The sequence below is a fragment of the Microcaecilia unicolor genome, chromosome 1, assembly GCF_901765095.1.
Source record: "Microcaecilia unicolor chromosome 1, aMicUni1.1, whole genome shotgun sequence".
Classification (NCBI taxonomy): domain Eukaryota; kingdom Metazoa; phylum Chordata; class Amphibia; order Gymnophiona; family Siphonopidae; genus Microcaecilia; species Microcaecilia unicolor.
In genome coordinates, this window is record NC_044031.1 from 306001830 (window position 1) to 306236150 (window position 234321).

At 44.7% G+C, this 234321-nt stretch overlaps 2 protein-coding genes and 1 non-coding gene across 7 annotated transcripts; 2 read left to right on the top strand and 1 right to left on the bottom strand.

The window, feature by feature from the left end:
• Nucleotides 1–805: 805 nt before the first annotated feature.
• SH3BP1 (SH3 domain binding protein 1) lies at nt 806–131813 on the top strand. 4 transcript variants are annotated; one of them, XM_030207897.1, is made up of 18 exons: nt 806–1045; nt 41798–41840; nt 43068–43172; nt 43993–44069; nt 45623–45734; nt 46827–46903; nt 50562–50685; nt 58696–58764; nt 67057–67150; nt 70325–70464; nt 73291–73402; nt 75329–75410; nt 84107–84187; nt 87259–87372; nt 94980–95077; nt 100021–100165; nt 121901–122052; nt 131367–131813. In XM_030207897.1, the coding sequence occupies exons 1-18, from the start codon at nt 990–992 to the stop codon at nt 131747–131749; spliced, it is 2064 nt and encodes a 687-aa protein (XP_030063757.1). In that variant the 5' UTR covers nt 806–989; the 3' UTR covers nt 131750–131813. The 4 variants fall into 4 exon arrangements, with proteins under 4 accessions (XP_030063757.1, XP_030063767.1, XP_030063776.1 ...); XM_030207907.1 differs by lacking the exon at nt 806–1045 and adding an exon at nt 1198–1265; XM_030207916.1 differs by lacking the exon at nt 806–1045 and adding an exon at nt 1212–1262.
• Nucleotides 73714–73820, top strand: LOC115460839. Its single transcript, XR_003940613.1, has one exon. It is a non-coding gene; the product is annotated as a U6 spliceosomal RNA (small nuclear RNA).
• Nucleotides 131814–164409: 32596 nt separating the features above from the next.
• LOC115460228 (oocyte zinc finger protein XlCOF6-like) lies at nt 164410–191308 on the bottom strand. 2 transcript variants are annotated; one of them, XM_030190044.1, is made up of 4 exons: nt 191165–191308; nt 190897–191010; nt 165977–167312; nt 164410–165724 (listed from the first exon to the last, which is right to left on the bottom strand). In XM_030190044.1, exons 2-4 carry the CDS (start codon nt 190946–190948, stop codon nt 165334–165336), a joined length of 1779 nt encoding a protein of 592 aa, XP_030045904.1. In that variant the 5' UTR covers nt 190949–191010; nt 191165–191308; the 3' UTR covers nt 164410–165333. The 2 variants fall into 2 exon arrangements, with proteins under 2 accessions (XP_030045904.1, XP_030045903.1); XM_030190043.1 differs by having other exon boundaries at nt 164410–167312.
• Nucleotides 191309–234321: the final 43013 nt, after the last annotated feature.

Here is a 234321-nt window from a genome sequence, read left to right on the forward strand (position 1 = left end):
TCCCAAGTCCATTTAGTAGTGGTTTATGGACTTGTCCTTTAGGAAACCGTCTAACCACAGCAACTGTCTCTCCGCAGCAGCAAATCAAGTGGGTTCAAACCCTTGCCTCTGTCTCCTCCAGAAGCTTCTCCCTTCCCATTTCAAAGCTGCAGGACACCAGAGGCCAGCCAGAAGGAGGTGGGGCAGGGCTTAGAATCTCCCGCTTGAAAACTGATCCCCTTTGGCAACTCTGTGGTAGGTTATTCAGGTAAGCAGTGGCACCATCTTCCAGCGGCCAGATTTAAGTAATTGCACTAAAATCAGCTGGTTTTGCTTTCTGCATTGTAAGACGAAATGTATTTATTTTTTGTTTAAACAATGTATAGTCTGCCTTCTAAGCAGAAAACATAATCGCACAAGATATTAAAGCAGAGCCATAAAGGTTATACGCACAAAAACTGGTTTGCTTCAAAGCCTCTCTCCTTCTACCTCTTGTTGAACTTTTTTTTTCTATGAAAAATAAGTTCTCTCTTACTTTATAGCAGCCTGACAGGTAGCTGGACGTTTCTGTATTACCTTCTCTTTTCTCGTGTGGTAGGCCCTTCCCCTATTTTGGAATCCCCCCATCTGCTGAACTCGCCGTGTATTTATATTTCTTCCATGCCCCGCTGTAAGTGCATGTGCGGTTTTGCTTGCTGCATGTACGTGTGTGTGAGTTTGAATGTCACGTGCGTGTGATGATGTGTTTGTAGTGATAATAATTCCCCTTTACTGCTCTGCAGCACCAGTGGCCAGTTTATTTTTAACTCTCTACTGCTAACAGGAACAGAGAGCCACCAGCACATGAACACTCCTACCTGATGTGCGTACAGAGGAGGAGGCTGGGCGGAGAGGAGCTTGATACACGCTGAAACAGTCACAGAACGAAACGAAAGAGTGCATTTCTCCTGCCTCGCTTTCAGGAGTTTTCATTCTCTCTCTGCCCCCCCGAATTAAACGAAGAAAAAAAAATGATGAAACGACAGCTGAATCGCATGTTGCAACTGGCCAACCACAACGCGGGCAGGTAAGGAAGAGGAGAGCCGGGGGGGGGGGGAGAGGGTTAACATTTCAGGGAAGAGCAGCTCTCGGGGGTAGGGGGCGGGCAGACTGCAAAGCCGAACTGGGAGAAAGGCAGAAGTTCAAGCGCACATGTCCTTCGTATGAAGGCTGAGCCCTTGACAGAGAGGCTGAGATGGCGATTGTTGCAATTCAGTATCTGCAAAGAGGAAGAACTTGATGGGGTGGTTTGTATATTTGTTCTTAAACGTGGTCATGTCGAGCGTTTTCCTCCTCTTCCTTTTATCTTGTCTGTCAGTAAACTTGGGCACATTTCACTCTTAACAGCAGTTAGAGGTGATTGTGCCACGAACCGTTTGGCCTTTGTTCCCAACTTTCTGTCATCTCATTACACAACTTTTTGTAGCAGTAAGGCCCCAGGTTGCTCTGTCCTCGATGAAGCCACAAAGGGGCATATACAGTTCAGAGGCTCTGGCTAGGATGGAGTGATTTAATCTAGTAACATAGCAAAGGAGAGCAGAAATTGCCCATTTGGCCTGCCCAGAAACTGGGCTTCATGCAAGTTAACCCCCTCCCCCCCCCCCACACAATGTACCCCAAGTGGAGTAGCTCTGTGACCTGCAGTCTGTAGCTAACTCATTAGCTGCATGCCTGGTACCTTGTGAAAGGGCTGATGAGGATGATGGGTGTTTAGGTTTTGAGTTGTCACCTGATCTATGCTTTCCCTCCTTAAAGTCCTAGGCGTGATTGCTATATTGTCTGTCCACACTGAGCAGCTAAATTCTGCCTTTAGGTTCTAGGTGAAATTGTCTCTTAAGTTTGTAGTGACCCAGAGGGCCTGATTAAGCTCCAGTAGGTCCTCTGTGCCCCCCCCCCCCTTTTGCCTGCACAAGAGCATAGCAGATGATAGCACATAAAGGCTGAAACTGCCCATCCAGTCTGCCAGGCAAGGCATTTAGGGTTGTAAATGCTGCTCCATGCAGATCAACAACCCCCTCACCCAGTCCGTTTTGGGAGCAGTTAGGTGTGGAGTGTGATTATGGGCACTGCCATTTGGATACTGGAGTTTTGGGCACTCGGAGTCCTCTAAAAGTCCTTTCCCTACTTATTTCCTCCCCGCCCTGCACTGACCTCCAAAGTATGGGGGAGAGCAGGGCCTGCACCTCATCGCTGCTGCGAGATCCTCGGTGTAGAATGAGGAGCTGCCCCGAGAGGTGGCTGTCAAGAAGGACGGATGAAGGCCTGAGGCAGTCGCCTTCCTGCGCCAAGGACTCTACAGCAGGGGCAGGCCCTGCTCTCACCCGGATTTTGCGGGTCAGTGCGGGGCATGAAGGAAAGAATTTTTAGACACCACTGTTTGGGTGCCCAAAAGTACTTAAACCACTGGGCCCAAATAGCAGTTCCTGAAACTCTCGTTTTGGTTAAGTATATTGAGGACATGTGGTGGGAGCCAATTCTATAATGGCACCTGGGTACCCAGATTTGGTTATAAAATACCATCAGCGTGCCTTAAATTTACCTGTCCACAGTTACAGACCTGGCTTAATGCAGCAGGGACATGTTACATGCAGTATTCTGTAAACTATGTACATAAGTGGGAGCTCTGCCCATTGCCCCTCCCCCCATGCTGCACATCATGCCATGCACAGGATTACAGAATAGTGCGTAGCAAGATGCACACAAATGCAAATTTGTGCCAGTTAACATTTATTATATTTATTTAGATTTTGCTCACACCTTTTTCAGTAGTAGCTCAAGGTGAGTTACATTCAGGTACTCTGGATATTTCTCTGTCCCAGGAAGGCTCACAATCTAAGTTTGTACCTGAGGCAATGGACGGTTAAGTGACTTGGCCAAGATCACAAGGTGCAGCAGCAGGATTTGAACTGGCCACCTCTGGATTGCAAGACCGGTGCTCTAACCACTAGGCCACTCCTCCACTCCTCCATTCCAGCATGAATAATTATTGATGTTAATTGGTGTGTTACCCAGTTTAGTTGCACACACATCATCTCAGAATCGCACCCAAATTTGGGTGCACAAATGTGAGTGCCCTTTATAGAATCCCCTCAATAATGCTTTTTTTTTTAAGCATGTATACATTTGGGCCTTGATTCTCAGAAGCAAATGCGGGCACTGGAGGGCCTAAGCGCCAGACTAGCGCCCACATTTGCTAGTGCCGAATGCTTGGGGGGCTCTAACGCGGGGAACAACGAGTTCACCAAAGGATATCGTAAATAGCATGCTAATTGCATTTAAATTAGGTCATCTCCGATGCTCAAAGAAGAGCGCCCTGAACAAGGGCTCCCTTACCGCTGGGAACCTTACGCCAGCATGGATCTGGCGTTAGGTGTCTGAAGAAGCTAAGAAGTGGAGGGAAGAACCATAAAAAGTGTGGGGCTTCCAGGGAAGTAGACAGTGAAGGAGATGAAAAGAAAAGTGGCATAGGAAAAGGAAAGGGGGAGGAAGGAGGACAACAGAGAAATGAGGAAATGAATCTGTTTGGGAGAACTGACATTACTGTCCATGAAGCGACTTGAAAACGCCCATTATACACAGCTGCATGCTCACTTTAAGATGTGCTGTGTGCATCGCCCAGGAACTGATCTTTTCCACGCTCCAGTTTGCTGCCTTAAAAAGTCTGGAGCTGGGCAACCAGAGTAGCCGAGTGGTTAGTGCAGTGGACTTTGACCCTGGGGAACTGAGTTCAATTCCCACTGCAGCTCCTTGTGACTCTGGGCAAGTCACTTAACCCTCCATTGCCCCTGGTACAAAATAAGTACCTGAATATATGTAAACCGCTTTGAATGTAGTTGCAAAAACCTCAGAAAGGCAGTATATCAAGTCCCATTTCCCCTTCCCCTTTGCTCCTCCCCCCCTCTGGTGTTCTTGGCATGTTTAAGGCACAATTCCTGAGCGTATGCACCAGGCACCATCCCCACCTTAACTTCTAAACAACTTCTAATGTTCAATGCTATGAGCGTGCCTATATTTGCATCTCATTAGCTTTCAGCATTAGGGAGCTCTGCGCTATTTCTCCAGCGCTGTTCAGTACAGTGCTGGAGTTTTGAGCATCAGGACCCAGTTGGTGCGGCACCAAATTTATAACTGCTCTTTGAATATCAGTTCCTTTGGGTTTGTCTTACTCCGTTTTGAAGTCCATTACCATTTTTGTTTCCACCACCTCCTGTGGAAAAACTCTTTCCTGGAGCTTCATATTGCAACCCCTCTTTTCCTTTGGAAGAGGGTATTTGAATGTCTGTGTGATTTCTTCCCTTTGAGTATACATGTGTCGGTCCTGGCAGCTCCTCGTCGCATTGTTTTGCCAACTTGAGTTTATCAGATGCTATCATCCCAAGGTCACTTTCTTGGTCTTTATACGTCGGTCTCCGCCCCGATCACATACAGCTCCTTTGGATTTATGTACCCCCAAATGCCATTACTCTATGCTTTCTGAATATTAACTACAAACTAATTGACCACAGAAGCTTAGGTCACTTCGAGTCTTTTGCAGATCTTTCTATCATCAACAAAAAGGCAGATTTTCCATTCTAACCCTTCCACATCGCTACTTACCAAAATAGAGAACAGGACTGGCTCTAAGGCCAGTCTTTAAGGCACTCCACTAATCGTCCGTCTCTCCTTCGAGTGAGCACCATTTACCACTACCCTCCATTATCTATCAGTTCCCCAATTTCTATTTCATTTTGGCACCTAAGGACCCACCCCCTTGCTGCTCAGTTTATTTATGAACAGTATTGAAGACTTTGCTGAAATCCAAGTAAACTACATCCAGTGTATGTCCTTGATCTAATTCTCTAGTCACACAATCAAGGAAATCCAATCAAACTCATTTGAGAGAAGTACATAAGTATTGCCACACTGGGACAGACCAAAGGTCCATCAAGCCCAGTGTCCTGTTTCCAACAGTGTCCAGTTCAGGTCACAAATACCTGGCAAGATCCCAGAAAAGCTCAATACATCTTATGATGCTTATCCCAGAAATAAGCAGTGGATTTTCCCAAGTCAATGTAATAATGGCCTATGGACTTTTCCTGTTGGAAACTGTCCAGACCCTTTTTAAACCCCGCTGAGCTAACCGCCTTTACCACATTCTCTGGCAATGAATTCCAGAGTTTAATTACATGTTGAATGAAGAAACATTTTCTCCGATTCATATTAAATTTACTGCTTTGTAGCTTCATCGCATGACCCCTTGTCCTAGTATTTTTGGAAAGAGTAAACAAACAATTCACGTCTACCCGTTCCACTCCACTCATTATTTTATAAACCTCTATCATATCGCCCCTCAGCTGTCTTTTCTCCAAGCTGAAGAGCCCTAGACACTTGAGCCTTTCCTGATAGGGAAGTCGTCCCACCCTCTTTATCATTTTTGTCGCCCTTCTCTGTACCTTTTCTAATTCCACTATATCTTTTTTGAGATGCGGAATTAGAAAAGGTACAGAGAAGGGCGACGATGATCTAGTAAAACCATGCTACTACTATACCTCTGATCTTGCAATCCACTGGACTCTTAAGTAGTTCATGATCCTTACTTCAGCGGCATTTCCATTAATTTCCACCACCAAGACTACCTCTGTTATGAAGAAGGACCACAATTGCCTTCTCTATTTCCACAGAACCAGTCTCACATCTACAGATTTCACAGACGGTGCAATGGGATGGGTTACCAGAGCCATAGCCTGACCAACTTTTGCCCCACATGCCATCAGCAGCTACAGAACTCTGGAGGCTGTGGTTGAAGTTGGTTTGTGTGGCTCTTTCCAACCTTAAGTGTTTTTTGCTATCCTTGAAAGATCTATAGTACTTATTCTTAGCTAAACCTCCTTGAGCTCCCTTAGCATCCTGGGATGTATCACATTGGGCATCTGGTTTTGTTCACCTTCAGTTTCACAAATTCTACACAAATAGATGTCGTGGTACTATCTACTCCACTCCCATATGAATCTTTGTGTCTGTTCCAAGGTTGCCTTCAATGAACTTTGAAAAAACTATTTATTAAGCATTTCTGCTTCCTTATTGCCACCATCCACGTATTGTTCCTCGTCTTGTTTCAATCTACAATTCCACTTCTGGCTGTTCTGTTTCTTTAGACTTGCCTAGTAGCATCACTGTAATTGATCTAAATCAATGCTTTAATAAAATTAGAGAAAAAAATACCTCAGCGTCTACACCTTTGCTTATGTCAGCTACACAAACCTAGAGCAAATCGAAAACCATGTATTATGTTCAGTTTTGGAGGCCGTATCTTTTAAAGATATAAAAGACTGGAAGTGGTGCAAAGAAAAGTTACAGAAATGGTATGGGATTTGCGATGCAAACCGTACGAGGAAAGACTTGCTGACCTGAACATGTATACCTTGGAGGAAAGGAGAAACGGGTGACATGATACAGATGTTCAAATATTTAAAAGGTATTAATCCGCAAACAAATCTTTTCCGGAGCTGGGAAGGCGGTAGAACTAGAGGACGTGAAGGGAGGCAGACTCAGGAGTAATGTCAGGAAGTATTTTTTCACAGAGAGGGTGGTGGATATATGGAATGCTCTCCCGGGGGAGGTGGTGGAGATGAATACGGTAATGAAATTCAAACATGCATGGGATAAACAGAAAGGAATCCTGTTTAGAAGGAATGGATCCACGGAATCTTTGCGGAGATTAGGTGGCGACACCGGTAATTGGGAAGCAAAACCGGTGCTGGGCAGACTTCTACGGTCTACGCCCTGATCGTGACTGAATAGATATGGATGGGCTGGATTGTGAATGTTAAGGGCTTTCGACGTTAACTTCAGAACTTAGTACAAGAACAGTGCTGGGCAGAATTCTACGGCCTGTGCCCTGAGAATGCAAGGACAAATCTAACTCGGGTATAAAGTATCACACCATGTAAAATGAGTTTATCTTGTTGAGCAGACTGGATGGACCGTCATTTACTATCATGGGTCAGAAAAAAACTTCAGTTATGGATAACAAAATCAAAAAGAGTGAAAGCTGCACCAGTGGCAAATAGGAACAAACAAACAAAATAAAAAAATTACGCACTATTCAAATGTTACCAATTTTGTACTTATCTTTAGGCGTAACACAGATGCTCTAGTCTGCTTTGGCATAACTTATCCACCAGTACCTGACGGGGATCCCTGTTTTGCCTTAGCTGCTTCAGGTGGAAAAATCCTGTCCCACGACCACAGCACAATTCTTAAAATGGTGAACTCAGAGTGCTGCTGCTCCAAGCAAGTCTATAAAAACGTATTGATGAGTTTCAATTGTTTTGAGTTTCTTGCTCGTGTGATACTTTTTTTTCCTCTTTCTCGGACATAGTTGAAAAAACTGGTGAATAAATTAATGCGGTTTCTGGAATCCAGTGATGTGCAGGATCCAAAGCAGAAGCTTATTTATTTCTTTATTAATTACCAGAGCAGGTCTCCTCAGATGAATCTGATCAGTTTCTTTGATTGGGTGTCCAGAGATCTGGATTTGGCGAAAGCGCTAGATGTGCTATTTTTACTTTGAAGCGAGACCCCTGACCTGGTTCCTCATAGGCAATTTATGAATAAGTTGAACACTGTTGGTATGGGCCCTAGAGTGATTGACTGGATCAGTGGGAGACAACGAAAGGTACATGGATTTCACTCTGAGAGGGGGGCATTAGCAGAGGTGTGGCATAGGATTCATTCTTAGGTTCTTGTCAATATTTTTGTAAGCAAAACTGCAGAAATGTTGTGAGGAAAAATTTGCCTCTTTACAGATGATACCAAATAACATAGTAGATGACAGCAGATAAATACCTGTATAGTCCATCCAGTCTGCCTAACAAGATAAACTTTTGTACTTGATCTTGATTTGTCCTTGCCGTTTTTAGGGCACAAACCGTAGAAGTGTGCCCGGCGCTGGCCTTGTTCTTCAGCTACTCAAGCTGCCATAGAAGCCCCACTCAAACCCATCCAGATCTGTCCAGCCGAGATCAGGGCACAGACTGTAGCAGTCTTCCTGGAACTGGCTTTGCTTCCCAATTACGGGAGTTGCCATCTAGTCTCCACTATGTTTGGTTCTGTTCTGTTTCCATACAGGATTCCTTTGTATTTATCTCACGTATTTTTGAATTCTGTTACCGTTTTCATCTCCACCACCTCCCACAGGAGGCATCCATCACCCTTCCGTTTTTCTTTGCCATCCCCACCTGCCAACACCTCTAGATTTCTCATGTAGTATCCTATTCCCTGCTCCTAAGCTGGTGCAGCTTTCTGTGGGAGCTTTCAGGTAGGCTATTTTCTAAAGGCACATAGTTGCTTTTATAAAAAAAAAAGGTGTGGCATATGCATCCATGTACCCTCCCTGCCTGAGAGGTCCTTTTACTGAGCAGCAGTAAGCAATACTTTGTGTTTACCATGCAGGAAAATGCACTACCGTGAGGCACGCTGAACCATCCTGTGGTAGTTTTGGCATCTGTTCACGCATCCCATGCTTGTTTGGGGGCGGAGAGTAGGCGTGTCCAGTGCTAAGTGGTTAGCGCCAACTGAATAGATCTTAGCAAGTGAGCCCTTTCTGCCTACATGATAGGTGGTGGTAAGGGATCACTGGTTAATGGGGAAATTAACTTGTTTACAAGTACCCTACCGCTCCTGATTTTGTTAAGAGAGTCTTTTCTTTCTTTTTGGTTGATTTCTTTGAGTCTCTTCCTCAGTTATACTATAGCTGAAATTAGCACATGGTCATTAATTCAGAAAATGAAATACTGGCCATTTTACAGGCACGTTAAAAGTGTCCTTGGCGCATGGGGAGACCCATATGGTAATCATAGCGCAAGCCACCTTTTAGAGCAGCTTAGTAAAAGGGCCCCTAAGTAATCCTGTTATACAATTACCTCCTATAGCCAGGAGTGGCCCAAGACAGTCTGCCGCCTGAGGCGAGGGGATGGTCTGCTGCCCTGGCTCCGCTCCATTCCCCCACCCCAGTCTGACATCTCCCCCCTTCCTTCCTTCCCCGAATTTACCTTCTTTTCTGGCTTTCCCAAAGTCAGGGTGGCGGCGGTTCCCATACGCTGTCCTGCCGCCAGCCCTGGCCATTTCTCTCTACTGCGTCTCGCCCCACCTCCAAGGAAACAGGAAGTACGTCAGAGAGGCAGGCTGTACGAGAGCAAGGGGTCAGTGGCAGGGCAGTGTATGGGAGCCGCTGCTGCCCTGACTTTTGGAAAGCAAGAAAAGAAGGTAAATTCAGGGAAGGAAGGGTGAGGGCGATGCCAGAGCACGGTGGGGGTGGATGCCGCTCTAAAAGAGTGCTGCCTGAGGCCCCCGCCTCAGGTGGCCTAACTTAGGTGATGAACAGATTTTGTCATGCCAATTAAGTTTCCTGAGTGTGAATCTGAGAAAAGCACCACAGGTAGGAGATGGAGTGAGGCACCAGTGGGGAGGAGAAGGGGAAGGTCAGTTTGAAAGGAGTGATCTCAAAGACTCTGTTGGTTTGGAAAGAATAATAAAACGAAACCAACTGTGATTATATATCTAACTATTGGATTTATTTCAAAAATTTATATACTGCATGATCTATTGTTCTCATACATAGTAACAATCTTATATTACAGCATCCCCTCCCCCCCCCCTTTTTTTATATAAATATCCCTTGGTTAGTACTTCTCTGGTTGTTCCCCTTTTTGTTCTGTTGTTTCTCCTTGGTTGGTTTTACAAAGAGGGTAGTTCAGGTTTTTTGTTTTGGTTTTGGTTTTAGCATCCTCATTAAAATCGTATCTCAGCAATCGTGGCAAAAATAACAGACTCACAAGATGTCACTGTCAGCATATTTCAAAGGTGGATGTTACAGTTTAACCACAGAGTGCTTCTGTCCCAAGGCATCAGGTATTGCTGGGCTTCTCCAGCACTAGGAGGCAGTACACTTAACAAGAAGTACTAAAGTGTGTGGTTCAGTCACTGGGTGCCACAATTCGTAGCAATCATTAAGAAAGCTATATGGTTCAGTCACTAGGTAAAAAGCATTTCAGATGCATAAGAAACAGCCTTGCAAGGATAGCGGGTGTGTAAGCAGGCAGAAGGGGTTGCATGGTGGGGAAAGTATGTGGAGCATATCTCATGGCATTATTCCAGCCCCTCTGCTGTGTGTGTGTCAGTGTATTTGTGGGTAGCTGTAACGACTTTGCATATTCCTGTAACCAAAAGAGGGGCAGTTAGAAAGAAGCAAATTCCAGTATCAGTGTTTCTACGCTACAACTTCTAGAACTGCTTCTACCTTCGAAATGCATTGAGCCTTTATTGGGGGGACTATTTCTTCAGAATCACCAGCCCAATCTGGCACAATTTCAAATCTGATGTTTTTTTTTCTTTTCTAAATGCCAAATTTGATCCCTCGCTCTATTAAGTTTCCAGAGAATTATTTTGTCTACAGGGAGAAAAATAGTCTTGACAACTACTGTATAATTTCTTTCCAGTATTTCTTTAGGTTGGAAAGAACGGGAAGGAAGTGATAATAACTTTGTACAAATAATTTGTGAGACCTTATCTGAATCATTGTTCTAAGTTCTGAATACATCTCCAACAGGATTTAAATCGGTGCTTCTCAATCTTTCTGTGATCGCACGCCCTTTCATATGCCCAGTGAAACTGCGTAACCCCCCCCCCCCCCCCGCCTGGGATGTGTGCACGAGTGATGTCTTTTATAGAGGGCCTCCTAAGCTTATTACCCCAACCATGGTTTTTGCAATCCATTTGGGTTTACGACATACAGTTTGGGAAGCCCTGATTTAAACAGAGTAGATGCAGTCCAAAGACAGGCTACAATGAAGTGAGCCTTAAGGACTCGGTACACTTTGAGGAACAATGCAATTATGGGAATGTAGAATTTTGTGTATAATTCTATACAGAATCATATTATACCCCAAATTATGCAGGAAGGAGCCAATGAAAAAGAAGGCCTTAGAAGAAAATGCAGGCAGGCAAGGCAGGAGCAGGAACAATATAAATGGCTGTATAGATGCCCAGAGGCATTGTTAGGCCTTGAATCTATTTTGTTGACAGTGCCCAAGGTCTTATTCCTTCTTCCACCCCTCTCTGGCCCATGGCTTCTATCACAGCTGGTGTTCTTGCTAAGGAGCTGGCTCCTCTTTGTGCTAGTGCCGCACAGTTTGCTGCTCAGCAGCTGTTTGAACTGCACACGGCAGTACCTACAGAGTGCTACATGGTTCAAACAGCTACTGATCAATGAAGTGTGTGTTGCTAGCAGGAAGAGGAGAGGTGCTGGATCCATGGCAGAATGGCCAGCTTTGATAGAAGCTTTGGAGCAGGTATTGAGGTGGGTGACAGAGAAGGGGTGAAAGAGGTTATAGAAGCTCTTGGGAAGGAAGGCAATAGAAAGCAGAGAGTGGGGATTCCAGATTGGGGTAGGGGAAAAGAGAGAACGGGCTGTTGTTGGATGGTAGAACTTGGATATTAGATGGAGGAGGAAAGGTGAGTAGGAGTCAGTGGGAGAGAGGAAGAGACTTTGTTCAAAAACAATTTTTATTAAGTTTAAAGAATATAACAAAGGAAACGTATACAAAACAGGTTTCAGATTGTATCAAATCAGTATCCCCCCCCCCCCCAAACTTGCATCCCCCCTCTCTCCCAAACCCAAAATTACAGCACAATAATTCATAGCAAACAGGGGGGCTTTGGCTTATAGCCCCCTGATACTAGGAGAAGAGGGGACTTTAAGGGGAAAGGAGGATGCTCAAAGTGGGGACATGAAGTAGGAAGCAGGGGTGGTCAATGGGGGTGAAGAACTTGCTGGGGCAGGGAGGCCACCACATGGTTTCTGAACTTTTGCACCTGCATAATGCACTGTTTTCTTGTTTTTAATCTGTAAAATCTACAGTAATTATGAATTAGCAGTAGCAGTAAGATGTTTAGGTCAATATTCAGGTGCTCTGATCAGTGTTGTGATTTTTTTTTTTTTTTTTTTTTGAAACATTGGCTGCAGTGGTCAAAAACTATCCAGATATAATGTCACTAACATAGAGGGGCATAATCGAACGGCGCTGGCCATCTTCGAGGCCAGCTCCGCGATGGGGCGGAGCCAAGCGTATTTTTGAAATACGCTTGGCGCCGGCCAAATCGCTCGCCGGGTTTAGAGCAGGATCACTGGGTTTATATGAGATGGCCAGCTTCGTTTTTCAGCCATAATGGAAACCGGGCCCGGGCATCTTAAACCTGGCGAAATGCAAGGCGTTTGGGCGTGGGAGGAGCCAGCATTTGTAGTGCACTGGCCCCCCTCACATGCCAGGACACCAACCGGGCACCCTAGGGGGCACTTAAAATTAAAAAAAAACAAACCCAAAATAGCTTCCAGGTGCATAGCACCCTTACCTTGGTGGCTGAGCCCCCCAAAACCCACTCGCCAGAACTCTACACCATTACCATAGCCCTAAGGGGTGAAGGGGGCACCTACATGTGGGTACAGTGGGTTTTGGGGGGTTTTGGAGGGCTCAACATTAACCATCACAAGTGGAACAGGTTGGGGGAGGGATGGGCCTGGGTCCACCTGCCTGAAGTGCACTGCACCCACTAAAAACTGCTCCAGGGACCTGCATACTGCTGTCAAGGAGCTGGGTATGACATTTCAGGCTGGCATGCAGGCTGGCCAAAAATGTTTTTTTTTTTTTTTTTTTTTTGGGTGGAAGGGGGTTGGTGACCATTGGGGAAGTAAGGGGAGGTGATCCCCGCTTTCCTCTGGTGGTCATGTGGTCAGTTGGGGCACTTTTTTCAGACTTGGTCCTAAAAATAAATGGACCAAGTCCGGCCGGCGAAATGCTCCTATCATGTCTCCTCTCTCCCTCCTCTCTTCCAGCGTATACATGTTGAGGTTCATAAGCCTGTCCCTATAATTTTTGCATTCAAGACCATTTACTAATTTGTTGAGTCACCATGGCTAAGAAGATGGTGATTTTTGTGTAGTGCATATGCTCCTAACCAATACAGCGAGCAGTTCTGTAAGTAACTGTTAGGAAAGCTTCTGCCCCTGGAAAACTTTCCTGTTATACTAGGAGGGGATTTTAACTTAGTGTGGGATCCACAGATAGATAAATCATATAAACCCTGTTCAGAAGTAGTTAACCCCCTAAGAGGGCTTCCACGTCTCTGTAACATCTTAAATCTTTTGGATACTTGGAGTGTCCTGCATCCCTCGGACCATGATTACACCCACCTGTTGAGGACACACTCTACTCAATTTCACATCGATTATCTTTTGATATCAGAGGAGCTAATGTCCTCCATGCATTTGGATGGAAAGACAACTGAGTTCAAAGCAGGGGGGAAATTTCCAGTGGAGATTTCCTTTATGGTTGTATGGGGATGGAACTTTTAAGGATAAATTGCTATCTAGCTGGAAAGATTATACAGTGCAGAATGCAGATCATGAGCAACAACCCATACTATATTGGGAGGCGGCAAAGGCAGTTTTAAGGGGAAAGATCATAAGCCCTATTATGATAAAAGGGCACGGGATTGTGAAATTTTACATTGGGAAAGACAATTGCGAGCTGCTTGTCTATGAATGAGGCAGATAAACAACATCTTTTAGGCTTTGCAGACAGATCTTAATGAACTGCTACTTCAGAGGGCTACCAAATCAAATGCTTACTATAGGTACCAATTGTACAAGCATGGCAATAATGGGAGTAAGTTATTAACCTGTGTAGTATCAGCTAGGGAGGGTCCAAGGAGGGTAATGAACTTGCAAGACAAAAGGTGTAAGAGAGTCGGTGATTTGGAGATTAACACAAAAAAAATATTACGAGCAATTATGTGTTGCACTTCGGGAAGAAGGGCTACAAGGCGAACAATATTTGGAGGTACTTTCTTTGCCTAAGCTGTCTCTAGTTGACTGAGCTTTGCTTGAAGCCCTAATAGACAGGGGGGAAGTGGACTGGGCAATTAAGCAAAGTTCGCTCCTAAAGGCACCATGATCTGATGGTCTTATTGTAGAATTTTACAAATTAATGGGGAATTAGGTAGAGGCTCCCTTAACTAATATGTTTAATGCGTTGGTGGACTTGGGGTTCCTGCTAGGATATCTAAATTTGCCCCATATAACTGTCTTGCCCAAACCTGAGTCCTTGATTTCTAAGTTATTTTCAAAGTTATTGGCAAAGGTCATGGCAAGTAGAATGCAAGAGTGTTGCCATTGTTTATCCATGGCACATAGGTCTATAATGAAAATATTTGTAAAATTAGAACGTGGAGAATGGACCTTCCAACCATCCCTATTAATTAGTTTTGACGCAGAGAAAGTGTTTGATAAGGTCTGTTGAGATTTATATATATATATATATAAAGAAAAAATGGGGGGGGGGGGGGGAACAAGGAAATCACCACGGGAAGCTGGATTACATAGACAAATAAGGAATATGAGCAGAAACCTGGCCTGAAGGTACTAAGATAAGCTTGTGGAAGTCATGGAAACTCCTTTACCTTCCTAGAAAAATATGTAATTGAGCTGTTTCATAGGAAATGTACCTATTTCCTTGATAAGATACAAAACATTTACATGGAAAGCGTAATTGAAACACAGCTCCCTTAGCAAGACACTGTGATGAAATACAAGAAACGTCTTTCTCCGTAGTTATCTATTGAAACATCTGGAAAAATAAGAATTCTTTCTTCCATAAACCACACATTCTTGGGCCTGTAAAAAAGCCTCAAGATCCTCTCTTTATCGTGCAAGAAAACAAAGAAAACCAGAAGCGTTGATCTACCAGATATTTCAACTTCTGAAGATTCAGAGTCCAGAAACATCCAAGTTCTTCTCTTCCAAAGCAGCTTCTGTTTCCAACTTAGAAAGATGTTACAGCTTCTGAACAGGGGGAATACTTGAATCCTGTATTTTCAGGATTGTTATTAAAAAAATGTTTTTAAAGAATTCCATAGGTGAAAGAAATCTGGAAACTGGAAAGTTTAAGAACCTAAAATTTTTATGTTGGTTCTCCAGATTTTTCTGTTTTTCTCAGTATTAAAGTTTAATCTCCCACCTGTTGGACAATAGTATTCATAGCTTCCACATTTTTCCACTTTTTCAATTCTAGACACATGTTGTTGACGTGTTCAAGATTTTGCAACTTGGTGGAAGTATTCATAGAAATAGTTATAAAATTAGAACAAACCTTATGGAGACCTTCCATAGTTGTCCAAAGAGCTTCCATGTTCACTATCTGTGGCCTCACCAGTGGCTTGAGGGGGAGCAGGAAGGATAGATCTTCAACTCCCTGGAATAATCTGGGGTAATCCTACCAGCACCTCACACTCTCCTCTGCTGGGATCGAGCAGCGATATTCCTCCTCTCAAGGTCAACGCCACTGTTGTAAATACATAGTAACACAGATAAAGACCCGCAGAGCCTATCCAGTCTGCCCAACGAGGTAGCCAGAGCCATGCCCACCACTCTGTATGGGCCCCAGCCACCCATTCTTAAACACTGGTTGTCCAGTCTCCACCATGTCAACCATATATGCAGGCAAATGTGATGGTTGTAGCCATATATCATCCCCAAGTATTGCTGACAGCATTCAACTTGCCATTCAAAATGCCTCCTCCCTCCTCCCTCATGCTTCACAGTATCCTCACTCACCTCATATGACAATAACGTGATCTACATCACTGGAGTTGCTGAATCTTCACCTGTCTTTTGCCATTTGCGGGACACAGATCATAGAAGTCTATCCAGCATTGTCCTCAGTTCCCACTACTCTTGCCCAAGATAACACCTCAACACCTATGTTGTGTTTCCATCTTCCAGAGAATCCACTCTGCTGAAAATCTTGGTGTCAGCCACCAAAAGGCAAACTTTTCCTTCTAAACCTAAAGCAATGTTGCTCACAAGTACAGTATGTTGAATAGAATTGGCACCAATACCGATCTCTGAGGCACTCCACTACTTACCTTTCTATCCTCTGAGTAAATTCCATTTACCACCACCATCTGCCAGTCAACCAGTTCCCAATCCAGTTCACCACTTTATGTTTTAACTTTAGCCCACTGAGTTCATTTATGAGCCTCTTATGAGGGACTGTGTCAAAGGCCTTACTGAAATCCAAGTACACTACATCTTGCACATGTCCACTGTCCAATTCTCTTGTCACCTAGTCAAAGAAATTGATCAGATTCATTTGACATGATTTTCCTTTGGTGAAACCATGTTTTCTTGGATCTTGTAACTCGATGCATTCCAGGAAAGTCGCTATCCTTTTCTTGAGTAGCACCTCTGTTACCTTTCCAAACACTGAAATAAGACTTACTTTGAGTGAAAAAATATTTCCTCCTATTTGTTTTAGAAGTATTTCCATGTTATTTCATTGAGAGTCCCCTGGTCTTTGTACCTTTTGAAAGAGTGAAAAATGGATTCACTTCTACCCATTCAATACCACTCAGGATTTTATAGACCCCAAATCATATCCCCCCTCCCCTTCTACTGAAGAGCCCTAACTTCTTTAGCCTTTCCTCATATGGGAGGATTTCCATCCCCATTTATAATTTTGGTTGCTGTTCTTTGAACCTTTTCTAATTCTGCTATAACGTTTTTGAGATACAGTGACCAGAATTGAAAGCAGTACTCAAGGTGAGGTCGCATCAGGGAGCGAAACAGAGGCATCATAATATTCTTGGTCATATTTTGCATTCCTTTCCTAGCATCCTGCTTGCATTTTTGGCTGCCGCCGTACACTGGGCAGAAGATCAGTGTATTGAGTGCACGGTTAACGCCTAAGGTGGGACCCTAGCATCAGGTAACTATGATTCAGATTATTCTTTCCAATGTGCATCACTTGCATTTAACATAAGAACATAAGAGTAGCCATACTGGGTCAGACCAGTGGTCCATCTAGCCCAGTATCCTGTTTTCCAAACAGTAGCCAAGCCAGGTCACAAGTACCTGGCAGAAACCCAGATTGTGGCAACATTCCATGTAGAACCCCAAAGAACAGCAAGATTCTGGAATCCTAAAGAGTGACAAGATTCCATGCAGAATCTCAGAGTAGCACCATTCCATGTAGAACCCCAAAGAAGGAAAAATTAGTTATTACCTGATAATTTTCTTTCCATTAGTCCCACATTAAATTTCTTCTGCCATTTGGATACCCAGTCTTTCAATTTCCTAAGGTCTTCCTGCAATTTTTCACAATCCACATGTGTTTTGACAACTTTGAATAGTTTTGTGCCATCTGCATACTTAAGCACCTCGCTCGTCGTTCTGTTTTCCAGATCATTTATAAATGGGTTAAATAGCGCTGGTCCCAGTACAGATCCTGTGTCACTCCACTATTCCAAGATCCTTCTGTAATACTAAATGTTTATTTTCTTATATATTTCCACCATTCATGATGTATTGTAAGCCACATTGATACTGCAAAGAGGTGGGGAAATGTGGGATACAAATGCAATAAATAAAGAAATAGTTTCCTACTTTTTTTCTGCCTCCACTTTTCTCCTTAGCTGGGGCATTGGATGCAGCCCATGATTCATTCCTGGGTTCCTCCATCGCACATGCTGATGTCTCCTGTGACATTCTGGAGAAGGACGGAGTTTCTGATCCTCCTGTGCTCAACAAAACTTTGTTGTCTAGGTTGGGCTCCTTCCCCAGCCCAACAGCAGATTCACCCACAGAGACTATCAGGCTCATTTTCGAAAGAGATGGACGTCCAAAAAGTGGCATAAATCAGCATTTGGACATCTATCTCACAGAAACGGCCAAATCGGTATAATCGAAACCTCATTTTGGATGTCTTTCTCCGAAGTCCGTCAGAAGGACATCCAAATCCCAAGGGGGCGTATCAGGGGCATGTTCAGGGCAGGACTTGGGCATTCCTAGGACGTCTTTGAGCCATAGTGGAACAAAGCAAAGACGTCCAGCACTAAAACTTCGATGTTTTGAACTAGACCGGTTTTTAATACGAATAAGGCACAAAAAGGTGCCCAAAATGACCTCCCCTTACTCCCCCAGTGGTCACTAACCCCCTCCCAACCCCCAAAATTGTGATGAAGAACATTACTTGCCAGCCTCTATGCCAGCATCAGATGTCATACTCGGGTCCATGATAGCAGCATGCAGGTCTCTGGAGTAGTTTAGTAGTAGGTGCAGTGCACTTCAGACAGGTGGACCCAGGCCCATACCCCAACTACCTGTTACACTTGTGGAGGAAACTGCGAGCCCTCCAAAACCCACCAGAAACCCACAGTACCAACATATAGGTGTCCCCTTCACCCGTAAGGGCTATGGTAGTGGTGTACAGTAGGGGGTAGTGGGTTTTGGGGGCTCAGCACACAAGGTAAAGGAGCAGTGGTCAGATGTGTACTTGGGAGCTTTTTATGAAATCCACTGCAGTGCCCCCCTAGGGTGCCCGATTGCTGTCCTGGGATGTCAGGGGGACCAGTGTACTAAAAACTCTGGCTCCTCCTACGTCCTAATGGCTTGACTTTGGATGTTTTAGACTTGGACATTTTTTTTTTTTTAAATGGCTGAAAATCAAAGACGTCCAGATCACAGGATGTCCATGGTATTTTCGAACACAAAAGATGGACGTCCATCTTTTTCAAAAATATCCTTCTTTCCGGTTCGGAATTTGAATGTCTTTGTAAAATGTCCAAATTCAGACTTAGACGTTTCTTTTGAAAAGGCCCCTCCATAAAGGTGGTAATATCAGTCTGATGCGGAGAAGTAGTGACAGTAGCAGCTGGAGGGTAGACCCTCTGTCACTCTCTTCACTGTAATTTGAAATCGTCGTGTAAGAGGTAGTAAAAAAAAAAAAAAATATATATATATATATATATATATATATAAAAGCCAAAAGAAGTGGGAGCCTATGCGATCTTAAATACTTATGGATTTGAGGAATGTTTTGTAGCAACTGTTCATACTCTATATGCTTCTCTGATGGCAAATGTTTGTGTTAATGGAGTCAGTTCTGGAGGGGGGTACGATGCAGGGATACCCACTTTCCCCATTGTTGTTTATACTGACGTTTTGGGACATTCATGCTATCCCAGAAATTAAGGATATTACAACAGGGACTCAAGTCTTCAAAATTATGACTTTTGCAGATGATCTGCTCATACATCTGATAGACCAGATCCATGGAGATGCTCTTAGAGATTTCAGAATTTTATGCTAAATTTGCAGAAGCCAGAAGCGGTGCCATTGAAGGAATCCGTGAAAAGACTTTGATGTTCTGCCTTTCCTCTACGCTGGGTAGATTGAGCATTTTGATATTTAGGGATCCCTGTACGCGATGAATATCGACAAGCTTTTAAACTCTTCAAGACAGCAATTGAAAGGTTGGATGCATTTGCCCACTTCCTTGGTTGGTAGAATCAGTTGGTTTCGTGTGATAGTATTCCCCATATGGCTGTATGTTTTTCAAATCCTCCCCCTCCGTTTGTTAAAAAAAGATTTGGATTGCTTATATAAAATGGTTTCCAAATTTTGTTGGGCTGGGAAGCAACCAAAAATGTTCCAATTGTGGTTAATAGGTAATTGGTAGAATGGAGGGTTGAGTTTACTGAATCTAAAATTTTATAATTATGCATATTTAACAAGGCATTTAAGCAACTGGCTGCAGAAGAGTCGGGATTATATATCAGCTTCGTATGAGTCTGCTTACATGATTCCATGTCATCTTAATTATCTTTACAGGCTCTTTATAAGCAAATTCCTACACCCTGTGGTAGGAGTATACGTCTTAGATCATTGTGGGAAGTGTGGAGAACTCTTTGTATTGTGGTTAGGGGGGGACCCGAGTACTAATCAGCTGCCAGGGGAATTTGGCATTTTCCCCAGGAATGGACATTTCTGTATTTGTTCAGTAGGAGGCAAAGGGGGTTTTCCTAGTGGAGCATATGTTTACACAAAATAGTTCCTTGCGCTTTCAATAATGTCTGTCTCTTGTTTATTCAATACACATGTTAAAAAGCCTATTATTCTAAACAGATTGCTAATTCTGATAACTGTTCTAAAAAATTATTCTATATCTTTAACAATCACCAAGTCTAACACCTCTGTCCAACCATCTCCTGATGCTCTTGCAGCTTTTTTTCTCAACAACCTTTTTCCTTCTACTGAACTCTTAGTGCTGTGTTTTCCTCTAGCTGATCTACCACAACTCAGTTAACTTGGTTAGTGAAGACTTGATCTTGACTACTTCTTCACTTGATCCTCTTCCTTCTAGGTTGCTGCTTTCATCTAGGCATGGTCTATTACCGCTAGCCCAGCATATGGTTTCTCAAAGCTTAGTCTCAGGTTCAGTCCCTATAACCTGGAAACATCGCCTAGTCTTGAAATAGCCATTACTGGATCTGGCCCTAGCTGAGAGTTATTGTCCTATCTCTAATCTCTGTTTCATATCCAAGATTCTGGAAAAAGTTGTTTTTGAACAGTTATCGTCTCACATTGATCAATTATCCGTTCTCCATCCTCGTCCAAAAGGTTTTCGGGTAGTTCATAACACAGAAACTTCATTCTCATCTTGACTCAGGGGTAGTAGTCTTATTGGTGTCTTTGGATCTATCCTTAGCATTCGACTTTGATTGATCGCGCCCTTCTTTTTTCTCATTTTTGCTCTTTCGGATTATCAGCTACAGTTTTGTCTTGGTTTTCCTCTTATCTTTCTGACCATTCTTTTTCAGTACAAGTTGGCTTGTCATCCTCTCGCTCTTTTTTTTTTTTTTGTGGGGTCCCCCAGTGTTCCTTGCTATCTCCTCTTTAATATCTTTCTCAGCCCATTAGCAACTCTTCTTCAGGACTTTAATATTTGTTTATTTATGCCAATGACACCTTTTTCCGTACTCTCCCAGGTTCTATTGATATTTCACCATTGCAACGCTGTCTGTTCTTAGTAGATGTCTAACAACAAACTTGGCCTAAACCCCACTAAGACCACAGCGTGTGGGATCTCTGGTATGTTACCCCTCCATCACTTATTCCGGTACTCTTTGGTGTTCCTGTACCCACAGTTAGTTCTTTTCGCTACTTAGGGGTTATTTTGGATTCTCGTCTCACTTTTGTTGTTCAAATCTCTCATATGCTTAAACATGGTTTTCTTTCTCTTTCTCTGTCATTTGCGAGCCATTTAGAATTGCCTTGTTTTTCAGTCCTTTCACACCCTTATTCAAACATTGCAAAATACCTGTGCACGGTTTCTCTGTAAAGCAAAAAAGTCTGACCATATATCACTTCTTATGCGCCTTCGTTGGCTGTTCATGGATTATCGATTCCTTATAAATTTCTCACTTTGGCTTATGAAGCTCTGCATTTAGAAGACCTCAAATACTTATCCTCGGTAATTATTTCAGATACACCTGCTCAAGTCCTTCGGTCGCTTGATTATAATTGTCTCCCCCCCCCCCCCCAAAAAAAAAACCAAACATGCCCACTATGAGACTACCTTTTTGCAACCCATAAGCTCTGGAATGATCTCCCATTTGAGATTTGTTCTGAGCTGTCTTTTGTCAAGTTCAGAATTCTGCTTGACTCATTTTTTTTTTCCAATGAGCTTTTGGTGCATCCTTAGAGATTTGATGGCTTGAGCTGTACTCTTGTTAACTGATGTTCCTAGTTGAACTGTTACTTTTTATGATTTGTGTTGTTTATTGTTGTCTTCTACTTTACTTATCTATGCTTTTAATAATGGTGTTCCTTTTCATGTCTTTATTTGTTAATATTTTTAATGATGTGTGAATCACTGTGATCCTTATTTGGAAATCACAGTATAATCAAAATGTTTAATAAACATAAGCATCTTCAGAGGCAAATAGGAATTGAGTGGGGGGGGGGGGATAGAATCCCATACTGTCAAATTAAGCATTATATTCAGACTTTAAATAAGGAAGCCCTTGAGGCTTGTGTTGATTTTTGAGGATTTTTTTTTTGTTCTATCTCAGAGGAAAAGCTTTCTAGCTCGGGCATTCATGAGGCTCTTACTCTTTAGGGGGTGGGGGAGAAAGAAAGACATAATGGGTGTGAAAATTAGAAGGGAACTAGATCTGGGTCACAGTTTGCAGGATTGGGATATGCTGTCAGTGATAAAGGGGATTCCCCAAGTTGTTTGAAGCACTTTTTTGACAGCCACTTTCGGTCATAGGATCCAAGATGGCAGATTGAACCTGTTGTGGATCGGACTCTGCCCTTTCCTTTTCTGATTACTGCGAGATGCCAAAGCGCAGGGGAAGGTCGGCAGCCGTGGTGACCCCTAGCCAGCCTCCTGTTTCAATGGTGGGTCCTATGGATTCTTTTGTGTGGATTTTCGAAATGTCAAATAGGTCGGTAGGTGGCGCGCCTGCGACCCTCAGGGTGGTTGGAGACCCCGGAGCGATGCTTGTGTTTGGACGTAACTTTGAGCCCCAACCATAGAGCGCCACCCCAGCCACAGAGCGCCAGTTCTCCTGTATCAGCGTCTTCCTCTCTGCAGCCAGGAAGTGCAGCCGGGTTGGAACGATTGGGGGTTCAGGAATATCCAACGGAGGACATAGGAATTTCAAGTTTATTGAATTCCCGACGATCTTTGGAGAAGTCGGCTACTTCTGCGAGAGATTTGTTGGCTAAAGGTGGTGAGATATTTGCTCCAAATCTTCCAACTTATAAGGTACAGACTCCACTTTTTCCTACTTTCTTGGAGGAGAAACCGTCTGAAGTTACCCTTGACAATTTATGGGCCTTAATTGTAAACCTGATTAAGGTTCTATGTCCCCAGATTCAGGCTTTGGAGATACAAACGAAAAATTTAAAAGAGTAATCGGAAATAGTTGATATTGGTATGAAAAAATTATCGGAGAAAGTAGAGACACAGGAGAAGGATCTTGTTAAGATTCAAGAAACCCAAACTACTATGATAAAAGATACAACGAATATGTGGAGAAAAATTGATTCTCTTGAAAATTCTTTGAGAACTAATAACTTACGATTCCTGAACTTTCCTAAAGTGCTGTCTGTTACACTTAGGGAAATGTTGAGAAGAGATATAAACAGGGCTTTTTTTGAGGCGGTACTTGGGGGTACTGAGTACTGTACCGGCACCTTTTCCACTGTCTGCTAAACTTGACCCATGGTTCTCGTATTTTAATGAAAGAGCTCAGGTTCTACATACAAATTCTGCCTTGTCATAGATTCTATGACTGGTTGCAGGGGTCCTGGCTATTGTGGGGTGAGTCCCTCAATGATCACCTCACCCTTGAAGGGTGGCCTGGCATTTGAGTACCGGCACCTTTTTTGCTAGACAAAATGCACTGTATATAAAATAAACTTTTGGTGTTTCGGATGATTCTATTCCCCTTTTCTCTCGAGTATACTACCTACCGAGTAAGCTGACAAAGGCCAATTGTTTGCTGAACAGGCTGACCCTCCTTTGGATGTGTCAGCAATTTTAGAGTTTTCGGACACAGAACTGTTACTTCGTCTACTTTATTGGCTTTAACTCCAGATAAAATATGGTTGATGAAGATGTTCTTCAAGAATAAAGATAAGGAATTTATGGGACTTAAAATATGTGTATTCCCAGATGTATCAAGAGAGACTCAGAAAAGACGTTGTCAGTTCTTATTACTTAAAGCAGGGGTCCTTCAGATCGGTGCTACTTTTTATTTGCGTTATCCATGCAAATGTGTAGTCCTGTACCAGTTGGTAAAATATGTTTTGTTTTGTTTTTGAACCTTCACATCTTACAGAATTTCTAGTAGCCAAGAGATCTTTGGGGTCATTAATGTTATATTGACATTTATATCTATATTAATGTAGCTCTGATAATGGAAAGACATTTTGTAATCACTCAGGTTTTATTTCCTCATTTGTTCGCACGTGTTGCAATATTACCTATATAATAATTCCATCTATGTAATCTTGGATTCAGTATTAAGGACTTGAGTGTAACTATTCAATAATTTCCTTTAGTTTATAATCATATTATGTAATTAACAGTGAATAGTTTACCTTTCTGTACAAGTTTTACTTGATTGTAAGAATTAGAAATGTAAAAAAAAAAAGAAACAAAAGAAAGCCACTTCCAAATATTGCATAGGGCATATTTTTCTCAACTCTAGTTATTTAAAGCAGGGGCAATAGTCTCTCCATTATGTATTGCCACAAGGCAGAGAACTCCTTTTTTTCATTCTGTCTGGAGTTGTCCTAAGTTACAGCAATTTTGTAGTGCAGTAGTGAACTATTTGGCTCAAATACTAGATGTTAGCATCCCCCTGTTATTGGGTAAGGTAAAGACTTTGGAGGTGGGAGGAAAAGGAATTTACTCTTTGTTTAGTAAGTAAAGTTTGGTAGGTTGGAAATGTATATTGAAATCTCTCAGAAACTCCCGAATTGGAGCTGGCAGCAGCTTGGGAGGCCTGGGATGCAAAAAACATCTCCTAAACACAAACGGTGATTCCCACAAATGAGGACAGGCTGGAGTGGACTTCGACAGCAATTCCAGTTGTTGAAACTTAAGGACAGGGCTGGGTGGACTTCTTTGGTCTGTGTCCCAGAAACACCAAAGAAAGACCATGATCAAGTATTTTACATCGCATTCATTGTTGATTTAATCATCCTATAAAATAATCCTATGTAATAATTTGCACCTCCGTCTGGATGCTTGGGTTCGTAACACACTTCCCATTGGTCCGCCCTGGCGATGATGTCAGAGGGTGGATCAGTGAGAGGCAAGGGAACCCAGCACCAGCCAGTGGAGGTGAGTAGAGAATCGCCCCCCTCTCCTCCTCCCCCTGCCCTCTGAGTTCCAGCCTCCTCTCCTCCCCTTCGAGTTGCAGGATGTCCCTCCCCCCTCCCCTAAGAGTTGCAGGACGTCCCTCCCCCTCCCCTTCGAGTTCCACAGCCCCGCACCTCCCTCTCTCTCCTCTCCGAGTGCAAGCACAACCTGTCCTCCGGCAGCCCCTCGCCTTCCTCCGTGCCGGCTGTAATCTAAAAATTCTTACCTCGGAGTCCGGCGTCAGCAGTGAAGGCGAGCTGTGCTTCAGACTGCCTTCCCATGTGTCTCAGCTCTGCCTCTGGTCCCTGTTGGATTATTTGTAGTAAATAATTAGCAGATTTTAGTACACACAGCTTCAGCTTTAGAAATGTTAATTTCTTTCTTCATCTCTCTCTCATTCACCCCTGAATAATTCACTGCTGAGTCACTTTAAAGTTGAAGTAACAAAACATCTGTTTACTCACAGTTTGCAGTTAGATTATAATCAGACAGGCTTATATATACATATTACTATACATTTGTCTTATCAGCTCCTTCCATGTGCTTAGATGGTAATGGATGCTCACACCACCATAGATCCTCTCAGGTTAGGAGAGATCATGAGCTCCATGTGCTCCATGTGCTGCATGTGCTGCATGTGCTGTGTCTAACCCCCACAGGAAGTTGCATAGCTATGTGACCTCTCTAAGTAATTCACATCAGAGGTCACAGAGTAATCACAGAGAAATAATAGGTGACAGGCAATGCATGTAAAATACAATTACATTCCAACAAACCCCTTCTCATGCATAACTGTCATGCAATTATTTATTCATACAAAGTCCAAGCTTTATACGCAGATTCACAAAATGTTCTCTGGGTAACGGTTTGGTCATGATGTCAGCTGTCATCTCACTGGTGTGACAATAGTGTAGACTGATGACCCCTTCTTTCGCCAACTCTCGCACGTTGTGGTATTTCGTTGCGATGTGCTTGGTGCGTGACTGAACCTTGTCATTCTGTGACAGTCGGATGCAGCTCTGATTATCTTCCATTATCTGGATTGGTCTCTTTTCAGCTATTCCAAAATCCAGCATAAGTTTTTCAATCCACATCAGTTCTCTGCACGCTTCCGATACAGCCACATATTCAGCTTCTGTAGAAGACAAACTCACAATACTTTGTTTATGACTGGCCCATGAAATTTGTACATTTCCATACATAAACACATATCCACTTGTGGATTTATAATCAGAATGATCCCCTGCCCAATCTGAATCACAGTAACATATTAGTTTTGGATTACTATTGGCTGAAATCTTTAATTTACAATCAATGGTACCCTTTAAATACCTTACCATCCTTTTAACTGCAGTCCAATCTGATTTGGTAGGTGAGCTGACCCTTCTGCTCAAAATTCCTACTGCATTTGCTATATCAGCCCTGTATGTGGTAGCTAGATATAAAAGCTTACCTATGGCTGATCTATATTGGATGTTATCTGGTAAAGGTTCTCTTACTGTTTCATCCTTCAGAAAATCAGTGATCATGGGAGTGCTTACAACTTGGGCATCTTGCATACCTAAACTTTCAATAAGCTCATTTATTTTCTGCTTCTGGCTTAGAAGATAAGAACCATCATTTTGTTTCTCAATTTCTATACCAAGATAGTATGACACATTACCAAGTTCTTTTATCTCAACATTCTGGTTTAAACACTTTACAATGTCCTTGTACTCTTGCTCACTTTCGCTTGCAATGAGCAGATCATCAACAAAAGCTAAAATGTATGCATATTGTCCATTTGTGCACCTAGTGTACAAGCATTTATCTGCTTCACCTTGCTTAAATCCTAAACTTGTCAATATTTCATGCAATTTGTCATTCCAACATTTTGCACTTTGCTTTAATCCATAAAGACCTTTGTTTAATTTACACACTAGCTGTCTTTGTTTTGTATTTATGAAACCTGTTGGCTGTTCCATGTACAAGTCTTCAGTTATTTCTCCATGAAGAAACGCTGTTTTCACATCAATGTGGTTGACTTGCATGCCTTTTGAGACTGCAATGCTCAGAAGTGTTCTAATTGTCGTGTGTTTCACTACAGGTGCAAACACTTCATCAAAATCTTCTCCATATTTTTGAAGATATCCCTTTGCCACTAATCTGGCTTTATACCTTTCCACTTTTCCTTGTGCATTCCTTTTTAACTTGAATACCCATTTGCATCCTATAGCTTTCTTGCCAGGAGGTAATTTTGTAAGAATCCAAGTATTATTTTTATCCAATGCATCAATTTCTTCTTGTGCAGCTTTATGCCATTCAGCAGCTTCTTCTGCTGGCATTTTCTCAATCTCATCCCATGTTAAGGGCTCTTGAGCTTCTGCTGACTTTGTTAAGTAAGACAGTCTTGGGGGTGGAACACCTTTGTTTTCCCTGGATGAGCGTCTGACAACAAGTTGGTCTGACCTTTCTGCATCCTCTAAATCTGAGAGTCCTTCTCCAATTGATTCCCCTTCTCCAACTGTACTGTCTTCTTCAATGATCCTTTCTGTGTCTGCTTCCTCTGCCTGTTCCTCGTTAGATACAGATGAGTTGCTTTCAGACATCTGCCTTGGTATGGCATTTATATACACTGGCATGTCTATTATGGTTCTAGTTTCATATTCTGGATGATAAGGCTCATCTGGGATAATCCAGCCTTTATCAACCCTTTTGTTTTCATCAAAATATGTAACATGTCTTATGCCAACAATGCCAGTTTTCAGATTCAAAATTCTATATCCTTTGTGTCCTGGAGCATAGCCAACTAAAATGCCCCTTTCTGTTGTGGAATCCAGCTTATGCCTTCTTTGCTTTGGTATATGAGCATATGCTGTACTTCCAAATGTTCTTATGTGTGACAGGTTTGGCTTCCTACCATGCCATGTCTCATGTGGTGTGCGCTCAGCGCCTTTAGTTGGCATTCTGTTTTGTAGGTACACTGCTGTGAGAATGGCTTCCCCCCATAGTCTTTTAGGGAGATTGCTATCTGACAGCATACATCTGGTCATTTCCACAAGTGACCTAAATTTTCTCTCTGCAACAGAATTTTGCTCTGGTGTATAAGCTACTGTTGTGATATGCTGAATGCCTTCTTGTTCTAGAAATGTGCGCATGCTTTGTGAAGTGAACTCACCACCATTGTCGGTCTGAAGAACCTTTGGTTTTCTTTCAAATTTATTGCTCACCATGGCTACGTATTTCTTCAGCATGTCTGTGACTTGACTTTTTTCTTTCAGCAAATAGGCCACACAATATCTAGAGAAATCATCCAAGAATATCAGCACAAATTCGTTATTTCCCAATGATGGGATATTAAACGGTCCACATAAGTCACTGTGTATTAAGTCCAGCACTTTATTACTCCTATTTCCTGTGTATGCAGGAAATGAGGGTCTCACACCTTTTTGAGTAACACAGTCTATGCATTTCTCCATTTTACCAGCATCTGCACTTATCTGAATGCCGGTGGCCAGTTGCTTACTGTAAAGATCCTGGATCACCTTAGAATCACGATGTCCCAGGCGGCGGTGCCAGATTTCCAGACTACATTTACCATCATTCTTCCCCACTTGCGCCAGATGTGAGGCTTCACCTGAAATGTTCAGCTTATAAACATCATTATGCATAAAAGCTTCAGCATACACTTCATCATTTTTAGAGATTGTGCACTTACTGTTTTCAAAATGAATCACAAATCCCTTCTTATCTAATGTAGATACACTAAGCATATTGCAAACTGCTTGGGGAATATACAAGACATCACTTACAGGAATTTCTTTAACTTCATTAGACACTTTGCATTTTAAGAATCCAATACCTTTTGCTTGGATCTTAGCAGTCCCTGCGTTTGCAGTTTTAAGAATACCTTCCTCTGGACACATTTCCTGAAAGAAATTCTTACAATTGGTTAAATGGCATGTGCTCCCTGAATCCAAAATCCAAGTACTTTCATTTGAATTATTATTTACCATAGTCAAAGATTTTTCTGCCATTAGAAAGCCCTTGTGTTTATCTTTGTCCTTCATACATTTCCTGGTTTGAAAATTCTTTAGTTCCATTGGCTTAGGTGAGCTAGAGGGAGTGTTTTGTGTTTCCTTACACCATTTAGATACATGTCCCTCCTTTCCACATGAGTAGCAAATCAGCTTGCCCTTGGGTGGAGTTTTCCCATAGCTCCGCCTTCCTCTGTTCTTTGCCAAGAAATTTGTTTCATTTCTCTCTGACTGACTTTGAGAACACATCTCCTCATAATCATTTATTATGCATTCCTGCCTTAGTTTTGATGTTGCCTGTTCAAAAGATTGCCCTTCAATGGCCTCATTTACAGACCTAAAAACATCAAACTTCTTTGATAGTGAGGTAAAAAGAAATGCTCTTTTCAATGCATCACACATGGGAATTCCAGAAAGTTCTAACTTTTGAAATGAAGACATAAGATGCATAATGTGATCATTACATTTACTTTTATCCCTTAATTTGGTTTCATTCAATTCTGCCAACCAAATTGGTTGCTGCTTTGCATATGTAGTTGCATACATAGTTCTCAGTTTATATAAAATGTCCTTTGGTGTATCTTTTCCCTCCACTAATATGGCTTGTTTCTCTGAGAGAGCTTCCAAAAGCATGCACTTCACATAATAGTTTGCATTGTCCCATTCAGCCATATTTTCAGCTGTTCTGTCTTGGTCTAAGCATATATTTAATCTTTTTGCTCGAAGGAGACATATGAATCTTAGTTCCCACTTCTGATAATTAAACTCAGTTAATCTAGGAACCTTGAGAGAATAGAACAATGGTGAATTTCCTCCCTCAGCCATTTTCTTAGCCTTCTGTCTGCTGTGTGGGGGGAGAGAGAGACAGACTGAATCTTTCCTTTAAAACTTAAGAGAAAAATGTGGCCTTTTTTTTTCTGCCTGGTAATATTTCTCTTCTTTTTCAATTCCTGAGCCCTGGGCCCATAACCCTTTTGTTGGATTATTTGTAGTAAATAATTAGCAGATTTTAGTACACACAGCTTCAGCTTTAGAAATGTTAATTTCTTTCTTCATCTCTCTCTCATTCACCCCTGAATAATTCACTGCTGAGTCACTTTAAAGTTGAAGTAACAAAACATCTGTTTACTCACAGTTTGCAGTTAGATTATAATCAGACAGGCTTATATATACATATTACTATACATTTGTCTTATCAGCTCCTTCCATGTGCTTAGATGGTAATGGATGCTCACACCACCATAGATCCTCTCAGGTTAGGAGAGATCATGAGCTCCATGTGCTCCATGTGCTGCATGTGCTGCATGTGCTGTGTCTAACCCCCACAGGAAGTTGCATAGCTATGTGACCTCTCTAAGTAATTCACATCAGAGGTCACAGAGTAATCACAGAGAAATAATAGGTGACAGGCAATGCATGTAAAATACAATTACATTCCAACAGTCCCACCCTTCTAGAAACAGGAAATGAGGGAGGGACCAGAGGCAGAGCTGAGACACATGGGAAGGCAGTCTGAAGCGCCGCTCGCCTTCACTGCTGACGCCGGACCCCGAGGTAAGAATTTTTAAATTACAGCCGGCATGCAAGAAGGCAAGGGGCTGCCGCAGGACAGGTTGTGCTTGCACTCGGAGGGGAGAGAGAGGGAGGGAGGCGCGGGGGCGTGGACCACTATATCAGCTTGTAATTGTTCATACCGGAACTGGCGATCGCCATTACGGTACTATGTAAGCCACATTGAGCCTGCAAATAGGTGGGAAAATGTGGGATACAAATGTAACAAATAAATAAATAAAAACTCTAAGGGGAGGGGAAGGAGGGGTGTCATAGAACTCTAAGGGGAGGGGGGAGGGGATCCTGGAACTTGAAGGGGAGGGGGCATGGGGTCCTGGAACTCGGAGGAGAGGGAGGTAGGGAGGGGGCGAGGAACCTTGCTAGCGTCCGTTTCATTTCTTTCAGAAACGGGCCTCTTTTTTATTAGTGAATCCATAATGAGTGAGGAATTTATTTCCACAGGACATTAGACTGCTGCTGCATTTGAACCTTTTGTAAACAGATAAATGCATGGTATTTTAACAATTAGTGGGAAGAGTGTATTTCCTGTGGTGCTCTATGGATGTTATGGGTAATAATGGACATGAATTATGTACTGTTCTGCTGTTTTTTGTTGTAAGTTTAAAGTATATGTATGTTTTTACTGAGCTGTGCCTCAGAGAGAGGCAGAATATAAAATCTTTACTGTTAAGAAAAAAAATTTCAGCTGAGAAGTTAGGCTCATAAATTTAGCTGAAAACTGGCACAGCTTTAGGGGCATAAGTTTAGGAGGTCAACTTTTTTTTTTTTTTTTTATTAATATTGGGCCCTTGGTTTTTGTAGGAATTGCTCTCTACCTGCCCATTCCACCTTTTGTCTTTCCCTGCCCTTCTTCTAGTGTAAATTTGCCTCAGTACTAGGGGTTCTCCTGTGCTACCCCTCACCCACCCACCCAAATGGCAGCTTTATTTACATAGCTTCTCAGGGCAGGGTATTGATTGAAGGCTTGATTCTTGTTGCTTTAACCAATCAAATAAAAATATTTCAGGAAGAACTTAAATGTTGTACTTAAGGAACCTCCTCCCCTTGCAGATTTACTCCTACATGTACCCTGTTCACATTAGCTGTTCCCAGTCATGGCCTCTTATCTGTTTTTTGGGGGGCTTTTTTGTAAAACTGTGTCTTGTGTACCAGTAAGGGGATGTCCCTTGGGCATATGCCCAGGTAGTGTTGGGACTCCTACATGAACAGTATTTTAGTTGAGGCCAGGACCGGAGCTCTCTGGGAGGCCATAAGCAGCATTTCATAGTCTTCACCTTTATTCACTCTCTCACATTAACTCAGGCAACACAAAGGCAGTTCTGCACCAACTGTCTACTGAACTCAAGTCTTTGGGCAAAGTAATTACAAAGTGGCAGAGGCAGGGCACAAGGGCTAAGACAATAATTAGCAACTAAATTATATACAATCTGCCTGATATTCAGTGCTGTTTAACCGACCAGGAATGGCTTCTGGCTGGTTAAATAGCCTTACGCTGGCTAAGCACTGATATTCAGTGTGAGATAGCCAGCTATCTCAGCTGAATGTTAGCGCCAATACATTGACCGACTGGCTAAGTTTAGTGGCCAGATAGACCTTATGCGGGTCTATCTTTGGCCACTATTCCTTAGCCGGTCAGCCGATGAATATCGGCTTTACCGGCTCTGTTTTTAGCGGCCATAAACCCCCCAGAAATTCAGTCTTTTTTCATCTCACAGATAGGCTGCAGAGAATACCTTCTCCTGCTTTAGACTTAGCCTGGCCTCAGAATGACATCCTATAGTATATCTCCTATCAAACTGAGCTCTCTTTTTCATCAAGCACTGCCATTTCCTCCCCTCACCCTCCCCACTGACAGTTTGAACTTCGTGGGTGTGGCTTGGATCTCTTTCAGGGGGAGAAAACTAACAACTTATAGCAGCAGCTTCAGAGAGCATTTTCCATCTCACAGATAGGCTGCAGAGAATACCTTCTCCTGCTTTAGACTTAGCCTGGCCTCAGAATGACATCCTATAGTATATCTCCTATCAAACTGAGCTCTCTTTTTCATCAAGCACTGCCATTTCCTCCCCTCACCCTCCCCACTGACAGTTTGAACTTCGTGGGTGTGGCTTGGATCTCTTTCAGGGAGAGAAAACTAACAACTTATAGCAGCAGCTTCAGAGAGCATTTTCCATCTCACAGATAGGCTGCAGAGAATACCTTCTCCTGCTTTAGACTTAGCCTGGCCTCAGAATGACATCCTATAGTATATCTCCTATCACCTTCTCCCACTACTCCAACCAGAGTTACACCTAATCACACTGACCACCCTTCAACATCTTCTGTCCTTCTGTGACTGTTCTCTTGTGCTTGACTGCTTAAATATTTTAAATTTAAATGCTTTACTTTTTGTCTATTAGATTGTAAGCTCTTTGAGCAGGGACTGTCTTTCTTCTGTGTTTGTACAGCGCTGCGTACACTTTGTAGCGCTCTAGAAATGTTAAATAGTAGTAGTAGTAGTAGTAGTCTTGGTCACCGGATAAGGCCTGGCATTGAATTTCCAGGTTCACCGCCAACTATATTAGTTTCCATGTAGTGTCTCTTGTTTGGCCAGCAGGTCGTGTTCGTTCTGTGTTTTAAAACTGTTTGAAAGTGTTGGATTATTTGTAGTAAATAATTAGCAGATTTTAGTACACACAGCTTCAGCTTTAGAAATGTTAATTTCTTTCTTCATCTCTCTCTCATTCACCCCTGAATAATTCACTGCTGAGTCACTTTAAAGTTGAAGTAACAAAACATCTGTTTACTCACAGTTTGCAGTTAGATTATAATCAGACAGGCTTATATATACATATTACTATACATTTGTCTTATCAGCTCCTTCCATGTGCTTAGATGGTAATGGATGCTCACACCACCATAGATCCTCTCAGGTTAGGAGATATCATGAGCTCCATGTGCTCCATGTGCTGCATCTGCTGCATCTAACCCCCACAGGAAGTTACATAGCTGTGTGACCTCTCTAAGTAATTCACATCAGAGGTCACAGAGTAATCACAGAGAAATAATAGGTGACAGGCAATGCATGTAAAATACAATTACATTCCAACAAACCCCTTCTCATGCATAACTGTCATGCAATTATTTATTCATACAAAGTCCAAGCTTTATACGCAGATTCACAAAATGTTCTCTGGGTAACGGTTTGGTCATGATGTCAGCTGTCATCTCACTGGTGTGACAATAGTGTAGACTGATGACCCCTTCTTTCGCCAACTCTCGCACGTTGTGGTATTTCGTTGCGATGTGCTTGGTGCGTGACTGAACCTTGTCATTCTGTGACAGTCGGATGCAGCTCTGATTATCTTCCATTATCTGGATTGGTCTCTTTTCAGCTATTCCGAAATCCAGCAAAAGTTTTTCAATCCACATCAGTTCTCTGCACGCTTCCGATACGGCCACATATTCAGCTTCTGTAGAAGACAAACTCACAATACTTTGTTTATGACTGGCCCATGAAATTTGTACATTTCCATACATAAACACATATCCACTTGTGGATTTATAATCAGAATGATCCCCTGCCCAATCTGAATCACAGTAACATATTAGTTTTGGATTACTATTGGCTGAAATCTTTAATTTACAATCAATGGTACCCTTTAAATACCTTACCATCCTTTTAACTGCAGTCCAATCTGATTTGGTAGGTGAGCTGACCCTTCTGCTCAAAATTCCTACTGCATTTGCTATATCAGCCCTGTATGTGGTAGCTAGATATAAAAGCTTACCTATGGCTGATCTATATTGGATGTTATCTGGTAAAGGTTCTCTTACTGTTTCATCCTTCAGAAAATCAGTGATCATGGGAGTGCTTACAACTTGGGCATCTTGCATACCTAAACTTTCAATAAGCTCATTTATTTTCTGCTTCTGGCTTAGAAGATAAGAACCATCATTTTGTTTCTCAATTTCTATACCAAGATAGTATGACACATTACCAAGTTCTTTTATCTCAACATTCTGGTTTAAACACTTTACAATGTCCTTGTACTCTTGCTCACTTTTGCTTGCAATGAGCAGATCATCAACAAAAGCTAAAATGTATGCATATTGTCCATTTGTGCACCTAGTGTACAAGCATTTATCTGCTTCACCTTGCTTAAATCCTAAATTTGTCAATATTTCATGCAATTTTTCATTCCAACATTTTGCACTTTGCTTTAATCCATAAAGACCTTTGTTTAATTTACACACTAGCTGTCTTTGTTTTGTATTTATGAAACCTGTTGGTTGTTCCATGTACAAGTCTTCAGTTATTTCTCCGTGAAGAAACGCTGTTTTCACATCAATGTGGTTGACTTGCATGCCTTTTGAGACTGCAATGCTCAGAAGTGTTCTGATTGTCGTGTGTTTCACTACAGGTGCAAACACTTCATCAAAATCTTCTCCATATTTTTGAAGATATCCCTTTGCCACTAATCTGGCTTTATACCTTTCCACTTTTCCTTGTGCATTCCTTTTTAACTTGAATACCCATTTGCATCCTATAGCTTTCTTGCCAGGAGGTAATTTTGTAAGAATCCAAGTATTATTTTTATCCAATGCATCAATTTCTTCTTGTGCAGCTTTATGCCATTCAGCAGCTTCTTCTGCTGGCATTTTCTCAATCTCATCCCATGTTAAGGGCTCTTGAGCTTCTGCTGACTTTGTTAGGTAAGACAGTCTTGGGGGTGGAACACCTTTGTTTTCCCTGGATGAGCGTCTGACAACAGGTTGGTCCGACCTTTCTGCATCCTCTAAATCTGAGAGTTCTTCTCCAATTGATTCCCCTTCTCCAACTGTACTGTCTTCTTCAATGATCCTTTCTGTGTCTGCTTCCTCTGCCTGTTCCTCGTTAGATACAGATGAGTTGCTTTCAGACATCTGCCTTGGTATGGCATTTATATACACTGGCATGTCTATTATGGTTCTAGTTTCATATTCTGGATGATAAGGCTCATCTGGGATAATCCAGCCTTTATCAACCCTTTTGTTTTCATCAAAATATGTAACATGTCTTATGCCAACAATGCCAGTTTTCAGATTCAAAATTCTATATCCTTTGTGTCCTGGAGCATAGCCAACTAAAATGCCCCTTTCTGTTGTGGAATCCAGCTTATGCCTTCTTTGCTTTGGTATATGAGCATATGCTGTACTTCCAAATGTTCTTATGTGTGACAGGTTTGGCTTCCTACCATGCCATGTCTCATGTGGTGTGCGCTCAGCGCCTTTAGTTGGCATTCTGTTTTGTAGGTACACTGCTGTGAGAATGGCTTCCCCCCATAGTCTTTTAGGGAGATTGCTATCTGACAGCATACATCTGGTCATTTCCACAAGTGACCTAAATTTTCTCTCTGCAACAGAATTTTGCTCTGGTGTATAAGCTACTGTTGTGATATGCTGAATGCCTTCTTGTTCTAGAAATGTGTGCATGCTTTGTGAAGTGAACTCACCACCATTGTCGGTCTGAAGAACCTTTGGTTTTCTTTCAAATTTATTGCTCACCATGGCTACGTATTTCTTCAGCATGTCTGTGACTTGACTTTTTTCTTTCAGCAAATAGGCCACACAATATCTAGAGAAATCATCCAAGAATATTAGCACAAATCTGTTATTTCCCAATGATGGGATATTAAACGGTCCACATAAGTCACTGTGTATTAAGTCCAGCACTTTATTACTCCTATTTCCTGTGTATGCAGGAAATGAGGGTCTCACACCTTTTTGAGTAACACAGTCTATGCATTTCTCCATATTACCAGCATCTGCACTTATCTGAATGCCGGTGGCCAGTTGCTTACTGTAAAGATCCTGGATCACCTTAGAATCACGATGTCCCAGGCGGCGGTGCCAGATTTCCAGACTACATTTACCATCATTCTTCCTTACTTGCGCCATATGTGAGGCTTCACCTGAAATGCTCAGTTTATAAACATCATTATGCATAAAAGCTTCAGCATACACTTCATCATTTTTAGAGATTGTGCACTTACTGTTTTCAAAATGAATCACAAATCCCTTCTTATCTAATGTAGATACACTAAGCATATTGCAAACTGCTTGGGGAATATACAAGACATCACTTACAGGAATTTCTTTAACTTCATTAGACACTTTGCATTTTAAGAATCCAATACCTTTTGCTTGGATCTTAGCAGTCCCTGCGTTTGCAGTTTTAAGAATACCTTCCTCTGGACACATTTCCTGAAAGAAATCCTTACAATTGGTTAAATGGCATGTGCTCCCCGAATCCAAAATCCAAGTACTTTCATTTGAATTATTATTTACCATAGTCAAAGATTTTTCTGCCATTAGAAAGCCCTTGTGTTTATCTTTGTCCTTCATACATTTCCTGGTTTGAAAATTCTTTAGTTCCATTGGCTTAGGTGAGCTAGAGGGAGTGTTTTGTGTTTCCTTACACCATTTAGATACATGTCCCTCCTTTCCACATGAGTAGCAAATCAGCTTGCCCTTGGGTGGAGTTTTCCCATAGCTCCGCCTTCCTCTGTTCTTTGCCAAGAAATTTGTTTCATTTCTCTCTGACTTGCTTTGAGAACACATCTCCTCAGAATCATTTATTATGCATTCCTGCCTTAGTTTTGATGTTGTCTGTTCAAAAGATTGCCCTTCAATGGCCTCATTTACAGACCTAAAAACATCAAACTTCTTTGATAGTGAGGTAAAAAGAAATGCTCTTTTCAATGCATCACACATGGGAATTCCAGAAAGTTCTAACTTTTGAAATGAAGACATAAGATGCATAATGTGATCATTACATTTACTTTTATCCCTTAATTTGGTTTCATTCAACTCTGCTAACCAAATTGGTTGCTGCTTTGCATATGTAGTTGCATACATAGTTCTCAGTTTATATAAAATGTCCTTTGGTGTATCTTTTCCCTCCACTAATATGGCTTGTTTCTCTGAGAGAGCTTCCAAAAGCATGCACTTCACATAATAGTTTGCATTGTCCCATTCAGCCATATTTTCAGCTGTTCTGTCTTGGTCTAAGCATATATTTAATCTTTTTGCTCGAAGGAGACATATGAATCTTAGTTCCCACTGCTGATAATTAAACTCAGTTAATCTAGGCACCTTGAGAGAATAGAAAAATGGTGAATTTCCTCCCTCAGCCATTTTCTTAGCCTTCTGTCTGCTGTGTGGGGGGAGAGAGAGACAGACTGAATCTTTCCTTTAAAACTTAAGAGAAAAATGTGGCCTTTTTTTCTGCCTGGTAATATTTCTCTTCTTTTTCAATTCCTGAGCCCTGGGCCCATAACCCTTTTGTTGGATTATTTGTAGTAAATAATTAGCAGATTTTAGTACACACAGCTTCAGCTTTAGAAATGTTAATTTCTTTCTTCATCTCTCTCTCATTCACCCCTGAATAATTCACTGCTGAGTCACTTTAAAGTTGAAGTAACAAAACATCTGTTTACTCACAGTTTGCAGTTAGATTATAATCAGACAGGCTTATATATACATATTACTATACATTTGTCTTATCAGCTCCTTCCATGTGCTTAGATGGTAATGGATGCTCACACCACCATAGATCCTCTCAGGTTAGGAGAGATCATGAGCTCCATGTGCTCCATGTGCTGCATCTGCTGCATCTAACCCCCACAGGAAGTTACATAGCTGTGTGACCTCTCTAAGTAATTCACATCAGAGGTCACAGAGTAATCACAGAGAAATAATAGGTGACAGGCAATGCATGTAAAATACAATTACATTCCAACAGAAAGAAAGCTGTTTTCTTTTCAGTTTAGCCCTGTGGGAAGGTAACCTGCAGTGCCATTGGGCAGATACTTTCAAAGTTGATACTCTGGGCTCTGATTTAGCCAGGAGGTACTAGACTTTCTCCAGTCTCAGATAGGGAATGCAGAGGATAAACATCTCTGCCCTGAGACCCTGTTCAAGAACTGTGAGCAGTTATTTTCCTGAAACTCCCCAGGTGTTACCCAGGTCGTGACACAGTGTTTAGATAGTTTTAATATTGATCCTTATTCAGTTATCAGTTATTGCTTGTTGTTTTCTCACCTGTTTTATATCGCCCACTGTTCTAGTTCTGTGATAATATACTAATTAGTTTATTAGCTCTAATGTCTTGGACTAAGAATCCTGGTGTTTTGGGTCTGTGAGTGTTTTCTAGGAATGGTGGGACCCCTGGGAATGTGGCCCCAGTATTTTAGAAATCACCGGGAAATAACTTGAGTGGGAAACTCGCCCAGAGGCAAGCGGGACCCAGTCAGTGGGAGGAGGATGCAGTGTAGAGCGCAGGTGCATCTGGGCCTGATCAGTGCTGGGGACAGACCCTCCAGATGGCCGCAGGGTTAACCCTAAGTGGGTGCTAGGCGTTTTGTGACACTAGCATAACCAGGCATCGATGTACCTAATATTTATACACTTACAGTTATATCAGCCACAGACCTCCTGTAACTACGAGTGCCTAAATATAGCAAAGATGCATGTAACTTACTGTAAGTTGAAGCCATAAATGGCAGCCCCGCCCCTGTGAACTCTCCTCGCATTTATGCACTGTGCCACTTAGTCCACTGTTACAGAATAGAGCTCAGTTGCTTTGCTGCCATGGACATGTGGAAGTGTTACACTTATCGATGAAAGTCCTCGGATTCTGTACAATTGCGAGCAGATAGTCACGAAATTGACCTTTGAGTGTTACTGTATCATGTTAGTCCTATTACTAGGATTCAATTTTCCTGTCTCCAAATTTACTTCATTGGCTTGTATTTCTGTTAAAAAAAATAAATTAAATTTACATGTGTAATTTGAATCTTTTTTTAATTAATTAAATTGCAAAAACAACAACAGAGAAAATATAAAATGATATGGTGTATAAATATAAAAAAAGCGCATATACCCCAACCGCCTAACCATTGAAGGAACAACAAATAAATTAGAGAGAGCCTGTACTCTTGTAGTCCTGCCTTGGTTGTATTTCTGTTTCTGTTTGGTCATTTTACTATTGTTATGCTGTTAACAAAATTAAAAGCTTTTATTAAACTGTACCTGCTGTATATTGCCTTGGGTGAAGGCAGTTCATAAATCCCAATAAATTAAAATATATAAGGCCGAACACAAGCAAGGCGCAGTGCCCCGCAGGGTGCACAGAGCCAAAAATAACATGGCGCCGTGCCCTGATGGGCATGCGCTACGAGGCCAGCCGGGAGCGAGTGAGGCGGGGGAAGGGGCAGGATCCCGACGCTCATGGCTCCCCGCTGGCAATAGGAGGGGCTACCCAAGAGTGTTAAAAGCCCCGGAAGAGGGCAGGAACGACCTCTTCGGTGGCCAGGGCAGCGGACGGCAGTCCTTGCTCCTTCTTACTGTCCTCCGTTACTGTTGCAGTCCATGCTGCCTTCTCTGAAGGAAAACACAGGCTCTTTGGAGAGCTGAGGGGCTATTGGTATTTTTGTGATTTCACATGTGCTCAGGGAGCAGCATGCTTTAGAGCAGAGTGGGGACAAAGCGGGATGTGTTGTGCCAGTGAAGCATGGTTTATATGTGGGCAGTTGTAATGTCTAATTCCAATAGTGACCTGGAGTGATCGTGGTTTTTTATTGCAACAAAAAAGGTCATGGAAAGACGAAGGGGACATGGTTTTTCCACTCTGACAAAAAAGTGATTCCAATCAGATTAAACATCACAAAACCAGGAATCCTTGGATTGAGATTTGGGAATCTTGCATCCCATCCTTCTCAGTTGTCTTTAATAGAAGATTCCTTTCTAGTATTTTCTCAGGTCTCCTTTGTGATGTTGGTGTTTACGCTTGGCTAGAACCCCTGCAGATCTGACCTGGAGTTCTGGATTCTGTGTTATGGTTTTGCATCTCTGGGAGCGTGCCCAGCGTTTCTGCCTCCGGTGCTGCACCACTGCAGCTCTAGGACACGGAGAGAAGTGCTGTCTGGAGCCATTGCTCCCTTCACTTCCTGCAGCTCATTGTCTAGCCTGAGCTTGTGCCGCTTTTGAACCAAAAGCACATAAGATTGTGGAAGAATAAGGATGCAGTATCTTAAGGCAGTACTAGTTCTGCTTTCTGTGACCCCTGTGACTGAGTGCATTAGCCTGGGGTTTAGCATTAATTATTTTATTTTTTTACTTTTTTACTGTTGCAGGTTAGAGGTTGAGTGAGAGAAAGGAAGGAGAAAAAAGTATAAGATTAGAGACAAAGAATAAGAAAAAAAAAGAGGCAAAGGGTGACAAGGGCAAAGAGAAGTGGTAGGAAAAAAGTGAAAAGGAGAGACATTAACATACTAACACAATAGAGACCAGCATGGTTCATCTAGCCTGTGTGGCAAGGCCACCAAGAGACAGAGCCGGGGCAGGGCCGCCGCTGCCAGGCCTTCCCCCACACTTGGGACACAGCTGCCAGGCCCAACTAGAACGCAGCCGCTGCTGCTGTCCCTCATTCATTCTCAGGCCGCCACCAGATCCCATTGCCAGGCCCCCATTGGACGCTGGGGAGCAGCATGCGCACTGACATGAGGGGCCCCCTATTTCAATGCATCTGCTCCTTCCCGGCCTTCAAGGGGGGCCCGGCGCCGCAGTCTTCTCTCACCTGCTCTGGTGTGCCGGGACCAGTTCTCGATAGGAGCAAGAGAGAGACAGACCCTGGGGCCCCATGCCCCCCCTTGGCGGCCCTGCTGCGTGGTAAGGTGGCTAGAGTTGAACTTGTCGTGCCCTTTTTGGGGTAGTTCCTGCCAATCTGTGGCACCCCTCTGAAATGCGCAAGTCATCCGTTTTCATTTGAACCCATCCTCTTGCTGTATAGAGATACTCTGTGTTTATCCCACTCCTTTTTGACTTCTGCCACTATCTGTGTTCCCATCACCTCCACTGTGAGGGCATGACAAGCACCCACCACCATTTCTGTGAATAGAGAACAATGAGAAAAGTTCTAGAGAGGACCTACAAGTGAGGGAAGTATGATTTGAGGAGAAACAGAAAGGAGGAAGAGAGAGAAGGAAAGGAGATTAAGAAAGAGGAAAAAGGAAGGAAGACGGCAAACAGACTAGAAAATCATTCACAGAGAACACAGAGGCTGAAAGACAGTTTATAAATCCAAACAGTTGCCATCAAATAGCGTTGTCAACTGGCTCCAGCTTTTCAGAATAGATTGATCCTGTCCTGATTTTCCACCACACTGTCTGCATGGACTCGGTATTTCTGGTATCTGTGTTAAAAGACTGGATGTCCCTGTCTTGAAAATCTAGATACAGTTGGCAACCCTACCTTCAAAATCTAGTGTCCAGTCGCACCACTCTCCCTACTTGCTGCATGACCTTGAGCAAATGATGTACTTTTCTGTTTAACCTCTCTCCCCAAAGCTCCCCTTTTCTCACTGTTTCTTTTTTTCTTGCTGGCTACCTGTGAATCTTATTTTCATTTCTGCAGGAGCCAGGAGGTGACAGACCTGCTGACTGATGATTTGCTTCAGGTAGTACATGTTCCTCTGCTGGATTAACTGGGATCTTTCTGGGTTGTGGCAGCATCTGACTGGAGCAAAGACAGAGAGAGGTGGTATAATCACTGTAGTATATGAGCTTTCCAGATGACACAGGCCACATGTGGCTGGAGGAGACGACAGTTCAGTAACTAGGGAATGTCTGGGGTTAGTCAAGGTTTTTGGGTGGTGTCAAGCAGATTAGGAAGGTTTCTCAAGACCAATAACACCACTATGATTAATTTTGGGGGAGTTAGGATGATGGTGGTGAGTGGAAGTGGGGAGGGAGCAGAAGAAGTGAAATGGGAATGCACTCCCCAAGACAACAGAAAAGGAAAAGACCGAGTCGAATTTTGCAAAGAGATGTACAGGAACAAAGGAATGTTAACTGAATGTAAAAACAAAGGAGGGATAGGAAGTGTGGAATCAATGAAAGGGACAGAGAGAGAATATGATAGCGACCCTAATAATAAAAAGAATAAACCAAAGACACATTCACAGGAGAAGGGAGATCACCAGACAAGAGAAGCTTGGGGTAAGCAAAAAAAAAACAAAAAACAAATTGCCAGAATAATTTCACAAACAACATGGTGGTGTACTGTAGAAAGGTCTCTGCCATCTGATGCTCTGCTTTCATCCCCCTTCCACTGGCACAGGCTCTCGGGCATGCAGGAGTTCCTATCTGAGTACTTGTATAAACTCACATACTTCTCTCCTTCCTAGATACAACCCAAGCCTGAGTGGAATGAGCTGGCAGCATGCAAGGCATAGGTAGCCAGGCTTCAGCACACAACACCACCTCCTCTCCCTCAAAACTGCTAGTGTGAGAGAGCTGCTAGAGCCTCTTGCTGTGACATAGACACATCAATTAATTTTAAAGGCCACTGCAACTCTGCTCCACAATGACAGGCTGATGTGTGCCTCCATCCCCTTTCCCTTGGTTTTAAAATTTGGAAGAGAAACTGGAGGGATTTTCACAGTCTTTGACTCAGTGAGTCCTCTCTACGATTGCACTGTGGAGGTTGGTGTGCTGTGCAGCGTTTTTGTTAATATAGGTGAGCGTTGGGCTTGAACAGGTTGGGAATTGCCACTTTGGAGACTGTTCAGGGAGCCCCACTGAGATTGCCAGTGAGTCTGACATTAAGATTGGAGGTGGTGCAGTTTTAGCGATGGCCCCACCATCACAGTTTAACACTTTAACACTTTTCTTTCTCATTGTAGCATGATCAGAGGGTCGAACCAACAAAGAAGGCAGCACACAATGTGTCCAAGCGCTTGCAGGCCTGCCTCCAGGGACCATGTGGCACCGAAATAGACAAACGACTGGTAAGCAGCAGGTGTCTCCTGTTCTGCTACCCCCCCCCCCCCCCCCCCCCACTGGCTTTACACATAATTCTCCAGTCAGGTAGGGTGGTGTGTTCAGTGTGGCCTTAGTGTCAAGTGAAAGCCCTGAATTAGAGAGACTGCTCTCCTGTCAGGCAGACGGAAGCTAGGGCAGCTGTTTGCCAGATTATCACAAAAGTCCTTTTTCACCTGTAGATATGTTACTGGTGCTAAGCTACAGACATTAGTAAGGTCCCAGGCTGACTCTTAGAGCCTCAGAATGATTCCTCTGTTTTTTGTATTTATGTTTAAAATTTCCATCTCAGAACATTTGGGCTGTTTAGTCTTTTTAGCTCATTAAAATTCAGGTGATGTGTTTCAGTTGCTCTGAGGATAGGACACCCCCCCCCCCCCCCCCACTAGTCTGGAAAGAAAATGTCTCATCTGGTCTCTCTTACCCAAAGGCAGGCAATGTCATTGTTCTTCTCTGATTGGTCCGTATTGGCAGCGGTGTCACAAATGACCGATAAGATGCCAGTGTTGTGTCATGTGACTTGTGACATTCTTGCCAGGGAATTACAGAGAAACTGCTTAAAAGATTTCCCATCATATTCATAAAGTGATTGGGAACAAATATTCCCCAGATAATAAAGCAACGGCCAGCACGCACAATATGTAGTTTTCTTTCAAAAAGCAAGGTGTATTTTAGTCGGCCAGGCCACATCCCTAATAGTAGAGACCTCAGCAGACCACCTGAGGAGCAGAGAGGAAGGGGATCCCTTACAAGAGACATAATTGTGACATGTTTGTTTCTCATCTGCAGAAGAAGCTTCCGCTGATGGCTCTCTCCCTTGCTATGGCTGACAGCTTCAAGGAGATGGACTCCGACTGCAGTCTACGGTGAGTATCGCATTGGTTCACAAATACTACAAAAGATTGGCCTTTGAGGACCGTGTGCAAAAATGTTGGTGTCAGGATTCACCCTTTTCAGCTGTAATTGGTGGCAGTGAGAGGTAACAGCCTCAGCCATTGGGCAGTTGTGGAGTCTGGGCAGTAGGAGAGCCTCCTTTCAGTTGCTTGATTTTTTTGCCTTTAGGTCAGAAGTTTACTGTTTTCTAGTCTCAGCTAAGGTGTGATAGGATTGATACAGGGCATAGCTAGCTATGTGCGGTTGCAGAGAGTGCAAAGGAATCTAGGCTTACCAATCTTGCATCCCGTCCATTCGCTTCCCTTGCTAGCATGATTCAAGTGGGTGGGATGGGGGCATGTCAGGATTGCTGCAAAGGGCACGTTTCTGGCTTGCAGTGCTCCTGGATTGATATAATAATGCACCAGGGTTTCTGTTGCCAGCTTTAAGTCCTACATGGTGCACACAGGAATGCAGGCCTGATATGTTGACTGTGGATAGTAGTATGCTTGTCACTTTTTTTGAGATGGGTATTTATGTCTATATGTACTGTTTTTATTTAGTTTATATGTTTAGTTGTGAACCACCTATAATTTTAGCTGAAGTGAGAGAGAGAATCTTTTTAAAAATAAATCTGTCCCTGATCAAAGCTGGACAGATTTAGCTTCAGTAGTTGGAGAACAATTCCAGTGCCGGGCAGATTTGTATGGCCTGTGCCCTGAAAATGGCAAGGATAAATCAAGATCAAGTATGCATATGTAGTATCACATCATACCTTTCTTATGAGTTTATATTGTTATCTGTTGTCATCTACTACTATGCTACTGTGTAAATAAATGTTCACACTCAAAGCCTCTAAGCAGGCAGCAGTGACAGAAACACATTCCCAGGCTCAGGGGCGTAGCCAGACACCCAATTTTGAGTGGGCCTGGGCCCAAGATGGGTGGGCAGAAGAACTCTGCCTTGTCCCACAAGTGATTTGGTGTCTCCCTCTCTTGCCTGCTTGCCATGTGGTCTCTCAAACATCCCCCCTCCCCTGCATACCTTTTAAATATTAGATTTTCACCGGCAGCAAGCAGCCACTAATGCATACTGCTCATGTTGGCCTCACAACCTTCCCTTTGATGCAACTTCCTGTTTCCGGGAATACATCAGAGGGAAGGCTGTGGGCCGGTGTGAGCAGTATGTATCAGTCGCTGCTCACTGCAGGCGAAGATCTGCTATTTATAAGGTATGCAGGAGAGGCAGCTGTTTAGAGTTTTTGGCTGATGGGGCTTGGGAATCCCTGCCAGGCACATCATAAGTATGCTGCTACTGGGTGGGCCTGAGCCCAAAGTGGGTGGTCCTGGGCCCACCTGGGCCCACCCTTGGCTGCGCCACTGCCCAGGCTGAACTGAAGCAGAGTTGTGTGTTACCAGTTCAGTGTGAACAGTTGGTGTGTTTTGGGCAGGAAGGATATTGACAAGTTTATATGTTGGATATCGTTCTCTCCTGGTGCTTATTCCATCTCTTTTTTTTTTTTTTTTTTTTTCTTTTACTCCCACAGAAGAGCTTTGGAAATGAGCTGCTGTATTCAGAGTAGCCTGGCCAGGATTCTGGCCGAGTTTGAGATGGCTCTGGAAAGCGATGTTCTCCAGCCACTGAACAAGCTGAGTGAGGTAGCTCTGAGCTGATTCTCATCTTCTTCTCTCTGCCCTTCCATCTCTCTCCTCTGGACATCTCTCTACTAGAGAGTTGCACGGGGTCAGAAATTTCACCCATCCCTGCCCATCCCCAGTGGTATTTAACCAGGCCTTTTTTTGAGGGGGGGTACCGAGTACCGGCACCTTTTCCATTGCTAAAATTGACCCATGGTCCCCATGTTTTAATGAAAGAGCTCAGGCTCTACACACCAATTCTGCCTTGTCATAGATTCTGTGACTGGTTGCAGGGGGCCTGGCTATTGTGGGGTGGGTCCCTCAGTGATCACCCCACCCCTGAAGGGTGGCCTAGCATTTGAGTACCGGCACCTTTTTGTTAGAAAAAAAGCACTTTATATAACCCATACCCACCTGTACCCACTAAGATCCATTCCATCCCCACCCAATCTTACAATTATTCTCCTCCATTCCCACATGTACCCACAAGAGTCAACGCTATTATTTACTTGTTCACAGCCCAACCCCATCAGCCTCCTGTGGTTTTTTTGAATGGTATTCAGTGTTCCAAATCTCAGTCTGGTGTTCTGACTGCCTGAGCATTCCAAGTTTCATTCTGGTACTCCAGTTGCCTCTCTGAGTGTGTTCCAAGCCTCATTCTGAAGTCACCAGGGATTTTGACAACACTCCCACTGGAATCCCATGGCAACTTCTTCCATCCCTGGGGGAATCCTGCAGATTCTGTTGGATCCCCTCAATCCCCATTCCTGTGCAGCTCTCTACTGGCTACCTCACTGTCTCTCCCACACGAGTTGACCCTTCACTCTCTTTCTTCACCTCTCCAGCCCTGAACAGATCCTGTCTCTCCTCTTCAGATCTTTCTCCCCCAGTATTTTTCCTTCTCTCCTCCCTATCCTCTCATCTTCAGCTGAGTTGAGGTGGAGGACTATGGAGGCATAATATTTCTAAATGTCTTAAAATGTTCTCTGAGATCGTGCAGAACTCCTGATATATGCCCAGAATCTCAAGTCCCATCCTCCTTTTGAGATGATGAGATTCCAGCTGCAGGGAGATATTTTTTTTTTTAACTCTTGCATTGTCTCCAATGGTCAGGAGGAACTGCCAGCAATCCTGAAACGGAAAAAGCAGCTACAGAAACTGATTTCAGACTGGAACAACGCCAAAAGCAGGTATCATACTATCCTGATATCAGATGACCAGGTCGAAAGACATGGGTGACGTTCACATGAAGACCAATTCTTTTTAAAATCATTAGCAAAATAGATTATGATAAGGAAAATACAAGAAAAACTTTGGCTTAACTTGAATGAATGAATAAAGTGCCTGGGAGTATTTGGAGCCACCTGTTTTATTCCTTCATTCGAGTTAAGCCGAAGGGTTCTTTTTATTCTTACTATAATCTGATTTGCTGATAGTTTGAAAAGCATTATATACAAAAACATTTTGGTTATGAGCAGAGGATAAAGTATTTCTTGAATGTGTGTTCCGATTATACAGGATCCTTCGTCTGAATGATCTGTGCTGAATGGTGGAAGAACATACATGTTTTTCACTTTTTGATTAGGTTTATTAACTTAATTACACTACTTTGCACAATAGCATTAAAATGGTTTACAAAATAAAATTAATACCATACAGTAGTTTACAAAAAAAAAAAATTCCCAAAACAATATTATTGCAGTCTACCTAGTCTAATAAACAATTCAGTCAAGCACTTAGTAGGTCATCCCCCCAAATTCTTCTTTTAAGAAAATCAAAGGAGTGAAATATCTGCCTTATAACTTTGCTGAAATAGCCAGGTTTTCAAAGGTTTCCTGAAAGACAGATATTTAGGATTGCTCCGTAATTCATATGGCAAAGAATTCCACTGAGAAGGCCTAGCAAAACTAAAAGTTCTGTTTCTAGAGGTTGTCATTGTACCGTACTCAGGGCCTCTTTTACCAAACTGTGCTAGCGATTCCCAGAGCGGCAATGCTGACAAAGCCCGTTCACTTTGAATGGGCTTCGTCGGCATTGCCGTGCAGGAATCACTACCGTGGTTTGGTAAAAGAGGCCCTCAATGAGGGTAACTGACTCAAGGTTTTTGAGACGAGTGCAAACATTGCTGAGGAGATAAACAGGAGCTCTCAAATAAAAAGCCTTATAACCAAACACAATGTCTTAAAAGAAATTCCGGCCTCAATTGGAAGCCAATGTAATTTCCTGAGAATGGGAGTAATATGTTCCAATTTTTTCTTACGTGTGATCAACTGAGCTGCAGTGTTTTATTTTTTTTTTTAGTGTGTATGATTTGACATTTTGTTTTATGTTCATATATAAATTTTCATGATTTAAAAAAAAAATTAAATTAATTGCTTAATCTGTTTTTTCACTCCCTACTCCCTGTAGTTTTGAGGAGGGGGCTTGGAAGGGGGAGGCCATCTCATCCTTCACCTCATGCAGCAGATTGCCTTGAGCTGCCCATGGGCCCTTTTCAGTATAACAGTTCAGTTCTCATTCCGTTATTCACAGTGAAGAAGTAATATATATTTTCAAAAAATATTTTTGAGTTTTATGATTTTTTTTTAATTTTTTTAAATAATAAATTGACTTTTAACCACCTTGCTGCTGTTCCTGTCTTGGATGATACCCAACTATTCTCTCGCCCGGGTTCAAAGCCAGAGTATGCAAATACTCTCCCTTAGAAAAAAGGTGCAAAGGTTGCAAGTAGAGAATGACACGGGGACGGGGACCCGCAGTAACTGCAGGGATGGGGACGAGGACAAAGCCTGCTGGGACAGATCCCACAGGGGACGAGGTGGGGACAGGGACAGATCCCAAGGGGATGGAGCAGGGATGGGGACAGAGCCCCTGAGGATGGAGACAAACTTTGTCCCTGTGTCACTTTCTACTTTGAAGCCAGTTAATGAACAGGAGTGTTATATGCAGATGACAATATTTTTATTTTTGGAAAAACAAGCAAACATGCTGGCTACAGCTAGCAACATTTGCATGGGGGATCCTGTACATCCTGCTACCAGCACATCTTCTAAGAAGATATCTTCTATTGCAGGAGGGACTGTGGAAGACAGGAGAGCTAGACTGAATCCTGAGATTGTTGATGACTTCTTATTCATCCACACATTAAAAAATCATAACAGTGCTTCTTGGGGCATATTTCTCCCCTCTAGGGCATACAGAGCGGGTTGTATTTTGTACCCCTGGACATTTTAACAGGGTGGATTAGGATTGCTTGGGGTACTAGAAATCAGCTATTGTTGGGGTTGGGTGGTGGTGGTGGGAGGGTTTATTATAGTTGCTCTCTGTTGTTATTTTCTATTTGTAATTTATACACAACAGATGCACAGCATATTGTTCCTTTTTATATTTTAATAAAAAGATTTAAATATAAAATCATAAGTGTTAGAGGCTTCTGCAGATGAGAACAGTACTCACGGGGAAGGGACAGGGACGGGGTCAGAACCTGTGAGGATGGGGCGGGGACGGAGACAGGGCCTGCGTGGATGGGAGGAGGATGGAGACGGGGTCTGTGGGGATGAGACGGGGACAAATTTTATCCCCGTGTCATTCTCCAGTTGCAAGTTAAGAATTACCAATGACGTTTATCCCAGTGCAGATGATCTGAAAATTCCCCCAGAAAAGTAACTATGGGGCAATTCTATAAACTAGCATTGTATTTTTAGGTGCTGCAAAGGGGTTCGTTTAGCACCAATTCTATAACAGATTAAGGGTGCGCCTAAGCTGTTACAGAATATTAGAGCAAAACCTCATTGGCATGCCAAAGGTTAGGTACACCTATTATGACAGGTCAGTGGCTGGTGCAAGTGGGTGTGTCTAAGTGCACCATGCAATGCATTCAACTAATAGTATTTGTAAGTAGCGTGCATCGCTTGGTGACACTCCTATGACACGCCTATACTCCACCCACTTGAACACCTCCCTGATAGTTACATATAAAAGCGATTTAGGGATACTGTTTATAGAACAGTGCCTGGCACTTATGCATGTAACTACCTATTATTGGTGCCAATCACACATGTAAGCTCTACTAGTTTATAAACTAGCTGGTTGATATTGAGAACAATTTAGCAGGCCAGAAATGGCTGCTGACCAGTTAAATTGCTTGTTCAGGGATATCCGCTAATTTTCAGCAGCATTTAACTGGTTATCTCCGCTGGAAATTAGTGGTTAGTGCCTTAGTGAAAACCAGCTAGTTTGGGGGGCGTTCCGGGGGTGAAGTCAGCACTTGGGGTTGGTTAAGGGCTGATATTCAGCATTTTAGGGGGTTCTTTTACTAAGCATCAGTAGCGTTTTTTTAGCTCGTGGTAGAAATCAGCTGGCAGTAAACGCTGAGATGCCCATAGGAATGTAATGGGCGTCTTGGCTTTTACCGCCAGCTGATTCCTACCACGAGCTAAAAATTCTGCTGTGGCTTAGTAAAAGATCCCCTTAAGCTGCCAAGGTAACCACATAAAACAGCCCTATCTTTATGCGGTAACCCGTGGCCAGTGAAGTTCTGAATATCGACTTAACCGGCTACATGTTAGCTGGCTCCACATAAACCGGATATACAGTGCGGAAGCCTGGATGTGCCCCGGCATTGAATACCTGGGAATAATGCCAGTGGCAGTTAGCAAACACTGATCGCTGCACTACTGGCCATCTTATAGAGCTGTCTTTCACGATTTCTCCTTTCAAGGTAAGTAGTACTTGACTAGGAGCGTGGTTGCCTTCCTGTGAGGGTTTTCTTGGATATGAATGACACTTGATAAGGAGACTCCAAGGTCTATGTTAGCTCACGGTGTTGACTCTTTCCCTTCTTGCAAGGCTTAATCAGGCTCTTAAGAGCTCTGCAACTGCAGCTGGTGCTGCAGCGACAGCCATGGTGTCCAAACTGGAGAGCTTGAAGGAGGAGGAAGAGGAGCTGAAGAAGAAACTGGAGCAGTGCAAGGTCTGTGCAAATAAACAACCAGGAGAGACATTTTGAGGGTTGGAAGTAGCCACACAAATTGCACTGTTAAGCATGCGCAAATTTCCTGGCTTATCTTACAAGTACACGCACGTATCTTACAACATATGCATGGAAACACAAACCCCTCTCCAACACTACTGCCGGGAATGCTGCCAGTCGGTTTGGGTAAATTTATGCACATACAGACTGGATGCTCATAGTTTTAAAACCAACAAAAAAGGCAACAGTCTCCTTACTGTGATAGAATAATAGTAAAAAAGGTAGACTAATAGAAAACATAAACATATGAAATAATTTATTGGTGTGAATCAAAAAAACAAACCCGACGTGGCCACGGTTTGCCCTCAGGCTGCGTCAGGGGTCAAAACTAAGAAATAAAAACATAGATATCAAATCATCAACTTTCATTATAAAACATTCATATGTCATATTTTCAAAATAATTTCAAATAACAATGTCAATATAGATATACAGTCAACCATGAATATCAAACAATTATATAAAAAACTCGTGTCAATCATGATAAACATTCATGTATGTCATAAAATATTGCAAAAATAGCTTAAAAATACATGACATTAATAAATAATTAAATGAAACAATATAAACAAACTGATATCAAAATATATGAGGGCGAAATGTGGCCACGTCGGGTTTGTTTTTTGATTCACACCAATAAATTATTTCATATGTTTATGTTTTCTATTAGTCTACCTTTTTTACTATTACTCATAGTTTTCTAATTTAAATCTATTTTATTGATGGAATAACATCAAATACAGCAATTAAATCACAGTGAAACATTTCTTAAACATGTAGTTCCATACATTTTCTCCCCCCCCTTTCTCTTCCCTCCCCCCAACCCTTCCCTTCCCTATACCCCAACCCCATTCCAATCCCAACGTTACGCAAAAACTCCAACAAGTGCTTACCAATATTAAATCTCTAACCCGCTTAATCCTTTATGTAACATAGGTCGCCCACATAACAAACACCGCTATGTCATCAAAAAGCTTCCAACAGTGCCCCACTCCTTTGATGTCTTGCTAACAAAGATGCGCAAGGGGCTTTGGCTCTTATAGCCCCCCGTCGCAGTAGGTCACCACTGTGGAGTACATGTTCATTGAACCCTTGTTAATATTTGCCATTAGGATTTACACATATTATGACATTATATACTCGCAACAAATCAAACTCAAAACTTGAACATACCTTTCGACAGCACTCCCAATGCCAATTAAACATTATCCCGTACCAGTCAACCTTTTCTTCCCCCCTACCCCTCCCCCCAACTCCCTCCCTCTTACCTATCCCCTTTCCTCTTCACTATAGCACCACTTAGTAGCAAGTGAGCATGTGATAGACACAGAACATACCCACCCTACAACAACTTGATATCCCAATCTTCTCATGTGGGTACTGTAGCGAACATGACAGTAAGAATTGAGGCTTCCAACCTCCTCTTCCACTCATCGCACCTTTAACTTCCAGCAATGACAGCTTACCACAAATTCTCAACACATTCGTTCCTATCACATCTCTTCCATGCACCCGATCTAACCTAAAACATTCAATACTTGACTCCGTGCTCTTGGGGATATTTTTTGCAAATAGGCCCCCCAGACTTTCATGAACCGCTGCCGCCTCTTTGGTGAGCTACGAGCGTCCTGCATTTCCCATAACATCAGCTCATGAAGCTTGTTCCTCCAGTACCAATAAGAGGGGCCTTTATCCATGATCCAATGGTTGAGAATACATTTTTCCCCAAAATGCAAACTTTGCTAAGAAAAATCTTTTCCTCTAGTGAACCTCTATTCCAAACCCTCACTGAACTAAATAAAACCCGCTCAAAGGACAGGTCCACCTGATATCCAAGGACCCAACTTAGGAACCGGGAGAGAGCCGACCAGAACCCTTGTATCACCCTGCACTGCCACACACCGTGGAGAAACGATGCATTGTCCACTGCACACTTGGGGCATTCACTGGTTTCCACCACACCCGCATACCACGCCTGTTTAGCTGAAAAATATGCCCTATGGATAGTTCTAAAGTGGCATTCCTGTAACTCAGAACTATGCACCACCCTTACGCCTCCCTGAAGCGCGGCTAATATAATCCCCTCTATTATTCTACTTCCCGCCTCCTGGCTCCATTTCTCAGCTAATGGTTTAACATCTCTTTTAGGTTGTTTCCCTATCAGCACCTTGTGAAACCAGGACACTGATATTTGTCCTGCTGCATCCTGATACTCATCCCAAACTCTGGTAGTAGGTCTGCGGCGGGGAGGCTATATATATAATGTGATAATTGGTAGTAAGCTAGTTTCGCTAATATTCCTCCAGCACAGAGCCTCTCAAATTCTAAATAAGTCATGACTTTCCCATCTCTCTGTAGGAAATACTCTAAAAGTATCACTCCCTTCTTCTCCAGGTCTCGAAAGACCTTATTTTCCCTCCCAGGCAAAAAATCCCCATTACCCATAATGGGCAGCAGTACACTCTGCTCCGGATTATGCCGTAAAAGTCCCGCTACCTCTCTCCACAAATATCGCAAAGGTTGCAAAAGGCAGCTACGTTTTACCCCTTGCGGGAGATTACTAGATTTTGTGTGCAAGAGGTAATTAAGGTGCCAGGGGCTAAAGTACAGGCGCTCCAATTGTGTATCAGTGTATGTAGCCGTGCCCAAAACCCAATCTCCCAGATGGCGCAGCAGACATGCTTGGTTATATGTGCGCATATCAGGAATCCCCAGTCCCCCACTCACCTGGGTCCCGCCAAGACTATTCCACCTGAGTTTTGGTTTCCGCCCCGAGTTTTATCCACATATAGGCTAGGTCAGGGGTCCTCAAATCCAATCCTTGAGATCCACAACCTAGCCTGGGTTTCAGGATTTCCACAGTGAAATATGTAGGAGATCTATTTGCATGCAGTGAATGCAAATAGATCTCGTACGTATTCACTGTGGAAATCCTAGAAACCAGGCTGGATCATGATCCTCGACTGGATTTGAGGACACCTGGCCTAAGGAGTTTTTAAAAGAACCCCCTGTTTAAAGTGTAGAAATGACTTAATATGACCTACATGGGGATAATTTTGTAGTGGAACAACCTATGAAGTCCACAATGGCAGCTATTTTTAAGCCTTTTTAACATTAGTGTTTACGTGCCTCATCAAATAAACTCCCAGATAGCGTGCAAATTCCCTGATCCAAAGCAAATGTAAATCTGTGGGTGTACTTCCATTCTTGTACACAGGGCCGGTCTTAGCAAGTGTGGGGCCCTATGCAGACCAATTTGGTGGGGCCCCGCCCCTACCTCCACCCCATTGATAAGATTATTCCATTTTTAGAACTTTATTTATGAAATTTCAAATAAAGACAAATGAAGCTAAACTTGTACAAAAAAACTGATTGAAATAATAAGCACAATGCTATCATGAAACCTCCCCTCCCCAGAAATTATTCAGTTCAAGTCCACTACAATTAGTAGTTCCAATTCTCATAACAAAGGAGAATAAAGGAAAAATATTAAGAAAAGATTCAGTACTTTCAAATTCCCCTATTACTCTGTAACCCATATATGCAATAAAATAAAAATGAAATGAAAAGATATACAATAAAATAAAGTGATGTGTGAAATATAATGTACAATATAAAAACATATAGACCACCAAGGTATTAAAATTGTTTAAAAATATATACCACAGCTCTCCGACTCAAGAAGACTCCGACTCTGTCTGTCATCCATAACTGTCTGACAACACACAGAAAAAAAATAAGTAAAAACAAATTGTCACAATTAATACCTTATACACCAATACACCAGCCTTATGGAAAATGCAGACCGTCAACAATATGAAGCTAGCAAGGGATCATAATACCACAATTCTCATGCAGAGCCACAAAACACCCTTTTAGAGGTAGTGTGTCATGATTTAGGCTCTATACCCTTTCTGATGTTTGGTGCTACCTTAGTAAGGCCAACACACAATCTCTCCACTGCAAAACACTATACACAAACTTGTGCAAAAACACACTCATAACCTTAACAAACCATAAACAGCACTAATTCCAAGGACAGAACGAGCTACAACCTTATGTATGGCGTGGAAAGGCAACTGTAATTACACCTGGCTCTAAAACACCAGTGCACAACCTAGTGAAAAAAAAACAAACAAAAAGGGATTCAAACTATACGCTAGCAGAATACTGCACCTTCCTTGATCACACCTGAAAAACACATGAAGGCAAAATACTGAAATGGAAAGTTACCTCAAGAAGTCAGACTCAGCATGCAGCAATACTACAAAAATTGAAACGTACATGAAAAATATCACAGATGCACATTTCCAAAAACTGACATATTCCAATTAATAAATCCTGAATAAAATAGTTTTTTCTACCTTTGTTGTCTGGTGACTTTGTTTTTCTGATCATGCTGGCTCAGTATCCGATAGTGCTGCTATCTGTCCTCTTAACTCCGTTTCCAGGGCTTCCTTTCCATTTATTTCTTTACTTTCCGCCTTTCTTCTTCATTTCTTGCCCTACATCCGTAAGTAAAAGCTGGGTCCTCCGCAGACTTGACTGTCCAGTGGATCCAGCTTCTGCCTATTTTCTATATCCATGTGCACTTTTTCTCCTCTCTTCCTTTTCCCTCACCTCATCTCCTTCCTCACTCTTTCCTCGCCTCCATCCATGTCCAGCATTTCTTCTCTCTCCTCCATTCACCCATGTCCAGCGACCCTCCTGTCCCCCCTGCCATCCATCTATGTCCAGCAACCCCCCCTGTCCCCTCTGCCATCCACCTATGTCCAGAAACCCCCTCCCATGCCATCTACCCATGTCCAGAAACCCCCCTCCCCTGCCATCCACCCATGTCCAGCGACCCTCCTGTGCCCCTGCCCTCAACCTATGTCCAGAAACCCCCTCCCCTGCCATCCACCCATGTCCAGTGACCCTCCTGTGCCCCCTGCCCTCCCCTGCCATCCATCTATGTCCAGAAACCCCCTCCTCTGCCATCCACCCATGTCCAGAAGCCCCCCTCCCCTGCCATCCACCCATGTCCAGTGACCCTCCTGTGCCCCCTGCCCTCAACCTATGTCCAGAAACCCCCTCCCCTGCCATCCACCCATGTCCAGCGACCCTCCTGTGCCCCCTGCCCTCAACCTATGTCCAGAAACCCCCTCCTCTGCCATCCACCCATGTCCAGCGACCCTCCTGTGCCCCCTGCCCTCAACCTATGTCCAGAAACCCCCTCCCCTGCCATCCACCCATGTCCAGCAACCCTCCTGTGCCCCCTGCCCTCAACCTATGTCCAGAAACCCCCTCCTCTGCCATCCACCCATGTCCAGCGACCCTCCTGTGCCCCCTGCCCTCAACCTATGTCCAGAAACCCCCTCCCCTGCCATCCACCCATGTCCAGCAACCCTCCTGTGCCCCTGCCCTCAACCTATGTCCAGAAACCCCGTCCTGTGCCCCCTGCCCTCCCCTGCCATCCACCTATTTCCAGAAACCCCCTCCCCTGCTATCCCCCCATGTCCAGCGACCCTTCTGTGCCCCCTGCCCTCCACCTATTTCCAGACCCCCCTCCCCTGCTATCCCCCCATGTCCAGCGACCCTCCTGTGCTTCCTGCCCTCCACCTATTTCCAGACCCCCCCTCCCCTGCTATCCCCCCATGTCCAGCGACTCTCCTCGTTCCCCTGATCCCCCTCCCTCCAGCCACCTCCCTCCCCGACCCGCCAAACGACCCTCGTCTACCACCTGACCCAGCATTTTTTAAAAAGCTACAAGCGGCAGACAGTGCCTCCTCGCGTCTGTGAAAGAAGAAAAGTCGCTTCGTCCATTGACCGGCCTTCCCTCATGTCCCGCCCTTGCAGAAGTTACATCAGAGGGCGGGACATGAGGGAAGGCCGGCCAATGGACGAAGCGACTTTTCTTCTTTCAAAGACGCGAGGAGGCACTGTCTGCCGCTTGTAGCTTTTTTAAAAATGCTGGGTCAGGTGAGGTGCCGGCGGGTCGGGTGGTAGATGAGGGTCGTTTGGCGGGTCGGGGAGGGGGGGCTCAGATGGCTGGAGGGAGGTGGAGCAGGGGAACGAGGACTGGAGAGTCGCGTCGGTGGACATGGAGGGCAGGCGAGCATTGGCGGTGGTAGGAGAGGCGAGGCAGACTTGAGGCGGGCCGCGCGGGGCCCCCTTAGGCGCGGGGCCCTATGCGGCCGCCTCAGTCGCCTCTGCCTAAGACCGGCCCTGCTTGTACACACATTTTATGAAATATGCCAATCCATTGCAGTGCCACTTCTGTTCTGCTCAACTAGGCCCACAGGAATGCCCATACATTTCTCATCAAAGTAGGTGCACAGGGGGTAATTCTCTACAGGTTGCCGAAATTTAGGTGCTGGGATAATGCGCGCAAAGGGCTAGATCCTGTATATGGCGCCTGAAAAATCCACGTGGAAAAAAATTATACCTAAGCATATTCTCTAAAGTACGCCTACATTTTATAGAATAGACTTAAATTTCTGCGCAGTATATAGAATACACTGAGCGGCTCGCCAAGCAAATAAATTTGGTCACATCCATCTAGGCCGCGTTTTACATGGTGTAAATCCCGATGCCTAAATTAGGTGCAGATCGGGTGTATTCTATAACTGCATATAGATTTTAGAAACGCACACTCCTCGACCATGGCCACGCCCCCTTTTCAATTATGTAACTTTGAGTTTAGACGCAGCACCTTACAGAATACACTTAGTGAGTTGTGCATGTAAATCTCAATGCCAATTAGTGCTTATAATTGCATGTTATCATCCAGTTAACAGCTCTGATTAGCTAGTTAACCAATTAAGGGCTCCTTTACTAAGCAGCGGGAAGCCCAGTGCGGGCTTACAACTCGCTATACAGGAAGTACTGCCAGGCTACTGCAGCAGCCCGGCAGTACTTCCCACCCCTAGCATGCCATCATTTCCAGCGCTTCAAAAATTTATTTAATTTTGTGGCACCGGAAGTGTACCCAGCGGTAATTGGACAGTGCCGTGCGCTACCGAGTTACCACCGGGTTAACGTGGGAGCCCTTACCGCCACCTCAATGAGTTGCGGTAAGGGCTCCCCCTGCCCCCCGAAATGGCTGCGCAGCAAGTGCTTTACTTGCCGCACGGCCATTTCCTGTAGGAAAGCGAGACTTCCCTTTTACCAGCCACGGTATAAGGGGGCCTCTGCGCGCGTGTAAAACACACGCTGATGCCAGCACCGGCCCCCTTTTTCTGCAGCTTGGTAAAAGGGGCCCTAAGTTATGTGCATTGTTATTTATTGTTTCGGTTTTCGCACGGATTTTTAGGTGCCATATTTAGAACCTGGGGGTCAGCGTAAATTCTATATCAACAACTGCATGTGTAATTACCATTGTAGAGTATTTGTGTACTCCTAACATATGTGCCTAACTTTAGGTGCAAGCAGAATTTACATTGATCTTTAGTTAAGAGAAGCCTTGACAGTCAGAGTCACACTGCAAATGTCCTTTAAGAAACTTCCCTGTAATCTTCAGTATAGATGGGGTTCATTTTTGTTGTTCTTTTTTTGGAGGGGGGGGGGATTCAGGGCAGAGGAGTTGGTTGGAGAAGACATTGCTTGGGTAGGGTGGAACAGTGGTTCTACTCAAAGAGATGGTCTCACTCTGCGAAGGTCAGATGTACTAAGCATTTTTCCTACAAACTCAAAAGTGAGAGAAAATCATTAATACGCTACAGGGTTAGAGGGTGATGGATTTGATATACACCCTTTCTGTGGCACAACCAAAGTGGTTTACATATATTTGCAGATGCTTTCTCTGTCCCTAGTAGGCTGAAAAATCTAATTTGTTTTTGTACTGGTGAAGAATTGTTGTAAGCCTGGAAATCTGTATTTTTTTTTTTTTAATAAAATGCGGCCTTTACTAATGGTGGTAACATAGGCTGATCTCCTTGTCTCTTGCCTCTCTGATGTGTCTCTCACTAGGATGAATATCTGGCTGATCTTTATCACTTCTCCACCAAGGAGAATGAACATGCCCATTACTTTATTAAGGTAAGTCTGGCCTGGTGGGTGGGGGAAGGGAACCTCTTTGTATGCTCCAGCAACCACCTGCAATGTCTAGCTAAGAAAGTAATTTATTTAATTTTAAATTTTCAAATTCTGAAACCCAAAATAGTGTCCCCAAGTTTGTAAGAAAATATGAATAAAGATGTTACCTAGGGTCCAGTTTTCAAGAAACCCACTGAGCAACAAAGATAATTGCTTACAGTGGAGGAATGGCCTAGTGGTTAGAGCACCGGTCTTGCAATCCAGAGGTGGCCAGTTCAAATCCCACTGCTGCTCCTTGTGATCTTGGGCAAGTCACTTAACCCTCCATTGCCTCAGGTAAGATTGTGAGCCCTCCTGGGACAGAAAAATATCCAGAGTACCTGAATGTAACTCACCTTGAGCTACTACTGAAAAAGGTGTGAGCAAAATCCAAATAAATAAATAAAATAGGGAAAGAAAGAACTAATACAAATTAAACAGGCAAACAAAAAAAAAAGGGCTACTTTTACCTATAATCAGAGTGACAACCAGCTACGATGCCAAAGGCAAGCTGGAAAAAAATGAGTTTTTAACAAACTTTGAATTTGAGAGAGGAAATTTCAGAACGCATAGGAGGGGGAAGGTTATTCCAAATTTTGGGGGCAACAAAATAAAAAGCAGAACTCCGGGTGGTTTCATAGTGGGCATTTCTAGGGGACAGTAACACCAAGAGGTGCCAGATGGCCTCCTGGCATCAGTTAGTCCCGACCTCGACCTTCAAACACCAGTCCAAAAACCTTTCTATAGTGACCTGCCTGATGCTCACCCAGCAACCTAGGGTTATATTAATACGCATCTTTATAAAATATTTAGGGTCCCAGTTGAAAACATATGGCTGGAATATGTCACTCACGCTGAATTTACATGACAACATTAGGATTTTGTTGGCTGTTTAAAATTTTTTCTGATAAATGATTAATTTGCTTGTATCTAGGACGTATCTAGGCCCATTGTAGCGAGTGTGAAATACTCAGTGGTAACAAAATTTAAAGGAAGTGCCTTTAAGTATATTTTCTTTGGGGATGTTTCACAGGATAATCATTCATCCCCTCCCTCAAATGAACTGCTCACTCATTACTAGCAGCACAGAGATCAAGTGTACCAAATGCACCCCTTAGAAATCAGGTAGCCTTACTCTAATACCATCTCACATATAAAAAGTGTCTTCACTCGTTTATAAGTTATTGGTTGGTCAAAATGAGAAGGTTCGGCTTCCGGTGACGTCACGAACCGCAATGGCGGTCTGAACGCGCAGCTCCCGAACACCAGCCCAAATACCAGCTAAAAAGAAGAACAATTAAAGCCCGAAACGGAAGGCGTGTAGTAGAGCAAACAGCGGAAGACACGCGCTCCTGAAGATGGCGAACTCGAAACCCAAAACGGCGGATTTAACTGCCTTCGCATATCGGGACCGCGAACACGTGGCGGACAGGCAGGCAGGTGATCAGCCGAGTCAAGTGGCCTCCCTAAGCCAGCGGCCTACAAGCGCACAGGGCGCACACGAAGAAACACAGGAAAACGAGCTGGCACCAGATAAATGGGAGCAGCTGAGTACATGGCTGTTGGATATTAAAAAGGACATTAAAGAGATGCGGCGTGATTTTGCGCAATTGAGCGCAGACCTAAGAGAGGAGATCAAAGAGCTGGGGAATCGAGTTAGTGAAACTGAAGTGGGCCTTGAGGAACAAGCGGATACGATAACGGGGATAGAGCAGCAAATGGTTGAGCAACAAGCAAACATGAGATTTCTCACGGACAAGGTGGAAGACCTTGAAAATAGAAGCCGGCGAGCTAATATCCGAGTACGGGGCCTACCGGAGCTACCAGAATTTATCAACTGTGAAAAAGCAGTGCAGGATATAGCGGCTCATCTGCTCTCTACCCCGGAGCATATAGTGGCACCCGAAACAATTAAACTAGAGCGTGCACACAGGGCATTGGGTCCGAGAAAGGCTAATGTGCCTAAAGACATTGTGGCTTGTTTCACAGAGTTCAAAATGAAAGAGGATGTCATGCGCCAAGCAAGGGTAGCTAGTCCCATAATATGGGAGACGTATCCCATTGAATTATTTCAAGATCTAGCGGCTACCACATTGAAAAGGAGAGGAGCGCTGCGTCCATTAACGGAAAAGCTCCGAGATGAAGGAATCAAATATAAATGGCAGCATCCTTTTGCCCTAGTGTTTTATAAAGAGGGAAAGCAACGACGAGTGGTCACGCCTGAGGAGGCCCAAGAGTTTTTGGGGCAGAACAAGGAGACAACAGCGATCACAGCACATCAAACTAATGGACCTCCGAAAAAGAGCAAGCAGAGATGGCAGAGAGTCTCACAGGGGCGAGGACGGCTGAGAAGACAAGCATCAGATCAACGGCTGGCGTCAGGGAAAGGCACATGACAACACATTGCACATTGGAATTAAATCTCTGCCCAGAGAGACAGGCCAAATTTTGAACCTGAAACAGCGGGAGCGGTGCCTGCAAACTACTAAGGGCCAAAGCGCCTAAATGGGCTGGTGTAGAAGATGAGAACGGAAGTCCACAATTTTTCTTAGCATGCCTTCAAAGAAGAAGGGGGCATGCTATTTCAGGTTATTGGGGAAAGAGGGAGGGGGGAGGGGGGATAGGGATAAGGGGAAATGGTGGTGGATATATAATGGTCTGATTGAATGGTATCGGGCGATAAAGTGTTTAAATGTGTAACATTCAATGTGAGGGGCCTTAACTCGCCTATGAAGCGCCAGCTAGCATTTAAAGAAATGATACGCTTGCGAGCAGATATAGTGCTTCTACAGGAGACGCACCTGAAAAAGTGTCACGAGCGGCTGGTGGGTCATAGGCGATACCCTACAATCTTATTTTCATCATGTATAGACAATTCTAAACAGAGAGGGGTATTAATAGCACTGTCGGATTCATTTTCCTGGCAGGTTCAACATACAGTAACTGATAAAGAAGGCAGATTCTTGCTGGTAAAAGTTTCATTATATAATACTCAGTACACCATTGTTAATATATATGCCTCGAATTCCGGGCAGAAACAGTTTATAGAAAAAGTGGAATTACAATTGCAAAAGCACCAACAAGGTCGACTCCTCCTGGGGGGAGACTTTAATGTCACGATTCATCCCCCGTTAGACAACTCTACAGGCCAAGCTGTATATGCTAAAATAGATAGGAAAGGATTGAAGAGTTTCTTGGCCAGATGGGGACTGACAGATTTATGGAGGGCAAAACATGGACAGGAAAGAGACTATACATACTATTCTGCTAAATATAGATCCTATTCTAGAATAGATGGCTGGATGGGAGATGTGGCAGTGGCTAATAACGTAAGTAAGATCAATATAGAGCCACGCACCTGGTCAGACCATACTCCGGTGGTACTAGAATTACATATAGGAATTAGACAGGTGGGCGAGCGATACTGGAGGTTAAATGAGGCAATCCTAATGGATACTAAAAATATCCCAGTGATAGAAAAATATATTGAGGAATATCTCAAATTTAACGATGTGGGGGAGATCCGCTCAGAATATTTATGGGAAGGTCTGAAAGCGGTCCTTAGAGGACAATTAATAGCATTAGGAGCACACATAACCAAAACAAGAATGGAACAAGAAGAGAGTATTAGGACAGAATTAGCAAAGCTAGAACAAGCACACAAAAAGAACCCCACAGACACTAGGGGACAGACAAAATTAAACGAGCTGAGAAATAAACTTCAGGAGTTACAGCTGGCAGAAGTGGCCGCTAAACTACAAAAGACACAACAAGAACACTTTGAGCTTGGGAATAAGGCGGGTAGACTGCTAGCTTGTAAATTGAAAAAGCTAGCACAACGTAATCATATAGGGGGCATACAAACAGCGGATGGGAATTTTGTCACACAGATGGAACAGATTCAAGAGGAGTTTTTGAATTACTATACAAATTTATATGAACCAGAACAAGTCCCAGAGGTAGATGAAATAGAGCAGTATTTACAAGAGGCGGATCTCCCGCGGGTGGAAAGAGGAGGAACCGAGCGGATGTCAGCACCCATCTCACTAGAGGAGATAATGTGGGCAATAACAGATATGGCAAATGGTAAAGCACCGGGGCCAGATGGATTCCCCACTAGGTTCTACAAGGTGTATAGTAAACATCTGGCCCCGGTCCTATTGAAAGTGTTTAATGATTTATCAGAGTCGCAGGAATTACCCTATACATGGAGATTAGCAGCAATAACTTTACTATTGAAGCCGGGGAAAAATCCCCGGCTTTGTAGCTCCTACAGGCCAATCTCGCTTTTGAATGTGGATTACAAGATATTTGCAAAGATACTGGCCTGCAGACTACAAAAACAGATTCCAGGTATAGTTCATGAGGATCAGGCGGGATTTATAGCGGGGCGACAGACGTTTGACAATACCAGATGTCTGATGCACATTATCCAGCAGGTGAGAGACGACCAGACCCCAGCAGTACTGCTATCAATCGATGCAGAAAAAGCATTTGATAGAGTGGACTGGTCGTTTCTGTTCCAAGTATTGCAGTGGGTAGGGATAGAGGGGAAGTTTCTGAGCTGGTTACAGTTACTATATCAAGGTCCACTGGCAACTTTAAAAATTAATGGGTCTTATACAAGAACATTTAAGCTACAACGTGGGACCAGACAGGGATGTGCGATATCTCCACTTCTTTTCGCTTTGTCCCTGGAGCCGCTAGCCTGCATGCTTCGGAAGGATGGGGAGGTGAAGGGAGTGGTGAGAGGATGGAGAGAACACAAACTTATGCTGTTTGCCGATGATATATTGCTCACAATTGTGAAACCAGAAACTTCTATAAAAAGGGTAATAGAACATCTCACGCACTATGGGAAATTATCAGGGTTTAAGCCGAACTTGGAAAAATCCACCTTTTTGAATCTCACAGTGCCTCCCAAAGAATTAGAGGTTCTTAGGACTGAGTTTCCCTTTGTATGGGCGAAAAAGGCTATTAAATATTTGGGCATACAGATAACCCCACAAATAGAGGGGCTATATGCAGCTAACTTCCCCAAGAAAGCAGAAGAACTTTTTCAGGAGTTAGACAGATGGGAAGGACTTAATATATCTTGGCAGGGGCGCATACATGCTATCAAAATGATGTTGCTTCCGAAAATGCTGTACTTATTTATGGCAATTCCGATCCCAATTCCCGTAAGCTTTTTTACAAAGCTAAATCGCAAAATGTTTGCATATATCTGGAGGAAACGCCCACCACGAGTAAGGAGATCTATGATGTTTCAAACATGGGAGAGAGGAGGTATGGGAGTCCCTAACTTCTACCTATATTACCAAGCAGCCCAGATTCGGGTCTTGGCAGAGTGGTCGCCGGGGGCATCCAAGAAATGGCTTCATTGGGAAAGAGCATGGTTGGGCAGGCGAGAAATAGAAGATATTTTATGGATACCAAAAGAGGAATTAGTGCCCACAATAAGAGCAATGCCTATGGGATTGAGACATCCTTTATGGACATGGTATCAATTGAGGAGACGTTTATTTCCGGAAAGAGTGTATTATCGGCAAACAGCAATACGTTGGGCAAAAGGGTTTTCATTGGGGAGATCGGAGAAGATTTTTGACAAATGGGCCCAAGCAGGGTTGCGCACACTAGGGCAAACATGGAAAGATGGAGAAATGATTGGTTTTGCAGACCTTCAGGAGGAATATGGTCTGATAGAGAGAGATCTTACCTATTATTGCAATCTGCGTAACTTCCTTAAGAAGAAAGCGCAGGATGAATTAGACCTAGCTGAAACAGATCTAGAACTTGCGATCATTAGAGGAGGAGGCAAAGGAGGGATAACACGTATATACCTGGCTTTGCTGGGACAGACTGATCCTCAGGTACTATATCAAAAGAGATGGGAAGAGATATTACAGACTACCTATTCCACAATGGTTTGGAAAGGTAATTATAAATATTTGCTTAAGTCATCCATAGCACAAACGGTGAATGAAAATGGTTTTAAGATGTTTTATGGGTGGTACTACACACCAGACCGACTACAAAAAATGTTTCCAGAAACATCAGGTCAATGTTGGCGGGAATGTGGCCATAGAGGCACATTCTTTCACATATGGTGGTCTTGTGAGAAAATAAAAGAATACTGGAAAGAGATATTGCAGCTGGTTGATACAGTTATACAAAGGCAATGCCCATGGAGGGCAGAACACTGCCTTCTGCATTTTAAACCAGCTGGGATATCTGGCTGGCAACACAGACTGGCGACTCAATATTTTGTGGCAGCAAGGCTTGGAATAGCCCGGGCATGGAAGCAACTGCAACCACCAACATTACAAATAGCAACTGGGAGAGTTGAATACTTATACCAAATGTCAAAGCTGACAGCCATGCGAAGAGGCTCCATGCGGATTTTCAACAAAATATGGACACTTTATGAACAGTATAAAGAACAATCAAACACACCACTGGGTTAGGGAGGGAGGGGAGGGAAGGTTAAAGTTAGAGTTAAATAAGCTTGATGTAAAAGAAATATGTTGCTGAACAGCCGATTGTTGGCTATTTTGTATTTGAGCAATCTTTAATAAAAAATATATACATTAAAAAAAAAAAAAAAATGAGAAGGTTGTAAATGACTCGATCAAAATAAACCCTAGGGGAATGCTGGTAAGGGGGCAGCATCGTAATCATTTGCACAGGGCAACAAAATGGGTAGCACCAGCCCTGTCCTTAACCCATGGCTACTGATTTGGAGGGACAGCTTGACTGAGGCAGTATCTTGATGCCATACCGCTTCCACTTTATGCTGATGGACCTGATGGTATGCCAAGAGATATTCAAATACATTGAAATATTCTTATAGCCTTCCTCCAATCTGTACTTTTGAATAACTCTATTCCAGAGCTCTTTCAGCAGCTGTGTTTGGCATGTTTAGACCTTTGCTTCAGTTTTATTTAATTGAACAGTAAAGGCTTGGCTCTTCATTAAAAAGTGCTGCTGTTAAGGCACCTGTTGGAAGTGGAGCTAATTTGGATTTGGTATGACAAAATATATGGAGACTTATGCAATTAAGCCTTTTGGTTTATTATTGAATATTTCTGTAATTATTCTTTCACATTGAATATGTTGTGTAGATTAGTGAAATAAACTCCTGCTTTAATGCTCTTTGAAACGTATTCTTCAGTGTACAAGGGTGTTTTGATGTTGCACTGTTTCTTTATATTTTGCACAGAAGAGGAGGAAATGAATTTCTTTCTATTTCTTCAGTGTTATACTGCACGCAGAGGCTGACTTCTTGTGGTTTCTAGATCAATTTTTGCCTGTCTGTTTATAGATAGATAGATATAGATAGATATTTTTAGATTGTGGTCTCTGATTCTGTATTTGGTGAGGATCTGTCTCACAGCTCATTGCAGAAACAGTCCTTGGCTAGAGGCCATGTTCAGAGCTGCTTCTGGATTCCTAAATCTGGCCACTAGTTTTACTCTTTAAGCAATGACCATGACTCCCCTCCCCAAAAAAGATTGTGAAGGGAGTCAAAGCCCATAATAAGTTAAATATAGCCCAACTGTTTTACTTAGTTCCAGGAGGGAGATTTTAGGCAAGTCCTGGATTTCAGGCAATCATATCTTGATGGATTATAGGACTTGCAGAGCTGATCACAGTGTGTAGAATCCGGGATTATAAATACATACTGTTTGGGATGTAAATTCAAAAGCAGAACTGGCCAAACTGTCTCCCTTTTGGGACTGGGTAACCTGGTAGATCAGCTCTCTCTGTTCTGTATGTGTGACTGAGGTGAGGTATTCTGCTAGTACAGTGTTTCTCAACCCAGTCCCTGGGCACACCCAGCCAAGTTGGGCTTTCAGGATATACACAATGAATATGCATGAGATAGAGTTGCATTCACTTCTTCCTTGGTGTGCAGATCTCTCATGCATATAAATTGTGGATATCCTGAAAACTTGGCTGGCTGTGTGTGCCCTGTGGACTACATTAAGAAGTACAGTACCAGTAGGTAGGTTTCAAAATCATCTTTGAAAAATTAGCTTCTCTGTGAAGAGGTAGGTGCCTTGTTTCGTGTGGAGCAAATCTTTTTGACATATGAATACACCAATGTGATACAGCTTTGTTCAGAGGCGTAATATATTCAGCTGTTCCCTCTCTGTAACCAAAGAAATATTCCCTTTCCTGCTTGTCATTATCATCACCACTACCCAAACTGTCTCTCTAACTAAGCTTCTCTTTTTCTCACTCACCCCCTTCCAGCTTCTAGAGATCCAGGCAGACTTCCACAGGAAGTCTTTGACCTCCCTGGATCATGTGCTGCTGGAGTTACGAGACAGTCGTCATGGCCCGACAGGTAACCTTATAACGGCTTAAAGGTCTGGTGAGAAAGTGCATCATTAATTAAAAAAAAAAACAGTGCAGCAGCTCCACTCAGAACATTGCGGAGGTAATTAAAACATAAGCGTTGCTATACTGGGACAGACTGAAGGTCCATCAAGTCTAGTATCCTGTTTCTCAATGGTGGCCAATCCAGGTTGCAAGTACCTGGCAAGGTCCCAGAACAGTAAAACAGACTTTATACTGCTTATCCTAGAAATAAGAAGTGGATTTTCCCAAGTTCATCTTAATAATGATTTATGGACTTTTCTTTTAGGAAGTTTTCTAAACGTTTTTAAACCCTGCTAACCTAACTCTCTTTTACCACATTCTCTGGCAATGAATTCTAGAGTTTAATTACACGTTGCGTGAAGAAATATTTTCTCTGGTTTGTTTTAAATTTTACTACTTAGTAGCTTCATTGCATGCTCCCTAGTCATAATAATATTGGAAATCGTAAACAAGTGATTCATGACTACCCATTCCACTCCACTCAGTATTTTATAGACCTCTATCATATCTCCCCTCAACCGTCTCCTCTCCAAGCTGAAGAGCCATAGTTACTTTAGCCTTTCCTCATAGGGAGGCTAAAGGGTGGGGGGGGGGGGAGTAAAGTAGTGCTCACTTTGGAGTATTTTAATCATTTTTGCATTGATGTGGCAACATTCAGTTATAAATGACCCTTTTCAGAATACCTTTGAAAAGTAGGTCAGAACGGTAGCTGCTACTACTACTTATCATTTCTATAGCACTACTAAAGGTATTCAGTGCTATACACTTGGAACATGTAAGAGACAGTCCCTGCTCGACAGAGCTTACAATGTAATCAAGACAGACAAACAGGACAAATAAAGGATAAGGGAATTACTTATGGTGGGAATGATAAAACAGACATGGGTACTATACAAGTGAATAGGGGTTAGGAGTTAAAAGCAGCTTCAAAAAGGTGAGCTTTTAGCCTAGATTTGAAGACGGCCAGATATAGAGTTTGGCGTACTGGCTTAGGAAGTCTATTCCAGGCATATGGTGCAACCCAGCAAGATAAAAAGAACAAAGTCTGGAGTTAGCAGTAGAGGAGAAGGGTACAGATGAGAGATTTACCTGATGGAAGGAATTCCTGGGGAGGAGTGTAGGGAGAGATGAGTGGAGAGGTACTGAGGAGCTGCAGAGTGAATGCACTTGTAAGTCAGTAAGAGGAGTTTGAACTGCATGTGGAAACGGATAGAGCCAATGACGTGACTTAATACGAGCATAGTGGTACTGATGGAACATAAGTCATGGAGCAGAATTTTGAACAGATTGAAGGGGAAAGAGATGGCTTAGTGGGAGACCTGTGAGAAGCAAGTTGCAGTAGTCTAAGGGAGAGGTAATAAGTGTGGATAAGGGTTTTGGTAGTGTGCGCAGAAAGAAAGAAGGATGAATTTTGGTGGTGATACAGAGAAATAAATGACAGTTTTAGCAGTCTGTTGGATATGTGCAGAGAAAAAGAGAGAGGAGTCAAAGATGACCCCAAGGTTACAAGCTGATGAGACAGGGAGGATGAGAGTGTTATCCACAGAGATAGAGAATGGGGGAAGAGGAGAGGTGTGTTTAGAGGGAATGATAAGCTCAGTCTTGTTCACAAATGTTTAGTGTGTTATGGAAACTAAGAAACATTAGAGGTTACTTCCCTATTGATGTTTTTGTATGTTGGTTCAAACTGTGGGTGTCTTTTACTAAAGCTTAGCTCAAGTTATCTGCAGCAGGGCCCATAGGAATAAAATGGGCCCTGCTGTAGATAACTCGAGCTAAACTTTAGTAAAAGAACCCCTTTGGTATTAGCTGATGCAGATTATTGTAATGGAGTATATGTAGGCTGTAGGGAGCAAGTTCTGAAGAAAGTACAAATAACGCAAAATTCAGCCACTACTTATTGATCGGATCCAGATCAATAAAACTCTTGAGTTGATGCCCCCTCTCTTGAAGACTGCTTGTGCTTCTTTTGGTTTGTAGATCAATTGTTTGTTTAAAAAAAAAATTACTATAAGCCACACTGAACCAACACATGCTGGAAAGTGCGGGATATAAATGTTGAAATAAATACTGACTAGTTGAGAAGTACATGCCATGATATGATGGTGCGTACTTTGCTGGCACTAGGTGGAGTATACAGAGTGTGGGCAGTGCATGTAGATGGCAAAATGCTATAATTTATATGTGCTCATGACAAATATTAGCACAGACATTTACATCTGCTCTAGGGCTGGTGTAAACATCTGCCCCTGCCACTTATGCAAGTATTTTATAAAGCAAGAGAATGTGGTAAAAGCAGTTAGCTTAGCAGGGTTTAAAAAAGGTTTGGCTATCTTCCTAAAAGAAAAGTCCATAAGCCATTATTAAAATGGACTTGGGAAAATCCACTGCTTTTTTCTAGGATAAGCAGCATAAAATATATTGTACTATTTTGGGATCTTGCCAGGTACCTATGACCTGGATTGACCAGGATACTGGGCTTGATGGTCCTTTGGTATGGCAACACTTATGTACTTATATGTAGGCACTTTCTCTCACTTATTTTCTGCATTCCTTTCTTATTTTATCTTGTCTTTCTCAGTCTCCTCTCTCACACCCATTCTCTGCCTCCTTGTTTCTTTGAACCTCCCCTCCCTTTCTCTTTCCTCTCTTCTCTTTCCCTATTCTGCTGGGCCTATGCTAGGGTTTTACAAACTTGTCCTAGTGATTGTACAGCTGGTCAGGTTTTCAGGATATCTGTCACAACTGTGCTTGAGAAACGTTTGCATACACAGGATCTCTCAAAACTTGCATACCTTTCACATGTCCCCTCTGCAGTCTTGGGCTGGCACTGTGAGTATTATAACTATGTCATATGAACGTTCTACTGTGCTGCCATTTATTTTTTGCTGACATTGTGTTCTTTGAATATTCTACTGTTTTAATGTGTACCTTACTGACACTTACCATATTATTTCTACTAGTAGGATTTAATTTGCCTAAGTGTGAATTATGCTGACATTTGGTAATTTTATTGTTATGTGGTTACAAAAAGTAAGTTGTCTGCGTCAAGCTATACCTGCCTTGGGCGAATGTCTTCATAAAGGCAGTTGATAAATCCTATATAAATTAAAAATAAGCATCATATCTTATTTCCCAGATCCTTCCCCCACAGATGCCTTGCCTGGGGGAGTCTATGGAGAGGACCTGGAGACGCATTTGGAGAACTTCAAACGAGAGATTGCTCTTCCCATTGAAGCATGTGTCATGATGCTCCTGGCGAAGGGTATGAAGGAGGAGGCAAGTGCTCCAGAATCCATCGAATAGTCACCCTCTGCAAAAATATCACTTAACTTCTGAAGGGCAAATCTATCATTTGGCTTCCGCATTTGCACGCCCCTTGTGTGCATAATGGTATAGAATATTAGCACGTGTGTAAATGCACAATTGCCCGTGAAAGGGCCACTGTAACAGTATTACATAAGTGGGTTAGCACATAAGTACAAGAGGCGTATACTAAATGGGCGGGGCATGGACAGGGCTCCTAATTATGTGTGTAACTTACAGAATACTGGCAGTTACATGCCACCTGCCACATTTTCGCAGTTACGCCCGGTCTATGGCTAGTGCACCTGTGGGTGTGTAAATGTGAGATGTTCTGATACTGGGTTACGTTGGTATTCTAAAACAGATTCTGGGCATGTGGATGTGGTGTTAGAACTGGCTCTCACTTTGCAGCATTGGGATGCCTAAACAGGGGTGCCCACTTAAGCGGCCCCTTAGTGCATATACTACATGTTTTCTGCCTCTTGTAAAAAAGACAGTCCCCCCGATATTCAAAACTATTTAATCAGCCAGGAACAGCACCCGGCCAGTTAAATAGCATTTAAGCGCCTAACCATGGATATTCAGTGGGAGATAACTGGTTATCTCCCACCGAATATCCCAGTAAGCAGCAACATAGCCGGTTAGGTACAGATATTCTGCGCCAAACCAGCTATGCTGAGTGGTTGAAATAGGTCGCTTAAATAGCAGGCCTATCTTTGACTGCTAAAAGGTTAACCGGTTAACACTGAATATCGTCATAGCTGGTTAACGTTTTAGCAGCGAAAATAAACTCAGATATTCAATGCAGGTCACCGGCTATGGTCGGACATAGAAGGTTTAATGCCGTTAGCAGACAGCAAATGTGCTGCCAGCTGAATATTGGGCCCAGTGTTCTGAATAACATAACATAATTTCAGATTTATAATCTGTTATACCTCTCAGTTCTTAGCGGAGTACAATGCCAAGAAGCTGAAAATTACCAGGAATTACAAACAACACAAAATAATAATATAGTCATAAAACTAATACAGCCATCTCTGTTCTACCCCGCTCAAATAATATCAATTTATGCTGCCCAATATATATTGTTGAAAGAGGAATGTTTCCGTACAAACATTTTATAATTCTATAAAGAAGCTAAAAAGGGAAATATCTCCTTACCAAATTTTGCTTCCTGAAAGGCCAATAGTTTCTCAAACAATTTTAATCTCTCTATATCTCTAGAAGTTGCAGAGAGGAAAACAATTGGCTTCCTGCACGATTTAGAATTAATGAACAAAAACTGATCGTATCAATAGTGAGGATATATTCCATTTAAGATTTAAATAGACAGCATGCCAATTTGAATTGGATCCTTGCCTCTTCTGGAAACCAATGTAATTTAATATAAAACTGAGAGACTGTCATGCCTTTTTAATGAAAAAATAAGTCTTAATGCCATGTTTCGAATAGACTGATGCTTTTTCAACATTTATTTACGGCATCCTAAATAGACTATATTACAATATTCTAGTTGACTTAACAATAAAGCTTGCATCATTATTTCATCTTTCTATGCTTCTGGGTTCAGGGAATGGAACTTGATACTGCCTTTCTGTGGTTTTTGCAACTACATTCAAAGTCAGTTTACATATTATATACAGGTACATCTTTGTACCTGGGGCAAAGGAGGGTTAGGTGTCTTGCCCAAAGTCACAAGGAGCTGCAGTGGGAATCAAACCCAGTTTGCCAGTATCAAAGTCTACTACACTAACCACTAGGCTACTCCTCTACTCGTAAGCTTGTTCTACTTACCTTCTACATCTCCATAACACCTTTAGAATTTCCAGCAGGTGCAGTCTTTAACATTCTGCATCTTTCCAGCGTCCCCAATGCTATTTGAATAGAGCACATCACCTCATATCTCCTGAGTCTCCAGCAAAAGCAACAGTTCACTGCTGTCCCCAGCAAAAGTCCCACAAAATCTTCTGCACTCTTCTGAAGTGCCTGAGAGGACATGTCACCAGACTTTGTGATAGTTTACGATTCATGCTGTAAATATGGGACATACAAGGAAAAGTACCTGACTGTGTGCCTACAGTTCTGGCTTGTTATCTTGGGCAGTTGCAGCTGGTGTAAACTTTTCCTGTCGAAGGGAGCAGGAGGTGGCAGCACTTGAGTGCAGGCCTGTGTTTGAAATCCCTGTGCCCCACAGCTTTAAAGTGCTCTTCTCCTGCCATGTGAGCATTGTACCACTGCCACACCCCAGATTCTGTTGCCCTTGGTAGATGCCTAGTCCACCTAGTGGCAGAGCCGGCCCTGCCACCAAAATTCAAGGTGTGAGCTGCTCACCGCTGTTAAAAAGACAACACTTACCTACAGCCAGGATCCTCACAATGCCACCACTCTTGAGGTACTCGACCATATTCCGAGTTTGCAGACTTTATGCTGGTTTGCATTACTTAATTTAAAGTGTTAACCTCTTCAGAGCCATTCTCAGTGTGAAACATAGCTTCCTCTGAGGTGGAGCAAGCAGGTTTAACAAAATCAGCCTTTCCTTAAAATCTGCTCCTGTCACACTGTTTCTTGGGCATTTTCTTGGTTTTGAGGCGACCAGAGCTCAATGCAGTGTTATGTGTGGACTTGAACAGGTCCTTTGCATGTAGGAAGTACTTTCCATTGACAAACTGGGGTGATCCAACTTGCTAATGTTAAGTTATAACCTCTATCCCCTGGAAGGATGAGGCTAATGGTGACTCAGCTGGGAATTGGCATAAGTATTGTGGTATGGCTATTTCATTTTTGTTTTCTGTCTAATAGGGGCTCTTCCGATTGGCCGCAGGAGCCTCCATCCTAAGGAAGTTGAAATACAGTCTTGCCAGTGGGTCCAGCAACATAGATGAGTTCTACTTGGAACCCCATGCCGTGGCAGGTACACTCTACTCTGTTACAAACACAAGCCTGTTGGGCCGCACAGCATCTGTGCTGACAGTAGGAGGTGCTGTCCTTCACTGCCAATGAGAACCAGACTTGCTCTTTGAGCTACATTACACTTGATCCATGTGGTTGCATGTCTGGCTCCCAATAGTAGAGGGGAAAAGGATGTGGTCTGAGGCATCACTGTGGGGTGGGGTGAAAGGTAGGTATTTAGAGGTTTGGTAAGATGGGAAGAAGGAATCGCTGCTGGGTGTTAGGAAAGACAGGTGATACTGAATGCAGATTGGTGGTTAGAAAAGGGATGGAGTGCTTGCTTCGGCAGCACATATACTAAAATTGGAACGATACAGAGAAGATTAGCATGGCCCCTGTGCAAGGATGACACGCAAATTCGTGAAGCGTTCCATATTAAAAAAAAAAAAGAAAAGGGATGGATTCTGGTGCATCGTATCTCTTTGAAGCTGTTATAAACACTTTGCACAGTGTTTATAGCAGCTTTTATCTTATACTAAGCTGACTCATATGAGCGGGTAAGTTTTTGTTTCCTTTTTCTTTATAGGTTTTCTTGCTTTGAGTTTGCTTTATGTTTTTTTTTTTTAATTTGAAACAAATTCTATTGTTGATTAGAATAGACCAATCGCAATGACACACAGTAGGGATATTAATACAAAAAGAACAATGTCGCGTAACTGTGCTACCATCCACTCTGACAACAAAAGCACTATTTTTAAGTAAACTAAGAAACCCATCATTTGTCCCCCCCCCCCCCAACCCCCTCCCTACTCACGATTGCCAATACCACCAAAAACCTAAACGAGCCAAATGGAAAACTGCAGAGGGCCTGGACTCTTTTGACCCTGCTGCATCCAAAAACTCAGGAGATCTGGAACTGCCTCCCCCACCCCACCCCCTTAGAAGAAAAAGGAAAATAAAAACCATCAACTGCCTCAGAGTTTGATTTATGTCCAAAGGTTTTTATTGACAACAGTAAAATACAACCAAGAAACCACAAATAGGCCAGGTACATTACAATCGTTATCCATTTTCATTATAAATTCTATATTCCTTCCTCCCCTTAACGATCAACCAGCCTTAGGCTCCAGTTATAATGAAGATTCTTAACTCCTCCGATGATATGTAACTGAAGCAGTATAAGAATGTGAATCCCAAATACCTTCCTCCCCCCTTATCCTAACTCAGTATAGCACCGACTAAGAAGTCTGAGTGTCTGGGTTCTTATGACTTCCAGATTCCCTTAAGGAGTGTGATTTATTTGGAAGAATTTTTATTGATTTTGCAGAGTGTTGTGATATTTTGTATTAATATTGACCCCTGATACAGGTGTGAAGCAGAAATATGGCCATTGTTGAGTTTTTATTATTGGTACTCAAAAATTCTCCATTTGGAATTTGGTATCACTTGTTTTTTGGCAACTCTATACATGGTGTGTGAACTTTTGCATTATGGAGGTTGTCTCCTCTTTTATCTTTTTCCCCTCACCCCAAATTCTTCAAAAAAACAACAAAATTAATTTTCTAGGTTCAGAATCAACTTGTGCTAAGCTATTATGCCACAGAATTCCTGAAAGTTTGTTGCAGAATTTTCCAACGCTTGGTCATGGGAGTCTACTCTTGCACTGCCACAGGATAGCAAAGCTCTGGCTTAGCAAGAGATGCTTTATCCTCTTTCCCCAATTGCAGTTGTGATCTCCCACCACTAGAGGGAGGTCATCACAATCCCATCAATATTATCCAAGATTTATAGCACAGGACAATTATACTATTTGTGCACATTAGGCATGCCATGAAGATATTCTCTTGGGATTCATCTGGTGATAACACAGCTGTCTGTAACAGCAAATGGTTATACAGTTTCGTGGTTTTGTCTCTTATGGGAATGTGTCTTTCTGCTTCTCTTCCAGGGGCACTGAAGTCTTACCTTAGAGAATTACCGCAACCTCTGATGACCTATGAACTTTATGATGATTGGTTTAAAGCAGCCAAGTAAGACCAAAGAATGGCTAATAAACTGTGTGTGACTCCTCATTCAATGTTTAAATATATTTACCCCTGGATTCTATATAGCACGCCTAGAGATCTGTGCCGAAATCCAAACGTGTTCTGTAACAACGCGCATAACTTAATTGAGTTAACATGCTAATCAGAATTGATAACAGCTCTTAAGCAATAATGAACACTAATTGGCAATAATCAGAATTTACGCTTATAACTCGCTAGGCATATTCTGTAACGCAGTGCGCCTAACTTCTAACATGTGCAGCCAAAAAGGGGCATGGTTATGGGTGGAAAAATGGGCGTTTTCGTGGGTGTTCCAAAATTTATGCATGTAGTTATAGAATATGGCCCAGTGCGTCTAAATCTATGCACCGGATTTTCGTTGGTGTAAATGGAGGTGCATAATTTTAGGCGCCAAGATATCAACTAAACATATTCTATATACTGCACCAAAATCTTGGTGCCACTTATAGAATATGCTTAGGCGGAAATGTTTTGTGTGTGGTTTTTTTTAGGCGCCTTATATAGAATCTGGCCCTTAAGGGTTAACTTTATAAAGGAGGGTTTCCTTGTGTAAGGCCAGTTTTCAGCATGTGGATTAGGCCCATAAGTGTGCTGCTAGACAGCATGTACGTACATGTGTGCCACATGTAGGCATTCCAGGGGGTAGAGTTTGGGTCGAGCTGGGGCAGAAATGGTGATAGATGAGCATATGTGATTTCATCACAGGTTTACGCCATCTTCAGCTGTGAGTCTGTGTGTTCTTGGAGCCAAATCTGGGAGTCTGTTTTATGTTTCAACAATTTTTATTGATGACATTCAAATAAAGTATACTCAACAGTTTAGGTGCCCAGTGTAGAACTAACAAAATAGACAAAATGTAAATCAGACAATCAAAACCATCATTAACCTTTTTTGTTTAACATTAGCCCCCCCCAACCCATCTCTCCCCTTTAACCTAGTGCTTTTACTTATATAAATTTGTGAGTTCAAGAAGATGTGACCAACAATCCATCATGAACATGAAAGTTGTATGAGCTATTGAGAGTCTATTTTAATAAAGGTGCTTAGGTGGCTATGTTGGCTTTGTCAGGGGCAGCGGAATGCCTTTTTGATTAGTGGGCAAAGCTCAGCTCACAACCCCACCCATGCTCCGTCCCTGCTCCAGCATCTCCCCTTACTTACCATCCCATAGTTGCCCCCTCCCACAGCATCCAGCATCCTTCTCTACCTTTGAAACCTCCAGCATGGTGCTCAGCATTTCTCTCCTTCCCTCTCCCATGGGCTCCAGCATTTCTCTACACCTCTCCGCCCCCTGCAACTTGTTTAGTGCCTTGTTTCCCTTCCCCATGGTGGCGATACTCTGCTCAGCCTAGTGGTTAGTGCAGTGGACTTGGATCCTGGGGAACTGAGCTCAATTCCCACTGCAGCTCCTTTTGACTCTGGGCAAGTCACTTAACCCTCCATTACTCCTGGTACAAAATAAGTACCTGAATATACTATGTAAACCGCTTTAAATGTAGTTGCAAAAACCTCAGAAAGGCAGTATATCAAGTCCCATTTCCCTTCCCTTTCCCTACTAATAGCATAGAGGCCAGTGGGTGTGGGGCCTCAAGCATCTGTCCATGCTGATGTCCTGCCTGCTTCCTCCCCCTACAACTTCCTATTTCAGAGGGGGTAGAAGCTGGCAGGTCTTGGGCATGCATAGATGCTGAAGGCCCAGTGCCTGCCAGTCTCAGTGCCAGTTGGAATATCACTGCCCTGGAGGAGGGAGGTAAGGTAATAAACTAGTTGCTGGGGAGGGGGAGAGGGGAGGGCAGAAAAGGAGGAGATGAGTCCCTCCTCAGAACTGAGGTTGACATGACCAAAATTTTCCATTACATTACATTGTGAGAACTTCTTACATTCTTGCCATAGGCGCCCCGTATAAGAGGCTTGGGGAGGCTAAGCCTCCCCAGCCCAATCGTGGACTTCCCTTGACTGCTCTTTAAAAGAGATGGCGCCTAAGCGCCAAAATGCTGCATTGACCGGCGGTCTCTGCCTCTTCCCTCCTCCCGTGCGAGTCTTGCACCTCCCCCCCCCCCCCCCCCGCTCTCACCCATCCATCTGTGTCGTCACTCCGTCTCTGGCCTAAGGCGTTCTCCCGCCGGCGAATCGGCGACGGTGATGCACATAGCCAGCCTTAATCTGCCTGCGTCAGAGCGTCTCCCTCAAACGCGTCCCGCCTCTGCGTAAGACAGGAAGTTGAATTAGAGGAGGCGGGACGCATCTGAGGGAGACGCTCTGACGCAGGCAGATTAAGGCTGGCTATGTGCATCGCCGTCACTGATTCGCCGGCGTCGGAGGGAGAACGCCTCAGGCTTTAATAACGAGCGAAACATACTGGGCAAGGACTGGAGGAAAGTGGAAATGGGAGATCAGAGTGAGACATTCTGGATACAGAGGAAGGTGGGAGGAAAGATTGGGAAAAAGGAAGAAGGAAATGGAGATTGGAGGAGCATGCTGGATATTGTGGAAGGGGAGTTTGAGGGCATGCTGTGCACAGAGGAATGGGGGGGGGAGAGATTGGGGAACATTCTGGGCATGGACAGTGGAAGGGGAGATTGTGGGACATGCTGGGCATGGAGAAATGTGAGAAAGGAAATGTGGGGTTCATGCTGGGCATGGAGGAGGGTAGAAAAAGGGCGATTAGGGTGACATGCTGGGCACAGAGGAGTGAAGGTGGGAGGAAAGATCAGGCGGTGGTGCTGGAGAGGAGGGAAGGTGGAAAGAGAAATCAGGGAGATGCTGGTTAGGAAGAAAGGTGGAAGAGAAAACCAGGAAGAGATGCTGGGCAAGAAGGAAGGGAAGAAAGGAGAGATGCTTGGCATCAATGGAAAGGAAAGAGGAGAGAGGGGAGATGTTAGAAATGGGTGGAGAAAGAGATGCAGAGCTAGATAGAAGCAGTAAAAAGAGGGAGCTGGAAGACTGGAGGATGAGAAAGAGGGATAAAGTTTGAGAGGCAAAAAATGTATTGGGGGAAGATGAGCATGAAAAAAATCAATGTCTGAGTGGAAGAAATTGAGAAAATATAACATGGCAAATGAACAGGAGGCCCTGGACAGTGATCTAAGGGATACAGAGAGAGAATGAGACTACTATGCTTAGAAAAATAGCATTACCAGGCATAAAGGTAGAAAAATAATTTTATTTTCCTTTTATTGATTGAAATTTGTCAGCTTTGGGAATTAAAATCTGCTATCTGTATATTTTGCACTGTACATAAGGAAGGTTGCTAGACATGGGTGGATGGAGGGGAGAGGAGGGTTGCTGGACATGGATGGAGGGGAGGGAAGAGTGAGGAAGGAGATGAGATGAGGGAAAAGGAAGAGAGAAAAACTGCACATGGAGGAAGAAAATAGGCAGAAGCTGGATCCACTGGACAGTCAAGTCTGTGGAGGACCCAGCTTTTACTTACGGATGTAGGGCAAGAAATGAAGAAGAAAGGCGGAAAGTAAAGAAATAAATGGAAAGGAAGCCCTAGAAACGGAGTTAAGAGGACAGATAGCAGCAGAATTGGATACTGGGCCAGCATGATCAGAAAAACAAAGTCACCAGACAACAAAGGTAAAAAAGATCATTTTATTTTCATTATAGTGTTTGGAATATGTCCACTTTGAGAATTAGGTGCTCAACATTAAAGTTTATATTTATTTATTTACTTATTTATGGCATTTTATCCCACATTAAACATGAATTAGGGTGTTTTGTGGCTCTACATGAGAATTGTGATATGATCCCTTGTTTCATATTGTTGACGGTCTGCATTTTCCGTATGGGTGGTGTATTGGTGTATTAGGTTCTGCCCAGTGTAATATTTATGGTACAGTGTGTTTTTGCACAAAGTTGTGCACAGTGTTTTGCAGTTGAGCGATTGTGGTTAGTATATGCTTTGAGCAACCACTTTATTCTTTGACATTTGATACACAGCTAATATCTAAATTTAATAAAAGGTATTAATTGTGACTTTTATTTTTATTTATTTTTTTTCTGTGTGTTAGACAATTATGGATTTAAGCTCCACCCCTGGGCCCACCCCTAACCCTGCCCCCTTTAGCCTCCCCAAACAGTTGGGCCACCGACCGCCTATGATTCTTGCCCTGGGATTGGTAACTATTTGGGTTTCTGCCAGGTACTTGTGACCTGGATTGGAAGCAGGGTACTAGGCTAGATTGACCATTGGTCTGACCCAGTTTTTCTGTTATGGTCTTAACATCAATTATCACAGCATGAAGTCTCCAAAGGACTTTCATTTTGCCCATCCAGCAAGCTGGACGAAATTCAATTATACTCAGACCTGGAAGAATTCTTTAGAAAACTGTGCCTGAAGGCACATTTTCACAAGAAAGGAAATCCCAACAGACCAGAATACAGTTTTAAACAAAGGAACACTTATTTCACCCCACAGAATGGACAAAACAACAAGCTGGACAACTACATAGAAAGCTTCAGACATAGGGTAAAAGCACAACTTTCCAGCAAACAAAAGAGAATTCTGTACAATCTTACTCCACCAGAAAGAGTGGTCATAAGAACTCTACAAACTAATCCACACATTATCATCAAACCCGCAGACAAAGGAGGCTCAGTGGTGATTATGGACACAGAAAAATACATTGAAGAAAGGCACAGACAGATCTCAGACAATACATACTATAGGAAACTAACCAAGGATCCCACACAGGATTATACAAAGCAGCTGAAAGACCTGATCAGAACATTTCCTAAACAAGTACAGCCACATCTGAAGAAACTCATACCAAACCAGCCTTATGTGGGCACATTCTACATGCTACCCAAAATCCACAAACCTGGAAACCCTGGCAGACCAATCATATCGGGTATTGGCACACTCACGGAGGAAACATCTGGACTCACAGCTTCATACAAGACACCACAGACTTTCTGAATAAATTGAAAAATATCAAACAGTTACCACCAAGTACCCTTCTAGTCATGATGGATGTAGAATCACTATACAGCAACATTCCCCATGCGAATGGCATAGCTGCATTTGAGAAACTCCTAAAAACATCCACACTGGACCATCAATACTCACCAGAAACCGTTACAAAACGAATCAAATTTATTTTAACTCGCAACTATTTCCGCTTTAACAATGATATCTATCTACAAATAATGGGCACTGCGATGGGCACCAGGACAGCACCCCAATATGCCAACCTCTTTATGGCTGAGCTGGAACAGACATTTCTGAATACATACCAGACCAAACCCCTAAACAAATACCGGTACATCGATGACATTTTTATGATTTGGACTGAGGGGGAAGAAACTCTGAAACAATTTACAATTCCTTCAATACATACCATCCTACAATCAGATTCAAAATTGACCACTCCCCAGAAAAAGTCAATTTTTTGGACACCACAGTCTCAATCAGCGATGGATATATACAAACATCTATATACAGGAAACCCACAGACAAATGCAGCTACCTCCACAACTCCAGCTTCCATGCTTCACATACAAAAAGATCCATTATTTACAGCCAAGCCACAAGATACCACCGTATCTGCTCTGACCCAGGGGACAGAGACAGACACCTTGAAACCCTTACTGCATCCTTTGAACAGAAAGGCTACAACCCCAAAATAATCTCCAAGAATATTGCCTCCTCCCTCAAAACACCCAGAGAAAATCTGCTACAGTACAAAGAAAAAAAAGCCACAGAAAGAATCCCCCTTATAGTGACATACAACCCAGAGCTGGAAAAATTAAGAAAAATCATAAAAGATCTGCAGCCTCTACTCCAGGAGGATGAATTACTGAAAGAAATATTCCCATCCCCACCAGTGCTGGCCTTCCGACAGCCACCCAACTTAAAACACAGGCTAATTAGAAGTAAGCTCCCAACACAGACTCAAAAAGAAAAGAATGGCACACATTCTTGCAATATATCCAGCTGCAAACTATGCCAAAACATTTCACAGGACCCCACAGTCATTCACAAAGGAAAAATATTCAACATTAAGGAATCTTTCAAGTGCTCATCTTCCAATGTGATATATACCATTCCGTGTAAAAAATGCAACAAAGGCTGCTACATTGGAGAAACCAGTCAGATGCTAAAGAAGAGATTTAATTTATATAGACACTATATGAAAAATGCCAGTACTAATAAAGATGTCACGCCTGTGGGGCAGCACTTTACAAAACCAGAACACTGTACCAGTGACTTCATGGTAAGAATCTTAAAAGGGAACTTTAAAACAATACAGGAACGTAAGACCTTTGAAGTCAGAATGATTAAATATTTTGACACCCACCAGACAGGACTTAACAAAGATCTGGGTTTTCTAGCCCATTATAAACCATAAAATTGTACTGCTTTGAAAATCGTACTGCTTTGACACCCTCCTGTCTTCATGCATATCTCACCTGTCCCTCTTCCTGTCTCTCACCTATCCACCCCCATCCTGTTAGACTGTCACTAGAATGCTTTGATGTTTCACTTATATATATTGTCATCTGCCAACATTTGCTTATTTCCGATCTGACGAAGAAGGGCAACCTTCGAAAGCTAATCAAGAAATGTATTATGTCCAATAAAAAAGGTATCATCGTATTTTCTTTTCCATGTTTTATTTTGTTTTATTTCTATTGATTCACTATTGTTGAAATTCAAATTAAACTCGAGCTTGTTTTTGGGATAATGTGGGATATAAATGTCATAAATAATGAAAAAACCCCAAACATTTGTTTTTCCTGATACTGTCACAAAGCCTGCACTGCTCAATAAGAGCATTTTCTGGAAACTACACATCCTTTATAACAAAATCTACACATTGATCAGTTAGGATGTAGATGTTCATTCCCTTTCAGAAATGGGGAATAAATGTTCATTTTTTAGGCCCGGCCAAAACACACACAGAGCACACCCCCTTTCCATTGCTCCTGATTCCTTTTTTCATGCTGACTGCTCTCCCCTTTCAGATTTTTCCACTATAAAACTGTTACTACAGATTAGCTTGTTAAATACCAGAGTAGACCATGACACTAAACATCGTCATTTTCATACTGCATTTCCCAGAGCAATATTTAACAGTTTAATATCTGGTCCAGCATTCATGGAGCAGATTCAGGTGTCCTTTTACTAAGGTGTGCTGAAAAATAGCCTGTGCTAGTGTAGGCATGTGTTTTGGGTGTGCGCAGATCCATTTTTCAGCGCACCTGTAAAAAATGCCTTTTTTGTTTTTGAGCTGAAAATGGACGTTCGGCAAAATAAAAATTGGCACGTGTCCATTTTGGGACTGAGACCTTACCATCACCCATTCACTTAGCAGTAAGGTCTCACGTGATAACCGCACGGTAATTGTCTACATGCGTACAATGCTGATTACTGCCAAGTTAGTGCGGCGTGCCGGAAAATAAAATATATTTTCTGGCAAGTGTAGCGAATGCATGTAAAAAATGAAATTACCGTCTGGGCCATGTGGTAGCCAGATGGTAGTTCCAGATTAACACACATGTGTGCGTAGGTGCCAACGCAGCTTAGTAAAAGGGCCCCTCAGTCTTGTAGTTCTCAGTTATTCAGGTAAATAATGAACAAACAATTTACTGCATGCAGAAAGTTGAAATGAGAGTAGTAGGTGCAATCTGCCCAAATTTGTTTCCTCTGATAACTGCACAATCTCTGTGGTACTGAATGCAGTTACAGGTAGAAAGTAGATCTGGTGAAAAGACAATAGGCTTGCAGGGACAGTGAGGGGAATAGGAGACTTGTGTGACCTTGCTTAAAGAACAGAGCCAAGATGGAGATTTTTCCTAAAGGAGAAGGGATGCAGAGGACTACTTACATGGCATAAGGGCTCTGGAACTGATTAGTAGGGTTAAAGATTACATCTGGCTGAGGTATGAGAAAGGCAGGTCTCAAGAACACTGGGGAGAAGGGGTCACATGGAACATTTAACCTATGAGTGTCAAGGTTACAGAACCAAACCAAGCAGGAAGTATCTTACATAGTAACATAGTAGATGATGGCAGAAAAAGACCTGCACGGTCCATCCAGTCTGCCCAACAAGATAAACTCGTATGTGCTACTTTTTGTGTATACCCTACTTTGATTTGTACCTGTCCTGTTCAGGGCACAGACCGTATGTCTGCCCAGCACTATCCCCGCCTCCCAACCACCAGCCCCGCCTCCCACCTCTGGCTCTGGCACAGACTGTATAAGTCTGCCCAGCTGTCAATACAATACAAGGTAAACATGCACAAAAACAGATGTGAGGAAGAACATGAGACTGGTGTAGCTTACACCTCCTGTCAACCCCTTGTTATCTGCAATGGACCCGTTTGTAAATGTCTCAATATGGCATTAAGGAACAGTCTGTTGTAATTCCCCTTCTCCTATGAAATAGAGCAGCCCACAATTGCCCTACTCTCGTGCAGTGGGCCAGTTGCTTGTAGTCCAGTTTTGGTGTATTGAAATGGTTTGTTGGCATTATCCTCCAATCACTAATACTATTCACAAATCATGGGTTTCATATTCAACTAAACAAGTGCTCCTCAATTGACTGAAGCCTCTATTGTCTCTGTTGCATCTACACTTCCGGGAAAATAAAATTAGTTCATCTTCAGACAACACTAATCTATTATTCCTTCTTCCTTTCCATGTTTTCCAGCGTGAAGGAGCCAGAGAGACGTCTGGAGTGCTTCCGTGAGGTGTGCAGCAAGCTGCCCAAAGAGAATTACAATAATCTGAGGTACAGCTGAACACATGCAGGAGGGAGTGTGTGTGCTGTGGAGAAGAAATGGGCTGCAGATATGGTTGCCACTTTTGAGGCTTCCTTATTGCACAAGCACAGGCTACAGTACTTATACAAACAGCAAGTGTCCAGGTGCAGGAACAGAACCATAGGGGAAAACCGAATTCATTTTTTTAAATGTTAAAAAAACTTGAGTGTCAGTACAAAAGGTGCAATAAACATGAGGTGTTGAGAAAAGCCTTATTAACAGCAGGGCTTAATTTATGTCATTCAACAATATTAGATAGTAACTCATCCTGCCCCTCAGGGTAATTCATTAGGCAGTCAGCTACTAACAGCATTTACTAATGCTGCTATCATATATTATCTACCACGGGGGCCATTGCATAGTATGGGCCCTGCAGTAAATAATGTGTGATAATGGCATTAGCCCATGCTGTTAGTAAATGACTCCTCCTAGTATGTTATCAAGCTTGGTTTCACTGTGTGTGCTAGCTTCTTAAGGCATTTAGGGCCCCTTTTACTAAATCGTGCTATCAGTTCCCAGTGCCGCAATGCCAACAAAGCCGATTCACTTTGGGCATTGACACGCAGGAATCGCTACCTCAGTTTGGTAAATGAGACCCTTACTGCATTATGGAGGAATGCCCACCAACCTACTATAGATTGGTATATGAAAAGCCACAATATAATAAAAGTGGACTGATAATTAAACACTCTTGTTTATTTTTTGGAACTACTTTCTTGCAATTTTGATGCTTCTGGTTTTTACCCTGTCTCGTTAGGCCTGCTAGTATAGCTAGAAAGAGTAACATAATTTAAGATATTTTGGGGAAAACACAGAAGATCCTGAATGCTGAAGATGTAGAGATGACACAGGGTATGTGGTCTTTTGGCAGTAGGAACGCAGAATGAACAGATTAGCTGGACCTTTCTGTCTATCCACTGAGTCTGTCTGCTTCTTTAGAAAGGCAGGTGAACATAAAGATGGGCTGGACAATTTATATTTTAAATTTCTATATCTTTATTAAAGTTTCATTTTCATTTAAGATATAAATTTGCAATAATACAAACATTTTCCCATTAATAAATACTAGAGCTCCAATAATACAAATGAAATTCTTCTCCCTAAACCCATTCACCTTTTCTGTCCCCTTCTCCCTCTCCCCTAAACAAAAAACCCCTCTCCATTGGTGTTCATTCTTCAGTGTGTACAAATCTGTGATACCTAACAAATAGGACTGTGTTTTTGCAATCAATGAGTGATATATCAAGTCCCTAGGAAATAAAATGTAATAGAAATTTTAAAATAAATAAATAAACACATGGACTTCTGCCCGCAGAAAAAAATAGGAAAGACTTGAAAGTGGGATGAGGGGGATAGAGTTGCCTGCTAGGGATACATTTTCACAACTACAAGCATTAGTTTGAAGGGTTAAAGTTCCCACAGAAAAAGCAGGTGCAAATCTTTGGGCTGGCGGGGATAGTGCTGGGCAGACTTATACGGTCTGTGCCAGAGCCGGTGGTGGGAAGCGGGATGGTGGTTGGGAGGCGGGGATAGTGCTGGGCAGACTTATATGGTCTGTGCCAGAGCCGGTGGTTGGGAGGCAGGGCTGGTGGTTGGGAGGCGGGGATAGTGCTGGGCAGACTTATACAGTCTGTGCCAGAGCCGGTGGTGGGAAGCGGGACTGGTGGTTGGGAGGCGGGGATAGTGCTGGGCAGACTTATATGGTCTGTGCCAGAGCCGGTGGTTGGGAGGCAGGGCTGGTGGTTGGGAGGCGGGGATAGTGCTGGGCAGACTTATACGGTCTGTGCCAGAGCCGGTGGTTGGGAGGCGGGGATAGTGCTGGGCAGACTTTTATGGTCTGTGCCAGAGCCAGTGGTTGGGAGGCAGGGCTGGTGGTTGGGAGGTGGGGATAGTGCTGGGCAGACTTATACGGTCTGTGCCCTGAAGAGCACAGGTACAAATCAAAGTAGGGTATACACAAAAAGTAGCAAATATGAGTTATCTTGTTGGGCAGACTGGATGGACCTTGCAGGTCTTTTTCTGCCGTCATCTACTATGTTACTATGTATGTTTTCAGGAGGAAAGTATGCTCAGTTTGCCTTTCAGAACTAGAGCAGAGTCTGTGCGCAAAGTTCCCTGTGGAACTGAAAATTGCAAGTGATTGGAACAATGTGTTTGTTACAGAATAGGCCTGCTGTGATAGTGCATGTTTCAGGCTGTATTTGGTTGTATGTTGGGCGTTACAGGGTGGGAAACAGATCAGAGGTGCCTGTCTTCCTGCTCCTGAAGGAGGAGTGTGCAGTGGGTCAGTGAGCGCTCTCATTTTAATTCATCACAAAACTCATCACTGTGAAGAGTCTCCTGTGAAAATAATAAGTTTCTCCCTCTGTCGTCTTACTGGTGAATAGTTCATTTTTTAAAGAGAAGGTTGGGAATAAATCAGTGGGCTTACCTGTAGATCTAGAGGGAATTTCAGAAACCTCAATGTCATAAGCACCTTGCCTCTGCTTCCTCCAGTTTTCTTTATAATAAGCTGCTCCGCATATTTAGGGGTGTCCTATTGAAATGGCCTTTTTGAAAATTGCCTGGCATGTATGTGCTTAAACATATCTAAGTTTCCAAGTTTATTTAATATTTACTACCCCACTCTACAGGAGTCTTCAGGATGGTTTACAATCTAATCTAATAGGAGAAAGAAAACAAAGGTAGAACTAGACTAATAGACATGATACAAAAAGGATAGTAAAGGCAGAACTACAATCAAGATAGAAAAATTGGGGTGGGGGTGATAGAACAATAGGAATAGCTCTGCAAAAATCCAGCTGCCCTGGACTGACTGCTCACATATTATTGGAAAGCATCAGTGAATAGATATGCTTTAAGGTCAGCTTTTTGAATTTTTCTAAGGAGGTTTGTAATCTCAGTGAATTAGGGAGGGCATTCCATAGGCTTTGATTTATGTTGAATTAACACATTCCCCTTCTGGCTTTGTTAAATCCTGCAATGTCTTTGATTTTGAAGGTCTCTCATCTCTGTGCCTTTATTCTTTTTTTTTAAACAGATACCTGATCAAGTTTTTAGCCAAACTGGCAGAGCACCAAGAAGTGAACAAGATGACCCCAAGCAACATTGCCATTGTCCTGGGACCTAACCTTCTCTGGGTGCGGCATGATGGGTAAGGGCACCCTACTGACATAAGGAGCGGAATTATTGTCTTGCCCTCATTTTGAATAATTGACTGTTTTTCAACTTTGGCCCTTAAAAAGTTCTTTCTTGAGGTACTCCACTCCAGTCCTCACAGCTCATATGATCATTTAACTGACAGATTTGTATAAGATTTCAGGTAATTTTCATATTTTGTTTGTCCTGAATACCTGACAAACAAAGGGCTCATTTAACAAGCTTGAGGATGGGTCCAAACTGGTGCTCAAGTGGATTAGGAATTGTTTGAGTGGTAGAAAACAGTGTGTAAAGGAAGTTCATGCCAAAGGAAGGAGGGTTACTAGTAGAGGCCAACTGAAACTGCTTTTTTCAGTTTTGCTGAAACCAAAACTGCAGCCAAAACGTATCGCCTGGTTTCTGCCAAAACCGAAACTGACAACTAAAGTTTGGTTGTGTGAATGTGAACCAGTGAGGCCCACTGATTGTCAGAACTTGCAGTCAGCCCTCTGCTAAACCCACATTAAATTATTACCCTCCAGTCGCAGGAATTGCAAGCACAGACTGACAACTGAGAGAGCCATTGGCGTAGCCAAAGGTGGGCCTAGGCCTACCCAGCAGCAGTGCACCCTTACCGGTGTCAGAGGAGCAGGCTGGACTCCTGCACCTTCGTCTCTCTCAGTTCAACGGGTCCCGGCAGCAGTTCTCACACACTGCTTCTGCTAACCCAGAAGCCTCCTCTCTGCCGTGTCCCACCCACACAGAAACTGGATGTTTTGGCAGAGGGGGGCAGGATACAGTAGAGGGGAGGCTTCCAGGTTAGTGGCAGGCGGAATCGCTACCGCTGCTGGGACTCGTTGAAGCGAGAGCAGCAATAAGGAGAGTTGTAGGTAGGATGAGGGTGGAAAGGAGAGATGCTGCATGGAGGGTGGGAAAGGTGAGAGAGGGAGAATTGTTGGACATGGGGTGGAGGGGGAGGAAGGGAGAGATGCAGCAAAGGGATGGAGAGGGGTCAGAAAGAGAGAAATCTTGCATATGGGGGTGGAGGGAAGGGAGAGATGCTGCAGGGAAAGGGGCGAGAGAGGGAGAAATGTAGGATGTAGAGGTGGAGGAGAGGGAGAGATGCTGCATGGGGAAGAGAGGGAGAAAGGTTGGATATGATGGTGGAGGGGGGAAGGGAGGGGTGGTAGAAAGAGATGTTGGACCCAGGGCACAAGGGAAGGAGAGAGAGAAATGGACAGAGAGAGAGAGGCAGAAATGTTGGACATGGCAGTGGAAGTGAGAGAGTGCTTCATGGAGGGAGGGGGAAGAGAGATGTTGGACCTGGGGCACAAGGGAGAGAAAGAGAGAGATGGTGGACAATGGGAGAGAAGGAGAGATGTTGGACATGGGGGTAGATGAGAGAGAGGGAGAGAGACACAGGAGGTAGGAAGGGGAGAAAGAGGGAGATGTTGGAACTAGGAGCAACAGAAGGGAATGATCGAATGGGGAGATTGCTGCCAATGGGAGTGAGGGAAGAGAGAGAGAGAGAAATGCTGGACCTTGGGGAGAGGGAAGGGATAGAGAGATGTCAGGCTCCTAGAGTGTAGAGGGAAGAAAGAGGGAGCAGATACTGGTCTAGAAGCGTGGAGAGAATGGCTGGGAATGGTGGAACCATGTCGGAGAGGCCAGGGTGGAGAGGAGGGGGTATCAAGGAAATGAATGAAAGGATAGTGATCACAGATGGTAGAAATATGGTACTGGGGAGTAGATTAAAGAAGAAAGGGAACGGAGGACTGGGGAAGGAGTGAGATGGGGAATGGGAGCGCTAGTGGGTGAGAGAAGAAGATGGAAATTTGATAGCTGAAAAGTAAAAAGTAGGTGAAGGGTGAGAGAGGTTGAAATTTGAGTTGACAGGCAGAAAAGAAAAGAGAGGAAAGAGCTAAAAAGGAACAATTAATATGTCAGAGGCAGGTATAGTGAGGGTAGAAAAAACCAAATGAGAGCAGCCGCTTACAGGAAAGCAGAAAAGAGAAATTGGAACCAACGTGATGGAAAAATAAAATGTCCAGACCAAAAAGGTAGAAAAAAAAGCATTTTATTTTGAATGTTTTAAATGGAATATGTTAGCTTTGGGAAATGCATTTTTGTTTTTTTTTCTCCTGTGTTGTTGTACATGCTAAGTTTAACTTCTTGGGGTTCCCAGTTCAATTTTTGTCTAAATATTTTTATTTCTAATTTGTGATCCCTTGTTCCATATTTGGTGAGGGCCTGTCAGTGTGATAGTAATGGTAGGCGGGGAAATCGGAGGGAAGGCAGGGAGGGGGATCCTCTTTTATTTTCTGACCTGGGCTCTAGCATATCTAACACCTGTCCAAACCCTTGCTGTATAGCTGGTGGGGATCCCCAAGCATCCCCAGCTAAGGACCTCCTCCAAAGACAGCCAGAACTCCCTTCCACCAAGCCCTGCAGTCATCAACAGCATGGGGCAGTTCGGCAAACTGAAGAGTAGCAAATCTCCTGGACCGGATGGTATTCATCCTAGAGTACTGATAGAACTGAAAAACGAGCTTGCGGAGCTACTGCTAGTGATATGCAACTTATCCTTAAAATCGAGCGTGGTACCGGAAGATTGGAGGGTGGCCAATGAAACGCCCATTTTTAAAAAAGGCTCCAGGGGAGATCCGGGAAATTATAGACCGGTGAGTCTGACGTCGGTGCCGGGGAAAATGGTAGAGGCTATTATTAAAAACAAAATTACAGAGCACATCCGAGGACATGGATTACTGAGACCGAGTCAGCACGGCTTTTGTGTGGGGAAATCTTGCCTGACCAATTTACTTCAATTCTTTGAAGGAGTAAACAAACATGTGGCCAAAGGGGAGCCGGTTGATATTGTGTATCTGTATTTTCAAAAGGCGTTTGACAAGGTACCTCATGAAAGGCTACAGAGGAAATTGGAGGGTCATGGGATAGGAGGAAATGTCCTATTGTGGATTAAAAACTGGTTGAAGGATAGGAAACAGAGAGTGGGGTTAAATGGGCAGTATTCACAATGGAGAAGGGTAGTTAGTGGGGTTCCTCAGGGGTCTGTGCTAGGACCGCTGCTTTTTAATATATTTATAAATGATTTAGAGATGGGCGTAACTAGCGAGGTAATTAAATTTGCTGATGACACAAAGTTATTCAAAGTCGTTAACTCGCGACAGGATTGTGAAAAATTACAAGAGGACCTTTCAAGACTGGGAGACTGGGCAGCTAAATGGCAGATGACGTTTAATGTGAGCAAGTGCAAGATGATGCATGTGGGAAAAAAGAACCTGAATTATAGCTACGTCATGCAAGGTTCCACGTTAGGAGTTACGGACCAAGAAAGGGATCTGGGTGTCGTCAATAACACACTGAAACCTTCTGCTCAGTGTGCTGCTGCGGCTAGGAAAGCAAATAGAATGTTGGGTATTATTAGGAAAGGTATGGAAAACAGGTATGAGGATGTTATAATGCCATTGTATCGCTCCATGGTGCGACCGCACCTTGAGTATTGTGTTCAATTCTGGTCGCCGCATCTCAAGAAAGATATAGTAGAATTGGAAAAGGTGCAGCGAAGGGCGACTAAAATGATAGCGGGGATGGGACGACTTCCCTATGAAGAAAGACTAAGGAGGCTAGGGCTATTCAGCTTGGAGAAGAGACGGCTGAGGGGAGACATGATAGAGGTATATAAAATAATGAGTGGAGTGGAACAGGTGGATGTGAAGCGTCTGTTCACGCTTTCCAAAAATACTAGGACTAGGGGGCATGCGATTAAACTACAGTGTAGTAAATTTAAAACAAATCGGAGAAAATCTTTTTTCACCCAACGTGTAATTAAACTCTGGAATTCATTGCCGGAGAATGTGGTGAAGGCGGTTAGCTTAGCAGAGTTTAAAAAGGGGTTGGACGGTTTCCTAAAGGACAAGTCCATAAACCGCTACTAAACGGACTTGGAAAAATCCAAAATTCCAGGAATAACATGTATAGAATGTTTGTACATTTGGGAAGCTTGCCAGGTGCCCTTGGCCTGGATTGGCCGCTGTCGTGGACAAGATGCTGGGCTCGATGGACCCTTGGTCTTTTCCCAGTATGGCATTACTTATGTACTTATGTACTTATCCTTGAGCCACTGACAACTAAACATATGTGGGGTGCCGGCATCAGTGGCATAGGGACGTTGCTTCTGCCTGCCAAGCTTACTAAAAGGGAGTTCTGGCCACCTTCAGAGAAAATCTTCAGCTGACAGAGCTTGGGGATCCTCATTAGCTAACGTATTTATATTTTGAGATGAGGGTAGGGTGGGGCAGAGAAATTGTTGTGCTCACCCATTTTGGGCTCAGGCCCACCTAAAACTGGCTGTCTGGCTACATCTCAATGTGTGAAAAAAAAAATCATGATTAACAGCTTTTTGTGCTTATCCAAACAGTGCACAAATAAGAGAAAGTAGAATTGAGATATTTCCCGTTTTATGTTTAGTTATAAAACCGATTAAGGACAAGCATGATGTAGATTCTTACTAAAATAGGGTAGAGGAGTCCAGATGCTGGCCTACACTAGGACATTATACCAACCTGATGCACAATCTAGAATAAAAAAAAAACAAAAACACGTTGATATCATTGCATGCGAGAACTATGTACTCTGAATAATTACAATCGAGCTATACATTTCTCAAATTATTTTCTAATATATAAACTTAATTTCATTGTAATATAATTTCCCTATTGACACTATAAACTGGCCAGTATTTAAACTTGAAAACAATCCACTGCAGGTCATAGGCGCGTACTCCGTGGGTGCTGTGGGTGCTTGAACACCCCCAATATTTGACCCGCTGGAAGTCCTGGAACGGAAGTTCCCAGCCAGCCCGACCTGCGCTGCCCGCCCTCTTCTCCCTCAACAGTCCTCCACCTGCCCCTCGCCTTCCTGCGTGCTGCCCAGAATTTAAAAGTCATCTTACCCCCCTCCGAAGGGACACCACCTTGTAAGTGGTGGAGGGGCTTCCGTGTTTCAATGACTCAGAGGGCTATGCTGAAGGGTTACCCATATCAGACAGGCCTCTGAGGAGAAACCAGACAAAGAGTGTCCCAAATTAGGGAGAGGGGAAAGATGGTGACCTGAAGCTTGTACACTCAACGGCCCAGCTGTCCTCTGAAGTTCAGTTTTTGTTCACTTGAAATTTCCTCTCTGCATCGCAGTTGTCTTAACAGAGAAAGGGAACAATGGGGGGTCAGCCGCCAATGACCAGCGTTTTGTCCCCTGTGCAGCAAGTGTGGGACCGCTGTGTGACGAGCTGCCCATAGATGAGTGGGTTGATGAGTCCTTTGATTAGCACCGACGAAGGAGTGTCGATGCTCTTGGACCTGGAAACAACTTCATCGCTCAAAAATCATTTAGCCACCATGCCCAAAGGAGTGGAGGAGTGAGTCAGGAGTGTATGATGAAACGGAAGTCGTTTACAGCTGAACTCTTAAGAGTTATCAGCTTGGAGTTTTTGGCTCCCGAGAAGGTTACATTGAATGTCATCTGGAGGGTGCTCCAGGACCTGACGGTGGTAGAGAATGACTTTCCTTCAGATAGTCTTGTTAATGAGCCACATGGATAATCTAATCGAATCCTTTGAGAATATACAGCAAATGAAGTTCTACTGAAGTAGGAAACGGTTAAGATTTGAAAATGATAAAAGACCAGAAAAATTTGAACAAAATTAATATTGTTACAGATGATTAATATTGAGATTGTTGTTTTCCCAGAGTTCCGGGTATGACTCCTAATGTTTTTTTTCCTCTGAAATGATTCCTCTTAATATATTAATTCAAAAGGAGTGAAGCCTGTGAAACTGGGATTACTTTAATCAGCGGGAATTGGATTGGAGATTCAAGGGTTTGTATTGTTAAACAATTTCTGGTTTTAAAAGGGAAAAAAAATGAAATCAGGTGTATTACTTTCACTAATATTGAACAATAAGTATGTTTCCAATGAAATTGATGGACTATGCACCGTTATGGTCTTGAAGAAACCAACCAGATAATCAATGTGGAATAATGATTTAGATAAATAATAACTGGGGATAATCGGGTTAATACCACGTTTTCTTTGTTTGCTGTTGTTTAAATTGATCTCCTTGTCTTGTTTCACTCTCCCTATTTATTTTGTGGTCTAAGAAAGATTGTATAAAATCCATTTATCTTGTTTCTTCTAATATTGTTTTAATGTACAATCATCTCTGTTTTACTGTTTTGCAAGTGATCCTTGTAAAATGAAAAATTATAAATAAATGATTTAAAAAAAAAAAAAGTCATCTTACCTTGGGGTCCGGCGGCAGCAGTGAAAGGCGAGCAGGCTCGGCGCTTCAGCCTTCCCTTCTCTGCCTCTAGTCCCGCCCTCATTTCCTGTTTCCACAAGGGCGGGACCAGAGGCAAAGCTGAGAGAGAAGGGAAGGTTGAAGTGCCGAGCCTGCTCGCCTTTCACTGCTGCCGCCAGGACCCCGAAGTAAGATGACTTTTAAATTCTGGGTGGCACGCAGGAAGGCGAGGGGTAGGCGGAGGACTGTTGTGGGAGAAGAGGTCGGACTGGCACTCGGAGGAGAGGGGGGACCTGGAACTCGGAGTTGAGGGGGGGCCTGGAACTCGGAGGGAAAGAGAGGAGGTCTGGAACTCGGAGGAGGGAGGCCTGGAACCAGGCCCTTAAACCCCCCCCCCCCCCCCCCCCAAAAAAAAAAAAAAAAAACCCACAGCCAGACAGATTGTGGGGTTGGCCTGCAACCCACTGCAGGTCAAAAATTGGCAAAGAAAGTTTCCTTCCTATCCAAATTTCAGTGCCGTTCTCCTTAGTAAAACAGACCCCCATCCCCCCATGGTTATTATTCTAACACAGAAATGGATCAAACCAGTAGGGAAGGAAATACTTTTTCACCTTACATAAGCCCTCATTTAGGAGCCCTTCTACTAAGCAGGAGCGCACAGCAAACGGGTAACACGAGCGCCCTGCAGTAGTTTTGAAGTTGGTGTGCGCTGCTTCCCACAGTAGAAATAATTTTCTCTTTTCTACCACAGGGGGCATTCCCAGGATAATCAGCAGCGAGGCCACATTGGTGCACACTGCCCAATTAGTGCATGAGTAGTGTGTGTGAGCTTTTACTGCTAGGTCAGTGGATGGCGGTAAGGGCTCAGGCAGTAAATAGCAGCGTCCTACTTTTAATTTTTGCACATGGCCATTTACTGCTCCATTTAAAAATGTCTTTTTTCCCAGCTGCAGTACAAAATGGCTCAGCACGCGCCCAAAACATATGTCCACACTACCGCAGACCACTTTTTACCACAGCTTAATAAAAGGACCCCTTAGAGATGCTCAGTTATCAACAGAGAAACAGCAAGTCCCTGTAGTATGCCTCTGAATATTCTTTAACTTCCCGCTTGAGAATTTTAAAACATCTTTTAGAAGTGATTAAAAAAATTTTTTTTTTTTTTTTGTGAATGAAAAGGCAAGACAATAGCATTTATTTTGTCTAGGTCAGCAAAATACCCAGGGTTTGCCCTTTCCTGAATTTCTTGATATGGAATCAGAAGCTGGTGCAGAACTAGTTGTCTGAGTGTTTGCTTCTTTCCTTAGGGACCCTTCTCAGCTGGATATGGCCTCTGTTTCCTCAGTCCTGGTGGTGGGAGTCGTGGAGGCACTGATCCAATGTGCCGAAGAACTCTTTCCTGGAGGTAAGTACACCTCAGTTAATATTCTGCATATCGGACTTTTCTGTACTCTGAAGAAGGAGATAGCATAGTCAATGTATAACAAAATGGAGCCTAGTGAAGAAAATTGTGCTGTCTAACTGGTGCTGAGCCCAGGAATTGTCAGCGGTGTGCAGCATCTTTCCGGGATTGCCACAAATTTGTGAAAAAGACTTCATTTAGGGGTCCTTTTACTAAGCCGTGGCAAAAGGTGGCCTAGGGTAGTGTGGGTGCGTGTTTTTGGTGCACGCTGGGCCAGTTTTTACCGCGTCTGGGGGGAAAAGGGCTTTTTTTTTCAATGGGCCGGGAAAAGGGCCTGCAGTAAAATTGAAAGCAGGCCTATTTACGGCCTGAGCCCTTAACGCCACCCATTGATCTAGCAGTAAGGGCTTGTGACCAGACAGCATGCACCAACTGCCGATTAACACAGGAAATGCCGTGCGCGGTAGGAAATTTTTAAAAAAACTTTTGTCCTGGTGGTATAGGCTGTAGATGTATAGGATACAAGCTTGACCATAAAACATGGAGTAGGCCTGAAAGACCAGCATCATTAGGCCTCAGTGAGCATGCCAAATCTGAAATTACCAAAATGGGGGGCATACTAGCCTCGTGGTAGTCTCATTTTGGCGTGTGCCTTTTTAAAATGGCCCCTTAGGAAAGATCTGGCTACTGTAATTATCAATGGGCTGGATGACTGCAACTCTGTGCTAGCAGCTCCCAGCAACAAATATATATGAAGGTTATTTGCATACAGCGGGCCTACAACAAATGCAAATTTATGTCATGCATATTCATTGTGGTAATCCTGAAAACCTGATTATTGAGGTGTTGAGAAGCACTGCTCTAGGGTGTCCCGCCTGCTCTATGCAGCTTCCTGTTGATATCCTAGAGGGAAAACACCAACGCTAACACAGGCAGTCTGTCTTAATTGCTGCCGCTACCAGTGATTGAGACAAGGTTGGAGTATCCAGGGGGAAGTGTGGGACAGACACAGGTAGGGGGGTGAGGGAGGGTGGGAGAGAGAGAGAACAATGCTGAACTTGGGAGCGGAGATAGGGATTGAAATGCTGGCTGGACCCGGGGGGGTGGGAGAGAGAGGGAATGCACTGTCCGTGACAGAAAAACGGCTTTTGTATTTCCAGTTTTAGGGGTCTGCTGGCAGCCGGCCTAGCCATTGAAAATTTGGACATGTGCAGATGGCATGTAAAACATCCAGCATTTTTGGAACATGTCCTGTGCATGTGGTTGCTGGTCTCGCCCAGCACGTGCCCACAAACAGGCCCTTTCTCGGGGTTCATAACATATATGTGACATGCTGCATATGCCCACTCCTGTTTTTCCATTACTGCTAAGGTGCAAATGACACCTAACTTTTACAGAACTTCCATCATAGTATGTGCCACTTCAAATATATGGCTACTATACTCACATTCTTATGTACATGCGAGCACTGACATTGGACTCCTATATGTCTAGAATTTGTTTGGGCTGGATGCTCTAGATTGTACCTGGTTTTAGCCCATCCAGCCCAATATCTGCACCTGTATATATAGGGTAGGTGTATAGTGGGTTGTACCCCTGGAACGCCTCTTTCACATCTGTTTTTCTGCGTGTATAAAAGTATATAGTAACATAGTAGATGACGGCAGAAAAAGACCTGCACGGTCCATCCAGTCTGCCCAACAAGATAACTCATATGTGCTACTTTTTGTGTATACCCTACCTTGATTTGTACCTGTGCTCTTCAGGGCACAGACCGTATAAGTCTGCCCAGCACTATCCCTGCCTCCCAACCACCAGCCCCGCCTCCCAACCACCGGCTCTGGCACAGACCATATAAATCTGCCCAGCACTATCCCCGCCTCCCACGTTTAGTTTATATATGTACTTCTACCGAAAATGAAACAAGACTGGCACTTAGTTGTCTGGTGCACAGTGCCAAACATCTAAATCTGGTTGAAATGATCTTACTTTTTAAAAAATAAAAGATAAAAGGTCTGACTTTTTGGTCGCGCATTAGTATGCATGTACGATTTTCTTTAGCTGGTCCAGTGACTCTCTTGAATTTTAGTTGAATTCCTGGGTACATTAATTGTTTGCTTACAAATTTGTTGATTTATATTTTATTTGCATACTAGTGGAACCATGCCCGTTTCCTCAACAATGAAACGGGCTCTAGGAAGGCTGTCATGTAAGCTTTTTTTTTCTCTCTCTGCCCTGCCCTCCCCTCCATGTCCCGCAATTCTTCCCTCTCCTCCCCCTCCATGTCCAGTGATTCTTCTCTTCCCTGCCCTCCCATCCGTGTCCCGCGATTCTCTCCTCTACTGTCCTCCCATCCCATCCATGTCCATCAATTCTCCTCTGTCCTGCCCTCCCCTCCCCTCGTAGTCCCGCGATTCTCTCCTCCCCTCGATTTGTACCTGAACATTCTCTGGCTGGCTGGTGCTGGCTTCCGTTTCATTCGTCACATCCTTCCTGACGTCAGCTCACCTCCAGCATTCCCTTCCCTCTCACTGTTGCACCCTCTGTCGTCATTACGCCTTGACACGAGGGCGGGACAGTGAGGGGGAATGGAACACTGGAGGCTGGCTGACGTCAGGAGATGTTACGAACCCAGGCAGCCAGACATGGAACGTTGAAGGTGCAAATTATTATATAGGATATTGGTATTTTGAATGTGTTGCTGTTGATTATTTGTCTTTTATTGCACCTTGCTTTGATGCTACCAGAGAAATAAGGATAATCAAATATAAGTAGAAAATAAGACACATTATATAAAAAGAATGTTTGATGTCATCACAGAGTCACTCTGAGTGAAGCACAGGGAACATGGTTAAGCACCCAATCCAAGTGGGTTTCAGCAGTTCAAAAATATTTATTCCTGTGGTTTTGGTTTATGCTGGCACAAATTGGACTCGCCTCCTGCCCATGGCAGTGAGAGAAGAGTGTTGGTGGTGGAGGTCTGTGTGGCCACACTATCAGGGCTGGCTCAAGAGGTTGTGGCACCCTGGACCAACTTTCATCTTTGAGCCTCCCACCTGTCCCATCCCTGTGATGTGACCAATCTGGGGATATGAGCTACACAAACTGCAATACTGCCTGCCTTCCCTCTCCCCCCAACAACAGCTTCTATGATTTCCCCCCCCCCCCCCCCCCAGCAGCAATTTCAACCTGCATTCCCCCCACCCCCACACACACACACTAAAAAACATTATAAGACCAGTCCGTTCAACCCCTTTACCTGGGCAGCAGTGGCAGAGCAGAAGCAGCAGGAAGCCCGGTAGAGGCAGTAAGTTGGCACAGCACTGTACAGCCAGGAGGCAGTGCAGCAGACACAGAGAGGCAGCAGAAGTCCTGCGGGAAGACGGGAAGGAAGCAGCAGGCACTGGGTCGTGCGGTCCAGGCAGGCAGCACATGGTGGGTCGGCATGCAGCAAGAGGCAGCTGAGCAGAGGCAGCGCCAGAAGCAGCAGAGGGCCAAGGCAGGCGATTCTGAACTCCGAAGAAAGAGTACGGTAGACACCGAAGCAGTTTAAATGCTTCATCGTCCCCACTCTTCCTTGCAAGGCAGAATGGGATTGGATGTTGGCTATCCAATCAGTGTTGCCATAGCTGCGGGTTTCTCACCCAGTTGGGCTCCTTTCCGCGAGCCGCTGCAGCTTTTTTACGCCATGTGCGGGTTGCGGGATTTTGGGCGGCTTTTTTAAGCCCTGCCAGCGTTTTTTTCGCCCACCGCGGGTTTTTTCCCCGCAGTTGCTGGCCGCAGGTTGGCTGGTTTTCCCACTGCCGCGGCCAGTAGAAGCCCCACGGAGGCGGGCTTAATAACATCATTTGTATGCAAATGGGCTCATTAATATTTATTAATGATGTCATTCACATGCCAATTGACTTTGTGTGGTTTTGGGCTGGCTTTGGGCGTGACAAATATTTTCCATCTGGCAACACTGTATCCAATCCCAGCCTACCTTGCAAGAAACAACTAGTCCAGATGCATGGTGATGTAGTTTCCCGGAGAGCGGAGCCAAGGAGGAGGAAGTCAAAGAACTAGAAAGCAGAGTTGGACTGCTGAGAGCTCCACGCCCAGGGCAGATGCTAAGGTTTCTGAGGCCCCCTACCCATCCAGCATCTTCTCTTTCTTTCTCTCTCTCTCTCTCTCTCTCTCTCCTTCCTTCCTCCCAACCAACCCCCCCCCAATCTAGCACCTTCTCTCTCCCCTCTTTTCAGCCCCATTATCTCACCTGCCCCTAGTTCCAGCCCGCTTCTCCCGCTGGCATCCCTTCTTCAGCCCCAGTTCCAGCCCCTGCCCCTTTCTCTCACCAACCTCCAGTTCCAGCCCTAGCCCCCATTTTAGCTGCTAGTTTGAGACTCAGCCACAGCCCCCAGTACCCATCTGTCAACACTTAGCTTCCGCGACAGCCCCCTCGTCGTTTCTGCTGCCCTGCCTGCATTTTTTTAAATTGTTGAATTGGCAGTGTCTGTAAAGAAAGCAGGCTGCTTCGGGCCTTCCCTCGCTTTGTCCCGTCCTTGCAGAAACAGGAAATTACATCAGAGGAGTGCGGGGACACAGGGAAGACCCAAAGCAGCCTGCTTCCTTCACAGACGGTGCCAATTCAACAATTTTAAAAATGTAGGCAGGGTGACAGAAATGACACGGTAAGAGAGAATAAAAAATGGGCCTTAGGTCAGGTGATGACATGGGCTCAGGACGCTTGGTGCCCTTTAGCACCGGTGCCCTGGATCAGTGCCTCACCTGGTCCATTGGCTGAGCCAGCCCTGCACACTACCCTTGATTGGTCAGGGCAGTGTTGCCAGTTCCTCACTTTTCAGTAGCAGGAAAATGAACAATATGAAGAATTATTCCTGACTAAATGTGCGTCTTGACCTGTTTGCTATCAGGGACCTCACTTGTTTTCATTATTTTTGTTTTAGATTTTGATTTCAATGTTTCAAACACATTTGTCCCTCCATCTTCACTGGAGCCAGAGGAGAAACCACTTGGCAGAGACAACCTGACAGAAGAGAAGTTGCCGTCCATATCAAATACTAGTGAGATTCCTCTAGAGCCCAGAGAAGGGTAAGTAAGCATAAAATTGATCTTGACTGAGGCTGCTTGTGAACTAGACCTAAACAGTAGGATTCTTCTGGCGCTTTCTCCTGAGAGGCAGAGTTCCATCAATGCAAACTGTCTTGATAGACAGAGGCAGTAAAATGAGCGCTCTTTGTGATGTCACTCAAAATGTTGCTTCCTGCACCTTTGAGTTTAAATTGTCCTAATTCTTTCAAGGAAGACCAGTACCATCTTATCTTTTCTAATGTTCAATACAGTAATAGAAATTTGGTGGATTGTGAACGTTTGATACCTAATAGAATAGAGTCAATTATTTATCAACTAGTAAAAAAGGCCCGTTTCTGTTTGAAAGGAAACGGGCGCTAGCAAGGTTTTCCTGTGAGTGTGTATGTTTGAGAGAGTGTATGTGAGAGTAACTGTGAGAGAGGCTTCTGTTCCTGCTGCTGTGCATTCCCAGTGTTGTGCTGATTCGCTGCTCCCTGTATCGTGGCTCCGCCCCTCTCCCTTTTACTGGCCAATCTGGTGTGGGTTGTGTGACATCACTATTATCTACTACATGAGGGACACCACCTCCAGCGGAAACAATGGTTCCAGGCAGCCTCAGAATTTTGGAGGTGAGAATTATTATATAGGAAGACATAGGTCTTGAAGAAAAGGATGCCGCCACTTTTGTAGAGAAGGCTAGACGAATTTCATATTTAATATAAACAGTGTATTTACAATTTTTCTGCATAGCTCAATGGGCTATTGCAGGAAGCATTTCTTGATAAGCAATATACAAGCCAGAATGAATGATTAAAACAAAGCAATGTAAAGCAAAAAAATCAGAATGCTATATACAGAGAGAGAAATCTATATACAGACAAAGACAAATTCAAAATGCTTACTTATTTCTTTGTTCCACTCTCCTTATAATCTTCTCCTGATATCACGTGCTTGCAGGCTGTACCATACCATAAATCCTACAGCAGAACATATGCCGCATCTGGTTCCCATTATCCCACAGACTTTCTGGAGCCTGCCTTTGGCTAATGTGGGCCCCATCATGTCCCAGGAGGTTTAGTTTAGTGTTGAAACAGCTTGTTCTGCATGTTCTTTGAAGCTTTCCACTTCTATTATTTTATGCTTTTATTCAACATTTTTATGCTTTTATTCAACATCCTCCCTTTTGAGGACTGATTGTTTCAGGCCTCAAACATCTGTTTTAGCTCCAGTCTGTTTCCTTACCTCCCTTCTAAATCTCCTCCCCCTTGTTATTTATGATATGCTGTGCCTGCAAGCTCTGTCTTTTCATCATCTTTATCATACATCTTTCAATATTTCTGTTGACATATTAAAGTTCTATTCATTCTGGATTTCAGTTACCATTATCATTTTAAAAGCATCCTGGCACATCTTTGCAAACATGCTAATACATGTTGCATTAAACAGATTCAATTGTACTAGGGTACAAAATTTATATTTATATTTCTTGAGGTATATAATTTATAGGACAGTGAGCTTCATCAAAGGGAAGTACACTGTCATTCATTCTTACTTTTCATTAGCTGATGTGGCATTAAAAATTACACAAATTAAAAGCATAACATTCATTGAATCAGTTGTTACAACATTCTGCGTGTAAGTGCACTTTATCGGGGGAATGTGTTCAGTTGTCATACTATTAATCAGACACCAACATGATGTCTGTGGGCACTTGTCCATAAGCAATATAAATAGTCTCATTTGTCCAATGAAGGTTTTCATCATCCCTTACATAGGTATTATTGGGATCACAGTCATGGTGCCCACTCAATTTTATCATTGTAGTCCCATACATCATAGCTGGCAAGGACAAGGATGATGTCAATCAGTGGGCACATATGATACAATCAGTCAAATTCAACATCTTGGCCGCTGCAACAAGTCTATTATCATATGTGTTCATTGTCCATTAACAAACAACAACAGTCCAATACCATCATGTTTAGGGACATGATGTTTGTTTATTCTTTGTCCATTTCAATGTTATTAATTCGTCGAATATCTGCTAAATGTATCCAAGAAGTATGACCTTCCAGACGGGCAGCAGTCTGAGTAAGGGCCGTGATAGCAAAAGGTCTTACATACACAGGATCCTTCCATGTTTTATGTGTAAAGTTCTTTCGCAGTACTAGATCACCTACTTTAAAAGCACAAACATCATTAGTAGTCCCTGCCTGTGATGCTACATTTGTTCGGATCATATCACTTGTCAGGTTCAACATCGGTTGTAGTTTTTGCCAGTACTGAGTTGTGCTATCAGTACTTGCTGTCTGCATCGGGGAGAAATGACGTCCTGTCTGAATTTGGAATGGGGACAATTTAGTACGCCCATTAGGTTGGGCCCTTATAACCATCAAAGCTAATGGTAACAAATCAAGCCAGGTATATGGTTTACCTGCTGTTTCCTTGTTTAAAGCCTTCAGTAATACTCTCAATTTAGTTTTTAAAATACCATTGTAGCGCTCCACCAAACCATTGGAGGTGGGGCAATACACTGATACTTTTCTGTGTGTTAAACCCATAATCGTTTTCATTTCTTTCAAAACACTGTTATTAAAATGTGTCCCGTTATCAGAAATTATTCTAGACGGACACCCATGGCTTGGCATAATATGAGTTATCAGGCATTGTACCACCTCATGTGCTGTCTCTCCCTTTTACATGGAAATGCTTCTATCCACCTTGAAAAAGCATCCACCCAAACTAACAAATACCTTTTTCCCTGCACTGGAACAATCATATCGGTAAAATCAATATACCATTCTTTTGCTGGGCCTTCTGGTATTGGAAGTGTCCCAGGTGATATTTTAGGCCCTCGTTTAGGTATGTTAATATTGCATACCATGCAATTTTGCACAACCTGTTGAATCAGGTTATCAATTTTTAAAGTCCAAAATCTTTGTTCAAATTGTTGCCTCATTGTTTCCTTATTCCAATGCATGGTTGCATGCCACTCAGCCAATACCTTAATCGCCTGGCTCATTGGCATACAAGGTAATCCTTCTTCTGCATTAAACCATTCACTTCCCAATTTCATGCATCCTCTCTTCAACCATTTTTCACTTTCCTGTCCCTCTGGCTGCCACATTTCAATCTTATCTACATTCGTAAGTGGCCCTTCCTGTGTCTGTCTAGTATTATACAAAATCTTTTCACTTTGCTTAACCACCTCCGTTGCTGCTGCATCAGCTATTGCATTACCTAGTGCCTCAAAGGTTGGCTTTTCAGTGTGGGCCGGGGTCTACACAACTGCAGTTTTTCTACCTTCACGTTCCCTTCTTGCCAAAATTTCAAACAGCAATTTCCAATATGTGTAATGTTGTAAATTTTTACCTGCACTGGTTATCATCCCCCTACGCTGCCATTTTAATATATGATACTGTAGTGAACTTGCAACATAACCACTATCAGTATATATAGTGACATTTTGAGTCATATCAGTGTGTTGTAAGGCCGTAATAACGGCTAAAAGTTCAGCATGCTGTGCAGTCTGGTCAGGAGGGGTTTTATATTGTACTTGCATTATCTTTCTTAGATTCTCATCTACCTGCACGCAGGCAAAGCCTGCAACAGTCCTTTCACAAGCTCCATCTGTAAACCATATTAACCCATCAGATAAGGGTTCAAAAGTAAGACAGTGAAATGTAGGGATTTCTATAGTATCAATCTCACCCTCTTGATCGACAGGAAAAAGCAGATCTATCTTATTTCTCTGTTCTTTAGTTAATGGTATCATTCTTATATCTTGTCCTAAAAGTACTGCTTGATATTTTCCAAATCTAGTGGCTGTCAATGCCGTCTGGCTAGGGCTCAACAGCGTTTTAATCGTGTGGTTAGTATGTATTACAATAGGAACAAAAGGCATTTGTGCTCTCCATTTACCTACTGCAGCCACTATAGCTGTCAGTAACTTTGGTATTTCTTTCATTCCCTTTTCCACATGATTAAAAGAGCCTGACAAAAAAGCTACTGGTGCATTTACTTCATTGTTTTGATTAATCATAGCTGCCCAACTATTTCCCATGTCTTTTACCCATAGATGCACAGGTGATTGGATATCTATTACTGCTAACGGTCCTGGGGATAACAAATCCCTCACAATCTTAGCCAATATTATCTTATCCTGCTCTTCCAATACAATTAATGTATTCTTTGGTGTGGCTGCGGGCAGTTTCAAATGTTTATAAAGTCTCATTACTTTTTGTGTATAATTTGGTATCCATTGTCTGCAATAATTTAACATTCCCAAAACAGCACGTAACTGGGTAACTGTTTGCGGTACCGGAGTCTCATTTAAAATAGATATAACTTCCGGTATAATGACCTTATGTTCTGCTGAAACATTTTGTCCTAAAAAGGTGACAGTAGACTGAGCTATAACACATTTTTCCCTGTTACATTTATATCCTAACTCTCCTAATAACAAAAATAATTTTCTAGTCCATTCTAGGCATTCTGCTTCAGTCTCAGCAGACAGTAGAATATCATCTACATAGACAAACAATGACACCGTGTCAGGCAATTGACTCCTGAAATCCTTTAAATCCATCATTAGTTGTTTTGAGAATACCGATGGACTATCAGTAAAGCCTTGAGGCATCCTAGTCCACCTGTATGCCTCATTCTGTACTATAAATGACGTCAAATCCCTAGACTCTGGGTGAAGAGGTATTGAAAAGAATGCATTAGACAAGTCAATAACAGTGTTATATGCATATATATTCTGAGTGTGCAAAAGTGTAGCAGGATTTGCACAAATCGGAAATTGATTTCTTGTAATCTCATTTAGCTCTCTTAAATCATGTACTATCCTTACATTGTTTTCCCCTTTCGGGACTGGAAACAATGGGGTATTGTACGGGGATACTGAAGGTTCAATAATACCACATTTCAATAATTTACCAATGTGTTCCAGGGTTTTGGATACTAATTTAGGTCGTATGGGGTAAGGGTCTTGCTTCGGCCCCTGTGCCCCTTCTATTAATTCTATCTTGTGGGGTTTTGCATTTATGGCTAATCCATATGGTGAATCACTTGTACTCCAAATATGTTGCGGTAATTCTTCCATAACCCTTACTTTATTTTCATTATTCAACTGTTGAACCATGGTGAGCAAACTTGGTATTTCTTTATTTCCAAAATTTAAACACAATCCTAATTGAGACAATAAGTCTCTACCACACAAATTTACTGGGCAATCAGGTGCCACTAAGAAGGGTACCACAGCCTCCCTTGAACCGTGCGGTTGGCATTCCAATCGCACCAGAGTCGGTTCTGTTAGCCTTTTTCTTTGTTCTATCCCCGTAAATCCCACTGTTGTTCTATACTGATTTGAAAGCTTAACTCCTAGTGGTTTTGCACATAACACAGAGGTACTCGCCCCTGTATCTATCAAAAATCTCACAGGAGTTCCATATTTGCCAATTGTCAATGTAATAAAGGGCTCCCTTGTGTCTAACCTGAAAATCATTCCCTCTTCCTGACACGGGTTTGCTTCCAGTCAATAGCATTGGTCTGGAATATTCTGCCAAGTTGGAAAAGCATTTACAGTACCCTGTCTCTGTACTGCCGCTCCTGGTCCCTGTGATTGCGTCGCTGGCTGCTGTATTGCAGTCTGCGGGGCACTCGCAGGTATCCCTACTACTTGTGGCATTAATCCTTGCTGCGTCTGCATTTGTACTTGGGGCATTCCTGCATTCTGATAACATTCTGAAGCATAGTGACCAAATTGCTGACATCCCCAACATTGTACATGTGCCCTCCTGTTAGGTGATAGTCCTGATCCTTGCATCCTTCGACCTCTACCCCTGCCTCTAACCATACCTCGTCCCCTTGGTTGGTACGGCCGGCTATATCCCGGTTGTACATAGTAAATGACCTGTGGAGGTGAGGCAGAGGGTGTTACAATTGTTTCTTGTTTTTTTATTTCTATCCTGTTCCTTGCTTTCCAAATCCTTTAACTGCATAGTCATTAACTTAGAAGTTAATTTTGCCTGTTCTTTCTGTGGGGTCTCTATCAGTTTACGATGCACATTACTAAAATGCATCAAAGTCTGTCTTATTTCTGGCCATGGTTTTGAAGACAGAGCAATAACAGCATCCAAATTTTTACGCATATTACCAGGCAAGGTAGACATAAAAAGATGCAAAAACACGGCAACATTATGAGCTACATCCGCATCCTGTCCTGTCTGTGCTTTATACAAGGTCAAACACTGCGTTAAGTGGGCTGCAAAATCAGTCTTTGGATCCCACTTACTACCGGTAATGGCTGAAAAATCAATTGGGGTTGGGTACATAATATGCAACGCTGCAGAAAGCTGCGCCTTAATTTGTCCCGCGTAGATATCCCCGTCGGCCGTATATAACGGCAGGCACGGATATCCACATTGTACTGCCAATTGAGAAATATTAATGCCCGAGGCTGCACACAAAGCTTTTAAATCACCTATAGTCAATAAAGTGCCTGCTGTAACCTGTTCTATCCCTTCTAACCACATGCGGGCTCCTTTCACTATACTGGGAATTTTTGCAACTAAAGTTGTAACATCTACGGGGGTGTATGGTTTGTAATGTTGTATTCGATTGCCAGCTGCGTCCAAGCGCGTCATAACTGGCATGTGTAAAGCACTACTATCTAAAGCACTGCAAATCTCCTGTTTACCTTCCTCTTCCACCTCTTCTTCAGCCTGTTTCATTTTGTAAAACCAATCGTCCCAGTACTCCAGCCCTGCTTTAATAAAGCCCAGGCTTCCCGCCTTGGGGCAATATTTATTTATTACTTTTGTCAAATTCTGTACATCCTCATGTGAGGTAGGTCCTTCCTTATCACAGGGGAAAAGGAGGTTTTTAACTTCCAACAGGTTCTTAATAACTCCCCACCATTCTGCCCCATATTTAGTTTTATCCAATCTCACAAGTTCTGCAGCTACATAGGTTTCCTTAAAAATTGCCTTTGACGGTCTGGGTGTCAATTTGGGCGGTGTTTCCCTGATTTTAAACGTGGGTGTCTGAGGATCCACTCTAAGGGAAGGTTCAGGGGGTGACTCGGTACATAGCCGAAGCCGTCCCTCAATTTCAAATTGTGTTGCCAGGTCATATTGTTCTGATGTAATTAGGGTTTTCAAATCAGGGTAAGTGCCTGATTCTGCACTAGATTTTCCTTTTTCTTTCTGTCTCACCCGTTTTTTTTCCTTTTTCTGTTCCCTAGTCCCCACATCACTGTCCTCATTATCCCCTCCCTTTTCACTTTCTGAATCACTGGGGGGGTCATCAAGAGCCGAATACCCAGCGCATGGCACAGGGCGCTTTGCCTTTGATTCCTTCATTTTATCAGTCGCCCTTAGGGGGCACAACGTGTCCCTGCTAGATTCATATGACGGGGGATTATTTCTTTCTGCCTCTTTTTGTATCCTATCTACATCAGCATGAAACAGATCTGCTGCTAAAGAAAATAAATTCCAAATTGTAAGATGCTTCTCTAAGCTTTTCTTCTGCCTAGTTTTATTTTTATTTTCTTGTAAGTAGCTCAGGAGAGATAATAATTTTGGACGATCAAACGATCCATCCTGAGACCAGCTCAAAACAGAATCTTTTGCATCATATTTGATCCATTTGTCATGTATTTTTTCAATCTGTTTTTTTTCTAATGGGAATAATTCTATGACATGCTGCAAAGGGGAGCATTTTTTTGAACTATCTAAATCTAAATACATAGCATATACAGGAGGCTTTTCTTTCTTATCTGCCCCTTTCCCTTTCATTTTATTCTGACTATTACAATTTCTCCTATAGAGCCACAACCTACAAAAATATACTACTGCACCTAAACAAAGAAAATATACAAAAAAGAAAACTACAAAGCTAAACAAATATACTACTAATGTCCACAATGTAAGCTTACTTACGCGTCTTCTTATTTCTCTTTAGCAAGCTCAGGAGTCGTAGCCTGTATGTCCAGTTCAGTAGTTTGATCAATCCCACTTCAGTGGTACACAGAAATCAGGCTTTAAACAACGCTTGCTCTCTCTCAGAATCCTGTAAAAAGCTTCATTAACAACAAACACTTAATTTGTCCTTCGTCTCGCCTTCTCTTTTCCGTATGCGGCCTGCTCCTGGCTGGCTCGCCACTTTGAAGAAAAGGATGCCGCCACTTTTGTAGAGAAGGCTAGACGAATTTCATATTTAATATAAACAGTGTATTTACAATTTTTCTGCATAGCTCAATGGGCTATTGCAGGAAGCATTTCTTGATAAGCAATATACAAGCCAGAATGAATGATTAAAACAAAGCAATGTAAAGCAAAGAAATCAGAATGCTATATACAGAGAGAGAAATCTATATACAGACAAAGACAAATTCAAAATGCTTACTTATTTCTTTGTTCCACTCTCCTTATAATCTTCTCCTGATATCACGTGCTTGCAGGCTGTACCATACCATAAATCCTACAGCAGAACATATGCCGCATCTGGTTCCCATTATCCCACAGACTTTCTGGAGCCTGCCTTTGGCTAATGTACAGTCTCTCATACAGTGAAAACAAATTATTTATTGTGAACGCAAACAACTAATAATCTTACAAAAGTAAAATGTGACCAAGTATAGCTTCTTATGTACCAATTCCAGTGTATTATGTTAATGGAAGAAGCTGGATGTGGTGAAAGAATGGATAGAAGCAGAATCAACCTGGTTTGGTTGTTGTAATTGAGACATGGCTCTGTCTTCAAGGTGATCCAGCCATTAATGAGCTTTGTCCTATGGGATATAAAATTGCTCATATTCCTAGAGAAAGAAAGAAAGAAAGAAGGTGGGGTTGCTTTATTATATAAATCGTTTTTTAAACTTCAACTCCGGTCATTTTTTGTTACCTCCTCTCTACAAATAAGATGACACATTACAAAATACTTTAGGCATTATATCCTTTTACTGTCTACCAAATCAATGGTCTTGGTGTAGCAAGGTTTTATGGATTTTATTGCTATGATGTATGTAGAATGTAATAATATATTTTTATTAGGAGATGTGAATTTACATTTGGAAGATAATAGAGATTGTAAGGCTAAACAATTAATTGATTTTTTTTTTTTTTTCTTTTAGATTCATATGCATGTGAAAGGGTGGGATTAGGTCCAACACATATTAAAGGGCATCAGATTTCTTTGCTTATAAATTAGATGATCAGAAGAGTGTTTTTGTATTTGATCCTATTTGGGAACCAATTATTTGGCCAGATCATTGTGTGTTGTGATTTCTTTTGAATTGGAAAGAAAGTTGTTGATTTATCTTAAAACATAAGATTAAGTCTCGGGGGGGGGGGGGGGGGATAAGTGAGAGAGATTTTTTTAAATCTAACATTGATGTTATATTGCAGTCAAGATTAGACAAAGGTGAAATTTCTCTTGAGAGCTGGAATCAGGAAAGTTTATTAATTATAGAAGAAATTGCTCCTTACCAGGAAAAATCAATATATCAATCTAAGCGTCCTGTCTGGTATTCATCTGAATTATTTAATTTTAAAAAAGAATGTAGGCAGTTGGAGAGGAAGTGGCGTAAAATTATTTTAGATACAGATAACCCTTGCCGAGAGCTGTTCACTCCACTCGGGACCATCTCAGCATATCTCGGAAAGTCATAAGTACATAAGTAATGCCACACTGGGAAAAGACCAAGGGTCCATTGAGCCCAGCATCTTGTCCACGACAGCGGCCAATCCAGGCCAAGGGCACCTGGAAAGCTTCCCAAACGTACAAACATTCTATACATGTTATTCCCGGAATTGTGGATTTTTCCCAAGTCCATTTAGTAGCGGTTTATGGACTTGTCCTTTAGGAAACCGTCTAACAGTTTTTAAAACTCTGCCAAGCTAACCGCCTTCACCACATTCTCCGGCAACGAATTCCAGAGTTTAATTACGCGTTGGGTGAAGAAATATTTTCTCCAATTTGTTTTAAATTTACTACACTGTAGTTTCATCGCATGCCCCCTAGTCCTAGTATTTTTGGAAAGCGTGCACAGACGCTTCACATCCACCTGTTCCACTCCACTCATTATTTTATATACCTCTATCATGTCTCCCCTCAGCCATCTCTTCTCCAAGCTGAAAAGCCCTAGCCTCCTTAGTCTTTCTTCATAGGGAAGTCGTTCCATCCCCGCTATCATTTTAGTCGCCCTTCGCTGTACCTTTTCCAATTCCACTATATCTTTCTTGAGATGCGGCGACCAGAATTGAACACAATACTGAAGGTGCGGTCGCACCATGGAGCAATATAACGGCATTATAACATCCTCACATCTGTTTTCCATACCTTTCCTAATAATACCCAACATTCTATTTGCTTTCCGAGCCGCAGCAGCACACTGAGCAGAAGGTTTCAGTGTATTATCGACGACGACACCCAGATCCCTTTCTTGGTCCATAACTCCTAACGTGGAACCTTGCATGACGTAGCTATAATTCAGGTTCTTTTTCCCCACATGCATCACCTTGCACTTGCTCACATTAAACGTCATCTGCCATTTAGCTGCCCAGTTTCCCAGTCTCGAAAGGTCCTTCTGTAATTTTTCACAATCCTGTAGTGAGTTAACAACTTTGAATAACTTTGTGTCATCAGCAAATTTAATTACCTTGCTAGTTACTCCCATCTCTAAATCATTTATAAATATATTAAAATATAAATATAAATAAATATATTAAAAGTCTACTCCACGGATTCAACATTCAACCTAAAGTCTTTCATAATAACATTTCCATGGTCCATTTTAGACTCTCTTACCCTTTCCCTTTTTTCTTCTTACCCTGTTCCTTCTATCCTCTCTAATTAATTGTAACTTTCTAACCACTGATCTGACGATAGTCTTGTCAGTACATTGTAAGCCACTTTGAGACTGCTAACCTGTGGGAAAAAGTGGGGTATAAATGTGCTAAATAAATAAATAAGCAAAATTGGTGTAGACTTATTAACAGCTATAAGTGGCAACTTAAATAAGCAAGGAAAGTATATTCTTCACTAACTGGAGAGAATATATTAGATTCTAAAAAGCTACATCAAGCTACATAAATCTGTGTCACCTTCTCAACTATTGGAGGAACATTTTAATACTCCATCTGCTAATGATTTAGCATTCTTTAAAACGAAGATAGAGAAACTGAGAAAATCATTAACATCAGTAGATTGGCATTCTTATGAATATGAAGATAATAACATTAAGAATTCAGGAGGTGTAATCTCTGATAGAATGCTGCTTTCATTTGCAATACCTGAAGAGATAGGGTTCTTACTTGCGCAAACTTTCTACCTCACATTGTGCTTTGGACAATTGTCCTTATTTTTTGAAACATCCTTCATTAATTTTTTTTTTTATATCTACAAAAGTGCATTGAGGATATTTTGTTAAGGTGAGTATTTACAAAGGAAATGGGTAGAATACTTCTTAACACCAATACCTAAAAATTTTAAACTTCCGTTGTCAGATGTGACAAATTATCGACCGATTGCATCTATACCATTATTAACTAAATTAATTGAATCCATTGTAGCAAAGCAACTGATGGACAGTAATATTCTTCTTCCAGACTCTCAATCAGGATTTAGAAGGTTATTTAGTGCTGAGACCGTAGTGACCTCTTCACTGCCTTATTTTAAGAAAGGAAATTAGCAGGGGTAAGAGAGTTTTGATAATGCAATTTGACATGTCTGCTGCTTTCGACTTAGTAGATCATGGCATTTTGTTATTAACTGGATTTCTATGGAATAGGTGATGTTGTTATTCTTCATTGGTTAAAGGGTTTCCTCAAATCTCAATCATACCAAGTAAAGAAAGCGGACACTTTTTCTTCACATTGGATTTCATAATTGTGGAGTTCCACATGGATCTCCGCTTTTTCCTTTCCTTCTTAATGTTCTGATGTCTCAGCTGTTCTTTTTGAGAAAAAAGGATACACTGATGATACCACATTGACGATTCCATTTTATAATTCTCTTTCAGAGGTGAATAGTAAGATCGAGTATATTTTCAAAATTTTAATTGAATGGACTTCATCGCGTTCTGACTGAAGTTGAACAATGAAAAAACAAAATTTATGGTGCTGGGAACTCAATATAAGCCTTTTGAAGAAACTGCTCTTATTACAACTAGTCCTACATTTCAATTTGAAAGATAAATTAAACTTTTAGGGGTAATTTTTGGACAAATATCTATCCTTTGAACCCCAAGTGAATCAAATGATAAAAGAATGGCTTTTACACTATGAAAAGATTAAGGAGATTGAGATCCAAATTGAATTTTGATGCTTTTAGATCTTTGGCACAGTCATTGGTGTTACCACAGATAGATTATTGTAATGCAGTTTTATTGGGGCTTTTTTGGAAGGTCTTTGGAAAAAGCTACAGACATTGCAAAATACTGCAGTGAGATTGATTTGCAGCTCTTCTAAGTATGATTGAGCTGCTCCACTTCTGAGAAAATTGTACTGGTTGCCTGTAAAGGCGTAAATTGTATTTAAATTGAGTACAATTACTTTCTCAGTTTTGAATGGTTTAGCTCCTGCGTATCAGATCTCATAACTCTTTCACAATGTCATAGTGGTCTATCTGATAATTTACTCTTTTATTGCAATATCCTAATCCTAAAGGTATTATATATAGATCTGTTTTTGATGGGCTATTTTATTTTGTCAGTCTGTAAAGTGGTAGAATTCATTAGCATTGAATATTAGGAAAACAGATCAGTCAAAAAGGTTTGAGAAGGCTCTGAAATCATATCTTTATCAACTATTAGTAATGGTATAAATTTGTAGCTTGCAGGGAATGCCTTGTTTTTTTCAATCTTATTGTAAACGGCAAGGAGCTCTAAGTGTCTTATGTAAATGTTTCAAGCTATGGTTTCTACTTAGTTACAGTGTTACAAGATTTGTTTCACAGCCACCCAGGGTGTGTATTTTTTTTTCTGTTCTGTCCTTCCTTCAGCTCATTTAGCCCAGTCATTGCAGTGAGAATCCTCAGCTGGGATTGGGGATCACACACCCTGAAATCCTGGGCTTGGATTGTTTACATAGGATTGGTTTGTCCTCTTTTTGTTTTGGGTTCAGCCACAAGATGTCACCATAACCTGATGATCGAGATTTCCTCCCCTCGGGGATTGTGAATGCTGTCTCTGCACTATGCCCAGGCTAGGAGCTGAACCCAGATCCTCTGCATGGCAATACACAGTGCTCAACACTGAGCCGCTAAGCTGGTCATACCTTCTTTTGTATTCAAATATGTTTGTTTTGAATTTTTTAACCTTTTAAACATAACATACAACCTGATAAAAAAGGAAAACAATAAGCACTGTGGCAGTAAGAATTCCATTTATGTCTCTACAAGAATCTCTGCTGCCTAAGGGGCCCTTTTACAAAGCTGTGCCAAAATGTGGGCTGAGGTAGTGTGGGCGCTTGTAATGGACTGGCACTGGACTATTTTCCAGCGCTTATGGAAAAAAAAAAGGGGGGGGGGGTTGGGGCCGGTAAATGGACATGCAGCAAAATGAAAACCAGTGCGCATCTATTTATGGCCTGAACCCCTAACGCCACCCATTGACCTTAGCGGTAAGGGCTCATGCGTTACCTGTGCGGTAACTGTCCAGTGCGTGCCAACTGCCAATTACCACCAGGAACGCCCCTGCGGTAGAAAATTATTTTCTGCCGCATGTTTTCAGCACATGTCAAACTTGAAATTACTGCCAGGCGCACTCGCTATCTGGGAGGTAATACCAAATTTACGTAAGCTACACACATGTAGGCCCTTACATGCCTTTGTAAAAGGGCCCCTAAGTATGTAAAGCAGGGTTGTCCAACCTCTGTCCTTGAGGGCCGCAATCCAGTCGGGTTTTTAGGATTTCCCTGAGATCTATTTGCATGCTCTGCCTCCATTGTATGCAAATAGATCTCTTGCATATTCATTGGGGAAATCCTGAAAACTCGACGTGGCGATGGCCGAGGTTGGACACCCCTGATCTAAAGTGTCCCACATATGTTGACATATGTTGACAAATATTACTTGGATTAATATTTTCTGCTTCATCTTTATATTTTCAACATAAACAATATTCCACCATTGATTCCCAAGTGCATCTTTCCAATTAACAGTTTGGCCAATACTTCTCTTGATATGGTTTGTGAGATGGATCCCATTTAGTAGGATTACTGAAAACTAGCATCCAAAATAATTAAGGGACCCTTGTATTAAAATGCTTTAGGAAATGGGCTTAGTACTTTTTTAATGTGGGACTTTCTCACACCCTAAGCCCATTTCTAACGTGGTAGTATTTAAGGCAGTTTAACTTACTTTCAACCATTTTTATTGGTGATAACAGCAGCCTCACAAATATAATGACAAAATTTTAGTGTTGTGCCATCTTACATTAATCTTGTAAACCATCACCATTTTATAAATGACAAACCATTAACCTAACTCCCCACCCCCCCCCCCCCAATAAGAAAATCTTAGTTATTAGTCATCCTCCTCCAATTCTCAATTCTGCATGTTAGAGAGCTTGGACTCTGATAGCTCCCTAAAACCGGAGTATGCCTTCCCTTCCCTTAAAACTGCCCTAGCATCCTCCCCCATCTTAACCCCCCACCCCCCCTAAAATGTACTAAAGACTTGAATTAACCAATTGGAACAGTTCCTCCAATGTGAGAAGGAAAATCGCCTAGCTGATTTAAGATATGGTTTTTGGCCTTTGACGCCAACAACTGAATATGAGGCCCCCAAACAGAATAAAACAACCTCTATTGCTTAAAGGTAAGGCACACCTCTAAGAGCTCCTTTAAAAGTAAATCATGTAGCCTATTGTGCCAGTGAGAAGGAACATCCCTCTGGGTCTAATATTGTGTAATATATACTTTTTCCCCAATATGCAAGCTTTTTGTTGTCCAAATTCGATTGCCTTTACATCTTAGTCCCAAGGTGGAAACCTAACCCAGAAGGATAGCCCCAGGAGTATCCCTGTGCAACCCCAGAAGGCACAATTAAGGCAGTGTTCAATGATTTTTTTTTTCAGGTCATGTTCGTGCATGTTATCAGAAAAAAGTTAACGTGGCAGCACTTACCTTCTCCTTTTTAGGAGGCACTAGGTGCTCCTATATTAACTCTGCATTATCTGTGTGCGCTAATGTAAACATGCTAGCTGAATAACGCTTCCCTGCCTATGACATGCCCTTCTCGAAAAAATAACAAAATAAATAAATAGCGTGCAATTAGTGCAAGCTGACAAGCGAATTACTGCAAAATGTTTTTAACGCATTTTATGGTAAGCCTTTTTCCCCTCTGTAAAGCTTAATTTGATTTAGTGGAAGGGCAACTAAATGTCCATCACTGAAGGCACAATTTCCTCTTTACATGTATCCTAACAGGCATTTAACACAGGCGCTAAACTTCTATTCATGATCGTAATAATAAATTAGATATTATTTCTGCTTGGTTACACAATCATAAATTGTGATGAACAGTAGCAGCCCTACCATTAGGTCAGCTGAGGCGAGGGCCTCAGATGGCACTCTCATGAGGCGGCATCACCCCCCGCCTTTCCCTCCCCAGCCTCCTTCCCCGAAATTACCTTTTTCTTTATTTTTCTTGTTTTTCAAAAGAAGGTGGCGACAACAATTCCCATAGGCTGCCTTGCTGCTGGTCTGGCTCCTGAAGCAATTACCTGTTTCCTTGGAAACGGGCCGCCTGCAGTAGAGAGAAGGGGTTGAGAGGAGGGTGGCGGTGGAATAGAAAAGTTAATGTTGGGGAGAGAAGAGGGGCGGGGGAGGTTGGTGGCAGTTCATTGTCTTGGGCCACCCCTGCTGATAAAGCATGAGTTACAGTTTTTTTTCTAGGAAGCAGGATTTTGAGTTTATCTGTCCGCTGCTTATTGATGGGTCTCCAATTCAGTTGTCTCTACTTTAAAACTTTTGGGTGTGACTTTTGATCATAGGTTATCCTTTCATCCTCATGTTTCAGCAGTGGTACAATGTTGTTATTTTTTAATTGAAGCTTTTTTGCTCTGTGCGGTCATGCTTTGATATGTCAGCTCTTCGTATCTTGCTTCAGCCCTTTGTGCTAGGGACTTTGGATTATTGTAATGCCCTCCTTTCTGGTGCCCATCTGGTTGAGATTAAAAGGTTACAATTGGTTCAGAATATAGCAGTCAAACTGCTTTTGGGGGCCAATCTTTGGGACCATGTTACTCCACTTCTAAAAGCCAAGCACTGGCTCCCAGTTGTGATGAGGATAAAGTTTAAAATTCTGTGTCTTGTTTATAACATCCGGGTGACAGGGATCTGCCCTTCTTTTTGTCTCACCGCTTTCATTCTTACATTCTGGGACGGACTCTCCGTTCTTCTCGACAGAGCTTGTTGTTGGTTTCTGCGTTGAAGCAGTTTCATTTTACTATCGCTCGTAATTCTTTTTTTGAGATAGTTGGGTCCATATTGTGGAATGCTTTGCTACAATATTTGAGGCTTGAGACTTCATAATGCTAAATTTAAGGTAGGTCTTAAGACCTTTGTTTTTGAACAGTCTTTTTGTTGAATTCCCCTTGAGCAGGGCCGGTCAAACCCGGTAAGCAGGGTAAGCACTGCAGGAGGTTGCTTGCCTTCAAGGGCGTCACTTTGCAAGCAATCAAGCTCTGTATCTAATCTCTGCTGCTCATCTGAGTCTGGCTCCAAAGCTGTCAGCTCTCTGTCCTGTCCCCTCCCCCCTCCCAAGCAGAGAAATATCCTCCTTGTGTTTGTCAGATGATGTCACTGCTCCAACTGAATCTGGCTCTGAAATAACTTGTGGGAGCTCAGCTAACCTCTGTCCTCTGCCCAGAGAGGGCTCAGACAGAGACAGCACAGCAGAGCCTGGACCCTTGTTTTGTCAGAGACTGCTGTTTAGTGCTGCACCTGACCCACCCTTTTCCACCCCCACCCCCAACACAGCAACTCACAGGACAGGAGGGCTAGATGCCTGCTTTCAATTCCTAACCATCACCTATCTCTCATTCCCACTTCAGTAACTCCTGTTAGTCTGTCCAACTCAAATAGTAGAATATGTTAGTTTATGCTGATTAAGTCTGTCCTAGCTAGATCCTAAGCTGTGCTCGATAGGAAGGCTATTGTGCTGCATGCAGAGTCTAACTTCTTAGGATTTCAGGTTAATTTTGAAGAATTTGAAGAGGGGCTATCTCTGTTCTATATGTGTGACTGCAAGGCCAAGTGTCTGTTTGTTAGATTCTGAAATTTTGATAACACATTGTTTTTCAGAGTTGGCAAGACTGTCTGTTCTCCTAATTCCTGGTCTGTGTGCTAAGTTATTTTTCTTCTATACTGGTGTAATATTTTCAATGATGCCATGGCTGGTAAAAGGGGTGTGTCTACTGTGGGGGCGGAGCCATAGTGATCCCGCCTCTAGATGGGTAGGAGCGCCAACTAATAGACTGCAGGAGGGCGCTAGAAACCCTAGGGCCGGCCCTGCCCTTGAGGTGTAGGTGGGCTGTTGTGTACCTGGCTCTGCAGTAGGCACAATTTTGCAGGACTTTATCTTTTTCTTTCCTATTGTTTTTTTGGTGTTCCTTTTCTCCTGTTATATTTTATTGTACACCGCATAGATCCTTATTATACAGTATATCACATTTAATAACCTTGGGCAACCTAAAACCACCAATTATTCATCATAGTGCTGATATGCTGCTGGCTTACCAGATCCTGTGAACTAGGAATATTTGTAGGTCAATATTCAAATGCCACAGTTGGTGTGGTATTTTTAAAATGCCAGCTGCAGCGTTTATATATTCCATGGATTTAGCACTGTAATCAGGATAGCGAGCAGTGCTGAATATACATGGACAGTGGTGACTGCCACTTACTTCAAGGATAGCAGCGATATGTTCAGCTTTTGATAATTTCAGCTATATCAGTGATTCCTTAACCTGGTCCTGGAGGCCCCCCAGCCACTCAAATTTTCAGGATATCTACAATAAATATTCATGAGATATATTTGCATACACTACGTCCACTGTATGCAGATGTCTCTCATGCATATTCATTTTGTGGATATTCTGAAAACGTGACTGGCTGGGGTGCCTCAAGCAGAGGCGTAGCCAGACCTCACAGTGGGAGGGGGCCAGAGCCCACGGTGGGGGGCACATTCTGGTCTCCCCCTCCCCCCCACTGCCCGCAAGCTGCAGCAAATACCTTGGCTGGCATGGGTTCCCAACCCCTGCCAGCTGAAGCCTTGTCCAGCGCCAGTCTCCAGCCCTGCTCTCTCTTCCCCTTCACATCCTGCACGTTCCTTTTAGTGAAACTGAGCATGCTCAATTTCATTAAAAGGAGTGTGCATGACGTGAGGGGGAAGAAGAAGCAGGGCAGGCAACTTGGCGGTGCCGGAGACTGGCGCTGGACAATGCTTCAGCTGGTGAGGGTTGGGCAACCCCGCCAGCAAAACCAGGGGCCCTGAGGAAATTTGGAGGGGCCCCGGGGCCTCATGGTCCCACATAGCTATGTCACTGTCCTCCAGGACAAAGTTTGAGAACCACTGAACTATACAGTTTTAAATTAGAGCAACCTTTGTGCTGGCCTATATTTAGAGGCTAAATAGAAACAGTTTTTCCACATCACTATCCCCCAGATTCTATATAGCTTGCCTAGAGATCCGTGCCGAAATCCAAGCAGATTCTAAAACAACACATATAACTTAACAAGCTAATGAGCGCTGATTGGCACTAATTAGAATTTACACACACAACTCGCTAAGCACATTCTGTAATGAAGTGCGCTGAACTTCTAACGCATGCAGGCAAAATGGGCGTGGTTATGGGCGTGGAAATGGACGTTCTGAAATTTACACATGTATTTATAGAATATGGCCTCTGCGCCTAAATCTAGGAGCTGGGATTTGTGCTACGTTTTTGTTGGTGTAAATGGAAGTGCGTAGTTTTAGGTGCTGAGATATCAACTTAAGAGTATTCTGTATACTGCGCCTAAATATAGGCGCCACTTATAGAATACACTTGGTCGGCACTGATTTCCATGCCGATATTTTTTAGGTGCCATATTTAGAATCTCCTCCTATATTCCTAATTCTGTAACAGGGCACCTAAATTTAAAGGCATATACTACTAGCACCTATGCAGGTGATGTCCACTTCCCTGGACACTCAGTGCTGCTATATAATGTAGGTGCACTAATTCCATTGGGCCCGATTATTCAGTGCTATTTAACTGGCCAGGAATGGCTCCTGGCTGGTTAAATAGTGCTTGGCTAGTTAAGTGCTGATAGCACTAAACCGGCTAAGTTGAGCGGTTAAGATAGGCCTACTATTTAAGTGGTCTATCTTTAACCACTATTAACTTAACCAGCTAGCGCTGAATTTTCACTTAGCCGGTTAAGATGCCACGGCCAAAACTGAAGCAGGATATTCAGTGCTGATTGCCAGATACAGCCCGGTGTTAAATATCCAGGGTCAGCACCGGCGGTAGGCAGCACGGTTAGCTGCTGCTGCTGGCTAAATATCAGGAGGTTAATGTGTAAATGCAAGGCAGGCATTCGCTGGGGAGGAGCATGAGCAGGGCATAGGCGAGGCTGGCCTTTACATGCATAATGTGCAGAATGCTATAAGTTAAGTGCTATGGTGCTAACATTTCTTCCTTCCGTAGACCTGGTGTAAGTGGGTGTGCCTAAATGTAAGCAAATTGATGCAAACTTATGCTAATATTCTATAAGAAGTTGTATGAGTGTAGCTGTTCCTATGGAAGAGGCTCACTACCCGCATTTGTGGGGCACCTACATTGTGTTGTCCGGTTATGGAATTGCCTCTTATCTGGATACATTTAGGCACTCTCCACATAGTACCACTGAAATTTGGCAGCTAAGTGCTTTGAATGTTGACATGTTCAGTTTTCTTTCTTTCTCTTTTAACAGTTTATCAAAAGTTACAAAAACAACATACTATAGTCCAACAGAGTTCTCTAATTTGCCAGAACACCAATTTATCTGTATATAGCACTAGTGAATATTCAGATTAGGAAATGCTGGACCATAGAAGGGGAGGGGACAAGGGATAGGGAGATGCTGGACCATAGGGGTAAAGAGGAGAGAAAGGGGACAGGGTAATGTTGAACCATAAAGGGAAAGGCAGAGAGAGGGAACAGGGACATGCTGGACCATAGGGTTAGAGGGGAGAGAGAGAAAACAGTGAGATGCTGGGCTTCAAGCGTGGGGCGAGAGAAATGGAGGACAGGGAGATGCTGGGCTATGTGTGTAGGGAGGGAGAGGAAGAGGGGATCTGAGATTCTGGGTATTTAGAACTATGTGAGAGAGGCATGGGAGTTGTCAAGGAGATGAGTGAATGGAGCGCAAGAGGCTAGAAATGTAGTAATGAGTAAGTGAAGGGAATAGGAGACCAGGGAATGAGTGAGACAGGAGAAATGAGAGAACTATGGGATGAAAAACTGGGACTAGCATACTGGAAAATTATACTGTAATATAATATGTTCTGGAATGCACTGCCTGAAAGGCTGTACTTAGACTATCTCTACTTCAGGAAGCAGGTGAAAGCTTGGCTCTTCAACCAGGCCTTTACTGGAAGAAGTAACTAACTCATTAGTCTCACTCACACACACAAGGAGTACTCAGGCGACATATACTACAGCAGAACATGTTTATCCACTCCTACCCTAGCTGAGATAATATTTAACCTCATGTGCAACTTTCTTTAAATCAATCACCTTACTTTCTAACTCTTCCTTCTTTCTTACCCTTCTATATGTTACATCTTTGCTTTACACTTTGCTATCAATTATAATGTTCTATTACGTATTGTGTTGACATTGTAATAGTTTTGAATAGTTTTACTGCTGCAATTGTCTATTGCTCATGTTTGATCTATTCTTACTGTACACCACCTTGAGTGAATTCCTTCAAAAAGGCGGTAAATAAATCCTAATAAATAAATAATGAATAAAATAATGCCCAGACAACAAAAGTAGAAAAAAGTGTTTTATTTTGAATTTAAGTAGAATGTTAGCTTTGAGAAATATGCATTGGGGATGTCCTTGTATTTTGTTCAGTACAAGAGGAAATTTGTTTCTGTTTTTATTTTTCCAGTTTTGTGGACCACGGTACATGCTGAGTTTGACTTCTTGGGATTCCCAGTTCAATTTTTGTCTTCATATTTGTTTCTAATTTGTGATCCCTTATTCTGTATTTGGTTGAGGGTTTGTCTGTTTTAGTTGTGACTGAGGTGCAATATTTTGTTTGCATGTAGTAGGTGTATTGGTATTTTAGGGCCCAGTGTCATATGGTAGGGTTCATGTTGTTTGAACAATTTGAATTAGTGCTACTGTTGTATTGTAGATTTGCTACATATATGTTAGGATTTTTTTTCAGGTTTTGTATTTAACAATGTTGCTATTACTCAAATGGCATGAGTATCAGAATATTAATTGATTGATTGATTTTTACTTCCATGGAGAAAAATGCAAGTTATAATCTGCACCTGTTGGTGGAGGAGATAGGGTTTTTGTGGATGCAGAGCATGTTTACATTTAACTCATAATAACTGCTATACTGTGTCAGACCAAATGTCCATGAGGATAATGCAAGCAGTATGTAACGTATACAAGCATCATCATAAGTCCAGGTGTCTTCCACCCCCCTCCCCCCCCACACACACACTTGTAGAATTAATTTTTCTTTTCCCCTATAGGAAAGAGACTGAGAGCGGCAACAGTACATCTGACCCAAAGTCATCAGTAAGTGCTCTTGAGAATTCCAATTTACCCTCTAAAGAGATGACGCCAAGTCTATCAAGTCTATTAACGTCTCAACCAGATGGCAGCCCTAATGTCACACGCAAAGGTGAGTTTCACACTGACCTGTGATAAGCAGAGCAATATCATGGCTTATATCTTAGGTACTAGGCCCACCCTCTTAAAATCCTGCATTTGTCTGTCTGATAAGAGATCATATACAAATCTAGGTCTTCTGAAGAGACGTCTAAGCTATCTGCTCCTCTACCTTCTCCTGCTTGCCTGCTGGGTCTCCAGGTTAAAGTGGTGGACCACCCAGCCAATCAGCCTCAAAGGGGATAGAGATTGTCCTGTTCTCCCTATCTCCAGAAAGAACTACCTCTGATTAGTTCTGCAACAGTGCTGAGGAGATGGAGGAACAAATTAGGTATGGATGGGGCAAGCAACACTAATTTCAACACATCATACCCACAATGTTCTCTCTTCTACTTCTGCATGTGGCACTAGTGTGCCATTGTTATTCAGGCTTATTTAAGCAAAAGAAATCCAGTGTAATGTCTTCAAACATATAAATAAGGTCAAGGATGTAATATATTGTGAAAAAAGAGACCTTTGTAGTGTCTCATTTCATGCCGGGAGCACTGCCTGTCAACTCACTAGCTTCGCAGAAGTTAAAAAAGTATTCTCATGTGTATTAGTCCAGGAAAATGCCTATAAAATATTGTCTTAATGGTTTTATATGCCAGTGATTAAAAAGAATGTTTCTGGGAGTATCAGATCTTTGCTGGCGGTGTGGGACGGAGGTAGCGTCATTTTATATATATGGTAGTCGTGCAAAATTAAGGGATTGTTGGGCAGGAGTCATTAAGATTTTATTTGGTTGGCTGGAAATGGGTTTTGAATCTACTCCTAAATTTTATTTGCTTGGACTGGGGAAACAGAAGAGGACTGTGATGGCAACGTTGTTTAAAGCACGCAGGATTGACAGCTGTAAAATGTGAAATAGCAACAAGATGGAAGAGTGACTTTGGGCCGTTGCTATCAGAATGGAAACAATGGATGAAACTTTTATTGGAAATGGAAAAACTTAGACAAGAGGAAAGGTCTCTTTGCTAAGACAAGAGATGATTGGGCCAAAACCCAAGAACTGTTGGATTGAGAGGAGAGACTTAACAAGAGATACGGGGCAATTCTTTTAATAGGAGAGATGTGCACTGAAGAAATCACAGTGCATGTCACAATTTATTTATTTATTTCAACATTGGTATCCCATCTTTTCCTTTTTTTTTTTGTAAATATTTTTATTATTCCATGGGTGCAGTTACAGACATCATGAACAGTAACAGTACAAAACAGAACATGTCCTCACAACTTTTACCATCAGTCTACTGACCTCCATGTTTTATTCTTTAACTTTATCACTCCCCTCCCCCCACCCCCTCTCCCTCCCTCCTCCCCCTCCCTGCTTCTTCTTGCTTAGACAGCACACAATCTAAGTAATCAGGTTCTTATTCGGGCACCATGAGTAAGGTGCAAGTTCTCCTCCATAACTCACGATACTGGCGAGCACCCAGGGAAATCACAGATTTGTATCTCATAGACACCCAATTAGCCATGTCCATCATACTATTCTTCCAGGCTGCCAGTACCGGAGGCTCTCTATGCACCCACTGCTTCAACACACATCTTTTAAGCAGGATCATGGCTAGCAATACAAATTTACACTGTGAGGCTCTGAGCCCCTGCTCCTTAAGAGCCTGTCCACAACCCATTAACGTAATTGAATAGTGCCACTCCACTGATCTCTGTAAGATCTCTTCCATGAAGTCTATCGCCCCAGACCATAGTTCTTGCAGGGTTGGGCATTCCATAAACGAGTGCAGAAAAGTGCCTACCGCTCCCCCACATTTGTCACACTTGTCACTGTCCCACATCCCTAGGGATTTCCCCCTTGCTTTAGTGATATGCACCCTGTAAAGAACTCTGTACTGCGTATCTTGCAAGGATGCATTCGGAGTAATTCTCCGCAGGCCCTGAAAGATTGCACTCAGTCTCTCCACCGATACCTCTTCTACAACATCCTTACTCCATGCTGCTGCTAGCGATGTCAAATGAGGTGCCCGCAACTGTTCCCTGATCATTTGACACCATCTCGTCAGCCTGTTATGAGGCGGGGTCACTTGTAAAAAAGTATAATCAAGTTTTGTGAATCTCACTGTCGCCCCGCTCCGGCGCTCCACACTCAATATATAATCTCTTGCCTGTAGGTATGCGAAGAACTGAGAGCCAGGGATCTGCAACTCACTGCTCACCATAGCAAACGTGGGAAAGGCATCCTCCCCCTCCCTCCGGAACTGGCCTATGAATCTACAGCCTTTTTCCCTCCATTTACCAAAGACTGACACCCCCACCCCTGCTGGGAATGCCATATTTCCCACCAACGGCAAAAACGGGCTAGCCCCTGCGGTAATTCCCGCTTGTCCTCTCCACCATCTCCAAGCCATTTGAAGAGCTGCTACATAGGGGTTGTCCACTTTCTTTCTTGCCCCCGACACTGCCCAGGACTCTAGAACCGTAAAGGGATCATTCGGCTTGCACCAGCTCTCCCAGAAACCCGAAGGAGCAAAGAATCCCTGCTCCGTGATCAGTTCGTGGATCCACCTCATTAACGCAGCAACATTATAAATTCGCAAATCTGGGAGTCGAAGTCCTCCCTGCCCATTATTCCTAATCAACTTTGCAAATGCTATCCTCGGGCATTTGGCGTGCCAAATAAAGGTACTCACTACACTTTTATACAAACGCTCCTCCGAGGCTTTCACCCACAGAGGGAGCATCTGTAGCGGATAGAGTAGCTTAGGCAACAATACCATCTTGACCAGCGCTATCCTCCCTAGAAAGTTCACTGGCAGATCCTTCCACCTCTGACATATGAGTTTTACTTCCGCTATTCGGTCTAGCACATTTTTTTTATATACCCACGCCGGATTTGCACTGATATAGATCCCCAAGTATTTAATACCCTCTGTAGCCCAGCGTAGTGGAAAAGAGAGTGAGGTCTTACTCACACAGGGGTCACTCACCGGCAATGCTTCGGACTTGTCAAAGTTTATGCTGAGACCCGAAAATACCCCAAATGCCTGAATAATTGCCATGGCCAACGGTAGTGTACGAGTTGCCTCATCCAGCAAAAGCAGCATATCATCTGCAAATAGATTGATTATGTATTCCTCTCCACCCACCTTCAATCCCTTCATCGTGGCCTCCTGTCGCAACTTTACAGCCAGGGGTTCTAAAGTAAGAAGAAATAGTAGCGGTGAGAGGGGGCAGCCCTGCCTAGTCCCCCCTCCCAGAATAAAAGTATCTGTCAGGGAATCATTGACAAGGAGCTGCGCCGTCGGGTTACAGTATAACGCTCGTACCCAACCCAGAAAGTCTCCGTGAATACCAAAGCGTTCCAGAATCCAAAACAAATAAGACCAGACCACCTTGTCAAAAGCCTTTTCTGCGTCAAGGCTTGCCACTATAGCATCTTCCGCTCTGCCACTTCCCTCCAATAGTATTCGGCTCACTTTCACAATATTGGCTGATGCAAACCTCCCCTTAACAAAGCCCACCTGATCCGGGTGGACCAGGTCAGGAACCACCTTTCCCCAGTCTATCTGCCAATACCGCTGCCAGAATCTTTATGTCCTGATTTAGCAGCGATATAGGCCTATAAGAACCCACTAATTCTTCATCTTTCCCTGATTTAGGGATCAACACAATATGTGCATGGTTTAATACCGCCCCCATCTCACCCTTTTCCTTGGTCTCTTCACACATAGCTACAAAAGGTGCCACCATTATTACATCTTGCAGGATTTTATAATACTCCGCTCCTAGCCCGTCCGGGCCCGGTGCCTTGGCCAGCTTAAGATGCTTGACCACTTGTTGCACTTCCTTTCCTTGGATGGGCGCGTTCAACCCCCTCTGCTGTTCCTCTGAAATCCGGGGCAGACCTATCCCTTCAAAGAATTCCAGACATTTTTCCTCTGAGAACTCTCCTGCCTGATATAACTGTGAGTAATACTGAACAAATTCTTTTTTAATGTCAGACAACTGGGTTTTAACCTCCCTTCCCTGTTTCGTATTTTAGTTATAAACCTTTTTGCCGTTTTTTGCTTCACTAGGGACGCTAGCAATTTGCCCGTCTTATTGCCCCATTGATGTAATTTGTATTTATATAACTTGATATTATAGAGTGCACTTTCCTCCAATACATCCTGCACCTCCTTTCTACATTCCGTATATGCCTTCCTATTGATCTCAGAAGGGTGCCCAACGAACACTCGTCGGGCATCTCTCAATTTTATAGTAAGGGCCCTTATTTTTTCCCCTCGCTTTTTATTCAGGGAGGTCGTGTACGAAATAATCTTCCCTCGCAATACTGCCTTTGAGGCCTCCCAGAACACTCGTGGGGTCACATCTTGCGCATCATTTTCTATCATGTAATCTATCCAACTCTTTCTCAAATAAGTATGGAAATCCCTGCTTTGGTATAGTGCCGGGTTCATGCGCCACCGGTCGGTCCCTTCACGCTCTCCCTCATGCCACACCATCCACACCGGCGAGTGGTCAGACACCTCTGGCTCTCCGATTCCCGACTGTTGCACCCTCAAGGCCATCGTGTAAGGCACTAACAGGTAATCTAAGCGAGAGTGCGTCCCATGTGGATGCGAGAAAAAAGTAAAATCCACCTCATTAAGATGCTGATGGCGCCATATATCCACTAAGTCTAACTCTTTCATCAAGAAATTGACCCCTTTGTCTTCCTGGCCTTTGCCCACCCTTCTTGGGGGCTTGCAATCTATGGAAGGGTCGCTGGTGACATTAAAGTCCCCCCCTATTATTAGTTGGTATTGGTCAAATGTTACCAGTTTAGCAGTCAGCAACGTAAAAAAGCTGTGAGAGTATACATTGGGTGCATATACACTACACAACCCCACCCTTCTGCCCTGCATTTCTCCTGCTATTATGACAAATCTCCCTTCAGGGTCTTGGTACATTCTGTGCAGGTCAAAGCCAATAGATTTCTTAAGTAGTATGGCTACCCCTCTCTGCCTCCCATTGTAGGATGCAAAGAATACATCTCCTACCCAGTCCCTTTTTAACTTTAAATGTTCCAGCTTGCTTAAGTGGGTCTCTTGCAGCAGAGCTATATCAGCCTTCTGCCTCCTTAGTGCCTGCAATATTTTTGTACGCTTTATTGGGGAGTGCACTCCATCAACATTCATTGTCACAATCTTTAAGCTAGCCATACAGATTCAGCTCAATGTCTCCACTTGCGCATAACTCATTTACTGAGTCCGAGGGCCTCCCAGCTAAGCCCCCGGACCACTCATTCACTCCTGCATCTCCTCTTCTACAGTGCCCATGTATTATATCTCCAAGCTGCCAACCCTTGTCGACTGTTCCCGTGCTGTCCCATTGATTGTTCACAGAACCCTGCGCTTCACTCTCTCCCTGTTCCCTCTGTTCCCGCTTCTTAGACCTTCCCTCCCCCCTCCCCTCCCTTCCCACCCTTCCCCGTTTCTTATCCCATTTTACCTGTTTCCTAATAAAGCCCATTCTTTCCTCTCCACTCTCTTTCAGGTCACAACACACTCACCCCTCTTATACACCACCAACTCTCCCGGCCTCCCCTGCCCCACTTCTTTCCCTCCCCCCCCCAACTCCCAAACATATTTAAAGTTTCAACATGCAGCAACGAACACATGGCAATCTATAACAAAACCTGCCATTAACTCTTAATACCAGGAGGTGTCCAACAGTGAGCTCTTTCAGGTATGCAGTTCTGGTAGCTGACATAATTCTATCCAAGAGCTCGGAGTGGCGGCTACCCCGACCATCAGGGGCTCCGCTTTCACTGACTGCCACTTCCACTGGGGTAGTTCTGCTCCCTTTTGATGGTCAGCGGGGCCTACCTCCCACTCCCGTCGCTCTCAGACCTCCAGCCACCTCCTTGCCCTCCTGCAACAAATCTCAATCTCTTGTCATCAGTCTCATTATACTACGCCATTTCACATTCATGGCGTGTTGCAGCTCCTGCTTCACTTCAAGTTGGTCACAAACGTTTCAAGCGCTGCCGATTCAGTAAAGAACAAGGTCTTATTCTCATGCAGCACTCTGACTTTCGCTGGGTATAGTAAGGAAAAGCGGACTCCCTTCTCATACAGTCTTTTGCATTGCCGGCCCATGATTCTCCGTTGCTCAGAGACTATCGCTGAATAATCCTGGAAAAGCATTATTTTTACGCCATTATACTCTAGTCCTGGCTTGCGTCGGTGTGCCTGCAAGATAGCCTCCTTATCTGCATAGTTCAGCAGCTTTGCCAGTACTTGTCGGGGCCTGTTCTCACCCGGTCGCTCTGCCCCCACTCTATGCACTCGCTCCACGTGCATCGTGTTCCCGCTCACATCCAGGCCCAATTGTGCAGGGAGCCATTTTCCTACAAAGTCCCGGAGCTCTAATGCTTTTACTGTTTCAGGGAGGCCCACAATCCTGAGATTGTTTCTCCTGCTGCGATTCTCTAAGTCATCCGCCTTCTGTTCTAATTGCTCGCATTTGCGCTCCAGCGCCGCTATCCTGCCACTCACTCCCGCAGCTGTATCTTCACACTGGGAGACCCGATCCTCAACATGCTGCAAACGGGCACCCTGGCGTTCTAGCGTCTCCCGTATCTGGTCTACTGACGCTTGCAGCTTCGAGAGTTTCTCCTCCAACACCACCGATATCTGTTGTGCCAGGTCTCTTACCAGTTCAGGCGGTAACGGGCTTGTCATCGGAGCTTCAGAAACCGCCGCCATTTTCTTTTGCTCAGCGCCAACACTTTTTTTCCCTCGCGGGGCCTTGGCGGGCATACCCTGCCAACTCTCGAGTTTCAAACAGTCTCAAGCCTTCCGGCGCTCTCCTCTCACTAGCGCGTTCTTGTCTATTCCTTCTGGGAGTCGATACGGGGGAAAAATCCCGGATTTTATCGCTGTTTTTCCTGCGAGCAGGTCGGAGCCGATGTTTCAGGCGTCCACTCAGCTACCCGCCATCACGTGACCTCATCCCATCTTTTCCAATTGGTTCAAGGTGGCTTACATTATAAGTTTGTTTTATACAAACTAACGTGTTGCTTATGCTGTCACAAGTGCAGAAGGAATGTGATCAGTATGAAGCTAGGATTACCAATTCTCTAGTGTTTCCTGACATTTGTTCCTCTAGGTGCAGATTAATGTCTCCTATCAGTAGTGCATTGGAGTGGGTCATGCAGCTACTTGAAATGAAGTCAGTGAAGGCTGTGTGAGCTGATTTGGGCTAAGCCTTCCCAGCCCAACCGTGACCTTCCCCTGGCTGCTGCCCCCCCAAATACAGGGCTGCCTGGTGCAGCAGCGCTGCAGCCAGGCAGCTCTTGGACGGTCCCTCCGCTCCTTCCCGCCCTGAGCTGCCCGATAGACAGCCCTCCTCTCCGTTCCTCCCCTCCCCCCCCCGCGCGCGTGTTTAACCCTTTTACTTTCAGGCGCAGCGATGGCAGTGAAGAGGACAACACAGCGGGCTCGTCTGCAGCTTCTCCCTTCCCTCACACAGTGTCCCACCTTCTGCGATGATGCATTTCCTGTTTTCGCGAGGGCGGGACACTATGTGAGGGAAGGGAGAAGCTGTGTTGTCCTGTCATCGCTGAGCCTGAAAGTAAAAGGGTTAAACGCGCAGGGGGGGAGGGGGGAAAGAACAGAGAGGAGGGCTGTCAGGGAGCTGAGGACATGGATGGGAGGGTAGGGGGAGAGAAGAGATGGCTGGAATTGGAGAGGAGGGCAGGGGGAGAAGAGAGAGCTGGCCAGGAGAGGAGGGGAGGGCAGGGGGAGAGGAGATTGTTGGGCAGGGAGAGAGGAGAATTGCTGGACAATGGATGGAGGGAAGGGCAGGGGAGAGAGGAGAATTGTTGGACATGGATGGATGGAGGGGGCAGGGGGAGAGCAAATTTGCTGGATATGGATGGATGGAAGAGAGGGCAGGGGAGAATGGAGAGTTGCTGGACATGGATGGATGAATGGGGGCAGGGGAGAGAGGAAATTTGCTGGATATGGGTGGATGGAGGAGAGGGCAGGGGAGAATGGAGAGTTGCTGGACATGGATGGATGGAGGGGTGGGAAGTCAGGAAGGAGATGCACATGGATGGAGGGGAGGGAAGAGGGTAGAAATGCTGTACATGGATTGAGGGGAGGGAAGAGAGGAGAAATGCTGGACATGGATGGAGTCTGTGTACTTTTTAAAAAAATACTATAAATAAAAATAAAAATAAAAAAACATTAAAACAACAAAAAAAAAAAACATAGATAATACACCTAAATTTCTGTGTGGTTTATAGAATATGCCAAGCGCCCGTCCGCACAACTAAATTTAGTCGTGGGTAGTTGTGTCAAGTAAAACTTGGTGTAAATGCCGATGCCTAAATTAGGTGCAGACCAGGTGTATTCTATAAAAATGCGCTTAGATTTTAGAAATGTCCACGACCTGCCCATGGCCTTTTCAACTATTCGACTTACAATTTACACGCATCATATTACTGAATACGCTTAGATAGTTGTGCGTGTAAATTCTAATTAATGCCAACTAATGTTAGTAATTGCTTGTTGAGTGGCAATTATTGGCGCTGATTGGCTTGTTAACTAATTAAGTTTGCACACATCTGGAATACGACCGGATTTGCGTGTGCAACTTTGGACTATATAGAATCCGGGGGATAATGGATTACACAAAAAAGTAAGGACTATTTATTGAGCTGGTGGACAGAATGTAACTTGAAAAGGATTCTATAAATCATAGGCAATAGTGGTCCTTCTGAAGCAAGGGAGTGGCATGATCCCTCTACTTACCACTTAGATAAGCTTAACTGCTGTGTTCTGTAATACGTGGAAAACTAGCACACACTAATGCCAGTGAGTGATTTTCAGCTGCATTACCCTGATAATGCCACTGAAAATCAACTCTGTTATTACTATTGCGTATGCCAGGGCAGTTTGAGGCCAGTTCTGGAAGTTATGTGGGTACCACTGATATTTAGCACTGGAACTCTGATAATCATCTGGCTCAGTTATGATATGCAGTGCCGGAATTCGGGTATCGACTGGCGCTGAATATCTGGGTACAAATTTAAACACTGCAGTCAGTCAGCGTTCAGCATGGTGTTTTAAATATCGTTGGGGGTGAGGGTAGAATTGAGAAGCCCCCTCATCGTTTAGACCATTTTTTAGGAAACCTCTAACCCATCAGTCAGTCAAGATACTGGAATGAGGGTGAATCGTAACTTAGTAGGGTATGAGACTGGGAAGAGACTTGGCCCAGAAATCACTTTTTCACACTCTTTTTTTTTTTTTTTTTTTTTTCTTCTGTTTGCAGTGAAGAAGCAGGCTCCTTCTCGTCCTTCCATGCCGCCTCCAGTTCAACCCTGTACTCAGCCTCCTGCTACCTCAGTGAATATAGAGACACAGGAAGGCCAGGCTGAAGGCAAAGGACCACGGAAGGCAGGAGGCAGCATGAAGTCTCCTTCTGTTCCACCCCCACTCCCACCTCAGCCAATGAAACGTCAGAGCAGGACTTCACTAATATCAAAGAACGAGAAACCTACCACTGTGACATCTTCCACATCCAAAGAGTCAGCCACGTCCTCAACAGATGGCAGCTGCACAACCAGCCTGCCCAGTGAACCCTCTGACTATACCCCAGAAGTTGAGCCCCCCATGCCTCGTCCTAGGAGCCGGATCATATCTTCTGAGAACTGAAGTCATATATGGCTTCTGTCCCCCAACACAAAGACAGAGCTGTTTTAACAAATCCCGGAGGAAAAAAAAAAGACATGGCTTTCAACGCATTTCCTTATATCTCCAGGGAAATTTCCTCAGCTGGAGAACTAGGCTATGAATTTTCTGCAAAATGTGCAGTTATCTGCTGAGAACTCCATTGTAGTTTCACTGTAAGGGTAGGTCAGGGGATCAGGCTTGGCACTAGTATCTGTTATAGCAATTGCATCCATGCTATTAAAATATCCAGGTTAAACTTATGGGGAAAAAATGTAGATACTTCTCCATCCTCTAATCAGATGGAGGAGATCTTTAGGAAGTTCAGGGGGCTATTAAACAACCAAGACCTCCAGATCTTCTCCTGGCAGGGGGATAACACAATCTTTCAAGCCCTTAGGATAGTGGAAGAACCTCTAGCATGCCCCAGTAGAACAAAACAAAAAGTCCCACACAATCAATCCAAATGGGGTTATTCCAAAACTGAAAGTGTTACTGGGGTACTTGATGCAGATTAATTATTTGGCATATGGTACAGTACATGTAAGTCTGGTGCAATCCATACAGAAAACCAAAAGTCAGTACAGCCCTGACCACAAGGTAATCACTGGAATCTGTACTAGAGCCTGACCGAGTTTTGGTTTTGACACCAAAACCATCCCAAAATCTTGGATTGGGTTTTAGCTAAAACCGAATCCCCCGTCCCTGTCCCCCATGATCACTCTGTGCCCCATGCACCCTTCCACCATCCACCAATCGAAGGCCCGCCCTTTAAACCTCCTGCTGCTCTAGTGGGATTTCCCAGCAGCCATTTTGGCTGTGGAACCGGTGGGGGCAAGAGTGACTAGGGATCGCCCTTGAAGACCCACTAGACTATCAGGAGGTTTAAAGGTAGACCCGGGGCGGGCCTTTTAGTGGCGGGTGGTGAGAGGGAAATGGGGGGGGGGGGGGCACCAAGAGGATTGTGGGGGACTGGTTGGCAGCAAGAGTGATTGCAAGATGGTTGGAATTGCCAAGAGTGATTGCGGGGGGTTTGGATTCAGTCACCGAACACTCCCTCGCAAACATAGTCTTTAGAGAAAGATCCCCCTTCCCTTATATTAGTACTTGTTCAGCTTGAGGCAGACTCCTTCAGTAGGAGAGCTTAAACATTTCTCCTTAACATGCTGCAAATGAGTTTCCACTGATTTCCCTTAACAGTAAGGAGGCAGTTCTTTAACTGGGCATTACAATTTAAATGCCCAAGTGAGTCTATTCTATAAGGACACTTAGGCACTTGAGATCTTACAGAATACTAGCATAACTTAGAATCAACAAGCCTACATATAGACACACCCACGTATTGCAGGTCTGTACACGTGCCTAAATGCAGCACTGTAGCACGTAGCTTGCAGTATTCTGTAAATTATGCATACCAGTGGGAGTCCTGCCTATGCTCTTCCTATGCTCCTCCCCAGCGAATGCCCCCTTGCAGTTAATTGTTTAAAGTAATTGTGTGTGCACTGTATAGAACACCACCCAGTGCTCTGCTAGCACTTGTGCATGGGGGCCAGTATTCCAGAAATTTAAGTGAGCATATGTCCCTGAATTCTATAAAGGACACCCAAATTTGGGTGCGATCCAGAGATGCGTGCGCAACTTAATTGGTTAACAAGCCCTTAGCACTCAATAATGTTGGCGTAGGCATCTGCCTGCTCACTATTCTATAACAATGGGTGCCCAACTTTCATGATGCGTAACCCAAAAGGGGGTAGCCTGGGCAGGTCAGGGGAGTTCTGAATATTTGGGTGCAGTATTATAGGACATGGGGGATGTATGTTCAACTTGTATGCCAGGAATTATACCAGGTTTCAGTTGGCATAAGTCTTTGGCATAGACATCCTTGCTAAGTGCTATTCTGTAAGGCAGGGGTTCACAACCCAGTCCTCAGGACACACTTACCTCCATTGTATGCAAATATATCTCATACATATTCATTATGGGTATCCTGAAAACCTGACTGGCTAGCAAGCTTATTTTTGAAAGAGGACGACGCCCATCTTTCGACACAAATCAGAAGATGGGCGTCCTTCTCCCAGGGTCGCTCAAATTGGCATAATCGAAAGCCGATTTTGGGTGTCCCCAACTTCTTTCCGTCGCGGGAATGACCAAAGTTCCCGGGGGCGGAGCGAAGGCAGGACTTGGGCGTGCCTAACACATGGGCGTTTTCGGGGCGTCCCTGATGAGCACTTGGATGACTTTAATTGGTCCTTTTTTTTGTTACGACCAAACCACGAAAAGATGCCCAAACTGACCAGATGACCACCGGAGGGAATCGAGGATGACCTCCCCTTACTCCCCCAGTGGTTACTAACCCCCTCCCACCCTAAAAAAATAGTTTAAAAATATTTTGTGCCAGCTTCTATGCCAGCCTCAGATATCATACTCCGGTACATCGCAGCAGTATGCAGGTCCCTGGAGCAGTTTTAGTGGGTGCAGTGCACTTCAGGCAGGCAGACCCAGGCCCACCCCCCCACACCTGTTAAACTTGTGGTGGTAAATGTGAGCCCTCCAAAACCCACCACAAACCCCATGTAGGTGCCCCCCTTCACCTGTAAGGGCTATGGTAGTGGTGTACAGTTGTGGGTAGTGGGTTTTGGGGGGGCTCAGCACACAAGGTAAGGGAGCTACGTACCTGGGAGCTTTTTCTGAAGTCCACTGCAGTGCCCCCTAGGGTGCACAGTTGGTGTCCTGGCATATCAGGGGGACCAGTGCACTATGAATGCTGGCTCCTCCCATGACAAAATGGCTTGCATTTTGTCGTTTCTGAGATGGGCGTCTTTAGTTTCCATTATTGCCGAAAATCAGAAACGACCAAGTCTAAGGACGACCATCTCTAGGGATGATGTAAATGTCAAGATTTGGGCGTCCCCGACCATATTATCAAAACGAAAGATGGACGCCCATCTTGTTTCGATAATACGGGTTTCCCCGCCCCTTCACTGGGACGTCCTGCAAGGACGTCCTGAGGAAAACTTGGGGCCCCTTTCGATTATGTCCCTCCACGTGTGTCCCCACAGGTTTTTTTTCAGTAGTAGCTCAAAGTGAGTTACAGTCAGGTAGTTCCCATCCTTAGAAAGCTTTAAATCTGACGCTATATCTCAGGCACTGAAGGATTAAGGAGCAGCAGTGGGATTTGAACCTGGCACCCCTGGATGTTAACCCCAGTGCTCTTACCACTAGACTACACCTCTGCAGGTAATTCTTCTCTGTTCTCCAATGTAACTTCTTTCCTCCTGTTCCTTGCAGCTGCCTGGGAAGGGAGGGGCTGGAACAGGAAACAGAGGGCTGTTCTCAGCTAAATAAGGTTTGGGGTACTGGACACTAAAGTTGAGACACAAGCCTTGTGGTTTCATGCCGCAGTATGGGCACAAAGGATCAGTGCTTGAAATCTCATTTAGCAGAACAGCCCTTTCTAATCCAGCCTCTCCCTTTCCGGTAATTGCACTCTAGTCCACACTGGTGTTTTTTGCCTGCCTTCTCTTCCCTACCCCACGCCTAGCTGGTGCTTTTCTCACTCTCTCCTGTCCTTCCCTCACAGGTGCTCTTCCTATGCCATTGCAGCAGTAAAAGTGCTATCTTCTTGTCCCTTCCTCAAGTGGAAGGACAGGATGTGTTGTCAGTATGCTATGTGGCTGGTTACAGGGGCTAGGGATACTACAAGGGTACATGAGGACTCCCAAATACAGGGTCTTGGATGCTTATCCCAATTTCTTTTCTACCACCTCTATATCTAGAAACAGAAAAATGAAGGTAGATGCGTGCGTCTGGTAGCGCTATACAAATGCTAATAATAATAATATCTATCATAGCTTATTTAGTCATCTCATCCTTGTCATCTACTGACCCTTCCTCTCCCTTAGAGATCCTGTGTACTTGTCTCAAGCTTTTGAATTCAAATTCTCTATCACATCCACAAGGAGGCCATTCCACAAATTCACCACTCTTTCTGTGAATAAGTATTTCCTCAGGTTACTTCTGAGTCTGTCCCCTTTCACCTATGCCCTCTTATTCCCGAGTTTCCTTTCAATTGAAGAGACCTGCCTCCTGTGCATTTATGCCACATAGGCATTTAAGCATCTCTCATATCTCCCCTCTCCTGCCTTTCCTCCAAAGCATACATATTGAGAGCTTTGCTGCCAAATTTTGGACTATTCTTCAAGCTTTGCTAGGTCCCTCATCTTAGCCACACCATCAGGGATGTCTACCCTATTACAGATTTCAGTATCATCCGCAAAGAGGCAAAAATTACCAGACAGCTGTTCAGCACATTCCTACATACTTTATACAGTCTGACCTTCAAAAATGTCTCCTGGGAAAAGCACTTGAAAATATGTAGAAAATTAATATGCCTCAGATACCTCTTGCCAGATTATAAAGTGCCTGAGATCATTACTCTGTGTATAGTCTGTATATAGCAGCGAAATCTTTTGTTGATTTTCATGGGGAGGGGAGGGGAGAGAAAGTTCTCCCTAAACAATAATTCTAGTGACTCTGTTCCTCAGTCTTTTCAGCTCATTCTCTCATATCAACTTCATTCCAAATCCAAGAGAACCGTGTTTCTTTTGTCGTTTTACAGCTGTTTTCTAAATACCCCGTGATATTCAGACAAGCTTGTGTTCAAATGTGTTTACTACTTATGTCATATTTTATAAAAGACTATTTTTGTTTTAAATCTGGTTTGATCAGATAAAGAATTTTAAACATCACTTTCTTTACTCTTTTGAACTTTCTGAATGTTGAAGAGTCAGGGGCAGAGATAAGGCTGGAGTCCAGGAAGAGGTGTTTCCCTCATTCACGGTATGACTAAATGGATCACGTTTCAGGTTTATTTGATTAACTGCATATCAGATCCATTACAGATAAGTTATCGATATGAAGCTATACCTGCTATTTCTGCCTTCAGATTTAAATGCATAAGCTATGTGGACAACAACTGAATATCACTGATTCCTGTATAAATTCTGGCCTGAATGTTAGCAGAGGTGTCACTTTGAAGACATCAGATACAGCTTTCAAATGGTGGTTGTAGCTAACAAACTCTACTAAAAGAGTCAAATACAACAAGCAAAACTTAGGAGAGCTGAATAAAAGAAAAGAATCCTAAGGTTATGGGTCACATATACAGGAAGTGATTAGCAAGTCCCATGTTGCTAAGCAACTCAGTGAGAACGAAGCTGCAAGATGGTTAACCCTTTGCTGTCTGAATGGAAATAATCTGCTATTATTCTTCTAACAATTGAAGACTAAAGGCCAATAACACTGAAAGGGAGTTTGCATTGCCTGCTATTTGCCCTAGCTCCCATACTTTTGATTTCTTTTTTTTTTCCTGTCTGTGTCAGTTTGACATTAGTATTCAAAAGATTTGTGTAGCCAACTTTGGAGTTCATGGAACAAATCTTCAGGGTTTAATTTCCCCCCCCCCCCCCCCCCCCCATCATCACCAATGAGCAGAGAAGTTTTTTTCCAGGCAAAATTAGTATGACCAAGGGGCTCATTTTTGAAAGAGAAAAATATTTAAAAAGTTGCATAAAACAGCACTTGGATGTTTTGCTTGCCAAAATGTTTAAATCGCTGTTTTTGAAACTGTGTAATTAAACTCTGAAATTCATTGCCAGAGAATGTGGTAAAAAAGCAGTTAGCTTAGCAGGGTTTAAAAATGGGTTGGATACATTCCTAAAAGAAAAGTCCATAAGTCATTATTAAGAGGGACTTGGTGGGAAATCCACTGCTTATTTCTACGATAAGAACATAAAATGTACTGTACTGTTTTGGGATCCTGCCAGGTACTTTTAACCTGGATTGGCCACTGTTGAGAACAGGATCCTGGACTTGATGGACCTTTGGTCTGTCCCGGTACGGCAACGCTTATATTCTTATTTTGCAGATGTTTATCTATGCATTTCATCTGCAGTGTGTCTAAATCACAAGGGGGTGTGTTGGGGGCAGGATTAGGGCATTACTAACACTTGGATGTTTTTCTGCTAAAATGGAACAAAACAAAAATGTCTAGGACTAAAACTAAGACTATGAGCTAGACCTGTTTTAATAATGACTAAGCCACAACAAAGTGCTCTAAATGAGCAGATGACCTCTGGAGGGATAAAGGAATGACCCCTCTCCCAAAGATGTAAAAGAGACAGTACATACCAGCCTCTATGACAGCCTCGGATGTTATGGCCAGTCCTATTAGAGCAGCAAGCAGGTCCCTGGAGTTGCCTAGTGGTCGGTGCAGTACACTATAGACAAGGAGACCCAGGTTCTTAGTCTACTCTGTTACGCTTGTGGTGAGAAATGTAAGCCCCCCCCCCCAAACTGAACAAAAACCTACTGTACCCACATATAGGTGACACCTGCAGCCATAAGGGATAGTTGTGTATAGTGGAGTACAGTAAGTTTTTGGTAAGTTTTGGAGGGCTCCTAATAAATATAAAGAGGTAATGGTGGGATGTGTACCTGGGAGCTTTTATGTGAAGTCTACTGCAGTGCCCCCTAGGGTGCTGCATTGCTCTGCTGGGATGTCTGTGTGGCCAGTCTACTAAGATTGCTGGCACCTCCTACATCCCAATAGCTTGATTTTGTGCGTTTTTCAGTTGGTCATTTTATTTTCAAAAATGGGCCAAAAAGATAAATGCACAGAGCAGAAAAGCATCTAGCAAGTAGCCATTTTTGAAAAAAAAAAAAAGATAACTTTTTGCTGTTTTGAAAATTGTTATATTTGCCACTCAGATTCTGGACATTTTGAGCCCCTCCATATATAATGGCCAAATTACAATCTTTTTCTAGATTGGAAATCAGTTTAAAGTGTGATATATTAGGGAGACCTTTTTTAATAATATGTTGTGTTTCCAATTGTATAATTGTGTGGTGGGAAGGTTATATTTCTCCATTAAAAATTGAAAAGATATAAATGAATTCTCAATAATAATTTGACTTAAGGATTATATTTCAAGTTGACACCAAGATTTCCAATATAGGGTTTTATTATCTATCATTATTTAGGTGTTAGGCCAAATGAGCACAGTCATAGATTGCCAACGAGGAGTGTGTAAGGTCTTATCTAAAACAAATAAAGCAATGAGTGTAGATCTTACAGGTTCTATATCAGTCAACAGTTTAGTGTAAGGCAAACATTTAAGAGGCATATTATAAAGAAGTGCCTTTTCTATCAGGAGCCAATCAGGACTGTAAGATTGGTCAGTTTGATTAGATAACCATTGGGCTCCATAATGTAAAAGATTAGCAAGGTGGTAAGTATAAAAATCAGGGAATCCAACACCTCCATCTTCTTTAGAAGTTTTGAGAGTCTTTAATGCTATTCTAGGTTGTTTACCTTTCCATAGATATTTAGTAAGTTTTTTTTTAATCTATATTCTTATTAAAAAAAAGGATGGAGCCAGCATTGGTAACAAATTAATATAGTAATTGATAGCAGACATAAGTATTTTTATAGTTTCAATTCTACCCCACTGTCATGAAACGCCTAGCCACTCACCTGGGGCTACCCCATGGCCACTTAGACCACTGGGGATAGACCCTCTAAGTGGGTCTATCCCCAGGACTGTTCAGGTCCACCTGCACCTGCCGCTTTTGTTCTACACTAGCACCCTCTTCCCACTGACTGGGTCAGAACTGCCTCTGGGCGATTCTCCCACTCTCAAATTATCCCCAGTGGTCCCACAGTTTCCAGAAAGGACTCTCAGATCCAACACAGAAATCACCAGGATTCTGACAGCAGAGTCAACAAACTGAAAAATGTTTATTGTCCGAAAAATTAGAACAATGAACAGAAAATGTGGAATCAGCAAACAATAACCGCTAACTGAAATATGGATCAATTGTAACACTGACTAAACATTTGTTTACTTTCTAAAAAGTAGCTGGGGAGATCAGGAAATATGCTGCTCACAGATTATCAAATAGAACTGATCACAGGGCCTCAGTGAAGAGATCTGTCTCTCTCTTCTCCCTGGCTAAGACTGGGGCAAAAACCAGTACATTACATAAATTGGAAGATGGATGTCCTCACAGGGTCGTCCAAATCGGTATAATCGAAAGCCGATTTTAGACGTCCTCAACTGCTTTCCGTCGCAGGGACGGCCAAAGTTCAAGGGGGCGTAGCGGAGGCTTAACGAAGGCGGGACATGGGCATGCCTAACACTAGGATGTCCTTGACCCATAATTGAAAGAAACAAGGACGTCCCTGACGAACACTTGGACAACTTTACCTGGTCATGTTTTTCTTATTACCAAGGCACAAAAAGGTGCCTGAAATGACCAGATGACCACCGGAGAGAATCGGGGATGACCTTACTTCCCCAGTGGTCACTAACCTCCTCCCACCCTCAAAAAACATCTTTCAAAATATTGATTGCCAGCTTCTATGCCAGACTCAGATGTCATACTCATGTCCATCACAGCAGGATGCAGGTCCATAGCACTTTTAGTGGGTGCAGTGCACTTCAGGCAGGCAGACCTAGGCCCGTCCCCCCCTACCTGTTACGTTTGTGGCGGAAACAGGGAGCCCTCCTAAACCCACCACAAACCCACTGTACCCACATCTAGGTGCCCCCTTCACCTGTAAGGGCTATGGTAGTGGTGTACAGTTGTGGGTAGTGGGTTTTAGGGGGGGTTGGGAGGCTCAGCACACAAGGTACGGGAGCTGTGTTCCTGGGAGCAATTTATGAATGCCACTGCAGTTCCCCCTAGGGTGCTGGTCTCCTGGCGTGTCAGGGGGACCAGTGCACTACAAATGCTGGCTCCTCCTATGACCAAATGGCTTGCATTTGGTCATTTCTGAGATGGACGTCCTTGGTTTCGATTATCGCCAAAATCAGAAACGACCAAGTCTAGGGACGACCATCTCTAAGGATGGCCAAATTTCAGGATTTGGGCGTCCCTGACCGTATTATCGAAACGAAAGATGGACATCCATCTTGTTTCAAAAATATGGGTTTCCCCGCCCCTGGATGGGGACGTTTTGCAAGAACGTCCAAATCAAAATGAGGAGGTCCCTTTTGATTATGCCCCTCCACGTGTCCAGAGTTGGGGTGATTATGCACCAGGTTCTGAAGGAAGCTGGAAATTTGTGGTCTAGAGCCAACGACTGTCACTTAGTGGCTGAGCTAGATGAGTGTGGGAGTTTCAAGAATGGGGAAAAGCCCTAGGTAAGTGTGAATAATGGCCTATGGTGTTGAGGACTGATTGCAAGTGCACTGAAGACCAATGGATCACGAGGCAGCTATTCAGCCGATTGAAAATAGAGATGGCACTTGGTGTTATAGTGAGTAAACCCACAAAAAATATATATTTTGAAAACAATTTTTGCAGTGCTCTCACCTGTTCAAAAGGAACATATACCAACAGTATTGAAATATTTCACTATCTTAAATGAGAGTCAGGTATTGTCATTGGTCAAAAAAAATAAAGTGGAAGAAGAAAAAAAAGAATCAATACAAAAATCTCCCAGTATCATGGAGAAAAATTACTGATTAAAAAAAACCTCTTCCACCCCATAAAGAACAAAGTGAAAGTACATGCAAAAATATATAAATATATCTAATACTAAAAAATGTGTAAAGATAGTCCAAAATGGCAAAAAATGCTACATCATACCCAAAATGTGGAACCCCATCTATGCAAGTAAGGTTAATGACTAAAAATAGAGAAGACATAGAAAAAATACATATGGAGGAGTGTTTACAAAATTTCAAGGGGCAGCGCAAATAACCCTCTTCAACCTAATGATGACAGCCTTGGCCAAGATGCTATCCAGTCAAGGCCTTAATCCGTACATATATGCAGATGATGTCACGATTTACATCCCGTTCAAATATAATCCAATGGAAATTATGGATGGCATCAATCACAGCTTCCAAATTATGCATTCATGGGTGGATGCTTTTCAATTAAAGCTTAACGCTGAAAAAACACAATGTCTTTTACTTACATCACAACATAACACAAATAGATTCTCCTCCATTACCACACCAAACTTTTCCCTTCCTATTTCAAACACCCCGAAGAGTCTTGGAGTTACCATTGGTCGAAATCTAACACTTGAAAACCATATAAAAATATAACTAAGAAGATGTTTCAGTCAATGTGGAAACTCAAGAGGTTGAAGCCTTTCTTCCCAAGGGGTATCTTTCGCAACCTGGTACAATTGATGGTGCTAAGTCATCTAGACTACTGCAATGCGCTATATGCTGGTTGTAAAGATCATATCATCAAGAAACTTCAGACAGCTCAGAACACCGCAGCCAGACTGATATTCGGAAAGACAAAATACGAAAGTGCTAAACCCCTGAGAGGCTGCATTGGCTACCTGTTAAGGAACGTACTGTATTCAAGGTATGCACTCTGGCTCATAGGATTATTCATGGAAATGCTCCAGCCTACATGTCAGACCTTATTGATCTCCCACCCAGGAACGCTAAAAGATCAGCACGCACATTCTTAGAACTTCACTTCCCAAGCTGTAAAGGTCTAAAATACAAGCTAATACATGCGTCTAGCTTTTCCTACATTGGCACACAGATGTGGAATGCATTGCCACCTGATCTGAAGATTATTCACGACCTAATTAACTTCATTAAAGACTTACCTTTTCAACAAGACTTACCATAATAATCAATAATAGGATTTATAACACATCACCAGCTACTTGATATTCTGATTGTTTTCTTGTTCGCAGAGTTGTTTATATCCATTATGTTACACTTGTTTTATATGTAATTAATTGTATATCTACTCTTGAATTACGCCTGAAATGATATAATATTGTAAGCCACATTGAGCCTGCAAATAGGTGGGAAAATGTGGGATACAAATGCAATCAATAAATAAATAAAACAATCCCCACCAACCCACAAAGAGTCACCTGGCTGAAGAAACACTGCTCCTCTGCAAACCACACATCCTCAAGGTGGCTCCAACAAGAATCTCTTCCTCCAATGTACTCCACAGATCTCCTCCTACGATATTATGGAGTGCAGTGCCAGTTCACGTTGGACACAAACATTTCTTCAAAAAAACATTTCTTCTTCCTCAACAAGAGAGCCTCGTTTCACAAATAAAATTGCTGCTTCATCATCTTTAACGATGGTGTGAAGTTTTTTTGTCTTTTTTTCTTCTTTTCTGGTGGTCTTCTCTTCCTGAAGCAGCAATTTTATTTGCGAAATGAAGCGCTCTAGTTGAGCTGTGACATTTGGAATAGTGTTTGTATCATGAGGAGAGGATTTTGTATAGCAAAAATGAATGCAACTAGCAATGTATCCGGATAAGGTACGCTTGGAAACTGGTTTATGGTGACCTAAATAATGAGAGGAATAATTGTGAAGGCCTATTTGGATAGGCCATACACTGTAAATATGTTAACAGCTTTAGTACAGTCTAGAGTGTGCAATCGTTGTGGTGTCTGTTGAGGTGGTGTATAAAAAACTGGTAATACAATAGATTGTTTGATATGAAAAGTTGAAACAATTTTTGGAAGAAATTTAGGGTGTGGGTGTAATATGGCCTTATCATGTAATTTCTGAGTATATGGGGCATACCAGCTTATTTTTGAAAGAGAAAGACGCCCATATTTCGACCCAAATTGGGAGATGGGCGCCTCCAACTGCAGTCTGTCACGGAAACGAATAAAGTTGATGGGGGCGTGTTGGAGGCGGGACTGGGGTGTGGTTATCAGCTGAGGAGAGATGGGTGTCTTTAGCTGATAATCGAAAAAAAAGGCGTTTTGACGGCGATTTTGTGTCACTTTTTTTGGACCCTTTTTTCTCACGAACAAGTCCCAAAAAAGTGCCCCAACTGCCCAGATGACCACTGGAGGGAATCGGGGATGACCTCCCTGGACTCCCCCAGTGGTCACTAACCCCCTCCCACCAAAAAAAAAACCCACTTAAAAAACTTTTTTTTCCAGCCAGTATGCCAGCCTCAAATGCCGTACCCACCTCCATGACAGCAGAATGTGTTCGATCCTGTCACAGCCTTTCCCTGGGTCAGATGTGGCTCTAGGGTGCAGTACAGGGTCACATCAGCATTGCATTGTGGTGGGTGTAGGGTATTGGGCTCCGTGATTTCATTAGCTTGTGTTACAGTCTCACGATGTTGGTAGTTGGTAGGCTCTTCTCCCATGGTGCTTTTCCCCCTGCCTACTGGGTCAGAGTGTGCCCTGTTGTGTTTCCTGTTGTAGTCCATGCGGTAGTGGCCATTTTTGTAAGCCAGTTTTAGTTCCCTTTCCTGTGTTAGCCACGTTAGAGAACTTAGTTCTTACCTTGAATGTGGCTGAAAGAGGGCATTGTACAGCATTCTGCCAGCTCTGACCTACTGCTCATCTCAGTACCAGGGAGACTCGTTGCCAGTGGGGCACAACCTCTGATCTGCAGTTAACTGTGAGTAAACGCGGTTATTCCAATAAAGGATGTTTTTGGAGAGATTAGTCTTCAGGTGTGCCAATGTTATACAGCAGCAACAAGTCCTAGAGGCCTGCGTGTATGCAGGTCCCTGGAGCACTTTTGGTGGGTACCGCAGTGCACTTCAGCCAGGTGGCCCCAGGCCCATCCCCCCCCCCCCACCTGTAACACTTGTGCTGGTAAATGGGAGGCCTCCAAAACCCACTGTACCCACATGTAGGTGCCCCCTTCACCCCTAAGAGCTATGGTAGTGTTGTACATTTGTGGGTAGTGGGTTTTGGGGGAGGAGGGTTGGGAGCTCAGCACCCGTGGTAAGGGAGCTATGCACGTGGGAGCTTTTTCTGAAGTCCACCGCACTGACCTAGGGTGGCCAGTTGGTGTCCTGGCATATCAGGGGGGCCAGTGTACTACGAATCCTGGCCCCTCCCACGACCAAATGGCTCGGATTAGGACGTTTTTGAGCTGGGCGTTTTTAGTTTCCATTATCGCTAAAAACAAACAAACGCCCAGCTCAAAAACGTCCATTCTTTTGAAAATACGGTTTGGCCCGCCCCTTCACGGACCCGTTCTCAGAGATAAACGCCCATGGGAGATAGGCGTTTGCATTCGATTATGCCCCTCTGGATCTACTTTCCGTGGTGTACACAATGAAATAAAATAAGTCCACTCAGATGTATAAGAACGTCGTGTGGATTCTTTTCTAGAGGCTAATAAAACTTGAAGAACTTACTAAGAAAAAAACTGGAAAAGTTAAGGAAATCTTTGGATACTCCAAGCTGTCAAACAGAGGGGCATAGTCGAACGGGGACGCCCATCTCTAAGGACGCCCATTTCTAAGGCTGCTGCCGCGAAGGGGCGGGGCAACCCGTATTATCGAAACAAGATGGGCGTCCATCTTTCGTTTCGATAATACGGTCGGGGACGCTCAAATCTCAACATTTAGGTCGTCCTTAGAGATGGTCATCTCCGGTTTTCAGCGATAATGGAAACCAAGGACACCCATCTGAAAAATAACCAAATCCAAGGCATTTGGTCATGGGAGGAGCCAGCATTCGTAGTGCACTGGTCCCCCTTACATGCCAGGACACCAAGCAGGCACCCTAAGGGGCACTGCAGTGGACTTTACAAATTGCTCCCTTACCTTGGGTGCTGAGCCCCCCCCCCCCCAAAAAAAAAAAACCCCAAAACCCACTTCCCACAACTGTACACCACTACCATAGCCCTTAGGGATAAAGGGGGGCACCTAATGTGGGTACAGTGGGTTTGTGGTGGGTTTTGGAGGGCTCACATTTACCAGCACAAGTGTAACAGGTAGGGAGGGTATGGGCCTGGGTCCACCTGCCTGAAGTGCACTGCACCCACTAAAAACTGCTCCAAGGACCTGCATACTGCTGTGATGGAGCTGGGTATGACATTTGAGGCTGGCAAAAAATGTTTTACATTTTTTTTTTGGGTGGGAGGGGATTGGTGACCACTGGGGGGGAGTAAGGGGAGGTCATCTGGTCAGTTTGGGCACCTTTCCGAGACGGTCCTGAAAAAAAAGGGCCCAAGTAAAGTCGGCCAAATGCTCATGAGGGCCGCCCTTCTTTTTTCCATTATCGGCCGAGGACGCCCATCTGTTAACCACGCCCCATCCCGCCTTTGGTACACTGCTGACACGCCCCTGTGAATTTTGGTCGTCCCCACGACGGAACGCAGTTAAGGACGCCCAAAATCGGCTTTCGATTATGTCGATTTGAGCAACCCTGAGAGAAGGACTCCCATCTCCCGATTTGTGTTGGAAGATAGGCGCCCTTCTCTTTCGAAAATAAGCGTGAGAGTCTTCATAGATTTGGATACCTTGTTGTTGTGTTATTAGATCTGGAACTTGTGGTAGGAGTTTTGGGGGAAGAAAAGTCAAGGTCTTGAGTACCAGAAAAGAAATCAGGGAATAAATAATTTTAAAAAATTAAAAGAAATTAAATGAATAATAAAAATAAGGAATTTAAAAATAAAGAAATTAGGAAAAAAGGGATGACAGCTGTCAACACATTGCATGTATCTGTAAAAAAAATGATTACAGCTGTGAACACATTCCATGTTTAATTAATTAAATTAATAATTAAAAATAAAGAATTTTAAATTCAAAAAATTAGGGAATAAACAATTTTGAAAAATTAAAATAATTTAAATAAATAAAAATACAGAATTTTAAAATAAAAAAGTGAGGGAATAAATAATTTTAAAAAATTAAGTAATATAAAATGAAACAAAAATCTTTAAAAAATGAATAAAAAAATACAGAATTTTTAAAATTAAAAAAAATAGTTAAATAATTAAAATAAAAAAATAATTAGGGAATACATAATACCTAACTTAAAATTAAAATTAATTAAAAAAATGTTTTGAAAAAACAAAGAAAAACACAAAATTTTAAATAAAAGAATTTAGGAATAAATAATAAATAAAATTTAAGAAAACAAATTAAAGAAATAAAAATATAGAATTCTAAAATTAAAAACTAGGGAATAAATAATAAATATAATTTAAGAAAAAATAAATTAAAAATTAAAAATACAGAATTTAAAAATAAAGTAACAAAAATCTAAAAAATGAATAAAATAAATAAAAATACAGAATTTTAAAATAAAGAAATTAGGTAATAAAAAATTAAAATGTTAAAGAATTAATAATTAAAAATACAGAATATTCAATTCAAACAATTATGGAAAATAATTTTAAAAATTAAAAAGATTTGAATAATAAAAATATAGAATTTAAAAATAAACAATTTATGGAATAAGTAATTTAAGAATTTAAAAGAATTTAAAGAAATAATAAAAATACTGAATTTTAAAATAAAGAAATCAGGGAATAAATAATTACAAAATTAAAAAGAATTTAAATGAATAATTGAAAATACCTAACTTAAAAATAAAATTAATTTAAATATTTTATTGAATAAACAATTGATGAAAAATACAGAATTTTAAATAATAAATTTGGGAATAAATAAAGTTTAAGAAGAAAAATTTTAAAATAATGAAAAATACAGAATTCTAAAATAAAATATAAAAAATTAAATAAATAGTAAAAATACAGAATTTTAAAATAAAGAAATTAGGGAAAAAATAAATAATTAAAAATTTTAAATATAATAAAAATGCAGAATTTTAAAATAAAATAGGATAAATAATTTTTAAAAATTAATAATTAAAAATACAGAATTTTAAATTAAAAAAATTAGGGAATAAATAATATAAAATGTTAAAAGAATTTAAATAAATAATAAAAATACAGAATTTTAAAATAAAGAAATTAGGGAATAAATAATTTCAAAAATTAAAAGAAATTAAATAAATATGATAAATACAGAATTCTAAAATTAGAAATTATTATTATTATTAACATTTGTATAGCGCTACCAGACACACGCAGCGCTGAACACCCGACACAGAGAGACTGTCCCTGCTTGATAGAGCTTACAATCTAAAAATACAGACAGACAAGACAATTAAAGGCGAGGAAAGTACTGGGTGAGAAGGAACAAGGATAGGGGAATTGAGTAGTGGTTAGGAGCCAAAAGCAGTGGTAAAAAGGTGGGTTTTCAGCATAGATTTGAAAACAGTTAGAGATGGAGCTAGGCGTACAGGCTCAGGAAGTCCATTCCAGGCATAAGGTGCCACGAGGGAAAAGGAACGAAGCCTGGAATTAGCAGTGGAGGAGAAGGGGGACAACAAGAGAGATTTGTCCAGTGAGCGGAGTTTACAGGGAGGAATGTAGGGAGAGATGAGAGAGGAGAGGTAATAGGGGGCTGCAGAATGGATGCATTTAAAGGTCAATAAGAGAAGTTTCAACTGTACACGGAAGCGGACAGGGAGCCAGTGAAGTGACTTGAGGAGTGGGCTAGTGTGGGTAAAATGATTTTGGCGGAAAATAAGTCATGCTGCAGAATTTTGGACAGACTGGAGAGGAGAGAGATGGCTGAGCGGAAGACCAGTGAGAAGCAAATTGCAATAATCCAAGCGAGAGGTGGCAAGGGTTTGGATAAGGGTTCTGGTAGCGTATTCAGAGAGGAAGGGGCGAATTTTGCTAATGTTGTAGACAAAGAAGCGACAGGTTTTGGCCGTCTGCTGGATGTTAGGGAATAAATAACTATTTAAAATATAACAAAACAAATTGAAAATATAGATTTTTAAAATAAAAAATTAAACAATAAAAATGTAAAAAAATCAATGAAACAAACAATAGTAATAGGGGGATTTGAACCAGCCACCTTCTGATTACAAGCCCTGTGCGCTAACCACTGCACCACTTATTCAGTTGTTTAGATGCCCTTCCCTTTCCATTAAGTCCCTCCAAGTTTCTGTCAGCCAATCACAGCTCATTTAGCTGACATCTGTTGGTTTCCCTCTTTCCCCAATCCTTCCCTCTGTTGGTTTCCCTCTTTCTCTCTCTCCCCAATCCTTCCCTCTGTTGGTTTCCCTCTCTCCCCAAACCTTCCCTCTGTTGGTTTCCCTCTCTCTCTCTCTCCCCAATCCTTCCCTCTGTTGGTTTCCCTCTTTCTCTCTCTCCCCAATCCTTCCCTCTGTGGGTTTCCCTCTTTCCCTCTCTCCCCAATCCATCCCTCTGTTGGTTTCCCTCTCTCTCTCTCTCCCCAATCCTTCCCTCTGTTGGTTTTCCTCTTTCCCTCTCTCCCCAATCCTTCCCTCTGTTGGTTTCCCTCTTTCCCCAATCCTTCCCTCTGTTGGTTTCCCCCTCTCTCTCTCTCTCTCCCCCCAATCCTTCCCTCTGTTGGTTTCCCTCTTTCTCTCCCCAATCCTTCCCCCCACCCCCCCGCGACACTCCGGGCGAGTCCTGCACTTAGTTTTTTTTTTTAAGACTCAGAACGTGCGAACGATGCAGCCGGCAGCGATTGAAAGAGGCTGTCTGGGCTGGCGTCTGCGTCGGAGCTTCCCTCACCCTCTGCGAGTCCCGCCTTCGTTGTTACAACTTCCTGTTTCGCGGGACTCGCAGAGGGCGAGGGAAGCTCCGACGCAGACGCCAGCCCAGACAGCCTCTTTCAATCGCTGCTGGCTGCATCGTTCGCGCGTTCTGAGTCTTAAAAAAAAACAACTAAGTGCAGGACTCGCCCGGAGTGTCGCGGGGGGGTGGGGGGGCCGGCAAAAAAGGTGCCGGTACGCCGTACCGTTGCGTACCGGCACAAAAAAAGCACTGGTAATATTAATTCAAAAGGAGTGAAGCCTGTGAAAACTGGGATTGCTTTAATCAGTGGGATTTGAATTGAGACTTAAGTGTTTGCATTGTTAAACAATTTCTGGTTTTAAAAGAGAAAAAATGGAATCACATGTATTATTTCTACTAACATTGGACAATAAGTACATTTTCAATGAAATGAATTGACTATACATCGTTTTGGCTTTGAAGGAGCCAACCAGACGATCAATGTGGAATAATGATTTAGACGAATAATAACTGGGGATAATCAGGTTAATACCACGTTTTTTCTTTGTTTAGTGCTGTTTAATTGATCTCCTTGTCTTGTTTCACTCTCCCTATTTAGTGGTCTAAGAAAGAATATAGAATTACCTGATTGAAAGAATTCTTGTGTATTACTTTCTCTGTATTTCTGGCAAGTTATTTTATCCCTTGTAAATTTAAATTGCTATTAAAAAAAAGATATGGAGGATTTAGAAAAGGTACAGAGAAGGCCGACAAAAATGATAAAGGGGATGGGACGACTTCCATATATTTGTGAGTGACATTGCCGAAGGGTTAGAAGGTAAAGTTTGCCTATTTGCGGATGATAGTAAGATCTGCAACAGAGTGGACACCCGGGAGGGAGTGGAAAACATGAAAAAGGATCTGAGGACCCTAGAAGAATGGTCTAAGGTTTGGCAATTAAAATTCAATGTGAAGAAATGCAAAGTGATGCACTTAGGGAATAGAAACCCTCGGGAGATGTATGTGTTAGGCGGGAAGAATCTGATAGGTACGAACGGGGAGAGGGATCTTGGGGTGATAGTATCTGAGGATCTGAAGGCGACGAAACAGTGTGACAAGGCGGTGGCAGTAGCTAGAAGGTTGTTAGGCTGTATAGAGAGAGGTGTGACCAGCAGAAGAAAGGAGGTGTTGATGCCCCTGTATAAGTAGTTGGTGAGGCCCCACCTAGAGTATTGTGTTCAGTTTTGGAGGCCGTACCTTGCGAAGGATGTAAAAAGAATTGAAGCGGTGCAAAGAAAAGCTACAAGAATGGTAAGGGATTTGCGTTACAAGACGTATGAGGAGAGACTTGATGACCTGAACATGTATACTCTGGAAGAAAGGAGAAACAGGGGTGATATGATACAGACGTTCAAATATTTGAAAAGTATTAATCCGCAAACGAACCTTTTCAGGAGGTGCGAAGGCAGTAGAACGAGAGGACATGAAATGAGATTGAAGGGGGGGCAGACTCAAGAAAAATGTCAGGAAGTATTTTTTCACGGAGAGAGTAGTGGATGCTTGGAGAACTCTTTTTATTAGAAAAAACTAAAAGCAGAATACAAACATAAAACCTCACCCCGTCCCCCATCCCCCACAAACATCATCCAACAGAAATATCCCCCATTTACACACATGCAAACAGCAAAGTCCCCAACTAATACAGAAAACAAACCTACTCCAAACAATAACTTTTCTCTAGGATTTCATGGGGGTTTTAGCCTAACCTGCTTCCACCACTGCAAGGCTGTCCTCTTACCCCTCTCCACCCCCTCCCACTTCGCCACCTCCTGCACGGCTCTCACCACATCCCAACTAACACGTTCTACTGACCGGACCTCTTGGTGCAGCGAAACCCTACATCGCGCCATCCAGAGGCAGTAGCGCAGAACCAGTGAAATAATGAAACGAGTTACCGGATCCAAGCCCCTTATTTTATGCATGGGACCATATACCCAATCCGCATAACTATAATTACTGAACCCAGGGATCTTCAACAGCGAGGAGACCCGATTCCCAACCTGCACCGTGAATGGGCACCTCTGCAAGAAGTGTTCCATTGTCTCCTCTGCCCCAGCACATTCCCCTCTCGGGCATCCCCTGTCCTGCACGTTGCGATACTTCAAGTTGCCTCGCACGTACAACTTACCGTGCAGGGACAGCCACGCCATGTCCTGATACTTAACCGGGATCCTGTCTGATGTTATAAGCCGTAAACCCTGCCTCAGCACTACCTCAGGAGCATCCCGCAACACCAAGGGTGCCGTGAAAACCTGCGACCTTACCCTTTCCATCCATACCTCCCTTCTTCCTTCCTGGATCTCACCCACCGTCAGCCCCCATACCCGCACTAGCTTTACTAGGGATTTGTAATACCCCACCCCCTCTGGGCCACCCTTCCTCAAAGCTACAACTCTTCCTCCTTGCTGCCATATTGTCCAATACCGTGACCACCACCCAAGGACACTCCGCGCCCACCCTGGGGGCTCCTGCCCTACCGCCCTACCCAAGTTAAACTGCAAAAATAACGAACTGAAAAACAAAACCGGGTTTATCATACCTACCCCTCCCTCCCTCCTTGGTAAATATGTAATATTGCGCTTAACAAGGTTCATTTTGTTTCCCCACAATAGCTGAAAAAAAATACTATAGAGTAACGTGTAACGTCTTTCGGGCAACAAACAAATATAACTGACAAACAACAACAAAGGAACCAAATGAACTTTAATTAGCTGAACCCGCTCTCCGATAAACATTTTCCACCCCTTCCACCTGTCTACCTTTACTTTGGCTAACTGCAAACACCTATCCCAATTCTCCAACCCATAATCCCCTAATCCAAAGTGAATGCCCAAGACCCTCAGCCTCTCCCCTGGTGACGGAAACCTACCCCCTAACCCAAACTTCCCACCCTGGTCCCCTACCCACAAACTGTTGGACTTCTGAAAGTTGATCTGTGATGCCGTCGCCTGTGAATACTCTTTGATCATGTCCTGCAATTTCCCCCCTTCCTGCTGGTCCGCTACCCAGACCGTCACATCATCCGCGTACGCCATGACCCTCAGCTGATGACCTTCCCCCACCTCCACCCCTTTCAAACCCCCCCACCTCCCTGCTCCACCCTTCGCACAAATGGATCAATGGCGTACGCATACAGCAACGGACTAAGTGGACACCCCTGCACCTACCCCAAACCTCTTCCCCCTCCACCCGTTTACCAACGGAAAGCATTCAGCCTGGTTATACACTAACTTCAGCTGTTCTACCCATCCCTTTGGAAACCCATAATGCTCCAACACCCGCCACAAAACCCCCCATTGAACCCTATCAAATGCCTTATCCTGATCTAAAGCTACCATTAATCTACCCGTGGGTCCTGCCCTACTATGCTCAAACCCCTCCCTAACCCACGCTGCTGCCTCTAACACCCCCTCCCCTTAACCCCACATGCTTGTGAGGCTGCTAACAATGTCCCCGACATCTGCCTCATCCTCTGGAACAACATCCTCGCAAAAATTTTCCGGTCTGTATTAAGTAATGCAATAGGCCGCCAATTGGCTAGTTCTGACGCATCTTTCCCCTTGCTGACCAACACAATGGCCGCCTCCTTCAGTGATTTTGGGAGGGATCCCTCCACTCGGGCCGCCTCCCACACCTTCAACAATATCGGACCCAACTGCACCTTAAAGACCTTATAAAACTTGGTCGGCAGCCCATCCGGCCCTGGCGAAGACTTTTTGTGGAGTGCCTCAATTGCCTCCTCCACTTCCCGCAAGGTCCATGGTTGCGACAAGGTCTGGAGCTGGGGTCCCCAATTCCCTATCCCAGGTGTACCCTGCACATACCGGTCCATCAAATCTTCATCTACCCCCTGGGTGGAAAAGAATGCCGAAAAATGATCCTCTACAACCCATAGGATCCCCTCCTTGGAGTCCTGAAGAGTCCCACGGGCATCCCGCACACTCTCCAACACCTTGTGCTTCCTCCTTTCCCTACAACAAACAAAGGGGTCCGGACTAAACAATTTACCAAAATCACGTTCATAGACCAAGGAGGAATAGCGGTTATACTGCACCTTTTCCAAAAGGACTTGTAATTCCTGAATTTCCCCCGCACTCCCCCCCGAGAAATCAATTTATCCCTCTTCATCTTAACCGCCATGCCCAACTTCGTCCTTTCCCTCCCTTCCCATCTTGCCTGCCGCACAAAAAACTCCCGTGTGCGCTTCTTCACCACCTCCCACCACCCTCCCAGTGATGAAAAGGCTCCCTGCACCGTGACCTGGTCTTCCAAAAATCTCAGAAAATCCTCTCTCACCCTCCCACTGCCTAACCATCTCAAATTTAGCCTCCATAACCCCCTCCCTGGCCTCTGAGCTGCTGCCCCCCACCTCTATGATAACCATACGGTGGTCTGAAAAGTCTACTGCCTCTACTTTAGGTCCCTGAAAACAAACCCCTTTCCTCACCAAAAAACGATCTATTCTACTTTTACATTGCCCTCTAAAAAACGTAAACCCATCCTGCTCCCCAAAAAACTCCATATGTACATCAACCAACCCCGCCTCATGCATCATCCCTGCCAATCGCACCCCATCGTATCTCACCTGCACCGACTTCCCCCCACTGTCCTTTCTCCGCAAAATTGTATTAAAGTCTCCTCCCCAAATTACCTGCCGTGATGTGCACAAATAGGGTCTGATTTTCCCGAACAAAAGCACCCTCTTGCTCTGGGGCCCATACACGTTTACCACCCGAAGTGCCCTACCCGCCCAAACCACATCCACTACCAACCCTCTCCCCACCCCCAATTCCACCACCTGTTGGATACAAACCTCATGCCTCTTAAACAAAATCCCAACCCCCCCATATCTGTCCCCCGCCAACCCCCACACAGAAGGACCCCACCTCCAGGCCCGTTGCGCACGCCTGACCTCCTCGAGGGATCGCAACCGGGTCTCCTGTATCAGGAAACAATCTGCCCTGACCCGTGCAAACCAATCATACGCCATACCCTGTGCCTTTGCCAACATAATACTAGCCACATTAAGCGTGGCAAATGTGAGTAGAAGCCCTGCCATCTTCTTCTGACCCAGTCACCGACCCACTCACCCCCTCCTCCTTCCCCTGCTCCCTGCCCTCCTGAAGAACTCCTCTCTCTCCCCGAATCAAAATCTCTGCTGTTCGGTCACCTTCAGCCTCAATCCGCTCCCTCTCCCCCCTCCTTCTTCCCCCCCTACGGTCTCCCTTCCTCCCTCCCCTTCTTCCTCTTGGTTTCCACCGGCCCTACGTCTTCATCCCTACTCACCCTTTCACTCCCCCTCCCCTCCCCTAATCCCCCCTCTACCTCCTCCTCTAATTCCATCCTATCCCCCCACTGAAGCTCCTGGGCCTGCACCCCCTTCCCGACCCTCTCTACCTTCCTCTTACTCCCCTTCCCCCCTTCCTCCCCTCTGTCCCCTCCCCCCTCTTCCCCCTCCTCCAACACCCCTCCCCACCCTCCTGAGCCTGACTTCCCTTCTTCCTACCCCCGTCACCCCTCCCCTGGACCCCTTCAAATTTCCGTTTACCATCTACCATCCCCCCTACCTCTTCCCCTTCCTCCATCCTTTCTACCTCCTCGCCCCCCACCTCCTCATCCTCTTCCAGCACCTGAAACCTATTTCCCCCCTCTTCCCTTTCGGGACCTCCCTACCTGCCTCCCCGTTCCCCACCTTCCCCTTCTTCCGAGGAACCAGCACCCAATCCTCCTCTCCCTGCCCCTCTCCTGGCACTCCCTCCTGCCTTCCCCCCTCCCTATCTAGCATCCCCTGCCCTCCTTCTTCCTCCTCTTCCCCTGACACCCCCCACCTCCCTTCCTTCACATGCCTTCATCCCTCTCTTCCCCCTCATTATGGGACGCCCTAGGGCAGTCCCTAAATGCATGCCCTAATGAACCACACAAATTACACCTAATCAGTGTACAATCCTCTGTGGGATGCTGCGTATCCCCACATTTCACAACCGGACACGACATACTAAAATGTCTGAATGAGCCACATTTAAAACACTGACGTGGCTGTCCCTTGTAAAAACAGAGGACGCGATCACGGCCAATGAACGCCGACGAAGGGATGTGCTGCACTACCTGGCCTATCTGTTTCAACCGTACCCATGCTCCCCACCCTCCTGCCCACACCCTGCTTGGATCCGGCAATTTCGTCAGCGGGGATCTTAACTCCGCGTACCGCTGCAGCCAGTACGCCAAATCCGCCCCTGAAAGAGACTCATTCCTCACAAGTAGGGTCACCTGCACCAAGTCCGGCGTGCTGATCGGGATGGCCCTGAAATCCTTCCATTCCCCTTTCCCCCGCAACCCCTCATATCTTCCCCAAAACATCTCCAGCCCCCTCTGTGTCATGAAGCTAATATCTTACTCAGGAATATTGTAGGGATGTATACATGCATAAAAATCTTCGGGTATAAACCCCATCCCCATTACCTGCTGCAAGACCTGGTCCCTTGATGGCATTGCCCCTTCCCCCATCCATTTTAATTGTACTACATTACGTCGCTTAGGAAGCTGCCCACTCCCCTTCCCCATACCCCCAAAAGCCCTACCCACAACCCCACCTCCACTAGGTCCACCCCTCTCTGTCTTCCCCCTCCCCTGGACTACTGCAGCAAAGGACCGGGCCCCCGCCCCCCAGTCCCCTTCCCTGAACTAACCCCAGCCCGCCCTATACAAGCATCTTCTCCCTCTTTCCAACCTCCCCCTCCCCAATCGCCAACTTATTATGAACCCCTTCAATGTCTTGTTGCTTCTTCGTAGCAGCAATGTCCAACACCAATTCCCCAGACCCCCGCCCTCCCCCTATATGCACAGAGTCACTTATACCAGTCCCCTCCTGTCCCAACAGATCTGCCGGCTGCTGCAGGGATTGCACCGACTGACACTCCTCAACTGGCAGCTCCCCAACGTCCCGCGCTACCCCAACACTCTCTGCCACAGGCACCATTCTGATCCCGCTATCCATCAGGCTGCCACGTCCCGCTTCTGCGTCCTGGTTGGGCAAAGGCTCCCGACACTCTGGCCCGCGGGGGCGTGGCCTCACCGGGCCCGGAAGCCCCGCCTCCTGTCCCGCTAAACCCAGCGAATCATTTTCGTCCAGCAGCGATCCATTCTCGTCCAGCAGCGATCTGCCCTCTGCCGTTCAGAAGCCTGCTGGCTGCCTGAAAGTCCTCCTGCAACTGTTCTCCCTCCCGATGCCTTTTGCAAGGGAACGCCAGCTTTTCCCCGCATCTCTACAGTCTCCGGCTTGCCCTGGATCTCCCCATCCTGCGCTGATTCAGGCTGCCGCTGTGGACCTCCACCCTTCTTATCCTCCGTCTGGCGGGTATGTTCTTGCATCTGCCGCTGCTCCTGCGGATCTTTTGCCAGCGGCTCCCCAGGGAAACCACCAGCCGCACTAGTCATGTCCACCAGTACTTCCGCACCGAAAAAAACCCCCCTTGAGTCCTCTGTCTCCAACACCTGGCATTTTTGCATGGTATTATGTTTGTTTTCTGCTTTCTCCCCTCCAGGCTGCTCCAGACGTGACCCCTCCATATTGGATCCTCCTCCAGCCTTCCTTCCCACTGGATCTTCACCTTTGGTAAGTGCACTGGACTGACTTGCTAGTTGTTTCATGAATTGCAAAGTAGATTGTGTACTGGTCCCTGGTAATTCTCCCTGGGCAGACGGCTCCTGCCGCCCAAACCCTGCATCAACATGCTTCTCCACTCTGTTTTCTCTATGCCCCTTCAAAGCTTGCTCTGACCCAGTCTTTATAGGGCCCTTGGAACATGAGCCTGCCATCCTTTCTAAATTGACATACAGTTCTTTCAAAGGATTTTCTGGGCCCTTTTTCAATCTGTTCAATAAAAGGTCTTTAGACTGCAACATCTTTGTTAATCTGCCTTCCTCTTTCTCATACATCTTCCTGTGCTGTCCTGGGGCAAACTTACACAACGTTTTTTCACGGAGATGGTGGTGGATGCTTGGAATGCCCTCCCGCGGGAGGTGGTGGAGATGAAAACGGTAACGGAATTCAAACATGCGTGGGATAAACATAAAAGAATCCTGTGCAGAAGAAAGGGATCCTCAGGAGCTTAGCCTAGAATGGGTGGCAGAGCTGGTGGTTGGGAGACGGAGCTAGTGTGGGCATATACGGTCTGTGCTGGGGCTGGTGGTTGGGAGGGGGGACTAGTGCTGGGCAGACTTATACGGTCTGTGCCAGAGCCGGTGGTGGGTGGCAGGGATAGTGCTGGGCAGACTTATATGGTCTGTGCCAGAGCTGGTGGTTGGGAGGCGGGGATAGTGCTGGGCAGACTTATACGGTCTGTGCCAGAGCCGGTGGTGGGTGGCAGGGATAGTGCTGGGCAGACTTATATGGTCTGTGCCAGAGCTGGTGGTTGGGAGGCGGGGATAGGGCTGGCCAGACTTATACGGTCTGTGCACTGAAGAGGACAGTACAAATAAAAAAAGTAGCACATATGAATTTATCTTCTTGGGCAGACTGGATGGACCGTGCAGGTCTTTTTCTGCCGTCATCTACTATGTTACTATGTTTTTGCCATCTTCAAACATTTCCCCAGTTCCCCCACTTCCCTCTCCACCAGCTTAATACGCTTCACCATGTTCACCACCCTGCTGGCTGGATCATCCGGATCATAACTAATATCAAGCAAATCCTCCTCCTCCTCTTCTGAGGATTCACTATCCTCGCTGCCTTCCTCTTCGGACCCTGACAGCATTTCTTGACTAACTGCCATAGCCTTCTCGCTCATTGTTTCTGCAGACCTCTCTTCCTGGGCCTTCACCAGCTGTCCCCCCCCTCACCTTCTAGACGTTGCCAGGGCATGGGGGGGTACCGGACTGGCTACCTCCCTTGGATGTCCGCTCCCGTCTGTCCAGAGGACTTCTTTCCCTCTGCTCCAGCGCACGACCAGACCGGGAACTGCTCCTACAGGCCTTCTGGTCCCTCTGGGCCTCAGCCGGCCCGATGGCCTGGGCCTTGCCTGAGGCCCTCTCCCCAGGGCCCTTCCTCAACTTTGGGGAAGGAGCTAGGCCGCACTCCCTTCCCCCTGGAAACCTGCAGAGCTTCTAGCAGCACTTCCTCCTCCTGCCAAATCTGAACAGCAACTGACTTGGAATGCCCTCCCGCGGGAGGTGGTGGAAATGAAAACGGTAACAGAATTCAAACACGCGTGGGATAAACAAAAAAGGAATCCTATTCAGAAGGAATGGATCCTAAGGAGCTTAGCCGAGATTGGGTGGCAGAGCCAGCCGGTGGTGGGAGGTGAGGATAGTGCTGGGCAGACTTATACGGTCTGTGCCAGAGCCAGTGGTGGGAGGCGGGGCTGGTGGTTGGGAGGCGGGGATAGTGCTGGACAGACTTATACGGTCTGTGCCCTGAAGAGGACAGGTACAAATCAAAGTAGGGTATACACAAAAAGTAGCACATATGAGTTTGTCTTGTTGGGCAGACTGGATGGACCGTGCAGGTCTTTTTCTGCCATCATCTACTATGTTACTATGTTAAGAAAGGCTAAAGCGGCTAGGAATCTTCATCTTGGAGAAAAGACAGCTGAGGGGAGATATGATAAAGGTCTATAAAATAATGAGTGGAGTGGAATGGGTAGATGTGAATCGCTTGCTTACTCTTTCCAAAAATACTAGGACTAGGGGGCATGCGATGAAGCTACAAAGTAGTAAATGTAAAAAAAATCAGAGAAAATATTTCTTCACTCAATGTAGAGTGATGTGGTAGCCATTTTAGTCCACTTTTAAAGGTAATCAATAGAAATAAAATAAAACATAGAAAAGAAAATAAGATGATACCTTTAGTCCAATAAAAAAGGTATCATATTTTTTTCTTTTCTACATTTTATTTTATTTCTATTGATTACCTTCACTCAACGTGTAATTAAACTCTGGAATTTGTTGCCAGAGAGAGAATGTGGTAAAAGCAGTTAGCAGGGTTTAAAAAAAGTTTGGATATCTTCCTAAAAAAATGTCCATAAGCCATTATTAAGATGGACTTTGGAAAATCCACTGCTTATTTCTTGGAAGAGAGTGTTTATGAACTTGAAAATCTAAAGGTGGACAAAGCCATGGATCTGGATGGGATCCATCCCAGGATATTGAGGGAGCTCAGAGAGGTTCTGGTGGGTCCTCTTAAAGATTTGTTTAATAAATCCTTGGAGACGGGGGAGGTTCTGTGGGATTGGAGAAGAACGGCTGTGATCCCTCTTCACAAAAGTGGTGATAGAGAAGATGCTGGAAACTACAGGCCAGTAAACCTCATGGGGAAGGGGCAAGGATGGGGACAGAGCCCCTGGGGTCAGGGACAAACCTTGCCCCTGTGTCATTTTCTACTTTGAAGCCTCTTAATGACCTGCAATGCTATTCATATTTGAGTGATGCAGAAGACGATATTTTGATTTTTTGGAAAAACAAGCAAACATACTGGCCACAACTAGCAAAATTTGTACATCCTGCTACCAGCACATCTTCTGAGAAGACAAGTTGTTTATTTTTCTTATTGTTTTCTATTGGTGATTTATAAACAGCAGTTGCACAGCATCTTGTTCCTTTTTATACTTTAATAAAAAGATTTAAATATAAAATCATAAGTGTTCGAGGCTTCTACATATGAGAACAGAGCCCACGAGGACGGGACGGGGACAGAGACAGAACCTGCGGGGACGGGGACAAACTTTGTCTCTGTGTCATTCTCTACTAAGAAAGGAGTGGTTTAGCTTCAAGATAGTTGGCAAGTTGTAAAGAGGATTGAACAATCGATACAAGGAACTACTCCTTCATTGTGTAAATTCTCTCAAGAACGTTTGGTTAAAATGAAAGAGATGGATCAGAGACTTATAAAAGTTGAAACAGCATTTCGAGAGACTGAACAAAATGTTGTTACCCAAAATGTTGTTACCTTGCAATCCACTGCAGCTCCTGCTGTTAAGGACAGTTGGCTGATTCATTCACACCTGGAAGCTCTGGAAAATAAAATCTCAGGGGTCCTTTTAACTAAAGGGTTGCCGGTGGCCTTTTAACTAAATTACTGCCGGTAGCAGTTCCAACCCAAATGCGCAGCATTTCCAACGCTAACGGAAATATTGGAAAAATATTTCCGCAGGGGGTTACCGCTGAGTGACGGAACACTTACTCCCACCTAAATTCTTATTGCACGGTCATTTCCTTTTGGGGCTACGGTAAAATGGGGGACTCTGCAAGCATCAAAAATACCCCCTTAAGACCCTTAAATTTTCTAGCAACTCATTATCTGGCTCCTTTACAGCTTCTGAAAATGTAGCTAAAGAATATTGTTGGGTATCCTCATGCAGCTGTTCTAACTGTTGAGGGTATATTTTATGTTCAAAGAAGCTCAATCCAGATAAGAGGAGAGGGTGAAATGGACCAAGTACTGTCTAGTACTGTCCTGTAGAAAGTTTAGATTTATCTAAATATTTGGAGTCATCACGGAATTTGATAGCAAAAAAGAGCTACTCTTCTGGTTAAAGTTTCCTCTAAAATTGAACCCCCCTCCCCCAATATTCTTAAATTATATTTCTTTTTTTTTTTTTTTTTTTAATTTTTATTTATGCTTTAGAATATAATTACAAGTATTACACTTGAAGAGAAAATCAGACTTGAATATTTCTATATATTACAATAACCCATTGAAATACATAAGGAAAATTAAATATATGTAAAAGAAAAATTATAACAAAGAATATTGTAGTACTAGTCTTCTTTAGACCTTAAAAAGTGAGGGAAGAGTATAAACATTCTTCAGGAGATAAATTAGGTATGAAATCAAAGAAATGCTTTGCACCCACACAGACTAATTATTCATATTCTCAATCTAGACATCAATTTGATCTCAGCATCTTATCATTTATAAAGGACTTTAAGTGTTCTGGATCAAAAAAAATATATTTGAGCCCAATATATTTTACCACACATTTACAGGGGTAATTAAGATGAAATGAGGCTCCTATAGCCAAAACCTCTTTCCTTAAAGTCAAGAAAAATCTTCTTCTATCTTGCGTTTGCTTTATAACGTCCATATAAATCCAAATCTTTTCACCATAAAACTGAAGTTGGGAATTTCTAAAGTATAATCGCTTCTAAATCTTGTTCAAAAATGAAGGAGGCAATTAAAGTCTTACGTTCCAAAATTTCAAATGAGGAAGATTCTAGAATATCCGTTAAGTTCAATTGTTCTTGATTTTTTTCTTTTTCAGTCTGTTGTTCCAAATTTAAAGCTTCATCCGATTTATTTTTATTCATTATATAATATATTCGATTAACTGGAGGAATATGTTCTGAAGAATACTTTAAGTTTTCTATTAGATATTTCTTAAAGGCGTCTAGAGGGGAAATCCCCATAAACACAGGAAAATTAAGAAATCGCAAATTCAGTCTGCGATTATAATTTTCAATTTGTTCTATTTTCCTGTGCGTCCAATTCTTGTCCTTAATAGATAAAGTTGAAAATTCTTGTAGTTTCTTTACCTCTTCCTTTATTTCATTAGTTTGATTGTAGGAATCTTTTTTTATGGCTTCTAACGATTTAGAAAATAAATCAACAGTACTTACTAACGAAGCAATTTCCTCTGTTGTGCTGGTCAATTTGGTGTCGAGTTGTTGTAACGCCTCCCAGATGCTCTCTAGGGTAACCGTTGTCGGCTTCACTAGTGGCACCTTAAGTTGGTTGAGTGGGCTCGAAGAACCCAATCCTCTGCTGGAACTCATCTGCTCAGCGCCCCTTTCGAGGATACCTCCTACATCGCTTCCCGACGGAGGAATCGCTAGCTGAGATGGTGATCCAGTAGGAGGAGGCGGCGGATTGAGAACCGGAGGTGACAAAGAAACGTCCAGCCCTAAATCTCTCAGTTCTCCTACTGAAGAGACAGCAGGGCGTCCTCCGGTTTCTAAGTCTGGTGTCCTCACGACAAAGCTCTCAATAGTTCGCTGCGATGGAGAGGAGGTTCGAACTGAAGGGGCAGCAGTTCTTACCAATCCTTTACGTTTTGTGTGAGGCATATTGAAGAACAGGAAAATCTTTTAACTCGCAGCGTTCACTAAGGGAGATATGCCGCGGGGTTAGTGTGCCGCCATCTTGAAACTCCCCTTAAATTATATTTCTCAAAAAAATCTGTACCTTTCTGTGGTCACCAAATTTATTTGTTTCCTGATGTCTCCAGGCAGAAGCAATTGTATAGAAAGCAGTTCCCACAGTTAAAAGTAAAGTTTTGGCTGTGGGAGCAACTTTTTTCCTTAAATTTCCCCGTAAATGCCTTCAAGAGGGAAGCAATAGTTATATTTTGGCAAATTGTTTCTTTCTGATAAATCGGTACTTGCTAATCAGGTTTCCTGAAATGTAATGGTTTTTGAGGTTTTGGAGTGATAGATGAATATATTTGCATCGCCTGCTCTGCTTTACAGTGTTTCCATTTTCCTCTTGAGTTTCCAGCTTCCTCGTTAGCCTACTGCACTTTCCTAGATGTGGACTAAGCCTATGTATCTTTTTCTTTATTATTATTTTTCTAATTTTTCAATTATTCTTGGATGTTTCTCTACTTTGTATGGTAAAATTACAAATAAGAAAAAAACAGAATCAGGAAAGGAACTCCATAAAAATGATAGGAGAGAGATCAAACATGTCGTAGCAGCTCGATGTGGCATTCAGGAACATTTAAATGGTTTCTCTTTTGTATGATTCATTATATGCCATTTGCATCTTGGCCTCCGTAACCAGCCCACCATACACTCACTGTGAGATTTAACCTCTTCATACCACCTCTGCAATGGGGTCTTACCCAAAACATTCTTACACAACCAGCTGTCGAATTCAGCAAGATTCTTTATTTTTCTTACTTCAACCAGCAGACAAAAATCATAAGCAAGGGCAGAGTGCAAGCAGCTACTGAAACATGAAACAGAAAGATCGGGGGGGGGGGGGGGGGGGGGGGGCTCAGCTAGGTAAGATAAGATTTTCCTCGAGCAAAGGGTGGATCCCTCTTATAAAGGTCTTCTATCTATCTGTGCTCTCCTTCTCATTTGCTTATCTGTCTTTTCCACCTATCCTCTCTCACTTAGTTTTCATCCCTCCCATATTCCATAACCATCTTTCCCATCTTCTAACTTGTTTCTATGTCATGTCCAGTGCTAGAGGAGGCATAAAGAAAGCCTCCAGTATTCCATGCACAGAATTAATTTTTCATCTTTAGACATGGAGAAATGAAGATTTCTCCCCTTCTGATCATAAGAACAGTTGTTGCTGGAAACATTTCACTCTACCCCCCTCTTGCCCAGCCAGGTGATTGTAAACCTGACTGCCCATGATCTCTCCCATAAGTGTGGACAGGCCTCAGGGGATCTTGGCGACAGAGGTCTTTTTCATGTCTTTTTTCTAAGGGCCACTTCAAAGCAAGAGGGAATGACTTTTTCTGTAACCATGAGGAAACAACACTTGCAAAAGACTTCTTTTTTTTTGCCTAGAACAAAATATCAAACACTGTACCTCACAAAGGAGAGCCAAACACTTCCCTTTGAGAAATAGACTTCTGGAGCCAGGTAGCAGTAGCTTTTTATTATGTATTTCCTTGAAAATAAGAGAATCTATGTTCTGACACAGGGTCTGGGTCTGCCAGGAGAGAAATCTAACACCTCTAAAAGGAAACAGTTTAAACTCTTGTCTCCTCTCTTTAGAATGAGAACAAAGGATAAGGAAAGTACTGAGACAAGAGACCAAATGTTCTGACAAATATATTCTTTTGTGGGAAAACTGTAAATAGAAGAGAGATAATGATCCAACACATTTTGTCACTTTCTGACCACAGAACAAATGCATCTTCTAAGGTAATGCAAACATATGCTATGTTGATACTATAAACAAAGGAGATCCTGACTGTATTTACAAGATGCTAACTGGGGGGGGGGGGGGGGGGGGGGGAGAGACCCTCCCCGCCCTCTTACTTCTTTGTACTGTAAGAGAAAGAAAACCCTATATAAACCTTTTTGTAAGGCAGGAAGATAGGCAGCGTACATCTCTTCTGGCTCCACGTCTGGGAGTCTGAAAGAATGTCCTGACCCCTTTTCCACTGTTATTCCATTTCTGTACATGTTCTCCTTTCTGTCCTGATTCTGTATACTGTATCTATTCTATTTCTTATTTTTTTTGTCCTAATTTTGGATAAAGAATAAACCTGTGCTAACCCCAAGAAGCTTCTTTGGTTCTTTTTTCTTTTGTTCTAGTTGTTATTGTTTTAATAGACTTTACCAGCTGTCCGGGTTCCTACGATACCAGTTGAGAGAGTTTGTCTGTGTAAGTAATGCTGGTTTTGTTGGGCTCTGAAACGCAGCATGAAAAGGCACAAACACCAGCTACAGTTTTTTCTCTAAATTCCTAACATTGCACAGAGACAGTTTGCTCCTGATACCTTCTTTATCTGCTTAGAATACAAGCTTAGAAGCAGTGGTAAAAATGAACAGAATAAATGTTAAAGTACATATCTCCATACAGGCTTACCTAATATAATTCATATAAGTAAAGCTAATATAATTCATATATGTAACTCCCTGTCCAGAAGAGCTTATAATGTTACCATTTTTACAATGCTTAAAGTGCAATCAAGGCCTGCACACTCTCTACTGAACTGCCACACATACTGGTCCACGATCCTTAAGCATGTCTTAATGCATTAAACTATGTGACAGGCCTATGCAATCCCTCTTTTCAGATATTCCTAGTTGTTTGTCCAGACCATTGGCCTGCTCTGACCTTCCTCTCTGACAGTAACCCCTTGTTTTTGAAACAGATATAACATCTTGAATATTTAAGTGGTTTTTCTACTGTGATTTATTGCTATTGCAAGCCGAGTCAGATGGTTCTTCCCTCTGAAACATTTATCACATTCTACACATTTAAATGGTTTCCCTCCCATATGAGTCCTTTTGTGCTATTTCAATTGGACCTTCTTATTAAAACATTTATCACGTACTTAATATTTAAATGTTTTTTCTTCCATATGAGTTTTCGTGAACTTTCTCCTTGGCCTTCCTTCTGAAGCATTTATCACATTTGGAAAACTTATGCTTTCTCTCCTGGAACACTTATGGTTTCTCTCCCATATGAGTCCTTTTGTGCTGTTTCAGTTGGTCCTTCCTATGGAAACATTTATCACATTCTAAACACTGAAATGGTTTCTCTCCTGTGTGAGTTCTTTCATGCCGTTGTAGCTCAGCCTTCCTTATGAAACATTTATCACATTCTGAACATATAAATTGTTTCTGTCCCATATGAGTCCTTTCGTGAAGTTTCACCTCGCCCTTGGTTCTGAAACATTTCTCACATTCTGAACATTTAAATGGTTTCTCTCCTGTATGAATCCTTTTGTGCCTTTCCAGATTGGCCTTTCTTCTAAAGCATTTATCACATTCTGAACATTTAAATGGTCTCTCTCCTGTATGAGTCCTTTCGTGAAGTTTCACCTCGGCCTTGATTCTGAAACATTTATAACATTCTGAACATTTAAATGGTTTCTCACCTGTATGAGTCATTTCATGAAGTTTTACCTCGACTTTGGTTCTAAAATATTTATCACATTCTGAACATTTAAATGGCTTCTCTCCTGTATGAGTCCTTTCGTGACGTTCCAGGTTGGCCTTTTTTCTAAACTGTTTATCACATTCTGAACATTTAAATGGTTTCTCTCCTCTATGTTTCTTTTCATGCTGTTTCACATGTTGTTTGGACCTGAACCATTTATCACATTCTGAACATTTAAATGGTTTCTCTCCCGTATATATCATTTCATGCTGTTCGAGGTGTTGTTTGCTTCTGAAGCATTTATCACATTTTGAACACTTAAATAGTTTCTCTCTCGTGTGTGACCTTTCGTGCCGTTTCAGACAGTCCCTGCTTCCAAAGCATTTACCGCAGCCTGAACAATTATATGGCTTCTCACCAGTATGTGTGTTGTTGTGCCATTTCAGGTGGGCCTTGCTTCTGAACCATTTATCACATTTAGAACACTTAAAAGGTTTTTCTTTTGTATGGCTCCTTCTGTGACTATGTAAGTATTGCTTGCTTAAGAAACACTTACCACATTCTGAACATTTATACGGTTTCTCTCCTGTATGGATTCTTATATGAACTTTGAGGTAAGCTTTCCTTGAGAAACATTTATCACATTCTGAACATTTAAATGGTTTCTCTACTGTATGAATCATTTCATGACGTTTCACTTCAACTATGGTTCTGAAGCATTTATCACATTGTGAACATTTAAATGGCTTCTCTCCCATATGAGTCCTTTCATGACATTCTAGGGTGGCCTTATTTCTGAAATATTTATCACATACTGAACACTTGAATCGCTTCTCTCCTTTATGTGTCCTTCTGTGCTGTTTCTGGTGAGCTTTGCTTTTGAAACATTTATTACATTTTGAACATTTAAATGGTTTGTGTCCTGTGTCAACTACTTTATGCCTCTGCGGCCTAATTTTTTGACTGAAACCTTTAACACATTTAGAATATTTAAATTCTTCTGTTCCTATGTGAGTTATTTGTTGCAACTGCCAATAAACTTTGCTTCTGAAACGTTTATCACATTCAAAACATTTAAATGGTTTATGTTCCGTGACATCTATTTTATGCAATTGTAGGTTCCTTTTCTTACATTTACCATGTTCAGAACTTTTAAAGGGTTTTGCACAGGCTCCAGAGTATCCAGATGGGTTTGTTTTGTGCATACCTTGACAGTCATTAATTTCAGTCCTAAGCCCACTTATGCAATGCTCGATAAAACTGGAGTCGGTCCAAACATCAGCACTTTTAAAATCTCTCTCACCTTTGAGTCTTCCAGGTTGTACAACTCTTGGGAAATAGCTACAGTTTCTCTTTTGTCTCTCTAATCTTTCTCCTGTCTGGGCTGCTGCTTTCTCACTGGTTGGTATTATGCTACCGATACCTCCTTCACAATCTGCTGAAGGATCTGTGCTGTCTCTGGAGGAGTCTTCGTGTTTCCATTCCTCTTTCTGCTGCTCATCGCACATTCTCACTCTTTCACTCTCATTCCCAAATCTATCATCTGTTGGATAAAATAGAAGCGTACGATCATTCATTTTACAGCTATGGAAAACAATATACTTAAGGCGGGCACGAGTGAGGAGAATGTGCGCCCCGCCACAGAAAATCCACTGGAGCACCTGGGCTAGAGGTAGAACCTGGAGGGGAGGGGGGGGGGGGGGTGAAAAAAAAAGTTATGCGGGTGCCAGCCCGATATTCAGTAGCTTATGTCCTAAGTCAGCCAGCCGGCACCCGCAGAACCCTGGGCTCCTCCCTAATGCCTCCCCCTCATAACCGCCCCTTATTTTGTGAGCGATCAGAGGTAATATTCAGGGTACCTACCTGCTTTAATGCCACTGAACATTGGGGGTTAGGCAGCCCCAGGAGACTATTGACAATATGACCTAGTTAATCTGAAAGGTACAGATTTACAGGCATGAAGATATTAAATACATTTCTCTTACTGTGGATTAAACAAAACACAAAAACATTCCCCTGCACTACTCAGGCCAAAGCAATTAAATTACTTCAGAAGAAACCTCCCCCTTTCCCTGAGAGGAAGGTAAAATTATGTATCATACCTGATAATTTTCTTTCCATTAATCATAGCTGATCAATCCATAGACTGGTGGGTTGTGTCCATCTACCAGCAAGTGGAGATAGAGCAATCCTTTTGCCTCCCTATATGTGGTCATGTGCTGCCGGAAACTCCTCAGTATGTCGATATCCAAGCTCCATCCGCAGGACTCAGCACTTAGAGAATTACACCCACAAAGGGACACTCTGCCCAGCTCACCACCGCCGAAATGGGGGAGGGGAATTAACCCAGCTCATCCCAACACAAGTGGGGGAGGGGAATCCGTCCAGCTCATCCCCGCGGAGCGGGGGAGGGACACCACCCCACCGATGCGGGGGGATCTGGCTTATCCTGCAACCGCAACCGCGGGAGGAGCTGGCTGACCCTAACACCGCTGAAGCGGGAGGGGTACAAAGCTGCCCTACAGCCGCACGAAGCGGGAGGGAGCGCTGGCAGAATTTATGTCTCAATCCAACCCCGTAAAACGGAGGGGAGAGGAATGCAGCAGCTCACTGTAACACAAACTCGTCTCAACTCTTGAAGAATCCAATTGAAAAAACTTGAACACGAAGTCCTCCTGAACAGGAACTGAAGACCAAACTTGAATCTGAAATGCAACCAGAATATAAACAGTACAGATATCTGGGAGGGGCTATGGATTGATCAGCTATGATTAATGGAAAGAAAATTATCAGGTATGATACATAATTTTACCTTCCATATCATCATGCTGATCAATCCATAGACTGGTGGGATGTACCGAAGCAGTACTCACCCAGGGCGGGACATTGAAATCCCTGACCGCAACACTGAAGCTCCAAACCGGGCCTCCGCCCGAGCAGCCACAGTCAAGCGGTAATGGCTGGAGAAGGTATGGGCCGATGCCCAAGTTGCCGCCTTGCAAATCTCTTCCAAGGAGACGGACCCGGCCTCTGCCATCGAGGCCGCCTGAGCTCTAGTGGAGTGAGCCTTCAGCTGGATAGGTGGCACCTTCCCCGCAGCCACATAAGCCGCTGCAATGGCTTCCTTGACCCATCTTGCCACTGTAGGCTTAGCAGCCTGCAGACCCTTACGAGGACCTGCAAACAGGACAAACAGATGATCCGACTTCCGGAAATCATTGGTCACTTCCAAGTATCTGATGATGACTCGTCTCACATCCAGATATTTGAGAGCAGAGTATTCCTCTGGGTAGTCCTCCCTACGAAAGGAAGGGAGAAAGAGCTGCTGATTCACATGGAAGCGAGAAACAACCTTGGGCAGGAAGGAAGGCACTGTGCGAATAGACACTCCTGCCTCAGTGAACTGCAGAAAGGGCTCTCGACATGAGAGTGCCTGGAGCTCGGAAACTCTTCTGGCTGAAGTGATAGCCACCAAAAAGACTGCTTTCAACGTCAGGTCTTTCAGAGATGCCCTTGACAAGGGTTCAAAAGGCGGCTTCTGCAAGGCTCTTAGCACCAGGTTGAGATTCCATGCAGGCACCACTGAGTGCAGAGGAGGGCGCAGGTGATTAACTCCCTTGAGAAAGCGCACCACATCTGGCTGCGAAGCCAGGGAAGCACCCTTCAGGCGGCCCCTGAAGCAAGCCAGAGCCGCTACCTGGACTTTAAGGGAACTGAGCGACAGGCCTTTCTCCAGACCTTCTTGCAGGAACGCCAACACTGAAGAAATTGGAGCAGTGAAGGGAGAAAGTGAGCCTGCTTCACACCATGCTGCAAAGGTACGCCAAACCCTGGCGTAAGCAGTAGAAGTAGAGCGCTTCCTCGCTCTTAGCATAGTGGCGATGACCTTGTCTGAGAAGCCCTTCTTTCTCAGACGCTGCCGCTCAATAGCCAGGCCGTAAGACCAAAGGGGGAGGGATCCTCCATCACCACGGGACTCTGATGCAACAGGCCCTGCTCCACTGGCAGCCGCAGAGGATCGTCCACTGAGAGCCTGATCAAGTCCGCATACCAGGGACGTCTGGGCCAGTCCAGACCCACCAGGATTATCCGGCCTGGATGCTTTGCCACCCGGTCTAGCACCCTGCCCAACATGGGCCAGGGCGGGAACACATAGAGAAGCTCGTGTCGGCCACTGTTGGAGAAGAGCATCTACTCCCAGGGATCGAGGGTCCCGTCCTCTGCTGAAAAAGCGCGGCACTTGGCAATTGGCCGATGACGCCATCAGATCTAGGCTCGGCTGGCCCCAGCGCTTCGTGATGTCCAAGAACGCCTGAGCAGATAGCTGCCACTCTCCGGGATCCAAGGTATGGCGACTGAGAAAGTCCGCCTTGACATTCATGACTCCGGCAATGTGGGCCGCTGACAGCTGTTCCAGGTTCGCTTCCGCCCACTGGCATAGATTCATGGCCTCCTTGGCTAGAGGGGCGCTCTTGGTACCTCCCTGGCGGTTGACATAGGCCACAGCCGTGGCATTGTCCGACAGGACCCGTACTGGCTTCAACGCCAGTACCAGGAGGAACTCCAAAAGCGCCAACCGAATGGCTCTGAGTTCCAGGAGGTTGATAGACCACTTTGCCTCTGCAGGAGACCAGAGCCCCTGCGCTGTCCTTCCCAAGCAGTGGGCTCCCCAGCCCGTCAAAGAGGCGTCCGTCGTGACGACAATCCACACCGGGGTCACAAGAGGCATCCCTGCAGACAACTTGTCTGTCTGCAGCCACCAGCTCAGCGCCTTGCGCACTGCTGGGTCCAAGGGAAGGCGCACAGCATAATCCTCCGACACCGGAGTCCAGCGCTGCAGCAGAGAGTGTTGTAATGGTCTCATATGAGCCCTGGCCCAGGGCACTACTTCCATCGTGGCCGTCATAGAGCCCAACAGCTGCACATAGTCCCAAGCCCGGAGCGGAGAGGCTACTAGGAACTGGTCCACCTGAGCCTGAAGTTTGACAATCCGATTGTCCGGCAGGAACACTCTGCCTAATTGGGTGTCGAATCGAACTCCCAGATACTCCAGGGACTGAGTCGGGCGCAGCTGGCTTTTCTCCCAGTTGATGATCCACCCCAGGGAGCTCAAAAGAGCAATCACCCGGTCCACAGCTTTGCCGCACTCTGCATAAGAGGGGGCTCGGATCAACCAGTCGTCCAGATAAGGATGGACTTGTACTCCTTCCTTTCTCAGGAAGGCCGCGATGACCACCATTACTTTGGAGAAGGTCCGCGGAGCAGTAGCCAACCCGAACGGGAGGGCTCTGAACTGGAAGTGTCGGCCCAGGACTGCAAAACGCAGAAAGCGTTGATGAGGAGGCCAGATGGGAATATGCAAGTACGCTTCCTTGATGTCCAAGGATGCCAGGAACTCCCCTGCCTTCACTGCCGCTATAACAGAGCGGAGGGTCTGCATGCAAAAGTGCCGAACTTTCAAGGCCCGATTGACCCCTTTGAGGTCGAGGACAGGCCGTACAGAACCTCCTTTCTTTGGTACCACAAAGTAAATGGAGTAACGTCCCTTGCCAAGCTGATTTTCTGGCACCGGAACGACCGCACCCAGGCGGATCAGATTGTCTAAGGTCTGCTGCACTGCCACAGCTTTGACCGGAGACTTGCAGGGAGAGAGTACAAACCCGTCTCTTAAGGGTCGGCAGAACTCTAGCTTGTAGCCGTCTCTGATGACTTCCAGCACCCAAGCGTCTGAAGTTACCCTGGTCCACTCGCCCAGAAATGAGGACAGGCGTCCTCCAATTTGCACTGGGCCATGGACCAGGACCCCGTCATTGGGTACGAGACCCTGGGGGAGGACCGGAGGGCGCACCTCCGGGACGGCGGTCTCTGCGAAAGGAATGCTGCTTGGGGGAGAAGTTCCTCTTGAAGGAAGAAGGGGCAGAGGAGCCCGACTTGCCCGGGCGGTACCGACGGGCTTCCTGAAACCGTCCTCTGGAGATACCGGGGCGAGCACTGGCCCGAGCCCTGACCTCTGGTAACTTCTTGCCCTTAGACGTGCCGAGATCGGTCACGATTTTGTCCAGCTCGACCCCAAAGAGCAGCTTGCCTTTAAAAGGCAATCTAGCCAGGCGGGATTTAGAGGCGTGGTCAGCAGACCAATGTTTCAGCCAAAGCCACCGCCGCGCAGAGACTGTCTGAGCCATGCCTTTAGCTGAGGCTCTCAAGACATCATACAGCAAGTCTGCCAAATAGGCTAAGCCCGATTCCAGGGCCGGCCAATCAGCCCTCCAGGAATGATCCGAGGGGGAAGCCCGCTGCACCATAGTCAGGCACGCCCTGGCCACATAGGAACCGCAAACCAAGGCCTGCAAACTTAAAGCAGTCGCCTCAAAGGACGACCTTAAGGCCGCCTCCAATCTTCTGTCTTGGGCGTCCTTTAGGGCCGTGCCACCTTCCACCGGCAAAGCCGTTTTCTTAGTCACCGCAGTGATTAAAGAATCCACGGTAGGCCACAGATAGGCCTCACGTTCACTTTCAGGCAAAGGATAGAGGCGGGACATAGCCCTAGCCACTTTGAGGCTCGCTTCCGGGACATCCCATTGAGCCGAAATTAAGGTGTGCATGGCATCATGCACGTGGAAGGTTCTAGGCGGGCGTTTCGTCCCCAGCATAATGGCAGAGCCAACAGGGGCTGAGGGAGAGACGTCCTCCGCAGAGGAAATCTTCAAAATGCCCATGGCCTGCACTAACAAGTTGGGCAAATCCTCTGAGCTAAAAAGCCGCGCTGCAGAGGGGTCATCCGCTCCAACCGAGCGGGGATCCGTCTCCTCCAAGGAATCCGCAAAGGACCGTTGGGAGAACTCAGATACGCTGCCCTCATCTACATCGGAGGAGACAAGGTCCTCCAAGGCCTGGGAATCAACCCGAGGGCGTTTACCTCAACCTCTTTACCAAACGAGGGAGCAGGGGCAGCGTTTTGCATAAGGAAGGCCTGATGCAGCAGCAAAACAAACTCGGGGGAGAAACCCCCCAGACTGTGCACTTCCGCAGCCTGGGCTACAGCCCTACACGCACCCTCAACCGGCGCTCGCAAGAGCGGGGGAGAGACATGCTGCGCATCCAAAATGGCGTCCGGCGCGACACTCCGCGAAGGAGCCGCGCGGGAAAAACAGAGCTTAACTTTAGCCGCTTTGGTGCCGTCGCCCAAATTAAGGGCGTTCATGGCATTAATGTCTCCCTCAAGGGCGGCCCACGAAGAAGCCGTCCGAGCTGCGTGGCCGGCCAAGATGGCGGAGGCGAGCAACGGGGGATGGGCGTTTATGGCGGGAAAAACCGCCACGCCGGAGGAAGGACCGGGACACTCATCGGTCACGAAACTGTCACCCAACAAGGGCGAATCAGACTTTAAGACCCCCGCATCCCCTCTAGAAGCGCCTAAACGATCCGGGGAGCGACTCTTTGCGCCCTCGCCCTCTGACGCCATATGCCACGTGGAGATCAATCGGGGAACCCCCTGCCCGCTATAAAAAGGTAAAAATTACCTGCTTTCCGCTCCGAGCTGTAACGACCTGGTGTCCCAGTGAGTAGCTGCAATAAACGTTTAAATAAACGTCGAAATAAACGCCTTTAAGGACGTTCAAAATTTTTTTTTTTTTTTTAACGGAGCCAGCGGGAGGGGGGAGAAAAGGAGGGACCTGGCGCCACCAGGTTTGCACTTGCTCAAGAAGAGCCCTCAACCCCAGGCACTCAACAAAACCTAAAAATTAGGCTTGGAGGCCTAGCCAGAGCTGCTGCTGTGTGTGACCACCACCTGCTGAGATAGAGAACATACTGAGGAGTTTCCGGCAGCACATGACCACATATAGGGAGGCAAAAGGATTGCTCTCTATCTCCACCTGCTGGTAGATGGACACAACCCACCAGTCTATGGATTGATCAGCATGATGATATGGAACTCTGCTACAGTATAATTAGGTCCATGACTATGTTTGATGAAAGAGGGAAACAGCTGGAGAGAAAGAAGCAGGTGGCCAGTGTTTCCATCAGCGCTATATTATGGCTGGAGGGTTATGGAGGGAACAGGGCAGGTGAAGAGACCTGGGTGCCTTAAGGCGAGAGAGAAAAGATGGAACAGTAAAACCAACTGGTTCCTGAGAATGTCACCTTTTCCTCAGAACCATGACCCCTTACCTTGTATAAGTGCGATAAGAAGTTCTAACAAGAATGGGCCCAATTAGGTCCCAGGAAATGCATCTTTTATGTGCCTTCGCAATCAAAAATAAAATGACATTTTACAGAACCAACTTCTTTGAATTCTAAGCTAAGAGAAATTGTACATAAGTCTCTTGTAAGGAAGGGGCAAGAAGACCACTGACCATTTCTCACTTGTTGGTCTCACCTAACAATGAGATATAGGTGTTCCTCCTGCCGGCTTCTCCCTTTTGCCTGTGTAGCCCAATTACCGTCCGTTATTTTTGCTGCAAAATACTTTCTTATTTTAACTTTGGTAAGAACAAAACAGAGAGAGAAAAAGTAAAGATGAAAAATGGCAGGGGGCACAGAAAGACAGAAGGCTGCATGGCAGGAGGAACAGAGAGAGAATGAGGGAGAGAAGAGACATTGCATGGGATAGAAAGAGAGAGAAAGAGACAGAAGAGGCTGGATGGCAAGGGGTACATAGAGAGAGAAGCAGCAGCTTTACTGCAGGAGGCAGAGAGAGAGAGAGAAAGTGAGAGTGAGTGAAGAGACTGCATTGCAACGGGCACAGGGAGATTGAGAAGAGGTTAGGGTGGAAGTGCAGAGGAAAGAAGGGGAGAAATGGGACAGGGGAGGAATGGGGACACAGAAGGCAGATACTGAACATGGGAATAGGGACAGGGACCCAGAGGAAATGATGGTGGAAAGAAAACAGTCAAATAGACAAGAGATCCTGGAAAGCAGAAAATGGATGAAACTGGTGTGTGGGGGGAGGAAGGAAGGAGCTGAAGATGGATTGGGTGGGGGAGGAGCAGGAGGCAGATGGGGCTAGGGGTAGAGGGGTTGTGGGGGAGGGTGACGGGGTTGGAACAGGAGATAGGGCTAGGGGTGTGGATGGGGAAGGGAACAGAGCAGAAGATGGATGGGACTGGGGGAAAGAGCAGGAGTTAGATGGGGCTAGGGGTTATGGGTAGAGGGGAGGGGAATGAAGTAGAAGATGGGGCTGGGGTGGGGGAGGAGCAGTAGGTGGATGGGGCTAGAGGGTATAGGTAGAGGGGAGGGAAACAGAGTAAAAGTGATGGGCAGACTCTTCAGGTAACCCCAGGCAGGTGCTGTTTCAAGATACAGATGTACTGATTTTGGTAAAATGGGGGAATATCTGAAGAAGGAGCTGATGGCATGGGTCAGGATAGGTGAAGCGGATGTGCAGTGGTCCAAGCTGAAAACTGGTATAAATAAGGCAACCGATCTTTACACAAGGAAAGTAAACAAAAACAAGAGAAACAGGAAGCCTATGTGGTTCTCCAAACAAGTAGCTGAAAAAATAAGAGCAAAAGAGGCTTTGTTCAAGAAATACAAAAGAACGCAGCGAAAGGATCACGGAAAAGATTATCAGATTAAACTTAAAGCGAAGAAGGGAATACAGCTAGTGACAGCACAGGCAGAAGAAAAATGGCTAAAGATGTAAAGAGAGGTGACAAGACCTTTTTTTTTTTAGATATATTGGGGAAAGGAGAATAGGAACGGAATTGCAAGACTGAAAGACGCTGAGAATAGCCATGTGGAGAGTGATGAGGATAAAGTGAATGCGCTAAACAAATACTTCTCTTCAGTGTTCATGGAAGAAAATTCTGGAGAAGGATCATAGTTGGTTGAGGAGGGAATATCTGAGAATGGAGTGGATCCTGTGCCGTTCATAGAAGAAAGCATTTATAAACGGCTTGAAAACCTGAAAGTGGAAAAAGCTACGGAGCCGGATAAGATACATCCCAGTGAGGGAGTGTTTTCTGCCTCTATGTCACTCCCTCCCTCACGGCCCACCATAATTAACCCTGATCAGGTAGGATTTATTACGGGAAGGCAAGCAGCAGATGGTAGAAGAGTACTTTCCATCTATGAAGGGTGAAATACAAAAGAGGTGTATAGACTCTTTGCTTTCGTATCAGACTGCTAAAATAGACAAGGAAATTTCTTCCTGGATAATTCAGGCATCAAGCTCAAAACAGATGTGTTTCAGAATTATAGAAGGAAATGAACATATTAGTTTTCATTCATGATAATGTTATGCTGTAATTTCTGGTTTTTATAGTCTCGTTGTATGTAACCCACATAGAACTGCGAGGTATTGCGGACTATAAAAACAAAGTGTTGTCATGGAACGCCTAGCGCCCGCCTGGGGCTAACCCTGTGGCCACCTGGAGGGTCTGTCTCCAACACTGCTCAGGACCGCCTGCACCTGGGCATGTGCTCTATACTAGCACCCTCCTCCCACCGACTGTGTCCTGCTTGCCTCTGAGCTAGTCTCCAATTCTCAGATTATTCTCTGGTGATTTCTAGGACACTGGGGCCACACTCCAGGACGTCCACAGTTTCTAGAAAGCAAACCCAAAAACACAAACCAGGATTCTTAGTCAGTCCAGGACGGCAGAACTAATAAACTATAGGTTTATTATCATGAAAATGAACAGTGAATGTTTGAAAAACCAGATGGAAAAGTACAGCAAGCAATAACAGAAAACCACCAAAACAAGGGCCAACATTAAAACTATCTAACTCTTGTTACTACCTGGGTAGCACCTGGGGAGTTCAGGAACTTAACTGTTCACAAGCCATGAACAGGATCTCAGGACAGAGATGTTCCTCCTCTGTAGCCCCACACTGAAAATAAAGAAAACTCCAGTACCTCCTGGCTAGTTTGAAGTCTAGGGCTAATCAGAGCCCCAGGGCATCAACTTTGAAAGTATCTGGCCAATGATTGCAGATTGCCTTTCCATAAGCTTAAACTGGAAACGAGAAAGCCTTTTTTTCTGCTACAGCTTTAAAACTCAAAACAAGAGCCATCTGCTGGCCAACTAGTAGAAAAACATTTCATGAAATAATACAGTTTTCAGGCTTAGAAACCCAGTGTTTCGTCACAGTTATGTTATCTTTTGGAAGGCACATCAAGAGTGGATGCCTATGATAGCAGTAGCAGTGTTGCCCCTGTTGCTTGCCTTGGTGGTAGAACCTCTGGCACAAAGGGTTACGGAAATTAAAGGATTTATAATAGGAGGTAAGGATCATAGAGTGTCCTTGTCTACAGATGATCTTTTGATATTGACTCAAGGTACAGAAAAAGCCCAAATGGCTTTACAGGAGCAAATGGCAGAATATGGAAGCTTATTGGGATTCAGAGCTAACCCCACTAAGACAAAGATTTTGAATATATCCCTTCCAAAAGGGGAGGAGACAAATCTTAGGAAATGTTTTCCCTTTCAATGGGTTTAGTATTTTGATATCAAACTTGGGGCGGACTGGGAGACACTCTGTAGTTGGTACCGAGATTTAGAGAGGTGGGATTAATTAATACTGTCCAGGATAGGAAGGATGGAGGCAGTGAGAATGATGGTTCTCCTTAAATTTTATATTTATTCCAAGTTCTCCCTGTTGAACTACCTCATAGAAAGATATTTTGCTTTATATAGGGAAGGAAGAGATCCAGAGTAGTCCAGGAGGCTGTGTTCCAATCTAAAGGGAATGGGGCGATGGATATACCCAATCTGGAAAAATACTACCAAGCTGCACAACCTAAGGAAGTTAGAGTAGCAGGTACCCCTAACCCAACCCAAACAATGGGTGCTAGCAGAACAAGAGGCTAGTACGTTTCAGTTGAAGATTCTCTCCTGGGCAGTTAGCACGGTCAAACACATTCAAGAGGTCCAAAACCCGTTTACGAGGACCACTATGAACCTATGGCTCAAGACACATACCCATTTATTGAAGAATAACACATGGGACATATGGATAAGTTTGTACCCGAGCTTGGCAATAGCTTGTTTCAAAGATGGGAAAGACATGGTCTTCTCTATTTTGGTCAATTTATAGGAGATAACCAAATTCTACATTTTGGAATGTTACGAGTTCACTATCAACTGGCAGCTAGAGATGTTATTCCCTTACCTTCAAGATAAACATTTCATTCAGGTAGAACAACGAATAGCAGGGGGTGGAGGCCTTAAGTCGGCTTTTGAAACTTTAGCGGGTGGACAAGTTGGTAGGGGTTATAGATCTTTTGTTTATCGGCTCCTCAACACCTTAGATAAATGAAAGGCTACCTACAGGGGGGCATGGGAGAGGGACCTAGAGAGTTTTCTGAGGAGGAATGGGAAAATGTCTCAATGCGATTTCATAAATTGTCACATGCACCTCACATTATTGAGAATGGTTTTAAGGTACTGGTGAGATGACATTACTCTCCATTTAGACTGCAAGCCATTATGAGGAAAGGGGATGGTTTATGTTGGAGAGGGTGTAGCCAGAGGGGAACATATACTCACGTCTGGTGGGAATGTCCTAAGGTCCAGAAATTATGGAAGGAGGTATCTGCATATGGGCAACAGTTACTTGAGACTATGGAAAATGCTATGGAAAATGCCCAACTCAGTGGGCGAGTGAAAGGATAATGGGAGCAATGGAAAAATTAACGCTATTGGTTTTTACAGCAGCTCAACTGCCGATTGCTTCACATTGGCATTAGGCATGGCATGAGCAGGAGGCTGCCATTTTGGAACTGGGAATGGCATCATTACAATAAACTGCATTATATACTGTGATTTGCATTAACCTATCAGCAATACAAAATGTCCATGACTAATTATTTTTATTATTTGTTACATTTGTATTCCACATTTTCCCACCTATTTGTAGGCTTAATGTGGCTTACATAGTACCGGAGAAGCCTTTGCAGGCTCCGGTGTGAACAAATACAGGGTGATGTTGTGGTAAGTCAAAATGAACTCATCAGTCATGTCCCTTCACAATAGTGCAGAAGACTCTCCACATCCAGCAGCCCTTTCAACAGTACAGATTTGTCAACCCAAGACACTCTAGGATGAAGGGTTCTGCAGACCTGATCCCACCCCTGGGATACCCACCTCTATCAGTGCCTCCTCCATCTCCACAAACAGTTTAATCTGTCCAAAGTAGGGAAATAGACAGTGGGAGAAAATGAAGATACATACCTGTAGCAGGTATTCTCTGAGGACAGCAGGCTGATTGTTCTCACTGATGGGTGACGTCCACAGCAGCCCCGAGACTGGAATCTTCCTAGCAACAAAAGTTTGCTAAAGCCTTCGATCGCGCGCGGGCGCCCGCACCGCGCATGTGCGCCCATCGCGTGAGAACCCCGTCAGTTTGATAAGAAAGCAAAGAAGGAAAGAAAACTCCAAAGGGGAGGTGGGCGAGTATGTGAGAACAATCAGCCTGCTGTCCTCGGATAATACCTGCTACAGGTATGAAACTTCATTTTCTCCGAGGACAAGCAGGCTGCTTGATCTCACTGATGGGGTATCCCTAGCCCCCAGGCTCACTCAAAACAACAAAGACAGGTCAATTGGGCCTCGCAACGGCGAGGACTTAAAAAGGATTGACATACGAAGAAAACATCTAACTGAGAGTGCAACGTGGAACAGAACAAAAATGGTCCTAGGGGGGTGGAGGTGGATTCTAAACCCCGAACAGATTCTGCAGCACCAACTTCCCAAACCAACTGTCGCGTCGGGTATCCTGCTGAAGGCAGTAGTGAGATGTGAATATGTGGACTGAAGACCACGTTGCAGCCTTGCAAATCTCTTCTATAGTGGCTGACTTCAAGTGGGCCACTGACGCTGCCATGGCTCGAACACTATGAGCCGTGACATGACCCTCAAGAGTCAGCCCAGCTTGGGAGTATGTGAAGGAAATGCAATCTGCTAACCAATTTGAAATGGTGCGTTTCCCGACAGCAACTCCCCTTCTGTTGGGGTCGAAAGAAACAAACATTTGGGTGGACTGTCTGAAGGGGCTTGTCAGCTCCACATAGAAGGCCAATGCACTCTTGCAGTCCAATGTATGCAACTGAAGGGTATGAGGATGGGGAAAAAATGTTGGCAAGACAATTGACTGGTTCAGACGAAACTCCGACACCACCTTTGGCAAGAACTTAGGGTGAGTGCAGAGGACTACTCTGTTATGTTGAAATTTAGTATAAGAAGCATGGGCTACCAAGGCTTGAAGCTCACTGACTCTACGAGCTGAAGTAACAGCCACCAAGAAAATGACCTTCCAGGTCAAATACTTCGGATGGCAGGAATTCAGTGGCTCAAAAGGAGGTTGCATCAGCTGGGTGAGAACGACGTTGAGATTCCATGACACTGGTGAAGGTTTGACAGGGGGCTTTGACAAAAGCAAACCTCTCATGAAGCAAACAACTAAAGGCTGTCCAGAGATAGGCTTACCGTCTACACGTTGATGATAAGCACTAATTGCACTAAGGTGAACCCTTACGGAGTTGGTCTTTAGACCAGACTCTGACAAGTGTAGAAGGTATTCAAGCAGAGTCTGTGTAGGACAAGAGCGAGGCTCTAGGGCCTTGCTATCACACCACATGGCAAACCTCCAGCATTTGAAAGAATAACTCCTCTTAGTGGAATCTTTCCTGGAAGCAAGCAAAACTCAGGAGACACCCTCAGAAAGATCCAAGGAGGTGAACTCTATGCCCTCAACATCCAGGCCGTGAGAGCCACGGACTGAAGGTTGGGATGCAGAAGCGCCCCCTCATTCTGAGTAATGAGGGTTGGAAAACACTCCAATCTCCACGGTTCTTCGGAGGACAACTCCAGAAGAAGAGGGAACCAGATCTGACGCGGCCAGAATGGAGCTATCAGAATCATGATTCCGCAGTCTTGCTTGAGTTTCAGCAAAGTTTTCCCCACCAGAGGTATGGGAGGATATGCGTACAGGAGGCCTCTCCCCCTATGAAGGAGAAAAGCATCCGAACCTAGCAAGCCGTGGGCCTGAAGTCTGGAACAGAACTGAGGGACCTTGTGATTGGTCTGAGTGGCAAAAGGATCTGCTGAGGGGGTGCCCCACGCTCGGAAGATCTTGCGTACTACGCCCAAGTTGAGCGACCACTCGTGAGGTTGCATTATCCTGCTCAACCTGTCGGCCAGACTGTTGCTTACGCCTGCCAGATACGTGGCTTGGAGAAGCATACTGTGAGCATGAGCCCATAGCCATATCTGGACAGCTTCCCGACACAGGGGGCGAGATCCGGTGCCCCCCTGCTTGTTGACATAATACATGGCAACCTGATTGTCTGTCTGAATTTGAATAATTTGATTGGACAGCCAATCTCTGAAAGCCTTTAGAGCGTTCCAGATTGCTCACAACTCCAGGAGATTGATCTGAAGACCTGATTCCTGGAGGGACCAAGCTCCTTGAGTGTGAAGCCCGGCTACATGGGCTCCCCACCCCAGGAGAGATGCATCTGTGGTCAGCACTTTTTGAGGCTGAGGAATTTGGAAGGGATGTCCCAAAATCAAATTGGATCGAACTGCCCACCATTGAAGGGAATTGTGAAATTCGGTGGTTAACTGGATTGCATCCTCTAAATCCCCTGTGGCCTGAAACCACTGGGAAGCTAGGGTCCATTGAGCTGATCGCATGTGACGACGGGCCATGAGAGTCACATGGACTGTGGAGACCATATGGCCCAGAAGACTCAACATCTGCCAAGCTGTGATCTGCTGAGACGCTCTGGCCAAGGAAACAAGAGACAGAAGGTTGTCCGCTCTCGCCTCTGGAAGATAGGCATGAGCCATCTGCGAATCCAACAGAGCTCCTATGAATTCTAGTTTCTGAACTGGAAGAAGATGGGTATTTTTTGACAAACCCCAGTAGCTCCAGGAGTTGAATAGTCATCTGCATGGAGTGTAGAGCTCCTGCCTCTGAAGTGTTCTTCACCAGCCAATCGTCGAGATAAGGGAACACATGCACTCCCAGGCTGTGTAGCGACGCTGCAACTACCGCCTGGCTTTTGGTAAACACCCTGGGCACAGACGCGAGCCCAAAGGGCAGCACAAAATACTAAAAATGCTGTGTTCCCAGACGGAATCGAAGATACTGCCTGTGAGCTGGTAGTATCGGGATGTGCGTATAAGCATCCTTTAAGTCCAAAGAGCATAGTCAGTCATTTTTCTGAATCATGGGAAGAAGGGTGCCCAGGGAAAGCATCCTGAACTTTTCTCGGACTAGGAATTTGTTCAGGGCCCTTAGGTCTAGGATGGGACGCATCCCCCCTGTTTTCTTTTGCACAAGGAAGTACCTGGAACAGAATCCTAGTCCTTCTTGCCCTGGTGGAACGGGCTCGACCACACTGGCGCTCAGAAGGGTGGAGAGTTCCTCTGCAAGTACCTGCCTGTGCTGGAAGCTGAAGGACTGAGCTCCCGGTGGGCAATTTGGAGGTACAGAGAGCAAATTTAGGGAGTATCCTAACTGGACTATTTGGAGAACCCACCGATCGGAGGTTATTAGAGGCCACCTTTGGTGAAAAAATTTTAACCTCCCTCCGACCGGCAGATCGTCCGGCACGGACACTTTTACAGCGGCTCAGCTGGAGCCAGTCAAAAGCCCGTCTCTTGCTTTTGCTGGGGAGCTGTGGGGGCCTGTCTAGGTGCATGCTGTTGATGAGAACAAGCACGCTGGGGTTGAGCCTGAGAAGGCTGTCGGGAAGGTGAATTGTACCTACGCTTATTGTAAGCATAGGGAGCATTCCGCCTTCCACCCAAAAAAAATGTCTACCTGATGAGGTAGATGCTGAAGGCGCCCGGTGGGAGAGATTGTCCATAGCGTGGGAGAGATTGTCCATAGCGGTTTTCCGCTGGTTGAGCTGTTCAACCACTTGCTCGACTTTCTCACCAAAAATATTATCCCCCCGGCAAGGGACATTCACCAGCCGCTGCTGGACTCTATTGTCCAGGTCAGAGGCACGCAGCCATGTGTGTCTGCGCATCACTATACCTTGTGCAGCGACTCTGGATGCAACATCAAAAGAGTCGTAAGCACCCCTGGACAGGAATTTACGACACGCCTTCAGCTGCCTGACCACCTCCTGAAAAGGCCTGGCGTGCTCCGGAGGGAGCTTATCCACCAAGTCCGCCAGTTGCTTGACTTTGTTCCGCATGTGGATGCTCGTGTAGAGCTGGTATGCCTGAATCTTGGACACGAGCATGGAGGGCTGATAGGCCTTCCTCCCAAAAGAGTCCAGAGGTCTAGATTCCCGCCCCGGGGGCGCCGAGGCAAAATCTCTAGAACTTTTGACTCTCTTGAGAGGAGAATCCACAACCATAGAGTCGTGAGGTAACTGCGACTTCATCAACTCAGGCTCCCCATGGATTTGATACTGGGACTCAGCTTTTTTGGGGATGGTGGGATTAAATAATGGTTTCGTCCAGTTCTTTAGCAATGTCTGCTTAAGGACATTATGCAGAGGAACAGTGGACGACTCCTTAGGTGGTGAAGGATAGTCAAGGACCTCGAACATCTCGGCCCTGGGCTCATCCTCAGATACCACCGGGAAGGGAATAGCCACAGACATTTCCCACACAAAGGAGGAGAAAGAAAGACTCTCCGGGGGAGAAAGCTTCCTTTCAGGCGAAGGAGTGGGATCAGAAGGAAGACCACAAGACTCCTCAGAAGAGAAATATCTTGGATCCTCCTCTTCTCCCCACGAGGCATCCTCCTCGGTGTCGGACAAGAGTTCACGAAACCAGGCCCGTCTCGACTCCGAAGAACCATGTCCTCGATGACGACGTTGAGAAGTCGACTCCTGTGCTGGCGGAGATGAAGCTCCCTCCAGTGATGTCGACGGGGAGTGACCTGGGTGGCAGCCGAGGCCGAAGCCACAAGGCACAGAGCTCACTGACACTTCCATCAACGGTACTAAAGGCGCAAGCACCCCCGGTACCAGAACAGATTGGCGCAGCAGCCCCTCCAGGAGACCTGGAAGAATGGCTCTGAGGCGCTCGTCAAGAGTGCCTGCTGGGAAAGGCTGTGGGGCCAGTGCAGGAGCCGGAGGCAGAACCTGTGCAGAGGAAGGAGGCGGTACCGGACTGTCGGAAGACCGGCGCACCGACACCTCTTGGATGGAGGGTGAGCGGACCTCCCGGTGTCGACGCTTCTCGGGTGCTGAGTCCCTCGACGCCCCGGAGCTCCCGGTACTGTGTGTAGAAGGAGATCGATGACAATGCTTCTTAGCCTTCGCTCGATGCACGGCATCGGTACTCCTCGGTACCGATGAGGAGGACGTGGAATCCACATGCCTCCTCGGGGTCGGGTCCGAAAGTGGTTGGTCCTGATGGGCCTCTGCAGCAGGAGCCTTCGAGACAGGTGGCGACCCAGTCGACGGCTCACTGCTCCCAGCGTGCGGTGGTCTCCGGACAGGTATTACCTGATCTCCCGATGTCAATGCCATCTCCGGTGCCGATGCCGTCGACCTCGGTACTGAAGTCGACGTGCTGGGCAAGGCTCCAAACAGACGTTCCCGCTGAGCCTGTCTTGACGCCTGTGTCCGCTTTTTAAGTAAGACACAACTTACACACGTCTGGGCGATGGTCGGGCCCAAGGCACTGGATACACCACGAATGGGGATCGGTACCTGAGATTGCCCGGCTGCACCGACCGCACTTCTTGAAGCCGCTGGGAATCCTCGATGTCATGGATGGAAAAATAGCGGCAGCGAAGACAAAATTCACGATGGTGCCAAGAAAAAAGGTACTAAAAAGGAGAAATGCGAACATGCAGCCCAAAAGGGGCCGCGACGGCTCTGAAAAAAAACTTAAAGAGGGCCCAACACAAAAAAAGAGAGATAAGGGAACCTTTTTTTTTTTTTAATACAGGAGATATAGAAAAAGAAACAAAGAAAAATCGTGAAAACTCGCGGCTAAACGAAGGCTCTTTCTCAGGGGCACACAGAGAGAGACGGCCAAAACAACCGCTCCCTACCGCGGAAAGAGAAAAAACTAACGGGGCTCTCGCGTGCGACGGGCGGGAAGCTGATGGCCGCACATGCGCGGTGCGGACGCCCACGCGCGATCGAAGGTAAAATTATGTATCATACCTGATAATTTTCTTTCCATTAATCATAGCTGATCAATCCATAGACTGGTGGGTTGTGTCCATCTACCAGCAGGTGGAGATAGAGAGCAATCCTTTTGCCTCCCTATATGTGGTCATGTGCTGCCGGAAACTCCTCAGTATGTCGATATCAAAGCTCCATCCGCAGGACTCAGCACTTAGAGAATTACACCCACAAAGGGACACTCTGCCCAGCTCACCACCGCCGAAATGGGGGAGGGGAATTAACCCAGCTCATCCCCACACAAGTGGGGGAGGGGAATCCGTCCAGCTCATCCCCGCGGAGCGGGGGAGGGACACCACACCCGCCGATGCGGGGGGATCTGGCTTATCCTGCAACCGCAACCGCGGGAGGATCTGACTGACCCTAACACCGCCGAAGCGGGAGGGGTACAAAGCTGCCCTACAGCCGCACGAAGCGGGAGGGAGTGCCGGCAGAATTTAAATCTCAATCCAGCCCCGTAAAACGGAGGGGAGAGGAATGCAGCAGCTCACTGTAACACAAACTCGTCTCAACTCTTGAAGAATCCAAGTGAAAAAATAACTTGAACACGAAGTCTTCCTGAAGAGGAACTGAAGACTAAACTTGAATCTGAAATGCAACCAGAATATAAACAGTACAGATATCTGGGAGGGACTATGGATTGATCAGCTATGATTAATGGAAAGAAAATTATCAGGTATGATACATCATTTTACCTTCCATATCATCAAGCTGATCAATCCATAGACTGGTGGGATGTACCGAAGCAGTACTCACCCAGGGCGGGACATAGAAATCCCTGACCGCAACACTGAAGCTCCAAACCGGGCCTTCGCCCGAGCAGCCACAGTCAAGCGGTAATGCTTGGAGAATGTGTGGGCCGAAGCCCAAGTTGCCGCCTTGCATATCTCTTCCAAGGAGACGGAACCGGCCTCTGCCATCGAGGCCGCCTGAGCTCTAGTGGAGTGAGCCTTCAGCTGGATAGGCGGCACCTTCCCCGCAGCCACATAAGCCGCTGCAATGGCTTCCTTGACCCATCTTGCCACTGTAGGCTTAGCAGCCTGCAGACCCCTACGAGGACCTGCAAACAGGACAAACAGATGATCCGATTTCCGGAAATCATTGGTCACTTCCAAGTATCTGATGATGACTCGTCTCACATCCAGACATTTGAGAGCAGAGTATTCCTCTGGGTAGTCCTCCCTACGAAAGGAAGGGAGAAAGAGCTGCTGATTCACATGGAAGCGAGAAACAATCTTGGGCAGGAAGGAAGGCACAATGCCCCTGTGCGAATAGTCACTCCTGCCTCAGTGAACTGCAGAAAAGGCTCTCGACATGAGAGCGCCTGGAGCTCGGAAACTCTTCTGGCTGAAGTGATAGCCACCAAAAAGACTGCTTTCAACGTCAGGTCTTTCAGAGATGCCCTCGACAAGGGTTCAAAAGGCGGCTTCTGCAATGCTCTTAGCACCAGGTTGAGATTCCATGCAGGCACCACAGAGTGCAGAGGAGGGCGCAGGTGATTAACTCCCTTGAGAAAGCGCACCATATCTGGCTGTGAAGCCAGGGAAACACCCTTCAGGCGGCCCCTGAAGCAAGCCAGAGCCGCTACCTGGACTTTAAGGGAACTGAGCGACAGGCCTTTCTCCAGACCTTCTTGCAGGAACGCCAACACTGAAGAAATTGGAGCAGTGAAGGGAGAAAGTGAGCCTGCTTCACACCACGCTGCAAAGATACGCCAAACCCTGGCGTAAGCAGTAGAAGTAGAGCGCTTCCTCGCTCTCAGCATAGTGGCGATGACCTTGTCTGAGAAGCCCTTCTTTCTCAGACGCTGCCGCTCAATAGCCAGGCCGTAAGACCAAAGGGGGAGGGATCCTCCATCACCACGGGACCCTGATGTAACAGGCCCTGCTCCACTGGCAGCCGCAGAGGATCGTCGACTGAGAGCCTGATCAAGTCCGCATACCAGGGACGTCTGGGCCAATCCGGACCCACCAGGATTATCCGGCCTGGATGCTTTGCCACCCGGTCTAGCACCCTGCCCAGCATGGGCCAGGGCGGGAACACATAGAGAAGCTCTTGTGTCGGCCACTGTTGGAGAAGAGCATCTACTCCCAGGGATCGAGGGTCCCGTCCTCTGCTGAAAAAGCGCGGCACTTGGCAATTGGCCGATGACGCCATCAGATCTAGGCTCGGCTGGCCCCAGCGCTTCGTGATGTCCAAGAACGCCTGAGCAGATAGCTGCCACTCTCCGGGATCCAAGGTATGGCGACTGAGAAAGTCCGCCTTGACATTCATGACTCCGGCAATGTGGGCCGCTGACAGCTGTTCCAGGTTCGCTTCCGCCCACTGGCATAGATTCATGGCCTCCTTGGCTAGAGGGGCGCTCTTGGTACCTCCCTGGCGGTTGACATAGGCCACAGCCGTGGCATTGTCCGACAGGACCCGTACTGGCTTCAACGCCAGTACCGGGATGAACTCCAAAAGCGCCAACCGAATGGCTCTGAGTTCCAGGAGGTTGATAGACCACTTTGCCTCTGCAGGAGACCAGAGCCCCTGCGCTGTCCTTCCCAAGCAGTGGGCTCCCCAGCCCGTCAAAGAGGCGTCCGTCGTGATGACAATCCACTCTGGGGTCACCAGAGGCATTCCTGCAGACAACTTGTCTGTCTGCAGCCACCAGCTCAGCGCCTTGCGCACTGCTGGGTCCAAGGGAAGGCGCACAGCATAATCCTCCGACATCGGAGTCCAGCGCTGCAACAGAGAGTGTTGTAGTGGTCTCATATGAGCCCTGGCCCAGGGCACTACTTCCATCGTGGCCGTCATAGAGCCCAACAGCTGCACATAGTCCCAAGCCCGAAGAGGAGAGGCTACTCGGAACTGGTCCACCTGAGCCTGAAGTTTGACAATCCGATTGTCTGGCAGGAACACTCTGCCCACTTGGGTGTCGAATCGCACCCCCAGATACTCCAGGGACTGAGTCGGGCGCAGCTGGCTCTTCTCCCAGTTGATGATACACCCCAGGGAGCTCAAAAGAGCAACCACCCGGTTCACAGCTTTGCCGCACTCTGCATAAGAGGGGGCTCGGATCAACCAGACGTCCAGATAAGGATGGACTTGTACTCCTTCCTTTCGCAGGAAGGCCGCGATGACCACCATTACTTTGGAAAAGGTCCGCGGAGCAGTAGCCAACCCGAAAGGGAGGGCTCTGAACTGGAAGTGTCGTCCCAGGACTGCAAAACGCAGGAAGCGTTGATGAGGAGGCCAGATGGGAATATGCAGGTACGCTTCCTTGATGACCAAGGAAGCCAAGAACTCTCCTGCCTTCACTGCCGCTATAACAGAGCGGAGAGTCTCCATGCGAAAGTGCCGCACTTTCAAGGCCCGATTGACCCCTTTGAGGTCGAGGATAGGCCGGACAGAACCTCCTTTCTTTGGTACCACAAAGTAAATGGAGTAACGTCCCTTGCCAATCTGATTTTCTGGCACCGGAACGATCGCACCCAGGCGGATCAGGTTGTCCAAGGTCTGCTGCACTGCCACAGCTTGACCGGAGACTTGCAGGGAGAGAGTACAAACCCGTCTCTTAAGGGTCGGCAGAACTCTAGCTTGTAGCCTTCTCTGATGACTTCCAGCACCCAAGCGTCTGAAGTTATTGTGGTCCACTCGCCCAGAAACGAGGACAGCCGTCCTCCAATCTGCACTGGGGCGTGGACCAAGGCCCCGTCATTGGGTACGAGACCCTGGGGGAGGACCGGAGGGAGCACCTCCGGGACGGCGGTCTCTGCGAAAGGAATGCTGCTTGGGGGAGAAAGTCCTCTTGAAGGAAGAGGGGGCAGAGGAGCCCGACCTGCCCGGGCGGTACCGACGGGCTTCCTGAAACCGTCCTCTGGAGGTACCGGAACGAGTACTAGCCCGAGCCCTGACCTCTGGTAACTTCTTGCCCTTAGACGTGCCGAGATCGGTCACGATTTTGTCCAGCTCGACCCCAAAGAGCAGCTTGCCTTTAAAAGGCAATCTAGCCAGGCGGGATTTAGAGGCGTGGTCAGCAGACCAATGTTTCAGCCAAAGCCACCGCCGCGCAGAGACTGTCTGAGCCATGCCTTTAGCTGAGGCTCTCAAGACATCATACAGCAAGTCTGCCAAATAGGCTAAGCCCGATTCCAGGGCCGGCCAATCAGCCCTCCAGGAATGATCCGAGGGGGAAGCCCGCTGCACCATAGTCAGGCACGCCCTGGCCACATAGGAACCGCAAACCAAGGCCTGCAAACTTAAAGCAGTCGCCTCAAAGGACGACCTTAAGGCCGCCTCCAATCTTCTGTCTTGGGCGTCCTTTAGGGCCGTGCCACCTTCCACCGGCAAAGCCGTTTTCTTAGTCACCGCAGTGATTAAAGAATCCACGGTAGGCCACAGATAGGCCTCACGTTCACTTTCAGGCAAAGGATAGAGGCGGGACATAGCCCTAGCCACTTTGAGGCTCGCTTCCGGGACATCCCATTGAGCCGAAATTAAGGTGTGCATGGCATCATGCACGTGGAAGGTTCTAGGCGGGCGTTTCGTCCCCAGCATAATGGCAGAGCCAACAGGGGCTGAGGGAGAGACGTCCTCCGGAGAGGAAATCTTCAAAATGCCCATGGCCTGCACTAACAGGTTGGGCAAATCCTCTGAGCTAAAAAGCCGCGCTGCAGAGGGGTCATCCGCTCCAACCGAGCGGGGATCCGTCTCCTCCAAGGAATCCACAAAGGACCGTTGGGAGAACTCAGATACGCTGCCCTCATCTACATCGGAGGAGACAAGGTCCTCCAAGGCCTGGGAATCAACCCGAGGGCGTTTACCTCAACCTCTTTACCAAACGAGGGAGCAGGGGCAGCGTTTTGCATAAGGAAGGCCTGATGCAGCAGCAAAACAAACTCGGGGGAGAAACCCCCCAGACTGTGCACTTCCGCAGCCTGGGCTACAGCCCTAGACGCACCCTCAACCGGCGCTCGCAAGAGCGGGGGAGAGACATGCTGCGCATCCAAAATGGCGTCCGGCGCGACACTCCGCGAAGGAGCCGCGCGGGAAAAACAGCGCTTAACTTTAGCCGCTTTGGTGCCGTCGCCCAAATTAAGGGCGTTCATGGCATTAATGTCTCCCTCAAGGGCGGCCCACGAAGAAGCCGTCCGAGCTGCGTGGCCAGCCAAGATGGCGGAGGCGAGCAACGGGGGATGGGCGTTTATGGCGAGAAAAATCGCCACGCCGGAGGAAGGACCGGGACACTCATCGGTCACGAAACTGTCACCCAACAAGGGCGAATCAGACTTTAAGACCCCCGCATCCCCTCTAGAAGCGCCTAAACGATCCGGGGAGCGACTCTTTGCGCCCTCGCCCTCTGACGCCATATGCCACGTGGAGATCAATCGGGGAACCCCCTGCCCGCTATAAAAAGGTAAAAATTACCTGCTTTCCGCTCCGAGCTGTAACGACCTGGTGTCCCAGTGAGTAGCTGCAATAAACGTTTAAATAAACGTCGAAATAAACGCCTTTAAGGACGTTCAAAATTTTTTTTTTTTTTTAACGGAGCCAGCGGGAGGGGGGAGAAAAGGAGGGACCTGGCGCCACCAGGTTTGCACTTGCTCAAGAAGAGCCCTCAACCCCAGGCACTCAACAAAACCTAAAAATTAGGCTTGGAGGCCTAGCCAGAGCTGCTGCTGTGTGTGACCACCACCTGCTGAGATAGAGAACATACTGAGGAGTTTCCGGCAGCACATGACCACATATAGGGAGGCAAAAGGATTGCTCTCTATCTCCACCTGCTGGTAGATGGACACAACCCACCAGTCTATGGATTGATCAGCTTGATGATATGGAAGACTCTAGCAAACTTTTGTTGCTAGGAAGATTCCGGTCTCGGGGTTGCCATGGACGTCACCCATCAGTGAGAACAAGCAGCCTCTTGTCCTCGGAGAAGAGGAGATGACAGCCTTTTATCCCACCAGCTCTGAATTCCTGAATGGTCTCAGCTGACTTTAGTAAAGATGTGCAGAAAGATTTTTATACTTACTTGTTACAGGAGGGCAACTCTGTTGCGACATCTGTGATGCAAGATTTTCCATGAAGGGGAGATCTTCCTCTTGTTTAACACTCAGTGAGAAAACAGATGTTACAATTGGGAGGCCTATGAAAAGAAAACACACTTACATGGATTCACCAAGTTATCTGATAATACTAACCTAGGAAACTGATTTTAAGTGTCCAAATGTTTGACTTTAATGACCCATTTCCTGTGATCTAAAAATGCAAAGCCCATTAAATCCAAAACATTTACTTACTGTTGGTGGAGTTATTTGGGTTTTTTCCCTCCTTCCACTCAGATTGCTGAGTGAAATATTTCTCATCTTCCTTTTTAATCTTGAATATAACATCAGGATTAACAATTGAATAACCTGTCAATAAGAAGTAGGAAAATTACATTGAAATTGTATTTGTAGAATCCCTCGGGAGGTTCCCTCTCCTTCATGTTTTGATGGAGCAGTGTGTGTGTGCACGGAGGTGTGTGTATACGTATCGAGACGTGTGTATTTGTCTGACAAAGCTTGGAGAGAAAAGGCAGCAGTGGTCCAACACTTGATTAAGATTGTATCATAGAAGTTTTCTGGTATAGATATTTCTTTTCATTTCCCTCGTAGGTGGAGGCATTGCAGCCGCCAATCTTGGTTACCATTTGGAGAGGTTATATGTTGTACAGTATAGTTGACTTGTGTGCAGCTGATATGTCATGACCTTATGCAGAAGTCTCAGAAGAAATCCGAGAGGTAAATCCTTTCTCTGGTCTTCTGTATAGGAATGGGAAAGAGACTTCAGTTGGTGTTACGTGAAGCCTCTAGTATAAGGTCAACATTTTATCTTACAACTGAGAGCAGTATTTTTTACAAATCCTGTAGCAGTGGAGTCTTTCACAGGCTCTTGTTGAATATGGGATGGCATCAGAAGCCAGGTTCTAAATTTCAGGTGCCCATGGTATCTAGTTCCTGTGATTTCTTTTATACCACTGATTCCATAATGCACTTGTGTGGTAGATGACAGAGAAAGATATTTACCTCGTGACATGAGGATGTCATGAATCTCCTTGATGACCTTCTTGTACAGCTCCTTCTGCCATTCTCCCAGAAGGTCCCAGTCCACTTCCAAGAAATAAGTAGCAACATCCTTGAATGTGACCAATGCCTGGAACAGCAAACAGGACACCCTACAGCAAAATGTCATTATTTTTTCATTTCATTTTATTAAATATATACACCTATCAACATATTTCTAGATGGTTTACAACAAAAACATGTAACAGTTCACATAAAAAGAAAGAATAGAAACAGAAAATCATTCAAAATAAAATGGGAAAGTAGAAAAAAAGCAGTCAAGCCTTTTATCTTTTTTCAAAACATCAAATAATGCTACACACACCACAACTTCAAGGGTAAATTGTTCCAGTTGTGTACGTCATAACAAAAACACACACTGTCTCATGGAAGTTTTATAAACCACAGCACTGCTAAGAAGAACGAAGGTTTCTAGAAGGAAGACATTTAAATAGTGTGCGATGGGAGATCACGTGATGGACTGAGGAGAGAGGACGTGTTGGCTCTGCTCCTCTTAACCCGACGCCCTCAACCGCTCCAAAAACTGCAATAAAAACGAAAGCAAACAAAGAGAAATAAAGTGGAGGTTGGCGAGCATATGGACCTGTATGTGATCCGTAGAACAACGGTGATGCCCGGTAAAGCTAGTAAGAAAGAAACAGAAAAACAGCGCGGAGCGGGAGAGGCCAAGATGGCGCCGAGACCGACGACACCAGCGGCCACGCCGTTGTTTGTGACCTCACAACTCATGCAGCTTACCGAAGCAGTGAAGGAGGCTATAGCACCCCAACTAGCACAAATCACAGAAAAACTAACAAGTCTCGAAACGATTTTAGAAGATACAACGAGGCGAACTGGGGAGTTGGAGGGCCGAGTCGCCGCTTTGGAAAGCGCGGAACCTGCCCCGCACAAAGTGCTCCAACAACTGCAACAGAAAATAGAAATGCAAGCACAGCAAATAGATAACCTGGAAAACAGGTCGAGGAGATCAAACCGGCTAGTGGGAATACCGGAATCGGTGCCAGATAACACACTGCCAACTCTACTGGAAAGGTGGTTACGGGCAGAAGTCACCCTTTTGGACAGTGCGGGCCCATTGTGTCTTGAGAGAGCCCACCGGGTGGGCCGGAAAACGGGTGAAAGGAACCGCCCGCGAGTAGTAATCATCAAAGTACACAATTTTATTCACAAATCAGAGATCCTGCGGGGAGCAAGACTCAAATGGGAAATGCTGGAATACGATGGGAATAAAGTGAGAATTTTCCAAGACTACTCGATGCTGGTGCAAGAGAAAAGAAGAGCGTATGGACAAATTTGCAAGCGACTGTTAGAAAAGAAACAAAGGTTTATGCTTAATTATCCAGCTCAACTGAAAGTTATGCTGAATGGCACCTGGAAAACATTTACATCACCAGAAGAAGCAACTGAGAATTTGGGAGAGCTGAATACTGGAGAACCTTTGGACACTTGAAATAGAGCACGTGGGCGCTGGAGAACACAGCTTGGGCAAACGGCCATCACCCTGAGCTAACCAGGTACAATCCCCTGTCATAGGAGAAGTTTAGGTGAATAGTGGGTTTTAAGACACACGGGAGTTAGAGGTACGGTTTGAGCATGAATTATAGTGGGGTTTTAGGTTGAGGGACAGGACCATTAACTCGATCTCACTTCCACATTCACAGGAATGGTGGGAAAGTTTGGGGAGAGGGAGAGGAAGGGAAGGGGTTGGGAGAGGGGACGGGAGGGTTTAGGAGGGGATGAGGGGGGGTAAAAAGCAAGAGGGGGGACGGGGTAAGGGTAAAATACTTCAGAGAGCTAATGAGCAGAGGGGAAGGAGTAGAAGTAGAGGGGAGAGTAGGGGGACTGGGTGGAGCTGGGCGCCTAGACCCCATACTGTTAAGTTTAACCGTAGAAGGAGAAGAATATCACGATATTATGACCCAACTTAACACAACGAGATTCATAACATGGAACATGAGGGGTTTCTCAATTAAAAGAAGCAAAATCTTAACAGAACTCAAAAAACACAAGGCGGATGTTGTCTGCCTGCAAGAGACATGACTAACGGCAGAAGAGCACCAGAAACTAGCCAGAGATTGGGTGGGAGAGGTGCATGCAGCTTCATCAGAAGGGAGACATGGAGGTGTAGCTATCCTAGTGCGAAAAGGCCTCGCAGCAAAAACGAAACTGGTAGTACAGGATCCTAAGGGCCGCTATGTGTTAGTGCGCATGTGGCTCCAGGGCCTGGATTTATTAGTAGTGGCAGTGTACGGCCCCAACACCTATGACCACAGATTTTACCAAGAATTAATTCAACACTGTAACCAGTACTCCAGCCTACAACGGCTGATAATGGGAGACATGAATATGGTGGCAGACCCCCAGTTAGACTGCTCAGAACTGCGGAAAGCTCATAGGGGGGGTCCCAAAGCTAGAGTGCTCTTCTGACTTATAGTAGCAACAAACACAGTGGATGCCTGGCGCATCCTGCATTCCGGAGAAAAAGATTTTACCCATGTCTCGAGAGCCCATGGCACCCTATCCCGAATAGATTACATTCTAGTAGGGCAAAAACTATTCCAAAAAGTTTACGCAGTAGAAATAGGGCCTGAAGAAATAACAGACCATGCAATGGTATGGCTAGATTTGGAGGCAGGAAAGTTTTACCAAGGGCAAGCAGGGTGGAGATTCCCAACCTATCTGGCGGCCGATGCAGATTTTAAAGCATATGTGAACAAAAAAATGGGAGGAATTTGCCAGTTATAATAAGCAACATGAATAAAATTCTGAGTTGTATTGGCCAACAGCAAAAGCGGTGCTGAGAGGAGATATAATAGCTTTCTTTTCCACGCACAGACATAAGCTAACAGCAGCTATAGTGCGGCTAGAAGCACGGGCAAGGAGAGCCAAACGCCAGTGGCGTAGGAAGGGGGGGGGGGCGGTCCGCCCCGGGTGCACGCCGCTGGGGGGGGTGTCGTCTCCGTTGGTTCCTTGCTCCCTCTGCCCCGGAACAGGTTACTTCCTGTTCCGGGGCAGAGAGAGCAAGGAACCAATGGAGCTGACGCAGCTCCCAGCGACGTGGACTCGAGGGCGGATCGGCCCTCCTGCCCGCCCCTCGCTTCTGGGGGGCGGAGGGGGGGCGCCATGCTGCACCCGGGGGGGAGGGGGTGTGCGCAGCGGCGACCTGCTCCGGGTGTCAGCCGCCCTCGCTACGGCACTGCCAAACGCCAATACACCCAAACCTCAACTAAGGAACATAGGGAGAAACTGCAAGCAGCACAAGTGGCACTAAACTCCTTGCTGCAGGAAAGGGCACTTAAGGGAGCTATATATTATAAGTACAGGCTGCAAAGATTTGGGAATAAAACAGGGACCCTGCTTGCCCAAGTGGTTAAAACATGGGGAGGGAATAGAGTGATATCAGCCATAAAGGATGAGAAAGGCCAAATACATACGAAAAGCGAAAAAATAGAAAAATATTCCGAGAACATTTCAGCCAGATATACCACAAATATAAAGGAAGAGATAAGGAATCCCTCAAAGATATTTAGAAGCATCACAGCTGCCGAAATTCTCTTCACTGGCATTGCAGACTCTGAATGAACCAATCAATCACTGGCAAAGAGCTCCAAGCCACCATTAAATCATTGCCGCTCCACTCTGCCCCAGGTCCAGATGGATTTACGGGAGAGTTCTATAATATGATACCCCAGAAAGCATTACTGGCGCTGCATGCATACCTAGAGGAAGCAATGGAGACAGGCAGGTTTCCCCGACACAATAACATGGCACTGATCACGCTGCTACCCAAACCAGGGAAAGAAGGGGATAAACCTGATGCCTACCGACCCATCTCGCTCTTGAACGTCGATATAAAAATACTAGCAAAAATCCTGGCCACTAGGTTGGCCAAATACTTACCAGATATAATAGGGCCCGAATAAGTGGGATTTGTGAAGGATAGGCATTCATCCACTAATGTGCGCAAACTGCTGATGGCAATGAGCAACAGCCAAGTAAATCAAATACCAGCAGTCCTCCTAAGTCTCGACGCCGAAAAGGCATTTCACAAAATAGGATGGGAATTTTTGTTTGGAGTGTTGGCATATACGATGATGCATGGCTGGTATCTACAGGCCGTACAGACACTATACACAAAGCCTACTGCGTCTGTATTAATCAATGGAGTGCAAACAGACCCTATAGACATAGGGTGGTGTACTCGTCAGGGATGTCCCCTCTCACCCCTACTGTTTTTTATGTCTATTGAGCCACTGCTCTGCACTCTAAAGAAGATGAGTGGATAAAGGGCCTGGAGGTGGGTGGAGAGGTAGTGCAGACTCTGGCATTCGCGGATGACCTGTTGGTGATGATGAGAGACCCCCAGAATTCGTTGAGGCAGCTCTGGGCACAGATAGAGCAATACAGTGCTCTTTCAGGGTTCAAAATAAATGCACACAAATCACATTGGCTCACCATCTCTCCTGGGGTGGGAGACACAGGGCTAGAGGAGTTGGGAGTGAAGGAAGCGGAAGATGCAATCAAGTACTTAGGAGTCCAAATCCCCCAGAACCTAGCTCAAGTGTGTGCCCAAAATGTGAACAGGCTACTGGAGGATATGGCACACAAATTGAAGCTGTGGCAACCCCTCCCGCTCTCTTTGCTTGGCAGAATAGCGCTATACAACATGATGATTGTGCCCAGATGGCTGTATGTGTTTCAAACACTCCCACTCTATCTTCCAAGGAAAGTGGAACGGCAAATAAACAAAATATTGCAGAAATTCCTTTGGAAAGGAAAGAAAGCAAAAGTTGCCATGCGGATTCTGCAGATCCCAAGAGAATACGGGGGCCTGGGCCTCCTGAGTTTGCAATACTTAACGGTAGCCTGTGGAATCCGGCATCTAAATGACTGGTTTCGAAAGACAAGTGAATATTCAGCTACCCATATGGAATTAAGCCTGTTTGGCTCGGACAACTTTACAGGATTTCTGCATGGTAGCAAGCAACACCCCCCAGAAGTCCTGCAAAAGTCACATATTTTGCCTACGAAGATAGCAGTGTGGAAATAGATCTGTCACATGCATGGTTTCTCGCCGAAAGCTACCCCCTATCTGTCGATATGTGGTAACCCAGGGATAAGCTATGCAGTATTCAATAAATGGAAGGAAAAGGGGATAGAATACTTGCATCATGTGCTCACAGACGAAGGACACATCAGAACGTTTCCAGAATTGAAAGCCCAGTTCAAAATAAACTCAGCGGACTAGTTCCATTATTATCAAGGCACTATGTATCCAGTCTGCCTTAGACAGACCTCACCGAGGATGCGAGGGAGGAACTGGCTTCTGCCATGTCACTGGGGTCGCAACTGAAACTGCCAATGACCTACCACCACCGCCACATCCGAGATACAATGCTAGAACTAGACTATGCGGGATATGCGGTAAAATGGAGCCAAGATTTGGGAAGCCAGATAACAAAGACTATGTTCAAGGACCATATGCGGACGCTTTGGCAGACCACCAAACTGGCAGAGCACTGGGAAATACAATATAAATTCGCATTAAGGATTTACGTGGCACCTAGAAGAGCGTTCCATATGGGAGCCTCGCCAGATGGAGCGTGTGGGAAATGTCATCAAGAAGGGGCTACGTTGGCTCGTATGTTTTGGACCTATCCAAGAGCAGCCTGGTTTTGGAGAAACATACTAAGGCAAGTAACAGAGCTCTGGTCTCGAAGATGGAATTATGATCCAAAATTGCTTTTTGGACATCCAGGCCTAAGCAAGCCAACACCGAAAGGATTTACAGACTTTGTAAAAAGAGCTACAGTGGTAGCGAAAAAAGCAATCTTACAGGAGTGGCTGGGGAATAAACCACCATCACTGCAATATTGGCAAACTCAAATGCTCATGCTTTTACGTACAGAACATTTGGCAGTGCGGAACCAGCCCCAGCTGAGAAAACAGCAATTTGAACGCAGATGGGCACCCTTTTGGGAAACTTTGACCCCAACAGCCCGGAGCCAGATACTGAACCTATAAATCCTGGTTACTGCTGCTCCCGCTGCCTCTGCTTGTTATTGGACACAGAAGGGGAGGGAGGGGAGGGTTTGGGGGAGGAAGGGGGGAGGGAACAGGGAGGGGAGGGGGAGTAGTTTAGGGGGGGGGGAAACTAAAAACATAAATACGATGGTATGTCAACAGTTAACTGTGAAAAACAATTATGCAATGTGAAATGTAACAAGCCGATTGTGTTAAACCTTAATAAAAATGATTGAAACATAAATAGTGTGCGATATTTTACAGGTGTCCAATGCAACTCCCTCAGAATGGAAGAACTAGGCATTAAATGGGCAATTCTATAATCTAGGTGTCGCATAAGTAAATGTCTAGAATACCAGCATTTCAGCATGTATGTGTGCTTGTACTTGCATTACTGCTAGCAGGGAGCCTAAGTGATATTCTGAAAATACCAAATTACATAGCGTGTACTTGCACGGGAGCAACACAGCAACAGACAGAACTAGGCATGTGACTTACAGAAAACCTCATTTAGGTGTCTGCACTTACGCCAGCTCTATGGCTGGTAACACTGAGCATCTAAAAGTGAGTCATGCCGATCTCAGGTTAAGCCACTGATCCCAGTCACTTAGAATCTGTTACGGAAAAGGATCCTACTGCGTGTCCTTGGGGCACCTACATGGAGGCTCCCAGTTGTAGAATTGTCTCCAAATTGTCCACATCCAGAAATCAGATTTAAGTAAAAATCAGCAATTCAGTCAACATAAAAAATCATCTGACATTCTGAAGATGAAGCAAAATACATAACAAAACCTCTGGACAAACTGTCAGCAGAGTTGAGAACTATTCCTAGATAACAGATTTGATGCTGAATTGGAATAGGTTCAAGAAAGGAGGGTAAAGAGCAAAGCTGATCAGTAGGTACCACCATCATCTCAGTCTTTTAGACCATTCTGACCACACTGTGCTGAAATCTCACTAAAATGCTCAACTATCTGTGACTGATGAGAACCAGGAGACTTAGAAAAAAGTGCAGTCGATAATAAAAAAAACTGACAAACAATATTCTGTCACAAAAGATCACATAAAGAGGACAAATAGATGTCAAATAACACAGCAGAAAACACAGAACCACCAGAGACCCCCCCCCCCCCCCCCCCCACATAATAAACCACTGCAACTCCCTGGGGGAAAAAGAAAAACATACTTGATGGAGACAACCTTCCAACAAGAAGGAAAACCATAGTAAAACTGTTCCCCCACAGGCAGAAGTAGGCCAGATGCCTTCAAGGGAAGAGCAGATGGAGAGTGAAGGCTGCTAACTATCCCCGTCAGCTACTAAGCAAGTTGTAAATACAGTATAGACAAAAAACACACTTTGAAATGTCTGTATACAAATCCTAGAAGCCTGAAAAATAAGATGGGACAGTTAGAGTTTGTTTAACTAAATGAAAATACCTCATATAATAGGCATATAAGGGTAGAAATTACATCATCATGACAGAGTGGATTAAACTGGAGGGTGTTAGTGCTATATGTTAACAAGGAAATTGAGTGAAACAGAGTAAAAATTTAGTAGGAAACAGATTGTAAAGTGGATACAGAGAGGTCAGAAAGAGTGAGAGATATAGGGAACATTATAAAAATTAAAGGATGAGAGACAATAGATACTATAGATGAAGAAATGAGATAGAGCAACATGGGATAAGGGTGAGGGAGAATCAGAGAAAGAAGAAATGAAAAACGAAACAAAAAAAAGAGAACACAAATGAAAGAAGAAAAGTAAAAATATGAAAAATAGAACAAACACATTATCTACACAACAAGCGTTAGAAGTCAGAGGCTGTGATTATAACACCTCATTCTCACTATCCTTGGTCCACAGGAGGGAATCTTTCTTATAGGAAAAGTTTGTATCACCTCATTACTAGCTTTAATTGTAGCTTCATCACATGCTTCAGGCAGTTCCTCACATCTGCTTGTTATGGTCAGATTTCCTCTTTCCTCAGATCCCTGAGGCTCAGTTCTGAATCCTTTTTGCTCAAATTGGATTAAAATGTCAGGCCTGACATTGTAGAAACCTATAATAAGAAAAAGACAGCAAAATATGCTTTTTTTTTTTTTACCACAGAATTATTCACAGGCACCTCCACTGGTACAGAATTAAAAAAAAAAAGAAGGGTTCTGCTGTACTGATCATCATCAAAAATGTATTCTAGAAATACCCCGATATTTTCATGCTGTGGTGAGCAACTCCTTTCTCAACAGCTACAACAGATATGTTATACGCATTAATACTGCATAAATATAATGGAAATGTGTGTCATCACGAGTTTTGTTGGTGATTCGATTATTAGGCATGCAGATAGCTGGGTGGCTGGTGGACGTGAGGATCGCCTGGTCACTTGCCTGCCTGGTGCAAAAGATCTCACGCGTCACCTAGATAGGACTTTAGATAGTGCTGGGGAGGAGCCGGCTGTCTTGGTACATGCGGGTACCAATGACATAGGAAAATGTGGGAGAGAGGTTCTGGAAGCCAAATTTAGGCTCTTAGGTAGAAAGCTGAAATCCAGAATCTCTAGGGTAGCATTTTCTGAAGTGCTACCCGTTCCACGTGCAGGGCCCAAGAGTCTCAATGCGTGGATGAGACGATGGTGCAGGGAGGAGGGTTTTAGATTTGTTAGGAACTGGGCAACATTCTGGGGAAGGGGGAGCCTATTCCGAAAGGATGGGCTCCACCTTAACCAGAGTGGGACCAGGCTGCTGGCATCGGCAATTAAAAAGGAGCTAGAGCAGCTTTTAAACTAGAAACTGGAGGAAGGACGACAGTCTCTCAAAAGCGCAAGGTTCGGGATAAGGTATCTTTCAAAGATATCACCAAAACAAGGAAGATAGGGTATCCCGATAGTGAGGTTGCAAAAAAAGACCATAGTAGATCAGGTGTCCTTAAATAAAAATAAAAATCAGACAAAAGCAAAAGATTGCAAATTAATACTGTCAAGTACTGAGCATGATGTAAATAGGAACAACACAAAACAAACAAAGAAGTGGGTAAAAACCAGGAGTCCCAGAGACTGGATCACTTCAGTAGAGAACAATGACGATGATCCAGAGTTAGCAATGCTGGAAAATGCAATCTGTACAGTAATGGTCTGAAAAATTTCCAGCATTGCTAACTCTGGATCATTGTCATTGTTCTCTACTCAACCATTTAGGTTTGTCCTCTTTTTTTTCTTTGGATAGTTTTGATTTATGCATATTTATCTTTTCAGAAAATGCCAGTGTTTATTTATAATATCATATCATCTTTTATTAAAACTGTTATATACATGTTTTAGAAATTGTCATATACAGGTTTGACTTCATGTCATATACATGTTTTAGAGATGTATAAATTATTATAACGGTTTTGCTGTTTGTTCTTTATATTATTCAGTTTTTATTTTTATTTCTTTTTATGAAGTTACATTTGTACAATATTCAAATTATATATGTTTTTTTTGCTTATGTTTTTTCATATATTATATATATTGTTTTAATATTGTTTTTATTTGTAGACTCCTGATGTAGGCCTTTTGGCCGAAACACAACGTTGTGTCGAGTCAATATACTACTTAATAAAATTTGATTCATCTTCACTGTGATCCAGTGTCTGGGACTCCTGGTTTTTACCCACTTCTTTGTTTGTTTTGTGATATATCCGTGGGACTTCTTTGAGTTCTCCACTTTTGTGGATTCTCTACTAATAGGAACAACAAACATAATTTGAAATGTCTATATGCAAATGCCAGAATCCTAAGAAATAAGATGGAAGAGTTAGAATATATTGCACTAAATGAAAAATTTGATATAATAGGAATCTCTGAGACCTGGTGGAAGTAGGATAAACAGTGGGACACTGTCATACCGGGTGTAATGGAAGATGTAAAGGATTGCTTTTCAACCCTTTGATTGATAATGAACTCTGAAATATTCTGTCTTTGACTGAAAGTAACTTTTCTTGTAAATACAAAAACAAGTTGGAATGCAGAAGATAAGACACAGCTCTAATTAATTTGGTATGTGAAGAGGAGGATTGCGCTTGTTTTCGAAGTTCAGATTGGCCACCTGGCCTTGGAAACATGTGACCACATTCCCACAGAATGGCTCGTTTCTCAAGCATTCTGTAATTTTCCTTAGCTCTGAACATGAGTTCTAAGCTTAATAAAAAGGGGGGCTTGTTGCAGCGAAGATCTGAGGCTCATCTGTGGGTGGACGCATCGTGCAGAAAAGACTTGTTCCTGGTCATAAGGAGACTTCGGGCTTTTGCTGCAACGGGCCTCCCTGCTGATGAGATAAGGGCCTGAAATTCCTGACCAGTGATGTTGTATGTATAGTGTATTAATGCTTCTTTTCCTGGTCTAAGAACTCTTAGCATTGCTTAGATGTAGAGACCAGTGATGTAATGATTGTTTATAGATAGGTATTGTTTCTTTTTAGTTATATAGCTAATCATTGTGTGTATATAGCTAATCATTGTATATGTCTTAACCATTGTATATATCTTAATCATTGTAGATTTTAGCACCTCAAATAAAAGTCTCAATTACCTAATACGAATCTAAAAGAATCCACGGTAATTACTGAGTAGTCTGTGCTAGTGAGACAGGCTGTAAATCCATAGCAGTACACCGGGGTACAAATTATATCTTAGCGATAGGGTGGATTGAATTGGTGGAGGGGTAGCACTGTATGTTAAGGAGGGTCTTGAATCAAATAGATTGAAAATTCTGCAGGAAACAAAATGCATCTTGGAATCCCTATGGATTGAAATTCCATGTGCAAAGGGGAAAAGGATAGCGATAGGAGTGTACTACCGTCCGTCTGGCCAGGATGAACAGACGGATGTAGAAATGTTATCCGAAAATAGGGAAGCTAACAAGCTGGGCAACACAATAATAATGGGTGATTTCAATTACCACTAATATATGTTGAAGGACTAGTAGAATGTATATCAAAATATCCTAAGTAATTCTACTATATGAAACCCTGTATTGCAGGTGTAAATTCACATATATTTATGAAAATATATGGAGAAAAAAAGACTTCAGAAACCACGGAGAAATCTCTTTAAAGGAACACCTTTCAAAGTTAAGAGAACTCCTCTTCAATCAATTTTTTGTGAAGACTAGTGATTGAAGAGGAGTTCTCTTAACTTTGAAAGGTGTTCCTTTAAAGAGATTTCTCCGTGGTTTCTGAAGTCTTTTTTTTCTCCATATATTTTCATAAATATATGTGAATTTACACCTGCAATACAGGGTTTCATATAGTAGAATTACTTAGGATATTTTGATTTCAATTACCCCAATATTGACTGGGCAAATGTAACAGCAGGCCACGCTAGGGAGGTAAAATTCCTTGATGAAATCAAGGACTGCTTTATGGAGCAGCGGTACAGGAGCCGACAAGAGGAGGAAAAATTCTAGACCTAGTCCTTAGTGGAGCGCATGATCTGGTGTGGGAGGTAATGGTGATGGGGCCACTTGATAACAATGATCATAATATGATCAGGTTTGATATTACCTTTGGAGTAAGTATAAACAGGAAATCCAAAAGGTTAGTGTTTAACTTTCAAAAAGGAGACTATGATAAAATGAGAAGAAGAGTGAAAAAAAAAAAAACTTAGAGGAGCGGCTGCGAGGGTCAAAAATTTACATCTGATGTGGATGCTGTTCAAAAATAAATACCATCCTAGAAGCCCAGGTCAAATATATTCCGTGTTTTAAAAATGGAGGACGGAAGACCAAACGACAGCCGGCATGGTTAAAAAGTGAGGTATAGGAAGCTATTAGAGCTAAAAGAAAATCCTTCAGAAAACGGAAGAAGGAACCGATTGAAAATAATAAGAAACAGCATAAGGAATGTCAAGTCAAATGCAAAGCGCTGATAAGGAAGGCAAAGAGGGACTAAATTTTTTTTAGATATATTAAAAGCAAGAAGCCGGCAAAAGAATCAGTTGGACCTCTAGGTGACCGAGGGGTAAAAGGGGCAATCAGGGAAGACAAAGCCATAGTGGAGAGATTAAATGAATTCTTTGCTTTGGTCTACACCGAGGAAGATTTGGGAGAGTTACCCGTGCCAGAAATGGTATTCAAAGCTGATGAGTCGGAGAAACTAAATGAAATCTCTATAAACTTGGAGGATGTAATAGAGCAATTTGACAAACTGAAGAGTAGCAAATCTCCTGGACCGGATGGTATTCATCCCAGAGTACTGACAGAATTGAAAAATGAACTGGCGGAACTATTGTTAGTAATATGCAATTTATCTTGGAGGGTAGCCCGTGTAACGCCGATATTTAAAAAAGGTTCCAGAGGAGATCTGTTAAATTATAGACCAGTGAGCCTAACGTCGGTGCCAGGCAAAATGGTAGAGACTATTATAAAGGACAAAATTACAGAGCATGGATTAATAAGACAAAGCCAACATGGATTTAGTGAAGGGAAATCTTGCCTCACCAATCTATTACATTTCTTTGAAGGGGTGAACAAACATGTGGATAAAGCCAAGCCGGTTGATATTGTGTATCTGGATTTTCAAAAGGCGTTTGACAAAGTACCTCATGAAAGACTCCAGAGGAAAATGGAGAGTCATGGGATAGGAGGAAGTGTCCTATTGTGGATTAAAAACTGGTTAAAGGATAAAAAACAGAGAGTAGGGTTAAATGGTCAGTATTCTCAATGGAGAAGGGTAGATAGTGGGGTTCCCCAGGGGTCTGTGCTGAGACCGCTGCTTTTTAACATACTCATAAATGATCTAGAGATGGGAGTAACTAGTGACGTAATTAAATTTGCTGATGATACAAAGTTATTCAAAGTTGTTAAATTGCCAGAGGACTGTGAAAAATTCCAAGAGGACCTTACGAGACTGGGTATGTAAATGGCAGATAACGTTTAATGTGAGCACGTTCAAAGTGATGCATGTGGGAAAGAGGAACCCGAACTATAGCTACGTAATGCAAGGTTCCACGTTAGGAGTCACCGACCAAGAAAGGGATCTCGGACTCGTTCTTGATGATACATTGAAACCCTCTGCTCATTGTTCTGTGGCGGCTAAGAAAGCAAATAGAATGTTAGGTATTATTAGGAAAAGAATGGAAAACAAAAGAGAGGACGTTATAATGCCTTCGTATCGCTCCATGGTGCGACTCCATTCTCTTCTGTTCTACAATTAACCCTTTCGACAATAAATGTTAACTCACTAATCTCTAATTGGTCTGTCTTGAATAGACTGTAAGCTCTGATGAGCAGGGACTGTCTCTTCATGTTCAAGTGTACAGTGCTGTGTATGTTTAATAGCGCTATAGAAATGATACATAGTAGTATTAGTAGTAATAGCAATGCTGCTCAATTACACACCCCGACAGTATCTGCTTTACAGAGAGGATAATGGCTTCTTATCCCACCAGCTCTGAATTCCTAAATAATCTCGGCTGATTTTATTAAGATGTGTAGGAGGAATTTTATACTTACTTGTTACAGGAGGGTGAGTCTGTTCAGATGTCTCTGATTTAGGAGGATCCATCAAGGGGAGATCTTCCTCTAGTTTAACACCGAGTGAGATCACAGAAGTTAGAACTGGAAGGTCTGTTAAGAAAAAATACATTAGAAGGAGTCATCAAAGATACAATAATACTAAATTAGGAAATGGACTTTAAGTCTCTAAATGCCTGGAGACTTTGATCTGAAAATTCAGAGACCTTCAAACCCAAAACATTTACTTACTCTTAATGAGATCATCTGGGTTTTCTTTTTCCTCCCACTCAAAATGTTGAGTGAAATATTTCTCGTCTTCATTCTTAATCTTGAATATGACATCAGGATTAACAATTGAATAACCTGTAAGTAAGCAGGAAAATTGCATTTAAATTTGTATGTAGAAGCCCTGGGGAGGTTCCATCTGTTTCCTGTTGTGAACAAGTAGTGCGTTAAAGTGTGTATGTGTACATACAGGACTAAGTTCTGTATATGGAGCCAAAAAAATGACGCTGATAAAAATTGGAGCTAAATGCTATTCTATAAACAGTTCTCAGAGTTAGGTGCTGTTGATAGAATAGTGTTTTGCGCTGGAATCTTTGACCAATTTTGGGTGCAAGGATTTACACCCACTGAAACCTGGTTTATATTCTTACACAGAAGTTGTAGTTCTCAGGAAGAAAGGTCAAACTTTTGTTGTACAGAAAAGGGAGACAGACTGCAGCTGGTCTTGTATGAAGCCTCCAGTTTAAGGTAAACATTTTATCTTTTGCAACAGAAGCCAGGTCTCAATTTCAGGTGCCCATGGGACCTGGTACCTGGGATTTTTCCAGCTCTGATAAAATAACAGCACCCATTCCATTAATGTGCCTGTATGGTAGATGATAAAAAAAAGACATATTTACCTTGTGATGTGAGGATGTCATGAATCTCCTTGATGACCTTCTTGTACAGCTCCTTCTGCCATTCTCCCAGAATGTCCCAGTCCGCTTCCAAGAAATAAGCAGCAACATCCTTGAACAAGGCCTGGAACAACAGACAAGACACCGTCAGTCACAGTTTCATTATAATGTTTACCTTGTTGTGTAGACTGGATGGACCGTGTCCGTGCAGGTCTTTATCCGTTGTCATCTACTATGTTACTATGTTTGTGGAACAGACTTTGTTATATGACCTCAGTCAGTAAGATCAGAGCTCCAGTACATTATAGTATGAAGTATATAGTACGAGTTCTGTCCCCTTAAATCTCCAATATTTTGAACAGACTTCCTGGTCCTTACACTGGAAATCTCTCTTGTTGACTGATGTAGCAGTTGGAAGGAGGAGGCAGCAACAACTGAAGAGGTGGGAGATAAAGAGGCTGTGGGTTAGTGTAGCTAAGGTTGGAGAAAGAACATGAGACGGAATGACGTCACAAAGCTGAAGCCAGTTTAGCCCAACAGCCGCCATATTGGTACATAGAAAACAAAGCAAACAATCAGCTGCTGTATCCATACTGTCATTGTAAATTGTTATTTTATCTCAGTTATATTTATTTATTTATTTGTAGCATTTGTATCCCACATTTTCCCACCAATTTGCAGGCTCAATGTGGCTTACATTTGCCGTAATGGCGGTTCTATAGTCTAAAGAGAATCCACAAAAAGTGGAGAACTCAATAGATCCCACGAGGCGTGAAATGAAAAATAAAAAAGGTGGGAATATAAGCCAGGCTATCCAAAGAATGGAACCAAATTATCTTTAAAAAAAACAAAGTTTAATAATTTCCAAACAAATAGTAATGTAACAATCACACATTAAAAATGACTCGACACAACGTTGTGTTTCGGCCGAATAGGCCTACATCAGGAGTCTATAAACATAAACAAACAATGAATAAATAAATTAAGCATAAAAAATAATAATATAAGCAAAAATTATACTGAAAGAGGAACATATATAGATTATCAAAAAGATCAAAAAAACACCATATAAATGCAAAGAATAAAATTCTATTAGCATAAAGCCAATTGAAAATTATACATGTATATATATATATATGCCAAATAATATGTTAAACATTGCCATTTCCGGGTAACAGAATTACAAATGGTATTGCGATAAGGTGCATACATACGTGGTAACATACATGGAATAGAAATATGACAGTGTGTGCGGCACCCTGACATAATAGACCATACAAAAAAAAAAACAGACAAAAAACCCCCCAACAAAACAGATTAAAACAAAAACAGACCATGACAAAAAAAAAAACCCTCCCAAAAAAAACCTCACAACAAAACAACCCAAGACAAAATAGACTCTTAATCAAGCTGGATTATGTTTTCAAGCAGATTTATGATTCTCACTAGATACCAAGTGTGGATAGTGAAGTCAAGGCGTAGGCAGGTGCCAGGACTTTCAAGTGACAAGCCGTGGACTTTCTCAGTAATTTATGGCTCCTCCACTTCTTTGTACCCTTCAAATTCGTACCATTCAAAAATAAATCTATTTCATCAGGCCCTTTTGTCAGGAGTCTATTTTCTCAGGGACTTTTATGTCAGGAACTTTTTTTGTTTGGAGCTTTTTTGTCTGGTTTCTTTTGACCAGGTGCCGGTGTGTGCAGCATATTGTAACGTCTATGGCCGTGACCACCCTCAGACTTACCTTGTTTCTGGGGGTCAGCATCTGTGCTGGCTTCTGTCTGTTTCTGTGTTAGTTTTGTCTCTGGCTCTGTGTGCTGATTACTTCACTAGACCTCACCTGTGTGGGCTATGCTTCCCTGGGGAGCCAGCATCTAAGATGGCTGCCGCCTGGCTCTATGCCAGTTTCCAAGATAGCTCCTGCTTGTCTTTCCTGTGCGTTCACTTCCTATGTGTTCCCAGCCTCCCCTTGGTGTGAGTGTGTTTCCTGCTCCTGTCCTGCGCAGGTGACATCATCAGTGAGGGCCTTCATAAGGAAGTGCTGTGCTTGCATGCAGGGCCTTTGCATAGTGTTATGCTATAGGTCGTCAGGTTAGTGACTGCACTGCTGCGCTGCTACTTAGCCTTTCTCTGGGGCTCTTGCCCATCTGCTACTTTGTGTCTGGGGACTGCTAGTCCTTCCGTGGGGGGCTCTGCCCTGCTGTTTTGTGTCTGTGGACTGCTTGTCCTTCAATTGCCTTGCTCTGTGTTTGGAGTTTGAAGCTTCAGCCATTTTCTCTCTGTCTGTGTTTGGTGTCTGAAGCTTCAACCCTGACCTGGTTATCCCTGGCTTTTCCTCTGTCCGCTGCCTGTCTCTATTGCATGAATCCAGATATTCTCTGCCTGCTGCCTGTTTCTGACTATAGCCTGAACCCTGATACACTCTGTGTGCTTCTGCCCAGCTTATGTGTATATCCCGAGTCCCGTTTCTGCCTAGCTGGTGTGTATATCCTGAGTGCATATCCTGAACCCTGCTTCTGTCTGGCTAGGGTGTATATCCTGAACCCTGCCCCTGTCTAGTGTGTACATCCTGAGTGTATATCCTGAACCCTGCTTCTACCTAGCTAGTTTGTATCTCCTGAGTGTATATCCTGAACCCTGCTTCTGCCTAGCTAGCGTGTTATCCTGAGTGTATTCCTTGCCCCTGCTCCCGCCAAGCCTTGTGTACGTCTTGTCTCCTAGTCTGTCTGGTGTTTCTGGCTTAGTGGCTGCCTGCAGCTCTCAGTCTTAGTCTCGAGCCGTGCCCAGCCTCCCTCGTGTATCCCAGACCCAGGGTGGGTCCTCTGGATCTTCAGTTCCTGCTTATCCTGCAAGTCCTGCTGGCCACCTGCACTCCGGAGCTCAACTCCGGAGGAACGGTGGCTAAGCGCAGGTGAAGCTGTTCCTGTTCTGCCTGTTCCAGTTGCCTGCCTCAGCACTACCCCAGTCCAGAGTTCCAGTCCTGCTCTTCTGTGTATCCCATTCCAGGGTGGTCTTGCCTGCCGCTCTTCGGCAGAGGCCCAAGGGCTCACGAATTCCGATCCTGCCTCGAGGGACCTGACAGAATGCAAAGGCCCTCGAGAACCCGACACATATGTACACAGAGGAACTGTCACAACGGAATAAGCTTTCATCAGTTAGAGTAGTAATTTGTCACAAATAAAATCAATCGCAGCTTTCAAATAATGAACTCATGGGCGGATGCATTCCAACTAAAGCTTATCGTAGAAAAGACACAATGCCTTATTCTTTCATCGTAATACCCCAAACCTTACTCTTCCTGTTTCAGACACCTTGAAACTTCTGGGAGTCACAATTGGTAGAAATCTCACACTAGACAGTCACGCAAAAAATGTAACAAAGAAAATGTTCCACGCAATGTGGAAACTCAAAAGAGTAAAACCATTCTTCCCAAGAGAGGTATTCCGCAATCTGGTGCAGTCAATGGTGTTAAGCCATCTGGACTACTGCAATTCCGTCTATGCCGGTTGCAAAGCACAAATTATTAAGAAACTCCAGACAACCCAAAACACTGTAGCCAGACTCATATTTGGAAAAGCGAAATACGAAAGCGCTAAACTCCTCAGAGAAAATTTACACTGGCTCCCACTAAAAGATAGAATTACATTCAAAACCTGCACCCTGGTTCATAAAATTATTCATGGCGAGGCCCCGATATATAGGTTAGACCTCATAGACCTACCAGCAAGTAATACAAAAAGATCATCACGCACATTCTTGAACCTCCATTACCCCAACTGCAAAGGACTCAAATACAAATCAATATATGCATCTAGCTTCTCCTACACCTGCACGCAATTGTGGAATGCATTGCCAAATGCCATAAAAACAACGCATGATTTGGCAACCTTCCGGAAATTACTAAAGGCCAACCTGTTCAGAGAGACTTATCATAAGGATCCCTCATAAATGAACTGACATCAAAACTTTTAACAGAACAAGTTATCATTGAACTCTTTTTATTTGTTTACTTTAACCACAATGTCATTATTGAACATTTACATTACCTTTGTCTTCATATACCTGATATGATTTGTATATTTCTAATTTATTTTATATTTTCTGTACTTTAAATGCAACAATACTCTGTATTTCTCCTTCCGGAAATGGCGATCGCCATCATGGCATAATGTAAGCCACATTGAGCCTGCAAAGAGGTGGGAAAATGTGGGATACAAATGCAGTAAAATAAATAAATAAATAATCACTATCACTGTGTCGTTTTGAGGGTTTGTATTGGTGCTGAGATTTTTTCACCTAGTAAAGGGCCACCAGAATAAACATCATGTTATGAGAATCAGGTGATCAACATTCAGAGTTTTTTTTTATTTCTAAGTGCAAAGGGTTTTTCAAACTTTATTTAGGGGGTGGTGGCTTGCCTGAGGCAATAGTGTGAGGTGGAGCTCCCCTCTGCCCTTCTCAACTTGCAGAGGGAGGAGTCCTCCTGTGAGGGAGAGTCTGTACCGATTCCAACAGGCATCCTATTGGATACCCGCAGATATCGAGGGTCCTGTTGCCTTGAAAAGATTTGCGCCACAGGTGTGAGGCCGCAGGGCATGCCAAAAGGGGCGTGTCATAAGGTGCACACCCTGCCCCTTGGAAGTTTTGATTCTATACTATAATTCTCAAAGGGGAAGCATAAAGTGAAGCCGGAGACAGCGACTCCAAGTGTCCCAGGTCCTATGGACAAACACCTGATTTCTTCTGGACCATCAATTAATTTGTTGCATTTGTATCCCACATTTTCCCACCTATGTGCAGGCTCAATGTGGCTTACATAGTACCATGATGGCGAACGCCAATTCCGGTATGAGAAATACAGAGTGGTAACTGCGTTAAAGTTCATGAGTCACAAGGTGAATTAGGTGGTTTAGGAGGAAGAATTAAGTGTCCTGTTTTGGTACAAGTTTCGTTGTGTTGCAGGGTTCGGGTGTTTAGGTTGGATCGTTATGGTATGCCTTCTTGAACAAATTGGTCTTGAATGATTTCCAAAAGATTGTTAGGTCATGCATTGTTTTCAAGACGTTTGGTAGTGCATTCCATAGTTGTGTGCTTATGTAGGAGAAGCTGGATGCATATGTTGATTTATATTTTAGTCCTTTGCAGCTTGGCTAGTGGAGATTTAGATATGTGCGTGCCTAACCTTTTTGTGTTTCTGGTTGGTAAATCTATTAGGTCTGCCATGTAAATCGGGGCCTCGCCGTGAATAATTTTGTGAACCAGAGTACAGATTTTGAATGCAATTCGTTCTTTGATTGGGAGCCAATGCAGTTTTTCACGTAGGGGTTTGGCGCTTTCATATCTCGTTTTTCCAAATATGAGTCTGGCTGCAGTGTTTTGGGCAGTTTCAAGTTTCTTCATAATTTGTTCTTTGCATCCAGCATAGATTGCGTTGCAGTAGTCTAGGTGACTTAGCACCATTGATTGTACCAGGCTGCGGAATATTTCCCTCGGGAAGAAAGGTTTTACTCGTTTGAGTTTCCACATTGAGTGGAACATTTTCTTTGTTGTAATTTTCGCTTGGCTTTCTAGCATAAGGTTTCGGTCAATGGTGACACTGAGAATTTTCAGGCTGTCTGAGACAGGAAGAGTGTAATCTGGGGTGTTTATACTGGTTGGTTGGTTTGTTTGTATTGTATTGTGATGAGAGGATGAGACAGTGTGTTTTTCTGCGTTGAGTTTTAGTTGAAATGCATCTGCCCATGAGTTCATGATTTTCAGGCTAAGTTCGATTTTGTTTGTGATTTCTGTTAGATCGTGTTTAAACGGGATGTATATCGTGACATCGTCTGCATAGATGTATGGGTTGAGGCCTTGGTTGGATAGGGATTTGGCCAATGGGGTCATCATTAGGTTAAAGAGGGTCAGCGATAGCGGTGAGCCTTGGGGTACTCCGCAATCTGGTTTCCATGGTGATGAGATATTCGAGTTTGATATCACTTGGTATGTTCTTGTGGTTAGGAAGCCCTTAATCCAGCTGAGTACCCTTCCACCGATCCCAAAATATTCTAGGATGTTTAGTAGTATTTTATGGTTTACCATATCAAACACAATAGACATGTTGAATTGTAGTAGGAGTACACTTTTACCTGTTGCAATTTCTTGTTTGAATTTGGTTAGGAGAGTGATTATTACTGTTTTGGTGCTGTGGTTGGAGCGAAATCCTGATTGTGATTCGTGTAGTATTGAGAATTTGTTTAAGTAGTCGGTAAGTTGCTTGGTTACCATGCTTTTCAACAGTTTGACTGCCAGGGGGATGGATGCTACTGGGCGGTAGTTGGTGATTTTGTTTGCTTTTTTCTTTGGATCTTTAGGTATTGGGTGAGTAGTATGTTGCCTTTGTCCTTGGGAAAGAGTCCATGTTGTAGCATTTAGTTTAGGTGTGATGTGAGGTCTGCTATGAAGCGTTGAGGGTCTGATTTTATTAGGTAGTTGGGGCATGTGTCCAGTTTACAGTGGGATTTTGCGAACCTGTTGATCGCTTGGGCTACAATTTCTTCGGTGAGGAAAGCGAAGTTTGTCCATATTCGGTCTGCTGGGTATTCACTATGGATTGGGTCCATGCAGTTCATGTCAGTGGAGTTCTGTGGTAATGTAGTGCGTAGGTTTGCAATTTTTTAATTGAAGTATTTAGCAAGTTTGTCTGCAGATGGTGTGTCTGTGTTAGTTGTGGTGACCAATGTGGTATCTAGTAGGTTGGTTGCTCAGCGCTTCCTCGCCACTGGATGAAGGGCTCCGTTTTCCAGACCGCAGCCGTCCCAGCGGGAGGTTGGCTGCTTGGCGCTCCCTCGCCATAGGATGAAGGGCTCCGTTTTCCAGACCGCAGCCATCGTTGCCCGAGTCGCACTGCCGCCGCTTGAGCCGCTCCGCTGTTGCCCGAGTCGGAACGCCTCAAGACTGGGAGGAGATCGTCTCCGGCGTCGGTCTGTCCGGGGAAGGTCGTCGGAAGGAGTCTGCGGCCGCTCGTCCTCAGTCTGTTAGTGAGGCCTTCTGGTCGAGGAGCGGGTGGGGGACGAGTTCAGCTGGGGCAGTGCCGCGGCCATGAGGCAAGCTGGAGCCGCAATCGAGCCCTTACACCAGCCCTTAATCAGGTATTCTCTCTCCTTGGAGCTTCTTTGAGTTCACTGGAGCATACCCTACCTCTCGCTCCCTTTTCCTGTCTGATAAGGGCTTCCCAGGTGGTGCCCCTTCCTCAGGATGGAGGTTCAGTTGGAAGAAGCAGTTTCATCATTAATTTTTGTCAAGTTGCCAACAGCTATTCAGGCACCTACCCCAATTCAGCAGCCTTCAGCTATTCAGGACCAGCAGCAAATGACGTTAAGAGATTTGTGGGATTCAATTCAGCATATGCAGAGTATGTTCAATTCCACTGTTTCTCTGATTACAGTTTTTCTCAAATGGTGGTAAATAAATTGGAGAATGTAGACTCTAATACGCAATGTTTTGATAAGAGCGTATCTAATGTTGAGAAGCAAATAGAATGTTAGGTATTTATTAGGAAAGGAATGGAAAATGAAAATAAGAATGTTATAATGACTTTGTATCACTCCACAGTGCGACCGCACCTCAAATACTATGTGCAATTCTGGTCACCACATCTCAAAAAAGATACAGCAGAATTAGAAAATTTACTGAGAAAGGCGCCGGAAAAGATAACAGGGATGTGACAACTCCCCTATGAGGAAAGGCTAAAGCGGCTAAGGCTCTTCAGCTTGGAGAAGAGGCAGCTGAGGGGAGATATGACAGAGGTCAATAAAATAATGAGTGGAATGGAACGGGTGGACGTGAATCACTTGTTTACTCTTTCTGGAAATACTACGACTAGGGGACACACAATGAAACTATTAAGTAGTAAATTTAAAACAAATCGGAGAAAATATTTCTTCCTCAATGTGTAATTAAACTCTGGAATTCATTGAAAGAAAATGTGGTAAAAGCAGTTACCTTAGCAAGGTTTTTAAAAAGGTTTGGCTAACTTCCTAAAAGAAAAAAGTCCAAAAGCCATTATTAAGATGGACTTAGGGAAAATCCACTGCTTATTTCTAGGATAAGCACAAAAAATCTATTTTACTGTTTTGGGATCTTGCCAGATACTTGTAAATTGGTTTGGCCACTGTTGGAAAATAGGATACTGGGCATGATGGGCCTTCAGTCTGTCCCAATCTGGTAACACTTTCCTACTATGGCAACATTCATGTGCATTTTCCCCTCTGCCTTCTCTTCTACACTCACACACACACACTTTCCTTCTATCCATGTGCAGAATAATCTCCTCTCCCATCCCTTCCTTTCATTTGCTTTCCCACTCCCCTTCTCTTCCATGTGCATTTCTCCCTCTCCTCTTTATTTTCCTTCATGTCGATCCCCCACTTCACTTCCCTTCCATCCATATGCAGAATCTTCCCCTCTGCATTCCATTCATGTGCAGCTTCTGCCCCCCACCCTGTTCCCCCCTAGGGGTCCCACATGCCTTCCTACCTCCCACTGTCCCCCTCCTCAAAGGCCTACAGATTTGCAGCATTGGCTGGTAGGATCGGCAGTCTTGCTCTCTCCAGCTGGCCTGAAGCTTTCCCTCTGCTGTCTCCTTCCCACATGGCAACAGAGGGAAGGACCCTGGGGCTGGCTGTAAACAGCTTTAATCTTTTCTTTACTTCAGCAGAATATTGTTTTAATAAACATAAACTAGACCTACCGCTTCACTCAACACGGACAAACAAGGAGAGAGAAGAGAAAGCAGGAAAAACTGTACAGAAATATTTTTTCTGTTAGTGCTGGAACCCTGTGTGCAAGAGGAGAGAGAATAATTTCTTACCTGATCAGAAACCAACGCAGACATTTCCCTGCTGTTTCCCCTCTGAATTCTGCAGCTGCTGCTGGAATAGATTCAAGCTGGAGATTTCCCTTTTCCTGGAAAGATGAATAAAACAGGAGGAGGCTGAGCTGATTCCAGGTCTCAGATAAATTCCCTCTGCAGATCTAAGACTGGGTCTTGCAGGGATTCCAGGACCCAGACACAGAAAGTTTTTGCTTTTGTTCTCAGTCTTTTTTTCCCTTTTTGCAGCTCTTGAAGACACTAGATAAAGAAAGAACTGACACAACAAAGTATGTTCAGAGCTCCTCCCCCTGATGTGGTCTAGGAGATGGCATGATGTGAAAAGGCTGAAGCCACTTCAAGGAAGTTTTCATTCTCCCAAATGCAGCCACCGCCATCTTGGTACACCCAAAACAACATTCTTGATAGGATGATAAGCTCTCCCTACTAACTTCAGGTTACATAATGGGTCATGCACGCTCCTTGGGTGAGGTGTTTCTGGGATTCCCTACCTCCTTAAAGTGCATCTGTATAGAACAAGGGAAGTCAGTGAGCCTATCTAGTCTACTGTAAGCAAGGAGGCCAATTAGGACCATTTAAGTTTCTCCTTCCCAGTGCAGCCGTCATCCCCATTCACTCAAAACAAAGCAAGCAAACCTAGGAGCTGCTGCTCCACATTTTGGTTTTTAATTGTTGTTCCATCTGAAACAAGTGTAAAGCTGTTTCAACAGGATAGACAGTGCCTTAAAAGGTGGAGGACAAAAGGTTTTTGTTTTTTGTTTCTTATTGGACAGCTTTTTAATTTATTTGAAAGTTTCCCATCTGTCGATATATAAATCTAATATAATAAAAGGCACCCTCAACGTTCTGAGGACAACGTTCTGAAGTCACTCAGACTCCCAGACGGTTCGTAAGTTCGTGGTGGTGAAGCCACTGACCAAGACTCGCTGCCCCGCCCTCGCGTCAAACATCATGACGTCGAGGGCGGGGAAAAATAAACGGATCGCGAGGGCAGAAAAAAAAACAAACAAACTGATCGCACCCACGCACGGTGCGTTTCAGTATATTAGAGTTACCTCCGTGGTGGCGGTTCCGGCAGCGCAGCGTCACGGAAGGAGGCGGCGCTCCCGACGTCTGTAGCCTTCCCTTCGCTGTGTTCCGCCTTCTTCTGACGTCAATGATGACGTCAGAAGAAGGCGGAACACAGCGAAGGGAAGGCTAGACGTCGGAAACGCCGCCCCCTTCCCTGACGCTGCGCTGCCGAAACCGCCACCACGGAGGTAAATTAAAAAAAAAAAAAAAAAAAGGGATGTTGGAGGGATAGAAGAGGGTGGGCAGCAAAGTTGAACACTGGGAGCAGGAGGGTAGGAGAAAAACAACAGCATGGATGCGAAGGGGGGGGGGGAACAAGAGGGCGGGCCAGGCTGGGACATGGGAGAGAGAGGAGCATGGATGCGAGGGGGGGTCATGGAAGGAAGAGAGGGGAATTGCAGGAAAAGGAAGAATGGAGGGGGCAAGGGACAGAGGAGCATGGATGCCCATGGATTGAGAGGGCAGGCCTCAGGCAGAGAGGGGAATTGCTGGATACGGATGAATGGAGGGGCCAGGTGACAGAGGAGCATGGATTGGAAGGGCAGGACTCAGGAAGAGGGGAATTGATGGATAGGGATGAATGGAGGGGACAGATGGGCATGGATGGATATGGATTGCAGGGCAGGCCTCAGGCACAGAGGGGAAATGCTGGAAAGGGAAAATGGAGGGGCCAGGTGACAGAGGAGCATGGATTGGAAGGGCAGGACTCAGGAAGAGGGGAATTGATGGATAGGGATGAATGGAGGGGACAGATGGGCATGGATGGATATGGATTGCAGGGCAGGCCTCAGGCAGAGAGGGGAAATGCTGGAAAGGGAAAAATGGAGGGGCCAGGTGACAGAGGAGCATGGATTGGAAGGGCAGGACTCAGGAAGAGGGGAATTGATGGATAGGGATGAATGGAGGGGACAGATGGGCATGGATGGATATGGATTGCAGGGCAGGCCTCAGGCAGAGAGGGGAAATGCTGGATAGGGAAAAATGGAGGGGCCAGGTGACAGAGGAGCATGGATTGGAAGGGCAGGACTCAGGGAGAGGGGAATTGCTGGATAGGGATGAATGGAGAGGACAGATGGACATGGATGGATATGGATTGCAGGGCAGGCCTCAGGCAGAGAGGGGAAATGCTGGATAGGGATGAATGGAGGGGGCAGGTGACAGAGAAACATGGATGGCCATGGATTGGGAGGGCAGGGCTCAGGGAGAGAGGGGAATTGCTGGAAAAGGATGAATGGAGGGGGCAGGGGACAGATGGCCATGGATTGGGAGGGCACGGCTCACACTCTCTCTCTCATATACAATGTCTTTCTGACTCTCACTCTCACACACTCTGTCTCACACTGTATCACAATCACGCTCTATGTGCCACACAGTCACTCACACACTCGCTTGGTCTCATACACTCACTCTCACAGAGAATCTGTGTCTCACACACACTCTCTCTCTCGCCCACACACGCACACTCTCTCTCACACTGTGTCTCACATACACACTTGCACACACTCTCATTCTCACACACACGCTCTCTCACAAACACCCTCACACCCAGACTCACTCTCTCTCTCTCTCATACACACACACTCACACTTTCACTCTGTCTCTCACACAGTCACTCTCACATACACTCTCCCAAACATACACACTCCGAGGAAAACCTTGCTAGCGCCCGTTTCATTTGTGTCAGAAACGGGCCTTTTTTACTAGTGATATATAAAGTGTATATAAAAGTATATATATATATATATATATATATATACTAACTGTTAAGCCCGTTAAAACGGGTGAGTATTGGTATGTTTTTTTCCCCCAAGACCCCCCTCCCTCCTCCCTCCCCTCGCAGCTGCAGGGCCCCCTGCCCTCCCTCCTTCCCTGCCTTGGCATCCCTCCCTCCCAGCTCCAAGGCCCCAGTCCCTCCCCCCCCCAGCTCCAAGGCCCCCCTCCCCCCTTCCCAGCTCTAAGGCCCCCTGCCCTCCCTCCCAGTTCCAAGGCCCCATTCCATCCCAGCTGCAAGGCCCCCCCTGCCCTCCCTCCCAGCTCCAAGGCCCCCTCCCCCTTCCCAGCTCCAAGGCCCCCTGCCCTCCCTCCCAGTTCCAAGGCCCCATTCCCTCCCAGCTGTAAGGGCCCCCCTGCCCTCCCTCCCAGTTCCAAGGCCCCCTGCCCCCCAGCTCCAAGGGCCCCCCTGTGCCTCCCTCCCAGCCAGCTCGAAGGCCCCCTTCTGTCCACCCTCCCCAGCTTCAAGGCCCCCTCCTTCCCTGCCAGCTGCAAGGCCCTCTGTCCCTCCCAGCTGCAAGGCCCCCTCCCCTCCCAGCTCCAAGACCCCCTGCACTCCCTCCCAGTTCCAAGGCCCCTCCTCCTCCTCCCTCCCAGCTGCAAGGCCCCCCCTCCGTCCCTCCCTCCCAGCCAGCTCCAAGGCCCCCCTCCTTCTGAGACCTCCCATGTCTCCTGCCCTCCCTCCTCTCCTCCCCCCGAGGTCGCTGCTACCGCTCCCCCCCCCCCGAGTCGCCACCGCCCCCCAGAGTCGCCACCGCCCCCCTCCACCCAGCCCAGGCCCTCTCTTCGCTATTCAACTTACAGCGCCGAAAACGCAGCAGCAGATCAGCTTCAGCTCCCATCGGCCTTCCTTCCCTGCCTCTGTCCCGCCCTCATCAACGTTACATCACACGTGGGCGGGACACAGGCAGTGAAGGAAGGCGGACGGTAGCTGAAGCTCATATGCCTGCTGCGGCTTCGGCGCTGTAAGTTGAATAGCGAAGAGAGGGCCCGGGCCGGGTGGAGGGGGGGCGGTGGCGACTCCGGGGGGAGCGGTAGCGGCGACCTCGGGGGGGGGGAGAGGTAGCAACCTTGGGGGTTCCCTCCCTCCCCTTCCGCGCAGTTTCCCTCTCTGTCCCGCCCCCGTCATCACGTCTTGACGCGGGGGCGGGACAGAGAGGGAAGTCTCTACTGCGCATTTGCAGGTGAGTCAGTCACTTGTCATTTATAGGTTTGATATATATATATATATATATGATAAGTAGTAGTAGTAGTAGTATGTATGAATATCATGAAATCACAATTGAATATCACTAAAACAGCTTTAAAAATTATTATAGCTGGTAGAAACAGAGCCAGTGGTTGGGAGGCAGGGATAGTGCTGAGCAGACTTATACGGTCTGTGCCAGAGCCGGTGGTGGGAGATGGGACTAGTGGTTGGGAGGCGGGGATAGTGCTGGGCAGACTTATACGGTCTGTGCCAGAAATGGTGGTAGGAGGCGGGGCTGGTGGTTCGGAGGCGAGGATAGTGCTGGGCAGACTTATACGGTCTGTGCCCTGAAGAGGACAGGTACAAATCAAGGTAGGGTATACACAAAAAGTAGCACATATCAGTTTATCTTGTTGGGCAGACTGGATGGACCGTGCAGGTCTTTTTCTGCCGTCATCTACTATGTTACTATCCAGCTTATTTTCGAAAGAGAAAGACGCCCATATTTCGACCCAAATCGGGAGATGGGCATCTTTCTCCCGTGGGGGAACAAATCTGTATAATCGAAAGTCGATTTTCCATATCATCAAGCTGATCAATCCATAGACTGGTGGGTTGTGTCCATCTACCAGCAGGTGGAGATAGAGAGCAAACTTTTGCCTCCCTATATGTGGTCATGTGCTGCCGGAAACTCCTCAGTATGTTCTCTATCTCAGCAGGTGGTGGTCACACACAGCAGCAGCTCTGGCTAGGCCTCCAAGCCTAATCCTTAGGTTTTGTTGAGGCCTGGGGTTGAGGGCTCTTTTGAGCAAGTGCAAACCTGGTGGTGCCAGGTCCCTCCTTTTCCCCCCCCCTCCCGCTGGCTCCGTTTAAAAAAAAAAAAAAAAAAAAAATTTTAAACGTCTTTAAAGGCGTTTAATTCGACGTTTCTTTAAACGTTCATTGCAGCTACTCACTGGGACACCAGTTCGTTACAGCTCGGAGCGGCAAGCAGGTAATTTTACCTTTTTATAGCGGGCAGGGGGTTCCCCGATTCTTCTCCTCGTGGCATATGGCGTCGGAGGGCGAGGGCGCAAAGGGTCGCTCCCCAGATCGCTGGAGCGCTTCTAGAGGGGATGCGGGGGTTTTACAACCTGATTCGCCCTTGATGGGTGACAGTTTAGTGACCGATGAATGTCCCGGTCGTTCCTCCGGCGTGGCGGTTTTTTCCCGCCATAAACGCCCATCCCCCGCTCCTCGCCTCCGCCATCTTGGCCGGCCACGCGGCTCGGACGGCTTCTTCGGGGCCGCCCTTGAGGTTGGAGACATTAATGCCATGAACGCCCTTAATTTGGGCGACGGCACAAGCGGCTAAAGTTAAGCGCCGTTCTTCCCGCGCGGCTCCTTCGCGGAGTTTCGCGCCGGACGCCATTTTGGATGCGCAGCATGTCTCTCCCCTGCTATTGCGAGCGCCGGTTGAGAGTGCGTCTAGGGCTGTTGCCCAGGCTGCGGAAGTGCACAGTCTGGGGGGTTTCTCCCCCGAGTTTGTTTTGCTGCTGCATCAGGCTTTCCTCATGCAAAACGCTGCCCCTGCTCCCTCTTCTGATAAAGAGGTTGAGGTTCCCAGAGGTAAACGCCCTCGGGTTGATTTCCAGGCCTTGGAGGACTTTGTCTCCTCCGATGTAGATGAGGGCAGCGTGTCTGAGGTCTCCCAACGGTCCTTTGCGGATTCCTTGGAGGAGACGGATCCCCGCTCGGATGGAGCGGATGACCCCTCTGCAGCGCAGCTTTTTAGCCCAGAGGATTTGCCCAACCTGTTTTTACAGGCCATGGACACTTTGAAGATTTCCTCTCCGGAGGACGTCTCTCCCTCAGCCCCTGTTGGCTCTGCCATTATGCTGGGGACGAAGCGCCCGCCTAGATCCTTCCACGTGCATGATGCCATGCACACCTTAATTGCGGCTCAATGGGATGTCCCGGAAACGAGCCTTAAAGTGGCTAGGGCTATGTCCCGCCTCTATCCTTTGGCTGTGAGTGAACGTGAGGCCTATCTGTGGCCTACCGTGGATTCTTTAATCACTGCGGTGACTAAGAAAACGGCGGTGCCGGTGGAAGGTGGCACGGCCCTAAAGGACGCCCAAGACAGAAGATTGGAGGCGGCCTTAAGGTCGTCCTTTGAGGCAGCTGCTTTAAGTTTGCAGGCCTCAGTTTGCGGCTCCTATGTGGCCAGGGCGTGCCTGACTATGGTGCAGCGGGCTTCCCCCTCGGATCTTTCCTTGAGGGCTGATTGGCCGGCCCTGGAATCGGGCTTAGCCTATTTGGCAGACTTGCTGTATGATGTCTTGAGAGCCTCAGCTAAAGGCATGGCTCAGACAGTCTCTGCGCGGCGGTGGCTTTGGCTGAAACATTGGTCTCCTGACCACGCCTCTAAATCCCGCCTGGCTAGATTGCCTTTTAAAGGCAAGCTGCTCTTTGGGGTCGAGCTGGACAAAATCGTGACCGATCTCGGCACGTCTAAGGGCAAGAAATTACCAGAGGTCAGGGCTCGGGCTAGTACTCGTCCCGGTACCTCCAGAGGACGGTTGCTGGAAGCCCGTCGGTACCGCCCGGGCAAGTCGGGTTCCTCTGCCCCCTCTTCCTTCAAGAGGAATTTCTCCCCCAAGCAGCATTCCTTTCGCAGAGACCGCCGTCCCGGAGGTGCTCCCTCCGGTCCTCCCCCAGGGTCTCGTACCCAATGACGGGGCCTTGGTCCACGCCCCAGTGCAGATTGGAGGACGGCTGTCCTCGTTTCTGGGCGAGTGGACCACTATAACTTCAGACGCGTGGGTGCTGGAAGTCATCAGAGACGGCTACAACTTTCTGCCAACCCTTAAGAGACGGGTTTGTACTCTCTCCCTGCAAGTCTCCGGTCAAGCTGTGGCAGTGCAGCAGACCTTGGACAACCTGATCCGCCTGGGTGCGGTCGTTCCGGTGCCAAAAAATCAGATTGGCAAGGGACGTTACTCCATTTACTTTGTGGTTCCAAAGAAAGGAGGTTCTGTCCGGCCTATCCTCGACCTCAAAGGGGTCAATCGGGCCTGGAAAGTGAGGCACTTTCGCATGGAGACTCTCCGCTCTGTTATAGCGGCAGTGAAGGCAGGAGAGTTCTTGGCTTCCTTGGACATCAAGGAAGCGTACCTGCATATTCCCATCTGGCCTCCTCTCCAACGCTTTCTGCGTTTTACAGTCCTGAGACGACACTTCCAGTTCAGAGCCCTCCCTTTCGGGTTGGCTACTGCTCCGCGGACCTTTTCCAAAGTAATGGGGGTCATAGCGGCCTTCCTGCTAAAGGAAGGAGTACAAGTCCATCCTTATCTGGACGACTGGTTGATCCGAGCCCCCTCTTATGCAGAGTGCGGCAAAGCTATGGACCGGGTAGTTGCTCTTGTGAGCTCCCTGGGATGGATCTTCAACTGGAAGAAGAGCCAGCTGCGCCCGACTCAGTCCCTGGAGTATCTGGGAGTTCGATTCGACACCCAAGTGGGCAGAGTGTTCCTGCCAGACAATCGGATTGTCAAGCTTCAGGCTCAGGTGGACTAGTTCCTAGTAGCCTCTCCTATTCGGGCTTGGGACTACGTGCAGCTGTTGGGCTCTATGACGGCCACGATGGAAGTAGTGCCCTGGGCCAGGGCTCATATGAGACCACTACAGCTATCTCTGCTGCTGCGCTGGACTCCGATGTCGGAGGATTATGCTGTGCGCCTTCCCGTGGATCCAGCAGTGCGCAAGGCGCTGAGCTGGTGGACGCAGACAGACAAGTTGTCTGCAGGATTGCCTCTGGTGACCCCGGAGTGGATTGTCGTCACGACAGACGCCTCTTTGATGGGCTGGGGAGCCCACTGCTTGGGAAGGACAGCGCAGGGGCTCTAGTCTCCTGCAGAGGCAAGTGGTCTATCAACCTCCTGGAACTCAGAGCCATTCGGTTGGTGTTATTGGAGTTCATCCCGGTACTGGTGTTGTAGCCTGTACGGGTCCTGTCGGACAATGCCACGGCTGTGGCCTATATCAACCGCCAGGGAGGTACCAAGAGCGCCCCTCTAGCCAAGGAGGCTATGAGTCTTTGCCAGTGGGCGGAAGCGAACCTGGAGCAGCTTTCAGCGGCCCACATTGCCGGAGTCATGAATGTCAAGGCGGACTTTCTCAGTCGCCATACCTTGGAGCCCGGAGAGTGGCAACTATCTGCTCAGGCGTTCTTGGACATCACGAAGCGCTGGGGCCAGCCGAGCCTAGATCTGATGGCGTCATCGGCCAATTGCCAAGTGCCGCGCTTTTTCAGCAGAGGACGGGACCCTCGATCCCTGGGAGTAGATGCTCTTCTCCAACAGTGGCCGACACAAGAGCTCCTCTATGTGTTCCCGCCCTGGCCCATGTTGGGCAGGGTGCTAGACCGGGTGGCAAAGCATCCCGGCAGGGTAATCCTGGTGGGTCCGGATTGGCCCAGACGTCCCTGGTATGCGGACTTGATCAGGCTCTCAGTCGACGATCCTCTGCGGCTGTCAGTGGAGCAGGGCCGGTTACATCAGGGTCCCGTGGTGATGGAGGATCCCTCTCCCTTTGGTCTTACGGCCTGGCTATTGAGCGGCAGCGTCTGAGGAAGAAGGGCTTCTCAGACAAGGTCATCGCCACTATGCTGAGAGCGAGGAAACGCTCTACTTCTACTGCTTACGCCAGGGTTTGGCGTATCTTTGCAGCATGGTGTGAAGCAGGCTCACTTTCTCCCTTCACTGCTCCAATTTCTTCAGTGTTGGCGTTCCTGCAAGAAGGTCTGGAGAAAGGCCTGTCGCTCAGTTCCCTTAAAGTCCAGGTAGCGGCTCTGGCTTGCTTCAGGGGCCGCCTGAAGGGTGCTTCCCTGGCTTCGCAGCCAGATGTGGTGCGCTTTCTCAAGGGAGTTAATCACCTGCGCCCTCCTCTGCACTCAGTGGTGCCTGCGTGGAATCTCAACCTGGTGCTAAGAGCATTGCAGAAGCCGCCTTTTGAACCCTTGTCGAGGGCATCTCTGAAAGACCTGACGTTGAAAGCAGTCTTTTTGGTGGCTATCACTTCAGCCAGAAGAGTTTCCGAGCTCCAGGCGCTCTCATGTCGAGAGCCTTTTCTGCAGTTCACTGAGGCGGGAGTGACTATTCGCACAGTGCCTTCCTTCCTGCCCAAGATTGTTTCTAGCTTCCATGTGAATCAGCAGCTCTGTCTCCCTTCCTTTCGTAGGGAGGACTACCCAGAGGAGTACTCTGCTCTTAAATATCTGGATGTGAGACGAGTCATCTTCAGATACTTGGAAGTGACCAATGATTTCCGGAAATCGGATCATCTGTTTGTCCTGTTTGCAGGTCCTCGTAAGGGTCTGCAGGCTGCTAAGCCTACAGTGGCAAGATGGGTCAAGGAAGCCATTGCAGCGGCTTATGTGGCCGCGGGGAAGGTGCCGCCTATCCAGCTGAAGGCTCACTCCACGAGAGCTCAGGCGGCCTCGATGGCAGAGGCCGGATCCGTCTCCTTGGAAGAGATATGCAAGGCGGCAACTTGGGCTTCGGCTCATACATTCTCCAAGCATTACCGTTTGACTGTGGCTGCACGGGCGGAGGCCCGGTTTGGAGCTTCAGTGTTGAGGTCAGGGATTTCAATGTCCCGCCCTGGGTGAGTACTGCTTCGGTACATCCCACCAGTCTATGGATTGATCAGCTTGATGATATGGAAGGTAAAATTATGTATAATCATACCTGATAATTTTCTTTCCATTAATCATAGCTGATCAATCCATAGCCCCTCCCAGATATCTGTTCTGTTTTTATTCTGGTTGCATTTCAGGTTCAAGTTTAGTCTTCAGTTATTTCAGAAAGACTTCGTGTTCAAGTTCTTTCACTTGGATTCTTCAAGAGTTGAGACGAGTTTGTGTTACAGTGAGCTGCTGCATTCCTCTCCCCTCCGTTTTACGGGGCTGGATTGAGACATAAATTCTGCCGGCACTCCCTCCCGCTTCGTGCGGCTGTAGGGCAGCTTTGTACCCCTCCCGCTTCGGCGGTGTTAGGGTCAGTCAGCTCCTCCCGCGGTTGCGGTTGCAGGATAAGCCAGATCCCCCCGCATCGGCGGGTGTGGTGTCCCTCCCCCGCTCCGCGGGGATGAGCTGGACGGATTCCCCTCCCCCACTTGTGTGGGGATGAGCTGGGTTAATTCCCCTCCCCCGTTTCGGCGGTGGTGAGCTGGGCAGAGTGTCCCTTCGTGGGTGTAATTCTCTAAGTGCTGAGTCCTGCGGATGGAGCTTTGATATCGACATACTGAGGAGTTTCCGGCAGCACATGACCACATATAGGGAGGCAAAAGTTTGCTCTCTATCTCCACCTGCTGGTAGATGGACACAACCCACCAGTCTATGGATTGATCAGCTATGATTAATGGAAAGAAAATTATCAGGTATGATTATACATAATTTTACCTTGGTCGTCTTCAACTGCAGAAACGAACAAAGTGGACGGGGGCATGTCGGAGGCGTGGTGAAGGCGGGACTGGGGCGTGGTTATCGGCTGCGGAGAGATGGGCGTCTTTAGGTGATAATCGAAACAAGAAGGGCGTTTTGGACGAGAATTTGGTCCGCTTTATTTGGACCCTTTTTTTTCAGGTCCAACTCCCAAAAAAGTGCCCCAACTGACCAGAAGACCACCGGAGGGAATTGGAGATCACCTCCCCTGACTCCCCCAGTGGTCACTAACCCCCTCCCACCAAAAAAAACCCCACTTTACAAACTCTTTTTCCCAGCCTCTATGCCAGCCTCAAATGCCGTACCCACCTCCATGACAGCAGAATGTGTTCTATCCTCTGACAGCCTTTCCCTGGTTCTGATGTGGTTCTCGGGTGAGTGTGACACCTTTTCTGTTATGCGCACTGCAGAGACACATCAGCAATGCATTGTGGTGGGTGTAGGGTATAGGGCTCCGTGATTCCACTAGCTTGTGTTACATGCTCATGATGTTGGTAGTTGGTAGGCTTTACTCCCATGGTGCTTTTTCTTCTGCTTACTGGGTCAAAGTGTGCCCTGTTTTGTTTTGTTTCCGGTAGTCCATGAGGTAGTGGCCAGTTTTAGCTCCCTTTCATGTGTTACCCACGTTACTGAAAGTGGGCATTGTACAGCATTCTGCCAGCTCTGACCTACTGCTAATCTCAGTACCAGGAAGACTCTTTGCCAGTGGGGCACAACCTCTGATCTGCAGTTAACTGTGAGTAAACGTGCTTATTCCAATAAAGGACGTTTTCGGAGACATTAGTGTTCAGGTGTCAACTGGTGTGCCAAGGTTCTACAGCAGCAACAAGTCCTAGAGGCCTGCGTGTATGCAGGTCCCTGGAGCACTTTTAGTGGGTACTGCCGTGCACTTCAGGCAGGCGGACCCAGGCCCATCCCCCCTACCTGTAACACGTGTGCTGGTAAATGGGAGGCCTCCAAAACCCACTGTACCCACATGTAGGTGCCCCCTTCACCCCTAAGAGCTATGGTAGTGTTGTACATTTGTGGTAGTGTTGTGGGTAGTGGGTTTTGGGGGAGGGGGTTGTGAGCTCAGCACCCGTGGTAAGGGAGCTATGCATGTGGGAGCTTTTTCTGAAGTCCACCGCACTGACCTAGGGTGCCCAGTTGGTGTCCTGGCATATCAGGGGGGCCAGTGTACTACGAATCCTGGCCCCTCCCACGACCAAATGGCTCAGATTAGGACGTTTTTGAGCTGGCCAGTTTTAGTTTCCATTATCGCTAAAAAAAAAAAAAACGCCCAGCTCAGAAACGAACAAATCCATGTCATTTGGTCCGTACAAACTGTATTTTCGAAACAAAAAAAAGACGTCCATTATTTTCGAAAATACGGTCTGTCCCTCCTCTTCACTTACCCGTTTTCGGACATAGACGCCCATTGAGATAGGCGTTCGCGTTCGATTATGCCCCTTCACGTTACTATGTGCTCATTTTTCTACACTAAAAACTAAATAAATATGCTGTATACAATAAAGATGACCAAATTTCAATGAGAATATCCTGTTTCCTGATGGGTTCATCTTAACTGTTGTTGCAATCTGCCCTGGGAACCCTGGTGTTATAACGCTGGGAAGCCTGGTGTTATAACGTGATGGAATATAGTGAAATTAAATGGAAGTAGAATTAAACTCTCTTTTCATTGGGGCACATGGAATCACATCTTCATCTGTTTTGTAGAACTTTACCTTTTAGATTCACAAATGGATTATTCTGTTATTTGAGCATGTTTCAGGGACAAGTGGTTTATAAGTGAAAATAATAAAAATATTTTCTGTCAAACAGATCTCTCATTTGTGGAAACATAACTAAATGGGCTATAAGCCCCTAATGTAGGCTATTGGTGTTCTTATATTTTGTTCTTGTGATGGCTCATACTGTGCTAAAACTGGAAATACAGTGAGACAGAATAATAGAATTCAGTAACATCCAAAACTTATTTTTTTATGTGTTAATCACCTTTATTAAAAGCATAACATGTTTGTTGATAAGCAGCTGGTAAAAGGGAAGTCTTGCTTTCCTACAGGAAATGACCAGATGGCAAGTAAAGCACTTGCCGCGCGGCCATTGGGGGGGGGGGGGTAAGGGCTCCAGTGTTAATCCAGCGGTAAGCGGGCAGTACATGGCACTGCCCGATTACCACTGGGTACCCTCCAGTGCTACAAAAATAAATAAATGTTTGTAGCGCCGGAAATTATGGCGCACTAGGGGTAGGATGTATAGCCCGGCGGTATTTCCTGTATAGCACGTAGTATTTGCTTGGATGTAATTTGAAATTTTCATGAACAATTTTTTTTAAAGTTATGCTTATAAATTTAGACCCCATTCATTCTTCTAGATGTATGAGCCTAAGGTTAAGCTCCTAATTTTCCCCTGCTCTAACTTTGTCTCTGATCCCATTCAGTGTTTATGTTCCAAAATTTAGGAGTTCAGTGAAATTCTGGGAATAAATTTAGGAACTCAGTCCTAGTTAATTTTCAAAGAGATCAATGTAGGAGTCTCACTCTCAAAATCAGGAGCATAAATTCTTTTAATATCAGCCTCACAGTTTTTCCCCTTTTTTATTTCCCTGTCCCTAAGTTTTGTCACAGTGCATTTTTTCTAGTGAAAAAGGTGCCGGTACTCAAATGCTAAGCCACCTTTCAGGGGTGGGGTGATCACTGAGGGACCCACCCCACAATAGCCAGGCCTTCTGCAACCAGCCACAGAATCTATGACAAGGCAGCATTGGTGTATAGAGCCTGAGCGCTTTCATGAAAACTTGGGGACCATGGGTCAATTTTAGCAGACAATGGAAAAGGTGCCGGTACTCAGTACCCCCAAGTACCCCCTTCAAAAAAGCTGTGATAACAATACATACACAGGAGGACTATGAAATTCTCAAGGCAATAATATTTATTTATTTGTTACATTTGTATCCCACATTTTCCCACCTATTTGTAGGCTCAATGTGGCTTACATAGTATCAGAGAGGCCTTTGCAGGCTCCGGTGTGAAAAAATACAGGGTGATGATGTGGTAAGATCAAGTTCATGTGGCACAGTCACATTAGGGAATCGGAGAACAGAAGAGTTGTGTTATGTCCATTACGTGCTTTAGTTTGGTTGTGTTGCAGAGATTAGGCATTTAAGTTGGATCGGTAGGGTATGCCTTTTTAAACGGGTTGGTTTTTAGTGATTTCCGGAAGTTTAGGTGGCCGTATGTCATTTTCAAGGCTTTTGGTAATGCGTTCCACAGTTGTGTGCTTATGTAGGAAAAACTAGATGCATAAGTTGTTTTGTATTTAAGTCCTTTGCAGCTTGGGAAGTGCAGATTTAGATAAGATCGCGTTGATTCAGATGTATTTCTAATTGGTAAGTCGATCAAGTCTGTAATGTAACTCGGGGCTTCTCCGTAGTTGATTTTGTGAACCAGGGTGCAGATTTTGAAGGCGATGCGTTCTTTGATTTGGAGCCAGTGTAGTTTTTCGCGGAGGGGTTTTGCGCTTTCAAATTGTGTTTTACCAAATATAAGCCTAGCTGCCGTGTTTTGAGCGGTCTGAAGTTTCTTTAAGGTTTGTTCTTTACATCCCGCATAAATTCCATTGCAGTAATCTAAGTGGCTTAGTACCTGGGTCCAGTTCACAGAGGCAGTGGGTTCCCAAATAATACACAATCCACATGGGTTTGGATATATATAGAAAGTATATTGTATTTGCATATATAGGATCAGTGGCGTACCAAGGGGGGGGCGGTGGGGGCGGTCCGCCCCGGGTGTCAGTGGGTGGGGGGGTGATCCGCTTTGCTCCCGCTGCTCCCACCCTACCTTAAAAAAAAAATTTTTTAAGCGTCGTTGCAGGCAGCGCCTCACGTCTGCCCTGCAGAAGTAAATCTCTTCGCTTCGAAGTTCGTCGTCGTCGTCGTCGGGCCTCACTATGTCCCGCCCTCCTCTGAGGAAACTTCCTATTTCCGCGAGGGCGGGACATAGTGAGGCCCGACGACGACGACGAACTTCGAAGCGAAGAGATTTACTTCTGCAGGGCAGACTCGAGGCGCTGCCTGCAACGACGCTTCAAAATAATTTTTTTAAAGGTAGGGTGGGAGCAGGAGAGTCGGGTCGGGGTCCTCAGATGGGAGAGGGGTATTGTGGGGGTTCTCACATGGGGAGGGGGTTTTCATATGGGAGAAGGGGACTGAGTGGGGAGGGGGGTCTCAGATGGGAGACAGGTGTTGTAGGGGTTCTCACATGGGGAAGGGAGGGGATTTATATGGGAGAAGGGGACTGGGGTGGGGAGGGAGTTCTCAGATGGGAGAGGGGTGTTCTGGGGGTTCTTAGATGGGGAGGGGGTTTTCAGATGGGAGAAGGGGACTGGAGTGGGGAGGGGGTTTCCAGATGGGAGAAGGGGACTGGGGTGGGGAGGGGGTTCTCAGATGGGAGAGGGGTGTTCTGGGGGTTCTTAGATGGGGAGGGGGTTTTCAGATGGGAGAAGGGGACTGGAGTGGGGAGGGGGTTTCCAGATGGGAGAAGGGGACTGGGGTGGGGAGGAGGTTCTCAAATGGGAGAGGAGAGGGGTGTTCTGGGGGTTCTCAGATGGGAGAAGGGGTGGGGAGGGGTTCTCAGATGGGAGGAGGGGGCTCTCAAATGGGAGAAGGGGGCTGGAACTGGGGTCTGAGAAGGGGTCATGATGGAAAATGGGGCATGCCTGGGTCAGGTGGGAGAATGGGTCGAGCTGAAAAGGGGGGCAAGGCATGTGGATGAAGGTGGCTGAAACTGGGGGCTGAAGGAGGGTAGGTGGGATAAGGGGGCTAGTACTGGGACTGGGGGCTGAAAGGCAGCAGGGGCTGAAATTGTGGGGACTGGGGGCTGAAAAGGAGACAGGGAGAAGTGGCTGGGGCTGAAGCTCAGGACTGGTGACAGAAAAGGGCTGGGGTTGAAACTGGGGGCTAAAAAGGGGACAGGGAGAAGTGGCTGGGGGCTAAAGCTCGGGACTGGTGGGAGACAAGGACTGGGGCTGAAACTAGGGACTGGTGGGATAGTGGAGCTGGAACTAGGGGCTGGAAAAAAGGGGCAGAGAGGGGACAGATCCTGGATGGAAGGGGGAGTGAGAGGGAGGGCAGACCCTAGATGGATGGGAGAGGGAGGGCAAATGGTGGATTGAGCGGACAGAGAGAAAGGGCAGACAGTGGATGGAAGCAATAGAAAGGGCAGAGAGTGAATGGAAGGGGGAGAGAGAGAGGGCAGACAGGGGCAGATGGTGGATGGAAGGGGCTGAGATAGAGGGCAGATGTAGATGGGAGAGAGGGCAGACATTGGATGGAGGGGACAGCAGAGAGGGCAGACCCTGGATGGCAGAGAGAGAAGAAAGACAGATGCTGGATGGAAGGAAGACAGTGAAAAGAAGATGAGGAAAGCAGAAACCAGAGACAACAAACTGTAAATAAAATATATATTTTTATTTTTTTTGCTTTAGGATAAAGTAGTATTGTAGCTGTGTTAATGTTTATAATAGAACATGTAAACAAGGTAATCTTTTTATTGGACTAATTTTAATACATTTTGGCTAACTTTCGGAGAACAAAACCCCCTTCCTCAGGTCCGGATAGGATATTGTAACAACACTATACTGTATTGACCTGAGGAAGGATGTTTTGGCCTCTGAAAGCTAAATGTATTAGTCCAATAAAATGGTATTATTTTATTTTATAGATTTGTTTTATTTCTATTTGTTAATTTGTAAAGTGGTGATTGGTACTTGTTAGTTTTTTCAAATTTACATCTGCTGTCTTTATGTTTTGCACAGTACTAGGGGACATTTTCTGTTTCTGTGGTGTTGCATTGTATGCAGAGTCTGGCATCTTGGGGGTTCAGTTTAATTTTTGTCTAAATAGAAAGTTTATTATTGCTTATTCTATAGTGGATTAGGGTTTTTCACATCTGTGTTTGTGAAAAAGACATGGCTTTCGGTTGGCATTGACTGTGCAAGATGGACGATCTGTGTTATTCTGCCTGGTTTTGTTTTACAGTAGGTGAATTGATGTTCTAGTGCTCACTGTAGTGTTTAAGATGCTTTCCTTTTCCTTGTGTGACTTGTAGAAATTACTGCTTATGGTATGCTAGAATTGCTCTATAGGTCCTGAGTGTTTTATATTCTCGGCATGCCTAGTACTAGATTTTGGAGAGGGGGGGTGTTAAAAAATGACCGGCCCCGGGTGTCAACTACCCTAGGTACGCCACTGTATAGGATCACAGCACTTAGTACAGGTAAATATTCCAATGCTGTATCTGTAAGTGGGCTTAGAGGGGAATCAAGGAGAGACAGGTAAGAATGGAGGGGAGGGGGGTGCAGCGAAAGCGGGAAGCCTGGAGGTAGGGCTGTAGATGTGTGTGTATGTGTGTGGAGAAAGAAAGAAAGAAAGAAAGAAAGAAAGAAGAGCCATGTGCAGAGAGAGGGAAAGAGAGAAGAACTGCCAGCCCCCAGAGCCCTGTGCTCTGGGGTTCAAGATGGTGGTGTGCAGAGAAAAAGAAAGAGAGAGAAGTGTGAGCAGAGCCCTGTACTCTGCTTTATATATCTTAAATAACTTCTTTTCTTCCCAGCCTTTGATTTCAGCTCTTTCCTTTACAAACTCCAGTGTATGTTCTCTGAAGTCAGGAAGGTGACCATTTTCACAGATTCTCCTCTTTGAAGTCCCTAGTTCTGGAGCCTATCTGTCTGGCTTTCTTTTGTTCTCACTGAGAGCACTGCTCCCAGATGCCCAGAGAGGACATAGATATGCTAATCAGGAGTAATTGAGAACAACAGGGCTATCAGCCAGCTGGCCAACATTTGGTCCATTTGCTATTCTCAGTGATTCCTGAGGGAGGAGGGAGTTATCAGAAGCTGGTTTAATATTAATCTAAGAATGTCAAGCTGGTTTCATATTAATTTAAGTATGTCCAGCAATCCTAGTTGGTTTCATAGCAATCCTGACCTCCAGCAATCCTGACAGTTGCTAAGTGTTTCCCTCGGGAAGAATTGTTTCATGAGTTTGAGTTTCCACATTGAGTGAAACGTTTTCTTTGTTGTGGATGCCACTTGGCTGTCTAGTGTTAAGTTACGGTCCATTGTAACGCCGAGGATTTTCAAGCTGTCTGAGATAGGAAGGGTGTGATCTGGGGTGTTGATACTTGTGGGGATGTCAACTCTGTGTTGGGATGAGACGATGAGACAATGAGTTTTTTCTTTATTGAGTTTTAGTTGAAATGCATTTGCCCATGAATCCATGATGTTCAGGCCGAGCTTGATTTCGTTGGTGATTTCTGTCAGTTTGGTTTTGTAAGGAATGTATATTGTAACATCGTCTGCATATATGAAAGGGTTAAGGCCATGGTTGGATAAGGACTTGGCAATTGGGGTCATCATTAAGTTGAATAGGATCGGTGATAGTGGTGATCCTTGCGGTACACCACAGTCTGCTTTCCACGGTGATGATATGTTTGAATTTGATTTTACTTGATATATTCTTGTGGTAAGGAAGCCCTTGATCCAGTTAAGTATGTTTCCACCAATCCCGAACTTATTTATTTATTTGTTACATTTGTATCCCACATTTTCCCACCTATTTGCAGGCTCAATGTGGCTTACATTGTACCGTAAAGGCGATTGCCAATTCCAGTATTAAGAAATACAGAGTGATGTTGTAGTAGAGTAAAGTTCATGTGTGACAGACATATTGGGGAATCGTAAGGAGGAGGAAGGGTTAAGTTATCTAGTAATCTTATTAATATATTATGGTTTACCATGTTGAATGCACTAGACATGTCGAACTGGAGGAGAAGGATGTTTTTGCCTGTTGCTATTTCCTGCTTGAATTTGGCTAGAAGAGTGAGTAATACTGTTTCCGTGCTGTGGAAGGGGCAAAAGCCTGACTGTGATTCGTGTAATATTGAGCATTTGTTTATGTAATCTGTAAGTTGTTTGGTTACCATACTTACCATACTTTCCATCAGTTTGACCACCAACAGGATAGATGCTACTGGACGGTAGTTAGTGATTTCGTTTGTTTTTTTCTTGGTATCTTTTGGTATTGGGGTGAGTAGGATATTGCCATTTTCCTTAGGGAAGAGGCCTTGCTGAAGCATGTAATTTAGGTGGGATGTGAGGTCTGCTATGAAGCGGTCAAGGGCGGATTTCATTAGGTAGCTGGAACAGGTATCTAGTTTACAGTGAGTGTTGGAAAATCTACTAATTGCCTGGGTAACTGTTTCGACAGTAAGGAGGGTGAAGTTTAACCAGGTCCGATCTGCCGGGTATTGTCCAATGGTTGGGTCCAATTCATTAAGGAAGTTTTCAATGTCGGTGTTGTTCTGAGGTAGTGTGTTGCATAGGTTTACAATTTTTTAATTGAAGTACTTCGCAAGTTTATCGGCAGATGGGATGTCTGTATTCATGGTAGTGACCAAGTAATCTGTCCCTATTTTGGTTTTATAGTATGATCTTTTGGCCTGTCTTATTGCATATTTGTATTTTCTTTGTA

What these genes read in the sequence shown, in the direction of transcription:
- SH3BP1 (XM_030207897.1), top strand. Translation starts at nt 990, where the DNA reads ATGATGAAACGACAGCTGAATCGCATGTTGCAACTGGCCAACCACAAC. An exon ending in GGAACCCCATGCCGTGGCAG is followed by an intron (nt 73,403 to 75,328) that starts GTACACTCTACT and finishes CTTCTCTTCCAG; the next exon opens with GGGCACTGAAGTCTTACCTT. An exon ending in CTCTGGGTGCGGCATGATGG is followed by an intron (nt 87,373 to 94,979) that starts GTAAGGGCACCC and finishes TTCTTTCCTTAG; the next exon opens with GGACCCTTCTCAGCTGGATA.
- LOC115460228 (XM_030190043.1), bottom strand. Translation starts at nt 190,948, where the DNA reads ATGGAAAATCTTGCATCACAGATGTCGCAACAGAGTTGCCCTCCTGTA. An exon ending in GAGTTGCCCTCCTGTAACAA is followed by an intron (nt 167,313 to 190,896) that starts GTAAGTATAAAA and finishes TTTATCCAACAG; the next exon opens with ATGATAGATTTGGGAATGAG.